A 285,497-nucleotide genomic window follows, 5' to 3' on the forward strand; every position below is an offset into this window, starting at 1 on the left:
TTTCTTTCCTGGTGGCTATTGTTTCATGATGTTGGTGATGACACTGTTGATTCCTGCCTGCCAAGACTTGCACCGTTTCTGACTTTTTCCTTTTGACACCAATTATTCACATCCTGCCCTAAATTTATAGCATTGAAGCAGGCCCTGGGGTTGGCATCTGAATGCCAGGACATCTGAGTTATTTAGGCAGTGAGGGCAGTGGACTTTACTCTTCACCAGCCTTCTCTGGGCAAGGCCCCATCCCCCTACCCCCACCCCCTCCAAAGGGCCCAGGATCAGCCAGCAAGCTGGAGGCATCGCAGGCCCCCTCCCCGCCAGCCCCTGCTCAGCACTGCCTCCCAGCAGATCAACAGACCTGGGATAAGCCCCCGGGCAGGGTCTAGCTTTTCCAGCCAGCCCCCAGTCATCGCTCGAATCACACACAGGCTCCAGTTCCAGGGAGGGCCTGGCACCACATTAGGTCCTCCAGGTATCAGACAGGAGAGAGAAGGCTGGGGGCAAACAGAGAAAGAGCTTAATATTCTGTCCCTGAAGAGCCTGCCGTCAGAGGCAGGAGGAAATTCTTCCGCTATCATTCTTGTCTTCCTTTCTCCCCTAATTGGGAGGAGATGTAAGTTCAATTCTGTTGGGGTTTGCAGAGCCCAGATGCAATCAAGGAGAATGCAGACGCCGGTGCTTGGCTGGCCCTGCTCCCTGTGAATCCCACAGTGACCGACTGGCATGCTCTCTCTAAGGGCTGGGGCTCCAGCCCATCACCCCATTATCCTGCGGTGTTGTGCGGGGCAGGGGTTGACAGAAGCTAATGGGGACCTGCACGTGTGGGCAACGTCTTTCCTCTGGACCAAGTCTCACTGTTAAATGCATTCACCCTGCAAAAGAGAGGACAGTTGAGCTCATCAGTATGATTGTTTATAATAATCACCATAACAATGGCAACACGCTCTCCTGTGTAGGAGAAAATGACATTGCTGACCTTCAGCAGGAGCGGAGCTCAGCGATGTTCTGCTGGACTTGTGATGAGGACTTCTAAGGAGCCCTCTTGATACAGGGAGCTCTGGCTCACTGGCCAGCTCACCGCTGAGAACAGGAATTAAGGCCCAGAGCCTCCCGTGTCCTGGCACGTGAAGAGAGGACTCCCATACTTTCATCCCTTTTTCCTCCTCAGAAGAGAACAAAACTAGAGAAAAGGGATGTCAGAGAAACCCAGGTTCAAATTCGGACTACCTGGACGATCTTGGGACAGTTCCTTGGCTTTCTAATCATCAGTTTCTGCCTCTAGAAAGTGGGGTGGTAACACCTACAAAGACCAGACTTGTGAGGACATGGAGTCAGGTAGGCACACTGTCAACTGCAGTAATGGAAGCAAGGTGGGCACCCAATACATGTTAGCATGTACCACTTTATGACGACAGTTATGAGCAACTGAAGGGCAGGTATCGCTTTGTCTAAATGGAGAAGCCTGGAATAAGTAGGTGCTCCCCTATAGGTTCTGATCTCAGAGGAATAAACTGTACTGGCTCTGTCCTCGCCATCTTACTCGCACTCCGGAAGGCCCTGCCTGTGTCTGCCCACAAGACACTGCATCCTCAGAAAGCCAGGCAGCCCAGCTCCGGCTGGAGTTCGGAGAATGACTGCCCTCTGAATCAGGCTGGGAGGTTAACATGGAGTTTGTGGCTGGTGAGGGCGGCTAAGCAGAGAAGGACCTCAAAAGAGCATCTTCATACTGTCTCTCAGGCAGTGAGGGTCCACCGCTTTCTGATTCCTGTACACTCAGGAGTGTCCTCCAAGGCATCTCAGCTCCTCCAGTCCTCCCCCGCCTGTCTGGAAGAAGCAGGTGGACGGGGACGGGCCCACAGGGAGGGCTGACTGCAGCTGGGAAGTGCCCTGTGCTTCCACACAGGAAGGGAACCAGGCAGAATCTCAGTCTGCAGCACTGTCCCGTGGATGTGTGGGAGAAAAGGAGGGACGCCAACGGGATGAGGAGACGATGTAACCACCCCAAAAGCAGACGGGTATCTCTAAGGCGCCCAACTCCTTCTCTCAAACACCAAAGAAGAGGTTGGACTGTAGATTCAGCAGCTGAGAAGGCGTGGCTCTCAAAATGACCTTTGGAACTTTAAGACAGCATCCCCGTTAGACAAATGTGTTGTGCTCTCCAACTCACAGCGAGCATCGTGTCTGATTCTTGTGAAGCAGAGCATGCGGGCCAAGGATATCATTTCCACTGTATAGATGAGGAAATAGAGGCATGGAGAGGCTTAGCCAGGGATTACACGGCCAAACTGGTAGTATGTCTCCTTTTGGGGGGGATCTCTTGGGAAAGAAACTAGCAAAGAGGACCCTTTCTCAGGCCTTCAGTGTCCCGCACAGACCAGCAGCGAAAGTCACACGCCAGAGCTGAGCCCTTCACCCCATCCTCACCTCCCACATCTGAAGCCCAGCGGTCCCCGCTCCCCTGTCGCCCCCTGCAACCTTCTCACCCAGGACACACAGGAGTCTTTAGATGGATCCAGAGACCCATTCACATAGGTTTAGGGCTGCAGTTGGCTGAGCCTCCTAGGGAATATTCTCCTCCCAGAGCAGCATTCTTGATGGATGGAGAGAGGGAGGGAGCGTAGGGAGAGAAGCTGAGGATACAGGCACACCAGCTCCACTTGGGGGAGGTTGAGTGAGAAAGGAATGAAATCCCGCCTTGTTTGATTTGGAGCCTTAACAGGCTGGCTACTGTTTAAAGTACACAGAAACGTGAGCTTTGTGAAGGGCCGAAAGGGGAGGAGAGAGGCGGCTGACATCTTTATGAATGGCGCTGAGAATCCTGGAGCAGGTGCCCGATGGCCGCATCCTGGATCGCTGTCCCCAGCGCCCAGCCAGTGGCCCGCCACTCTCCATTCACGGGGCCTGGCCCACACATTCCAGTCTGGCCCATCAGACCGGACCCTTTGCCCCAGTCCATGTAAGGAGGCGGGGGGAGGTGGGCGGCTGCTTCTGCACTGCACCCGCCTCAGCATCCACTGGCCAAGGTGAGGTGGGGGGTGGGAGACGGAAGGGCTCACCCGCCAGGGAATGTGTCCCCGCCGTGAAATGGGGAGGTTCAGGACGGGTGGGGCAAACGAAAGGGGACAGGCCTCTTAGAGCCGAGGGAGATGGAGCTGGCGGTGGCATCCGCGGTCTCAGCTTTGGGAGTTAGAGGCAAGCCTGCTAAGAGACCATGCTCCACCCAACGGTCACCGCTGGCACTGGCTTCCTGCCCACAGCTCCAAGCCTGCAGCCCCCCAGCCCAGGCCCCGTGCCACTCAAGGCCCCCTAAATGTATGCACGGGCACACTCGCAGGCAGCGTTCCCATGCTCAACACCGACTGCTTGCCACCCTCCCAACCTCCGAAAGACAGCAGACTGGATGCTGAAAGCCTGCCAAAGTACGGCTGCCTTCCAGCACCAGAAACACCCCCCGTGATCCGAGGGGCTGCCGCACTGGCATCTATTTGTGGGGCTGGAGCTGCTACTGTGACAGAGAGGACTGCCCCTGGGGGTGGGCTGGTTGCCCATTTGGGCCTATTCTGCCCTAAAGTCTCAGGCTTGCTTGCAAAGGCCTTCGGAGGCCTGCTCAGCCAGACCTGCCTCTGCAGGAGCAACCCTTCTTTCTCCCAGGGAAAGTTCGGCTCCATTCTGGAGTGTGCCTTTGTCCTGTGCTCTCCCACTCCTCTGACCCTCCTCCCCAGCCCAAGCCACCCATCTGTGGACCAGCAAAGAAGAGCCTGGGGCCTGGGACGGCGATGCAGCAGGCACCGGTGATTCTGCAGGACTGAGGATCCAGGAGCACCGTGGCCTGTAGAGGTAGGTGGCTGGTGGGAGGGAAACCCTGTTGAGCTACAGTCTTCCAAAGATGAGGATTGGGCTTACGGCAAACATCTGCCCACCCATCCCTCTGTTCATCTGATAGACATTTACTAAACACCCACCACTTGCCCAGAGCTGTGCTGGGCTGTGACCATCGCTCCTGATGAGCGTGAGGAGGAACGGCAAGGGGCTGGCAGAGGCTTGATGAGTCCCCAGGGGCCATGAGTTTCATATCAGCTGAACAGGATGAGAAAGAGGACATCAAAGCCCACACAGATACCAGGAAACTCAGGTCCCAGAAACATGTAGACGGGTCTGAGGGCACGGAACCTGTGAGCATGATTATCAACATAATTTCCCTTAAAAAAATACGTGTGGAGGAAATAATTATGTACTATGTACCATTCCATTTAAGAAATCTAATAAAGTCACTCTTAATAAGCAATGTTTGTGGAATGAATGAATTAATGGATACCCAGTGATCAAAAAGATATGATTATTGGAGCATCTTTGAAGATCAAACGCTCATATATATTGCCATTGCCTCAGAGGGTGTTATATCTAAATATACAGCATGAATCCAAGTTGTTCTTTTTTTATTCCCAAGATTTATTGTTGTAATAATGTGCTTAACTCATAGGATCTATATTTGTTTTAGCCTATCAGGACTAAAAATCTGAACAAATCTTTCCATTTTAAGACACTATTAAAATCCTCTAACATTTCTATATATTTCCATTTTAGCTCTCACAACTCTCTGAAGATGGAAAGTAAGAATTCCCATTTTACAGATGGACAAATCAAGGCCCAGAGAAGTTAAGGGAACTTTAACAGGTGCCTCCCAGTAGACCGAGTAGTGTCCTTGCCACTGTTGTGCGGGCCACAGGCACCCCCATCACGTCACAGGACTCAGGCCTCAGGCTGTGCTCTGCAGCAATGTGCAAACTGGGTGGCATCTGCAACAGGTTTTCCGCCTGGCTTCTCTCTCTCCCTCCCTTTCTTCACTGTTCATCTGAAAGGGAGAGGGGAGACTGGGGTGAAGGAGGCCGTGAGTGGAGAAGCTTGCTTCATCTTACCTCCCTTCCTCTTCCTTCTAGGGTTGATTTCTGGGCCACAGGAGGTAGGATTAGAAAGTTATTTAAATTGCTACCAAAATCAAAATCGTCCCAAGACAATTAAATTGAGGCATAAGGAGATCAAACCAGTCCATCCTACAGGAAATCAACCCTGAATACACATTGGACGGACTGATGCTGAAACTGAAGCTCCAATACTTTGGTCACCTGATGCAAAGAGCCAATTCATTAGGAAAGACCCTGATGCTGGGAAATATTGAAGGCAGGAGAAGGGGACAACAGAGGATGAGATGGTCGGATGGCATCACCAACTCAGTGGACATGAGTTTGAGCAAGATCTGGGAGATGATGAAGGACCAGGAAGCCTGGCGTGCTGCGGTCCATGGGGGTGAAAAGAGTCGGACACGACTGAGCGACTGAACAACAGCAAGAAAAATAAAAAAGAGAGAGAGAGAGAGAGATGGAACCTCCTCCAGAGTCACGCGCACTTCATTAGAGAACCAGAAGGTCCTAATTTTCAGCTTCAAGCTTTATCAGTTAGGTATTTCCAAGCCTACCACTGCCTATCCTGGGTTGAGCTGACCAGACCCATGCTCCATGTATCAAACAAATAAAGATATTTTCCAAAATCTTCTAGCATCTTCTTCAAATCATATTCCTTAATAAATTGTGGTTTATATTCAGTCTAACCAAAGTTAAGACAGTAGGCAAGGCTGTCTGGATGGAGAGACAAGATCAACTTATAAAAAGAAATAAATAATAATATAGAGTAACATGATAATTGCCTGGAGGACTACCAACAGTAAGTACTAAAGAAGTTCAAAGAAAAGAGCAGGTATGGATCAGGAAAGACAGCTTAAACAAATTCTTTGTAGCTGCACAGGACATTGCAAAGAATAACCACTGAAAGTCACAAGAAGACAAATTTCAGCTAATTAACAGTGAGAAAAGAACTTTTGAGAAATGAGCTAATTTCTGTGGATGAAGTAAATATTACATTTCCCCCAGAATACTTAATTCAAGGGGTGATTGCACAACAAAACAGGTGAGTCTACATTTATTTCTCTCTCTCTCTTTTTTTTTTTTTTTTTTGTTCTTTAAGGCCCCTGCTGCGCTAAGAATTACTTGTGATTTCTTTTAGGGTTTCTTGTGATTTTTTTTTTCTTTCCCCTTCTCTTTTCTTTATACCACTGAGGCCTGTGGCCACGAGAGGGCAGTAGACGGAGCTTATCGGAATACTCGGACGTATTGAGTAAACTCGCGTGTGCTCTGATCGCCAACAGGGCCTAGGCAGATCCTGCGAAGTCGCTGGGGTCCAGCTCGCAGGCCTGTTTCGCAAAGCTGCGTGCAGAGGCTGCGGGGGAACCGAGATTCTACAGGACGTGGAAGCGAGCAAGTTAAGGCACCGAGGCACTGCCATCCGGAATCCAGGCGCCTCTCACCTTAGTGTATTAAAACAAGTTATTGTACCGCTACCTCTCTGATTCCCCTGCCAGGGAGGCTTCCTGGGTCTGGACATAGAAAGCTCCCAGCTGGTCTCAGCCTCCCTCACTTGCCAGATGCCCAGGGTCTCTAACCAGAGTCCAAAACTTGCAATTTAGAGCAAGGCTCGTCTTCACATAATAAAAATGGTAATTAAAAAAACCAAAAAACAAAAAACTTCAAACCTCATTTGACAGCTTGTTGGCTTTCTGAGATTCACGAGCAGACGGAATCTGCTTGCACAAATTCCGAGAGCCCCCTTCTTAACCTCATCAGCCAAAGGTCGGTCCCCGCCCCCACGCACCCCTCAAATTAAAGACGAAGAGGGGCTGTGCAGTATGCGCGCGGTGACAGGTGATGCTGGCGGGGGGGGGGGGTTGTGCCCACGTCCCCACTGACCTCACCCACCCACTCCGCTTCAGTCTTGAGCTCCCCACGTCCTGCGGGGCTCGGCGAGGCCCCCACCCGAATTCCCAGGCCCCAGCACGATTGGCGTGCCCACCCCCCGCACCCCCCTCCCCCAAAGCAATCCCGCTTTGGCCACTTAAGGTGACTGGCGGGTCCGGGCTGGAGTTGGGCGCCGAGCAGACAGCGGGGCGGCCTCCCCCGGCCCAAGCTGGTTGTCCTTTGTTGACAGCTGGCGGAGGAGGAGGTCCGGGGGTGGGGGTGGAGAGGCGGGTGGCGGGGGGGTGGGGAAGGGGCAGGGGGCTGGCTGCAGAGGGCGGTGCCAGCGGCGGGCGCGGCCCCCGTCCGGGCGGGCGCGGCCGGCAGGGAGGGGGTTAAGGCGCGCGGCCTCTATGATAATGAGCCGCCTGGTAATATAGGGGGGCCGGCGCTCAGGGCCCTGCCGCCGCCGCCGCCGCCGCGGGAGCCGAGCCGCCGGGCGCAGCGCCGTCCGCGCCAGACTGGAGCGGGAGCGCGGCCGAACGCAGTTGCTGGGAATTTTTCCGCCGAGAGGGCAGGCGATCCAGACACAGGGACCCCGCGATCCAGACAGGGACCCCGCGCGAGCTCGGGAGCCGTGGGGAGCGCGGGGGCTGCCGGAGCGAGCGGAGCCAACCTCGAAATAGATCCGGAGAGCCAGGTTCCCGGAGGAAATGGGACTGTGAACGAACCCGGGGAGCGAGAAGGGAAGGAAGCGCCGCGATTGCTGATGTCAGAGGAGCCCGGAAAGTCGCGCTGGAAAAAATCTGAAGACAGCCGGGGCTCTGCTGCTTCCCAAAGAGAGACCACCGCCAGCCACCACCACCGCCGCCGCCCCCCCTACGCCCCCTCGGCGCCTCCCGGTTCTCCCCGCGAGCCGGCCACCGCGCCCGGCGGGGCTGCCACCGGGCGGCGGAGGACGGAGGGGCTCGCGGGCCGGAGACCGAGGGGCCACTTCAGGAATACAGATAAGTGGCTGGTGGCTTGACGTGGATTTTAATGAATTTGGACTCCATGTGGATGCGGTCGCCCGCGTGATCGCGAGCCGTGGGCAGCCGGAGGAGCAGGCAGCGCGCCGGCCTCGGTAGCCGGCGGCCGAAGCGGTCGGACCGGGGACGGAAGGACAGACCGACATCTCCGAGCTGGGTAAGCGGCGCCCGAGGCAGGGCGCTCGGAGTCCGCGGCGCCTGCCCGCCGCCCGATCCTTCCGAAGCGCGCCCGCCCCGCGGCGGCTTCCCCGGCGCCCCGCCTCCGCGGGGTCCCAGCCCCGAGCGCCCGGGCTCGGCTGCAGCCGGCGAGTCCCCGCGCCGGGCTGGCCACTTTCGCGGGCCGGAGCGCGGCGCCCGCGCGCGCGCGCGTGTGTGCGGGCTTCACTCGGTGCGGCCGCCTCCCTCTCCGCTTCCCTGCCGGCGCCCCGCTTCCCCGACCGGCTGCTGGCGGGCGGCGCTCCTCCGCGCGCCTCCACGGCGCACCTGCCGGCGAGCTGCGGCTCCGGGCAGCGCGAGGGTGGTGGGTCTGTCCCGAGAGCTGCAGCCCCAAGAGGGCCTACCCGGACACCGCACCCGCAGGAAAGCCGGGTGCACGGTGGCCGCCGCTCGACTGGGGGCGGGGGGGAGGGCGGCGTTCAGTCTGGAGCCCAGAGACCCCGGAGGCCACTGGCGGTTCTTCGGAGCAGGGGACTCAGGAATCCTAGGCGCAGCTTGCCGAGGCTCAGGGAAGGAGTCCAAGGCACGGAATGGGACAAGTGCTCTGGGCGCCCTGGCGGTGAAGCGCCCATCACCTCCACCCCGCCCCCCCCCGCCAGGTCTGAGCTGCAGGAGAGGGTCGGGGGCTGAAGGATGAGCTTATTTCGGGTCTGAGAGGCCCCTTATAAGCCACTTTAGGATATTTCTCTCCTTAGGCATCTTCCTGCCCCACCCCACAAGTGATGTAGGGATCTTAGAAAATTCTAGCCCTATTTCTCCATCCCACAGGTAATCTCTATACATAGGGTTAATCATCGTCTGGATGGTCAGACAGAGAGAGCCATCCCGAAACTACCATCCCAGGCCCCTGACGAATGTCCACCTGTTTGGCATGATTCTTGCTCTAGTAAAGAGCTGCCTACTCAGACTCATCTGAGCTACCTACTCAGAGGGATGGAGTTGGAGGGAGTCAGCTGTTTCTAGAAAGGAGAGCCCTATGAAGTGGGTAGAGGAAATATCATTAGTCTCCTGTAAGAATCTAAGATCCTAAGGCAAGCGTGGCATATCCTAGCAGTGGGTAGACACGGGACACAAGACAGGACCAGCTCGAGGTGGTGGATTGGGGACCCAGCAGCTTGGAGGAACCTACAGAGATCTGGGAACCCACTCAATCCCCTTCCTTCTCTCCCTGAGCACAGTGGACAAGGTTATGAGCGGCAGATGAGGATGAGTATCTGGGCCGGGCAGGGCTGGACCTTCTGGGAGCTGGGAGTCAGGTTCAGCTCAGCGTCCACCCCCACCGCACACAATAGTAGGCTCCTGTCTCGCTGGGCTTCTTTCCTTCTTTCCTTGAAGCTTCACTCTTCCCTCTGGGCAGGCTTTGGGCTCTGGGGCCTTCCCCAGAGCGACAGAGCCCCGGGAAGAGATAGCTCTGGCTGGAAGAATTCAGCTCTTCCCAGTTGAAATGCACAACTTTCATGCAGTCACCCCAGAATGCTCCAGGAGTTGCTGGCAGCTCTCTCTCCCGTGACCTCCTGGCAAGAAGAGAATTCATTAACTTTTCCGTCATCCCCATCTAGTACCTTTTGAAGTAATTACCTAGGCCTGTGGGGAGGGTGTCCAGAGGAAACGTGGGTAAACTAAGAGCCATCTGCCAAGATGCCCTGGTGAGGTTGTGCTTTTCCCCTTCTTCCACCTGGCATCTCTGCTTCCACCCACCCTTCCTCATCCCAGAGCCTCGCCAGCTGCCAGCGTCACCTGAAAGAGTGGTTCCGCTCAGCCCTCCAGCCAGCCCTCTCCGGGCACCGCTGATAACGGCAGGGCAGGGTGGGCTGCCCTCTCTGCTCCCTCGCTGTCCTCAGCAAATCGTATTAGGATGGGGCAGCTTGGCTTGCAGAGCAGCTAAATGGAAATGACATGTAGAACACTGTGCAATGGAGACGCGGCTGAGGAGCGTCAAGGTGGGAAGTGATGGAGAGTGGGAAGGGCCCCTCTGCCCAGGCCCGCGAGTCTGGCAAGGGGATTCCACCTGGCCCTTCCCTTTGACCGGATGTGAGGACCACAGTCACTCATAGCCTGGTGCCAGACAGGGGGACTGGTTGGCCTTGCAGCCCTAGGCTAAATGAGTAAATGGTGGTGTCCCATCACCCCCAAAGAAACGATGCAATTACAAGGCTGGTGGCCCTGCTTTCAGATCTGCCCTGAACACCCACCCCTGTCCCCAGAGCGCCAGGGAACATCTGCCCCCTCCAGCCTCTAGACCATCAGAGCTGCAGGCATGTCAGATGCAAAAGTTCTCCAGCTGTTGTCGTGGAGTCTGAGCTTAACATGAGGTTCCAGAGACACCCCTTGAAGAACAGCTACTTCTCTACCAGGCTCCTTGCCCACTTCCAGATCCTTCTGGCGATTCTGTTCATCTTTATTTCATGGGCACATTACAAGGAAACACATGAGCAGGATGGGAGGCCAGTGACACAGTTAAATAGACACGGCGGCAGCTGGCAGCAGCCTCAACTCGCCAGTTCAGGTGCCATGAAATATTTATGGCGCTGGAGTTGTCACTGTTCGGGGGGTTTCTAGTCTCTGTCCTGCCTCCTCTGCTACGGCTGCCTCTCCAAGCTCTGGGGTTTGGGGCAGGGGGAGGCGATTTCTGTCTCCAGGAGCGATATCCTTCCCCCACCCCACCCCCCGCCCCAGCTGTCTCCCTGCATTGCCACACAGCTGTCTCCACACACGCAGACAGGGGTGGGGGGGGGGCAGTATCATCTGTGTCCATCACAGCCGAGGGGAAGAGAGACGCCCCAAGCCAAGCCCGCAGCCCGTGCCCCCCCCCCACCCCGCCCTGTTCTGATCATAAAGAGACCGGAGCATCGTGTTACTGGAGTCTGTGAACTACAAATAAGTCAGGCTGGTCAACAGGGAAACTGGCAGGAGCAGGCTTTGAGGTGCTATAGTTTTAGAGCTCGTGGACACTGCCACCCCCAAGCGCTGCCGCCCTCGCCCAGGGCTAGTCTGCTATCAATTCATTCTAAGAGCATCTTTCTCCCCTTCGCAGATGCTCAGTTCCAACAATAATGAACGGAACCGATTCCCTTCTGGGAAACAGTTTTTCTTTTTTTCCACTTAGTTACAAAGATTTCATGCCTGATTAGAGTAAATGAGGGGTGGTGGGGGGGTGTTCCCTTCTTGTCTGGTTGTTTCTAAAGGTGAGCCCTGTGGAGACAGAGAAAGGCTGTTCTTCCTGGGGATGGGGGGAGGGGGTCAAACAGCCGGTCCCAAGGGCCAGGAGGGATGAAGGTAAACGCTGGACACCCCCTTTCTCCCTGGGCGTAGCCCTCAGCCTCTCCAGGCCTCCGTTTCCTGGCCTTTGGGGCATAGGGAACTTCTCCTCTTCTATCTGGGATTCCAGGGCAGAAATAGAGGCCAGAAAGTTCTTTGTTGGGGAGCCCGGTCCCTACTGGGAAAGTGTAAGGGCAGAGGAAGAGGGGAGGCGGGGAGAGGAGGGAAAGGGCCCAGCAGCACAGGGGCTCCTGCTCCCGCCATGGGTTCAGCGTCGGCCCCTGCCCTGGCCTGGTCCTGTCTCCTGCAGGGTGGGGGTGTTCCCTGTGCCCCCCACTCCTCACCGCAGGCCATCCGCCCTGTCTCCCCTCGGCCCCCGGCTCAGCCCCGGGCCCCCACTGACCCTTTTCTCTATCCCCCTCCTCTGGCACCAGCATCCTCCTCCCAACCCCTGCTGGCCGGCCCCTCCCTGGGGCTCTGCCAGCTGTTGGCCTGGCAGCAGGCTGCCCCACGGGGATGCTGGCAGGATGGTGGGGAGAGTGGATGGAGGGGGCACATTGGGTTCACGCAGGCCTCCAAGGCCAGAGCTCCGAGCTCAGGCTACAGACTGCTTCACACCTGCACATCAGCCCCGTGGGGGTGCCAGGTTTGCTAGGGAGCGGGCATGAGGCTGGGTTCCCTCCCCTCGGGGAACGCCTGAGTTGGGTGAGGAGTGCCTGCCTTGGCCCTCAGAGACAGACCACTTGCTCCAAGGCTTGGTCAAAGCATTTCCCTCTCCCCAGACCTGGAGCCCTGAACTAGGCGGGGAGGGAACCCAGCAGACTGACCAGAGATGCAGACCAAGATAGAGGCGTGCCAGGCGCACATGGGGAGACCCAAGTCAAGCTGCAGGCAGGCTGAGGGAGGCGGGTGACAGTGGACAGAGAGCCTGACAGTGAAAGAGGGGCGGGAAGGGCTGAGAGCAAACTCAGGGACAGCCGGTGGGAAGGACAGGGCAGAAAGACCCTCGGGTCCGCCCAGGCCCTCAGGGGGCTGAACTGGGAAACCGAAGCTGCAGGTTCTTTCCACTAGAGGGGGCGCTTGAAAACCAATCTGGGCCGTAAACAGTGGCTTTTGTAGAGGGTTTTTGTGTGTGTGTTTTCTGATTTGTTTTTGTTGTTTGTTTTGTTTTAGGAGAAGGGGAAAATATAGTTAAGATATATTAGAAACTCCCAGCTGTCACTGCTCTGAGACCACAACTGGTGGGGTCCCGTTGCCGGTGGGAAGTCTGGGCCCCGTCTGGGCCCCGTCTGGTGGCAGGGGAGCAGGACAGGGCGCCTGCGGCATTAAGAGGGGGGCCAGGGTGGGGAAGCCGCTCCGGGAGGGGCCTGCCGGGTTGGCCGGATGCCTCTGGGGGTCGGGGGGTGGGCAGGCGTCCTCAAGCAGTCCTGGCCGCCAGCTGGCCCCGCCACGGAGAGGCTCTAGCCTCTCTTTATCAGCGATGTAAGTTTTTGGCCCAACCCCAAGGTGCCTTCACAGGCCTTCCTCTTCTCCCAGCCCCCCTAAACGTGCATTTTCCAAACAGTCTCAGGTGGTGGCAAGACTGCTCCCGAGGAGACTTTTTAAAAGAGACCTTTCAGGAGCTGAACGCATGTCAGCGTTGTATCAGTGATTTTATCTTTGTCTTCATACTCTCTGTGGGAGCCTTTCTCTGAATTATAATTCCCCCTTTCATTTCAGCAGAGGACAATATGGAGAGAACAGGGTCCAGAGGCTTTTCTCATCTGAACAGACAGTAACCATCTGATGGGGGTGGGGAAGATATTAAAAGTTTGGGGATGGCAGCCAGCCGGAAAGGAGCATCTCTTAGGATCTGATGGTGTCCTCTGATATTTAATCTTGGCGCCCCCTTTGGCTCACGTTTACCTGGGGTCAAAGAGGGAGGGGAGGGAGGAGAGAGCAAGGGAAAAAGAAAAACAAGATAAATGTATCATGTTATGAAAGTCTAATCCTGCTTTCCCTTGGCTAAAATTACTTTCGGTATGAGAGATAAAAGGCAGTGGAGTCACCCTTGAAGAGTTCAGCTTGTCTTCGAGAAGGAAGTGGGGGAGAGCTCCCAGGGCCAGTGGATTATCCCCCCTGCTCTGCCGGTCCCTCCGCCCCAACAAAAGCATGTGTTCTTTCTGCAGCTTTGAGAGAGGGGCGGAGGCCCTGACTAAGGCACCTTCACTTCTTCTCCTGCTGTCTGGGGAGTTAAACTTTTTCTATCTTTGCATTTACAACCCTGCCTTCCCACCTTGGTTTCTAGTTTGCATGTGGAGGGATGGGGAGGGATAGGAGAAAGAGGAGTGGAATAGCTCAACAAACTCCAAGTGCAATCTCCACGTGAGAATCATTGCCCTTGTGCTGAACCAAGACAGAAAGACAATGAAACCTGGAATCGGAACCCACTTAGGTTTAATCAAGTAGAAATTGATCATTTAGGCAGTGCCAGGAATGTGTAACACCCAGGACCAAGACAAAACTATAACTGACCCTACCTTCAAGACACTACCGCATCCTGGGGGGAGGGAAAATGAACCTCCCCTCCCAGAATTTCAACAGGAAAGTAAAGGCAGAATGGAATTAACAGTATGCTAGGGGATCAGAGGGAGTGGAGGTGCAGAAGTTTCCCATTTGCTCTTACCAGTGGAAGGTGCAGGTTTTCCGGGAGGGAGACTGCGATGCCGGAAAACCTCACAGTTCCCTCCCACCCTCTCCCCTTCCTCAGCCTGTCAGAGCTACCCCAGCCTTTTTTTTCCCCTCTCCACAGATTTTAAACTGACACCACTAGAGTTGTTTTCTATTAGTCAACATCCTAGAGCGAGATCTCCATGTAGCACCCTCCCAAGGGCTTTGCACTGTGTATTCTATGTAAATTGCATCCCTTTCCGGTCTCCTGGAGCTGGCAGCTTGGACTCCACTGTGCTTCATCAGGAAACGTTGTTACTCATCTGTATTCACGTTGAAGTGTCCAGAATCCTGCTGTTAGCGCACGCACTTTTGTCTGAAGGAACCCATTAAAGGGAACCCAGAGAAAATATATTCGGATTTCCCCCCCTCACCTTGGCTGAGCAGGAAAGCCCCCTCCAAGAGCCATCTCTGCCTTCTGACTGCCTCCTGGAGGACTCTCCTTTAAAGGTTCTGTCCACAGAGAATGCCGGGAAGATTAAGGGAGGGAGGTTACAAGCAGGCGGATCTCACTTCAACTTGAAAACTTTCTCTAATCCCATAATGGAGGGCAGTGTTATGCTTGTACCTTGATGTGTCCAGATCAGATTTGGGGTGCAGGGAGGCTCGGGCCTGGGATGGACAGAACCAGGGGGCGTGCTTGGACTTCAAGAGGCCTTTGAAACCTTTAAAAGTCTATGCTTTTGAGAAATACGTGTATGTGTGTGCATGTTTGTGTATGTATTTCTGAAGAGAAGGAATTTGTAAGCACGCCCCCCCACCCCCGCCCGGTGTAAAGAACCACTGAATTCGAGGCTCCAGGAGCTTCTTTGGCCTCAGTTTCCTCTTGGTGCTCTGGTGGTAGATAGTATAGAGGCTTCGGGTGAGGAACTGTAACCCCAGTGCCTGCTCCGCGTCCCCAAGTGACAGATGACTGACTCAGAGGAAAGACGAGAGGTCCAAGGCCTAAGGCTGGAGCGCCCAGGTGTGGTCATCGCTGTACAACTACGGACAAGTCATGGCACCTCTCTGGGCAGGAGGCAGGTTCCTGCCTTGAAGAGGCCAAGGGTGGAAGGTTCAGGAGCGGAGGAAGGGCTGGATGAGAGAGCCCTGACTGCCCCATGGAGGCAGGAGGGCCAGCGGGCAGGCAGAAGCAACACGAGGGGACATTGCCGCTTTGAAGCGGTTTCCTGCTCCGTGAAAGCGAAAGCCCTCAGCTGGGCTGGGTAAATATTACGTTGGCCTCTGACCTCCCACCTCCCCTGACCGCCCCCCACTACCCCCCCACCACTGCAGCTTCCCTTTCTTTTTTCCTGAGCTACAAAGATACCTGAGGGAGAAGAGGCTGTTTTCTGAACTCGGGGTTCTCAGTGGAAGCCCTTGGCCAAAGCCAGGCGGGAGGGCCAGGCTCCACCGCTGCGCCCAGCCCTGGGAGCCCAGGTCAGCCAGCCCTGCAGGGTCTGAGCCCCTGCTCCACGCTGGAGGCTGGTGATTTTTCCAGGAAAGACGCAGTCAGGGTTTCACTAGCCCCTGAAAGGACTGGTCCCCTACTCTCACCTCAGCCACCCAGACCTTCTTGGCAAGTCCCTTGACTCTCTGTGAAATTAAAACCCACAACCACTAGGGTTTCAGCCAGGCAAACACCCCCTGAGGTTTATCCGGAAATTAACAGAATTCAAGTCTAACGCCCCAGTCCGAGTGACCCCCAGCGTGTGAAGCCCTGAAGGTTCTGGGCCCAAGAACCTAGCTGTGAGAGGCTTCGAGAAAACCATGGGAACAATTTGTGAAACTGGGAAGTCACACCTGGCACCCGTCTTCAAGGTGCTGAGAGCAGCTAAGGGGGGTCGGAACAGATGGTCAGGAAGAGGCTAGTGTCAGGTTAGGGTCCTGATGCGTGAGAACAAAGGGCCTGCCTTCACACTTGTGGCTCTTCCATCTTCCTGAAAGCTTTCTCACCTGTTGACTAATGCTCACCCTCCATTTGCTCCCCGGTCAAAGAGGGAGATACGAGGGAGCCCCAAGACACTCTGGGAGTATGGCCTCCTGCCCCTCACGCAGCACCTCCGTTTCTTCATCTGTATAGTGGGGATGAATTCTTTCCCTGACTCTCTGAGCACCCTCACTTGCCTTTGTTTCTGGAGCTGGGCATGGGAAGATAATGTTAAGGGATTTGGGAAAACAACAATTGTCGCAACGTGCAAAATAATTCTAAAAGTTAGAGCAGAAATACAGCCAAGCTAGAGAGAGATTGTTTTCCCCTCCCCTCTCTCTCTCTCTAAAATTTGTTTGGAATTTTCTGATAAAAATAAGATTTTATTTAAAGAAAATCTGTGTGCTAAAGATTTTTATATAGAGAAATAGATGAAGAGCTTAAGGCTCAGTGGAGACTGGAAACTGAGGACAAAACCCACGGTGATCCTGGCACCCAGGTCATACGTGTGGCTCTGGGTTAGCACTAAGCTGTAGGGATGGAGTTTGAATTCCGAATTTGCTACCCTTGGGGCTTTGATGTCTTCACATCTAAGAGTAGAGATTTAGGATACTGTCACAGAACTGACACATTGGCATTTTCCTGGGAGTCAGCCTCCAATGAAGGGCAAAGGGCAGAGTTCCCAGGCTCCTCACTGCCTGCCTGCAATCAGCTTACATTTGTCTGCAGAGAGAGCTCCTAGAAGCGTGGATATGAATGGGATGGACACAGCATGTAAAGCACTTGCAGACACTGGAGCCAGGGCCCAAGCTAGACCCTGGGGCCCAGGAACTAGATCCCTGGGCAGAGCTGATCCCTGGGCAGAACATAGCAGGATGTCGGGGGAGAAGCTGTCTTCTACTAGCCCAAGAAGCTCCCTCCACCCAGCCCTCCCTGCTTCAGCGCAGAGCCTGGCCCCTCGTTGGAAACAGCACGGGAGGGTGGATGCAAGCAGAGGGAGCCTCGTGCCTTCCGCAGCACTGCCCAAGAGCCAGAGGTGGAAAACAAGGGTGACAAGGTGCCTTGGGTTTCTTTTCCAGAATGTTATGAAGAAAACCACTTGCACTGCAAGAGAATAGGTGTTATACGTAGAACACTTGAGAAACGTCTAGTGTTTGATAGCAACTTTTCCCCTGGTCCACACAATAGATGCAGAAGCTGAGTCCAGCCTGGGGGAGCGGGTTGTCACCCAGCCCGGCCAGCCGAGCTGTGGAGAAAGTGAGGAGGTCCGTCTGCCCCAGCCAGGCCCAGCACACATCTCCACCTGCCTGTGTGGGAACTTCTCTTTCCAGCCTCCCATGCCTCGACCCTGTGCCCCACCACATCTCTCTTTCTTGGGTTTGAGCAGGTGTCCCCGAGGCCGGACCTCTCCCCTGCCCTGCCAGTCCGCCAGCCCTCGGGCACCCCCACGCTTCTCTGTGGCACAGGGCAGTGTGTGGAGAAACTGCTCCCCCCTGTTAAAGACTCCAGCAAGCTTTCCCCCATCCACAGCAGGCCTTGCTATTTGCAGAGTCAATGGCCCTGGCAAAGCCCAGCTCTCCCCTCCCTCCCCAGAGGCAGTGTGGGCACTGTTTTCGTGGCAGTCTCTATAGACTCGGCATTCACAGCTTGGAGAGGCTGAGACAATGACCCGAGCAGCTGTCTGCAGACGGAGCTGGCTGGGAGACTGCCGGAACGGGAGGCGGGAGCCGGGGCTGGCCGGGTTTGCCCAGCTCGCACCTGCGAGCTTTCTCAGGCGGCCGTGGTGGGCCCAAAGGCCACAGGAGGCGGGGCTGGGATCCGGTGGACCTGGCCCAGGCCACCTGACTGACTCCTGCCACGAGCCCCCAGCCTCCCGGGCCAAGGCTTCCACCAGCCCTGTAGTCACTCTGGGCCTAGAGGGACAAGCAAGGCCCTGTCTTCTGAGGAAGCAGTGGCCTCTGGCCTGAGGACAGGAAGCGGAGAACACCTGTCCAGGTAGGGACAGACAGGCCACCTCCCCAGGAGCCTGCCCAGGCAGGAGAAAGGTTTTGGGTTTTTGCGTTTTTTTTTTTTTTTTTTTTTGCATTACTTGCAAGGAGGCTGAAGTTGGCACAACGTAATTAACTTTGTACAAATGTTTATCAAATACCTGCTATGTGGCGGGTATCATGTGAGGGAGGCAAGGCACTGTCCTGGCTCTTGAGGAGCTCCCGCTGTGGCAAGGGAAAAAGGGGAACACGAGCAAATAATAGTTGTACAAATTAAGCGTTGTGGGAACACAGGAGAGAGAAATCAGCCAGTCATGTGATCCAGGGAGGGAAGGAACTCTGCATCCACGTGGGGGATTCAAGCAGAGGTTGGAAGGAGATGACCAGGTCTCCTGTGGAGCAGCAAGGTGGAAGAGGTGATGGCCGAAGTCCTCACCCACACCCCAGCGCTCTCACCATGGGTCTTTCTGTTTGCTGCTCGGGGAATTCAATGCAGGAAAAGGCTCGTTTGAGAAGTGAGGTTGGGTATCAGGTCCGTGAGAATGACTTGCAGCTGCTGGCCTAAATTCCACAGTAAACAGAGTCGGTTCTCACACCTTCGCCCCTACCCCACGACTCCGCTCAGAGCAGGGTGCCAGGAAGGCTGGAGGACTGGGGTAAGCCCTGGCCTCTCCTGGAGCCGGAATTGTCCTAATCGTGTCCGAGTGAGCCCTCTGTCTACAAGCAGGGGCAGAGCCATGTGCGTGGTCAGCTCTCTGCCTGCACAGCTCTAACTTCTAATCACTGTCATAAACAGGACGGAAGCAGCTGCTCACTCCAGTCTATTATCAGCTTGGTTGGAGACAGAGAAATTTAAATGACAGTAAGATGCTTAGCAAAGAAACAAAAGTCGGTGTTAAAAATAAAGAAAACGAGACAGCTTGTTTCATCGAAATAGAAGGGTTATTAAACAGCCCTGAATTAATCAGTGATCTGCCAGGGCTGGGACTCAGAGCATGCGGAGCCGGGGTCGAGAGCTGGGAAAGACAGGGCAGTCAGAGGCAGGTAGGGGCTGCCTGTGATCTTGGGCCAGCTGCTGGGGCCGCGGAAGCAAGGGTCTTAGCAGGGGAGATGGCAAGTATAGGTTTTCTCCCCCACAGATAAGAGCAGGTCGGGTGGGGAGGGGACTTTGGCATCCCAGCCTCTTTGCCTGCAAAGCCCTATTTCTGGATTCTTTTCACCTGCCATACCTGCGCTAGCCCTTGAACCATCTCCAGTCCTCGGCCCCTCCCCGGGACTGGACAGGAGCCAAGTGGTATTGGGTGGAGGGCTGCTAGCCAGGCCTCTTCCTCTCTCACAGGTTGCCCCTACGAACGCAGGTCTGACTTGCGCTCCTTACACTGCACGCCCATTCCGGAAGACTGGTGACAGCGTGTGCTGAGTGTGGCCAGAGCCCGCCTGGTGCAGGGAAACTGACCTCCAGAGTCGGGGGTCTGTGCTTGCTGGTATCACTTGGTGGCACCTCTCACTCCAGGCAGCAGAGCAGCAGAGAGAGGGATGTAACTCCAGGATCACGTCCAGGGCCCACTTCCAGATGAGTGCTTTCTCCAAAATATTTCACCTCAAGTCTGCCTATGCCTGTGAAGTGGTTATGCTGATGCGCCTCTCTCCACGGGCCTGCATGAGCGGTGCGTTAACAGGATGTTGTTGTTCACTCAGTCGTGTCCAGCTTTTTGCAACCCCATGATTCCCTGTCCTTCACTATCTCCTGGAGCTTGTTCAAACTCATGTCCATTGAGCCGGTGGTGCCATCTAACCACCTGCCCTCTGTCACCCCCTTCTTCTCCCACCTTCAATCTTTCCCCGAATCAGGGTCTTTTCCAATGAGTCGTCTCTTCACATTAGCCAAAGTGCTGGAGCTGCAGCTTCAGCATCAGTCCTTCCAGTGAAAATTCAGGGTTGATTTCCTTTAGGATTGACTGGTTTGATCTCCTTGCAGTCCAAGGGACTCTCAAGAGCCTTCTCCAGTACCAGAATTCGAATTCTTTGGCACTCAGTGTAGGTGAAATTATTAGTTAGCTATAAGATCGCTACACAAATGCTAGTTTATACTACAGTGGGGTCCCTTGGAGACTCAGGACAAGTGGAAAGGAAGGTTTGCCAGAGGGTGTGGAGTGGGTCTGGGGAAAATAGACTTGCGGGCACCTGGGCGGGGCCTCGGGCGGGGAGGCGGGGCCTCGGGCGGGGAGGCGGGGCCTAGCATGTCCTGAGCACATGTGGCTCCTGAAGGCTGCCTGCTAGATCTTGAATTAATCACTCCAGGAGCGTTTTCTTTGCTCTTTGACCTCAACATTCTTTCTGCCCCCGCCTCCCTCCCTCTCGCTTCCCTCCTGGCTGTTTACCCTTTTCCAGGCTCCTCTCTCACACCCCATTCATCATCGGGGGCCAGATCCTCCCTGGAAAAGCCCTCTCATCTCCGGCCCAGGTGGCCCCTTGCTGCCCCGGCCTGTGTTTCCCTCTCTCCCCTCCGGCACAATCTTCTCCCCGGCCGTGGCCAGCTTGCCCTATAACTGTGCCCTTCACTTTTGCTCACCGCTGTAGGGCCTCGAAAGCCTCTTCTCCCCTCCCCGCTCACCCAGGTGCTCAGGGTCCTCCAGGCCGAGTGCGTCTGGCACAGGCAAGCCCCGTAAGTGAGCACATCTCTGCCCAGAGTGTCCCTGGCCCCGCCGTGTCCACGTGTCTCCTTTATCCAGCGCCGCCGCGGTTCCCCTCCTCCGTGTGAGCCTGAGTGCGCCTGTTACTTAAGAGAAGCTGCTTGACAGCTCGGGATCTTTTCTGCCAAGAGCTCAGAGCCTCAGACAAAGAGAGTAAAATAATAGAAGCTGAAGGTGGGGAGGGACAGGGTTGGGACAGAGCCTGCTTAAGAAGCTTCCTCATAAAAAGGAGTTACAGCTTTTTATTCAAAGGCAGCTGTTGGTTCAGAAAAGCCCGGGAAAGAAGGAGAAGCAGAGAAGATACTGGAGGGGAGTTCCATCCATTGTGCTGACCATATCCCAAGCATGGGAAGAGCCCCCCCAAAATGTGGAGCTCAGCCTGGTCCAGCAGCTCTCAGCATCTCCTTCCTCCTGTAGACCAGCTGTCCTCTCTTCCCCTTTCCTGCCAGGGGCACCTTGGTGAATCACCCAGAGCCCAAAAGAGGCCCTTAAATCTCTCTCAGGGCCCTAAGGGGGGGGGGGCGTGAGGCCCAGGGCAGCGTGGGGCCCAAGGGCTGGAGTAATGGCTACTAGGTACCAGCAGCACCCAGGTGCTCCCCAGAGGCCTGGGTCCCCAAGCTCCACGCACAAGAACCACCCCATCACCTGCGTGAGGCCAAGGCTTCCTTTTCGTCGCCACCACCCAGGGCAGCCATTGTTGCCAAGGAGATGATGCCCTTGCAAGTGTTTCTCCAAAAACAGAAACAAGAGTAATTGGTGTTTATTCAAAACCGTAGCATTTGCAAAACACCTCGTCTATTTTCTCATTGATTCTCACCACAACCCTGTGAGGTATCCTTTTACAGTTAAGGAAACTCAGACTCCAAAAGGTTAAATAATATGTTCAAGGTCACTGAACTAGTAAGTGGTAGAGCAAGACTTGCACCCAGGTCTACTTCCAAAGGGCTTCCCGGGTGGCTCAGTGGTAAAGAATCTGCTTGCTAATGCAGGAGCTGCAGGAGCCGAAGGTTCCATCCCTGGTTTGGGAAGATCCCCTGGAGGAAGGCATGGCAACCCACTCTAGTATTCTTGCCTGGAGAATCCCATGGACAGAGGAGCCTGGTGGGCTACGATTCATGGGGTCACAAAGAGTCAGACAGGACTGAAGTGACTCAGCACACACTCACATCCTACCATAGCCTTCCCTCTGCATCTGCTGCCATGTGTCACGGAGAGCTTGACTTCCTCATAGGAGAGTCCTCCTCCGAAACCTTCCGGCGGGGGGAGTCTCACCGCACCCCCTCTGCTGCTGATCACGCTACGCTGTCTGCTGGCCACTCATGAGTGTGTGTTTCTGAATGTGATCGACGGTAGTGTATGTATGACTTATGGCTTTGGCACTCTCTTGCCAAGGCTTTTCCTGCACCAGTCCTGTCTGTAGGGGGTGTTCTTCAAAGGAGAGCTGGCATCTTCCCACTCTGCTCCATCCTTTTCCCCACCTTATCCACCTGGCTAATGACATTTGCTCATTACCCAGTGGGCCCAAGATGAACAGCAGCCAGGATCCTTCCCAAATGGTTCACCCTCTTCTTCACTGCTGCCCAGTGACCAATTATGACAAATAATTGAGGCAAGTGTGTTATTCCACGATGGCTTAGAGCAGCCTAGCGGGTGAGGGAAGCACATATGCAATCCCCTCCCCTCTACCCTGCTCTCCTCAAGTCAGACTGAGTGCTGCTGCTGGTGCTGCTGCTGCTAAGTCGCTTCAGTCGTGTCCGACTCTTCACGACCCTATGGACTGCAGCCCACCAGGCTCCTCCGTCCATGGGATTTTCCAGGCAAGAGTACTGGAGTGGGGTGCCATCACCTTCTCCGAGACTGCGTGCAGTCCTGAGTCAAAGGCCTAATGCTAACCCTGTACAGATGTCAAAGACCTCTGCTTCGGTGGGAAGGTAGGACATGGTCACATGAAAAAGAGGGCCGACACTGAAGTGCAATGTCTGCTAGAAACAGCAATTTCTAATGGACTTTGGAGAAGAGACGGGTGCGCGTCTAGAGGCTTCCTGAAATGCTGAAGGATGGACAGGGTTTGGATAGGCCAAGAAGAAAGTGGAGATGGACATTCCAGAGATAAAACTGTGCGAGGTGTTTTGGGGACTCGGCAAACGAACAAGTTCGTTAGGAATGAGTCACTCTGGAAGAGGTAGGAAGGAGAGCCAGAGAAAGACGGAAGAGCCAGCTTGGGAGGACTTGAACTTGGGCACTTAGCAGTCCCAAGTCTGTCTGGGCAACAGCAGGGAGCCGAGGAGGGTGTTTCCATGGGTGGATATCATACTTTGGCCTTATGCCTGGCAAAGTCAGTCAACAGTAGTCTTCTGACGCACGAGGAATGAAGCAGGACAAGGCACACCTTGCAGGAAATCTTCGGCTCAATCTTGATGCCGGTGGGAAGCCTGGATGGTGACTATCTTACACGTACATTTTCAAGGAGGCAGTGCAGGGTTGCTGGTGAAGAGGACCACTCTTTTGAACTTTGGGAACCCCAGCTTCTGGAAACAGCATTAAGAAAAAAATGCACCTTGATCTGGCACTAATGGCCACTTTCCCTGACGCCAGGACAAGGAATCAGCGATGGGGAGTTCCCCTGGTCCCTGGAGCTCTTTCAGTGGCTGCCATGGGACAGAAAGCAGGAGGGTCTGCAAGAGAAACAGCAAGCGCTCTCACCCAGGGTCTCCTGGGGGCTGTTAAAATTCTTCAAGAGGAGAAAGGCAGGACCGCTTCCCAGAGAGTAAGTGGCGTGTAGGGCCAGTCCCCTGCCTGAGCTGAGATGAATGTCCAGGGCTTTGTGTTTTCACTTTCTTCGCTCTTTTGCCTCCTCCAACAACCGCCCCCCCCCCGCCCCCCCTGCTGAGATCTGGAGGTGTGTCACTCTTGTTTGAAAATATGGCAGGTAATGGAGCATAATATGCCATTAGTGGAATGGCTGTAATTTCTTAAGATCTAACCCCTTAGTCGGGCCCTGTGCCCTGCTCTCCAGTCCCATTTCTGTCTGAGAGGTCCTGGCTCTCCCTTGTACAGTGAGCATGAGTGAGAAGGTAGGAGACACCCTGCCAGGCCTCTCGGAAAGATCTTTTGGAATTTCTCTGAAAGGTGACTGCCAGCCCGCAAACCTTTCGTCACAAAGCACCTCCAGACTCCACCTTGTAACAGATAACTCGGTCTTGGCCATTCCACTTTCAGCCCTGCTCCCTTACCCAGATAAAATGGGAACCTCAAGGCTTGACCTTTAAAGTCCTTGCCAAGTCTTGTTTAACATCCTCGCAAGTCTCCCCAGACCAGGGACAAGAGAATTTGGTTGAAAAATAACTTGTAAATATCTCAGTGACGTGGAAGAGTGGGGAAAGCATGGGTGTCAGTAAGTTCTGCTTCCTAGCAGAATGATGCTAGTTTCTCAACCCTCCTGAGAAGATAGGACCCTCCCACCATTTTTTCCATCTGTGAAATGGGAAGAATAATACCTATCTTGCAGAATAATCATAAAATTACCCATTGCGTTTGCCAAGAATCTAGCAGTGTGCCACACAGCAGAAGGTTAATAAATAATAATAATGATAGCTGTTCCTCTTTATTATTTTTGCCATCATGGAAATTTTTATCGTCCTACTATTCATGGCCCTTCAGTTTTGAGGTCTTCAAACATGAATTTGGATTTGACTTAGCAAAGCTGGATTCCCACTTTTATTCCTTTGCCAGATTTGGGAAGGGGCCTGAAAATGCCTCTTCCTGTCCTTTGATTTCAAAAGGCCTACCCACAGAGCAACCCCACCACTGGGGTGGTTTGGATACAGTCCAGCTGGAGTCCGGGGACCAGTGGGGGTAACCTTTCTAGGGGCCCCATAGTGCAGAGGGCAGGCATACTCCTAGGGCACAGCTTGGAGGCTCAGTGCCCCGCTAAGTCACCGAAATTCTTTCTGCCCCGGGGGGTGAGGTGGTCACGGCCAGGCGGGGCTGTGCCATCCCCCAGAGGGGGTTGAAGAGGGCAGAGCCCATGGAAGGGGGACAGGGAGGGGTGGCCGGCTGGCAGCTGCTTGAAATTGATGGCTCTTGTAGTTTGGTTTATACCGTGGGCCCCTCTCCGCGCTGCCCGGGGGGCGACCTTTAGATAATAAAGGGAATTCTGGGAGAGTTCTGACAGGCCCGTGACATATGGGGCAGGTCTGCAGGGTCAGGCGGTGTATCTCCCTGCTCCCGCCCCCGGGGTAATGAATCTTGTTTGACTTGGCCGAGCCAGCCCAGCCAGCACCCCAGAAAGGAGCCCAGCCCCTCCCTGCTGCAGCCCTTCAAATCAACGCCTGTCTTTGGAACCCCTTCATAATGCAGGGAGACAATTCCAAACTTTGATAGCCTGTGAGCGGAGAGGAGAAATACGGCGTGTTTTGCTAAGGCGCTGGGAGAGCTGGTGCGGTTTCCAGGGCTCGAGGAGAGCCCACTGGGAGACCTGGGAGAAATTAAAAACAACAGCAACGGACAACCCTCCCCGGGGTGAAGAGGAAGGGCTCCCTGGAGGACAGGCCGGAGGAGGGTCTGCGGTGGGAATGGAGCGATGTGGCTCCTGGGGGGCCACAGAGTATCCCCGAGTGTCCTTGGGGTGGGCAGGCGACACGTGGACTCTTCTGGGCCGGAGCAGAAGAGGGCGGGGGAGGCGAGATGGACCAGAACTCTCTGCAGGAGCAGCGAGAGAGGTGAGAGGTTCTACTCCCGCCGGGGCCAAAGCGGGCTCAGGGGCCCTGTGTTTGCCTGGGTGAGAAAGGAAGCTCGTCTCACCGCCCCCGGTTCTCACAGAGACCCGAAGGGGCCTTCATCTCCAGGAGTGTTGGCCCCGTGGTGGTTCCCCCCACCCCCCTCGCCACAAACACCCTTTTCTTTCAAGGAGCAGGTCCCAAGCCCAGCCAGTGGAGTGCATCGCTCCTCCTGGCTACAGGAGTTAGTGAGGACTGCTGTGGCTGAGCACCACCCTGGGGTGGCTTAGACACTGGGGGGTTAGTGGCCTCCTGGAGGCCTGGAGTCAGGGTGTGGGCAGGGCTGTGAGGGAAGGCGCTGTCCTGGACTCTCTCCTTGGCTTGCAGGTGGCCGTTGTCTCCCTGTGTCTCTTTGCACGTCTTCCCTATCTGTTTCTGTGCCCAAATTCCCCCTTTTTGTAAGGACACTGGTGCATTGAGACATAAGAGATGTGGGTTCGATCCCTGGGTGGGGAAGATCCCCTGGAGGAGGGCATGGCAACCCACTCCAGCATTCTTGCCTGGAGAATCCCATGGACAGAGGGGTCTGGTGGGCTACAGTCCATGCAGTTGCCAAGAGTTGGACATGACTGAACTGACTTATAATGCACATGCACCACCCTAATTATCTAATTTTAATTCAGTTACCTCTATAAAGACCCTGACAACAAACGCAGTCCTGCTCTGAGGTCGTGGGGATTAAGGCTTTGCCATATGAATTTCGGGGTGTGTGTCAGCAGGGGCACACCTGAGACGCCTGCCTTTCGTGCCAGGGCCCAGCCTTGAACCTCCCCTGCCCCCTACCTTGCCCATGGTGCCATCTAGGGGGCGGAGAACATGCCCCTGCCATGCACTCACGGGGGATGCGAGGCACCTGCCTGGCCCCCTCACCGTCTGAAATCTGGGTGCTTCCCTAACTGCTGATCAGTGTTAGGGACGCCCCCACATTCCCTTCACTTACTCCTTGGTTATTTGAAACTGGATCAGATTTATCCACCTGTGGAAAAGAACGGCGTGAAGGATAAGCAGGGTATCTCCCTTCTCACAGTGAGAGGAGCAACTTTCAGATGCTACCGAAAGTTGCCTTGACACACTGAGGGGTGGGGGCTGGGGAACACGATGTCGTCTATTTCACTTTCTCAGAAAAGAGGCCCAGAGGCCACCTAGGCAGAGGCCCGTTTTCCTCCTCCTCTCGTCTCCCCTCGCCTCCTCTCTCTTGCTCTGGGGCAAGGTGTAGCCACTTAGCTTCACAGAACAGCCGAGTCTGGGGGGGAAAATGACATTCGATTAATGAAGCAGATGCGGCTGGTACAGCAGTGACGTCTAAATTGTTCCTCTGGTCCTGTTATTTTCTGTCGGAAATTCTGCCTCTCCCCACCCCCCTCCCTCCCCTTTCCCCTTTAAATCGCGTGCATGAAATACGCTCGCTAATAACAATCTCGGGTGTCTGTGCCTGAGTGACAGCTGAAATAAGAAAAAGACTAATCGTACCTCCTGCAGCCCCGTCACATGGTCACATGGGGATTAAATGAGTCTCTCCCCCACCCTCTCCCTGCCCCCCCCCCTCCCCCCACTTTCTCTCCTGGTCTCTTCTCAATGAGAATCATGGGCATTTGAATAATAATATTATAGACGCCATCAGGGTGACAGTGGGGGAAAAAAATCAGCTCAAACCGATGATTACTCCTTCCATCTAATAATTATTTAAATACCAGATAACTCCTTTCACTCTAATTGAGGCCTTTCAGCTGTCGGCATCCCCCGGGGCCTCTGCGTGCGCCCTGGCGCTCACCTTGTGCTACCCACCGTGCCTGGACTACCGCGGAGGTCGCTGTTCGACAGAGTGACGCTCGGAGTCCTGGCATGTACAGCCGTGCAGATGACATACGTGTGGGTCCTTCAGGAGCAGTCCACTCACGAGAGGCGAGGCAGGGCCCCCGAATTTTGCTCTGAGAATGTTTTACTCTTGTAGATTTTGATTCCTAGAAATCCTACCCCAAAGGCTGCCTTCTTGGGTCATTGGAACCAGTCCCCTGCCTCTGGGTAAGCGTATTCCTCAACAGCTGTCAGGAAAACTCACTGTCAGAAAATTCCATAATTTCCTTGGCAGGATTCCCTGAGATCCTCTCTGGATAGGATGCCTGCTGGATAGCTCATTCCCGTCCCTTCTGCTCTGTTTCTGACTCTTTGAGAAAAAGAAAGACTCGGCCTGAGCTGGGACACACGTGTCCTGTCTGTGAGGTTATCTGCAAGCCCGAGGAAGATGGTACAGGATGCTGTGGGAGCTCCCCAGTCTCAGTTCAGTTCAGTTCAGTCACTCAGTCGTGTCTGACTCTTTGCAACCCCGTGAACCGTAGCACGCCAGGCCTCCCTGTCCATCACCAACTCCCAGAGTCCACCCAAAGCCATGTCCATCGAGTCGGTGATGCCATCCAACCATCTCATCCTCTGTCGTCCCCTTCTCCTCCTGCCCTCAATCTTTCCCAGCATCAGGGTTTTTTCAAATGAGTCAGTTCTTCGCATCAGGTGGCCAAAGTATTGGAGTTACAGCTTCAACATCAGTCCTTCCAGTGAACACCCAGAACTGATTTCCTTTAGGATGGACTGGTTGGATCTCCTTGCAGTCCAAGGGACTCTCAAGAGTCTTCTCCAACACCATAGTTCAAAAGCATCAATTCTTCAGGGTTCAGCTTTCTTTATAGTCCAACTCTCACATCCATACATGACCACTGGGAAAACCAGTCACAGTAGAGGAACCCTTCTCATGTGTGATGACCGCCTGGGCCTGACTGGGCCTGGAGGAGCTCACTCCCCTAACACAGAGGGGAGCCTTGTGTCCCTTTTCTCCCCTGCCCCTTAATCCGCACCCATCGAGTCTGCCCTGCATTATCACCTCCCTGTCCAGGCCCAGTGCCAGGCCCACCTCCGCCATCACTGGGCCTCCACCATCAAAAGGCATCTTCTGCGCCCCCAAAACAGGGCAGCCTCGAGGCTAAATGTAACCTGCCCCTGGGACCGCTTCGCCCACAGCAGAGGAAGCAGCGGGGCTTTGGCCACAAGATCTGGGTTCTGCTGGCACCTGCCTCCAAGTCACGCTGACGCACCTTTGACGATTTGTTTCCTCTCCATGTGTTTTGGCTTCTTCCTTTGAAAAAAGAGAAGTGGGTTGGAGTCATCTCAGAGTTGCCTTCAGCGCTGGCCTGGAATCCCTGCTTTAAAGGCGCCACTCATTAGGAGGGGCAGCCGAGGAGAGGACAGGCTTCTCCCTGCCCTGGGAGAGGAAAGGGCTTTAGGTGAAGCCCAGGAACAGCTGCTGACTCCTCTGACTTCACAGGCCTCGTTTTCTGTTCGTTTTCAGTTCAGTCGATCAGTCGTGTCCCAACTCTGTGACCCCGTGGACTGCAGCACACTAGGCTTCCTTGTCCGTTTTGTTTTATTGACGTATAGTTGATTTTATTATAGCTGATATTGTGTTAGTTTCAGGTGTACCGCAAAGTGATTCAGTTATATATATATATATTTTTCAGATTCTTTTCTGTTATAGGTTATTATAAGATATTGAATATTGCACCCTGTATATTACAGTAAATCCTATTTTATATACTGTAGGATCTGTTAATCCTATACCCCTAAATATCCCTGCCCCCTTCTTTTTCCCTTTAGTAGCCATAAATTTGCTATCTATGTCTGAGTCTGCATCTGTTTCGTATATGGATTCATTTGTATTATTTTTTAGATTCCACATATGTGATATCATTATAATATTTGTCTTTCTCTGTCTTACTTCACTTGGTATGATATTCTCTAGGTCCACCCACGTTGCTGCGAATGGCAATCTTTCAGTTTTTTATGACTGAGTAATACTCTGTTGTATATGTGCACCGTATCTTTATCCATTCCTCTGTGCATGGACACTGTAGTTGCTTCCAAATCTTGCCTGTTGTAAATAGCGCCCAGCCCCCCTCCTCATACTTACTGTCTGGATTCTGGCTTCTCAGGATCCTGGCTGTGTGAGCCACCTAGTTGGTGCAGTTATAATAATAGACACCTTTACTGTTATTGTGATGAGAAATATCATAGCCTGGATGATGTTGGTGATGATGGTGCCAGGAGGAGCTACAGATGGGCCCACGGGTGGGAGCTCTGGCATCAAAAACTTTCACTCAGTTTAGCAAAATTGTATTCCAATGCTAACTCCTCTTCCTGCCTCCTCTTCTTTCCTTTTGCAATAAGGGAGGCCAATAAAGCACAGAGGTTTGTGCTCCCAGATATCCTGAAAAAGGCAACAGAACGGGTTGTGGGGAGGAGGGAATCCTTCGCTGAGCTGAGCTGGAAATGCTTGTCGTCTCGCCCCTGCTTTGCCCCTGGTGTCTGCAGCATCTGATCGGGAAGGTATTAGGTGCCTCCTCTAGCTGACACCAACACCTGCTTCCTGAGGCCTCACTGGGGAGATGGTTTCACCAGGCCCTCGAAATGAAATATTTAGTGACTCTTGCTTCCCAAAGAGGCGAGTGTGGCCTCCCCTTGGCATCAGTGCTGCGAGCGCTCTGCGGGTCGAGCTGGCATCCCAGGGTGGCGTGTCCTCATTTGAGACTTGGGACGGGGGAGAGGGAAGCTGGTAGGAGAACGGCCACTCGGCAGGTGTGGCTCTTGAGAACGCACGTGGCACAGCGACTTCACAAACTAGACAGAGAGAGGAAGAGGGACAGGAAGGAGGCATCGTGGAGAAAATCCCCGCGGGTGACACTTGGGGTGAGGAGGAAATCCTAGCTCTACAAAATCATATGCATATGTTCACTGGCTCCTACCAAATACAAGGATGGACATTTTATTCTAAGACAGACCGTGGGATGGACAGAGATGAAAGGCTGGGAATATTGAGAGATAGATTACTACTGATAAGGCTAAGGTGTCTTGAACGTTTATAATGGGCCAAGCGTTGTTCTAAGTTGTTTATGTGAATTAAATGACTTCACCATCATAACCCTGTGAGGTAGATGCTAGTGCCAACCTCATTACATCTAGTGAGACAGCATCAGAGAACAGCTGTGTACCTTGACCAAGTTTACACAGCTATCACCTCTGTTTGAATCCAAGCACCTAAATCCAGAGCTTATGAGTCTCTCCATCACACTACATGGCATCTCATCAGAGGCATAGAGGTGGGTACCCTTCTCCCTTACCCTGAACTCAGACAGGACCAACCAGACCAGACCTTGCCAACCAGACCCTTCTTTGGAAGAGCTACCTGGTAATGTCAGCCTTGGCATTGAAAGACTGGGGCTCTCGACTCACTCTTGAAGCCAGTTTGTCCTTGTGAATTCCAAGGTGAGATGCAAGCGTCCCTCCACCCCTGCACTGCCAGGGACCCTGTCTCCTCTTGACCCTGAGGCCCCAGTGCCTGTGGCTCCTACGTGGACCACCCTTGAGTCCCGTGAAAGGAATCTGTGTGGCTGGTCCCCGGGAGCAGTCTGTCCCAGAGTAGACGCTGATTGAGAAGGAAGGGGAAAACAGTACAATTACTGGTCTGTTGAGACCTCTAGATTTAACCAGCCCTGCCAGGCAGGACAGAAGGACCTCAGCTGTTATTGCAATTATTGACTCTAGAAGCTGAAAGAAGCAAGTCTCAAGATACCATTTTGTCTGAAGGAAGAAATCTTACCAACTGGTTATGACATCCTTTGTTTTAATAGCATTCTTTAAGATCAAATAACATCCTTTATTGGTTAAGAAGTAGGCTCGGGGTGACGCTGGAGCAGCCTAAAGCCACACAACTCATGTTGACAGAGGCAGGATTTGGACACAGGTCTCTCTGAGTTCCCCACTCTGCCCCCTTCCCTAGGACTCCTTGCCTTCTGGACACCAGGCCAGTTTTCCCACTCACACTTCAACTCTTGGGATCCTGTACCTCCACCAGGCTCCCTGCAGGCTGCAGAGAGCCGTGCTGGGACTTGTGCAGTAGTGTGCCAGAGACGATCACCTTCAATCTGTTCCCTTTTCTCTGATGCACGCCTTCACCACTCCAGGGAGGGCTGGAGCTCAATGGGCTGCCCGCAGTGTTCATTCCCATGGAAAGGAAGAATATGAGTGAAAAGAGAAGTCAGGAGGTCTGGCAGGATTCCTAAAGCGCAGCCTCTTGGGGAGGCTTCAATGATAATAATAACTGGTATGAGTTAAGCATTCACTGAGTGCCAGCTCCCATGCTAAGAGGCTTCCCCGCATTATCTCATTTACTCTGATGACAACCCGAGGGGTCGGTACCGTCATTATCCCATCCTACCAGAAAGGAGGATGAGACTGGACTTGCCCAAGGTCCCACATTTCTTCCTGAATTCTGCCTGACAACAGAAGCCACTCACACTTCAAACCATGTCTCTGGAGGATGCCTGGCAGGTTAGTGAGACAGTTCATCTTAACCTCACTTGGTGTCCTCTGACGTCACCTCTGCTCCTGGGACCGTCTCCCCCCTCCATGGGCTAAGCATGTCTGTGCATGTACGTTGCGGGGCAGGCAGGGGTTCTCTGCCTGCACGCTCAATGCCAGAGTGTCTCAGAAATCCCTGCCCAGAAGGCCAAACCCCAAGTGCATCATGACAGCAACTATAATCCTCTGGCGGGAGGTGGAGGGGGGCACACTGCCCTCCACCTGTAGGCAAATGAGCTCTCCTGCCCAGAGAAGGGGCGCGCCCAGCCAGAGAAGGGGTACGCACAGCCCAGCTTCCTACAGCTCCCTACCCAGATGGAGAATGTGAGGATTCTGTTATTTCCTTTCTGCAGCTTCTCTTGAGGAATTCACGTCCGGCTACCGGCCCCAGGACACAGCTAAAAATAACCTCCGATTTTCAAACCGAAAGCTCTGTCCGTCGGGGAGGCTTTGCCGGTGAGCGCGTGGGGCCGGAAGGGCTGTGTCAGAGCCCCTGAGGTCAGCCCGGGCCTCATGCCGCTGCGCCTTCCTCTTTCCAAGGAAGCCCGGGGCCTGATGAGTCACTCCAGAACAGCACCCCGGTGGAGCCTCCTTGGAGGCGAGCGGTCAGGTGGGGCCCGCCTCTGGCACCATGGGGGCTGTCAGGCGTGGGAGGCACAGTTGCAGAGGACAGGGGGAGTTTCAAAAGACACGGAGCAGAGAGCACGTGGATCCTACAGGGGGCATCTATTCGATCCCAGATTCCAGCCCCATGTAGCCAGGTGGGGGATAAATAAAGGGATCCAGGACCCTGATGCTGGGAAAGATTGAAGGTGGGAGAAGGGGACAACAGAGGATGAGATGGTTGGATGGCATCACCAACTCAATGGACATGAGTTTGAGTAAACTCAGGGAGTTGATGATGGACAGGGAGGCCTGGTGTGCTGCAGTTCATGGGGTCACAAAGAGTCGGACACGACTGAGCGGCTGACCTGAACTGAATTGGACTCTCCTAGGCCACCTTGGTACAGAGAAGGCAATGGCACCCTACTCCAGTACTCTTGCCTGGAAAATCCCATGGACGAGGAGCCTGGTGGACTGCAGTCCATGGGGTCGCTAGGAGTTGGGCACGACTGAGCGACTTCACTTTCACTTTTCACTTTCATGCATTGGAGAAGGAAATGGCAACCCACTCCAGTGTTCTTGCTGGAGAATCCCAGGGACGGGGGAGCCTGGTGGGCTGCTCGCACAGAGTTGGACACGACTGAAGCGACTTAGCAGCAGCAGCAGGCCACCTTGGAGCACGTGCTCCATCCTGGCGTGAGCCTTTCCACTCCTGCTGCCTCATTACCCGGACTTCTGTCTCGACTTGTCCAAGAAGGTTGCTGGCCAGTCTGTCCAGCCGGGAGAAAAGATTTCTCCGCTAGAGCCACCACTGTCCCCACCTCCCCCATAAAAGTCAGGAGCAGGCAGAGCGATGGGAAGGCTCCACCGTCTGTCCCCTGCCCACCACTCTCTGAAGGTCTGCAGGAGCCCCCTCCTTGCCCCTCTGGGCAAGCTTTCCTGGAATAGTAGGAAAAGCTGCAGAACCTGGGGCTCGGGAGGGCAGGGAGGGAGCAGGGACATCAGGGCAGGGGATTGACCGGCGGGGGCGGGCAGCCTGAGGTTGACCGTGAGGAGCCTTAAACCATCACGGGGCCCCAGCAGTGGCTGCCGCGCGACTGACCTTCAACTCACTTCCCTTGGCTCCTCCCCATGCCTCCCAAACCCAGAACTCTCGCCCAGGTGGCTGAGACTGGACTCAGCCAGCCAGTCCCCACAAGTAAGGTGGCCGGCTCCACACTGGACTCGACCTGCAAAGGAAGCCACAGGGTCCCTGCTTACCGGGGAGGCAGTGGCTGACATCCTCCCGACCCAAAGAGGAAGGGTGGGTGGTTGTCTGCCCTTTACCCGGGGACTCTTCAGGCTCCTGAATAGCACCCATGTGGGCCCCGGGCCTAGCTCACTCTCAGAACAAGTGTTCCCTGCTAACACTGCAGGATTCCCTCTAGAGGACCAGGCTGAAGGGCAGTGAGAGGCAATGTTAGATGACCAGCTCCCCTCCTTCCTTCCCTGTGGGGGACGGAGCATGAAAGAGGAAACCAGCAGTGCGAGGGGGTGGACGGCTGAAATAAGAAGGAATTTTATTTGGGACACCAGATTCGGAAGGGAGAGCCTGGGAGAGGGCCTCCCTAACCACTGGTGTTTCACAGGCTGGAGCGTTTTCCACGGACTGGGAGTGAGCAGGAGGAACCTGGCAACTGGGTGGGAAGACTGGCCTTAGTCCCCACACTGGGATCCACTGGCTGCGGGGACTCGGTCTGTTAACCTCTCTGAGCGGTAAAAACGATCTCTGAAGAGGACAGAAATAGAGATGCTTTGTAAAGTTTAAAAAAAAAAAAAAGCATTTTACAGTGTCAAAGCTGGAGACCAAAATAGATAATAGGATTCCCTGAACATCCCGAAGAGGGAGAATGTATGTTAAAAATAGAAAAACCCAAATACAGAAGGAAGAGGCTCACAGAGCTAGCAGGCGCTGGGACCCGGGTCAAGCAAGCCGGTTCTCCAGGGATTTGTTTTCTGTCTGACCGCTCTGCCTCTTGTGTTTTGCAGAACCATGTGAGGGCCAGGCCGGGGAGGTGGAGTTCGGGAGAGATCGGAGGCCCTGTGTCCTGGCCCTCGGCCGGCTCAGGATGGAACAGAGGAGGCCCGGGCCGCGGGCGGCAGACGGGGACGGCTGGCCTGTGGTCCTGCTCTCGGCCGTCTGCGTGCTGCTGGCGCCCCAGGCGGCCAGCGCGCCCCAGTTCAGCACCTTCCACTCGGAAAACCGCGACTGGACCTTCAACCACCTGACGGTGCACCGCGGGACCGGGGCGGTGTACGTGGGCGCCATCAACCGCGTGTACAAGCTGACGGGCAACCTGACCATCCAGGTGGCTCACAAGACGGGCCCGGAGGAGGACAACAAGTCCTGCTACCCGCCGCTGATCGTGCAGCCCTGCGGCGAGGTGCTCACGCTGACCAACAACGTCAACAAGCTGCTCATCATCGACTACTCGGAGAACCGGCTGCTGGCCTGCGGCAGCCTGTACCAGGGCGTGTGCAAGCTGCTGCGGCTCGACGACCTCTTCATCCTGGTGGAGCCGTCCCACAAGAAGGAGCACTACCTGTCCAGCGTCAACAAGACGGGCACGATGTACGGGGTGATCGTGCGCTCCGAGGGCGAGGACGGCAAGCTCTTCATCGGCACGGCCGTGGACGGCAAGCAGGACTACTTCCCCACGCTGTCCAGCCGCAAGCTGCCGCGCGACCCCGAGTCCTCCGCCATGCTCGACTACGAGCTGCACAGCGACTTCGTCTCCTCGCTCATCAAGATCCCCTCCGACACCCTGGCCCTGGTGGCCCACTTCGACATCTTCTACATCTACGGCTTCGCCAGCGGGGGCTTCGTCTACTTCCTGACGGTCCAGCCCGAGACCCCCGAGGGCGTGGCCATCAACTCGGCCGGGGACCTCTTCTACACCTCGCGCATCGTGCGGCTCTGCAAGGACGACCCCAAGTTCCACTCCTACGTGTCCCTGCCCTTCGGCTGCACGCGGGCCGGGGTGGAATACCGCCTCCTGCAGGCCGCCTACCTCGCCAAGCCCGGGGACGCGCTGGCGCGGGCCTTCAACATCAGCAGCCAGGACGACGTGCTCTTCGCCATCTTCTCCAAAGGGCAGAAGCAGTACCACCAGCCGCCGGATGACTCCGCCCTCTGCGCCTTCCCCATCCGCGCAGTCAACCTGCAGATCAAGGAGCGCCTGCAGTCCTGCTACCAGGGCGAGGGCAACCTGGAGCTCAACTGGCTGCTGGGGAAGGACGTGCAGTGCACCAAGGCGGTAAGGAGGACGCCCCCGGCACACACCCCGCTCAGGACACGCCTGCCCCCAGATCCCCTGCAGGAGGACATGGCAGCCCGCTCCAGTATTCTCGCCGGCAAAACCCCATGGACAGAGGAGCCTGGCAGGGCTACCGTCCGTGGGGTTGCAAAGAGTCAGACATGACTTCGCTACTGGACAACCCAGACCGTCGCAGCCTGCAATGAGGGAGGTGGCAGGCTCATGCGCTTGAGCTACGTCTGTTGATCCTGCGGAATCATTCCGCATATATCCCATCCAGTGACCTAAGCGCTGCCGGCTTCAGCCGTGAGCCCTACCCCATCACGACCTGCCCTCGTGGAGCTTTTGTGTGTGTGTCCACGACTTCTGCTCAGTCGTGTCCGACTCTTTGCGAACCATGGACTGCAGCCCGCCAGGCTCCTCTGTCCATGGGGATTCTGGAAGCAAGAATACTGAAGTGGGTTGCCATGCCCTCCTCCAGGGGATCTTCCCAACCCAGGGATCGAACCTGGGTCTCCCGAGCTGCAGGCAGATTCTTTAACGTCTGAGCCACCAGGGAAAGCCCCTTACTCACTTCGTTAGTGAGGCAAGACATAGACATACATAAAACGGGTAGGCTCTCCAGTGATGACAGTTGCTGTAGAGAGAAAATAAAGCAGGGAATGGGGAGAGGCAGGACCCAAGAGGATTGTCTCATTGAGAAAGCAGCATCTGAGCAAAGAGTGAGGAAGAGCCAGCTGTGTGGGTATCTGGGGAGAGCGTTCGAGAGAGTGGGCGGGAACAGCAGTGCAGAGAATGCCGGGCATGCCCCGAGCGCGTGACGAAGAGCGAGGCGGCCACTGCAGCTGGACCTCGGCATGCGGCAGAAATTGTGGCTGGAGAGGAGGCCGGTCAGAGGTAACAGGGACCACGTCTTGCCCACGCAGGGCCCTGCCGGCCACAGTGAGGGGTAAAGGAGGCAGGCAGGTATGGAGGCTGGAGGAGCCGGAGGAGGGCAAAGGGGGTCAAGCGTGACTGATGGGTTGAAAGCTAGGGAAGAAGAGCCAGGCGTCCCCGCAGAGGGAAAGGAGGGGAGGAAGGAGAGTTCAGAGTCCAGACCTGAGGGTGGAAGAGACGAGGAAGTCGGTGGCGAGCCCTGTCCTGTGAGAGGATCAGAAGGGCCGCCATCTCGGTGGGCACCACGATCCATCAGTCTGTCCATCCACCCGTCATGTCATCCATCTATCCACCCCTCCATTCTTCCTTTATCCCTCCCTCCATCCATCCATTCAGCAAGAGGGTATCAAAGATCTCTCGAGTGCCCAGCACCGTACTAGGCACTGGGAATGCAGACGTAAAAAAGACATGATCGTTACTCTCCAACGTATCATAATCCAATGGGCAAGAGAGTGAGAGATAAAAATAGCAAGCAGCGTCATGTAATGCTGAAGAGTTTGGCATTCAGAGTTTAGATTCCATCTGTGCTACTTCCCGGCTTCAGAAGTAGCTTAGTGTGTCTACATGATCATCTGTGAGGTGGGACTCATAATGCCTACTTCACGGGATGATCAGATGTGGCGTGTTAGGTTGGCCATGATTAGTTAACTGTTATGCAGTGTGACAAATTCTAAGATGGATTTCTGTGCAAAGTCCTGTGGACACGAGATCTGCAGCCTGGGGATCAGTGTGACACCAAGTGACCTGTATGGCTGCCTTTTGAAACCCCTAAAGAGGAAGTGTCTGCTACTGGGACCAAAAGCCACTTCTTAAAGCAAGAAAAAAAAAAATCTCACGTAGACGATGCTTCTGTTCCTGCTGTCAGTTTCTTGGTCCAGTAGAACAGTAGTTAAGGCCATAGGCCTGGAATTCCAACAGATTTGTGTTTAAAAGTCAGTCCTACCACTCGTGTGACTTTGGGCAAGTTACGTACCTGATCTGAGTTGTATTTTTATTTTAACAATAGAAATAGCAAGTCTGTTTTTATGAGGATTAAATAGAAAAAGTATGTATTAGCACAATACTTGGCACATAGCATCTAATAAATGACAGCTATATATTAGTTAAAGAACCATTCATTTCTTGTTATTTTACCTTTATACAATGAGGAGGTTGAGCTAGATAGTTTCCAAAGTTCTTTACAGCCCTGAAATTCTATAACCTATGGCCCCAGTGAATTGAGAAAGTAGCATTGAGATATATACATTGCCATGTGTAAAATAGACAGCTAGTGAGAAGGTGCTGTATAACCCAGGGAGCTCAGCCCAGTGCCCTGCGATGACTTGGATGTGGGGAGAGATGCTCCTGAGGGCGGGTATATATGTATACTTGTGGCTGATTCACATTGTTGTACAGCAGATATCAACCCAGTATTGAAAGCAATTATCCTCCAATTAAAATTAAATTTAAAAGATAATAAAACAAAAATACAGATTGACAACCGAAAAAAAAAAAAAAAAAAAGAAGACGAAGAAATGGCCTTCAGTCAGCACAGCAGGCTGCCCACCACAGTTTTGTTAAATGAATAAATAAAATTCCCTCAAGCACTTAATAAAAAAGAGAGAAGAGGAAAGGAAATGAAAGGGTTAATGCCTTGCAGAGTCTGTCCCGGTTCCCACTGCCCAGAGGGGGCCTTGTCAGGAGGAAACTGCTGATTCCTGCCTGCTTCTGAGCCAGAGGAAGGAGGAAGAGCCCACACCCTCGCGGGACTCCCCTGTCTGCAGAGACAAGCCCGGGCTAGTAAGCAAAGGGCCACAAAGGTGGGGGACAGCAGGTGGGCTAGGGCTCGGAGGGAAGAGCCCCGCACTAACCACGCCCACCCTGAGCATCAGACTCTGCTGGGGCTGCCTGGATAGCAGGGGTGGGGTGGGGGGCAACAGGAAGGGCCCCTTACCGTCCTTATAGTCCCAGACCTGGGCACCCAGAGGCATTCCAGTGGCCTCAAAGGGGGTTAAGAGAGAAGCAGAGGTCCCAGGGCTTAATTTTAACATGCTCTCTGGACTCACAGGAAACTCTCAGATAAAAAATTTTGAGCTCTGTTCCCAGAAAAGAAATAAGGAAGGGGACCCTCACTCACTGAATAGCAGCTCTGCCCTAAAGGCTGTGCTGGCCAACTTAAGGGTTATCTCACTTATCCTTAATATGACCCTATAAAGCAAGGATGTATGACAGATGGAAGAATAAAGATCCCCAAAACTCAATTGCTAACATCAATACAACAGAATGGCACGGCAGGGGCTTGGATGTGGTTTGGCCCATAGGACTTCTGAATCCAAGCGCTTTGCCTTTAGCCATGATGTTCCTAAGGAAAGCCATGCTTCAGGCTCTCCCTTTCTGGACAGAAGTAAACGGCAGCAGGTGTCTGAGAATATCTGACAACTTAGAGAAGAGAGAAAGAAATGCTGGCCAATCCTGGCAGCTTAGGCTCAGAACAAGCCATTTCCCTCCCAATCTGGGGATTCTAGACGCAGGAGGGATATAGAGAAATTCAAAATCACCGACAAGTGGTCTGCTTCTGTCATCATTTCTCAGAAGCTGGCTTGGGTTATGCCTGAGCCCAGGCTCGGCAGCCTTACTGGTCCCTGGAGAGACTGGGAAAGAAAGCAAGGCCGTGAAATCAAGAACTTTCAGAGCCGAAAGGCAGCTTGACAGTTGCCTGCTCCAGTCCTTTTCCTTTAGAGTTGAGAACGTTTAGACTCAGACAGGGTGTGTGGCAGATCCAAATCACACGTCTGGCGAGGGGTAGAGGCAGGGCTACAATCTAGATTTTCTAATGCTTTACCGGGACGCTTGTGCCTGCAGCATAGGGATGAGAAAGAGAAGTAGAAAATGTAAAAAGTGGTAGCTGAGTCCTCTGACCTGCCTTTCTAGGGAGCTTGAAATTTCCATCATTGGCTCCAGGGATGTGCTGTTGAGTCTTTAAAAGGATGGTTATATGCAGGCAGTGGATGTGGTAGGGAAGAGATGGGGCTGGGGGATCTTGATCAGAAGCATCTGCCAATGTCCTTGGTGTAAATACTCCCACTGTGAATGATTTCAAGCCACTAGTGTGATGCCGCTAAATGCAGAGATAGATGTGTGGGCATCCCTCCTGAGCTGGCTGGAGCAGGTCATTGCTTCACTCCCTTCCTGAGAAACGTATCCCTTCTATTGTGCAGAGCTACATAAAATCCAGAGTTCAAGGTAATCCTTAACCTAAGACTCAAGTTTCCTTTCCTAAAGAATGAACACACACAACCACACACAAGCGTACTGCCATGATTCGCTTGTTGGAGCAGCAGATCACTACGAAACACCAAGGAATCAGAAGGATGCAAGCACTGTTCCCTTTGGATCTGAACAGGGAATGGAAGGGAAGTTCCTGTTTTACCAAAAAGAAAAAAAAAAAAAAAAACGCTGATACACCAGTTCTTCCTAGGAAATGAGGCTGTCAGGGGCCAGTAAGTCAGCCTGCTCTTCCCTGGTGTGGCTGAGAGGAGGAGCGTGATGGGAACACGTCTCTCCACCATGCCTTCCATGCTTCCTGTGACCATCATTTCCTTCCTCCCCGGGATGCCTTTCCAGACCCAGAAGGAACAGCTGCAACAGGGCTCAGTGTTCTTTCAGGCCCAGAGTTGGCAACTTTTGCCCAAAGGGTCCCCGTTGTGTAATCAGCCAGGCCATTTCAGAGGACCCGTCATGGCCAGCCCCAGGCCAAACAGCGCAGAGAATGCACACTCCTTAGCAGGCCCCGGCCTCAGGATGCATGCAGTCTGTTTTCTTCTTCTCTTTTTTAAGCTGAGTGAGATCTTGGAAATAATTTAAAAGCTCCTAAAGAGGATGTTACTAGTTAAGGCTCACAGAGCCACACAGAGGTAGGGCAGAGGGTAGAAATCTTTCTCTCCAGCTATTTTTTCACTTGCTCAAGGCCATCTCCTTTCGCAGCACCCCAGTCTCTCCTGATAGATACACTCTTTATACAAGCACACCCTGCAAAAGGCTGCTAGCGGGAAGGTCTTCATCCTCAGAATCGACCCAGATTCCATCGAAGACCTCTAAAGACGAAGGTGAAACTCTCTGCGTGCTTGTGCTTAGCTGCTCAGTCGTGTCCGACTCTTGCGACCCCATGGACTGTAGCCCACCAGGCTTCTCTGTCCATGGGATTCTCCAGGCAAGAATCCTGGAGTGAGTTGCATGTCTTGCTCCAGGGGATCTGCCAGAGTCAGGCAGAACCCACATCTCCTGCATTGCATGCAGGTGGATTCTTTACCCGCTGAACCATAAGGGAAGCCTGAAACTCACTGTACAACGTGACCAATCTTTGCAGGCATCATTTCCTTTCCTCCCCAGTGACTCTCTCATGCAGATGGGCAGGTAGTATGACACGTGAAAAAACTGAGATTCATGTAGATGAAGTGACTTTTCCAAAGTATAAGGCACTGTTCAATATCACGATAACTGTTTTCAGTCTATCCCCAGTATGGGATGTGGAATGGCTGAAAATTCCTCATGCCCAGAGGCAGGACTTTGCAGTCCAGGAAACAAATAAGGAGCCCCCTCCAGGCTGTAAGAATCTTGTGAGGTTGCCGCCTCTAGACTGAATCCTCACTGTCTAAACAGAAAGAGCCCCACCAATGGCCACAGGGAATTTCAATGACAAGGACATGAGTTCCAGCGATCAGTTTTGCAAATTGCCACTGGTGATCTTTGGGTGGCAGCGGGTGCAGGAGGAAGAAAGCTGCTGGGTCCTCTCTCTGGATTCACTGGAGCCAGTGTGGGTTCACGGGGTGGGTGTGTGGGTCTGCGCTGACAGCATATGTTAGTCCCCATGCCTGCACTTCTCCGAGGCCCAGTGTCCCAGGCTGGTGGCCGCAGAGGCTGGGCTGGTGTGGGGTGACTCCGCCCTACCCCCGCTGACACTCACCCCCGGTCCCTCCCCTTCTCTCCAGCCGGTGCCCATCGATGACAACTTCTGTGGACTGGACATCAACCAGCCACTTGGAGGCTCGGTCCCAGTGGAGGGCCTGACCCTGTATGCCACCAGCCGGGACCGCATGACCTCAGTGGCCTCCTACGTTTACAACGGCTACAGCGTGGTGTTCGTGGGGACAAAAAGCGGCAAGCTGAAAAAGGTAAGGGTCTGAGCCTGGATGTCGTGATGCTGTAACTAGAGGCAACTCAGTTTTCTTGGGGTGATGGCAGTTGACGGCACTGGGGGGTAATTCGTGGTTTATCTTCCAGCTACTTCCTCTAGCTATTGGTCAATGAATGCCTTGGGAATATACACATATTTCAATATTGTTGAAACACCAAGGAATTAGGAAGGTGTGTCTGGCTAAAGGAGAAAAAACAAATGTTATCAAGTAGAACTGATTTTTTGATTATCTATATTATGAATGGCTCACATCACAAATCCCTCCCCACAGCTTCTAGAGTTGAGCAAAAGTCTTTGTTGAGTCCCAAGCAGCTGGTTGAAGCAGATGATGGATCCTGGTTCTCAGTAAATGGGGTGCAGCTCTGGGATGGTATACGTGCCTGGCTTAGAGGCCATTCCCCTGTCTTTCCTTTTCCTGCAATCGCAGAGCCTTCCCTGCCCCTCCGTCCCCACCCCCAGGACCCAGGAGGAAGTAGACATCTTATCCCTTGTGTGTGTGTGTGTGCGCACGCGTGTACCTGTCCTGGGCACTTCTGCCTGCAGGAGGGCATGGGCCCTCTGGGGCTGGCAGCGCGGGAAGCTTCCTGCGTGGCAGGCTGAGGCTGGCAGCTTGTACCTGCTTGTCTAGCGCCCCGGGCGTGGAGACTACGAAGCACAGTCTGGTTCATTACGTGGGATTACAGCCGCCGCATTCTTTCCGGTCCCTGCTAATCCCTTTTTCCCACGCTCACCCGCCCCCCTCCTGCCCCCTTTCCCGTCCCCCCACCTGTGGATCAAGGCACCAGCCAGACCTCTCTGCATTTCACCTTGATGTTGGCTTCAACCCTGTAGCTCTTCCCTCCTAATCCATTTAGAGCCTCTGGAGAGGTGTTGTTTGGGAAGGAGGGTGGCAGGGAAGGAGCCTAAGGAGGAAGTTCCGTGTTCTGCTTGTTCTGAGTTGCTGCCAAAGGAGGTGAGAAAAACTGGTCTGGGTTGATGTGGAGGTGCTGAACCCAACAGACCCCTTCTTCTCATGGTACTAGAGCCCCTTAAGCCTTTCCTCACTCAAGGGAGAGCTTCCTGCCTCTTCCAGCCCTGCGCCCTCTGCTCGGCCTGGGACTGTGGGCCCTGGCTTGGTTTCAGGCCCAGGAGACTGAGGGTACGTGTGGTCCCTGTGTTTGCTTTTCCAAAAGTGGAGAGAGAAGGGGTTGGCCTTCTGAGATTCCACTAGGATTTAAAAGTGGTATATTCTGGGAAAGAATCTGAAAAGGAATGTATATATTTAAAACTGAATCAGTTTGGTGTGGCTCAGATGGTAAAGAATCTGCCTGCAGTGGGGGAGACCCGGGTTCGATCCCTGAGTTGGATCAATCCCCTGGAGAAAGAAATGGCAACCCATTCCAGTATTCTTGCTTGGAGAATTCCATGGACAGAGAGCCTGGCAGGGGGACAGTTCATGGGATTGCAAAGAGTCGGACACAACTGAGCAACGAACACACACACACATACCTGAACTTAACACAACATTATAAATCAACTATACTTTGACTTTTAAAAAGTAGCGTAGGATCAGAAAGACCCGCTGGAGGAGGAAAGGACACCGGACTCTAGTGCTTGCCTGGAGAATCCATGGACAGAGGAGCCAGGTGAGCTGCAGTCCATGGAGCCGCAAAGAGTCAGACGCGACTGAACGACTGAGCACAGCGTATATTCTATCCGCAGGGTTCAACTTGGACACTCTGAGGCTGGCTACCTTTTACAGGGTTATCTATACAGTCGAGTAGATTTTGCCCAGGGACTTTGGGCCAAAGGGTCTATGGGAGTTGAAATCTAGCCCGAACTTTCTTGCTCAAGCCAAGCGCCCGTGGGTATAAACATACCCCCAGAGGGGTCCACTTACTGTTTCATCTGCCCGTAGAGCCCACCTCCATCTCAGCTGCACAAGGACTTTCTAAGGCCAGCAGTAACCAGAACCAGGCTGGTGCTCAGCATCTTTCCCTGTCCTTCCGGAACCTTCAGTCTCTCTTCTGGATCATTCCTGTGACCCTGTCTCTACTCTCTTAAAAGTTCTGTTAAAGGCGGAAGGCATGTTTCATCCATATTTATTTCCTTCTTCCTGCCTCATCCTTCCATCAAATGTTCCCTCCTGGGATGGGCCCCAAAACTATCTTGAAAATAGAACCCTTTCCTGAGAAGTCTTAGAGACCATCTAGCCCAACACTGGTGTTATTTGACAGGAAAATTGAGGTCCAGAGAGGAAAAATGACTCATCCAAGCTTAGAGATGAGGACAAGTTGCCTCTTGCCCTGACACCCAAGTTGGCACCCTTTTTACATAAAGAGGCAGCCACGGAGCCTGAGGGTGGAGGCTGAGAACAGTCTTCGGGTTTAGGCTTGCTACAAGGTTCAGCCAGGGGCTAGCACCTTCTCTCTGCTGGACTCTGGATCCGAGTTAGGGAATTATCGTTTTCTGAATGGACGGATGAGGGCTGAGTGAAGGCAGAACCCCCCAGTGAGGCCCAAAGGGCCCTGCGCGCACCTTCCCATTGCCTCTGCGCGTCTTGTGCCCACAGACGGGGGCTGCTGGGGCACCTTTCCAAGCCAGGCTCCCCAGGTGGCTCTCCTCGCCCTGTAGGAACCCCAGCAGACAGGTCACTAAGGAGGCAAGTTGCAGGGTTCAAGGACGAGGCTGGGGGTGTGGCCACCCACAGCTTGTTCCAACCTGCAGGCCGGCTCCTTCTCCTCTCTCTCGGCTTCGCTGTTCTCTGCCTGTTTCCATGAGCTCATAATGCCCCTCTTTCTCCTGGGGCGACTCACCCTTCCTTTCCACCCACACGCCTTGGAAGCACCTGATACCAATGCCAGGCTCCCATCAGCCTCCCGTTTACCCAGAGAAATGGCCCATGAGGAATCTGTGGAATGTCCCCAGGAAACCCTACCATGGTCCAGGCCCCAAAGCTCTTTCAACACAGGAAGGAAAATAAAGAAAAAAAAAAAAAAATAGCCAAGAGTTTGGAGACGGGAGGGAAGCTGGGTGCGTCAGAGCCACTCATTTCTTCCCTGCCTGGCCAGGCGTCTGTCAGACCGCGTGGACTGCGTCCATGGCAGCCCATGGGAACAGGATGTCCCGAGTGGGGACGGCTAGAGGAAGCAGAGACTCGCTAGAAGTGGCAGGACCGCGAAGGGCTGCTCTGTGCTGTGTCACGTTCGTGCTCACACCCAGCCCTCGGCTGGACACGCGGAAAGCAGTGCAGACAGGCCACTGCCTGCAGAGCCGCGAACACGCGGAGGGAACAAACAGAAGAAGGGCGAGACCTCAGAACCCAGAGGGGTCATACGTGCAGAGCCTAAGGACCAGGGCAGTAGAGGCCGTAAGAGGACAGGCCAGAATCCCCCACAGAGATGGAACAGTTCCAGAGATATCAGCTGCAACCTGGTGATTAACCTGGAGGGCTTCCCGGAAGAGGAAGCTTACCAGGATTTACTCCAAGACTGAATGAAACAAAATGATGAGTTGAGGGTGGGAGAAAGGGCCCCTGTAGACCTCGGCTGCCACATTGAGAAGATGCAAAGCATGTGTCAGGAAGGTCTAGAGTGCCTGGCGGGGCTTGGAGGTGCAAGCCAAGAAGCAGCGTGGCTTGAGGCTTCAGGCGCTAAGAGGATCAAGTGAAAAGGACCTTGGGATTTTCACTGACCTTGTGAGCCAACTGTCTGATCCGGCAGAGTTAATTAGTCTTCACCACACGAACAAAAGAGCGAATTCTAAGTCCTGAGAAGTGGTGGCTCCACTTTACACTGGAGATAACATTGTAAGAGGGCTAAGTCAACTAAAAAGTATGAGCTCAGCAAGGGCTGGAAGGATATGGGAGTCTTGCTCTCTGGAGAATATGTTTAAAAGGCTGCTAGCCCAAGGGAAGAAGAGTAAAGGAGGGGACCTAACAGCTTTCTTCACACAGTATGATTTACTGAGCACTTATTAAGTGTTGTTCATAGAGCTTTTATCTCCTAACTCATCTAATCTTTACATCACTGAATGGGGTAAGTGCTGTGATGCCCTCCATTTGACTGATGAGGAAACGGAGGCCCAGAAAGGTAAAGAAATGTGTCCAACGCTGCACGGCAAAGTAAATGGCAGAGCCGGGATTCGAACCTGGATCACCTGGTTTCCCAAGCTTCGGGCTTCTCCGCTAAGCTGTGCCAGATGAATTAGACTGATTCGTGCGGCCCCAAAGGGCACCAGAGGGCCACCAGGTGGGGCTTCCGGTAAAATAGCTCTCCACTTAGTGTAAGGAAGAAGCTGCTTGTAGCCAAACTGTCCCATCATAGAAAGGGTTGACTCAGGAGGAAATGACCTCCCAGTCTCAGTGGAAACACTGGGGCAGAGCCTGGGTGGCCCCCGATCAGGGAGGCTGTGGAGGGGCCCTGCCCCATGCACGTGACTTTCCATTCATGCCACACCGCTCCAGCTCTGCCTCCTTTGGTAGGAGTGGGTGTTCAGGGGGGGCCAGAGGAGGCGTCCAGAGCCAGGAGGCTGAGGCCCCCGGGGTGTGTGGGCTCTGAAGTCCCCGCTGGGTCTGTGCTGACCCTCGGGGTGTGGCAGAAAGGCCCCTCAGGGTCAGCAGGGAGGCACTTGGCCCAGAGAGAGGGTGAGACGGGGCGCAGATGATGGCGAGGGCGGGTTGGCCCGGGATGCGGGGCAGGGGAGAGACAGCAGGACCCCCCAGACCTAGGCACGGCTGACTTCCGACACCCCTCCTGGCCGCAGGCAGGCCGTGGGGTCCCCCGGCGCAGACACGGAAGATTGTGGCCACAGGGACCTCGAGCTCTTTGCCTACCACGTCCCGGGTTGGCGCATGCAGTCCCAGAGGCAGGCCACGGGCTGTAGGAGGGAAGGGGCTGAGCTGAGAAGGCAAGAGACTCCAGGAGCAGGAAGCGGGACTCACAGGGCTTGGGGCAAAGACCTCTTGGTTCCTCTCTTTCATTCGCACCTGCTGGAACCACTGCCTCAAGGCCTGGCTTCCCCTTTCTCTGCCTCCTCCGGCCCCCCAACCCCAGGGCCTCCCAAGAGCAGGGGGCCTGCTTCTCCTTCTTGTCCCTGCACCGCGACACCCCTCCTGCTCGAGGCCCGTCCTCACCTAGCCCGTAAGGCCCTCCTCATGTACCCCACCGCTTTGCTCCGACAAGCATGGGAGCGGCTGCTAACGCGTCCCCGCCTCTTGAGAGTCACCATCCTAGAGATCAGGGACCCTCTTTTCCATAGATGTCGCCCATCCCTGCGGTCAGATCCCTTGTCTCTCACCCCTCAGGTGCTCATGAAATTTGTCTGAGATGTACCTTCTCCAGGCCAGACATGCATTTGCATGGAGTGGTATAGAGACAGACACCAAGAGTGACTCCTGTTCACGTGGCTGGTTTGCAGAGGGAGGAAGTTGGGATGCGGTGTGCAGGTCTGGGCGAAGGGGCAGGCGGGTGAGGAGTCTAAGAAATAAGAGAACTGCCAGGACAGGAAGAGAGTTTGTTTGCTGGTGAACAGCGCTTGGAAGAGGGTGGAGCTGAGCTCTCAGAAATGTGGATAGAGCTGGGAGAAGGGAGCTGGGTTGCTGCTGTCACCTGCATATCCCCAGGAGAGCACGGCCAGCCATCTGCCTCGCCTGCATCACGGGCAGGCTTGCCTCCAGCAGGGAGGCAGGTACAAAGGCCCAGGTGACGTCCCTCCCCAGCACCATCCCCCATGCCAATCCTCTGTTTATTGGACGAACTCCCGGACATTCTGGCAAATCCACAGAGACTCAGCCTTTTCAAGGTCTGGGCAGAGCTGTGGCCTCTTTTAGCTCCACCTTCTTTCCTGATGGCTAAGGCAGCCACCAGAATGCCTGTGAAATTCTTGAGGAAAATTCTTTCTGCCTTCCCCCATGGGACCTAGCAGCGCAAGGCCTCCAGTCTGCAGCCCACAGGAAACCCGTCTGACGTCCCTTCCCAGTCCTATTCTTCTCTTTGTAAGCTCACAGACGATTTACTGAGCCAAGTCAGGAAAACTGCAAGCTTCTTGCAGGAGTAGCTTAAGAGCTGGAAAGGCTCCATCTGGAGCACAGAAGGATTAAGTCTCCCGGGCCCTGGGGCTGATGGCTCAGTTACTTGATAACACTGATTATTTGTAAGATATCTTTCCACAGTTCTTTGCATCCTCCACAAATACTCCAACTAAGGGTGGTGACTGCTCCCTGCATCTCCGCTCCATGTTCCAAACATAGAAAACAGAGCCCCCGGGATGTTCACTATCTTGCCCAAGGTTACACAGCCCTGCCGTTAGCAACACGGAAACCTTGGCATTTAGGCTTCCTCCCACACAGACGTTCCTAACCTATGACTTGGCTCCCTTGTGGGGCGGGGTTGTCTTGTGGACGGAAAGCCAAGTTGGATGCAAAGCTGAGAAACATGCCCCTCTCTGTGAGCCAACGCCACCGAACAATAGCCACTCACTCCTCATTCCTGGGAGTGGAAATGATTCACTGGTCTCTCGGTGTGAACCCTGGATCAAGTAAACAGTCAGGGTCGCGGCTCTTGTTGCAGGAGACTCAGCGGCTGTCCCGGGACCTGGGACCACTGAGCCGATGCTCTGGCTCCCCGAGACATTTCAGCAGCAGCTCCAGAGGCTGGGGGCAGCGGGAAGCAGACACACTCTCCTCCTGCCCTAGGGCCTGCGCGGAGGAGGTTGGGGTGGTGGTTGGAGCTCACCATCACATCCCTAGTAATGAGTTTGGCTCCCTGCCCAGGCTCCTGCCGCCAAACTCACTGTTTGTTTTGTTGTTTTATCGGCCTCTTGGGTCCCGAGAACCGGTCTTCTGAAAGCTGGGAAAGGCAGCATTTGGTTGGCACAAGGAAGGGGGCATATTTACAGAATCCCTCTAAACCCTTGCCCCCGGCCAAAACATCTCCCCTACTTGACCATGACAAGCGGGGAGAGGGGTGTGGGTTTCTATCTGGAGCCCCAGCTGAGCTCCAGGGAAGAGGCCCTGATCTCCCAGAGCCATTCTGAACGGAGAGGAGAGATTCGTTTACCTTTGCACCTCTTGCGTGCCTCCTTGTGTGCTTGGTCTCGGGCAGGCCCTGCGTGAGGCTCCAGGCTGCGTGCTCAGCTGGCTGCTTACCGCACCCCGAGAGGAACCCTTTGGAGTCCAGGCTGTGTCTCAGAGCAGGTGAAGCCAAGGGTCCTGATTCAAGCTCTCGGAACCCAAGTGGCCCAAACAGGTTCTGGAGAATTTTTCAGAGGCCACAGTGCTAATGTCCGCGGAGCGTCTTTAGGAAAATACAAACCGCATCGACGTACATCCTTCTGGACCATTGAGCCCTGGCTGCTTGGGGATGCAGAGCATGGCAAATAGCTCAAAGTTGGACAAGACCTCCGAAGACCCCCTGGTCCTGCCCTCCTGCCCTCAGGTAGGAGCCTGTTTGCATAACAAAGAGCATCTGAGCCTCCAGAGTGCAGTCCTGACTCCAGCTGTTAACTGTTTGACCTCTGAGCTTTAGTTTCCTCATGTGTAAAATGAAGACAGTTATAATACCTGCCTCGTGAGACTGTAATGAGAATTAAATGAAATCATTTGCTTTTGAACAAAAATGTACTGAATGCCTACTATGCACCATTTGCTGGGTATACAGTAGTGAAAAGTCAACACTGCCTGCCCTAGAGAAGATTATACCTTAATAGGGGAAGACCGATGAGAAAATAATGAGAAAGCACAATATACAGTATATTTAGAAGATAACAAGTGATAATGAAAAAATAGAGCATGATAAAATAATTTATGAAAAGCGGGGTGCTGAGTTTATATGCATTTCAGTACCATTACTATCGTTACTTAACTTGTGAGCCTCACATTTTTTTTTTTTCCTGTGGAGTGGGTAGTAGTAATAAACACTTTGCGTGGTTGCTGGAAGGACACAGTGAAATCTTGTATGAAAAGTGCTTGCTCTGGTGCTTGGCAACAAAAGTGCTTCCATTATTATTACCAGCATCTTTGAGGCTGCTCCCCGAAGCCCACTTCTCCTCTGACTCCCTGGGGGAGTGGAGCTGTCAGATCAGCCTCCTTTTTAGTGACATGTTTGCAAGGTCAGATGGAGGAAGCGAATCCTGCTCCCTGCCCCCAGCCCTAATCATGGGAAAGAAAATTCTTAGAAGACTAGGCCAGCCGGGCCAAACTAATCTAACCCTGCTGGACACTGCCACCCAGCTGCCTTAGTCACCAGGGAGAGCTTTCCGAGTCCTGTATCAACGGTATGTACTGACCCCTCCTCAAGGCGGGGCTGGGGGAAGTGCTGGTTCCGCTCTTACAGCTTGGTAGTATTAACTAAAATGGAACCATCCGCTGTGCTTTGCATGCTCCCAAGCCCACCTTAATATCCTAGGGTTGCGCAGCTCTGCCTTAGATGAACTGTGTGATCTTGAGCAGACCTCAGTTTCCTCAACGGACCCACTGAAGCGACTTTGCAAGATCACTATGCACGTCGGACGCGGGGGCTGTAAAGCGCTTACTGTCGGGCCTGGTGCCTAGTAGATGCTCAGTAAGCGGCAGCCGTTGCTGCTATTACCACTGTGTCTGCAAGCGTGACCCTCCCTAGTGTTACTGCTACGACTTTTGTGCCATTACCGTGATTTACTTCCAACGACCCAGATTCTCTTGGTTTCTATTAGCTCATGAATCGTTATTTTAGGATGAGTAGGGTGCTTCCCAGGTGGGGGAGTGATAAAGAATCCACAGGAGACTCGGGTTTGATCCCTGTGTCGGGAAGATCCCCTGGAGAAGGAAATGGCAACCCACTCCACTATTCCTGCCTGGAAAATCCCATGGACAGAGGAGCCTGGCAGGCTACAGTCCATGCGGTTGCAAAGAGTCAGACACAATTAAACGAGCACACACACACACACACACACACTCTCTCTCTCTCTCACACACACACACACACACACACACACACACACAGGTGCTAAGCCCTGCAGTAAGTGGCTTTTTAGTTAAGCCTCGCCGTACCCTTATAAGGTAAGGATTAATAGTATGCCCATTTTCCATATGAGCAGAGGGAGGCTCAGCAGAGTTAGGCAGCTAACCAGAGCCCCATTGCTACTAAGTGGAAAGCTGGGATTGGAATCTGAACCTGTCTGTCTCCAGACCTGGGCTTAGTGAACCACGAGCGCTGAGCCCTGGGCCGCCCTCCTCTAAGGCTCGGCTGGCTCCTCGGTGACCCCCCACCTGCCCAAGGGAGCTGCAAGGAGCTGCAAGAGGAGAGTCGGGGGGACCGAGTTTGCCCTCTTCCCAGCCAAGGTGCCGGGGAGGCCTGGGCCACGGCAGCTGTCCCCCCAGCACACACTGCCTGGTGCCACCCCCCACAGGCCTCCTCCTCCCCTCCCCACCCACCGCAGCCCAGACTGCAGAGGATGGGGTGGCCGCCTTTGTGCCACACAGTCCCCAGCTGACCCCCCTTTCCCCAGGCATCATTGTTTGCTTTCATGAGCTTTCTGAAGGGGACACAAAGCAGTGTTACTGACGAGGCCAAGAGCAGCTGTGTCAAGCGTGGGGCATCACGCTGCTGTCAAGCCCATCATCCCTTGGAGCCCCCCAGCTCTCCTTCAAAGACGCTGTCTGGGGTCTTTTGTGTGCCCGTCATACCGTTCGGAGCTGGCCGGGCAAAGGTTTCAGCGGTGGGGAGGAAGACTCTGAGCAATGGAGTCATTTTGATCTGGAGAAATTGGAAGAGACATTTAGCGCAATAGTTAACAGCAAGCCACTGCTGGGGGGTGGTGGGTGGGTGGGTCGCAATGCTTGTTCTCTGTTTACGGAGCTTATGCAATTCCATCAATATTGATGCCTGATGCCTTTGATTCTGACACTAATCATTGCTATGAATTAAATTTGCAGCCATATAATTAGGATTGCTATTAATAGGGCCCTGAGCTAAGCTCTACGATGCGGCATGTCTTTTTCTTGATAGAAATGGCATCCTTGGAACTCTGCTAATGGGGCGCACCTGGGATTTGCCAAGAATGACGCGAAAATTATACATTCTATATTTGTATTGGGCCTTTACTAAAATGCCAGCGAGCAAAGGTGAGGCTGGCGGGAAGATTCTCCCCTGCCCTGTGGCTGTGGGCAGCAATTAGGTATCTCTCTCGCACTTCCAAGTCTTTGGGAAAGGATATTCCAGAGCCAACTTGCTTGCTCATGGTCCAGCTGCAGAAAGTCAGGAAGGTCTTCCCTAAGTTTAACCTAGTTCTAGTTAGTTTAGGCTAAGGGACTGGGCTAAGGTACTCTGGTAATTTTGTTTTCAGACTTTGAGGGGGATATGAACCAACCAAGGGAAGAAGAGTGTCTTGGTATGCCCCAGGTTTGGCTGGAAGGGGCTGAGCCAAACCCCTATTGAGAGTCCCAGTTGGCCACATTTCTAGAGCGATTAGTAAGCATGACCCCCCCCCACACACACACACACACTCATAACTGATTCCAAGGGCTCCCATCCAGAGAGCACCAGTGAACCTCACACCTAAAAGAGCCCACTGCTAGCCTGCTGGGAAAGGACGAGCTGTCCAGCGTGATGAGATGCCTTCCCGGGTAAACCTCCAGCAGGTCCATTGACTGAGGAGCCCCGTCTTTTATTATCATGAGGTCCCCAGGTCAGCACTCGAGACCCGATGCCCCCATTCAGCCTCTGAGTAATCATGTGTCATGGTGCACGAAAGGGTCCTCTAATCCTTTTCCAATGACACGTGTGGTGACAGGCCCTGGCCCCTGGGAATAGCAATGTGCACCAGTCGGCATAAGGGATGCATTAGTCCCTGCCCGTTTGACCTTCAGCCTGAAAATAATTTTTCCTTCCTATCATCATTTATTGATTTTTTTTTCTTTCATGTTTTTAAGTCCTTGTGAGAAGACAATGGTTTGAGTTCAAGTCCTAACCTTCCCATTTATTAAATTTGTGATCTTAGCTAAGTTATGTAACCTCTTGGAAACTTGGAGTTGCAAGTTCGCATCTTTAAAGCAGGGATAGTAACATCTACTTCGTAAGGATAATAATGATTTTAAAGAAGTGTCTGAACTGCTTATCACGGGGCTTCTGTATCTAATGAGAGTCCCCACTTCACTTCCCCTTTCTCACGTACATACTTGGATGTACAGGACGGCAAGAGGTAGCTCTTGGTACCCATGGCATTCGGAAGAATGCCACTCTGTTTCCCACCTATTCGCAGGGACAGCACATGGAAAATTGATTCTTCCAAACGAATGGTGAGCTGCAGCATCAATTCCAAATGCCTTTGATCTTTTGCTCACTACACACGAGAAGGCTGAACAGGGGTTCCTCATCCCACCATAGACACCCAAGTCTCTGCTGTTTCTCTTTATTCTCAAGTAACCCAGAGTCCTAGGTGGACTGAACACATCCTTGGGTGTTCAGGGGCCCTGAGTTCCAGCACGGCTCCCCGGTGCTTAGTGCCTTGAGGCAGAGAGAAAGGGGTGAGAGCGCCTTAGCGTCACCTGGAATGGAGGCTCTTTTTGGTACAGGAGTCTTATTCAGTTCTGGGTTCAGCCCACACCTCCAGGGTACATTTACCCATTCTGTGTGCAGGCATATGGCCAGGTAAATGTGTAGGCAGACAGCAGGGGCCAGTGGCCAACATTAGCCAGAGGATGATTGATAGAAAGGCCTGGAAAACAGTGTGCTTGGTTCAGTCCTCAAGTACCCGAATTTGTCACAAATTAGCAAACAACTATTTTACTCTTTGTGCCTGAAGTTGAGAGGGGTAGAGATTCGTGTTGGGGTATTATTGAGGGAGTCACTGTTCTTTTGGTTCCCACCAAGCAGAGAGCATACATCAGTCCCTTTAATTCTTTAAATTAGCTTGTTGTTGGGCAAGCACCTAGTTACTCACATATGCATTCAAGCACAACCGGCACAGTTAACGCTTATCCCATTGTGGCCTCTTGTCACTTGCAAGATCTTGAATGGTGCAAGCAAAGCCCCCACGGGCTCACCCAGTGAGGTGATGCTCCCACAAGTGCTGCTGAACCTCCAGTCTTCCCAAGAGTCGACCTGCTCTGGAATCCATAAAACACAGAGTAGCTTCAGTCCCAGACAGATTGTTGGTCTCCCCAGAGGAATGGCCACAGTCAGAGAAACAGAGGAAAACATATGCCCAACCTCCCCCCACCATCAAATCAAAGAAATAAAAAATCTGTCTCCTTGGTGCCTCCCCAATATTTATGTCTGAGCTCAGCAGACACCCCTGGGCTGCAGCCAGTCTGTGTATTAGCATTAGTCCATTACGCTTTTTATGACGCATGTTACCTACCCTCCACCCCTACCCCCCCACCACCATTGCAATATTTTATGACTGTCCTTTTCATTTCTGGAAAGAGCTTCACAGAATGGCAGATGCCTGCATTTCCCCACTCTTTGGGGAGCTATTTGTAGGCAGCCTGTCCCAGGCCATAAACAATGGGAGATAAACCACAGCCACGGGCAGTAAATGTATCCAAGGCCAAGGAGACACAAAGAGTAGGGGCTAGGGGGATCTTGGTGGTGTCTCTACACGCCCAGCAGCCAGTGGGTCTGGGGTAGCTGCCGCCCACAGAAGGAGAAGCAAGGGGCTGATGCAGAAGTGGATGCCACAGTCCCAGATTTCTGCAAAAGCCAGAGGGAAATCCTACCACGCTCCCTCATTCCCATGGAAGCCCCTTGTCCCTGAACTGTGATCAGAACCGGTAAACTTTCCAATAAGAAGAGGATGGTTCCCTTTGGCCTCATTTTCCGCTGCCAGCTCATGTTGCTGCACAGATTACTCCGTGCCACTCCTGTGCCATTGATGCTGCTGGATCTGGGAGCCACTGCCTGCAAGTGTCTCTGCCTTCCGCCACCCCGCGTCCCTGGGACACCCACCCCAGCCACTCCCTTCTCCCTTCTCCCCTCTCCAGTCCTCTTACCCTCCCTTACGCCCAAGCCCTAGTCTTCCCAATCAATCACTGCCAACTTCTGCCTCATTAAAACTTCAGCCAGGACTCTGGTGGTCCTGGAGGTGATATTTATTTATTTCGCCTTGAAGCGGCACCCACACACAAGCTGCTTGTGACGCCACAGGGGCCAACACCTGGAGCCAGCTTTGCTCCATAAAAGGCACCCCTGGGAGAAGAAAACCAAATTCTGAATGAATAATTGGTCTGGTGGAGCTTTCAGATTCTTTCTGCACGCACAAACAGCCACTGCAAGCAAAGAACGGAGCAGAGATAGAAGGAGGTGATTGGTGGGGAAGGTCTGCCAGCAAAGCCCTGAATAATGAGTGCGTGGAAGAGTGTTCTTCACCCTCAACCCCGTCGTCACGGCGGGACATGGACAGAGGGTGGAGGTGATGCTCTTTTTCTCCTCCTCCTCTGGTTCCAGACCCCACATCAAATGGATACAAGCAGATGAAAGTGGTGTGCATTTAAAATGTCTGTACACATCAGGCTGCTGGAGATAGTAGCTATTATACCGCGTGTATGTTTTTTTGCAGTAAGCTGCTAAATTATTTATTGGGCACTGGGCTTTAATCTCATAAACCTGCCTGCGGGCCCCAGGCACCAGCAGGCTGAGTGCCACATAAAACGCAGACATCGGCCCGGCTGTGCGAAACACTCTGGTGACTCTGGGTAGTGAGTCCTCGTTTTCACTCGATCCTTCCCCCCAGATCGGCTCATTAACAGCAGGCAGACCCAATGAAGAGCCTTCTCATTTTCCCCTGGCTCTGAACTCGGAAGCTGATTTGCATCTTATGTGGTAGACCAGAGCCCCCACCTGAGCACAGAGAGCCAGGGGCATGGTGGTAAGGAGCTGCCCCAGAGGCTGAGGGATGGGAGCCCTTAGAGAGGGCCGATGAGCCCAGGACCCCTGGATGTTGCTGGGATCATCCAGAGCTAAATCCCTAAGCTGTGAGTGCTTCCGGTTATCCCAACTTACCGAGAGATGACCCTGAACGAACCCTTGCCCCTTGGGCATCAATTTGTCCCCTTTAAGTCAAAGTGGTCTGTGCTTTCCTCCCTGGTTCCAGTCCAGAAGGTAGCTCTCTCGGTGTAAATCTCCTGGTCATTTATTCTCTGAATGCCAAGATACTAGGAACCCCCTTGAACTCAATGGTTTGAGGTACAAAGAACTTTCATATATACAGCACCCATTTTGAGCTCAGCTAGTAATCCTAACAACCCCACAGGCTGTGATCTTACAGATGAGGAAGCTGGCCCAGCGGAGTCAAGCGGTTTGCCTGGTATCACCCAGTAATAGCACTGTGATCAGACCCTGGCTGCCGATCCTTTGTGCATTCTAGATAGGGAAGCTCACGGGCGTTAAGCTAGTGTGGAAAACTGAGGCAGCAACCATCTCTGACACCCAAACTGCCCAGGGCTGGCTGTGTGGGAGCCACGTTAACAGCCATGCCCGTGTCCCAAGAATGTGAGTACAAGAAGGCTGTGCTTTCCAGATCCTGGGCCTCCCTTCTTGAGCAGATGAAGCAGTGCCAGGACTTGTCTGGGCTTCATCATTCACCATGCTGCAGCCGCCAGCATCTTATGCCTCTCCCTCGGAAAGTCAGAGGGGCAGGGACGCCTGCTAGGAGGATGTGGCAGGAGCTGAATGCACCGGATTTTTCACCAATGTTCCAGGATTCGGGAGGGTTCACGATCTGCCCCCACAAATGTTCTGCAAACGTCTGTATGTCCATAATGTGTGTGTAGAGGGCCCATTACTCTCATCAGATTCTCAGGGCGGTCTATGACCCTGCGATGTTGACTCTAATTTGTTAATATATGCATCTTTAATTGGAGGGCGAGTGCTTCCCAATGGTGCGTTATTTCCTGCTGTACAGCAGTGTGAGTCGGCAGTAGGGGTACATATAGCCCCTCCTCCTGCAGCCTGCCTCCCAACCCCCAATCCCACCGCTCTAGGTCATCGCAGAGCACCGAGCTGAGCTCCCTGTGTTATTCAGCAGCTTCCCACGAGCTGTTTCATACGTCAGTGTCATTCTCTCAGTTTTTCCCTCGTGGTTTTTAGGCAGTGTGCCTTTGAGCTCTAGGACGATGACTCCAGTCCCCCAATTCCATCCTCCTTCAAGCAAAGCATCTTGCTCTCATCTACTGAATATGTGTCAGGGTTACCAGTATGATTCCTTTGCTGTTTAAAAAGTAAGTTCAAATGACAGGTGATGAAATCTCGGCCCTACCTGACCATCGAGTGGTGTGCGCCTCTTGTAACAGGCATGCCCATACCGTACTCACCACCTGCCATGCACACACGCACATATTAGACACGTGTGTACACATGAACACACGTACAAGTGCGTGTTCTCACACACACACACAACAACAACAACAACAGCGCCCATTCCCAACCTGGTGTGAGTGGCAACAGAACAAGGTGAGACAGAAGGAGCCCAGACCAAGGCCAGGAGGCGAGTGCGAGCCGAGGCATGGGGGCTAGATCAGGCCTGTGGGAAGGCCACGCGGGCAGGAGGCGGAGCGCCGGTCCCTGTCCTGGTTGTAAAGCCACATCGGACAGCACAGGCTAGGACCAGAGGACAAATGGGCGGGTCCACGTGAGTGTCCGGAGGACTAGCCCAGGCCAGAGGCAGTCGTCCTGATCATTGAGCCCGTGCTTCCAAGCCCAGCCTGAGGCCAGGGACAGGGGTGCGCATGGGGAGGGCGTGAGTTACTCCTAGAACCTTGATGCGTCTCCGTGGCCTTCTCACCTTGGGACTTTGTGTGCCGTCCTCTCATACTAGAAACACTTCCTTCCCCTTGCCCACCTAACACCTTCTCATTGTCAAGATGCCTTGACATCACCTCCTCCAGGAAGCCCCCCGCCCCCGCTTTGTGTGCTCCATGGAGCCCCATCATGCAGCTATGAGAATAGAGAACACAGTGGTTAAGAGATGTCCTGGTTCCACTCCTGACTCTGCCCCTTGGTACCTGGGTGGCATTGTAGGAATCACGCCACCTCTCTATGCCTGCTGCTTCATCTGCCAACTAGAAATAATGAAAGTTTCTATCTCACAGGCTTGTTGCGTTACATGAGCTGCGTGTAAGTGAGCCAGTGCAGGTAGAGCACGTAGATCCGCGTCCAGAACAGGACCAGGGCTCCGTGGGTGTGGCCCACGGCCATTAAACGTCTGGTCATCTTCCTGTTTCTTGTCCCTGCCCTTCAGTACACTCAGCAGTTTTGGGATTGTGGTTGCATTTGCGTCTGTAGGATCAAAAATATGGCAGTCATTCAGCACATGTCTAAAAGAAAAGGAAGGAGTCAGGGAAAGTGAGCGGTGGGGGGAAGAACTCCGAGAACAGAAGTCATCTCTCTGCCCCTGTCGTAAGGCATCTTCTCAGTGGGAGTCAGAAAGGGCTTGAGGGGGTGTCCTCCTCCATGTAAGGGAGCACTGAGGAGTTCCTAGCAATGTCTCTGCCTGGCCAAGAGCAAGAGATGGGATTCTTTGAGGAGCGCACGTGAGTCAAGCCATCACACCTCATACACAGGAATTGAAGCCGTCAACTGCTGCAGGCAGATTCCTTTGGGACTGCCCTTTCCCAGAAGGGAAAATTCCTTCAGCCTCATTTCACTCACAGCCTCACTCACCTGTCACTTCTCGTCTGCAGATCCCACTAGGCACCAGTATGTTAGTTGCTCCGTCATGTCCAACTCTTTGCGACCTCATGGACCATAAGCCCACACCAGGTTCCCCTGTCCAGGGAATTCTCCAGGCAGGAATATTGCAGTGGGTAACCATTTCCTTCTCCAAGGGATCTTCCTGATCTAGGGATCAAATCTGGGTCTCCTGCATTACAGGCATATTCTTTACCCTCTGAGCCACCAGAGAAGCCCCCTGGGTACCAGGTCTGCACCAAAAAACAGCTGGCAGCAGAGATACCAAGATGCTCTGCCCAGCCCGCTCTGTGATTCCACCAATCTTCTGGAGTCCAGAGCTTAGTAGACGGTATACCTCCTGCCACCAAGGGTTTGAAGGTACAGAACTATATCCATGGTTACTTCACATGCTCATTCATACACTTGCTCATTCAAAAAAATGTGACTATTACTATCAATGCCTACTATGTGCTTCCAAATATATTACTTGTTGCTGATATCATCATTAACTACATTAAGCCAGTATCCCTCAACTGAGGCAGTTCTGTGGACATTTGGCAAGGTGTGGAGACATTTGGTTGTTATGTCTGGAGCAGGAGGGGCTACTGGCATCTACTGGGTGGAGGCCAGGGATACTGCTGAACATCCCAGGATGCACAGAACAGCTCCCACAACAAAGAATGACCCGGCCCCACATGCTGCAGTGCCTCAGCTGAGAAACTGAACGAAGCAACGTACATTTATGGGCTGTCAGCTCTGTGCCAGCCAACTGTACTAAGCACTGGGCTTCATTTAATCCTCCCAACTGCTCCGCAGCATGGGGGCCAGGACTATGTATCTTTCCAGATGAGAAAACCAAGTCACAGGGAGGTGGAATTATTTCCCCATTCATTCATGCCGCGTGTGTTTATTGGACAACTCAGTCAGGTGGTGGATTTGGAGAGGAAAACCAGGTCTGCGGGCCCCACAGTCTGTGTTCGTCCATTAAAGCAGGCTAGCTCTCTGCTCCAGAGCAGGCGAAAGAAAATAGAAAATGTAAGTACGGAAGAAGCGCAAGTTTGGGGAGGAACGCGGAGCTGATAAATGCCACTGGGTATGATGACAAAGATACTGCTTCTCCTTCCCTGCCCCCTGCTGCCCTTCTCCCCCGCATGGACACGCACGCTCCCAGACACTCACATAAGCAATGGAACCACATCCTTGAGGCCCCAGTTTGCCTTCAGGTTTATTTTGGTGTGGGTGGTTTTTTTCGCTTGAGATTGCACCCCCACTCCCCTCCCTTCAAAACGTGTCTCATCTTATAAACACAGCCAACCCTTCGGCTGGGAGAAGGGCGGAAATATTTCTCCTCCCGTTCCTGAAGTGTCTTGATAAAGATCTGCTCTCTGCCAGCCTCCAGCTTCTCCTTGTGCTGATTTAGTGTGTGCTGGAGGAGGTGTGGTATTTTATCTGTGGCTCCTGCCTGGTGGGCTGTCTGGACGGGCCCTGCATGTGTCGTGGGAAGAATGTGGACTTTGGAATCGGACTATCTTGGTGCAAATCTTGGCCCACCTACTTGGTAGATGGTATTGGGAAAATTAGCCTTATTGAGCTCTGATTTCGTCATCTGTGAAATGAGAATGATGAGATATACCTTGAAGGGTGCTTTCCATAATTAAATGAGGTCAGGCATGTTCAGCTTTTAGCGTGGTGCTTGGTGAAGAGTGAGTCCTTAGGAAATGCAAGCCAGTATCCCCGTCTCCCACTTCAGCCCCAGGTCGGCTCTTCCCAGGGGCTCACGGAGAGGGAGGTGTAGTCTGTGTATCGTCCTAGTGGGTTTCCCTACCTGCTCTGGGTCTTTTTGGGGGCCCGTGTGCATGGGTCAGCCTAGGCCCCCAAATCGACCACAAGACCGCCATCCTGCCCTGCCTCTGCGGTTAGCTGGGTGACTTAGACCAAAGCCGCCAACCCCCTGGCACAACACGTGAGTCACCCACCTTTCCCGTTTAGCCCTCAACCCAGCAGAGGTCCGAAGAATGCCACAGAAGAGTGAGCAGTGCCACAGCTGACCCTTTTTAAAGTTGTATCCTGACAGCATTTCAGATGCTGGGGCCAGGAGCCATCTTCAATATGCCTTGGACTACTGACTGTCCCCACCACTGACCTTTTGCCCTTCTCCTCCAGCTTCTCACAACAGCACCTCTCCTAGAATGAATGGAAACAGAAGGAAAACCCATTCATTGAGCACCTGCCGAGCACTTAGGCCTTTTGCCCCCTGGACACAGCCTACCCTCCTCTCCTGGGTGCACTACACCCAGCCCACCCAAAGCAGGAGGCATGAGCTCTGCTCTAAGGACCCTCAGAAGAGGAGCTGCCTTTCCTCTCTGCTGTCTTATCTTGGGTGACCTCCTGAACCGCAGGGTCAGGAAGGTCCAGCATTAGTCATTACAGCACGCAGTGTTCTTTCTCACTCCCTGTCTCGTTCAGTTCCGGTAGCGGCTTGAGAGGTGCATCCCCTTATCTCCGTTAGGAAGGTGGGGTAAACAGCTCCCAGTAGATGATTCAGTCCGTGAGCCCTGGAGCCTTGACAGAAGTTCTTTCCTGGTTCAAAGCTCGCAGTCCCCACGATGCCTCAGCTCCCTCGCTGGATTCTTTCTTATATCCTACTTAAGCAGCCATTTAAAACATGTTCTTGGAACCCTATAGGTGATGGGCCTTTGGGAAATTTAAAGGACAACGCCACAAGGGTCCTCTCCTCTTGGGTACCCACAGTCTATTTGAAGGCGTGGGATATGTTTGCTTACTTTTCGCTTCCTCTGAAGACAGGATGCTGTGGGCCCTCTCACTGAGGTTCTGGCAGTGCAGCTGGGGCAGGGGTGGGTACGGAACAGGGGAATAGGAGCCCAGACATCAAGGAGCCTGGGCTCCAGCCATTGCTCTGTAGCCATTGACCTTGGGAAGTTGTCCTGTTCTCTTATATCTAAAGTGGAGACATTGATAATTCTGGTTCTTAGTTCTAAGGACTAAGGGGGAGATTGAGTGAAATAATATGTGTGAAAGCTTTTGGCAGATGTTAGGCTCAGTACTCTCATTCTTTCCCCCGCCCCACCCTGCCACATCTTATTAGGTGCCTCAGACACTCTGAGACATTTCTATTGCTAGGTCACCATTGCAGTCTGACCATATGTCTCATGACCCAGGCAATTACATTTCCTTGCTTTAACTTCTGCCTCAAGCCTTGCCCTCCTCCCCCTCAATTGAACATCTTTACATGTTCATTCTAAAGGAGATCAGTCCTGAATATTCATTGGAAGGACTGATGTTGAAGCTGAAACTCCAATACTTTGGCCACCTGATGCGAAGAGCTGACTCATTTGAAAAGATCCTGATGCTGGGAAAGATTGAGGGCAAGAGGAAAAGGGGACGATGGAGGATAAGATGGTTGGATGGCATCACTGACTCAATGGACATAGGTTTCGGTGGACTCTGGGAGTTGGTGATGGACAGGGAGGCCTCGCGTGCTACGGTTCATGGGGTTGCAAAGAGTCGGACATGACTGAGCGACTGAATGAAACTGAAACATGTGTGATGGTAGGTTAATAACACCCCTCCCCATTAAAGTGATAGAATGAGCAAGGCCCTGGAAAGAGAAGCAGACATGTGCAGGTTAGACTCCAGGAATACATGACCCGGTGATGCCCTGCAGGTGGAGAGCGAAACGCCAGAAATTCCCACCAGGTCTTGGTCACCGTCCCAGCAGGAAGGGGATCAGCAGTTCAGGAAGGGCCAGGGGCCCTGAGGACATCTGTCTTCCCACAACTCTAGGTGTTTGACCAGGGAAGTTTTCAGAGTTGCCTTCATGAGATGGGTTGCAGGGAACTAAGCTTGAGCACAGAGCAGAAAAGCATTTCAGATCTCAAGCGCTCACAAGGAATGCAGTCCTTGTGAAGGCTGCTGCCCCCATCCTTCTAAAGCCAGCCCTGCCTGGTGTCTCTGGCTCCCTGCAGAGCTGAGATTAGCTGGCTAACCCAAACATCTCCCTCTGGCTGGTCTGTGACACGCGCCTGCCAGGACAGGAGCCATTACCTTTTCCAGATGCGGGATAATTGCAGGACTCGTCACCCTTGGAGGCTTCTGGGATCGCTCTCCCAGGGACTCCAGGTCCTTTCAGTTGATCCTCAGGGGAGTCAGTAACCATAAAGGAGCAAGTGGGGGATGCAGAGGAGAGGAGCTAAAGTATTTGCCCAGAGACATAGTGAGCTGCTCGTAATTCCAGCTCAGAATTCTAAAGTCCGCAAAATGCTGAAATATGTCTCTTGTCCCTGCCCCTTACTTCCTACAGGAAGACTTCTGTACAAAATAGCATTGCAGTTCCCAGAGCAGCACTCCATGGCTCAGCTCCCTCTCCGCAGATGTGGGGCCACCTCCTCATCCCCCCCTCATCCCATTTTCTCCATCACTGCCTCCTGCCTCCGAGCCTACCTTCCTGGAAGACGCTCTTGACACTGTCGTTAAACAGCTGCCAGCAGCACCTGCTGGCGTTCTCTGGTGCACCGATAACAACCCAACTTTAGAAAGAAAGGATACCGAACAAGAAAGGCTGTGAGAGTTATAGTCCTAAGTTCGGAACTTTTTTTTTTTTTTTTTTTTTTGCCAAATTACATTTTCTGCATTTCTCTGTTGATTCTCCTATTCTTGGGTATTTTCTACTTTCCACCTATGAATCCACTCCTCCAACCCCTACTTGGAAAATCAAGAAAAGGAAACCTGTTTCGGGATGAAATGTGGTGTCAACATGTGGCTAGGCTCTCAATACCTCACGTGAATGTCCCCGGGGCTGCCTCCAGTCTCCAAAGCCTTTAGCGGTGGAGGGGAAAGACAGAGGTGCCAGCTGTTCCCTCCTCCCCGCTCCGCCTGTTTCTAGCAGTGCTGATGCAGGGTGATGGAGAGACGGTTCTTAGAGTCTGTGCCTCATGATAACGTCCTTGAAAGTCATTACCTGGATGGCTTTTCCCACTCTGGCTCTGCTTCCGCCCTGGAGTTCCTCCTGTTTGTCCCAGGAGCCATCAGAGGGAGACCCACCACATCTCTGCTTACTGCCCGGGTGGTTGTTAAGCCTGTCCACCGGGCGGTTCACCATCCTGCACACAAAGGTCTAGCCATTTGAAAGCCACCTACACTCCGTTCTTCACGACAGTGTCCCTGAGTGCCGAGGGATCCTGCTGCCCGGCTCATTTCTTCCTGCTGCCAGCTGGAGCTCACATACAAAGCCTATGATTTATTTTAAAATGATAGGTCAAAAGTAGTGGATTCTTTTTTGTTTGTTTGTTTGTTTTCAGACAGAGGCCAATGAGGAAGAAAGTGGCAGCTTCAGGAAACTGAATTGTGTCTTGTGGTTGCCAGGGGTATGCGGACTGTGAGGGCTGGAGGGGCTGAGTTACTGGAAGCAGGGTTCAAGGGAGTCTTGCAAAGGTCAACCCAAAGCTGTATTTGTGGGAACGATCAAACTTGATGACTCTGCTGGTTTTCTATTGTGTCATGGAAAGGGCTCCTGGGGAATTCTTGGCAAGTCTTTAGAAAAAGAAGAAAAAAAATATATATATATATAGCTAAAGATGGGTGTATTTATAGAGAGCTATATGGATCTATTTATGCCAGTCATGCCAATTATCTCTGCAGGGAGGAGGAGGTGCCTCTGGAAAGAGGAAAGCAGAGGGATCTCCCTGCAGCTCTCCCAGGCTCTAGGAGAAGGAAACACAAGTGTCATGGGAGATACTGGGGTCCTTGGGCTTAATCCCCAGGGGCCCACTCCTAGACCAAGAGAGGCTCCCCGATGGAGGCCAAGCCTCTGAGCCCAGAGTTCTCTGAACTATTCTGTCAAGTCTCTGCCGTCTAGAGGACACCTTGGAAGGAGATCTTTCTGGGCTCTGCAACCTAATCTTCAGAGCGGAGTGTGAGAGGCAAGGGGACCATATGGGAAAGCGCAGGGGTGCCGGCGGAGGGGTGACGACTGAGAGCTGATGACCCAGAGAAGGGGAGGAATGCTCCGCATTCATTTGCTTCCCACCTGTGAGAACAAAGCTTAATTGGACTTTTGGGTTTGGAGGGGCCCAGACCCTGATTTTAGAGGCGTTGGGAAGTTTGCCTACTTGGCTGGGACCATCTGCTGGGCCCCTGGGAGTCTGGAGGAGCAACCGAGACTTACTGAGAAGCTTGGCTCAAGATTCTTTCCAGAATCTCCCTGGAATGACATGACGTGTGTGTGGTACACATGTATGTGTGAGTGTGTATGCGTGTCCCTGTGCATGTACATGCGTTTATATATGTGCGTGAGGTGTGTCTGTGTGTCTCTGTGTACGTGCATGTGTGATCGGTGTGTGGTTTGTGTGCATGTGTGTGTGAGCATGCGTGTCTGTCGGCGTGTGCTCCTCCCAGCTTCTCTCCACCAAGGGCCCTCCCGGGGTGGGTGAGGCAGCCAGGTCTGTGAGTGCTTTGGGTGGGAGGGTAAGCTGGGCGAGCCCAGTATCTGACTCTGCACCTCTTATCCCGTTTCCATCATGTCAACAGCTTTCAGAATTGACTGAAGCATAACCACTTGCCTCACCCTTAGCCTGTGCCCCCCCTCCCCATCCCTGCCTATGTCCGCCCATTAGAGGCCAGGGGTGTGATGAGTAAGTTGGGCTAATGACGCTACACCCACCTCGTGTAGGATTGCCCTTGGTATATACCTCCCTTGACATGCTTCTGAAGCCGCGGGTGGGGATGGGAGGCAGGACCTTATTGCCAAACCCGTTTGGCTGGAGCTATCACCTGTATTCCTCCTCCACGGCAGACACCCCGTGCCGCTCCTCCCCCTGCAAACTGAATAGCTTAGTACCAGCAGAGAGATGTAGGGTCTAAGGAAGAGGTCCAGAGTGGCAGCAAAGAGCAGGGCAGTTGTGGCATTCTTAGGCCTCCCTTTCCTCCTACCCACCTCACCCCACCCCAGACCCATCCTTAAGGCCAGTCATTCCTCATTCCTGAGGCGGAGGCCAGCATGTGAGCATCTGAAGAAATCAGGAATTAAAGTCAGGCTCGTGTCAGAACCTTTCTAGATTACCACTGTCCCAAAGATCTTTCTGTGATAAGGGGAATGTTTATGTCTCTTCCAGCCAGTACCATAGCCCCTACCCACAAGTGCCTACTGAGAGACTGACACACACTAGCGCTCCTGAGAAACTGAATCTCCTGATTTTCCCGAATTTTAAGTAACTGTGATGTAAGTAGCTCCACGTGGCAAGTGGCTAGTCTACTGGATGGTGCCGTTTGGGAATATGCAGTAGAAAGAACCCCAAAGTCTAGGACACCTTTCAAGCCTAAAAGAGAATCCTCCGTCTCTCAGTCCAAATTTAAAAGTTGGGGGCAGGGGCTGGGGAGCTTTGTCAGATGCCTAGGCAGAGTTTGTTTTCCATCAGCCCCCAGAGTGAGCCGCATTTTCAGCCTACAGCACACGATCTGCTGCTTCCTATGATCTGTTCCCCAGGCGAAAGACACTGAGGGCGGGAACAGGAGGGGCCCAGCCCTCCCCACCCCCTGCCCTGGGAACCACCCGGGCCCTCGCCTGCACCTGGCCCAGTTCCCGTCCTCGTCCTCGTGTGGGACCCTCAGAAGCGGTGGGGCTGGGGGCGCCATGCAGAGCGGGGCTGCAGCTGCAGACCTCTGCTCGCCCTCCATCTCTGCCCCTTCATTTCTTTCCAGTCAGCAGAGTCAAAGAGGCCCTGCAGCCCTCTTTCCCGGTCTCCTCTGCTCCCCATCCCCTGCTGCGGGAGCTTAAGAGGGAAAGAAGGGAGACAGGGAGGTCGAGCGAGGGTGAAATGAAATGTTAGCGACATTCAAGGCAGTGGCTTCCTGGGCCCCTCACTGCCCTCCCTCTGGATCCGGGATGAACCTGTCTGGTCTCTGAGCCGTCAGCGACTTCTTCCCTGTCTTGAGCCGTCAGACCCTCGGTCCTACACGCTCTCCCCCGCTCCCAGAAACACAAGAACACATGTGGCCAGTCCATCTGTGACCTTTATTCTCCGGACCTCACTCCCGGAAGGGGAGGAAGCCCCAGAAGAGCTTGCGCTCCCTACCCCAGATTGGATGAATTCCACCTTCCTCTCGGCCCTCAACCCTCCCAGTTCCTCCGGGGACACAACAGGAAGAGGGGAAAAGCCCTCTTTCTGGGCCAGAGGTTGGCAGTCCCGGCTGGATCCCGCAGGAGGAGAAAGCCCGGCAGGAGGGACATCTTCCTCCTTCGGATCCCAGAAAGGCATCTTCTGCCAGCTCCTGCAGCCAGCGAACTGACCACCCTGAGAAGCTGTGTTCATTCATCGCCCAGCAGCGGATGGAGCCTCCTTGAACAGAGGCTGGCTGTCCCTCTCAGGGTAGGTGGCCACCCAGGAGTCCAGAACACAGACCCTGCACAAGTCATCTCACCTGAGGGGCAGCTCTGCAAGCCCCTTTGCTTTGCCCCACCTGCAGAGACAGCTGAAAAGCCCCCCGTTTTGCTGCCAGCGGCAGAATGATGACAGATACCCCTTGGTTTCCTTCTCTGCAAAATAAGGAAATGGCGTGGGAAGGCTCTCCTTAAGCTGACCTTCCATGAATGTCATTCCAAAAAAAACCAAAAAACAAAACTCCACTTCTGTGGACCAAGCAAGGGGCTTTTAATCGCTGTGGAAGGGCCCCAACATTCTCTTGCGGTTCTCTTGGTGGCTCTGATTTCTCAAGGAAGACAGAGGAGCCAGCTCTTGGTTTGAGTTGGAGTCACTCACTGCCTCGCCAGTTCTGCGCTTTGGAACTGGGCTGAGCTAGATTGAACAGGCTGTGGCGAGGGACAGAGGACAGATATTAGTGAATTCGCGGTTGTTTGTGCAGCAGTGAGAGCAGGGAGGAGCCGGAGTGAGGTAATAGAACTTCCTAAATCGGTACACTCTCCGGGGAATGGAGCATTTCAGCATTTCCTTTCCGAGCTGAGTTTCCAAATAAGAAAGTTGGAGGGGCACATTTGCATCTTGAAAGTTGTTTTTCAGGACATGGATTTAAAAATACACATTCTCCTCGTACCTACTGGCACACCACCACCTCCTCCTATGCCCAGACCCTCTCTCTTCCCGCCAGGTCCGTGGGGGCTGGCCTACAGATTGGGGGAGGAGGTGATTCTGGGAGAAGAGGGGGGTCTGGCAGAAACCAGGGGTGAAATTCCCCTCCCAGCCGCTCACTGACTTCTGACCTCTGCACCTTTCTTGCTAGCGATCCCTAAATTACTGAGCTGTCTAAGCCTCCCTCGGGGCTGGGGGTGGGGGGTGGGGGGGGCGGGGAGGGAGGCAATCGGGGCTGCTGGGAGGTAGAGCAGGGAAAGTATGAGGGGAAGGTCAGGGGTCGTTTCACAGTATGTTTTGGCAAAGGAGGCCCGTGGAGCAACCAGCGGGATCGGACTTTCATCCTTCCAGAACTTCCCTCCCAAGGCAAACAAAGGCTGTCACTGGAGCGGTGATTTGGAGCATGTGCTCTGGGGAACCGGGGCTCAGCCTTCAGGGCCAGCGACCTGGGGGAAGGATTAGATAATGGTCTCCCCTGCACCCCCCCTGCCCCCAGGCTCCTCAGCCTAGGGAGGTGACGGAAGTGCCTGGGAAGGCCACAGCGGGGACCACAGAGGCTCAGCCAAGCGGGCGGCTGGTGTCCTCAGGGTCCAGCCAGGACGCAGCTTCCGCAGTGCTCTGATAGCTTCCAGCATCGCCATGCGGCTCCAGAGAACCACCCTGCGCATCTGTCTTCTGTGCGAGCAAAATCAGGTCTGAAAGGAAAGAAGAGGTGGTGGTGAGCTCAGGCCCGGTTAGTTAGCTCGTGTTCCTCGTTCAGTCGTGCCCAGCTCTTTGCGATCCCATGGCTCCTCTGTCCACGGGATTCTCCAGGCAAGAATCCTGGAGTGGGTGGCTGTTCCCTTCTCCAGGGGGTCTTCCCAGCCCAGGGATCTCAGCTGAGCCTCTCACGTTGCAGGCAGATTCTTTACCATCTGAGCCACCAGGGAAGCCCGGAGGTCAGTGCTGGGACGGCTTGGAAGGCTGGGAGTTTGGGAGTCCAGAAGAACCAGCCCCTGCCAGCCCCCCTCAAGCCCGGGGAGTGAGGAGACACCAAACACTTGACCTACCATGAGCATAGCCAGTAGGACTCTTCCCCCAGCTTAGATGTCTTCTCCCCCAGCTCCCCTTGGCTGCTTCAGCATGCAGGTCGGTGGCAGCAAATCCTCCTGAAGGGCAGGCACTCCGCAGCACGAGCTTGTCTTAACTGGAACCAAGTCTCTAAAGATAGGGCCATGGCATCACATGATCTCTATCTTCGTTGCTTTGTCCGCCACTTGCTCGCTGCCTGACTTTGGGCAAGGCCCTTGGCCACTGTGGCTCGGGGGTCCTCCTCTGTGAAATGGGGATATCGCTCGTGCCCCCTGGCGTGCACATGGCTGCCCCGTGAAAGCAGATGCAGAGAGCACAGGGCTGGGTCGGTGTCGGCTCTTCCGGTTCTGCCTTGCCTCCCAGCTCTGTCTCAGGAACGTGCACGCAGTGACCATCAGCCCCCAGGTAGCCATGCCCACCACATGCCAAGGAGTGGGCTGAGCGATGACCCCTTATCCTGCGCATCCTGCTTGTAGCCTTCCGGGCCAGGAGGTGGCCACTCAGACCTTCTGGACCTAGCCCCTCTCCCCCTTCCCTGAAGCAGAGGCGTTTCCTCCACTGACAGTCTGAAGACAGGCCATTTTTCTTCTCTTCCCATATAATGGCCTTTACTCCCCTACCCACCACCCCCGCTTTCCAAGCCTTAATGACTTTAACATACACATAGTTCTGAAAAAAAAAAAAAAAAACAAGCCCCCTGTGAGCTGCCCAGACCCCTTGTAGTGGAGGAGAAATAACCCAAGCACATGTCCACAAGTCACCGCCGGCGATGACAGGGGTCCGCGCGCCGATTTCCTCCTGTGTTTGAAGCTGGAGCGGGGGTGTGGGGCGGCAGGGAGGTGACGGAGGGCCTGGGCATTCGGTGGTTCCCTTTGATCCTCCTAGAAACGCTGTAGCATTTAGGGAAATATTTCACCCTGAGAAATCTAAAGTGTAAGAAAGACAGGCTGGGCGGGCGTCGGGGACGATGATGGAGGGAGATTGCTACCAGATGACCTTTTCTCTCCTTGAGAGTCTGAATCTCTGCTGTCTTGCTTCTCTGGGCTGGGGAGGGAGGAGACAGTCTCTAAGGGGAGACATTAGCTCAGAGTATTTACGGGTCTGCTGAGGCCTGCTACCCCGACCAACAGGCCTGGCTTCTTCCTCCAGCTTCTCTGTGGTTTGCTTGACAGAGAGAGAGAGATGGAGGCCCACAGAGCCCAGGCCCCTCATCTTCCCAGTGCAGACAGCATCCAGGGTGACCCTGTCCCCCTGCCACCCTCAGGGCTGTGCCCCGGCCTCCAGAGCTGTCACCTTGTCTGTGAATGAACATCCAGGGGACGGTCTGCTAGGAGGTGGAAGACAGGCACCGCCTGCCTCTTGTTTGTATCCCCAGCCCTGCATCTACCCACACAGGGCCCGGAGCAGGAGCTGACCTGCAGGAGGGAGGATCCAGCAGAAGGGAGAGATGGCACAGGGCTGGGGCCCCGCTGCACCCCCAGGTGTGGAAATGAAGCTGGCTGGAATCCAGGTTTTCCTCTAAATCAGAAGCAAAGGCACCCACACGGCAACCTTACCCCTTGACCAAAGACAGGAACATGCCTGTCTGACCTCACGTTATTGGTGCAATTGTTATCATTATTGGTAACATCACCATCATCATCCTGTAATTGCCCAGTTTCAATGGCAGGGAGGCCCAGGCCTCCTCTGGGCTTTTGTGTTCCAAGAAAATGAGTTGTGGCAGCCTCCCCACCCCTCTACTTGTCCTTACCAACCACAGGGCCTCTTCCCTGCCTGGTCACCTGAGACTCCTGGCCCTGGTCCAGCGCTTGTATCCTTGTGTGGGGACACTGCATGGCGGGGTTAGGTTCCCTGGGCAAGCAGGGAGGCCTCTTTGCTGAGAGATGGCATATGTCTCCCTCCTTCCAGAAAAGAACAAGATTCAATCCAGGCCCCAAGCCAGTGGTTCTCAGGTTTGATTGTGCCTCAGGGTCACCTGGAGAGCTGGCTGGACTGCAGATTGCTGGGCCCTGTCCGGGAGTTTCAGATTTCATGGAGCGGGGCATGTGGCCCATGAACGTGTCTTTCCCAGATGCTGATTTTTGCCAAGTCCCCAGATGATGCTGATGCTCTTGTAGGGACTGCACTTTGCAAACCATGGCCCTAAATCATCCTCAGTTGAGTATGAAAGGGTTGAGTCGCTTGCACGCTTCTCTTCCCATCCTCTTGGAGATGGTGTTTACACTGTGCCTCATTCCATGGCCTCAAAAGCCGGTTCCCAGACAGGGGGCTGAGGGCCCAGGTGCTGCTCGCCCTCACACCTCAGGACCCCTTGGAGAGAAGGCAGAGGCAGGCAACACACCCTCCCCACCCCCTGAAGACTGATGCCTTCAGTTGGCATTTCGGCAAGCCTTCCTCCGGGGGAGGCTGAGGCCAGCCTGACTCACTGTACAAACCTTTGTTGGGAACGCTGGGCCTCGGCCAAGCCCTCCTCCCTGCTTCTTGCCCACCTGTTCCTCTAGCTGAGCTTCGGGCTCCGCAGAGGATGACAGGCTCTCTGTGCCCACTGTCCCCACCCCCTGGGGTGCCCACTGTCTGCACATGTTCTCAAAGCGAGGCTCCCACAAGTCTGTGCCGTAGCCTCCCTCGCATACCCGCCCACTGTGGAGCTCAGGGATCCTCCAGAAGCTGCGTCCTGGGAACAGGGCCGTTTCTCTTTCTCTGCTCTTACATCACGCCTCTGGAGGAAAAGGAGGGAGGCGGGCCGGAGCTGACCCTCGGTGGCCTGCTCCTGTCTGGCAGAGACCGGGCTAGCTGTGTTCCTCATGGTCTCCCATGAGCAGGAGTGTTTGCCCCCTTGATACTTGTTCTGGTCCTCTGGGGAAGGCCGCAAGCTTGTTTTTTTTTTTTTTTTTTAATTTTAATTGGAAGATAGTTACAATATTGTGATGGGGTTTTTTTGCCATACATCAACATGAATCAGCCACAGCCCCCAAACTTGTTTTGAAACAACAGGTTTGAAATCTCAGGGCACACACTATACCTGGATTATAAGAAGTGGGCAGAGTCTAGCCCAGTGGTTCTGAAACTCAAATCAGCATCAAAATCCCCTGAAAGCTTGTTAAAACATACACGGCCATGTCCCCCACCCCTGAGAGGTGCTCTGATTCAGAAGCTCCGGTCACCCCTGCGAGGTGCTCTGATTCAGAAGCTCCGGTCCTGTGTGGGGCCTAAGACTTCTGTTTCTAACAAGTTCCAGGTGGGGCTGATGCCACTGACATGGGGACCACACTTGAAGTACCACAGGTCCAGTTCTGCAGTCCGTTGACGAGGCTTTTGCTGACTGTAATTCCGTGTTTCTCTTCATCAGAACCTTATTCCACCCCCTACATTAGATTATAGCCTGAGTTCTTCTGAGGTCACTGAGGAGAAATGTGACCAGCTTGCTGATTCCAAGCTGTTTCTTCATTCATTCAAAAGATAATAATCATTATAGCAAATGCTTACACAGTGCTTACTAAGTGCCACTGTCCTAGAGTGTTGCATGTATCATCTCTTTTCATCCCCATAATGGTCCTGTGAGGTATCTGGAATCGTTATCTCCATTAGACTAGTGAGTAACTGAGGCACAAGAAAGTTCAGGTTATGAGCTGAGTTAAGGCTCACCAGAGCCAGAGCGAACCAGGCAGTGTGGTTCTAGGATGTGTACTCCTAACCAGTCCTCAGCTCCTGAGTATCTGTTGAAAGGTAGGCACCGTACTGGATTCTGAAGGGTTAGGTAGGGAGAACACAAAGACGCATGCCACATTTTGCCTTGTGTTAACAGTCGGAAGGAATGTCATAGGACAGCACCAAGACAGAAACTCATGCCAAGTGCCGAGCACGTAAAGCAGAGGGGATGGAGGCTTGGCCTGGGAAAGGCGGCAAAGGGGAGTGGGCGCTGAGCTCAGCTTATGAAGCAGGAAGGGGTTTTCGAGCTGGAGAAAAGGCTAAGAGGTCAGTCCCTGGGGGCAGCCAGACAGTCCGTGCAAAGGCGCTGTGTGCAGTCCAGAGGCTGAGAGTGGCTCCGTGTTCGAGGTGCTTGAGGAGGAAGGGGAAGGAGAGAAAGAGCTGCCGCAGAAGCAGGTCGGGCCGGGCGGTGCGCCGTCTTGAATGACATGCTCAGGGGTTTGGATTCTGGAATGAAGGGGGAGCCATTTGAGGTCTTTGGGCAAGTCAGGGGCATAACCAGAGGTATTACTGTGAAAGGTTCAGCCTTGGGTCCACCGTGGGCTCACCTCGCCCTGCACCCTCTGTCACATTCCTGAGCAAAATCACTTTCCCTGGCACTTTCTACGGTCTGAAAAACATCCTTTGTCTATTTTGCAGTTCAGGACTTTTTCTAGTTCTCTTTCCCATTCTTCTTGAGGCTTTTCCAACTGGTATCAACCTAATTCTGACCTTGTCACTCATGGTCATTGGATCTTATTCTCCATGACCCCAAGTCATGCTGTTGTATAGCCTCAAAGTCTGTGCTTAGGTAGATCAAGGCTCCGGCTTGGGCAGGGAAGGGTATCCTTGGATACACACGTAACTTCAAGGATAAGAGGGGTCATGGCCCCGCATCCTGCTCGCTCCCATGGAAATGGATGGTCCCCAGAGTTAATTGTAAGCCATTTGGAAGGTTTTGTGAGATCTGTCTAAACTGGCTCTTATCATCTGATTGGAAATGCTGTTGGAACGAATATCAGAGGCAGTGTCCCTTGACCTTCATTTTCTCAGCTGTGAAATGGCAATAATTCCTTACCCACTTATTCAACAGAGTCTTATGGTCTGAAATCAAACCTGGATTTGGAAGCATTCTGTGAACTGTAAAGCACCAGAGAAAGACGAGATAAAGGAGGATGCATAAGGCCGGTAGCTTCAGATAGGCGCGGAAGTGAGCCGTCCATCAGCTTGCTTCAAACGAAACCCCAAGATGCCACGCAGTGGGAGGCAAGCCCATGTCCAGCTTTTTAACCATCCCAATGAGTCCCTCGGTTCAGTTCAGTTCAGTCGCTCAGTCGCGTCCGACTCTTTGCGACCCCATGAACCACAGCGCGCCAGGCCTCCCTGTCCATCATCAACTTCCGGAGTCCACCCAAACCCATGTCCATCAAGTCGGTGATGCCATCCAACCATCTCATCCTCTGTTGTCCCCTTCTCCTCCTGCCCTCAGTCTTTCCCAAGATCCAGCGACCATGAGTGACAAGGTTGGAATTAGGTTGATGCCAGTTGGGATGAGTCCCTGGGTGCCTGGTAACTATCTCGTCGGGCCCTCTGTCTCAGGCTGCCAGTTTCCTTAGGCTCTCTCTTGGAAAGACTGCCTTTCTTATATTGTTTCTGCAGCCTGACCTCTGCTCCCCAGAGCTTCCAGTTGTAGCTCCCATCCCCCGCTGGGACTCTGGATAACCCTTCCAGCTTTCCAGCCCATTTCCCAGGAGAGCAGTGACTACTGGGTGGGAGCCAGCTGGTCCCAGAGCTCCGAGCAGAGAACAGGCTCAAGCAGGCGGATGGAGTCCTCACCAGGCTGCCAAGAACTTTAAGGGACACAGGCAAAGTTAGGCCTTGTCCACCCTGACAGGCTCTTTAAGAGATAACCTTACCTTTTGCTCACCCTTTGGGCCAGGTGGCCTCTCTCCTTTCCTACTCGGATGCTGGAGCCTTTGTATCTCCCATTCGGAGAACTCCAGGTCGGCAGCCCTACCAGCCCTGGGGGTGTCCAGTGGTGAAGGCAGGGAGCATTTCCCCTGAGAAGGAATGGCCCCACTCCCCAGCCATTGGCCGTATTCCATAGTTGAGTCCACGCTCACCATCGGACACTGCTCTGGGACGAGTGGACCTGCTGGAACATCCACATTTGTTCTCAGCCTAGCGCATCCTGCCCTCCCCGCCACGCTCTTGCCTTAGCCTTCTTTCCCGTCATCCCTCAGTCTAGTTTCCAAGTGGTCCAGGGTCTCCAGGTGTTCGCTTCCTTCCAAAGATTTCTGCAGCATAAGCCAGCCTGCTCACTGCCGGAGGCCCGGCGGAGGTGCTGTTGGCTTCTGTTTTCTGAAGCATCTGGGAGCGGCACCCACAGAGTTGCCAGCACACAAAGGTCCAGCCACAGCTGCTTCCAGAGAGCATCAGTCTGCCAGGCCAGGCCAGGCCAGGCCAGAGAATTCCAGCGTTGGGGAGGTGTCAGATCAAGGGCACCAAATCCCACCTCCTTGGTGTCCCTGGGATGTTGAGGGAGACGGGGAAGCACCAGCTCATTCCTTGAGCACGTCTCTCCTGGGCCCACCACTGCAGTCCCGGCAGCGTTGTCCCTCTGCAGCAGTGACCCAGAGGATGAGACACAGGAGGGGAGGACTCGGGGCTGGTGCAGAGTCAGGAGTGTCCTGTGGGATTCAAGTCCTGGTGGAGACTTAATGCAGAGGGAGCCCCCAGAGCCTCCAGCAGGCTGCCTGTCAGGGGCATGGTCCTGGCACAGTAGCTGGCTTAGTGGGCCAGGTGGGCTGCCGCCCTCGGCCGCGTCCTCTACCCTGCCCAGCCACGCAGCGCCCACCCCAGCCCATTTCCTCCATCTGGCCCCGCATCTGGCCGACGACCAGCAGGAGAGTTAGGCAGCGCCTCTGCCCTCCCTGGGCATCTCTCGCCTCCTCCCACCCCCAACCCGTGGAGTCTCCTTATGACCCTGCCTTCTGTGTTCCTGCCTGCCTCCTCCAGGTGCCCTGAAAGAACAGAGCAGGAAAGCGGGCTCTCCAGGGAGTCAGCCCTTCGCTCCCTCGCCCTCAGCCTCTCACACAACCCGAGGTCTTACCAGGAGCCCCCACTCCCCTCCTTCCTACATCCAGAAGCCCCTCTCACAGGAGCTGAGGCCAGTCCGTGGGCCCCTCCATCACCAGGCAGACCCTGGACTCATTTGTGGAGACTGGCCTCTGACCCCAGTACCGTCCTCAGAGAGGATTTGGCAGAAGCCAGAGACCTGGGTTCGATCCCTGGGTTGGGAAGATCCCCTGGAGAAGGGAAAGGCTACCTGCTCCAGTGTTCTGGCCTGGAGAGTCCATGGACTGTGTCGTTTATGGGGCTGCAAAGAGTCGGACACGCCTGAGCGGCTTTCACTGCAGTGTTCCTCTCTCCAAGGATCTCCTCCTGGGCTCCTGTTCTGCCCCTGGTGTGGTTTGTGCCTGCGTGTGTGTGTGTCTGTACACAGTGTGTGTGTCCATACACGTGTGTGTGTCTGTACCTTCTGTATGTGTGTCCATACACAGCGTGTGTGTGTCTGTACACACCTCACAGCCTGGCATCCCAGCACGTCCCCACGCAGCATCCCAGGCGGCGCCGCGGACGTGGAAGTGGAGATTGCGGAGCAGATGTTGCTGAGAGTTCTTCCTGGCCCAGTGCTGCCCATCCCTCCGCAGGCCAGGCCTGTAATGAGAGGATTAGTTTCCGTTCCCCTCAATCTCAGCCCCACTATGGCTGGCAAATGCTGGTTCAGCTGTAGCATTTTCATTGGCAAATCCCCGACTCACCCTGGAGACGGGTTCACCAAACACACTCAGGCCCAGAACTGGATCTGCCTGGAACCAGAGCCCGGGCCTCGGGTCTCAGCCAGATGCGACAGCTGGGGATCGTAGCTTGGGCCTTTTGTCCCCCTGCAGATGGATGGGGGCGCACGGAGGCTGGGTGGGGCCGCACGTGAATCCCGACGGCCTGAGCTAGCTGCGTGACCTTGAGGATGTAGCTGAAGTTCTCCGAGGTTAGCTTTTCTCCTTCCTTAATGAGCATTGTAACACAGGACTCACAGGACTTGTTGTGAGGATTAAGGACGATAATGTGTTCCCGTGTAGTCAGTGCTCAGTAAATGCTAGCGGAGTCGGAATCTAAATGGTACACACGGTGCAGGGAAAGCGAGCCACAAACTTTTTAGAGCCCTTGGAAGGGCTCACGCATCCGAGAGCCTTAGAGCAGCAGGAGGGAGCGTGGCCGTCAGAGTGAGCCCCTCGCGTGCTGAGTGCTCCATGTGTATTAGCCACAGTCCCGCACCAGCCCATCTTGCGAATGAGGAAATTCAGCTCGCCAGAGGGAAGTACCTTGCCCCATGTCATGCAGCCCCGTCGTGGTTCAGCCTGGAGTCCAGCCGAGCAAGAAGGGCTCCGGGCTTCCCTTTCAACCACAGCCCTCTACCACCCTCGGCTGTGCCAGGCAGCTCCAGCCCAGAGAGGGCAGGGACTGGCTCCAGGCCCCCCAGCTGGGAACCTTCTCCCTCCTAGGCCTGGACTCTCTGTCCACGGCCTGATTGGCCACATTATTGTATGTATTTTTTAAGAATCATTGTATGTGTTTATCGTTGGCCATGCTGGATCTTCGTTGCCGCGTGGGCTCTTCTCTAGTTGTGCTGAGTGGGGGCTACTCTGCTTCCCAGCGGAGGGCTTCTCATCGCCGAAGCCGTGTCCTCTCTCGTTGCAGAGCGCAGGCTCTGGGGCATGCACACTCAATAGCTGTGACTCAGGGCTTAGCTCTGTAGAGGTATGTGGGGTCTTCCCAGACCAGGCATCAGAACCAGGCCCCTTCACCGCTGAGCCTCCAGGGAAGCCCTGGCCACATTTGTGTAGAAGGTGCTGGAGGAACCCATCTTCTCCAGCCAGACAGCCCCGTGTGACTCAGTTAGCCCCATCTCCTCTGCTACTGGAGGAAACATCCCCTGAAGACAGAGAGCTGCTTTGTGCAGGTCCTGAGGGTACTCCAGGCAAGGCAGGAGTTCAGCCTTCCCTTCTGCACAAACACTCAGTACTCCCTGGGGACACTATGCGCTCAGCACCCTCGGCCCTCCGGGATCTTCTAGAAACACAAGGCGGCTTCCTTGGGATGGTTGCCACCCAAGAGCTCGGTACCCTTGCTCCCCAGCGGTGAGATAAGTGTCAGAGCATGTGCTCTGTTCAGCCTGCCTAGGCTGAGCTCAGACCCTTGTGAGCTCGCGTCAGCTGCAGATGTAGGCAGTGTCGTGGGCATCCAGCTGGCAGTGGCATCAGAAATGGGAAAGAGGGGCAGCCCTAAGTTGCAAGCACTTAGCTAGGGTAAAGATCCCACCTGCCAATGCAGGAGACCTGAGAGATCATAAAATATAGCCCTTGCTCTCAAGAATCCCAGGATCTAACAAAGAGGACAAGACAGGGGGGGAAGAAACAGGGAACAAAGCCAGTGAATAAATTCTGATACCAGTGATTGTCATGCCAGGAGTTTAACAATCAGTTCAGGGATCAGGGATCAAGGACCATATTTTATTTAAGCTTCATACTGCAGGATATTTAACACTCAGAAGGGGCGTAAAGAACTTGGTTGGTACATCACCAGTCATGGTTGATTGTTCATTAAAAGCAATGCAAATTGTTCAATCCCTGGGTTGGGAAGATCCCCTGGAAAAGGAAATGGCAACCCACTCCAGTATTCGTGCCTAGGAAATCCCATGGGCAGAGGAACCTGGCAGACTACAGTTCATGGGGTCACAAAAGAACTGGACACGGCTTGGAGACTAAGAAACAGCAGTATGTAAACATGTAGCCAATTCACTTTGCTGTACGGAAGAAACTAAGCCGACACGTGAAGACTGCAGACTCTGATAACACTCTTAAAGATCAGAACAGTGTCTGGCCATAGTAAACGTTCAATAAAAGTAAGCTATGACTATGATTACCAGCAAGTAAGTCTGATTGACAGCACCCCATTCCCAGCATCCTTAATTCTTAATAGCCCTTTCAGGTCGAGTGGCGGCAATGCCACCTCCATCACCGCTCCTTTTCAATATGGACAACTGACCTCTTTCCAAGCTTGTCAAGTGTGAAGCAAATTTACCTACTTACCTTTAATATGTGTCCCCTTATTCCGTCTGGCAGTCAGATTGAGCCCCATCCTGAGAAAGGGCCACCCATTGCTGCATCCCTGGGGAGCGTCACCTGCTGCAGGAAGGCTTGCCTCCTCAGCCCTGACTGGCCCCTGAACTGCTGGCACGACTGTCACTGGCGTCAGACATTTGCTCACTGGCTTTGTTCCTTGTTTATTTCCCTGTCTTATCCTCTTCGTTAGATCCTGGGGTTCTTGAGAAGCAAGGACCATATTTTATTTAAGCTTAATACTGTGGGATATTTAACACTCAGAAGGGGCTTAAAGAACTTGGTTGGTAGATCACCCATCATGGTTGATTGTTTATTAAAAGCAATGCAGATTGTAGACAGTTTTGGTCAATATCTAGGCCTGTCCCAAAGGCCAAAGTAACTTTGGGGTCATGGAATCCTATCATGAAGCCTGTTCAACTTTGGCCACGCGAGAATCATTCTATCTTCAGGTCTTGGCGCAGCTAGCCCGGCGAGGAGCACCCCCACAGACAGCTGTTGCCCACCAGCCAGCCCCTTACCCTCACCTGGCAGGCATCCAGCCCTGCAGGGCACCCCCCACCCGTCCCCTCTCTGTGGGCGGCTGTGGCTCTCCTCCTGGCTGAGGTTCAGATCCCACCCGCCCCCGCTCCGCTTCCCCTCCAGGCTGTCAATCACCACTCTCTGGAGATGGTCCCCAAGGCCCACCCTCCTTCTCCCCAGCCTCCAGTCACAAATGACTGCTCCAAGGCAGGCTGGTCTTTGTTTAACGTTCCTTTCATTTGACTTTGGGCTAAAGAGGAAGATAAATGACACTCTGTCTCTTTAAGGTAAAAAAAAAGGCATTTTTTTTTTAAAAGACTTTTTTTTTTTTTTTTTTTTGCCTTTTAGGAGGAAAAAAAAAATTCCTCTAAGTTATTAGGGGAAAGAAAATCATTTGACTTAAGCAGCCTCTGGCAGTCTGGTGATGCTGAGACAATATACCTGTCAGCATCTATCAGGTTTGGAAAACAAAGCCATCTGCATATGGGGAAAGGAAGAGGGCTGGGAGTGAGAAGAGGTGGTGAATAGCTAATAAGGGAGGCGCGGGGCACCCCACCCCGGAGGAGCGCTTGCACATCCTGGGTGCCGTGACTGGCCGTGACCAGGAAAGTCCAGATACTTGGGGAGGGCGTAATAAGTCTGAAATTTCCAATTTTTCTTTTTTTTTTAATAGTGAAGATTTTAAAGTTCATCCAGCCTAGACTTTCCATTTTGAGGGGTTAAAAAAAAACTCGAGTGTGTGAAAGGGAGGTGATTTACTCAAAGCCAGTGCCAGAACCAAGGCTGGAATCCAGTTTCCACCCAGTTTCCACGCCGCTGTGGGTCTTGGTCCCTCCTCTGCTGATCTGAGTCCGCGTTGCCACCTGTTGAACACGCTCTTTCTGTCCTTCCCCTCCCATCCCCCAGATTCTGCCCCTGGGAACCCCAATGCTATCTCCAAGTCCAAGCTTGACTCCTTGGTGCCCCCAACCCCTTGGTGCCCAAGCCCCTTGCCCCCTTGCCTGCAAGGCAGGGTTCACTCTAGAGCAAGTGTTCCAGGAGAGGGGCTCTGGCTTATTTCCGAACAGGGCCAGGTGCACCCAAAGTACCCTTCTGGGTGAAGCACCGATCTGCCCTGGGGCTGGGGCTGTGCAATACCCAGTCTCCTGTAGGTGACGGAGAACTTTGCCTGATGAGTTTTATCAGTGCACAAGGCTGGCACTTCAACATTTTCTGCTGATCCTATATGAACAATCTGAACTCTCCCTTGTCTTGCCGTCACCCCATTAATCTGCGCTTGTTTATCAGGTTTTCAGTATATGTCAGGTCTGAATCTGGAGCGTGTGACCTGTCACTCCCATCTGCCCGCGACTCCCAGAGGTCAGCCTCTTCTTTCCTCCGACTCTCCCTACAGCACGTAGGGGAGCGCAGTGCAGGGAGGGGCCGGCCTCGACCCAGCCCAGCTGCTCCGCGTCTAATAACTTGGCCCAAGCAAGGACAATCAGGACCCTCTCCAGGGAGCTCACTCTGAAGCGTGCAAGGTGGGCTGATGATCAGCACAGACTAATAGGAAACCGCTGAAGGGGCTGGGTATCTTTCGGAATGAATATGGGGGTGGAGTCTAGAGTCCCCGATCCTAGAGGGGCCTAGCCCTCTGCTTTCCAGATGTCCCGCCTCTTGTGGCCCCATGTCCTGGTTAAGAACTATGGTGGGGGGTGGGCACTAGCCTCTCAGGAGCAGCACTTGTTATTCTTTAAAACCACATATACTTTATATCTTCTGTATTCATTTTCCCTTTTTCGTAAACTAGAAAAGCTCCCCTGATGAAAGCACCAGCAAGAGCACTTGAATCAGGCACCTGTTTTTTGTTTTGTTTCGTTTTGTTCCAAATTAGCTGTTTTGCCTTGGACAAGGCACTCAGCCTCTCTGAGCCTATTTATTCTTTCACAAAACCGTGACAACACGATCCTCCACATGGGTTTGTTATGAGGAGGAAATAAGAGAAAGGGTGTCATTCACTTATTTATTCAGTGTTTCCTGAGTACCTGCTGTGTATAAGTTACTGTTCTAGGGGTTGGGGACACGTTAGTGCAGAAAAGAGCAAAGAGCCTGTTGGGTTCTGGCGGCCTGCTCTGAAATCAGCATCCTGAGTGGACGGCGCCTTTCCATCCCCGTGGTCCGCTCCTCTTCTCTGGGTAGACGCCGCCACACCCCATCCAGACGCAGCTATGTGTGCAGACGGAAAGGGAGAGAGAGACAAGCACTGGCGTTTCTTATAAATCGTGCCCTTTAATCCTCCCAGTGTGCAGGTGTCACTGTGCAGACTTTCCATTAAAAAAGAAAAAAAGAAACAAGGCCCCAAAGGGTTAGGTCACTTGCTCAAGAATAGCAGCACAAAATATAAAGCCAGGCCTTCCAGCTCGAAAGCCCCGCCCTTGCGGTTCCACACAAATGCATCCGTATGGCAAGTTCACCCTGTCACTTGAATCAGTCCTAATTACACTGGTCCCCGAAGCCAGGGAGTCATTCTGTGATGGGTTGAGGGGGGCGAGCAGGGCCCAGGAGGGCACACAGGTGCTGGTGCTTGTATCTGCCGAGTCTGTGTCTGTGCACGGGGTGTCAGCGACGGGGGTCTCGGCGGGGAATTGGCGTTTGGGCTGCTGAATAACCGCAATTTGTATTAAGCGAAAACTAGTCACTATGTACCACGTGCGGGCTGCTGTGGCTCACTCACATTGGAGAAGCGGGAAGCTGATGGCGCTCTGGCCTGCGGTCTAGCGAGCAGTTTCCATCGGAGGTCCTGGGAAGCCCTTCTGGGGGCAGGATGAGGGGGTCGGGTGGTTGGACAGCGAGAAGACAGGAGGATGGGGGTGTATGCCCCTCAGCTCCAGAAGGGGACTTGTGTCTCTTGCTCTCCTACCTCCGTGGGCTCCTCATCAGTAGGGCCATTCCGATTCTCATTAACTCCAGTAAACGCATCCCAGGGCTGGGCAGGGGACACACGTGTTGATATTTAATTATATAGTGTGCACTGAGCCTATTACGGCTCCTCCAGGGAATGGCAGTTGCAGACAACGAGGTGCAATGGAGTAGGTTCAAAACGACTTAGTTAATGAATGCATTAGCCGCTCACTTTGGTGTGTGTGTGTATGGGCGGTGTGTGGGGGTGTGGCGGTGGGGTGAGAGGAGAGAGGACACCAGCTCTTTTCCTGGTGCCTTCTCCTCTGAACCTTTTCTTCAAGGAGCTCTAGGAAATTCTCGACCGTCGGGACGGCCTCCATCAGGAGCTCTGGTCAAAGAGCTAGAGAGCAAAGAGGGTTAAAACTTGGCAGTCACTGAAGTCAGTGAAGCTTGGAAATGACGCGTGGATTTCCTTTGTCTAGCTGATGCCAGTCCCCAGCGACCTAGAGACTCAGGGAAATCATCGAGCTGACATTCCATCGTAGCCCCGAGCTCTGCTCTCTATTTTGGGAACTCCCTCCCCCATCCTGTAGCCCCAGGTGCAGACTCACTCAGGTGCTGAGCTGCACAGAATCCCAGCACGCCCGGCAATTGAGTGGTTTCGAGGGGTGAGGAGGAGGAGGACCGCAGGGAGTGAGCCAGGTGAGGTGTTAGGAACTGAAGCCAGAAGTGATGAATCCCTTCACTCAGTAACCGTCAGGGGAGAGAGCCTTTGTCCCAAGTTCCTGCCCATGTGTGTCCCTCACCCTCCTCCAAATCTGTGCCCCTTCCTGCCTTTGGTGAAGTGTGAGGTCAGTGCACGAAGTCGTTTTGTGGTCTTTGCAGATTTCCTTACTCTCCCACTTTGCGTGTTTGTTGATTCCCTTTCCTTGCCCCCTACCCTATGGACTCAATCTCTCATCCTTTCGAACTTCCAGAATGGTTTCTGAAGATTGCACCTGAATTTGCCATTAAGTTTCAAAGTTATGCGTATGGTTCCCTCCCAGTGCGAGCTGCTGGGTGCAGAGCCCAGATCGCACTCAGCTGTCTGTGCCTAGAACCGAGCTTTGCGTAGCAGGCCTTCGAGCAGTATTGGACGTGGTGCAGTCTCTCCCCATCACGCCTTCAGGACGTCCCAGTGGGTCTGTGAGCCCGTCTTCCTCTGTCTTTGGAGTTTCTGCTCCCACCTCAGTGGACACAGCCTGGTGGCCAGTTGCCCACATTATCAGCCTAGTGTCAGCTCTTAGGGCAGCTAGCCAAGCTGGAGACCTCACTGAGAGAAGGGGCGACTGGGGTGGCACTCGGGTGACCAGCTGCCCGCCTTTCTACAGAAGTTCCCGATCAGTTGAGATTTCTTTTCTCTCCCTTCCAAAATGTTGCTGTTTGGGATTGATTTCCTTCCGCACCACATGTTACATGTGAGAAAAGGTAACCTGGTGGAGACAGGGCATCTTTTCAGAGTTTCGTGTCCTTGGGCCACTGGAGGTGGGCCCTGCCTTCTCGTGGGAGGTGACCCGCAGTTTATCTGTACAACACAAATAGCCCTCAGCCTGTCGCAGGAAGTGAGCCCTCCAGAGGATGTTTCTGAGCAGGAGAGGGAGTATAGGCAGCCCTGAATCAGTTTACCAGTGGAAACTGTGGGCGATTTGTCATCCTTGGTCAAAAAGTGAGACCCAGGTGCCCTCGTCCACGTCGAGGACAAAGTCCCACCTGGATGCTTGGGGCTCCTCTCAGAGCTGGGGCTCTGAAGTCCTGAGATGGAAGAGGGGGGCCCCAGTCACACACACTTGCCTCTGGGTCCCTGCAAGAGTGAGACAAATCCTCCAAGACCAGCCTAAGGCTGGACTGGCCTTAAACCTAGTAGAGGCACCTGGGCCTCTGGGCCTTTTAAGTCCAGTGACATTAAATGAGGGTTTGTCCTAAGCTGATGGGGAGAGCCTGGTGGGTGGGTATGTCCCTGCGAGGATGATTATGGAGCAGAACTGTTGAGAGAATAGAGGATGCGGGATCCAGAAAACCCTCGTCCGAGTGCATGCTCTGCCACTTCCTAGATACGTGACCTTGGGCAAGTCTCATAAACCCGCAGAGCTTTGTTTCCCGTATATAAAATTGGGATAATAATTCTCACCCCGCAGGCACGTCGTGAGGCTGCAGTGAGGTATAGTATGAGGAAAGACTTCAGAAGCAATAAAAGCGTTCTGTAAAGGTAGGGTGTTATTATGCTCTCCCATCCAGGCCACAGTTCCTTCTCCAGGGTAAGAGAACGAGCATTATAAAATGAATCAGAGCCTCGGCACCCATCAGCCGACGCAGGGAGGGCCAGGTGCCTGCAGTAGACCCACCAACACGGGACTGTCCAGACCTCGTAAACGAGGCAAAAAGGGAACCCCTCCATCTCCGAGCTCTTTTGCAAATTCGAGTTGGAGGCAAAAGAGTGGCTGAAGTCCAGCACATCTGGTTCCACTCCTGACTTCCTGTCGCGGAGACCTCTCCTGCCTAGAACTCCCATAGCCAGCCCCCACCTAAGTCGCTCTGCTAACAGAGTATTTTTAACCTGCCACCTCCTTCCGCTTTGCCGATCTGCAGACAAGGGTCCCGGGAGATAACAGAATCCATTAGTGCCGCTAGCATCAGGCAGTGCCTACTAAGTATGTCCTCGGAGCGCCCTCGCCAGACACCCCTGCTGGATGATGGACACTGAGGGCAGGCTGGCTCCAGGCCCCAGGCAAAGGAGGCTCCCGCGGGGCCCCAGAAGGGTCTGAATCCCCCCTTCTTGGGCATTTTCAGGGATGGTCCCTTTCCTTGTATGTAGAAGAGCCACATTATTCCACAGCATAAGGATCAGTGCTTCCCTGGTGGCTCAGCAGGTAAAGAATCTGCCCACAATGCAGGAAACACAGAAGACGTGGGTTCGATCCCTGGGTCGGGAACATCCCCTGGAGGAGGAAACGGCAACCCACTCCAGTATTCTTGCCTGGAAAATCCCATGGACAGAGGAGCCTGGTGGGCTACCTCCCGAAACGTCTCACAAGAGTCCGGCATGACTAAGCGACTGAGCGTGTATTAGATAAACAGTGAAGATCAGATGCCCTTGGCTTCCCTTTCCTCTCAAAATCCCACTGGAATTTGGGTAGCAAGCATTGCTTAGAAGAGTCTGGAACTGGCTCTCAAGGGAAGACACCAGCAAGGGGTAACTGGTGGTGAACCCATGGGAGGAGGGACTAGGGAGGAAGAACCACGCACTCCTTACATTTGGAGTGGGCAGGGGAACGAGGCCCCGACTCCAGAAGGTGGAGAAGGATTCAGGGAACATGAGGGGGTCTCTCAGCCCCTCCCAGGGACCCTCCTCAGGTCCAGGTTGGCAGTGGTGGCCCAGAGGAGCTTGGGGAAAGCTCGGACAGCGGGCAGGGGTGGATTGGCTGGGAGGGGCTGGCTGCGGAAGGGAAGATCTCCTCAGCGGGAGCCCACTTGTGGGCTGAAGGGGTCCCCCAGCCAAGTCCTCTGTAACGGCTCGCGCACACACCAGCCCCTCCTGCTGAGGCCAATTTCCATGCTAAGCTGTTCATTATGGCCACCCGGCCAGCGCTACGGAGGTGTCAGAACCCATCAGTGCTGGGAGAGTGGACAGGGGGACACGGGAACGCACCCCCCGCCCTGTGCTCGGCAGGAGGCTCAGACCCGGGGGAAGTGGTGATGAGAATGCGTGATGCTGACGTCCAAGGGTGGGAGAAGGGTGTGCAGCCCAGAGGCAGAGCTCAGTTCTCTGAGCTAGTCTTTACTGAGCATCGCCGTACCCCACGCTATGTTCCACCTAGGGCTGAACACAGCTCAGTTCAGATAGGGAAAAGGACACAGCAGCAAGTAACCACAAGGCTTGCTGTTTGGTACAGGGGTGCCCCTGTTAAAGGGAGTATGTGGTCCCATAGGCAAGTGAGGACCTGTGCCTAGGGATGCAAAGCTCCTGGGGGTGGGAGGTGAGAAGAGGCTCCCCCAGGGAAGTGAGCTGTAAGCTGAGTTGGGGAGGCCTCATCAGCCTCCCTGCTTCAGTCCTGGGGTCTGCAGTTTGGAGCCCCCGCCGTCCCCAGTCCCCAGCCTCCCACGAGCAGCCGGCCCTCTGTCTTCCCCAGGTGCCCCTCCTGCGCTCCTCTTTGCCTCCCCGCCCCAGCCCAGCTGAGGCTTTGCTCGCCTGCTCCTGAACCCCTGCTGGCTCTGCGTCCCTTCCCTTAAGTTCAGTCAGTTCAGTTCAGTTGCTTGGTCGTGTCCGACTCTGCGACCCCATGGACTGCAGCATGCCAGGCCGCCCTGTCCATCACCAGCTCCCGGAGCTTGCTCAGATTCATATCCATTGAGCGGGTGATGCTATCTAACCATCTTATCCTCTGTTGCCCCCTTCTCCTTTTACCCTCAGTCTTTCCCAGCATCAGGGTTATTTCCGATGAGTCAGCTCTTGGCATCAGGTGGTCAGAGTATTAGAGCTTCAGCCTCAGTTCAGTTCAGTTCAGTCATTCAGTCGTGTCCAACTCTTTGTGACCTCATGGACTGCAGCACTCCAGGCCTCCCTGTCCATCACCAACTCCCAGAGTTTGCTCAAACTCATGTCCGTTGAGTAGGTGATACCATCCAACCATCTCATCCTCTGTCGTCCCTTCTCCTCCCGCCTTCAGTCTTTCCCAGCATCAGGGGCCATAGTCTCTAACCCTTTTCACAAGGCCCCGCAGCTTTTAGGAGGTAGCTCAGACCCCTGAGCAAGGTCCCGGCGTCTGGCCACCAGAAACCCCTCACCTCCACCCACACGCCTTCCCCACGTCTGCCACATGCACACCCCTTGTTCTAGGTTCTCCAGGCCGCTTGCTCTTTTCTCAGTGCTGTTCTCAGTCCACCATCCTGGTTCCGCCTCCTCAGTGAAGCCCTCCCTGGTTTTCCCATTCAGTCCGTTAAGATCTTGCTACTGGTGACAGCACCCAGCAAAGCCAGTTGCCTGCTTGAGTTATTTCATGTTCCTCTGTCCAAGGCAGCGTGCGCAGTGACCAGTATCACAGAGTTTGGGGTGGATTCAAGACTTGGTCTGTTTGCCAGTGTGTCTTTGGCCAAGCACTTAAGCCCCCTTTTCGCATCAGCAATATGCGTGAACAGTGATACCTGCCTCAGTGGGGCTGTTGTGGGCAAGTAATCATTGTCATGGGTAAAACACGCAGAGAGGGGCCTGTTTGCTATTATTTTTATTTCCTCTGTGCTGTCTGCTCTTCTTGCCTGATTGTGAATTCCTGGAGGTCAGGAAGCGCACAGGATTCATCTTTGTATTCTTCCAAAGAGATTCTGCTTCTCCTGTGGTCTAGAAAGAAACACAAAAGGCTCAGGCTAGAAAGGACCGGAGAGGTCATTTGGAATTAATGCTGGTTTTCCCGATTGGTGAACTGAGGTCCAGATGAGCTGAAGGACCTGCTCGAATCACACAGCCAAAGGAACCTCATGGTCAGGGTGTGAGATCCAGGTCTTGTCAGCCTTTTCCAAGCCAACACAAATGCTATTTCTGTGTGCTCTTCTGAGAACAGAGGGTCGGCGTCGTCTCAGCCTTCTCCCGGTGTAGCAGTGACCACGCTCTAGACGGCCGCTCAACTCCGGGCCCCGCCTGCTAATGGATGTGCGCTGTCCTAAGCCCTTTGGCCTTTCCTACTGAGGCGGGGTTCCTACCTTCCCGTCGGGGGGCTGCATGTGCTTTACGTAGGGAGTGGTGATCCAGATCGGGACTTGACCCTGACAGAGACTCCAGGGGTGGGGGGTGGGGAATGCAAGGGAAGGGAGCCGAGTCCAGAAGACACGGTCCGGCCCAATCCCGGCACCTCCCCACCAGGCACCCAGGCCACGTTCAGACTCCTCCCTTCACCGTGGACTTGATACAATCTGGAAAACGCATTACACATTACAGAGAGTAGTTGACGCGTAATTAATAAAGTACGGATTTTGGCTGGAAGCCTCAACTTAAAATAGCACGGCGGCTGAGAGCGAGGGCAGGGGAGGGAGGCGCAGAAGATGGCATGTGATGAGAAGCGAGACTGTTATCTCTGCCGGAACGGGGTCGCGTCCCTGAAATTAAGGAGGGGGCAGAAAGAGAACAGTTGTGTTTGTGTCATTAATAAGGGTGAGGTCAGAGCTCAGGGAGGTGAAACATCTTGCCCCGGGCTGGCTGTGTGTCCCGGGACAGGGCAGGGACCCGAGCCTGGACTGGCGCCTTTGACACTAGTCCACACTCGGGCAGTGAACGAACACCTTTCGTGTCTCCCTGAACCCCTCTCGTGAGGTTGAACCTTCCAGGGCTGTTTTTAATTTGAGAGATGTATTAATGGCATTTTGAGACAGCCTGTTCCCTCAACAATTCTCCAGAGAGGCTGGAGGGAGGTTTGTGTCTTCTTTGAGGAAGAAAAAGAGAAGAAAATGTTGGGGGGAGCCTTTTCTTCTGCCAGCATGTTCAGAGAGACCCGTGCTGTGGTTAACCAGCCTTCTGGTGTGAGGGGAGAGGTGAAGAAGGGGCTTGAGGAAGCGGAGGGAGAGGGGAGAACAGGCTTCTGTGGTTAATTCAAATGCCTGGCCTCCGGGGCTTTCTCTACGGAAGCTGGAGGCCTGCTGCTTTCTGCCAGCCAACCCCAGCTGGCTTTCAGAAGCAAAATGCAAATTTCTGCCCAGCTAATCAACCCTGACAAGGTAGCGTCACCTCCAGCCTGCCCGTCATTAACAAACGACCCAAGGCAGACCTGAGCAATCAGGAGTACCAGCCCCGGGTGGAGGAGGCCATGCTGGAAGGTTCCAGAATCTTTAAAACGAGCTCACCAGAGAGCAGAACCTTGACACCAAAAGAGACACTGAGTCAGACAGGAAGTCCCTGCGTGACCCCCTCATTCCACTTTGACAATATTGCCTTCCTCTCTCTGTGGGACAGAAATGAAATGGATCATGTTTAAACAGTAATGAGTGGGTGAGGGTGTGTGGAAGTCTATTGTGTTATGAGACCCAGTGGGCCCTCTAGGAGAGTAATTAATCTATTAATTGTGTGACATAAGGAAAACAGTCCTGGCTTCTGCATTTGTTTCTATATCCCCAAAGCCGTAAGCACTATCCCTGGCGCATCAGCCAGTCAGTTCAGTCCCTCAGTCGTGTCCGACTCTCTGCCACCCCTTGGACTGCAGCATGCCAGGCCTCCCTGTCCATCACCAACTCCAGGAGTTTACTCAAACTCATGTCCATTGTGTCGGTGATGCCATCCAACCATCTCATCCGCTGTCGTCCCCTTCTTCTCCCACCTCTAATCTTTTCCAGCATCAGGGGCTTTTCCAATGAGTCAGTTCTTCCCATCAGGTGGCCAAAGGATTGGAGCTTCAGCTTCAGCATCAGTCCTTCCAATGAGTATTCAGGACTGATTTCCTTTAGGGTGGACTGGTTGGATCAGTGGCACGTGGCTCTTCAGAAGTGTTTGTGGTCAAATCTTTGCTCCAGGTCTCCCAGAGCCTCAGTATGTTAGTCTGTGGCATGGAGATGGAGGGAGCTCCCTTTCCCTCCAGGCTGTTGAGTGGATTCAGTGAGAAGCCACTGTGGGTCTGGGAGCCAGGCAGCAGCCCAGTGATGTCTGACTGCCTTGTTCTGCCTGCTTCTGGCTTCTTCCTTCTTCCCTCCCATGCCTGGGTCACAGTGAGCAAGAGGGTCTGAGAGTCAGAGAGACGCGAGGCATTTCTGCCCTCTATCCCCCAATTCCCTGTGCAGGCACCTCATGCTCAAATATCTGGAACTTGAACCTAGGACTGTATCTGACTACTTCTTTCCCTGGAGGAAGTAGGTCAGTGATCCAGAGCTGGGGGGCCCAGCCAGCAGCCAAATTCCCAGCTCTAACCATTCCTGCTTTACTGGGTGGGGGGTTGTCACCAGGAAGGAGGGAAGGGGCAGAGAAGGAGAGTGCCGTCTCTGGTGCCCAGGGGATGAGGGGGAGGCTGGTGGGAGCAGCAGGTTGGGTTTCACTGGCATTCCAGAGCGGGCTTCTGCCCTGCGGCTGAATCAGAGCCAAGGAGCTGCGGAGACCAGAGGAGCCTCAGAGCCGGGCTGTGGGCAAACCTGATAGCCCATCTGGAATCCATCCCCGGCCTGCCCCCCTCCTCCCCCACGCCCTGAGCCCATTGGAGGAGCCACCGCTGTGGGAACGCAGAGCCCGGCGCCTTAACCAGCAGGCTGGGCAAATCCCCCAGGTGCCAACCCACTGGCCTGCACACCCTCTCCCAGCTCTAAAGGCACAGATCCCCTCCGCACCAGCCCCCAGCATGGGTTCCTGCCCCTTCCTCTCAGAACCAGAGTGAGCCAACCTCACGGCTCCCCGTAGCTCCAAAGGAGGAGGTGCCTCAGAGTTCAAGCCATCCTGTGGTCACTCCAGGGACCAGAGAGTGTCCCCCCAATCCACGTCAGGAAGACATCTGGATGGGCATCCAGGTCAGCCAGTCAATTCAGTCGCTCAGTCGTGTCTGACTCTTTGCGACCCCATGGACTGCAGCACACCAGGCCTCCCTGTCCATCACTGTCTCCCAGAGCTTGCTCAAACTCATCTCCCTCGAGTTGGTGATGCCATCCAACCATCTCATCTTCTGTCGTCCCCTTCTCCTCCTGCCTTCAATCTTTCCCAGGATCAGGGTCTTTTCTAATGAGTCAGTTCTTCGCATCAGGTAGCCAAAGGATTGCAGCTTCAGCTGCAGTCTTTCCAATGAATATTCAGGGCTGATTTCCTTTAGGGCGACCAGGTAGCCCTGGGCTTTCAGAATCCTCCCAGCCCTTGGCTGTCCGAGTCCTGAATCTCCTTGGATGTCTGGTGCCCTAAAACTCTCATCACTCCAGTGTTCTAAATGCCCAAACTCTCCCAACGAAGGGATCGCAGAGCTGGAAGAGCCCGAGTTATGCCCAGGGCAGGGACGACCAGCTGTCTGCAGCCTCGCACTTGCTTCTCAGCTCTGCCTGAAGGTGGTTTGCTTTGAACCTTGGAGTCGTTTGCTGTCTGAGGGACTCAGTTTCCTCTTCTCTAATAGGATACCCTCCTTGCAGGAATGATCATGAGGATCACAGAGGAAAATGTGGATTACAGGGGAAAACAAATGTTGCTAGGTCCTGTCCAACTCTTTGCCACCTCATGGACTGCAACACACCAGGCTTCACTGTCCTTCACCATCTCCCAGAGTTGGCTCAAACTTGTATCCATTCAGTCAGTGATTCCACGCTACCATCTCATCCTCTATCATGCCCTTCTCCTTCTGCCCTCAACCTTTCCCAGAATCAGGGTCTTTTCTAATGAGTCAGCTCTTCACATCAGGTGGAGACCACCTCCGACCATCCTCTCTACACAGTGGCTGTGGCAGTGATAAGTGCCTGCCTCAGCTGGAGACCCTGACCCCCAGGACCCCTTGTCCCCTCCCTCTCTGGGGTGTCCTCCCAAAGCCTCTTGGAGAGGGATTTATTTCTCCATGTCCCCGGCACCTCCCTACCCCGGGGACCTGATCAAGGGGGTCATGGTGCCATGTTATCACCCACTGTAGTTGATTAACCTTTGATCACCACCCAAAACCGAGATAGCGTATTAAAAAGCAGAGACATCCCTTTGTCGACAGAGGTCTGTCTAGTCAAAGCTATGGCTTTTCCAGTGGTCATGTACAGAAACGTGAGTTGGACCATAAAGAAGGCTGAGTGCCAGAGAATTGATGCTTTCGAACTGTGGTGTTGGAGAAGACTCTTGAGAGTCCTTTGGACTGCAAGGAGATCCAACCTGTCCATCCTAAAGGAAATCAACCCTGAATATTCATTGGAAGGACTGATGCTGAAGCTAAAGCTCCAATGCTTTGGCCACCTAATATGAAGAGCCGACTCGTTAGAAAAGACCCTGATGCTGGGAAAGGTTGAGGGCAGGAGGAGAAGGGGACGACAGAGGATGAGATGGTTGGATGGAATCACTGACTGAATGGACACGAGTTTGAGCAAACTCTGGGAGATGGTGAAGGACAGTGAAGCCTGGCGTGCTGCAGTCCATGGGGTTGCAAAGAGTTGAACAGGACCGAGCAACTCAACAACAGCCACCCAGACAGCATGTGGGGTTGGACACCTGTGGGCCTCTCCCCCTGTCTCTCCATGAGCAGGAAGGAGTACCCCTCACCCCCGGAATACCCTTAGCTTAGTGGGCTGGAAACAGAGCCCACCAGAGGGATCCTGAAATCTGAGTAAAGTTCTCCTTTGTTGGAGAGCCTGACGGGGTCAGAGGCAGCTCAGACCACCTGGAGGGAACAGGCCCTTTGCCCACCACAAATCTCTTTTCACAACAAACTTTGAGAACAGCCTGTTTTCCCAGTGCAGCTTCCTCCATAGTGTTTGCCTAATCCGTCTGTCCAAAATCCCTCTCCAAACACGAGGTTTCCTGCCCAGCACTGGCAATCAGAGAGCTAATTATCTGGGATTAGAGATGGAAGGGGGGGGGAGGCTCCCATTTAATTACAGGAAAAAATTAGCCCAACTGATGTGGGCAAAGCCACTGGGATTCGAATGGAAGTCCAGGTTTGAAGGCAGGGCAGGTTGGAAGGCGCGAGCACCCTGTGCTCCAGCCTGGGGTCCTCTGCCCTTTGGTGGCTGTGAGATGAGGAGGAGGGCTCCAAGAGTGTCTCTCTTGGGGATCTGGGAGAGGTGTGTGTGTGTGTGTGCGTGTTGGAGAGAGACAGGGAGAGAGGCAGAGAGACAGCACAGAGAAAGACAAAGAGGGATAACAGACACGCAGAGAGACTGGAAGTGACAGGAGAAACACAAGGAAGGGAGGGAGAAGGGGACGGGCGGGCAGGAGGTGGGAGGGGCTTGCTGGAGACAGGAGACATCCCCGAGGCTGTCGTCCTCGTGGGCTGGCCTTTGGGTCCCTTTCAAGGCGGGAGGGGGGACAGAAAGGCCTCCCCCGCCTTCCTTCTTCTCCTCTCCCCGCTCTCCTTCCTCTAGCACCCGGCACACAGACCCATTTAGCCACCCACAGCGCAGGTGATGAGCAGGTTCATCCCAGCAGGGGGACGAGGCTGGGATGAAGAGCGTGGCTCCTTTGGGATCCTAGTGATCTGGAGTCCCTTCTGTGGCCTGAAGATAGGGCTTCCTGCCAGTCCTTGCCTCCTCTCCCAGGAGAAGAAGCTCCTGGCTCAGAGAGACATTCATTCGTGAAGTTATTCATTCTTCCACTTTACAAATAGCTAGGGAGCCTGAGTTTGAGTAAGCTCCAGGAGTTGGTGATAGACGGGGAAGCCTGGCGTGCTGCAGTCCGTGGGGTCGCAAAGAGTTGGACGAGACTGAGTGACTGAACTGAACTAATCTGAGGGAGCAGTATCAGGGGCCAAACCCATCATTGAGCTATGGATTTTCATTAGCCCAGCAGAATGGAAATGGACTGTGGCTCTAAGTTATGAGCGGTAATCTCCTCACTTCTTCCCTCTCACATACGCTAAAACCATCCTGGAAATAGCCCAGAAACACCTCCTGGCCAGCTCCTGTCCACAGAGGATCTGAGCGCATTGTGCAAAGACCTGACAAAACACCAAGGCGTCAAACAACAAAATGCAAGCCTGTGCAGTACAGTGTTTCAGTCCTTGAAAATGCTTATTTATATGCATTTATATGTAGTAGCCCACGTCTTTCCAAATAAAGAATTAGGTGACATAAAAGATTGGCAAACATTTATAACACCTGGACTAGAAAGCCCAAGTCGTGAGAGGAGCAAAAATAAATATGCTATGAATAAAGCCAAAATAGACACCAGCACCCAGCCTCTCATTTGCCCTGAGTATCCTGGCAGCCACATCAAAAAGGGAAATGGGATGAACTAGAAATTTTTAATCTCCAATAGAAAGAGATTTTTATTTTTTAAGAGAGACAATTTCCAGACATTGCATTCTGTAATTCACCATGTCAGCCCTTATACAGAAACCAGGGGAAAAGTTTGACATCAAAATCAGAAGCCTCTTGTATGTGGCAGTTTCTTACTTTACTTTCCACTGAAGTGTCAAGCCTGTGATATCCTTGTAGAAGTCATCATTCAGTGAATTGCTCTCGTGGAGTAACCAACAAAAAAAGGCAAGTGGATAAGGTCTTTGAGGAAAGTGAAACTTGCTGGTTAAGCTTTAGAGGCCCAAGTTTGTGGCTTTCTGGAGCTCTAACTTAATTCAAGGACAGAATGCAATTTTTTAATCACCCTCTTTCTGCTTGGCACTCTGTTGAAAGTTGAATAAAATGAACTCAATAGCTTCAGCTTCTGGGAATTTATCATTTTTGTGGGCACTTCTATGGGGCTCAGACAGCAGAATAAGAGCCTTAAAATGATCGACAGTAAGATGCTAACCTCCTTTATAAGACAAGGGTGAACGCGTTTTGGGGAGGCGTTGTTGCTAAGTCACTACGTCTGACTCTTTGAGGCCCCATGAACTGCTGCACCCCAGGCTCCGCTGTCCTTCACTGTCTCCTGGAGTTTGCTCAAATTCATGTCTATAGAGTCGATGTTGCCATCCAACCATCTCATCATCTGCCGTCCCCTTCTCCTTCTGTCTTCAATCCTTCCCAACATCACTGGGGAGGCACGCAGCTTAGTAAAAGACTATTTAATCAAACCGACCCAGGTTCCTGTCTCTCTCTATCACTTACTGGCTATGTGATCTAAAGCTAACCTGACCTCTCTGAGGCCCCGTGTCTTCATCAGTAAAGTGGGCTTGGGGGATTAAAGTAGGTACTTGGTATAAGGCAGCTATTGCCTCATGCAGCACATAGTATGCACTCAATTAGTGGCAGCTGCACTGCATTCCAGGGTTACTGATGAAGGCGACCTTCCTAGCATGAGGAGGAGGCCTGAACAAGGTGAGGAGGCTCACCAGGGTGGCAGGGACCCGTGGCCCCCCTCTAAGAAGTCCCCTCAAAGCCATCACTCCCTAAGGACTGGGATGGTCCAGAGCAGCTCTGCAGCTATGCAGCCTAAGATGTGTCTCTCAGCTTTGGGAAATCCATGACCCTTCTGTCTCTCCCCTTTGCTTTCCCCTTTGGAGATGCCCAGGACTTGGCCTTTCAGCAAAGGAAGGCCCGTCTCTCCTTGTAGGGAAGGCCCATCCTTCCCTGCCCAGCCCCATGGTCTCTCTCCAGACCTCTGCCCTCAGGGGCCCCTCCTCTGCAAGTTGTGGTGAGGTTCAGGTGTCAGGTGGGGTGAGGGGCATCCCTTGCTGATTCGCCCGGAGGCAGCCCTTGTCTAGACTGTATGCTAGCCAGCCCCAGGCAGCCTCCAGGTGACGGAGGAGAGAAGGGCAGACGCCCAGAGCTGGGCGGGATGAGAGAGGCAGATCCGTCCCATCCCGATCATCACGGGGTCAGCCTGGGCTGGGCTCACACCAAGCTGGTCTTTGGGACACACCCCCTTGGCCCACCCTCTCCTGCTCTGCTTTTTTTTTTCCCCGCGGTTTCTCTGGTACTTTCCAGCTCACTGCCAAATTGTCAAAAGCCATGAGAGGCAAAGTGCTGTTCAGTTAATGATTCCGGTCCCTGGAGAGGTGGAGCGCTCTTTTAAGAGGAAAAAAAATAGGATTTGGGGGGGGGGGGTGGGAGGGGCACGGAGGGGGGTCGCCTTAGTGCTTTACACAAAAGCCGAGCTGCAGCTCCTTCTAGCTCTTTCTTTTAAGGAGCAGATTAGAAGTGGGGAGGCTTGCCCCGATCGGCCTTCTCTCTGTGGGGAAAAGCCGGGGGCCTCCCCCTCACTTTTCTCACAGAACAGAGAGAGTCTGCAGTGGGATGCAGCGTCCTTTGGGGGCCCAGCAGCCTCTGCCCTCAGCATCCCCAGCACAGGTCCTGAGGAGACCCTGGCAAAACCACCCCTCCACTCTCAGAGGTCGCTTTCAAAAGCAGGCAGCAACCTCCCGCCCCACAAAGGGCGCCCGCTGCGCCTGCCCTCACTGCCCACCCCTGCGTCCTTCCCCGGCTGTTCCCCTGGGAAAGGGCTGAGAGTTGGGGAGCGGGGAGCCTCGGGCCCCTGAAGAAGTCCCTCCCGGCCCAGTTTTCCTCCTCAGTCTGGTCCCACCCAAGTCTGTGGATCAAGGGTAAATCAGTCAGAAAGCCTTCACCTCTGTGCAGCCCTTTCCAGAGTCCTGGTTGTTTCCAGATTCCTTATCTAATTTGTCCTCACCATAGCCTTGTCATGCTGGCAGTATTTTTTTTTTTTTTTTTTTTTACCATTTTTGCAGAGGAAGAAAGTGAAAATTAACTCCCTTGACTGAGGGTCCCCTGTGTAGCCTCCACCCCCAGCCAGTTAAGACGTCAGCCCTGACTGGACAGTCTACACCTGTCAGGAGGGAAGCCTGACGTGTCAGAGAGGAAACGGCAAACCCCTCTGAAAAGGCTGCCCTCTTCACAGAGACGAGACCCGGGCCCTGTTTAATTCCCGTCATCTCCAAGTGTGTGGAGAAGGCAGTGGCAACCCACTCCAGTACAGGAAAATCCTATGGGTGGAGAAGCTGGGGTCGCAAAGAGTTGGACACGCCTGAGCGACTTCATTTTCTTTTCAAGTGTGACCTGCCTTGGGGGGGAGTTTTATGTTTTGTTTCACAGTATCCCTAGGACAGCCCCTTGCCTTCCTGACCGCTGTCCTCTGCTCACATCCTCATGGGAAGAATCCCATCGGCTGCAGAGAGACAGCCACCCCCTGGGTGCCGTGGCGTGTGGCTGCCCAGAGTCTAGGGGTTCATAGCCTTCTAGGCAGTGGGACCCTCTCAGGAGTTGGGAGGATGGGAAGCCGAAAGAGATGGGCAGTCGCCGCACCTGGCTGACCCTGGAGCCCACGGGACGTTCTGTTCAGAGAAAAGGCGGTACGAGGTTTACAGTGCACAAGGCTGAGCCCGCTCCCCGCCTTCACCAGCCCCCTCCGTGAGCCCCTGGCACCTGCGGCAGGCAATGTGGTACCCAGGCCCCAGCAGGGGCTGCGTGCTGGCACTGCGCCTGGCAGCTGTGGGGTGTCAGCTCAGGAGGGGGCGGGCATTGAGGAGAAGCAGGTGTCCAGCCTGAGAGAAACTGGTGACCGGGAAGGGTCTCTGAGCAGCGAGGCCTAGGTAGGCGGCTAGAGTCCATGGCGGATCGAGCAAACGACACGGTCCTTGCTCATCACCCCACCCCACCCCCAGCCCACCTTGATTAGAATGATCTGGCCCCCGAAGAACAGCAATGAATTAATTAGGGGTCTGTTGTCATGAAGCAGCTCATTATTAAAGTCCCTCTCCTGGGAGGGGAGATGGGGAAAGGCGTGACGATGACAGCTATTCAAACAGAATCTTTTAAAAAGAGCTAGGCCCTTCCTCAGCTGCCTGCTCTGCCCTTGGGCTCCGCCAGGAAGTCAGACACAGCAGAGCCCACAGGGCAGCCCTGAGCTGCACCGGCCACCCTGGATTTCAGGTGGTGGAGGCTTTCTGTCCTCACTGCCCCTCCCTTCTCGGACCCTGTTCCTCGGACCTCAACTCTGACCCCGTCTTCGTGAACTTAACCCGCCCTCTCCATCTGTCGCTGAGCCAGCAGAGCTCCAGCTTAGTGCTTCTTTTCAGAGCAGCACCTTGCATGTCTATAGTTGTTGCTGTTCCGTCTCTCAGTCGTGTCTGACTCTCTGCGCCCCCAGGGACTGCAGCACGCCAGGATTCCCTGTCCTTCACCATCTCCTGGAGCTTGCTCAAACTCATGTCCATTGAGCTGGTGATGCCATCCAACCATCTCATCCTCTGCCATCCCCTTCCCCTCCTGCCTTCAATCTTTCCCAGCATCAGGGTCTTTTCCAGTGAGTCAGCTCTTCGCATCAGGTGGCCCAAGAATTGGAGCTTCAGCTTCAGTCCTTCCAATGAATATTCAGGACTGATTTCCTATAGGATGGACTGGTTGGATCTCCTTGCAGTCCAAGGGACTCTCAGGGGTCTTCTCCAACACCTCCTGCTAAGAGCTCTTACCAATCCCATGGGAGCCAAAAAAAAGATCATTTTAACAGGTGCTAATGTGAGCAGTGTGTTTGTGTGCCAGGTTCCAGAAGATTTGGTTGGGGGGGTGGGGTAGATACATGGACACGATTGCCTCGCTCTCTGCCCCTTCTTTTCTATAGATGGGAAAACCGAGGCCCAAGAGAGTTGAGTTCTGGCTTGCTGCCTGCCAGCTCTGTGACCTTGAGGAAGTTACTCACACCCCTGTGCCTCAGTTTCTCACCTGTGACATGGGATATAAGACCTTTGTGAGGATGACGTGAGATGTGTGTAAGGCCCTTGGCACGATATCTCACAATGTGTTGCTGTTCAGTCGCTCAGTCTCAAGTGACTCAACTAAAGTCACTAAAGTTTAGTGACTCTAAAAGAGTCCTGTCCAACTCCTTTTGACCCCATGGACTGTAGCCCACGAGGCTCCTCTGTCCATGGGATTTCCCGGGCAAAAATACTGGAGTGGGTTGCCATTTTCTTCTCCAGGGGATCTTCCCAACCCAGGGATTGAACTTGCATCTCCTGCATTGGCAGGCAGATTCTTTGCCACTGAGCCACCTGGGAAGCCCAGTCTAACAATAAGGGGGATTAAATCAACGTAGGCTGTGACTTGCGTTCCACTCCTGCCTGGTTTCTGCAGCAAGAAATCTGTCCCTCCATCAGTGTGTGTTCCTGCGGTCCTACTCAGTGCACAGCAGTCCACAGTACCCAAGGCATACGGAGCTGCACAGAACACAGTGTCTGCTTCCCAGGGACTGACAACAGTCTCAGGAAAGATAACTGCACATGTTCACAAGTACCTGTGCCTAGGTACTTGCGGGGTACCTAACCCCCACGCTAGGTACTGTGGGGTTCAAAGGAGGGACAGGTGTAGACTTCACGGAGGAGGTGGCGTTTGGGTTGGGCCTTGAAGGATGATTAAGATCTAGAAAGTAAAATAAATTCTTAAGCAGAGGTATAAAAACCAAGAACCTGGAGACCTAATGGGAAAAAAAATTGCTGGGAATGCCTGAAGGTGGGAGAAGAAGTGGACGACAGAGGATGAGATGGTTGGATGGCATCACCGACTCGATGGACATGAGTTTGAGTAAATTCCAGGAGTTGGTGATGGACAGGGAGACCTGGCGTGCTGCAGTCCATGGAATCGAAAAGAGTTGTATACAACTAAGCGACTGAACTCAATTGGAAAATGGTGAGAAGGTCATGTGAGTTAGACCTCTGAATGACACCGTGGACTGTAAGCCCACCAGGCTCCTCTATCCATGGAATTTTCTAGGCAAGAGTACTGGAGTGGGTTGCCATTTCCTTCTCCATTCAATTGGGAAAATTACAGGTAATTTGTGTGTGTGTGTGTGTGTGCGCGCGCGTGCGCGCATGGATGCATGCAGTGATTTCCTTTATTTCATCTTCCAAAAGTAGTGTGTGTTCATCATTTAAAAAAAAAATAGGAGACCAAGATAAGCTAGAGAAAGAAAATTACAAACACCTGAAATTTAAGGATTTTGCATACAGAAAAGGCAGGATCAAATAAGTGTTTTAAGAAGATTAATCTGGCAGTGTTTGGTGGAACAGATTAGAGCAGGGATATGCTGGAGGCAGGGAGACTTCTCAGGTTATTGCAGGAACACAGATAAGAGGCAATAAAGACTCAGACCTAGCCCGTTAGCGATGGGAAGAGAAGTACAGCGACATGGATATGTTTCTCTCAGTTACTGCACATTTTCTGCACCGTGGTAGACACATGCCACATGCGTTTTTAAAAAATGACTTTTCCTTTTAAAGTCTCAGGGAGTCTCCTGCACTCAGGCACAAGCCCAGTGTCAGAAAGCCATGCTCACAGCCTAGACCTCGCTTCCGATCTTTCCAGCCTGAAATGCCATCCTCCGTGTTAATGAAAGCAAGAGATTACTGTTCCAGATTATAAAATGTGGGGCAATTTTAGGCCATTGAAAAGAATGAGTTAATTAAAGAGTGTAATAACCCTCTTCAGCACCGGCCCTGTTTTGCTCCTTTTCCAGCTGCAGGTGGCCTTCTTTGTCACCCTGGAGGAGACAGCTATATGATCTATTTTGTTCGCCGGGACTTATCTCCAGGGACACCCAGCACTTTCTAGATGTAATTTTTAGTCCCAGGGCAGGCATTGTCCTCCTGTTTGACTTAGGGAAAGCCGAGGCCCCGGGGGATGGCTGAGTGAAAGAGGCTGAGTTGCAGGCTTTGCAGTCAGGCAGCCTCTGCTTAGAGGTCTGCTAGGCTCCCTCCTAGCAGCCTGATCCTGCGCTCGATACTTTGTTTCTAATGCTGGGAAGGCCCACTGCAGTGTTTCACTGTTTGTGTCTCCAGCTTTTTTGCACACTGGTTGTCACGCTCAATAGATGTTCCATATATATGTTGAACTAATTGATAAGGGCGATAAGCCATTCAAAAGCCCTATGTATATCCAGCCCCAGGACATGTTAGTTTCCTTTGCTCCACCCCCACTCCTCTCTGCCAGCGCCCCCTGGAAATTTTCCAAGGTAGTAGTTAACCCTGGGGGGCATATGAACTTATGCTTCGTCTTCTCTGCATGCTGTTTCAGAGCTTGGAGAAGCCTGCATTGCCCCCACATGGACCTAAAGGTTGGTTCTAAATCATTCCCAGTTCAAAAAGCCTAAGCGGTTAGATTGTATACCCACACGGCCAGGGCCTCCCCAGGCCAGTCACTTGGGTGTGATGGCTCGAATGGAGATCCTGAGGCTCCAACATTGCTAGAGCTTTGGGTAAACAGAGATTCTGAATTTAGCCGAGACGCTCATTATTCTTTATGAATTCCTCTTGCTACCCCTCCATGCTCCCCGCCCCCCAACTCTGTGCGCTCCCAGTGAATTATTGCTTTGCCGTTGCGTGATTTGATTTCATCTGAGGCTGCTTAATGCTTCTTCCGTCCCTCGTTCCTCGCTGTGTTTATCTTATTGTTTCCCAGAACAATCAAGTGCTTCCTCTGCCCCTGGCAGCTTCAGCGTGTTCCCGGAGCCTCCTGACCTGCCCAAGCCTTGAGCTGGAGCATCCTTGAAAGGCAGGGCTGGTCTCAGGTCAGAGCTCCGGAACTGCCTCGCGTCACTCACCTCCCTTGGTTTCTCTTGTCCCTTCCCCAGCCCCTGCCAGCCCTCCCTGGTAGAACGAGACCCAAAATGCTGGATTCTGGTGCTTCTGGGCCTCGGTGTCAGTCTCCTGTGAGAACTACAGGGCCAGGCCCTGAGACAGGAGCTGGTGCCCTTGTGAAGTGCAGTCGGTCCTTACCTCCGGGAAGGCATGAAGACAGACTGCTCCTCGCCACTCTGTGGGCCGTTGGATGGCGATGCCTTGGCCAGCCACCCCTGGCTGATAAGGAGCAGAGAAGTCATGACTTAGAAGAGAACCCCAGCTAACGTCCCCAACCCAGGTCAGAGTCTCTGCTCGGTACGTAGTCACCACATCCCCTGTCCTCAGAAGCCAGAGTTCTCAGCCCGTCCAAAGATGCAGAAGTCCAGAGGCAAGTGGTTCCTCCTGGGACCCTCTCCCTGCTCTCCAGGAGAAAACCCTCCCTGAGCTGGCCTTCTGAAATCCAGGAGCCTCTAGCCCCGAGGCCTGTGTGCTAGCCCGTCCACCCCCTGGTTACTGTCTAGGGCAGATTCCTAACATGCACAGAAACAGAAATAACTGAACCTGGAAATGTCAGTCTCCAGTGTCAAAGCCCCAGGATCGACCGACAACTCACTGGGGACCAGTGCAGGAAGCATCCACGTGTATGTGTATGGAGGATACGTGTGTGTGTGTGTGTGGAGGATGCATGCATGTGTGTGTGTGTGTGTGTGTGTGTGCGCACAAGGGTGAGGGTCACTGGAGTTCTCAAAGTTTAGTGCACCTCAGTGACCTCCTTCCGTCTCGTGGACAGGAAGGATCCTTAGTTTCCCTCTTCCTCGTCTCTCCTGGCTCCATGCAACCCACAGGCCACGTTTTCCAGGCTCCTATGTCCTCTGCCGTTATCCGAGCGTTTAGGGACAGGCTCCCAGCTGTCCTCCAGGGAGCCTCAGCCCACTGGACTGTGTGTGACTGCCGTTTGCACAGATCGGGGGCTGAGAGAGGGGCGCTGAGCCCCTTCCAGCACCCCGGAGGTCGCTGCTGCGGTGTGTCCGTGGCCGTCTGTGGATTCACGTGTAGTGAGTGCCGGAGAGAGGGAGGAAGAATCTCAGAGACTGAATCTACCAGAGACTTCAATCTATCAATAATTCGGGTCATGAAACTCTACAAAAATAAACTTCAGCACGAATCCTCGCCCTCGAAGCACTGAAAGCATGGCTGCAGACACACACGCTCATTAACTCACTGCCAAGTTCAGTCCAAGCAGCAGCAGGCTTCTCTACCTTCTTCAACAGACCCAGTGTGCACACACACACATACACACTCGTGCATGTAGACACACACTCTGCACTACACAAGCCCAGAGTCCTGAGGCAGAAATAAAATCAAAGAATACAGGCCTCCTCCAAGGGGAATTTTACGACACATGGTGGTAAGACCTGCGGAAATTGTTGAGCCCTCAGTGACTACATATCAAAAGCCTCACCCTCTCCAAATTTACTCAGGTCTGACAAACCGAGTTTCCAAGAAATCTGGGCTTGGATGTAATAATCGCACTTCTATATTTACGTCACACTTTATAAAGTTTCCAGAGACTTTGCATTCCCTTCCCCTCCTGCTTCTCAGTTTCGGTATCAGCTCCTCCATGAAGCCCTCCCCTCCTTGCCAGCCTCCCTGGATTTCCCCCCGCAAACCTCTATCACACGGGGCAGCCCAGGTGTGTGAGGTCTGATGGGATTGTCCACTTGCCTGTTCCTGGGCCTTCCTAAGGGAACCCTTTCTCAAAGCGTCCCCAGCTCTCAACACAAGCCTAGCTTCCAGGAGGCCATGTCCTGAATGAATATTGGACAGTCCTGAAATTCATGGCTAATAAGTCAGTTCATTCTCACAACATCCTGCTTGAGCTCTGAGGACAGAAGTTACCACCCTTATTTGGCAGCCGCGGAACCTATTACACAAACAAGTGAAGCGACTTGCCTGAAGTCACACAGCCAATTAATGAGAAAGCTGGGATTAGATCCCAGCCCTACAGACACAAGCCAGCGCCTCCCTCTGCAGGGTGCTGCCTCTCAAACCAATCTGCTTCCTACTGAGATGCCCAAGAAGATCCCTGGTTCTATGGCTCCTCAGCAGCTATTACAAAAAATACTATGACTGCTAATACCCTTACTACTACTAATAAAGTGATATGAGAGTGTCAGATCCCAAGCAAAAGCCCCATAATTTAGAACTAACTAGAGAAGAAGTTGATGCATAAGAAAAAGCGTTTGGAGGGGCCTGCAGGTAAGCTAGTTAATTGGATATGCTGATTTGAATTGGATATTCAAGTAAAGAGGCTGTCATTAATTTCTGTGCAGACCTAGCTGTGATTTAAAGGCAAGTGACTGCTAATAGGATTACTATTTCATTCTCCTTTCGAAGAGGCCCCTCCCACCTGGAAGACCAGACAGTAAATCTCCCCTGGATTTCAGCTCACCTCCTCCTGCCCCAGAGCCAGCCCTCATCAGCTGACTTTTAGCCTCCCAGCACGGTCCTCCCAAATGAGGCTCTGAGCTTACTGCCACCTCTAGGAGACAGGTGATTGCCCCACTGTGGCCTTGGGGGCTGAAAGAGGAAGTGCAGCTAAGGACAGGGCTTGGACGCTCATCTACCCATCTCCTCCGTTCTCAGCTGCAGTGAACGGCTGTGTGCACCCATTAATATTTCTTAGGAGAGTCACAGAGTGACTCTGAGAAATTGGACTCTGTGTGGGTAACCCAGTTCTGCCACTCTTTAGCTGTGTGGTCTTGAGAAAGTGATGTCCTTCTCTGTGCCTCCAATTTCCTGTCTGTACAATGGGAACAGTAATAATATGCCCTTCGGGGTGGCTCGTAAGGATTAAATGAGTTCATTTTTGTTAAGCACTTTCGACAGCAGTCAGCACATTGTAAAGCTACAGAAGTGGTTGTGTGTGTTGTGTGTTTAATCGTTAATTCGTGCCCAACTCTTTGCGACCCCATGCACAGTAGCCCGCCAGGCTCCTCTGTCCATGGCATTTTCCAGGCAAGAGTACTGCGGGGGGTTGCCATTTCCTGACCCAGGGATCGAACCGGCATCTCCTGCATTGCAGGTGGATTCTTTACTGCTGAGCCACCAAATAAGCTCCAACAGAAATGGGAGCTATTATTAAATCCTTTAGGCCAACAGGGCCCTTTGAAAAAATCCACCAGGTCCGTCCTACCTTGAGGCAGGTCCACATTTAACCATGAACCAAAGAAGTCATCCTGAGTTCAAAGCCCTCCTGAGAAGGAGGGCGGGGCCTCCTGCGGTCTCCCACTAAGCAGCAGGAGTTCTGACTAGACCGAGCCTCAGCCTCCTTGTGCAATGGTTTAGGCATGTAATTTTTCTTTTGCTGGCCTCTGTAGAGACTGTCGCCCTCCATTGTAGGACACTGTCCATCTTGTCCCACCTTCTGAGCAGTGTCCAAGCAAAATGACAAGTGCTAAATCTGCGCGTCCGCTGAGGTCCCGCCCTCCCAGGAGAGGAGGAGCCCAACCAGAAAGACAGGTTGAAGTGACCGGCTTTCCCTGTCTGGCCTGTGTCACCTCCCTGCCCTGCACCGACTCCACGCTCCTCCTCTGCCTGGTTGGATTACCTGGCGGGGGCCTGTGCAGCTCAGTCTAACGCCCTTCTCTTGGATTGGATTCCTGGCCTATTTCAGCGTCCTGTGTCCTTGTGGTCATTGGATCCTGGCCCTGGGGCACAAGCTTCAAAGCCGAAGAGAACTCAGTTTGCGGGACACTGCAGGACAGACGCAAGTTGTTGCATCTTAAAATCCACTTTTGTCTGGGTTTCCGCCGCAGCCTTCACCGTCCCCATCCTGTGTCTGAGAGGACGGAGGGCAACATCCAAACTGAAAACTTCCAAGGCAGAGAAAGACGGGGACCCCTGGGTTTGAATTACAGCAGGGCCACCCTTGTCCCTTCTCCGTCCAGGGGTGTTGACTTCATCAGCCGTGATTTCCTCTGGACCACCCTGGATGGAGCTGGTGGGAGCCCCAGGGCCAGCCCGGACCGCCTGCGTCCACGAGTGGAAGGGCTTGGGTGAGACAGGCTCCAAAGCCCCATAGCTCCAGCAGTTTCCCTAAGTCTGTGATTCTCCTGTGACAAGCACGGAGCAGATGGCCTATTCAGAGAGGGAAACTGAGGCTCGGGGAGGTGAGGTAACTGGCCTGAAAGTGAACAGGGGGCAGAAATCAAGCCCAGACAAGAGCAAGAGCACGGTCAGAGCAGAAACCCCGGAACCTGGTGTCGCGCTTTGGCGTCCTGCGCGCAGGGAGAGAGGAATCAGGGAAGGGAACGGCCTCTGCTGCCCAGCTGGCCGGTCCCGCCCGCACCTCATCCCTGGGACCCCAGCCCCCTGTCCCCTTTCTCCATCTTCTCTGTCTTCTCATTGCAATCTCGGAGGGCTGCACAGCTCGAGGCGGACAGAACGGACTTCTCGGGCAGGACTGCTCCCCTCTCCAGGGATTTAGAGGGAATGACATAGGCTAGCTCAGTTCAGGTTCAGTATCAAGAACATTTTCTGTTCTGGTTTAGTTTCAGCTCTGATGTTTTCAGAGTTCTGTAGGTTTGATTCCAGCCTCAACTGGTTTATTGAAAGGTTCGGATTGTAGACAGGAAAAAAAAAAGTTTAGGCTTCTTATTCAGAAAAAAAATGTTAAGGACTGGGATTAGTCCTAACTGGGACATTCCAGAGTATGTGATGATAAGTTATCTTTGGTAAGATTCCACTCCAACATGGCCATGGGTACCATCTAGTCCTGGGGCCCGGAGAGGGAGGGCCAGACGTGGTGTTCCTCCTTCTGAGTGTGTGTGCCCAGCCTTTTGGGGAGGAGGCTGATTTATCTGGCAGAGGGTTAACCAGCCTGCCCAGGTGGGGGTATCCTGAGCTGGCCAGCCCTGAAGTAAGGTGATGGTTCTGCAGCTGTTGGGGCTGAGCCAGTGCCTGGAGGAGAATTAAAACATCCTTGGAGAGGAGCAGCTGTCACAGGGAGGGTGGTAAGCGGCACTGGGACATTTCCTTTTCAGAGGAGAAAGCAGAGCTTAAACTCTCCCATTTTATGGATATGGAATAGTGAGGTTAAGCCAATCAGAAGTCATGACTATCACATCTCCCCGTACATCCTGCAGTAGCCTGAGAACTTTTGTTTTAACAGTCTTTTTAAAATATATTAATGTATTTATTTGACTCCATTTGGTCTTAGTTGTGGCATGCAGGGTCTTCATTGTATCACAGGGATCTTTTGTTGCGACTCAAGGACTCTCTCCAGTTGGGGCTTGTGGTCTTGGGAGCACAGGCTTCGTTGCTCCATGGTTGTTCCCTGACCAGGAATTGAACCCGTGGCCCCTGTGTTGCAAGGCAGATTCTAACCACTGGGCCACCAGGGAAGTCCCACTGGAGAACTTTTGTGATTAAAAGCTACTACGTTTCTAGGAGAATCTCTTAGAAATTTTGAATTTCTCCATCTAAGAGAGTATGCTGTTCTGAAAGCTAAGGGGAGCTATTTGAATTGTGGGGCGTTTTCCCAGACTGAGACCCTTGTTCTTCCCTCTGCTTGAGTCCATCATGAGATTCTCTCCAGGGTGGAGGGCAGTAGCCTCGGCCCCACCGCATCATTGCCAACCCCGAGTCTTCCTCCACCCAACAAGAATGAACTAAATAGCCCCCTCACCACTTCCTGGAAGGAGGGGCTTTAATGACAGTTGCCAAGGCAACAGCTTGGAACAGTAGGAAGCCACTAGTTAGGAAGAAAAAGGTCAAAAGAGGAGTTTAGGGGAAAAGAGTCCACCCTACAGGGGAGTTTCTGGGGTAAGAGTGGCTGAGAGCGAGTTTCTTTGGTTCCACTGAGGTCACCTTCTCATCTTCAAAGCCAGAGCTCTCACCAAAGTCACCCATGAAGCAGGCAAGGAGAACACGGCACCTTGACTCTCGCCCGGCTCCACTGTCCCCACCCCTGGGATTCAGGCACAGGGCCTCATGCAGGAATCTGCTGGTTCTGCCACTAGGAACTCCAGAACCACTGTACCCCACCCCACAGTGGGATCATGGTCTCCTTCTTACCCACGCCAGTCCAGCCCAAGTTAACAATCGCAGACCATACCGCGGCTGAGGCCCCTCAAGTACGCAAACTCTTAGGAGGCTAGGAACATGTGAATAGGAGCGCTAACCCAACTTTCCCAAGTCTGCGGTAAATAAATGCTCCTGACCTTCCCTACTTGGCCAGTAAAAACTGCAAATGCACCTACACGCTTGCATGCTTGCTGTGGCATCGGGCTCCACGCTTAGCCCTTGTGATGAGTAAGTCCTTGCTCTCAGTGGGGTGGGAGAAATGGGCAGAGGGAAGGAGATGGTTAGAAGTCCAAGAGAGAAATCAAAGTGAATAGGAGGGAGGGACTTCATCTTAAAATCATCCAGAGAAAACTGTCTTTTGACCTCAACTTTGATTTAGCACTAAAGAGCCCACGATGCTTTATCAGCTGGATCATAGTTCATGTCCTTTCAATAAGCATTTCTCAAGCAGTCCCTTTTATCCATCACCAGCTCTGTTCCCTGTTTCGTTCTAGTCCTCAGAGAAACAGAAAGCATTCCTGCCCTCAAAATGTCGGTGGACTTATGCACATGTGAGGCAATCGGAGAACAATTTACGTAGGTAGTCAATACGCATTAGCTAATACATATACAATGAACAAGTCAATTGATTATAATCTCAGGACAAAATGTCTGGTGGGGGGAAAAAGAAGCCCTCAGGGTGAGGAGCAATTAGTGTGGTAGAGATATTGGAGAAGGCTTTATGGGGGAAGTGGGCTTGAACTAGGGGGTTTAGATGGACAGAGAACAAAGAAATGGCCCGGGGTGGCAGTATTGGCCAGCAGTCAGCTTCTGTGTTGGAAACAGGAAGCCTGGCAAGAGGAGTGTGTTCAAACCATGGGCTCCCCATCATCTTGTCTCTGTCTGAACTGATGGTCCTCAGGGGCCTTTCTCCGCTGGCTTTCCAAATTCTATGTAGAACTTGAGTGTTACTCGCTCAGTCATGTGACCCCATGGACTATAGCCCTCCAAGGCTCCTCCGACCTTGGGATTTTCCAGGCAAGAATACTGGAGTGGGTTGCCATTTTCTTCCCCAGGGGATCTTCCCAACCCAGGGATCGAGCCCCAGTCTTCGGCATTGCAGGCAGAGTCATTACCGCCTGAGCTACCAGGACGCTTCATATATTGCTTAGACTACAGGAATGTTTCTCCAACCCCTAGCCCGGTAGTATCCACATCGGCTGGGAATTTATTAGAAACGAAATTTCTCAGGCCTCATTCCCACTGAATCAGAAACTCTGGGATAGTCCCAGGGCTGAATTTCTCCACTCCCTCCAGGCAGTTCTCCAGGCATGCTGGTTTGATAACCGTGGGAGACATTGGTGCTTTTAAACCCCGACTGCTCATTAGCGTCCCCCGGGGAGCTTTGAAACCCAAAGAAGATGCCAGGTCCCCCAGCACAGAGTTCCTGATGAATGGATCCAGCCACGTGTTTTAAAAACTCCCGGATTATTCTCATGTACGTCGAGCCTGAGAAGCACCAGACTCGATGACCTCTAGGTTCTTCCTGATTTTTTATCCTGGGATGGACTCTGAGACTGACTCCCAATTTCTGTCCTCGGGGATTCCTGGCTCCCCAAAGTCACCTGGGGGATTTGCACACATCATTCAGGGGATATTGTTGTGGTGGGGTGGCGGGAGCAGAAAGCTCTTTCTGAGATCCTAAAATCTTGACTCTCTCGATGACCAGTTTTTGGATGGTTTCTGTGCTGGTCCCACCATCCTCCCCTACCTGCTCAAGGCAGAACCGTCGTGTGTAGATGTTGATTCTCCTGCCTCAAATCGCAAGCGTGTACAAGCACACACTCACACACCCCCGTCACACAGTGTGGAGAACATGTGCATACGCACACAAGAATAACCATACAAGGATATCCAGATCACACCCAAAGACATATTTGCACACACAAATACACCCACCATTAGAAGGTTCAGACCAGCACACTCAGACTGCTTGGAAAAGGATTCTTCTTGGTGGAAACTGGGCTGTTTGAACTAGGAAGCACCTCTGTCTTCCCTGTCACCCAGCCTGCTTCAGGGTAGCCCTTGGGGACCAGACGTGAGAATTATCTTCTATAAACTACCTGCTCTAGGCTCAGGCAGGGAATTCACAAGGGACTGCCGAGGACAGATGCTGAGGATGCCCTTGTTTCTTTCGCAGATTCGAGCCGATGGTCCCCCCCACGGTGGGGTCCAATATGAGATGGTCTCCGTGCTCAAAGATGGGAGCCCCATCCTCCGGGACATGGCCTTCTCCATCGACCAGCGCTACCTGTACATCATGTCCGAGAGGCAGGTACGTGCTGGCACCCACCCCTGCACCCACCCCTGCTCGCCCGAGCCTGGGAGATGCAGATAACCCATGACCTTTGTGCAGAAGCTTTTCCGCGGAACAAGAGAGACCCCTGGGCCTGCTGCTCAGAGGCCCGGGGAAGCTTATGCAGGGAGTCAGGGAGAAGCCACTGGGGCCAGTCACTTCCCGGAGCTTCTCTGCAGGCCACAGACCCTGTCTGAGCACATGATGAACAGCCCCGCAAGAACGGGCCGACTGCACGGAGCAGCTTCGTGTGATTAGAAGGTAGATTTACTGCCCTGGGCCCACAGAGTCTGCTGCTCAAGGGAGCCAAAGAGGTGTAAATAATCCAGGCCTCCAGGCTGGACTCAGTCCTGGGAGAGATAGACCCATGATAGGGCCCCAAAAGGAGATTAAAAAAATCTTGGCCTGAGTCTTAGAGGGATGCAGGGTAGAAGTTGGCCAGCTCTGAGGAGCTGCAGCTCTGCCTGCAGAGATGGGCAGCCCTGAGAAATGGACCGCCCTCCTTTGCTGGGTAACCCCCGAGTGGGTTCCCCACCCGCCTGGGTGAAACGCTACTCCCTCGGGGTTTTATTCGATCTGAATATGTAGGAGCAAAGAGAAAGCAAATGCAAGGAGAGCCGTAGTGAAGGGCGAGAGAAGCGGGGGACAGGGATTCACCGAAGCAATGGAGACGCAGCAAGCCAAGCTTTGACCTTAGCAAAAGCTGGCTCCTCTTCCACTCATTGCCGGTGGGTCAGCAGTTGGTCAGCGGTGGCGGCGGTCTTGGCATTGACCTGCACATGGTAAGACCAAGGCAATAAGAAGCAGAAGGGACCGTGACTCTGTCTTGGTGCGGAGGACACTGACTTGGGCTACATAAGGATGCTGTGCTGGATGACCAGCGAGCTCTCGCAAGCTGCCTCCCTGCTCGGGCGTCATTCTCAAAACACTCTGCAAAGATCCCAGGCGTCAGTCATCGGCCTCACCTGGCCCGGCGTTCTCTCTCTCTTTCCTTCATGTTTGTGTTTGTGAATTCTGAATCGGGGACAAGGGAAGAGGGAAGGAGGCGGAGGTAAACGGGTACCCAATGGCATAAGGGCAGTAGGGCTGCAACTCTAACTTGAAAAGTCCTTCTTAGAAGAGATGACACAAATCTTAGGCTAATCATCGGCAAATTATACCACTTCCTCTTGAAGCCACCTTTTTTTTTTATCTTCCTTTATGTAACCCCCATGATCAAGGCATAAACAGGTCCAGATGGGAACTTATAACCCTAAAAAAAAAAAATGGCTGGTCATGTATTTATTGGGAACAACATTCTGGAAAAACATCAGAATGAATGGAACTTGGTCACTATCCTTAAGTTGCTTGGAATCTAACAAGGGAATCTTTAGCATCAGATTGGAGGCTGTAAATGCTCTGCCTTTCCTTCCTGTTTTTGTTTATAAGACAAAGAGTTGTTTCTTTAAAATGGTAGATGAGCACCATACAAATTCAAATAACACATACAGAAAAGGAAATAACAAGTTCCCAAACCAAACACCCCCAAATGTAACACCGTGTCATCATTTGATGAACAGCATTCTGGATGCTTCTGCAGAATCATCTACATATTTAGAAGGATGGGTGAGATGGTCCCCTAGGCAGGTGCATAAAAGGATGGTCAGAGGGATCAAAGAGACCTGTGGTCCCCCACCTTTTTTCACACCAGAAACCAATTTCATGGAAGACTATTTTTCCATAGATGGAGGTGGGGGTTGGGGGGTGAGGGGTTGGTTTCGGGATGATTCAAGCACATTGCATTTATCATGCACTTTATTTCTATTGTGATTATACCAGCTCCACCTCATATCATCAGGCATTACACCTCAGAGGTTGGGAACTCCTGAAATAGAGCCAGATAGACATAATATTAATATTTTCAGAAGATGTTAAGTATGGCTGAGGAGCAAGCTGATCAGTTCAGTTCAGTCGCTCAGTCATGTCCGACTCTTTGCGACCCCATGAATCGCAGCATGCCAGGCCTCCCTGTCCATCACCATCTCCCGGAGTTCAGTCAGACTCACGTCCATTGAGTCAGTGATGCCGTCCAGCCATCTCATCCTCTGTCATCCCCTTCTCCTTCTGCCCCCAATCCGTCCCAGCATCAGAGTCTTTTCCAATGAGTCAGCTCTTCGCATGAGGTGGCCAAAATACTGGAGTTTCAGCTTTAGCATCATTCCTTCCAAAGAAATCCCAGAGGCTGATCTCCTTCAGAATGGACTGGTTGGATCTCCATGCAGTCCAAGGGACTCTCAAGAGTCTTCTCCAACACCACAGTTCAAAAGCATCAATTCTTTGGCGCTCAGCCTTCTTCACAGTCCAACTCTCACATCCATACATGACCACAGGAAAAACCATAGCCTTGACTAGACGGACCTTAGTTGGCAAAGTAATATCTCTGCTTTTGAATATGCTATCTAGGTTGGTCATAACTTTTCTTCCAAGGAGTAAGCGTCTTTTAATTTCATGGCTGCAATCACCATCTTCAGTGATTTGGGAGCCCCCCAAAATAAAGTCTGACACTGTTTCCACTGTTTCCCCATCTATTTCCCATGAAGTGATGGGACCAGATGCCATGATCTTCGTTTTCTGAATGTTGAGCTTTAAGCCAACTTTTTTGCTCTCCTCTTTCAGTTTCATCAAGAGGCTTTTTAGCTCCTCTTCACTTTCTGCCATAACAGTGGTGTCATCCACATATCTGAGGTTATTGATATTTCTCCCGGGAATCTTAATTCCAGCTTGTATTTCTTCCAGCCCAGCGTTTCTCATGATGTACTCTGCATATAAGTTAAATAAGCAGGGTGACAAGATACAGCCTTGATGCACTCCTTTTCCTATTTGGGACCAGTCTGTGGTTCCATGTCCAGTTCTAACTGTTGCTTCCTGACCTGCATATAGGTTTCTCAAGAGGCAGGTCAGGTGGTCTGGTATTCCCATCCATTTCAGAATTTTCCACAGTTTATTGTGATCTACACAGTCAAAGGCTTTAGCATAGTCAATAAAGCAGAAATAGATGTTTTTCTGGAACTCTTTTGCTTTTTCCATGATCCAGTGGATGTCTCTGGATAAAAATTCTTTCTTGGGTTCTCGGAGCCCCATGAAGTGGAAAAGCAGAAAGAGCCAACAGAAGTGACCAGTGAGACTTCGGTGGGACTGAGACGATGCTGAGACACGTCTCTGGGCTAAATGCTCGCTTGCTTCAGTCCCATCAGACTCTTTGCAGCCCTATGGACTGTGTAGCCTGCCAGGCTCCTCTGTCCACAGGATTCATATCTTTCGCTCAAATGAGATGCTTTTTGAAATTGAATTCAAAACGTGACCAAAGGAAAGGGCTGGAGGTCGATAAGTGGCCTACAGGGAATATAATGACCTCTCCAAACCATATCTGATGTTGCCTCTGAGAGTATCAGCTCTGACTAAACCAGCGTCTGCAGCTCATTTCTGAATAACCCTCCTTCAGTCTCATCTTCTGGGTCTGCTGCCCAGGTCCTATCGGTTTGCTCCAAAGCAGAGCTGCTCAGTAGTAACTGTCACACCGAGCCGATGTAGCAAGAGTCTGGGTTTCATGCCCTGTGGCTATCTTGAATCAGGTGAGCTGTGAGTTGGGAAGGTCCCTGTGCCAGGCGGAGCCCGGATCAGTGGGCAGCGTCAGGGCGAGGGGGTGGGCGGGGAATTGGCGGTAGAGCTCGGAGTCCTGTCGCTTGGAGAGCCACAGGCCACGTGCCAGTCGCTACCCCGGGGATCACACCAGGGCTGGGCTCGGGGAGGGAGGCCAAGAGCCACTCAGGAGGACCATCTGAGGTGAGCGGCGACGAGTGCAGAGTTCTCACAGACAGCCTGGACCTCTCTAAGGGAGCAGTTGAATGTGTGGGGAGAGAACAGTCAATGATAATGAAATCGGATGATGTGCGTTCTGGTTCAGAGTTTGCTCTGATACTGGATGTATGACCCCCTTAACAGCCTCTATTTCCTCCCTTCTGAAATGGAGGAAGTGAGGTGAAATTGCTCAGTCGTGTCCGACTCTTTGTGACCCCATGGACTGTAGCCGCCCCCCCCGACCCCCGCCCCGCCAGGCTCCTCCGTCCATGGGAATTTTCCAGGCAAGAATGCTGGAGTGGGTTGCCATTTCCTTCTCCAGGGGGTCTGTACTGGATCGAACTCCGGTCTTCTGCATTGCAGGCAAACGCTATACGTCTGAGCCACCAGTGAATCCTGGTGGAAATGGAGGATTTGTGTCTAATAATAGGATCCTGTCTGAGGTCTGACACTCTCAACAGGGTGGCCTCAGACAAGTCCCACCACCTCGTCTCACGGGGGTCGATGTGATATGGGCTGAGACAGCAAGCGGGGAGTTCCTGCCGCATCACCTCACACACCACAAACGCTCATTCCTGACGGCCCCTCCCAGCTCTCAGCCCTTAGGATCCTTTACGCAGGAGGGCGGCGACCGTGGGTGCTGATTAGGAGGAAGCTAAGTGGCGATCGGCACTGCCAGCAGGCCTCAGGCCAGGCCAGGAGACCTGAGTTCTCATCCTGGCCCCCCTTTAACCAGCCGGGTGACCTAGACCCTGGACTTCTCAGGGACTCAGTGTCCTCAGCTTGAAAGATGGAGAGAATAAATATGACTATAGAGTCTCTTTCAGCTATTAAAGAGTTTGTCTAAGGTCTGGGGATCAGGACTCTTTTCCATCTCCAGAAGACAGCCTCAGAAGCACAGGTAACAATCTTGAGGTTAGACCAAAAGAACCTTCTGAAGGAGGCTTTTTATGAGGCTGTGTGTGCTCCTATGAACTTCTTCCCCCAAGGATGAACCTGCAGTGGGGATAGAACGGTGGCTATGGGCTTCCCTGGTGCCTCAGTTGATAAAGAGTCGGCCTGTAATGCAGGAGACCCAGATTTGATCCCTGGGTTGGGAAGATCCCCTGAAGAAGGAAATGGCAACCCACTCCAGTATTCTTGTCTGGGAAATCTCATGGCCGGAGGAGCCTGGAGGGCTACAGTCCATGGGGTTGCAAAAGTCAGACAAAACTGGAGTGACTAAAATCACCACCGTGGGTAAGCAGATTCCTGTTTTGAGGCAATGATCTAAGGCTTTAGAGTTCCCTGAAAGACCTAAGACTTTATAAGACATGATGGGAATGGGGGTGTCCATCACCCCACTTTACAGTAAACCTCTGGGCAGCCTCCTCTCATCTCTGCCTTCCCCGGGTCCCTAGCTTTTGTCTCCGTTTCCCTCCCCTTCCCCCAAATCACGGTGCCTATTGTATCCTTGACGCCGACTCCCCACAGAGTCAGAACAATCCAATATAGGCTCCTGTGTTCAGGCAAGCTTCCTCTCTCTCTCCCTCTCTTAGTTAATTAAATGTAATTAAGAAATAGGACTAGTAAGAAGTGTTGGGCCATTAGTGCCACTGCTTAACGACCTTTGACAAGTTGGTGTTAATGTTCTGCTAATAGATCCAAGGCCCGCCGGTCCCAGGGGAGTGTTTGGGACCCAATTCCCCCAATCCTACTAATTGCCCAGGTGCTCCACTGATAGGCTGCCCGGCCCTTCCTTAGAAAGTCCGCCCCGGCTTCCTCGACAGCGAATCGACCGGCAGATGTTGTGGGAGGGGATGCGAGCTGCTACCACATCCTCGGTGTCTAATGGAAGTCAGACTGCGGGTCCAGGGAAAATCAGGCAGTGAGCCAAGTGAAAACCTAAGTCACGAGATGAAAAGAAACTTGATAGCCTGAGTTTCCACCCAACTCGTCAGGCTGGCCACTCTCCGAAAGGGAAGCTCCCCCTGTACGCGGGGTGGATGGGAAAGAAGTATGGGGATGGAAGCAATTATTCTATTTTATACTTTAATTAGTTTGAATTAGCAGAGGGAATAGAGGCATAAAATGATCCAGCGAAGGGTGAAATGGAAAAAGGGAGTCACAGTGGAGAATGGCTCCGCGAAGGCTGGAAAAGGCCTTGGGAACAGCAGAGAGGCTGGCGATGGGTGTGTGTGTGTGTTTAGGGTGGGTGAGGGCATGGGATACTGCTGTCTATTTCAAGACCTGGAGAGGCAAGATAGCATAGTGATTAATAGCAGGAGCATGGCCGTCAGACCATCTTGCACGTCGTCTGTTGCCACTAACTAGACGTATGGCTTTAAGAAAGTTGTTTCACTTTTCGACACCTCACTTTCTCCATCTGTATAATGGGCCTAATAGTGGTGACTGCTGCGAGGATTGAGAGACAGTATACAGGCTACCTAGCATTGTGTCTAACACACAGTCAGTGCTTTCAATAAGTGGCAATGATCATCACCATTATCACAAGACCCGATGCTGGGAAAGACTGAAGGCAGGAGGAGAAGGGGATGACAGAGGATGAGATGGTTGGATGGCATCACCGACTCAGTGGACATGAGTTTGAGCAAGCTCCAGGAGCTGGTGATGGACAAGGAGGCCTGGCGTGCTGCAGTCCGTGGGGTCACAAAGAGTCAGATACGACTGAGCGACTGAACAACAACATTGTCATTAGTGGGATTATTAGAATTTCTGAGACCCCAGGGAGGGCCAGAAGCATCTCCACTGTAAATTATGGCTAAGACAGATCCCAGTCTCAGGCAAACACCTCCAACCTGACATTCTTGCTGCTCAATCCCAAGGGACGCCTCAGAAACCTCTGTCTTGGTTGAACAACAGTGTCCAGCTGAGTCGCTCACAATCTGCTATTTATTTTTAAAATACAGGAATGTGCCCAGAGACTAAACAGTCCCACTCCCCTTGATACAGACGGAGGCAGCTCTGGGCTCGTGTGTGAGGCCCAGGAGGCTAGTATTCCAGGCATCTGTGGAGAGAAGGGAGGGGGACCCTGTGCCCCGGTCACCTCCCAAAACTCAGGCTCCTGTCTGGCCACGTGTGTGGACAGTGGGCTGGAAAGGGGCTGCCCTGGGGGCGTACCATGTCTGACCTCAGGCTCCTGTCTGGCCACGTGTGTGGACAGTGGGCTGGAAAGGGGCTGCCCTGGGGGCGTACCATGTCTGACCTCTGCAACAAAGTGAACTGTATCTCCAGCTCCCTGCTGTAGATGTAGCCGCCATGCTCACAGACTTAAGTCAGGCGTTCAGGCAGGTGCCCCAAAGGCTGCTTGTCTCCTCTCTGCAGCATCCAGACTGGAGCCTCTGCTGGGAAGACGTGAATGGGCTGGGGGGGCTGGATGGCTAGGGCTAGCATGGCCTGGAGCCACGTCCTTCCACACGCATGGCAGCTGGAACCAGCTGGGCCGTCAGCCACGGCGGCTTCCGCGAGGCCGCCCCCTGCACCTTGGGCTTCCTCCCAGCATGGCGGCCTGAAGGTGCTCAGACTTCCTGAGCACGGCCGCTCAAGGCTCCAAGAGTGAATATTCCCTCAGATCAGGTGTGTCAGGCGGGTGTATTCTGCCCTGTTCTGTCTCGTCTCAACAAAAATTCGAAGCACCAGACGTTAGAGCCTTTGGCACGTCACAGCTCTCAAACAGACTGTTATAGCTCTCAGGTCTCGGACAGACTGTGTTATAGCTCTTAGACAGATCCATGTTACGGCTCCGTGTTACAGCTCAATTTTATTTAGAAAATAGCAGGAAAACGCATCCTCGAGGCGTGAGGGCATGCCAACCCAAAGACGCGAGGAGGAGAGAGGGGGAGCACACCAGCGCACGGGAGAGAGAGACCCCCGCCCTTTGGCTCCTCTTTTTATATGTTTTTTCTCCTCCCCCTGGGCCTGCCCTACATAAATCGGGCGAGCCAGGAGTGCTCTTTGTCCCACCTGAGGTCCTCACTCGGGTCCTCGGACCTTTCTTTGTTCCATTTTCGCGGGCTTTTCCCTTGTCTTTTAGCCACCGCCATTCTGGACTCCTGTTTCCTATTCTAACTACCTAACAGGTGGGAATGTTACTGCCTTCTTTATGCCTTAACCTTAGAAGTCATGCAGTCTCCTCTTCCGCCCGCCTCCTCACCTCTCTACTGCCCGTCTCCCCGTGACTCTGGCGGGTGTAGCCCATGACCCCGCTTTGAGACCCAAGGCACGGGGAAGATAAATACACGGTTTCCTGTCTCGCAGGGTCAGGGACCCACAGAGCATCTGAGCTGGTAAGGACTTCAAAGCTCACCCATCCTGACCCCAGTATGAGGCCCATGGGGCGTGGAGCAGGCCAGCTTCCATTTCAGCCTGTGCTACAGCCAACACCTAAGATCAGAGTCCCCAGAACTGGTTTGCTTTCCCTAAATTCACAGAGAAGTGCCAGTAGCTGTAAAGCTTGCTGTTGATGGACTGAAGGTTGCCTTGAGCCCTAAAGGAGACCCACATCAAAGGCGGCTCTTGAAACTGCTTCTGGGAAGCCTTTGAAGGAATCCATCAGGAACAGGATCACGCTACCTGGAAACTGCCCAGGCGATGGCGTGCGATATTCAAGGGCTGTCCCGGTCTCTCTTCCTGTGCGGTGTTGCAGCAGCCCACTTAGAAGACCCTTCTCCTGGGCGACCTACCTTCACATGCAGGGCAGGGCAATGGGACTTCATGTGGATGAATGGATGGTGACTTTCTAACCACCTCTACCTTAAGTCATTTCAGAGAGCTGGGGCAAGGAGAACTCTGGCCTGGAGTTACTAGAAATCAAAATTCTTTGGAAAGATTATGAAGCCGCCCTTCTCTGGAGGTCTCAAGCGCAGGAGACACCCCTGCCCCTCAACTTCCTGCACTGGTTTAAGACCCCGTGCGTGGTAGGGGAGAGGGCTGGGAGGGCAGACCCAATGCCTCTAGCATGCCAGCCCAGCCAGCTTCACCTGAGAATCAATTTTGGTTTCCTTGGTTTGGAGGAGGGCCTGTCAACTATAGACCAGGACCAAGGGGCAAAAATAAGAAGCATTTTCAAAGGGCCTTATTGTGATGTAAGGGTACTAAGTCTGTCACCTGTGGCCAAGGCCACTGAACGGCCAAGCCCCTGGGCCTCTAACGACTTGGGGAAGGAGCAGAAAAAAGCGTGCAGAGCCATCCTTCCAGATGGCCCCTGCTCATTTATTTTGACATCTCAGACTATTATTTTGATTGTGCACATTTGTTTAGTCCTGGTGATAAGGCTTCCCAGGGCGCTGGCAGAGCGTGCCAAGGTGTATTTTTACAAGGCGGTCGGAGCCCCAGTAACAGGAGGCCTCCCTTCTGTCCGGACTGAGAGGCCTGGGCTGCAGCCGGGGAAGGAGGGAATCTGAGGAGGCAGGGGCTGGAGCAGAGCCTGGGGGACTTTGGGGGAGAATTACAGAGTTTGCGGATTAGGAAAGTGAGGATAAGCAAATTTCTGCCGTACTTGTGTTTTCAAATGTGTCACTTTCAATCCAGGCCTTTGATGCACACGTGTTTCTCGTTAAGGACCTCAGTGTGGCCCAGAAGCCAAGCACACATCTCAGCGTCTTTCCCAAAGGAGGGGCGAAGCCTGCCTCCCGGAGGACGGGGCGCAGGGACCAGTGACCACCCCAGGCCCGAGTTTGATTTTTTTTTCCCCTCTTCCTCTCCCCTCATTTCAAATGTCAGGGAACAAAGAGGCTGACACAGAGCTGATTCCCTGGCTATTAATATTCTTATTGGAGCATTTTTAATAAATATTTTCACATGAAGGAAGCGAATCACAAACCCACCCTATTAATCAGGCGCTTGGCTTGTACTTAAGAAAGAAAACTCCAGCCTCTTATTTTAAAATCCTTTGGTTTGGAAAGAAGTGATTGAACACAATGCCCAGGCTGCAAGAACCGGTGCCAAAAAAGCTCATTTCACTAAATGGGCAGGGAGGCTGGAGACTCTTCCTCTAATCCTTGGCAGGGGACGTGATGTCTCTCATCAGGTAGGACTGCCGGACGCCGACTCTCTGATGACCCAGAATGACGTTCCTAGGATGGAGAGGTAGGGAATCACCATACCTCAATCCCAAAAGGAACTCCTCCCCTTATACTTAAGATGAGGAAAACGGTGCCAGAGAAGGGAATCACTTCCTACATCATTCCCCGAATTACCAGAAAAGCCAGAATTAATCCTAAGTCACCTGGTCCAGCCCGGCATTCTTTTCCCAACTTGGCAACAGCTTCACTCAGCACAGGCCAGACCGAAAATCGGTTATGTTTAAAAAAAAAAAAAAAAAAAAAAGACTTTCAATTAAAAAAACATTAAAGCTACCCAAGCCCGAGGGAGTCCCGGAAGATGTTCCCAAGGGTCAAATTAAAATAAGGAAAGATTTGCATCTCATTTGCATACACAGACTCATTCATTCAACAGACCATTAAGTGTCTACCATGTATAATGCATTGAGCTGTCCACTGGCAAGTTATCTGCATATGCAGATGTAGACGGGGCAATCTTTCTAAGTCATATTCCAGCAAAAGGTCTTATAAATAGGTACCTTCTTGATTTCTGAAGATAGGTGCCTTCTTGATTTCTTTCTGCTCTTTCCAATGCAACAACAGCACCACCGTTCAGCATGCTTTTGTATAGGAATAAATAAAATATAATCCCTGACCTCAAGGACTCTACATTCTGGTGGGGAAGAATGATGTATAGATAAATTACGATATAAAGTGAGCAGTACTATCGCAGAAATATACAGCATGCCCCGTGACTGAAGTAACTCATACCGACCATGGGGAGCCCTTCCTCGTCCCTCCATGCTTGGGCTCACTCAGAGGACAGACCCTCTCCCTGATACAGCAGTCCAGAGCTGGGGGAGCTTCAGGGACTGTCTGGTGAAGGGCAGTCCTTCCCTTTATAAGTGAGAACAGGGGACCTTTGAGACCTTGAAACCAAAGTATCCACCAAGCCAGAGTGCAAAGAAGTAGATAGCGCCTGATGATGGGCAGTTTCCTGGCCACTATGAAGAGCATGGGGTCTAGAGACTGCCAGCCTGCCCACCTTCCTGGGTTCAAATACTGGCTTCCTGCTGTGTGGCCTTAGGCCAGTTGCTTAACCTCTCTGTGCTTTGCTTGCCTCATCTAAAAATGGGGATAATTATGACATTGAGGATTAAATGAAGTGAATGAATACATTAAAAAGATTAAATGAAGTGAATTCATACATTAAAAAGCACTCTGAAAAGTACCTGACACGTATCACCTGCTTAATAAACGTTAGTAACAGTAATTATGCTTTTACGGTTGTGGCCCCACGCATAATCGCCAGGTGAAGCTCTGCAAATCAAGCTCCCCTCACAGCCACACCTCGAAAAGAAACTTGGCCACCCCGCCTTGCCTCTCAGCTCTACCTAATTTAAGACGTGTTGAAATCTAACTAACATATAGGTCGTGTTTTTCTTCTGATAGTTTGCAAACATGACCTTGGCTAATACAACAATCTCCTGGGATAAATAGTATTGTCTTTGCTATTTTGTTAATAGATAAGAAAACTGCAGTTCAGTCTGGCTAAGTAATTTGCCCAGGGCCCCCGAGCTGGCCCGCGGGCAGAGCTAGGACGGCCCCCCCCACACCCCCACCCGGGAACAGATGCGGAGTGAAGCTGAGCCTTGTCCCCTGTCCTCCTGGGATGGCGCCCCCTGGTGGCCGCACGGCTGCAGCGGGCCCGCCCCGCCTGCTCCCCGTCCACCTGCCGCTCTCAGGGCTCCAGACGAGGCCAGACTCACGACTCCTCCCTGGACACCCGCCAAGGACCCTGGGGCAGGGCGCTGTTTTGTTTTGTAAAAAAGTAACCAATAGAGGCCTGCTGCCCCGTGTGTCCAGTCACAGGAAATGTCTCTGGTGGTCAGAGAGGAAAGAGAGAGGGCACCCGCCCCAGGAAGCTGCTGTTTGTCCGGCAGGCCAGGTCCTCCACCAGCATCATCTCAGCCGCTGACAGCAACCTTGAAAGACAGGTATTCTCAGCTCTGTGTGACACGGGGGGAAGTCAGGGGTGGCAGGGTCCAGTGACCAGAGCAAGGCCAGGCCCCCCCCTCCAGGACTCCTAGAAGGCAGAGCCGGGGCAGAGGCGCTTGCCAGGCTAGCTCCTGCCCCGCCTGCCATCCCCCCACCACCTAGGAGCCCGGTTCAAGGCGCCCAGGGGGTGAGGCCAGCCCTGCCCTGCGCTCTCAATCACGCGGCCTGTCTGGCAGACTCACACCTTTGCGAGGAGGGCAGGTGCAGACGCGTGAGAGACGTTGCACAAAGCTGATTGAGCATTTTAGGTGCATTTCCAAGTGTGAACCAGGCAACAGGTATCGATCAGCTGCCTTGCTAGCCCTACCCAGGGGTTCTTGGGCTCTCAAGAGCCTTCTGTGTTGCCATCTTGAGTCTGTCTCATCCGGCCAAATGTGGGGGCCCCATCACGACGCCCCAGAACCCTGCAACCTACGTTTCAGCTCCCTACTAGAGCACCCTCTCACACTCCCCATGTGGAGTTTCTGTAACCGACTGTGTTTCATTTAGACCGTAACATTTAGTGCCGCTTTGGATTTCCAATTAGGCTTCAGTCAGATGTGGAGAGCCTGATTTCGTTTTGGTGTTTTGATCAACACAAAAGAGAGCCACATCAAGGGGAGCCCCCGTGCAGTTATTTCCAGCCGCTGGCAGCTGGAACAGTTGCTATGATGTGAAGATGCAGCTTTGGAGATGCCAAGAGATTGTCCGGGTGTGAGGGAAGGGGCGTGGGTGAGGGGGGTCAGTGAGCCCCTGGGAAGAAGCACAAGTTAGCGTTCTGAGAGCCCAGCCCATACTCCATAGGGTCTGTCAGGGAACGCGAGGAGGTGGTCCCTCAGTAGGCAGCCTGAGCTCCTGCCCGCCTGGACCAGGGTCCCGCTGCCCTTGTGAGATGGCCTTTTATCCAGAGGTTCCTAGAGTACTAGCTTTCCCTAACACGGGAAGCTGATCACTAGTGGATTTCTCCAGAGCAAAGTTTCTGAGCTCCCCAGCCAGAAATGACCCCCTAAGCTAGTTTCTAGAAATACCAGAGAGAGGGTTGCTTCACGACCCGTGAGTTCTGCCCAGCTCACTCACACGTGCTGCCTGTCAGACAGGTTTTCTCTCTGGGGCTGGCCTAGGGGACAACATTTAGAACCCAACTTTGAGCTGCCAGGGAGTCAGAGGGGCAGCAGAGGGGTGAGTAGGGCAGAGTGTCGGGGGAGTGGGAAGTTAGGATCCTGCCTCCAGGGACTCATCACAGACTGTCACGAGTGTCTCTGAGTTAAGGCCAACTGGAGCCTCAGTTTCCCCATCAATAAAATGTATCGGAATGCTCTCCGCGGCCATGACCTGTGGGTGTTTTCTGCAGCCGTAAATATATTTCAGACGGTGGCTGTGGGCACAGCCCTCGGAGGCTGACCCGGATCGGCGTCTGTGATCCGTGTGTGTATGCGCGTGAGACGGGTACGTGGAGACAAGGGAGGTGAAAATAGCATCACTTTGTGTTCTGGGCTGTGGAGAGGTCTCTACACTAACATGAGTTTTTCCTGCAACAGGCCAGGAAGCTCTGCTGTGCTCCCTGCTGGGGGAAGTGGTCATGGCCCCTCTCCTGCAGGCGGGCTTGCTGTTTTCAGAGCCCTACTTCGCTGTGGTTTTCCAGCTGGCCCTTTGATCTCGCCTGCCCTGCTCAGGGACCCAGCGTCTCAGCCACAGTCTTCCTTCATAGTTTGCACGCCACACAGTTCAATTCCCCGAGCCTTCACCGCTCTGCCCAGAGTTCCCTTCCTCTCTCCTGCTTCTGGTTATCCCCACTCCCAACCAGACCACCTACAGATTGGGGTTTGAAATTTGCACCAGCTGGAGGAAGAACTGGCCGTGTCATCAGCCGTCAGTGGCTTCCAAGCAGTCTGGGTTCAGTCTGTCCATCAAGTCATGTTTAATGATGGGAAGAGGGAGATGGACAGAGAGGAGAGCCAGGCAGAAGGAAGATCAGAAAAGGGGGAAATGGACAGAGCTGAGAACAGTGTCTTAGCCATTCACCCACCAAGTAACTCATCAACAACCTCTGAGGACTTCTTGTGCGCACAGAGCTCACCCTCACAAAATCACAGATCCAGGATGCATGCACGCATCCAAATTTACAATACAGTGTGCAGAGCACTGGGAGTATGTGAGAGGGTGCTACCCAACAGAGCCGGTGAGTCAAGGAAGGCTTCCTGGAGGGGGTGATATTCTCGGTATATTACCGAGAAAGGATGGGGGTTCACTGAGTGGAAGCAAAAGACAAAGAATCTGAAAAATCACTTTATTGTGTTTACTAACATGCATGAGTGCTAAGCCACTTGAGTCCAGCTCTTTGCGACCTTATAAACTTGTAGCCCGTACTGGGGTTCTCCAGGCAAGAATACTGGAGTGGGTTGCCATGCCCTCCTCCAGGGAATCTTCACAACCCAGGGATCGAACCTGCCTCTTCCACACCGCAGGCAGATTCTTTACCACTGAGCTGCCGTGGGGGAAGCCTGTGATTCTTAACACAACATCGTAAATCATCTCTGCTTCAATTTTTTTGAAAAAAAAAAAAAAAAAAGGCAAAGGAACGCTTCTCAAGCGAGGGAAAACATGGAGGCATGAAAGAATTCAGCATGTTCAGGGACCATTCCCCTAAATTTGATGTTGGAGCTGAAGGCAAGGGTTTCAGGGCATCAGTCCACATGAAATATCCACAGCTCACAAGCAGGCAGCCTTCCGGTGGGCGCTCCCCACCTCCTCTTGTCAAGAGGAGAGGAGCCTCAGCCTAGAGAGAAGGCACCGCTGGTTCCCCAGCCCGGCTGCTGGAACACAGTGCCCAGGAGGAAACAAGCCCATGCCCAGCTCTCTGTGATCCTCCTCCACCAGCGGGGCCCCTGGCCAGGCCTTGGAGCTGAGCAGCAAGTCAAAAGATGTGCGGTGAGAAGGAAGAGGCCCTCCACGGGCAGAACCCACTGCTGAAGCCCCCCCTGTGGCCAGGCCAGCGCCCCGTCCCTCAGGACAGTCACCCCTCCCGCTATGTGGCAGGGAAACCTCTGCCCTATGCAGGTTCGTGGGAAAAGAAAGGAGAGTGCGCCGGTTCGGTTCATTCAGTTGGTTATCCCAACAGCATTCCTTGCTGGCAGGGACCTTGCCTGTCCAGGCGGCTTCTGTCTCCCAAAGACATATTACAGTGTTCAGCCCTTACTGCTGCTGCTGCTAAGTCGCTTCAGTCATGGCTGACTCTGTGCGACCACATAGACGGCAGCCCACCAGGCTCCCCTGTCCCTGGGATTCTCCAGGCAAGAACACTGGAGTGGGTTGCCATTCCCTTCTCCAATCCATGAAAGCGAAAGGTGAAAGTGAAGTCGCTTAGTCGTGTCCCAACTCCTAGCGACTCCATGGACTGCAGCCCACCAGGCTCCTCTGTCCCTGGGATTTTCCAGGCAAGAGTACTGGCCCTTACTAGGTGCTCAATACACACTTCCTGAAGTCTTGGAAGAGAGGAAAAGACAAGAAAAGGGAGGGTTCAGAGGCACTGTCGGATAATCTTTAGATTAGAGCTCATCTCTGGAGGCAGGTGGGCCTGTATTCTTGGCTCTGGCACTCTTCAGTCAAGCCTGGCTTATCCTCCCTAAAGCCTCAGTTTTACCTTCTGAAAAATGGGGAGAAGAGTAAGACCTGCCTTATAAGGGTGCTAAGAAGATTCAGTGACTAATCCCTGCAGGATGCCTGGGACAGAGGAAGAGCCAGACCCTGGAAGCAGCTCTAGCTAACCCCTGTCCTTCCCTCTGCTTCATTCATGAGCTTCCTGCTCCTCTACCCCTGAGCTCGCCCACCGCCAACCCCACTCCAACTAACATGTTGCTCATTTTTCATCCTTCAGTCATCTGCCAGTTGCATCTATTTCTAGCCTCTGTCTTATGAGACAAGAAGAAGGAAGGGAAGAGATAACTGCAGAGGCTCATTTGCCAGTTGTCAGCTCCTGCCGTCAGCAGAGCTCTCTGTCTGCTTCTCCCTGGGTGCCTGGGGAGAATCACTGTGACCTTTTATTTACTAGTCGATCTAGTCGGCTCTTGGCTCCGTATCACCTCTCTGCTCCCCGCCGCCCACCACGCGGCTCCAGCCCACCTTCAGCCCCTCCATCAACCCAGCGCTGGCCTCCTGCCTCCCATGCCCCGTCACACTTAGGATGGGCGAGCTGCCCCGGGCCCTGTGAGCCACCCCGTTTTCATGATTGGAGCCCTAAACACCTGTGAGCAGGCACAGAGAGGAAGGGGAACCAGAATTATTGATGGCTCCTGCTCACTGCTCCCACCAGGGAGGATTTCTGCTGCCGATTTTCTTCTGCGGGGCTGCTTCTCCATCTCGGTTTCACTGTGGAGCTACACTCAGATGTCAGCCAGTAAGCGACCTGCACCAGAGCTCTCAGTAAGGCGGGGGCACTGCCTGGAAGAGCCTGAGCCTCTCCCAGTTCCTCACCCCAGAGTGTGTCCTTTGACTTTTGCAGTTTTCTCTCCATCTCCCTTCAACTTCTGCCACCCTGTGTGTGAGCTCCTGGCCTGGGTGGCTGCAGTGGTCCACAGCCCTGTCAGCTTTTCTTTCTCCTTCATCCCTAAAGCCAGCTACACATTCACCTACAGCCCCTCTGAGCCAGCTGGGCTGAGATGGGCAGGCCTGGGGGTTCGTCATCGGGAATGGTGACAAGGGTAGAGGTGATGAGGAGATAAAGATGGCTAAGAAGTGGGTGCTGACAGGGGTCCCAGAAGGCCAGAAATGAGCCCGGCAGACCCAAACTCTCTGTGTCTCGCAGGAGTCAATTGTATAAACACCATGCCTGTGTGTGTACGTGTACGCACGTGCACCCATATTCTATCATATGCAAATTCGCTTCTGGAAAAAGTGGTCCAAGGTAGAGTACGGCTTTTGACTCCATCACCTTCAGGCCATCTGCCTTGGACTTCCCAAAGCCTTCAATGCCCATCCCAGAACTGGCCAGCCTTCCAGCTCCCTTGAACGGGGGTGGGGTGAGAGGCATTTTAAAAGCCTCTCGGGCAAGTCATCTCCGTGCTTTCCAAGCTCTCTTCTTGGCCCTCGCTGTCAGCATCAATTTTCTGCAGGGAGTGATTTAACCTTCATTTATTCATTAATTCTTTTTTCCCCTTAACTTCATTAGGTAAGATTTATAAAGGTGCTGAATTGGAAAGGTCACCTGTCCCTGGGCCCAGGACACGGTGTGCCTGCCTCCCTTCTCCTGAGTTTCCTTCCAGGAGTGCTCTGGTGGTAGGGAGGGGAGGGGAGCAGAGGAGAGAGAAAGCAGAGCCTGTGACACCCAGAAAGGCCAGGCAGGCCGAGGGATGCTGGAACCTGCGAGCACACGCCATGCTACCTTCTTGGGGTTGGAAGACTGAACTGTGTGGGGGCAAGGCAGACTCCATGTTAAGCACATCTGGAATCCTGGCCCCACCCCTCACTATATTGACCTCATCCAACAATCCCGTCTTATCAAGCCTTCCGTTTCCTCTTAGATAAATTGTCTATAAGGGTAGACTCTACTTTATCAGATGTTGCAGGGTGAAATAAGGTGCTGTAGGCAGAGCGCTGAACACAGTGCCTGGCACACAGCAAACAGGAGCTTTTGAGAAAGCTCTTGAACATTCTAGATGGGCCCTGGCCGTGTTGGGCAGTTCATCAACTAGTATCCACCGAAGACTGGTAGGCAGGGAGTCTGATTTCTCCAAGAAAGGGAAGGGCCCATATTTTATGACTGATCCCATCTCCAGAACCACAGGGAAAGCCTCAGCTCAGGCAGAAGCCAGAAGGAACCACGCCACGGCTCCATGTCAAGACTGTTTGCCAAGGCCCAGCAGATTTCTGCAGGAAGTCAGGCTAAGCTGGCATCCTGCTCTCTGACCACACGCACTGTCTCAGGCCCACCCAGCAGTTACCCAGAGCCATGGGCCTTCCTTCAGCCTCGAGCCCTCTCTTCTCGAGGAGTTGTCTCTCTCATGAACAGCCTCCCTAGAAGGAGAGGACACAGAATACAGATGAAAGATCCAGGCAGGTATTTTGAACTTGTAGAAAGAAGAGGGCATCTGCCTGCTGCCGCCTTCTTGAGTCCTTGACCTTCATGCCCCCATCAGAACTCAAGACGGGGTCCCAACTGACCCCAAGCAGAAAGAATTTAGCTCTGAGTTTGTCTAACTTTATGGTAAAAGCTACATACCTGGAGGGAATATCTATTTGGTGCCTCCCTCATTAGGATCTAAGCTACTCAGGGGGCCTGATACAGGTCCGAGTTACCCCACATCCTCCCAGTGCCTATAATACAGCCAGAACTCAATCAGCGTTTGAGAAAATAGCTTTAATAGGAAAGCATGGAAGGAAGTGGGCAGGCAAACCTATGCTGTGTGCCAAGCTGAGAATATTGGGTTTGAATGTGATCACAGAGGATTACAATAATTAATTTTATTTTATCTAATACTCTTGCAGTTGGGGCCTCCAGAATCCAACATGCAAATGTATGCTGTTAGTGCAAATTGGAGCATGCCCAGATTAATAGAGAGTAGTCCCCCGACTTTCTCTGGAGTCCTATCTCCCTCACCTGGGGTCACCTATTTGTTTGCCAAGGATGGGCTGAGGAGTACATTCAGGACAAGAAGGAGCTCCAGGGCTGAGTAAATGTGACCAGTGCCTCCCCGCTGCTGCATGGAGTAAAGAGAGGTGTTGGGCACGGGACAGCAGCCCGCCAAGCCTGGGGTTTCCAAGCAGCAGCCGCAGGAGATCTAGACTGCGGATCTGGCCCCAGCGGGGGCCCCGCCGCCACGCAAACCATGTCACATGTATGATATTAGCCGGTGCTGTCCTCACGCTCCCAGATTTAATGAGATTCTTTGAGCATGGTTAATAAACAACGCTTGACCTTTTTAGAGTAGCAACACTGTATCGCTTTATTTCCTGAGATAGGGCCTTACACGCAGACTCTTTGGTGTAGTTATTGCTGTTTTCTGATGGATGTAGTTCTAAACACGAGTTTAATTCTGTGACACACAGGTATCCCCCGAGGTCCCCAGGGATACGGGTCACTGAAAAGCCCAGATAGGAAGTCACCAGCTGTTGTACCTGAGCTTCACAGTCACTCCTCATTTCTGAGTTCTTCCCAGCTTCCGCCTGTGGCCGCAACCACGACCCCCGTGTCTGGCAACTGAGGCCACTGTAGTCTGTGCCTCTGTCTTAGCCTGGCTGTGGACAATTTCCTCTCCCTGGAGCTCAAGCTAAATCAGTTTCTAGGAAAGCAAAAAGGCGTCACATAACCCTCTTCTGGTGGGTTTTCCTGAAGCATAGATATTAGTGCATGGTATATCAGGTTCTATTTTGCATTAAGCTAAATTAAAAAAAAATTGAGCCAACTGTTCAGTTCAGTTCAGTTCAGTCCCTCAGTTGTGTCCGACTTTTTGCGACCCCGTGAATCGCAGCATGCCAGGCTTCCCTGTCCATCACCAACTCTGGGAGTTCATTCAAACTCATGTCTATCGAGTCGGTGATGCCATCCAGCCATCTCATCCTCTGTCGTCCCCTTCTCCTCCTGCCCACAATCCCTCTCAGCATCAGGGTCTTTTTCAGTGAGTCAACTCTTCACATGAGGTGGCTAAAGTATTGGAGTTTCAGCTTTAGCATCAGTCCTTCCAATGAACACCCAGGACTGATCTCCTTTAGGATGGACTGGTTGGATCTCCTTGCAGTCCAAGGGACCCTCAAGAGTTTTCTCCAACACCACAGTTCAAAAATATCAATTCTTTGGTGCTCAACGTTCTTCACAGTCCAGCTCTTACATCCATAGATGACCATTGGAAAAACCATAGCCTTGACTAGACAGACCTTTGCTGGCAAAGTATTGTCTCTGCTTTTGAATATGCTGTCTAGCTCGGTCATAACTTTCCTTCCAAGGAGTAAGCGTCTTTTAATTTCATGGCTGCAATCACCATCTGCAGTGATTTTGGAGCCCAAAAATATAAAGTCTGACATTGTTTCCACTGTTTCCCCATCTATTTCCCATGAAGTGATGGGACCAGATGCCGTGATCTTTGTTTTCTGAATGTTGAGCTTTAAGCCAACTTTTTCACTCTCCTCTTTCACTTTCATCAAGAGGCTTTTTAGCTCCTCTTCACTTCCTGCCATAAGAGTGGTGTCATCTGCATATCTGAGGTTATTGATATTTCTCCCGGCAAACTTGATTCCAGCTTGTGCTTCTTCCAGCCCAGCATTTCTCATGATGTACTCTGCATATAAGTTAAATAAGCAGGGTGACAATATACAGCCTTGACGTCCTCCTTTTCCTATTTGGAACCAGTCTGTTGCCTTAGACTAACATCTAGTGGCCATGACATAATCGTGGGCATCAGGACAGAGACTGAAGCTTCACCGACAATCTAGTCTTTAAATATTTTCACTCTGGAGCCAGGTGGACAGAACAGATAGCCTGTATCTCTCAGAACCTGCCCCTCAGGGACACATCTCGCATCCTTTATAGAACAAAGGTGATTGACATTTCCCGCGTCCAATGAATAGCTTTGTCATTTCAGTCCAGTGTATAAGCCCCTCCTCCTTCAGGGGGTGCCTTTGGCCCAGAGATGTCTCCGCTTCCCTGCATCCTAAGGCTACAGTCTGAATGTCTAAAATTAACTTGAAACATAAACAATGACAGATAAGCATTAGAGGAGAGTCATTCTTTTACACTGTAAAAATAGAGCTGGGAATTGTCACTTTTAAGAGGTAAGAGAGAGACATATGGGCAGAATACCAAGAGACGCTCATTTGCCTCTTAACATTAAATCTAAATCATAAAACCGCAGACAGGAGACTCCTACATTTGGATCCTCTTTTGCTTTCCTTTCTTTGTATAAAGGGTATAGTGTGTGCAGAAAAAAAAAAAAATACACACTCAAAAGAATGAATCCTTTCTCCTCTGTTATTCCTCAGTGGTAAAAAATAGACTCCAACTGCCTAACCTCTAAGTCTGTAACTACTAACTAATCTTGATCCAGTGAGATTTCTTCGGGCGACAATTGGACAGTGTCCGTCATGACACTGGCTTCTGTGTGTGTGTGTGAAGCTCTTCTCTTCCACCTGCTTGGCCTTGAAGAAAGAAATTTAGGAAGTTACTAATACATTCTACAACAGGAACAAACCTTGAAAACATACTAAGTAAAAAAAAAAAAAAAAGGCAGCTACAGAAAACCTCCTGTTGCTTGCTTCATTTATGTAAAATGTCCAGAATAGCAAATTCATAGAGACAGAGAGGTGACCGGTGCTTCTCTGGGGCTGGAGAGGTGCGGGGACAGGCAGGCAAAATGGAGAGTAACTGCTAATGGGCACAGGGTTTCTTTTGAAAGGTGAGGAAAATGCCCTAAAATTGATCGTGGTCATGGACGCAAAACTCTGAATATCCTGAAAACCACTGAGTTGTACCCTTTACGTGTGTGAGTATTCTAGTATGTGAATTATACCTCAATAAAGCTGTGACTTACAGAGGACTCATGGGAAGGGTGGGCCATAATTGGCGGCTACCCCACAACCGGTCCTCGGGCACCCTCACCCGAGAAGGCGTGGCTGCCCGCCGTGGGTGATGCCGGCGGGCGGCCTCCGGGCGGTCTGGCTATCCTCTCTCTCTTCCTTCCCTTTTCCGCCCTGCCCATCTCCCGCCTTGGTCTCCACTCTACCTGTCCCTTCTGCTTCCCCTCTTTCCTTCTCTCCCTATTGCTCCCGCCAGCCAGCAGGCTTTCCTTGACCCCAGGAAGCTGAAAGGGGAGGGGACAAGAGAACCATGAACATTCATCGTTCCCTATATTGATAAATTATTATCGCGGCCTAGGACTTCATCTAATCTGTACAACATCCCCATTAAGGGGATAATTATCCACACTTTATAGATGAAGGAACTGAGACTCAAGCGGGCAGCGTAACCCAAGCTCCTCAAGGGGCAAAACGAGAATTCAAAAGCCAGGTCTCTCTGGCCTCAGCGTCAGTTCTCCAGAGCATGAGAGGACCCTGGATATGAGTCTGGACTGGGTTATGTATTGATGAATTTTAATAGCAGTCATTTGATGGGTTTCAAAACTGCAGTATCCACGGTCTCATCTGTTGGTCCAGTATTTATGGCCACTTATGGGTGATATCTGTGTGGCCCTCCATTCGTTTCATTCATTACGGTTTTCATTAAGAGCCTAGTCCTTTTTAGAAGTCTGTTTGTCACTTTTAACTGCTCTGTTTCATCTCGGAGCGCCCTGATCCTTCTTCACGACAAGCCGGAGGGAGGCAAGTCCAGACGGCCCTTTTCTTCTCGCAGTTGTGTGCAGGCAGAGAGGGGTGGGGGGGGTGGCGGTGGGGTGACAAGCGTGATGGGGATGTCTGTGTGTCATGAGTGTGTCTGATGTGAATGTGTGTGTGTGTGTGTGCGTGTGGTGGTAGGATGTGTGAAGTGTGCGTGCTGTCCGTGTGCTGGTGTGGACTGTGAGTGAAGGGTATGAATGTGTGTTTGTGTTCGTGAGTGTTTGTGTGAAGAGTATGTGTGTGTAGAGTGAGGGGGTGTGTGTGTGTCTCGGGAGGCTATCATTCACTGTATCCTTTTTATTTTCAGAAGCGCCCAGATCCTTGAATTAAGGCCTAGCCGTTTATTTCCAAAGCACAGGGGATGCTCCCCCCTCTCCCGTGACAGCCTCCCAGGCTCCCTCCCCTAAGACATGCTTGGAGTTGGAGGGGGGTCTTGAGACCAGCCTTACACTCATCAGGGACCTTGAATTCACGCTTAGAGGTCCCAGGGATGGAGATCACCCTTCCTCCCTGCATTGCTGGTTCATAGACAGATTCTTGCTTTGGACTAATCTTCCTTGAGGGAGGCCTGGAGCTGTTTTACTTGTTTAATTCATATGTAAAATGGCTACTCCTGAGGAATCAGAAAGAAAAGACATTCAAAGGGGATGTGCTTTATCCTGTCCTTTGCTGTCCCCAGAGTACACCCGAAAGCTCATTCTGTCTGTTGGAGTCTGCCCAGGACACTTCACCCATCCCCTCCGCAAATCCCCCTCCTCCATGGAGCCTTCTCTGCTCCTCAAGCCACTCTTGACTTCCACCTTCTCTGGACTGCTCCCCACCCCCTGCCCCCCACCCAAGAGGATTTAGAAGAGACACAGTGTTTGGAATCCAAAACTATTCTGTCTGTGGGTCATCTGGGTAAAACTCTGGTCAAGCCACACTACGCATTTCCCCTTCCTGTTTCACTAGAGACGCCCTGTTTGGGCTTCCCAGGTGGCACTAATGGTAAAGAACCCACTTGCCAATGCAGGAGACGTAAGAGATTCAGGTTCAGTCCCCGGGTTCGGAAGATCCCCTGGAGGAAGGCATGGCAGCCCAATCCAGTGTTCTTACCTGGAGACTCCCATGGACAGAGGAACCTGCTGGGCTATAGTCCTTGGGGTCACAAAGGGTCGGACACGACTGAAGCACTTAGCACACATGCACACCCTATTTGGGCATCAGGGCCAGTGGATGTGATGGTTCAGGCTGTGTGCTGCAAGCTGAGGGCCAGTTCAGTTCAGTTGCTCAGTTGGGTCCAACTCTTTGTGACCCCATGGACTGCAACACGCCAGGCTTCCCTGTCCATCAGCAACTCACGAAGCTTGCTCATACTCATGTCCATCAAGTCGGTGATGCCATCCAACCATCTCATCCTCTGTCGTCCCCTTCTCCTCCTGCCTTCAATCTTCCTCGGCCTCAGGGTCTTTTCCAATGAGTCAGTTCTTCACATCTGCTGGCCGAAGTATTGGAGTTTCAGCTTCAGGGTTCATTTCCTTTAGGATGGAGTGGTTGGATTTCCCTGCAGTCCAAGGGACTCTCAAGAGTCTTCTCCAACACCATAGTTCAAAAGCGTCAGTTCTTCAGCTGAGGGCCAACGGGAGCCAAAACCAAGTCCTTACTCATCTTACCAAACCATGCACCTAGAGGGGCCACCTTTTCCAAATTGCACAAAAGGGCTGTATTGGCTAGAGGTGACCAGGAAAGGGAGCCTCAGAGGGCTCAAACCTGTTGTCTCAAGGCCTCTAGTTGCAGCCAGAGGCATGCTTGATGGGGACACAGAAAGGCTGCCTCCCTTGCATTCAGCAGATGAAGCCAGGCCCCCGCAGCCCTCCTGCAGAAGGCCTGGACCCCTCCCATCACACTTGGATCACCGCTTAACTCCACATAGCTCTTGTCTGACTCCAGCTTAATTTTCACTTCTTGGTATCTGCCTTTTAAGTGTCCTAAGTCTTTTTTTCACATCTTTGTTGTGTCCTTCCAGATAGTTAGCAAGCTCTAGGAGGGTGGACAGCATGCCCACCCTTTGTTTTCCGCCACCCCTGTGACATCTATCCAAAGATTCAGCCCCACTGGGGACCAAGTCAGTGAGATGCCAGCTGAAGGGGTAGCAAAACCAAAGCTCTGCGAAGCCTTGATGGATCCCTCTCCTGAAACGCCAGCTCAGCTGAGTGTCTCAGGGGACAGAACCCATCCACTCAGCCTCCCTCCTTCTCTGGTTCCTAAAGGTTAGAAGGTTCTGGAGAAACTCAGCCTGTCTCCTGATCTCTCTCCAGGGTGACACAAAATGCTGGACACGAAAATGAAGAAGTGGCCCCAGTCCTCCACCAGATTAACTTTTGATTATCACTTAGCAAACCATCAGTTGAGGCTTTCCAGGTGGCACAGTGGTAAAGAAACTGCCTGCCAAAGCAGGACATGTAAGACGATCCCTGGGTCAGGAAGAGCCGCTGAAGTAGCAAATGGCAACCTGCTCCAGCATTCTTGCCTGGAAACTTCCATGGACAGAGGAGTCTGGTGGGCTACAGTCCATGGGGTCGCAAAGAGCTGGACACGACTGAGCACACACCCATGCGTTACGAACCACTGATTAGACCTCTGATGTGCGGTTGCTTGGCAGGGACTAAAGCTGTACCCCTCCAGGTGCACGTCTGGTTTGAATGAGGGACAGGCCATCTCGGAGACACAGCATCCCAGGAAATGGCCTTTACCTGGCTCTGGGACATGGCTGGGTGGTGCCTCTGCAGGACAGTGTATGAGGTGTGTCCAGCCTGCACCAGCGGGAGAAGTAGCTGTCTGCCTTTCTTCCTCGGGACCTCCAACCCTGGGCCCCTGGCTGACCCCCTCCACTTCTGTCTCCATCTTTCAGCATTGGTACCCCCTCAGCACGCTCTCACACTCCGAAACAAAGCACTCAGGCAGTCACGAAATAGCTGTATCGATGCTCCACCCTGCATGCCCCAAGATGATAATGCATCGCCCGTCGTGCGTATCCAGACGGAGCCAGATTACGCTCAGGTGCTTAAAAGTCCAGGTCTAATTAGAGTTCCAGGGAATCAAGCCATTGTATTATTAATGATTCTCCGCCAATGTTCTGATTAAAACAGTAATTTTAATAAGCACAGCTCGATGCTAAGTGTTCACTGAGCACCTAATTACATCAGTTATAACTCCAAAATTATTTAAAATCCCCCTTTTTTTTCCTACCAGACCCGGCATGCACCAAGTAAAATAGAGACTCAGACAACTCGGTGATTATTTGGTCTAATTAATTTCTTAAGCACCTGTTTTTTTAATAAAGAATCTTTTGTCTGTCTTCCATCTCCTCACCTCCCCCTCCACTCCTTTCTATGCTCAGAGGCTCTGTGTCATTGGTTACATTTGAGGCCACCATCGCAGGAGGCCACGAACAGAAAGAAGTGAGGAAGGGAACAATGTGGACCGTCCCCTGCACCAGCCTCCAGGCGAGGCGAGGTTGCAGAGTCTGCACTGATGGCTCCTGCCTGGCTGGGCTGAGAGGGCTTGTAGCCAGAAGCCAGTTCCTCGCCACATCCTGGTCTCCTAACTTAGACCAGCTTGGGATGTCTTATTTAATGATCGCACTTGCATCTCCAGGAGGACGAAGGCAACTGGGTTGACAGGCTTCCTTCCCATTGTGGCTGTTCACAAATCCCTTTGACCTTTGAGTTTGAACAAGAGACCTCACACCTGTTCACTAACCGCAAGAACACCAGAATTTCAGAAAGAATGGTCTGCTGAGTCATCCGAGAGTTGACCTGCAACATTTCCTTTAAAAAAAAAATCGTGTCATCAATAAGTTATCAGTCTATCCCCAGAAATAACACCAATAAACTCCCCTGTGTTTGTGCGGTAAACTCAATCTTGAACAAGGTGCTGCTCTGGCTCTCATTTCATGTGACCCTCATGACAACAAGCGAGTTGGGAACAGCAATTGTTAGCATTCTCACACTCAACCGGTATGCCAGAGAACCAAATCACAGCTTTATTGTGTTCATCCTTTCACCTCTGCATGGGGCAGGCTGCTTAGCTCATCATCTCACTCTTGGATAATAAAAAGTCCTTCATGTCTCAAACACAGTCTCCAGCCAGGAGTATAATGCCTGGTTCCAGACTAGAAGTAAAACTCTGGACTTCCCTGATGCCCACATCTTTCTCCCCCAGCGCCCTGAGTCTGCTGCATGCTCCCCACTAGCAGAGGTGGGGAGACATAGTTCTTCTCTTTCTGTCACTTATCTTCCCCCACTTAAGCTGTCATTACTGAGTCCTTGCACATCCTTAGCCTGTCACTGTCACCAGGGAGCTCAGTGGCCTCCCAAAGTCCTGCCTTCCCTGTGTCTCCCGAGAGCTTGCTACCCTACTCTCTGGATTTCCTGCTTCCCAGCTCTTCCTGTCCACTCTGACCCCTGCAGTCCTGAGGATGCATCTCAAGCTTCCTAAGAGGTCATAATGAATGCGCCTCCCTGGTGGCTCAAATGGGAAAGAATCTGCCTGCAATGTGGAAGACTAGGGTTCGACCCCTGGGATGGGAAGATCCTCTGGAGAAGGGCATGGCAACCCACTCCTGTATTCTTGCCTGGAGAATCCCCATGGACAGAGGAGCCTGGTGGGCTTCATTCCATGGGATCACAGAGTCGGACACAACGGAGGAACTAACCCGCGATGAAGGGTGGCTGGCTTACAGCATCCCAGGGCCTTCTTCCAAATATCTCACAAAATCCTTTTGTCATTCTTCTTCAACCACTTTGCATTAATCTGGGTCAGGGGATGCAGAGTAAAGGGTAGAAGATTCATGTACTTGGATCTTAAGAACCTACTCTGAAATCTTGCTTGAAGCCAGCCATCCTACTTCAGTAGACAGCAGTCATATCTCAGCACCTTGGTGGATGCTTTCGTTCTGGCATCCACCGATATTTACAGGTGTGGAAACTGAAGCTCAGAGAGGTTAAGTGGCTCACCCAGCACAGCTGAGCATATGGTGCGGCTGAGCCAAGTGCTTCTGACAGTAATAGGCATGTCCTTTCCATGACACCATGCACCTCTGCTGGGTTATAAACATTAACTCTATTAAAAAAAAAAAAAAAGCCTTCGCGTCACCTAATGGATCCCAGCAGAATGCCAGGAGCCTCAGCCACACCTACAGCGTCTTTGCATAGTTCTTAGTACATTTACTTAAGGAGCTTAAAATAAAACCTGGATCACCCGGTAAGTGTGATTAGCTTCTCAGCAGGTATTTATAGACCTATTTTATGTAAGAAACTAGAGTTGGAACATACAGGGATATCTCATATGAAGAAATAGAAAGTAGAGCCCTGTGAATAGAGACCTCAAAAGAGTTTAAAAAATATGTTCAGAGTCCTGCCAGTTGGGCAGAGGATCGGATTCTAGACTCAGAGAGAGGGGTCACAGAGGTCAATGGAAGAGGGTTCGTGGAGCAGGGATTTGCGTGCTCAGGAGGGAAAGACATTCTGATTAGTAGGAACGTGTGCGCAAAGCAAGTTAAGGAGGCAAAACCGTGCAGAGCAGGAGAGGAGGCCTGCCTGCAAGGCGTGGGATTCACGCTGACAGAAGAGTCTGGAATGGGGATGTGAGCTCGGGTGGGGAGCAGAGGTTAAAATGCTCAAACACTGGGCTGGGATATTTGGATTATAAACTTCCTCCAAGAAGCATTTTTTTCTTGTTTTTGAATTTTTTATTTTTTTGGCAGGGGGAAGGTATTGATTTTTGTTTGCATTTTAGCTGAGGCCAGGGTTACAGAACACTGCCTCTGAGAAGCTTTCCCTGATTTTCCCTCCTCTTTGCTCTTGCAGTTTTGCCATATCCCAGTCATAGTGCGATTCCGTGATGACTGGCGTCCCATGTGTCTTCCTGACAACACTATGAATGCTTCAGGATCAGGACCCGAAGTCTATTCATCTTTGAACTCCATGCCTACACAGAATATATAGCCGGCCCTTTATGTATTAATAATAGCTAACAGCTGTATCCCAAGCACTGGGCTAAGTGTTTTCAGACCCATGTCACCCTTTATGCCTGAGAGGCAGTTTAGTGGGGAGGTTCTGCCAACCTGCCAAGATTTGAATCCCAGCTCTACGACTTGCTGACTACAACCTACTTAATGCGGTGTTAGTAGCTGAGTCGTGTCCGACTCTGCGACCCCATGGACTTTAGCCCACCAGGCTCCTCTGTCCATGGGATTCTCCAGGCAAGAATATTGGAGTGGGTTGCCATTTCCTCCTTCAAGGGATCTTCTCAACCCAGGGATCGAACCGAGTCTCCCACATTGCAGGCAGATGCTTTACCCTCTGAGCCACCAGGGAAGCCCACTGTGACTGTGACTATCAAAAGATTTTGCTAAGCCTCTCTGTGCCTTAGTTTCTTCCCCATCTGCAGAGAGAAATCCTACACAGGTATGTGCTATAGCTATCACCATTTTGTGAAGTCGCTCAGTCATATCCAACTCTTTGTGACCCTGTGGACTGTAGCCTACCAGGCTCCTCCGTCCATGGGATTCTCCAGGCAAAAGTACTGGAGTGAGCTGCCATTTCCTTCTCCAGGGGATCTTCCCAACCCAGGGACTGAACCCGGGTGTCCCGCATTGCAGGCAGACAGACGCTTTCCCCTCTGAGCTACCACGGAAGCCACAGATGAGGCTCGGAGCTGAGTAACGTGCCACGGTTCACTGGCTGAGAAGCAAAGGCGCAGGGGTCTGGACCAGGTGGCGTGACTGTGGGGCCCGTGCCCTCAAGCACTACGCCTTTTTGAGGAGGAGAGCCGAGGGTGTGCAGAGCACACTAAGTGTGGGAAGCGAAGGGAGACGGTGGCCATGCGCCCCACCTGCCGTGAGGATGGGCCCCGCAGCGCGAGGCCGCGGGAGCGCCCGGCAGGGAGGGAGCTGCCGAGCTCCGCCCCTTCCTCTTGCGCCTCCGCCTGGGCGCCACGCCTTGGCCCCTGCGTGGCCCGGCACGCCCGTCCCTCGGCTTCTCCCTGCACGTTCGCGTGGCCGTCTCCTGCTCCTGCTTCTCCCTTCTCACACAGCATCTTCCGCCACTCTCGCCTCTGAAGATATCACCAAGTTTGCCAGGCCTCCCGCCCCGGATAATGCCTTACTGGCCTCTTCAGCCCGGAGGGCTCACTCCCGGTTGAACCTCTCATCTTTCCCCTTCTGGCTTCTCCACCAGCGGGGGGATGCTCTTTATCCACTTGGCCCGTCTCTACAGCTTCCCAAAGCAGCAGCGAGGCACGGCATTCAGCCTCACACCGCCTTGTTCAGGTTAAGTGAAGGAGTATGTGTGAGTCGCTCAGTCGCGTCAACTCTTGGCGACCCCATAGACTGTAGCCCGCCAAGCTCCTCCCTCCATGGAATCCTCCAGGCAAGAATACTGGAGTGGATTGCTATGCCGTCCTCCAGGGAAGTGAATTGAGTGCATGAATGAATAAGCGAGCTCTGTACTGAAAGCAGGGCCTCCCAGGCGGCTCAGTAGTAAAGAACTCACTTGCCAATGCAGGAGACATAAGAGATGCCGGTTTGATCCCTGGGTTGGGAAGATCCCCTTAGGGAGGGCATGATAACGCACTCCAGCGTTCTTGCCTGGAGAATCCCGTGGACAGAGAGGCCTGGTGGGCTACAGTCCATGGGGTCTCAGAGTTGGACACGACTGAAGCGACTTAGCACCCACGCAGGCATACTGAAAGCAAGTTAAAAATCTTAAGTGAGGAGACTTTTGTAACATACAATCGTATCCTCCACCTCTGTCTCTTACACACATGTGCACACACACTTATCCAACACCTACTAACTTGTCCTAGAAAGCTGTGAATCACAAGAAACTTCTCTGTCCTTTCTAGGGGAGCTAGTCACTCAGCATACGAAGAAAAATCAGGGTGTTTTCACATCAAATGTGTCAGGGAGGACGAGATGTCGTCGTGTCAGATAGTCAGAAAGGCGCGTTGAGAGATGACGGAAAAGACGCGCTCCCTGGGTCTACTGCAGACCAGAGTTCTGTTGCGCAGTGGCTTCCGGTCCGCTTGGAGTTGTGTGGCAGCTGAGGCAGGGAGGGGGCCCGTCTCCGACCCAGCCCCTGTGGGCAGGCCTGAGACATCTCCGTGTATGTGCGCAGCTGCTGTTGGGGGTGGGCTGACAAGGGGCCTGGGAGGTTTGGCTTACCCAGAGCTGAGTCCAGCTTTTACTGTCTGGGAGGATTGCATTCCCTACATCAAGATGACCTGGGAACTTCAACCCGGGGGCCCTTCACTATCCCGGAAGTGTATTCCAGGGAAGGTATCGAGGTCCCAAGACCCCACCAGCTTGTCTCAGTAACTGCGTGCCAGCACCCGAGGCGGAAGTGCCATCGGGCACCAGGAATCAGAAACTGGAGCTTGGTCGGGAGGCAATGCCAGCAACTCCACTAAACGGGGCTTGGTGTGAACCCCTTGGGGAGTAGGGGTGTCCTGAAGGCCCACTTGCCGTCTTAGAGGAGTCCCTGAGTTCCCTTCTCAGAAAACACTGAAGGAGCCCACCTCCTCCTACCCAGGCAACAGCAAAGGTGTTCTTACCCCAGGTGTCTGAGCAGCCTCTTCACCGCCCTGATGATTCCCTCCCCAAACCTCACCTTTTTTTTTTTTTGTAATTATTTTAATTGGAGGCTAATTACTTTATAATATTGTAGTGGGTTTTGCCATACATTGTCATGAATCAGCCATGAGTGTACATGTGTTCCCCAGATCTCACCTTTTAGAGCTTATGGACGGCAGACCCGTCAAAGAGAACTCAGGATTAACAGGAGGGCCACGCCCTCCTGTCTTGCTCTCAAGGTGACCAGAAGGCAGGCGAGCCCGAAGTTGAAGGAGTGGGGCCCAGAAACCAGGTTGCACTGGGCAGATGTCCCACTCTCAGATGATTCAGGCTCCACGTGGCAAGGCTGCCCCTGGGCCCTCGGCATCCAGGGGCCTGTAGAAAAGCCTGGACACACAGGAGTGTGAATGAATGAATGGGAACGGGCTGGTGACGGGGATCCTTGCTTCATCACTCCATCCCCTTGCCATCATCACTCTCCCCCTCTGGGGTTGATGACGAGTTGATGTTGGCCCTGTGGGGAGCTTTGTGGGCCCTCTCTAATCCCGGCCATCTGGTCTCCAGGTGAGAGATCTGTTTTAGCTATTCCTTAGGCCCTATTTCCCAAATCCTCTCATCCCCTATTTCCTACCCCACCTGCTTTCCCTCACTGAATAAATCCACGGTTGTCATGGAGACAACATAGTATCAGCATCTCTGCTGCTTTGTAGATCCTTCCGGAAAACAGAACTAGAAAGGGCCCTCCTTGTACCTTCTTAGTGTGTCTGGCACAGGAGTCCTGTCTGAGAAAGTGTGGTGTGGTGTTCGGATGTTTCTGCTTCGCCCGTTCACTTTCCTCCCTCTGTCCTTCCTTCGCCCAAGTTCCACCTTCTTAGGAGACTAAGCCCGGTTTGACTTTTTCAGGCGAGGGTCCTGAAGCTAGGCCCCTAGCCTCAGAGTCCTGTGTTCTTCAGCCTCCAGCAGGGACTGTGTCATGAATAAGGAGAAGAGTCTGAGGGACTGTGCAGATGTAATTCTCCCCAGATGATGGATCAGCAGTCTCAGCACAGAGAGGCGGGGTGGCTCGCTCTAGACCACCCCACGCGGAGTGCAGAGCCTGCAGCTTCCCTTGCAAACACTCCACCTTCAGTGGGTCTGCACCGAGAGACAGCACAGTAACTACTGCTATTAAGCACCAACTGTGTGCAAGGCTCTCCATGTACAAATGTCACTCAAACCTCCAAACAACCTTGCAAAGTTAATATCATTATTGTCAGCATTGTTACAGAGGAGGAAACTGAGGCGCGAGGAGGTCAATGAGGACCCTTTATTCACTGATCATCATAGCAGCTGGATTTGAAACTGAGGACTGTCTTCTTCAAAGCCCCACTTAACCAGGACAAAGTACATATGGCCTCTACCGAAAGGATTCAGGAGGGGCCGTCCTTACCCAGGTGTTCATCGATAGCATGAATTTGCTTTCCCCATCATCCTTTCCCCTTTGACTCCTGCATGACCTTCTGCTGGGTTTTATGAATGAGAAGGAGAAAAAATATATATCATTGAAAAGTTCAACCAACTTTGGCTCCCATTCTCAGAGTGATAGATAGCTTTAATTACTCCAAACTACTCAGCCACTCCACTCTTCTCCCCCCAGTCATTAAAAATAGATTTTTCTCTTTGAACTTCACTCGGCCCTCGGGGGTCCAGATAGTCAGGAGTTCTTAGGAGACAGCCCCAGGGTCAGCTTCTGGTCAGAAGGTTGCATGTTGCTTTGGTGGCAATCACAGGGTCCAGAAACTCCAGCTGGCTTCCTGGGAGGTTCACGCCTCCTTCTTGATGCTATTAGTCACGTGACTTTGGCAGCTCAGAGGATGGGCAGGGGGCTGGATTGGTGTTTACTTTATGAGGATTTAAGGGGCTCTCACACATCACTATTGATTTTTAAAGAACTGGACCTAACCCTGGGAACAAACAATAAATAATGACTTCTTCACATTAATTACTGGGAAGTTGATTCGTTGGAAAGGCTGGAGCTGAAAATAGGAGCTCAGAAGGGCTCTGCTCCCTGATGAGCAGGCAGGATGAAGTGAGATGGGTTTGGTGGGCTCCGTTTTAAAAATAAGGGAGGGAGGCTTGAAGAGGTTAAGCCGCTTTGCCGAGGTCTCACTGCAAATGACTAGCAAGGCCAGGATAGGAAGCCCCTGCTACTTCGGCCTCCAGGCGGGACTGGCTGAGGGCTCGTGGCTCAGGGTAGGGGGTGTGGGCCCTCATTTCCACTGCTCTGGTCCTGGCTGGTTTTTAAGATATCCTGCAGGGCATCGTCAGCCCCACCAGCCTTTCCCCCTCCTCAGCCTCTCACATCAGCCCCTGTATCGTCTGGCTCCAGATCCACCCGCTGACTCTCCATCAGCAAACAGAGAAAGCCACGCGCACGGCCAGCAACAGTCAAGAGGGGAAGTGTCAGTACAGGGCCGGCCCCCGTGTCCAGAAGGAAGAAAGGTGATCCTGACTGACAGCCCTCGGGGCAGCCTCAGGCGAGGGGCCTTCCCTGCCTGATGCCGCCGCACCCCCCTCACCACCCCCACCTGGCAGTCGGGCACACCCGGACTCCAGTGCCGTTTCCGCCACCTGCAAGGCGTGCAGCTAGGGCAGGTGATTGAACCCAAGACTCAGGCAAACCCACTCCAGTGTTCTTCCCTGGAGAACCCCAGGGACGGGGGAGCCTGGTGGGCTGCTGTTCATGGGGTCGCAGAGTCGGACACGGCCGAGCGACTTCACTTTCACTTTTCACTTTCATGCATTGGAGAAGGAAATGGCAACCCACTCCAGTGTTCTTGCCTGGAGAATCCCAGGGACGGGGGAGCCTGGTGGGCTGCGTCCATGGGGTCACACAGAATCGGACAAGGCTGACCTGACGCAGCAGCAGCAGCAGCAGCTTTGTAACAAGCAAGGTGGGTCTCTTCCCTCCCCTGCGAGGCTGGTGTGAGCCTCAGGTGAGGGGACAGAGGACGCAGTGCAGCAGGTGCAGGTGAACGGCCGCCTCATCCCCTTCTTTGGACAAAGCTCATCCAACTGCCTGCTCAGAGGAAGGTGGCGCGGGCCCAGGGCGCCCTCAGCAGAGGCCTCGGTCCCCCTCACATCCAAAGAGGGGGTCTCACGGCTGCCCCCAGCCACACCTGGCAGAGGAGAACGAGGTTAAAATGCTGCTTCAGGCATCCAGTTGACAATCAGCTCTGCCTGTAAAGCGTAGGAGAGTGCACAAGGGTATTATTCCATGAAGTCTTGCGGAGCCAAAGGGCTATTTATTGTACGAGGTGTGTTTGGAGCCTGGGAAGGCTGGCCTGTCGCTGGAGGGTCCGCTTTGGCTTGGGTGCCTGAGAGACTCTGGCCAGGGCTGGGGGCTGCATGAGGCCTCCCTGAACGTCTGTGCCCATGTTTCTCTTCCTGTGAGAACCCTGAACTCTGGCCCCATCGGGTGTACAGGGAAGGCAGAGCCCTAAGCTGTCAGGCCGGCTGTACTTGTTCCCCACGGAGCTGACAAGATTTGGCTAAGCCTGTGAGGAGAGACTCCTCCCTGCCCATCCGTGCCAGCTGGTAACAACTGCCAGGCGCAGGCCAGCTCCTAAGAGCAGTGGAGTCAGAAAGATGAACGCCCAGCCTGCCCTCTGGTTGCTTCCCACCTTTTGAATCCCGCTCTGACCTCGGCCTCCGGACTGACGCCTGAGCCTCCTGTCCCTCTTTTTCTCCAAAAGATCCCTCATGGCATGTCACCACTACGGCCACGGAGGACCCCCTCCCCTCCAGCTGACCTTCTCCACTCCCTGGGACGGGCCCCAGGGTTTCAGCCAACCCTTTGTGTGTATTAGTCACTCAGACATATCCAATTCTTTGCAACCCCATGGACTGTAAGCTGCCAGGCTCCGTCCGTGGAATTCTCCGGGGAAGCATACTGGAGTGGATTGCCATTTCCTTCTCCAGGGGATCTTCCCGACCCAGGGAACGAACCTGGGTCTCCCACCATGGTGAAGGCAGATTCTTCACCATCTGAGCCACCTTGGGCGCCTCTATTTCCTGGTGGAGCAAATGGATCTCCCACTACCTAACAATCCGCAGCCTCTCTGCCTGCAGGAGCTGAGCACAGCGAACGAGATAAGCATGCAGAGCGTGCTCACACCCTCTCCCGGCCTGGCTGTGATGCCGCCACGGAGCCCAGCCCGCACACAAGCCCTGGCAGGGCCTCCCTTCAGCCTGCCCTCGGCCTGTGACCATAGATGAGCATCAGGTTGCTTCTTGAAAAAACATATCTGGTTTGGGAAAAAGAGCAGAAAGGAGGTCTGAGACCCTAGAGGCTCCAAGGGAAGAGAGGGTGGGCTGGTGGGGAGGGCCCATCAGGAGAAGGGACGAGAGACGGGAGGGCAGCTCCGGGAGCCGGCTGTGCCTCAGCTGCTGTGCGCTTTGCCAGGGGGCCCCGGGGACCCCGAGGCTGTGGCTCAGGCCAACTGCATGCTTCCACACAGGCTGTGTGTGTGCCCTCCTAGTCCCGTCACCTGGCTCTCAGCCACTGAGAAGGCCGCTGTTTCTCTGCTTGCGGCAGGAGGCAGGAGACATGTGTGGGGACAGGTGGGGACGTCTGGCCGGGGACGGGGGGGCGGGGCGCAGGTTCCGGGGAAGCAGGGGGTGAAACACTCAGTCCCCAGGGCCCCTGCGGCCTGGGGAGCGGCTTTCCCTTATTCCTCCCTCTCTCCGTCTCTCTCTTGCCCAATTGCCAAGGGCTCCTGCCCGCCCTGGAGCAGACTGCCCACGTGGAAGGCCCCCGAGGACAGCCTCTGCACTTTGTCCTCTGAGTCACAGCTGTCCCTTGCTTGATGTCCCCCATGTCCCTCTGTCGTGCGTCTGTTCTACCATGTTAAGATGATCCAGTTTCCTTGGTTTTGTCCTCAACCAAACCATGGGCTCCAGAGAGCAGAGAGTGCGGCCTGATGCCCAATGGAGAGCTTGCATGCTAAGCCGAGCCCGACTCTTTGCGGTCCTGTGGACTCTAGCTCGCAAGTCTCTGTCCCTGGGGATTCTCCAGGCAAGGTTACTGGAGTGGGTTGCCATGCCCTCCTCCAGGGGATCTTGCCGACCCAGGGACTGAGCCCTGGTCTCTCATGTCTCCTCTTTGGCAGGCAGGTTCTTTGCCACCTGGGAGCCCAATGCAGGGCTTTGTGTGTGTGTGTGTGGTGCTTAGTCGTGTCCAGCTCTTTACGACCCCACCCACCAGGCTCCTCTATCCTTTGGATTCTCCAGGCAAAATTACTGGAGTGGGTTGCCATGGCCTTCTTCAGGGATCTTCCCAACCCAGGGATCGACCTCAGGTTTCCCACATTGCAGGCAGATTCTTTACCTTCTGAGCCACCAAGGAAGCCCACCGTATAAATGCTTTGTAAATACTGAAGGGTCACAGGGGACCCAGGCCCAGCCCACGGTCAGAATCTCTACGTTGGTCTCCTTCCAACTCAGGTGTCTCTCCCATAGACACCCCCGGATTCTCAGAACCCGGTAGCTCCTTCTAGGTGTCCATACAGGGTGGCAGAGACGCAGGCTTGATTCTCTTTCCCCTCGATTCTGCTGTCCCTCGCTCCACTGTTGGGGAGCTCTTCTCTGAAGAGGGACGGCGTGGCACCTGATGGAGTAACTGTCCAGGCTGATGGTAACCACCAGGGTCACAGAGGTCTCCAGGGCCTTCCCGGATGGTCCTAGCCCTGCAGGTGTGCCATGTTCTGCGAGACCTTCAGGAAGGAGGCGGCTTCTAGCCCTTCCCTTGGTGACTTGTCCCCAAAGCCGACGATCATCTGCTGTCACACCCCTTGTTGAGCCAGACCCCTCACCCCGTGCACCAACAGGGGGGCGGGTGGGGAGCAGGGGCCACTCCAAACTCTGCGCCCTGCCGAGCCCCACCTGTGTCATATGAGCCCCTGGGACTCAGGCCAAGGGGAGGCCCTGGAGACTGGGGCCCCGGAGCTGGAGAAGCCAAGAACACAGTATGAGTCACCTTTAATGAAGAGGGTTTCTTAAGTAAATGACTTAATAGGGCAGTTACATTCATTAGAGGCATAATTACGAGGCCTAAGATCAAGTGGAGATGAATGCCGAGTGAGCAGTGGGTGGACTCCAGTGTGGCGTGACCCCGTGGTCCAGGGGAGAAGGCGGTGGAGGCGGCAGGGGAGGGTTGTCCTCACCGCCGCACCCGTGTGCCCACCCAGCCACCCGGATCCCTGCACTCAGGGTGGGGGGCAGGGGAGCCTCCGGCATAATGAAAGCACAATCATAATAAACAAACACTAATTAAGGTGTCGTCATCGAGTGTCCCATTAGACCCTGAGTCAACCTGACAAAGCCCCGCCTGACGCAGTGGACGCTTTCCAGGACTAGCTCCCTTTCATTCTAGAGCTTCCCCGAGATAGCGCGCACCCCCAGCCCATCCTCCCCCAGGCCCCAGAGCAAGTGCCCACCTGTCGCCTGCCTGGTGCCAGCTGAGTGGCCCCTGACCCCAGGAGTTTGAATTCGGTTCCTTCAGGTCCGCCATAGACTCAGAGATACTGGAATCAATTCCTCCTGGGCCGTGGACCGGTCCCCAGACCAGCCTCCAGCTCTCCTCCCCGAGAAGCAGTCTAGTTCCTTCTTCAGCTCCGAGGCAGAGTTCGATTCTATTTCTTCGTGGCCCCAGGCAGAGCCTGACATTTAGAAAGATTTCCCAGGATGTGAGGTCACGTTTACCAGCGGTTCTCATAAAAAAAACTAGCTGGAGAGCTTGTTGGAACCATTTCTCAGGCCCTGCCTCATGCCAGAATTTCTGACTCAGTTGGACTCTGGATTCTGATGTCTCTTAAGCTCACGGGTCATGCCAAGGGTGTTGGTTTGAGGATCCAGGATGCCTCTTCACAGAGGACACTCTTTTGGCCAAGAAGTGATGGACTGGAGAGCTTACACTGTGTGTTCCGCTGTGTGGGCTTCTCTGTCCTTCCCAAGCCAACCCAGACCTGCTCCCCAGACTTCTATACACTCATCACTCTTGACCCTCAAGCTCGGCTTTCCTGTTTGCTCACGCGGTTCCTTCCAGCCGGGACGCTCTTCATCTGGATCTTCACCTTGAAGACCCAGACCCAGGCCACACCCCTCACAAAGCCTCCTTGGGATGCCCGTCTAGAGCCATGCTCCCCCGACAAGAACAAAACGCCAGGCACCCAGCGGCATGTGTCCTTCTAAGTTTTCTAGCAACCATATTTTAAAAAGTAAGAAGAGGCAGCTGAAATCAATCGTTAGGTTTTATTTAACCCCAGATTTACTAAATTTTCTCAGCACTTGTCAATAAGAGTTAGTAACGTGCTGTTTTCCATCCTGGTTTCCCACGCTGGGTCATCTATGTCCGGTTGTCTTTAGAGCGTGTCTCAGTTCGAACTAGCCCCTTCCAGATGCTGGCAGCCACACTGGCCCACGTGCTGGATGGCATAGACGTAGAAGTAGTCTTTTCTTTGCTCCGAATTCCCTCAGCCCTCTTTTGATACCTAAGAACACACATCACTTTTCTTGTTTTTATTGCTCGGCTGCTTGCAACTTGAAGGTGATGGCTGTGTTTTAATGCTGCTGTTGATTTTATTGCCTTAAAGTGCCCAGCACTGGCCTTTCTGTATGATGTGATCAATGCCTACAAGTTGATGAATGAATATGGAAACACCTGATTATAGGAAAGACAGAGCAGCCATGGAAACACCTGACTTTGAGCGCCGCCTTCCAGTCCCCTGTGACGTTTCTCTCCTCTGGTTTGTATATGGCTGTTAGATCTCCGAGAAGAGAATAAATTCAAGTTTTAGGACCCCCACTCCCATAAAAGTTTCCTGTTTCACTTTGCTCTTCAACTCTGTGTATTAAAAAAAAAAAAAAATTCCCACCAGGAGGGCCCAGGAAACAGGAAAATAGTTGTGCAGTTGGTTTCGTGTTTGGAGAAGAACAGGCTTCTCACTATCTCCGCGGCACTTGGCGTGAAAGTGGGCTTTGTTGCTGGAGACACTGCTCCCATTCAGGGCCCCGTTCCCCAGCTGCTGAGAGCAGGGCTGTGTTTTGACAGACGGGCCGAATGCAATGCAGACAGTTGTTTTAATTTCCAGCCAGATGCAGACATCACTCACACGGAGCCTGAAACCCAGGAAAGGGAGCCGGGCACTGGACTGCGGCTCTCGGGCCTCTGAGGGCAGGTTGGGAGGGGGAGGGCACTAGCGGAAGCCCCCCTGGGCGACTGGGGTCACAGATACCCTGAAGGGCTGAGGGCCCCCAGGCGCGGGGAAGGGCCGCGGGGAGAGCATCTGGCAGTCACATGCCAGAAAGGTGCTTCTAGCAGGGATCGTAGGCCATGAGTCAGGGGTCAGCAGGGGCTCCTTAAGGCAGGGTGCTGTCCGGGGCCAGTGGTATGCCTGGAGATTACCTTTGAACCGTCCACGTCATTCAGCAGTTGCAGGGAGAAGTTAGGAGCATCCTGAAAGTCAGAGCTGGAAGGACTCAGGTGGGTTCCTCTGGGTCAGAAGTATACCTTCCGAAGCCTCCCAGACACGTGTCCCCTTGACTCAGCTCATGCCTCCCACGGACGGGAGTCCCTGCTGGAACCCTGGTCTGCTGCATTATTGGACAGCCTTGACGTTCTTCTGTTGGGCTTTCCTGGATCTCTTTACCCCTGGGTCTCATCTCCGTCACAGCGCTGCCCTTCAAACCACGGCAAACCACTTCTGTGCTCCCCCTTGAGATTCACCTTCTCTGAGCTAAAGAAACATCCAGGTCTCTCAAGCTGCACCTCAGATGCCAGCGCTGGGTCCCGCCCCATCGTGACCACCCTTCTGGGAAGTCTGTGTGGTGGGGCTGCATGTCTGCAGGGGCAGGCTGCCCAGCCCTGAACTGGGAACTCCCCAGGGTGGGGCACCTCTGTCCCGACACCACGTCCATTAACGTGGCCTATGACCCAGTTAGTCCCCAGAGCCATGCCATCACCCTGTCAGGTCCGATTGGACCTCCGAGTTGAGAGTCCACTCAAACCCACACACCTGTCATGCATGAGCTATTTCAAACCAGCTGTCCTCCAACCTCCACTTAGAATATCTGCTTTTTTAAACTAAATTTCCAGATTTTACACTTATGCTTTCTGCATCTCATTTATTTTATTATTAAAGGCAACTCAGGAATGCTTAAAGCCGATCATGTCACTCAGAGGGAAAAGCTTTGTAATTCAGAATGTTAAGTGTTAAGATGTGGGGCAAATGAGTCAGTGGGGGGAGGGCACCCAATAGAGAGAAGGAAGGTTTCTGGGGTTGGTACCCAAAACCTTTCACAGTCTGACCCCTGGTTACGTACACCAGCCTCATCTCTCAGCTCGTCGCATCCAGTGTGCATGCCACACTTGAGTTAAGCTGAACTGAGCCATGATTCTCAGGTGAGGCAGTGGTAAAGAATCTGCCGGCCAGTGCCGAAGACCAAGAGATGAAGGTTTAATCCCTGGGTCGGAAGATCCCGTGAAGAAGGAAATGGAAACCCACTCCAGTATTCTTGCCTGGAAAATTCCATGGACAGCGGAACCTGATGGGCACAGTCTACAGGGTCTTGAAAGAGTCGGACAGGACTGAGTTCGCATGTACCAACAGCCATGATTACTTTTGCCCGTGGTAATCTCTCAGCTAGGAAGGCCCTTCCAGGCATCTGTAGCAGGCCCGCTCTTACCCTGACTCACCCATACTCAGCTGCTGGTCCGTTTTCCAGACAGATTGTGCTGAGTGGCCCCTCCTTTAAGCTGCCAAGGCCCCCGGGGCATATAACCATCGCTTGCGATGGATGTTCGCCACCATGTCGAGTAGGGCTCGGTTTGTAATTACCAAGTCCCGCGGGCTGCATGCTCTGCGGGGTGCAAATCTGTGTCCGGTTCGCTGCAGTTTCTCTAGCACACAGCACTGGAGCCTTGACACAGTGACATCTGATAAATGGTTGCTGGGTGAGCCGTGTTAGACTCCATCCCGAGCCTCTTGGGAGGATGCTGTGAAGGCGTCTCCATCAGACCCTTCATCCCCCTGCCAGAGGTGGAACACTGGGCTGCTGGACCACAGGTTGTGTTTCCGCTTGACTTCACACGTCCAGTAGGTGGGGAACCTCTCTGCCCTGACAAATGAGATCCCATTCCCAGCCTAGCAAATGTTTTTGCAGCCCAGCTGCCTGCGGGCTCAGCCATCGACAGATACCTAGGACAGACCGAATGCAAGACTTCAATCTTCTGACCCTTTGTCTGGCCTTAATGTTAACACCCGCTGGGCAGGTAAGGGTAAGTAATGAGCACACAGGCCTGGTTTCTGTCCCAGCATGGCCTCACCCAGAAGCCAGGAAGGGAAGGCTGCCTGCTCTAGTAGGGGGGCAGGTCACGGGCTTGAGCTACACACTCCCCTTTCCCCAGCAAGACGGCATCAGACAGGCAGCTCATCTCTGTTCCCATTTAGCCAGACTTTTCAAAGGACGGGAGATTTACTAGGGAAAACTGAATACAGACATCAGAGAATAGGCTAATTGGATCCAGGTGGTGCGTCTGGTTGGCGGTAAAAAGACGGTGCCACTCGGTGAATACTATTTGATAGGGAAAGTTTCTCCTTCTCTCTCTTTTTATTTATCAGTGCTTTCTTTGCAGGCAGGATGTCTCAGCCCGAGCCCAGCTGAAAGCTCTTCAGAGGCTAGTTGGTGGCACTCAATGGCCTTTCAGCAGAGTTAACCGTTTCCAGCGTCTTCCTGGAGCAGGCCCAGCCCTCCTGAGGACTTTAGTGCAGGCAGAGAGCAGCTGGAGGGCTTGCTTCCACCCCTGGGGAAGGCCAGAAGCCTGGGGGCTGTTAGCTGTGCCTGCCCCGTGCAGGGGAAACAGATGAGAACACTGAAGGACCGATTCAGCCCTGTTGTCTCCTCTCTAGGGGTGGTGGCAGTGCCAGCGTGCACACGCACGTGTGTGTGTGTGAGTCGCTCAGTCGTGTCCAACTCTTTGCGACCCCATGAACTGTAGCCCGCCAAGCTGCTCTGTCCATGGAAGTCTCCAGGCAAGAATACTGGAGTGTAGCCTATCCCTGCTCCAGAGGATCTTCCCGACCCAGGGATGGAACTCTAGCCTCCTGCATCGCAGGCAGATTCTTTCCCATTTGAGCTACTGGTTAGGTATAATTGAGTCTGAACACACTGTCTGGAGGCATCACTCCCTGATCTAACCTGCTGTCTTTTCCCTCTCGGCCAGATCACCAGGGTCCCCGTGGAATCCTGTGAGCAGTACACGACTTGCGGGGAGTGCCTGAGCTCGGGGGACCCTCACTGTGGCTGGTGTGCCCTGCACAACATGTAAGTTTGGCACAGTCTGGAAAAAAAAAAAAAAACCTGGAATGCAGAAGACCAGGTACTTTCCTGGAAATGTTGATGAGGGATGTGACCTCAGTTTGCAGGGAGAGAGGAATTTCCCTCTGCTGAGCAGTAATTCTAATCGTGGTTGGAGTGCTGAAAGCAAAGAAGAGGGGCCGTGAGTGCCTTCTTTGCAAGGGCGGTGCCTCTGTGGTCTCACCTCCAAAACCCGACCCCTACTCCCTCCATCTCTGGCCAGCTGCTCTGAAGTCTGTACCTTTGCTACAGGGAAGGCTAGTGGTGTTGGAAGAGCTTGCAAGGGAAGTTAAAGCGTCTCTAGATTGTAGCCTGAACAAGGCACCTCCTTCCTGGAGTTTGGACTCCAGTGAGCGGCCGTGTGACCCGGCATGGTCCACTGACAACCCTGGGCCTCCTTTTCCCCGTCGCTAAAAAGGGATAATGCCTACCTCGCAGGTGAACCGTGAGGATTAAATGCTACATAAATGCTTTGGCAGTAAGGAATCTCAGGATAAGCTACACAAGTCAAAGTGATGATCATGGACTTGGAACCCTTGGGAGGACCCTTCTGGCCTCATCAGTCCCTGATTCCAAGAAGCCTACCTCTCACTCCAGCTGGCCTCGCATCTCTATTCAGATGCACCCCCCTGCCACTGAATACCAGCCCAATAGAAATGCAAAATCACACTTAAGCTTCATAACTCCAAGAGCCCCAAAGGGAGAGCAGAGGGAAGAAACTCCAAAGGCAGAGGGGGGAGGCGGCTGGCTAGGAATTCTGCTCCCAAGGGGCCTCGGAAACTCCAGGGCTCCGTGCCAGCCAGCAGAGCACCCCCACGAGAAGTGCCGGTTTAGGGTGGGGGCGGAGGCGGAGGGCCAGAGTTCAGGGTCCTGCACAATCACTCTTGGCTACCAGCCTCCACAGCAGGTGTTAGAAGGGCTATGCAGGGAGGGAGCGAAGCAGGCTCCTCACAGTTGCAAAATCCGGACTGGATTGGCGCCCACACATCCTGGGATCCCTGCTTAGATTCGGAGGTAAGGGGCTCCTCAGAAAAGTTTTTGCCAGAAATGCCCTCACCAGAACCCGGACAGAGCAGCACCACGTGGGTCAGACAAGCGGCAGAGATACTGATGCCGCCGCTGCTGGGCCCCAGGAATGCCGGAAAGGGAAAAGTGAAGTCACTCAGTGTCCAACTCTTTGCGACCCCATGGACCATAGCCCACCAGGCTCCTTGGTCCATGGGATTTTCCAGGCAAGAGTACTGGAGTGGGGTGCCATTTCCTTCTCCAGGGGATCTTCCCAACCCAGGAATTGAACCTGGGTCTCCAGCATTGAGAGGTGGCTACAATTGGGGTTCCCATCAGTGATGCTGGCCCTACAGCCAGCAGGCTCTCTTTCTTCACGAGGGTTTCTCCCTCCACAGAACCCGACAGCCACCCCCAGCTCCTCGCAGTGGCCTGGGTCACCTGGCCCCCTCACTGGGCGGTGGACAGGTCCAGCCATACCACCACCCTGCTCCTCCCTGCCAATCTGGCCATGATGTCCGAGTCTCCCAGACCACCCGTCCTCCTCCTGGGCCAGGTCAGCCGGGCTGACTTAGAATGACCTCAGGAAGGGTCTCAGGTTTCCTCTGCGCTCTGAGCCCCTCCCCTCTCATCACCTCCCAGGGATGCACCGCTCCTTCCAGCAGCTCAGCTTTCCTCTTGCACCACGTGCGCATCAAGCCTTTCCCCAGTTTCACACGGACTTTCCCCTTCTCCTGGCCGGTCTCATTTTCAGCCCCTTGGGCACTGCCCACCCACCCGCTGTCCCCTTGCCTGGGTGACGGGGCCGAGTGGAGGGACCACTTCCAGCGGCCAGGACCACGCACTGGATTTGAGCAGAGGCAGAGGGCTGAGGGAGGTAGCTCAAGAGCCTCTGGATCCAAGGGTGGGGGGCGGAGAGGATCTGAAACCCTCCTGTCTCTTCTGTAGGCCTTGCTCTTGCAAGTGTGTTATTGTCTCAGAGGCTATTTATCTCTGTTGGGGCTGTTGCCATAAATAGTATGATAAAAAAAGAGCCATTTCAGTGAGTCAATGAGATAAAGGCTCCAGTCAAGAGCTCACTTTAGAGCTATCTTAAGGATTCACTTAAACCTCCATAATTCTTTCCTTTGACAGCATTCATATTCAGATCCATTATGTGCCTGGCAAGGAAGGGTCGGGGGGAGGGACTTTGTGGGGAGTTCGGTGGGAATCTCCGCTGGGTGGTGGACTCTTGTCGCGTCCCCAGAGGGGCGCTTTGGTCGGAGAAGCGCCAGCCCTGGAGCGTGCGTGCAGGGGCCACAGTGCCCACCTGCTGCTGTGGCCCGCGGCGCCAAGGACCAGAGATGAAGATGGGGGACGAAGCCGCCACGCGCGCTTCCTGACAGAGGCAACCCTGCCCGTGCCTCCCCGTCTGTGTTTCACAAACATTTATTGAAAATAAACCATATGACAGGTGGAATATCTCAATGAATAAAACATGGCCCCTGTCTTCAAAGAGCCGGAAATCCAGCCACAAGGTCACACACACGCCATCCCACACAGCTAAGACCCTATCCAGGGTTTCACATGCCCCTGGTGGGGAATAATAATAATAATATCCATAGCCATCATCATTAATATTTTTCTTAGTAGGGCCAAGAACAGGCCATTTTCTAAACACTAATTCTTTTAATAGTTATACCAGCCCTGTGAGATACAGTATTATCACTGGGCCCAGCATTTTACAGCTGGGGGAGCTGACACTTGGGGACTTCCAGGAACTTGCCCAATGGGGCCACAGCTAGCAGGCTGGAGGTCTGGATTAGAACCCAAGCACCCTGCTCCAGAGTTCACATTCTTTGCCTTTTGCCTGATACGTTTTCTGTTCCCCAATCTTCCCTCCCTCACTCATAGAGCTTCCCATAAAGATGCTGTCTATAAGAGCTACTCTTTACGTCTAAACTGCAGCTCTCATTTTGGGAGGAGGGGCGTTGATCCCACTTCTCTTAGTCTGTCCTCTTTTTAAATAGTCTTCTAATTTGTTTTTTATTATTTTTGGCTGTGCCAGGTCTCCGTTGCCGAGCGGGCTTTCCTCTCATTGCAGAGCTCGGGCGTCTCGTTGCAGTGGCTTCTTTCATTGCCGCGCTCGGGCTCCGGGGTGTGTGGGCTTCAGTAGTCGCAGCTCCGGGGTTCTAGAGCACAGGCCGGGGGTTGTGGTGCCCAGGCTTAGTTGCTCCACAGCATGTGGGATCTTCCCGAATCAGGGGTTGAACCTGTGTCTCCTGTATTGGCAAGCAGATTTGTTGCAGGGAGGGGGACCCCCTCCAGGGCCCGAAACTGGGCTTTTGTCTAACACTCAGAAATGAATTGTCCAAGGAGATACACGTGTTGATAAAGCAAGATACTTTATTGGAAAGGCCGCTGGGCAGAGAGCAGGAAGGTGAGGGAACCCAGAGAACTGCTCCGCCACGTGGCTCGCAGTCTTGGATTTTATGGTGATGGGATTAGTTTCCAGGTTGTCTTTAGCCCACCATTCTGACTCAGAGTCCTTCCTGGTGGTGCAGGCCTTGTTCAGCCAAGATGGATGCCAGCGAGGAGGATTCTGGGAGGGGGTTGGACATGTGGTGTCTCCTTTTGACCTTTCCCGAACTCTTCCAGTGGGTGGTGGCTTCTCAGTTCCGTGTTCCTCACCAGGACCTCCAGTCATAAAACAGCTCGTGCCAGTGGTGACTGTGGTGCCTGGCCGGGGTGCTTCCCCTAACAGACTCTTTCCCACTGAGCCACCAGGAAAGCTCCCTTAGCCTGTCTTTGACCGCAGTAGAGACCATCTGGGAGTCACCAAGCCCTCTGGGAGAAGTGAAGCTCACCCTGAGAAGACGGACACGGGCCTCAGAGCCGCAGAGCCCCCTCACTCACCCCTGTGCGTCTGTGGCAGGTGCTCCCGCAGGGACCGGTGCCAGCGGGCCTGGGAGCCTAACCGATTTGCCGCCAGCATCAGCCAGTGCGTGAGGCTCGAGGTGCACCCCAGCAGCATCTCCGTGTCTGAGCACAGCCGGCTGGTGAGTGAGCCCGTGCAGGGCCTGGGGGTGGGGCACAGCGCGTGCACAGGCGTGGGTGTGTTCCTTTAACTCCAGCGCAGTGTAAGCGGATCAGACTCCACGCGCTCCAGGACATTTTAGAGGAAAACTATGGTAACGCCTGTCGTTACCCAGGACCCAGTCATTCGCCCCGCTCCTTGCAGATCCGTCGCCCATTGATCTGGTTTGTAAATCTACATTTTGCATTTAGCAACAAGCCTCGGCAGCATCATGCAATCCCATCCCATTCTGAGGTGTATGGTAGAGATTGCAAGGGACCACCTGGTACAGTCGCTCATATGTGTATGTGAGAGAGAGGCAGACAGACAGCCGGACAGACAGACACAGAGAGACTGAGGCTTAATTCACAGGGTGTGCCGAAAGAGAATATTAAAGAGGTACAGCAGTCCTTCACCACCTGTCGAGGTGCAAGCCCAAATACTCCGCGTCCTCGGGCCTGCGCGGTTATTTCCTTCTGGAGGTTTTATGGGCATTCACGAATGCTAATTAGTTAATGAACCTCCCAAGACTTGCGTTCATTCATCCCCACCGGGAGGTTTTGGCTCCCATAGAGCTGAGGGAACAAACAACAGCGTTTGTACCTAAGTCTCTCGGCCCCATGGAAACGAAACTGGGGCAGAGGTCCGGCGGCAGACAAATGTATGGAAAGGCTAGGTGATGGCCACTGGGGCTGAGAAAGCCCTCCAGGCATCATGGGAAGACAAAGCGAGACCTCCCTCCCTCAGGACTCGCTTCTTGGAGGACACGGGGTGTTGTCACCGCGAACCCCCTTGGGCACTCCCCACTGGGAGTCACGTTTCTCTCCTCTGGTTTCCAATACCACTTAGATATCATATTGTTGTCATTTAGTACAAACCCACTTCCGAGGGCACGGAATTCAGAGCAGTGTTTTGCTATTAAACGGTTTCTCGATCATTCTTCTGACTGTCTGATATTTTTACCATTCAGAGGAGGATATTCAAACTTAAAAAGTCTGCAGACCTCTGGCCTGCCTCCCTGGAAGCCTAGGGAACCGCAGACATCATCCAGGGCATTGGTGTCCACTTCCTGCCTTTCTCTGATCCTCTAAGCGCCTTGTGAGGCAACTGCCCTGCTCTCGGGGAGCACTCAGGGGGCAAAGAGCCAGAGGCCGACCGAGAATAGAAGCCCACCACCTTGGTAGCCAGCCCCTGCCTGACAGCCAGGGTGGGGAGCCAGCGAAATGGTAAACTCCTTATAAACCCCCAGGCTGGTGACACATGTTCTGCTGTGAACCTAAGGCTTGTCTGTGATGAGTTCGACTCATAACTGGCTTTTCTCAAGTTTGCATGGTTTCATGTCAAAACGAGCTCGGGCTGAGATGGGTTTTGGGAACTCCCCCACCTCTAGCCTCCCCTCCTCTCCCGCCAGTGTTTTATGATTCTGGACAAGACTGAAAAGTAGTGTCAATAATAAAGACCATTGACCCTGCAACACCTCTTGCAGTGCTACGGTAATGGCTCCGGGTCAAAGCTAGAAGGGCTCCTGGACCGACATCCTCTTCCTAGATGAGGTCCGGGGAGAGGAGTGAGCAAGTAGACAGAGGCAGGGCCAGGCCTGGAGCTCAGGTCCCCTGAGCCCTGCAGGGCTTTCCCACAGCATTGTCTCTCTGCTCCGCCCACAGCTCAGCCTGGTTGTGAGTGATGCCCCCGATCTGTCTGTGGGCATCTCCTGTGCCTTTGGAAACCTGACGGAGGTAGAGGGACAAGTATCTGGGAGCCAGGTCATCTGCATCTCACCGGGACCCAAGGATGTGCCTGTCATCCCTCTGGATCAGGGTAAGACGCCTCTGCAGTGAGCGTCAGATGCTCGGGGCTGCTTGATCAGGCTGGCCCAGAGTAGGGAACCCAGGACACAGGGTGGCAAGTGTCAGCACAGACCGACTGACAGCTGCCAGACTAGGTCTTCTTACGCCAGACTCTAATTTGACTTATAAATCCATTTAAGTTTGAAAGCAAGCTGTCATGCCCCGAGGAAATTTCAGGAAGAGGGAAGTCCCTGTCTCCTATTTGGGTTAAGCCTGCACAGTGTGCGTAAGAGTTTTTCCAGACTTCCCTTCCCTTCGAGGAACGTCGGTGGCTTCAGCCAGTGGTTTTTAGTAGGTTCTCTCCATAGAACTGGGGGCTTTTAGAGGTTTTGACCTGATATATATATATTTTTTAATTTTATTTTTATATTGGTGACCCTGATATTTCTGACAGTCTTTCAGTAACCAAACATATTCAGCCTAGGCAGGGGACCCTACAAGATCTGATCCGTCACCTCCTCCCTAAGAGTGAGGCCTGGGGTGTCTGGGTCTCAGTGATGGGCTGGTCATCAGAAGGACAAAAGGGACTCTTGGAAGAGGACTCAGGAAGGCTCCATCTGCCATCACTGCCCCATGGGAGCCCCGGAGTGGCTGAATGATTTACCCCCCAGCCTCTCCACTGGGCTCCCAGCTTGTAACTTTCTCCTCCTCCCCCCCCCCCCTTATTTTTTTCAGACTGGTTTGGGCTAGAGCTGCAGCTGAGATCCAAGGAGACAGGGAAGATATTCGTCAGCACTGAGTTCAAGTTCTACAACTGCAGCGCCCACCAACTGTAAGCACGCCCCTAGCGGCGCTAGCAGTCATTAGGGTCAGAGCGGGAAGAGCACCCAGGCCAGCGCCCTTGCTTAGAGATGAGGTCAGAGGAGGCTGGTGAGCAAGTGGGTCCCGGCAGGGCCAGGCCAGAAGCCGACTTGCCCCGGGTCTGGATATGTGTGTGGGGGGGTTCCCTTAGGAACAAGAACGGTCTTACGTTCACCACCCAGTCTCCTGATCAGATGTGGCACTTTGTCTAGAACAGTGAAAAGTGTCCCATAAATATTCCAGTTATATTCAGTTTATTCAGTTATACCAAACTGAATGGCATTCGCTGTCCACAGCCTCTGATCTCATTCAGTCTCCCTTGCAACACACCCTACCCTCAACTCTCAAGCTAAAACGGGTTTGAAGTAGAAACAGAAGTCACAACCCAGGAGCTCGAAGGAAAGTCCTCCCTTTTATGCCAGCGGGTGGTGGCTTTGAATGTGGAGATCGACAGCCAGCGGAATGTAGCCACATCATCTATGGGCACGTGAAGAGGGCCTCAGAGGTGACAGCCTCAGAGGAAGGGGCAAGGCTGGGGAAATGGCCTCACCCAGCGCCTGAATAAAGGACCTGGGCTGGGACACAGCGAGGAGGCTTTCAGCTCTACCGAGCTCCACACTGAGCCTTCAACTTTTCAAGGAGGAAGCGAAAACCAGACCCAACCATCGGTCCCCAGGGGGCTTAGGTGCTGCCCATCTGACTTCACTAGCCACGTCCAGCAGCTGAGTGCCATGGCTGTGAGTTCTTATAGCTGTGCAGAAAGCCAGGCGCACTTCATAAGTAAAAATCAGGGCCAGGAGTGGAGAGAGACCCATACTTAGTTTCTGCCGGTCTTCTCTTGAAGTGAAACTGAGACTCTTTCCACATCATCTGGAAACTCATGTGCTGTGTGATTTAGAAAAAGAGAAACCGGGATCTCTATAATAGGGCCATGTAAGGGCCATGTGACCTTGGTCATAGGCAAGAGCAGAGGTCAACCAAGAGCTCCAGGCCAGAGGGAGAAGCACCTGGGAACGTTCTGTGGACCCATCCTTCCTGTTGTCCGGGACAGCATCTGCCTGAGGACTCCAGTGGCATCAGGTTTGAGGGTCCAGGCTGTGGCCACAATGGGCCCAGCAATCCATGTGGGGAAAGGCTCTGTTAGCAGCTAAGCCCTAAAGGAATCTTTAAGCCATAAAAACAGACAAACGAGCTTCATTCATTTCCCCTTTTCTGATCTGGATTTTCATGATGAGAATCATCTGCTGGAGTTCTCGGGTCTCCAGAGTAGCTAAGGAAGGAGACGTCACTTGGACCCATTTGGGACAAATAAATAGATGAGACAGAAAGACAGAACAAGTGATAAAAAGTGGCTTGGGAGGAGCCAAGACAAGGCGGTATGTGGCAGAAGCTGAACCAGATAAAATCGCCCCCTAAGCCCTGCGTCCAATCCCAGCTAACCCTGTTTTGGGAACCGCGAGCATCTTGGAGTGGGAACTCCCCAACCTCCCTCTCACGCTCCAGCACAGTGGTGATGGAACGCATTGCTTGTGAGAATGTCCTCATCTCCACAACACCCCAGTGTGATGTCACCGCTCTCAACCGTGGATTACCGTGGCAGTGGAGATGCTGTCACGGGCAGCAAGTTTTAGCAGAAAGAAAAGCAAGTATCTTTGACCTTTTATTGCCACTCACTGTCTTATCTTATTCGTCCAGTTACAAATCACAGGATCGTGTTCAAGCCTCTCTTTTTACTATGGTAAACTAAGGCCCAGAGGGGATAGGTGCTCCATTGGAGGTCACCAAATAAGCAAGTGGACAAGCCTGTTCTCAAAAAACCCTGATCTCATCATCCTTGATCCATTTTTGTGATTTACTTGCTGAATCGTAAGATGTGAGGAAGACCCAATCCATCTGGCCTAAGTTCAGGAACAAAATAACTATGGGCGTATCTAGAAGGGGATGGAAATATCCGGCATGGGGAAGAAGCGTCGATGGGATATCGCGCCTGGTCCGCCGTGGTTTATAAGCCAATGGGCCCTGGATCAAGCCCCATCCGCCCAAATGCCGTTAGAGCCCCAGCAGGTGGCGCCAGTTTGCAGACCTGGCCATGTGCCTGCCAGGTGGGTCCTGGACTAGGGGACCTGGCAAGGACCGAGTAGGTCAACTCCACCGGCCAAACCTATTTCCCTGACGGTGGTCTGACCGCACACAGGGAGCCTAGATGATACACAGAATGCAGGGAAAACCAGAGGGAAAGAGGCGCTCTACCTGGCGAGAAGGGCAGGAGCCACACGCAGCCTGTCGCTCCCATGTCTGGCTACTTGGAGAGGGCGACAGAGTTATCAGCAGATACCATTCACTCCACGCAAACTCCAAAACACAGGTGATATGAACCACCTGTGAACACTCAGATATGCTTTAAGAGCTTGAAGTAACAGGCACGTTAAGCCCCTAAAAATAATACATTTAGCATTGTGTTTTTTTAAAACCACGTCCTATACGTTATCTCGTTTGACACAAAACAACCCCGTGGAGTGGACAGAAAAGTTTTAGTACAGACGGATGAAGAAATTCCGATTCAGCAGGTGAAGTGACTTACTCAGGGCAGCCCTAATGGCAGGGCCAGAGGCAAAACGGGAACCAGGTCGGCCCAGTTCCTATCGCTGCTCTCCTTGGGCCGTTCCCTCTTATAAGCGGCGCTGGGCTGGCAAATGTTTAGCTATCAGAAATCAGGGAGAAAAGCTTATTAGGTGGCATTTTCCAATTTCTGTGGCATAAATACTCCCTCTGTGGCCCGTTTCAAGCTGCTATCACGTCGATGACCCGCTTGCAACATTCCTGAAAATATGAATAATTGGCTGTCATGAGCGGAAACAGAGCAACTCCAGCACTCCACTGCTTTCGGAGACATTCCCACTCTGGACACGTTTCCCCCTCAATTTTCTGGTCCCCTGGTCCCCTGAGCATCTTAGCGGAAGAAGCCACAATTTTCAGGGCTGGGGATGCCCCCCGGCCCACCCCCCTGAGAGTGAGACTCGGGTGACAGACTTCCATCACGGCACGTGGGCTCCCAGGCCCCCTTCCCTTCCCTGTGTGCTCTCCTCTTTGCCTCTTACTGTCTGCGTCTTTGCAGGTGCCTGTCCTGTGTCAACAGCGCCTTCCGCTGCCATTGGTGCAAATACCGAAACCTCTGTACTCATGACCCCACCACCTGCTCCTTCCAGGAGGGTCGGATCAACATTTCAGAGGTAAGCAGGGCTCAGCCTGGCACGGCAATATCCCCGGTGAATCCGCGCAGACCTCCCTTTTCAGATGGCCAGTCCGACAGCTTGGCCATCTCCTTGCCCTGGTCCAGGTTGGCTTCTTCCAGAGAGGTTAGAAAGCCCTGGTATTATAAAGCCAAAAAAAAAAAAAAGGCAGCAAATACTCCTGAGAAGGAGACGTGTGCTGTATTTGCTAGATTCCAGGAACTGTATTCATTCAAAAGTACGAGGGGAGCTGAGAGCTGAGACTGAAAGCCCAGAGGAAACATATCCAACCACACAGGCTCCACGGTCTAGAAGAGTGTAGAGAATGGCATTTGTTCTCTGAGCTTTAAGCCCTCTGCTTGGCTGCAGACATAGTCTAGTTTAATAGCACATTCACTCTCGACCACTCTTCCGTGCCAGCCTCTCTTCCTAGGCTGAAATTCAATGATTCTTTGACTCTTTTGTAGGACTGAGTAGGTGGCCTTATAGAAGAGAGAGGCAGTCTGCTGGTGAAAAGAACCCAGGCTTGCTAAAAGTCACATTTTATGAGCACAGTTGATATGCCATCCCTAAGGCCGGTTCCACCTTTGTTATCAACACGGAGATAATAAGTTGCTTATCTTTCCAATAAATAATCCCACCCAGTGATGTTTCCTTGAGGTTCACTTTCTTACAAGCTCACAGCAGGCCTTAGGACAACGAAGCCTGCTAGGTCAATGTCCTTTTCTCATATCTAATGTTTTCCATGCCCCAGGGTGACCAGTAGTTGGGTTTGAACAACTGTAGAGACCTTACTTCTTCCCACAAACACACGTGTGGGTGAATATACATCCCCATCTCGTTCTACCTTTTAGGAAATCCATAAATGTAAACAAGTGACGTGTAGCATGTACAAATATTGCTGTGACCTTCGTCTGTCTCCCTCTTACATTAGACTGAAGAAGTGAAGTCGCTCAGTCGCGTCTGACTCTTTGCGACCCCGTGGACTGTAGCCTCCCAGGCTCCTCTGTCCGTGGGGTTTTCCAGGCAAGAATACTGGAGTGGGTTGCCATTTGACTACAACCTCCTTAAAGGCAGGAGTTATATCTTATCATTAAATCCTCAGGACCTTTTTCAGTGAAAGTCTGCAGCGTGCATGCATGAAAGCATAGAGGAATCGATGACCACTGTAACCAAACGTCATTGATAGGAAGTGTTCCTTGGAGCTCCTTGTCTAAGATTTCAAGAAAGTTTCTTCTCTCTCCTAATCAGGGTAGAAGTAACAATTACTTCCAAGAAAGAGCACCTTGATCGACATGATCATGTTGTACACTTAATTTTTTTAATTAGATGATCATTGCTTTTGTGTTGGTTTCTGCTGTAGAAGGGAGAAGGAAATGGCAACCCACTCCAGTGTTGTTGCCTGGAGAATCCCAGGGATGGCGGAGCCTGGTGGGCTGCCGTCTATGGGGTCGCACAGAGTTGGACACGACTGAAGCGACTTAGCAGCAGCAGCAGCAGCAGCAGCTGCTGTAGAAGAATATGAATCAGCCATTCAGTTCAGTTCAGTTGCACAGTCGTTTCCAACTCTTTGAGACCCCATGGACTGCACACACCAGGCCTCCCTGTCCATCACCAACTCCTGGAGTTGACTCAAACTCATGAGCCATTGAGCCGGTGATGCTGTCCAGCCATCTCATCCTCTGTCATCCCCTTCTCCTCCTGCCTTCAATCCCAGCATCAGGGTCTTTTCAAATAAGTCAATTCTTTGCATCAGGTGGCCAAAGTACTGGAGTTTCAGCTTCAGCACTAGTCCTAATGAATAGTAAGGACTGATTTCCTTTAAGATGGACTGGTTGGATCTCTTTGCTGTCCAAGGAACTCTCAAGAGTCTTCTCCAACACCATAGTTCAAAAGCATCAGTTCTTTGGCACTCAGCTTTCTTTATAGCCCAACTCTCACATCCCTACATGACTACTGGAAAAACGATAGCTTTGACTAGATGGACCTTTCTTGGCAAAGTAATGTCTTTGTTTTTAAACATGTTGTGTAGGTTGGTCATAACTTTTCTTCCAAGGAGCAAGCATCTTTTAATTTCATGGCTGCAGTCACCATCTGCAGTGATTTGGGAGCCCAAAAAAAGCAAAGTCTGTCACTGTTTCCACTGTTTTGCCATCTATCTGCCATGAAGTGATGGGACCAGATGCCATGATCTTAGTTTTCTGAATGTTGAGATTTAAGCCAACTTTTTCACTCTCTTCTTTCACGTTCGTTAAGAGGCTCTTTAGTTCTTCTTCACTTTCTGCCATAATAGTGGTGTCATCTGCATATCTGAGATTGATTTCTCCCAGCAGTCTTGATTCCAGCTTGTGCTTCCTCCAGCCCAGCATTTCCATGATGTACTCTGCATATAAGTTAAATAAGCAGGGTGACAATATACAGCCTTGACGTCCTCCTTTTCCTATTTGGAACCAGTCTGTTGTTCCATGTCCAGTTCTAACTGTTGCTTCTGACCTGTTAAGTATCCTTATATCGCCTCCCCTTGAGGCTCCTTCCCACTCCACCCCCACCCAGCCCTCTAGGTATCACAGAGCACCAGGCTGAGCTCCTTGTGTTATACAGCAACTTCCCACCAGCTGTCCGTTTTACACATGGCAGCGCAGATATTTTGGCGCTGCTCTCTCAGTTCGTCCCAGCCTCTCCTCCTCTTGATGTGTCCACAAGCCCCCGCTCTGTGTCTGCGCCTCTATCCCCGCCCTGCGGATAGGCTCATCAGGGTTAAATGCCTCACGATTTTATTCGTCAGTTGTTGTTTAGTCGCTAAGTCAGGCTGGACTGTTTTGCAGCCCCAGGTACTGTAACTCACCAGGCTCCTCTGTCCGTGGGATTTCCCAGGAAAGAACACTGGAGTGGGTTGCCATTTCCTTCCCCAAGAAATCGTCCTGACCGAGGAATCAAACTCGTGTCTTCTATATTGGCAGGCAGGTTCTTCACCACTGAGCTACCTGGGAAGCCCAGTTATCCCTCAATAAATCTAATTTTTTAAACTTTTAATTTAAGAAGAAAGTAAGCGTTGAAAGGTTTCACACACACACACACACACACACACACACACACACACACACACACACACACACACACACACACACACACACACACACACACACGGCCTGGCCTTGAATTCTTCTTAGCTTCTGAAACAATATGTGTTATATTCAGGCTAGAAAAAAAAATGAAATCTGCCTGTCTTGAAAGAAAGACACACAGATGGTGCCCACAGGCGGTATTTAAGGCAGACCCAACCGCAGGTGCCTCCGCAGGATGGAGCCAGTTATCTCGGGCCCCGAGAACCTTTCAGGGAGGCCTTTCCTCCAGCCAGTCGGGATGCTTTGAAGTGGCTGCCCAGAGAGCGCCACGCTGGTCTTAGTGGGCCTCGGAAATTAATCCCAGCCCCGGGATCCTGCAGGAGGCTGAGACCGCTTTTCAGGCCTGTCTTCTCACCCATAGTAAAGGACCCACGAGCCGAGGGTGCGGTGGGAGAGAGGGGGTACCCAGCCTTGGGCGTCCACAGGACAACGGCCAGGGGAGGCCAGATGCCAGGGGCAGGGTGACGCTGAGGCCAAGGCTGGGCAATGAAGGGCCTCAGACACTGACCTTCATACCACTTCTAATCTCCTAACTTAAGTTAGTAAGTGTTAGTCGCTCAGTCGCTCCCGACTCTGCGACCCCGTAGACTGCAGCCCGCCAGGCTCCTCTGTCCATGGGATTCTCCAGGCAAGGATACTGGAGTGGGTTGCCATTTCCTCCTCCAGGGGATCTTCCCAACCCAAGGATCGAACCCAGGTCTCCAGCACTGCAGGCAGATTCTTTACAGACTCAGCTACAAGGGAAGCCCTTAACCTGCTAACTTAGTTGATGAAATAAGTCAAGGAGGACAACAGAATGCTGAGAGAGGGGGAGAGGGAGAGAGGCGGGGAGAGGGGATGACGGGGACGTCCGGATGAGAAGCCACTCCATTTTCTCCTGGCGGCGGGGCTCCTTCAGGCCCAGAGAAACACAGAGCCGAGCCTGATGGGACCTGCAAGCCACAGGAGCTCGGGCAGGGGGTGGAAGACCCAGCGAGACAGTAACTCTGCCCTGTGTGGGGCCAGGGGCCTGAGGCCCAGAGGGCTAGCTGGAATCATGCCGCCTCCCTCACGTGCTCTAGAAGTCCCTGGAACACAGCTCCCTCTCGGCCACGGGTAACTCAAGAATTCCAGAGAGCCGGGCCTGGGAGAGGCGGTTGCCATGCGAAGTTAGGATTAAATTAATACCGAAAGAGCCCTGGGGGGAAAGCCAGAGGCTTCCCGGCTTCGTTTTCATTTCCTCTGCTTAATGTCTGCTCCTGGAGGTGAGAGAAATGCCTTAGTCTCATCGCCTCCTCCTCCTCACCCTGCTGACAGGCCCCAGGCCCCACCCTGGGGATGGGCCCTCTCGGAGGGGCGGCCCCGGGCCCCCCAGGCTCCTGACTTAGCTCAGGATGGGAAGCGGGAGGCAGGACCCTAGGAGATGGCAGGGCTGCAGCCCCTCACACATCACTTCCCAGCTGACAGCCCGCAGACCCTGCTGCTTGCTGTCCGAAGCTTGCTTTCGGGGGAAGCCCCGACCCAGAAAATGGGGGGAACCACAAAGGGGCATGTGTTCAGCTTGAGCGAGGTTCCTTTATTCAGTCAGGAGTCTTTCCTGGCATCCTCAGGTTCTTCTGGGAACTGGAGATCCCTTAGCTGTCCCTTTGGGGTTCCTAGAATATCTTTTATGCTTCCAGTAAGCCCCCTCCCCCCTGCCCCACTGCAATTTGAACCAAAATTTTACATCTATCTACTTCTTAGAAACAATATATAACTGATTAGCTCCATTGATTTGTATAGCAAAGCTAAGACATAACGCATTTGCATTTCTCTCGCATGTGACAGGAGGGTGGGGGAGGGGAACCAGCCGCACCAGCATCACTCAGGAACTTGTTAGAAATTCAAATTCTTGGGCCCCATCCCAGAGTAAGCCGAAGATTGAGAACCACTGACATATGGCATCTCAATTGATTCTCACAACAGACCTGCAGTTTCACATAATTCATATTTGACAGATGTAGTAACCAAGATGCTAAAAATTTAGTTGTTTTTTTTTTTTTTTTTTAGCCTAAGGCTACAGAGAACTCAGGCATCCAAAAAGGCGGAGTACAGGATGCTTTCTCCAGAAAATCAGGCCCAGTTTGCGTGTCTGTTTCCATGGTCTCAGCTACACTTGCAGTCCTGATCTTAACCAGGCTCTGTGCTGTTGGTCATGAGGGTCCGGGTTGGGGAGAGCGTATGTGTGGTCCTCAGGCGCTCAGTCACGTCCAGCTCTTTGAGACCCCATGGACTGTAGCCCGCCAGGCTCCTCTGCCCATGGGATTCTCCAGGCAAGGATGCGGGAGTGGGTTGCCACGCCCTCCTCCAGGAGGTCTTCCTGGCCCAGGGATCCAAGCCGCATCTTTTCCATTTCCTGCGTTGGCAGGCGGGTTCTTTACCCCTAGTGCCATCTGGGAAGCCCCCCAGTGTGGAGGGACCCACACAAATCCATTCGCACAGATGGAGAAACTGCCCATGGAGGACAGGTCAGTAGTACCACGTCCAGACGCAAAGGTGGCCAGTATATGAGGTACGTCTGCCCACTTCTTTCCAAAGGGCTGATGGACCGATGCTCCCAGGCCTAGTCCTGAAAACCAAGAACCGCTGTGCTAAGTGAAAGTGTTAGTCGCTCAGTCCGACTAACAACCCCGGAGACTGTCCGACTCTTTGCAACCCCATGGACTGTAGCCCTCCAGGCTTCTCCATCCCTGGGACTTTCCAGGCAAGAATACTGGAGTGGACTGCCATCTCTTTCTCCAGGGGATCTTCCTGACTCAAGGATCAAACCTGGGTCTCCCGCATTGAGGGCAGACTCTTTTCTGTCTGAGCCACCAGGGAGGTCCCAGAGTGAATGAAATTCAAAATAAACATATTAGCAGTTAGCATTTGTTGAGAGTTTATTACATATGCAACATTATACGTGTATATTTTTAACCTCAGTTGTAACTGTTCTGTGAAGTAAATTCTGTCCTAGATGAATGAACTGATGAGTTTAGACAGTTTTCCTATGATCCTCACATAAATGCAGAAATCATGATTCAGTGTTCCCAAGCTGGCACTGAATAAGTTCAAGTCCTCTGATCCTGCATTCACATGAGAAATATGCAGTGATGATATTAACATGGTTAATCCAGTTTATTACCACTGACGACAGACCTTCATGTCCCTCTTGCCTGCAACCTAGAGTTGTCCAGTATAACTGGTCCCATTTTATAGATGCCTGTATGGTAAATCTGTTCAGTCATGTTTGACTCTTTGCAACCGTAGGAACTGTAGCCCACCAGGCTCCTCTGTCCATGGGATTCTCCAGGCAAGCATACTGGAGTGGGTTGCCATGCCATCCTTCAGGGGATCTTCCCGACCCAGGGATCGAAATCCCATCTCTTAAGTCTCCAACATTGGCAGGCGGGCTGTTTACCACTAGCGCCACCTTGGGAGCCCATTTTGTAGATGAGGAAGTTGAATTTCAATTGAGCCATCTCTTGAGTGCTTTTAAGTTCATGAGCCAGACCTTTCCCCCACTCAGAGCCCAGCCAGTCTCGAATGGGGTCCCAGAAATCTGGGCCCCCCCGGGCCAGGTTAAGCAGTGACACAGTGTTTGCAAGCGGGTGTGCGCCGGAGTATATATGGCTTTCAGCTTGAAAAGCTCATCTCCCACCATGGCTAAACCAGGCCTAGTGAGATGTAGATACATAAATATCTCCTTTACACCCTGTCCCGGGGGAAAGATAGAACCACATAAATCCGATTAGCTTACCCGGATGCGGGCTGCTCTCTCTCTTTGAAGTCCAATGGGTGAAGATAATGTCATTTGCACGTGGGAGCCGTCGTTTCCGAGGGCTGAAGGAAGGGTCCCCCGTGCTGAGAGCTGGTGAAGTACAGAACAGGGTGGACCATGTGGCCTGGAGGCTCGTCCATCAGGCTGCAGGGCCAGCGTCCTGCCCTCCCCCCTCACGTCTCCTCCTCCTCAGCCCACCCCTCCCCCAGGATGTCCCCAAACAGGGCGTCTGCTCATCTTGATAGAAACTCAGCTTGCTGCTAAGGAGCGGGATCCTGCTGCCCATTGACCTAGAGGCAGAGGGAGGAGCAGAATGAACTACAGAGGTCACTCAGGAGACCGGGGGTCTGCAGGAGCAATGTCTTTCAGCAGCGTTCACAGCAGTCCTCACGCTCTGCATGAAGGGCGCAGCATGTGTCTGTATGCGGGTGTGTGTGTATGCTCCCAGGAGCAAATAGGTTGGAAATGGCCTTTTATATTTGATGAAACCTATCACCTTCCACGGGCTTCCCTGGTGGCTCAGCTAGTAAAGAATCCACCTGCAATGCAGGAGACCCCGATTCAATTCCTGGGTCAGAAAGACTCCCCTGGAGAAGAGAGAGGCTACCCACTGTAGCTTGCACTTCCCTGGTAGCTCAGCTGGTAAAGAATCCACCTGTAATGCAGGAGACCCCGATTCAATTCCTGGGTCAGAGAGACTCCCCTGGAGAAGAGAGAGGCTACCCACTGCAGCTTGGGCTTCGCTGGTGGCTCAAATGGTAAAGAATCCACCCGCCATGCGGGAGACCCATTCCTGGGTCAGGAAGATTCCCTGGAGGACAGCGTGGCAACTCACTCCTGTATTCTTGCCTGGAGAATCCCCGTGGGCAGAGGAGCCTGGCGGGCTACAGTCCATGGGGTCCCAAAGAGCCAGACCTGACCAAGCGACTAAGGCAGCGCAGCGCAGCATCACCTGTCACAAACCCCAGAGGAACTGGCGTTCCGACAGCTTGGCGCTGTTCCGGGCTGCCAGCTCTCCTGCACCTTCCACCCGCACCACCGCCTTTCCCACCCAAGACCCACTGCCGCCTCCAGACGGCCAGCAGAACCAGCTCATAACCCAAGCAGTCTGTGTATCCCCTGTTTCCTAGGAGAAGAGAGGACACCTGGGCACTAGCCACTTCTTTCCTTTGCCCTGGAGAATGCAAGGAAGGATGCGATTCTGTCTGGCCCGAGAGAAATAGAAAAAAAAAAAAAAAAAAAAAAACAAGCAAATCCTGAGATTCTTTTCTCCAGGGGCAATCTCAGAACCCTTTTTAGGCATTTGGAAGCCCCTAACCATCACCCTTCAGCTCAGTCCCAGAGAGTCTGAAACAGCAGACCACAGGAATTATTTTTAAATAAAATTTTAGAATCTCTTTTAAAAATGCATAAAAGTACTCGTAAAGTCTACTTATGATTCTTAAACTCTCAGGCTGAATCAGACAACCCAGCCCAAAAGATGAGGGTGTGTGTGGGTATGTAGGTGTGTATTTTTGCATGTACACATGCATACATGTATTTTTTTCATGGTTGATAGGATTCTACAATCTTGTTCACTAACCTAAGACATCATACTCCCCAAAGTACGTCTTAAAGACTCTGCTTGTGAAATTTGAATTTGTTCTCTGAGCTCATTAGAGGTGAAAAACAACGGGTCATCCTTTACAATATATCAACTAGTTCTGATTCTGAAAATCTGTTCTCTCCCTCTCTCTCTTACAGGTACACACACACACACACACACACACACACACACACACACACACACACCCCTTTCTGTACTGTAGCCTTATTTCCAGTCTAAATTAAAATTCTGATTTATTAGACTCAATGAGGATTTTTAGCCACTAACAGGAAATAGTATCTCCTTTTCTATGGGATGCTTGGGTTTTCCTAAAGTGGTGTTCACTTTTTTTTTTTTTCTTGGCTATAAATATATGAAAGACTCTGTCAAGAGTGCCCTCGGGGAATGAAAGTAAAAGTGCAGCAAAGAGCAAGTTTATGAGTTGGCAGCTTGAGTGACTGGCTTCTAAACAGGGCCCCATCTGTTCTGGGGCTGCCTCCTGATTCTGTCTCCTGTGGAAACCGAGCTTGCCCATGCCCTCACAGGCAGTCACCGAGGGATGGCTCCATGACCCCAGAGGTTCTGCCAGACCCTCCTAGACGGGTTTCTGTGGCACACTTCTCCTGGATCCAGCTTTCCGTAAATCCTCAGGATTCCTCCATAGATACGGACATACCAATTTAGCAAGCCTGTGACTCCAGAAACAGTGACCATTTCAAATCAATCCCAGTTTTGGGAATCAAACTCCCGCCCAAGTCTCTAGATGTCCGGAAGACAGGGATTTACCCTCATCTCTGAAGAATCTGGGAAGTTGGAGCCGAAAGGAAAGTTTGAGATAGTTTTGTGTCTGTTGCTTTACTTCCTTGATTTCCACTTACCTTCCCACAAGCCATGAGCAGTTGTCCACTACATGTCAGGAATGGGGATAAAGCCTGGGGATACGGAGGTGAGTAAGATGCAGCCTAATCCTCAAGGCTCACAGGCCAGTGAGGAGGACAAGTCAACAGGAAGCTGCAACTGTGAGGGCTCAGTGCTGCTGGCAGAGGGCCCAGGGGAGGGGTGGGGAGCATCTGTGGCCTGCCAGCTAGGGCTAGGGCCAGGGCCAGGGGCTGCTTTACAAAGAAGGAGCTGCAGAGCTGAGTTTGAAGGCTCCGGTGCTCTTGCCTGGAAAATCCCATGGACGGAGGAGCCTGGTGGGCTGCAGTCCATGGGGTCACTATGAGTCGGACACAACTGAGCGACTTCACTTTGACTTTTCACTTTCACGCATTGGAGAAGGAAATGGCAACCCACTCCGGTGTTCTTGCCTGGAGAATCCCAGGGACGGGGCAGCCTGGTGGGCTGCCGTCTGTGGGGTCGCACAGAGGCGGACACGCCTGAAGCGACTCAGCAGCAGCAGCAGCAGCTAAAGAGGGCTGAGTCAGGGGCCAGGAGGGAGATTAGGGGTGGACGGGGAGTGTTTCCGGTAGAGAGAAAAGCATCTTCAAAGAACCAGAGGTTGATGAGTGAGGACGATGACTCTTCAGGTCTAACCTTAAATTCTTCTGTGGTATGGCTGGACCTCGATGTACAGGAATCTCAGAGTAATAGGGACGCGGGGGCCAGATGGTGAAGGACTTCCTTCTGAGGCCCACTGCTGAAGCCCACATTGAGCCAGAAGCCCCCGTCCCCTGCCCCCTACCCTCACCCCGCTGCCACAGGCCATCCATTGTTCAACATTGCTGCCATACCAACGGCTTCTTTCCTGGGATGCCTTGGGCCTTGGAGAAGGACCATTTATTGTTCTAGACTGTCCTACACCTTGATGCTTTTGAAATGTGGTGTTGGAGAAGATTCTTGAGAGTCCCTTGGACTGCAAGGAGGTCCAACCAGTCCATCTTAAAGGAAATCAGTCCTGAATATTCGCTGGAAGGACTGATGCTGAAGCTGAAACTCCAATACTTTGGTCACCTGATGCAAAGAACTGACTCATTGGAAAAGACCCTGATGCTGGGAAAGATTGAAGGCAGGAGGAGAAGGGAATGACAGAGGCGGAGATGGTTGGATGGCATCACCGACTCAATGGACGTGGGTTTGAGTAAACTCCGGGAGTTGGTGGTGGTCAGGGAGGCCTGGCGTGCTGCAGTCCATGGGGTTGCAAAGAGTCGGACACGACTGAGCAACTGAACCGAACTGTCCTACACCTTGAGGAAGTTCACCATCCTCCCCCGCCCACCCCTACACTAAATGCCAGTAGCACCTTCTGCAGGAGAGCAACAGAACAACCTACAGCGTCCCTAAAGAACCACCACCACCACCGTGGACCACAAGAGGACAAGAAAATGGGCGCCTCCTTCAAGACTTGCCCCAGCTGATCCTTGGAGACAGGACACGGCTGCACGTGAAGGAGGCTGCGTGTCCTCACTGCCCCAGGCCACTGGGCTATGTCCTCCCAGAGAAGGAGAAAGTGGGCAGGGGGCTGGAGCTGTGGGGAGGTGGCCATCTGACCTCTGGCGGAGAAACAGCCTCTGGAAGAAGAGCTGGGGGACATCACTCTCCTCCTCGCATCCTGCCTCTCTCATGGTCCTTCCCGCAGCGCGGGCCCACCAGGACTTTCTTTCTTTCCTGTTTTGTTTTCCAAAGCAACATGGTCTTCATGCCGGGCCTGGTAATGAACTGAGATAAAAAGCCAGAGCAAGCATTTAGAGCACTGATAGTTGAGGCAGGGGGGTGGGTACAGTGGGGGCTTGATCCACCTCCTGGAAAGACTGCTCAGTCGGAGCTGGGAGCTGAGGCTGCTGATAACAGATGGCTTCGGGCACGGACGGTGCAAGTGGGTGGGGAGCTGGAGCCCAGTGGGGAGAGGCAACCGGCAGTGGGGGCATCCAGGCTGGGGACAGGCACATGTGGAGCCTCGTTTAGCCTGTGTCTCAGGAGATAAAAATTCCGCAACCTGCCACAGCGAGGCTTGAAAATTTAATTCCTCGATGGTAACATGCACATCAGATTCAGGATGACTCGTGGGCTGGGGATGACAGTCTCAAAGCCCCGGAGCTAAGAGATAGATCTCACGTTCCCTGCCGACTCCACAATGAGGAGCGTCCTCGGGGGCAGCCCGCCTGGATGCAGGGGGGTCTGGCGCGGCATCGAAGGCCTGTCCCTCCGCCCAGGCCTGGGGAATAGGGAGGTGTGAGCCAGGACAGACCAGACAGAGGCCTTCTGCTTGCTCCCCAGGACTGCCCCCAGCTGGTCCCCACCGAGGAGATCCTGATACCTGTCGGGGAAGTAAAGCCAATCACCCTCAAGGCCCGAAACCTGCCCCAGCCTCAGTCTGGCCAGCGGGGCTATGAATGCGTCCTCAACATCCAGGGGGCTGTCCACCGGGTCCCCGCCCTGCGCTTCAACAGCTCCAGCGTCCAGTGCCAGAACAGTTCGGTAAGAGGACCGGGGCCCAGGCTGGCCAGAGCCGGCCTTTCTCTCACACGTGAGCCAGGGCCTCAGCCTGGCCTCCCCCCAGCTTCTAGAACCTTCCGTGTCCACAAGCAGCCCATGTCTGCAGAGACAGAGGAGCGTATACAGACACCCAGGGTTCCTCAGCAGAGCAGGGCAGGTGTTGGAGGGAGTGGAGGGCTGCAAGGACCCCCGTGGCTTAAGTTGAGAGCTTTGCGCCCTCTCTGAGTTGAAAGAGTACCTCTTAGCCTTTGGTGAAACTTTTTCAGCACCAGTCAGTGTGACCCCAGAGCCTGCCCCAGTTCGGGGAGTGGATGCAGGGAGGGTACCACATGGGAGGAAAGATGTGGAAGGGACCGGGGGAGGTAGGAAGGCCGTGGGGAAGAGGGGAGGAGGAGGAGGACACAGTGAACCTCAAGAGCAGCGAGAGTTAAACCGATCCCGAATGCCAGACAGAGAGCCCCACGAGGTGTTTCATTATCCTGCTAGCCCAGCGAAGATCTTTTCATCTGCCAGCTCCCTGTCTCCACCCGTGGGGGGTCAGCTGGGAGATGGGGGGGGCTGGTGACAAAGGTGCTGAGGGAAGGTAATTCGCCTGCGAGTGATAAAGAGAAGTCTTGGGCCTCTTATCAGGGAGCTGTCAGGTTCCCAGGTCATGGGCGCTTGATAGAATTTGTAATTGGTGGAAGACCGCCCAGCACCCGGGGAAGGTGGGAGATGAGAAAGCTGTGGAGCACGACAAAGGGAGGAAGGTGGCGGGAAGCCGGGGCCGGGGAGGGGGGCAGGCGGACGGTGACGGGCCCTGGGAGCCGTGTGGCCAGCCTGGGCAGCCCCCACGGCAGGGAGTCCCAGGGGCGGTCTCCGCTGAGGCTCAGGAGCTGGACCACCAGAGGGGCGGGTTCTGATGTGTCTGAGGGCTGAGGGTCCCAGGCAGGATCAACACCGGAGGAAGTCCACTCCCGACTGCGGCTTGGTAGCGTTCAGCGGTTGGGTTGCTCAGAGGTGTGCCCGCAAAGCTCTGGGCACTGTCCCTAGTGGACTGTTGACGGAAGTAAAGCTCACACGTGGAAAGAAAGGGCCCCTGTAGGGCCCGGCCGATCGACCACTGAGGCATTGCTGTTTGTTATGCACGTGCTGTGTCAGGGCCTTGCGGAGTGTCCAGAGCAGTGTGTGGACTTCCTAAAGAGACTTCCATGGGGAAAAACGCAGTGCAGATCCCAGGAAGTGCCGGGTTCAAGACCAAACACCAGGGGACAAGGGGCACGGGGTGGGCTGGGAGGGAGGGCAGAGAAGACCCCTGGGGGGAAGGTGCGTCTGAGCCAGGCTAGAAGAGGCAAGGTGCTGGAGGCTGGAGGCTGTCAGGAGAGGGGAGGCTTTCCTTGTGAGGTGTGAACTGAAGGTGCAGCAAGGGGCTTAAGAGAGTTTGCTCACAGACAGGGGCTCCAGAGGTTTCTGGAGGAAAGCAGTGGAAGTGAAGTTTGGAGAACTAAGCCTGGATTGGATTATAGGAGGTTTTGAATGCCAGCAAAAGGATCTGAGCGGGGTCCTGTTGGCACCAGTGACTGGCAGTCGGAGGGAGGCACTGTAGCGATGATGTGAGCGGCGCCTGGGGCTCTCGTCTCTCCATCTGCTCCTCTCTCATCCCAGAGGGAACCCGGGCCCCTGGTTTGTTTCCTGGCCCCCTGGGATGCCAGCAGCATCCTGACCCCCAGGATAGAATTCCTCGTGAACGTGTGTCCCGCCCCTCTCCCCGCAGTACCAGTATGACGGCATGGACATCAGCAACCTGGCGGTGGATTTTGCCGTGGTGTGGAATGGCAATTTCATCATCGACAATCCTCAGGACCTGAAAGGTAGGCGGCTACTTCTGGGTCGAGTTTTGATCTTTTCCCGACCCCAGGAAAGACCGGGGCTGGAGGGATCAGAGCCGGCGGCCGCGGTGCCATGAGTGATACACTCCCCCTGTCCGCGGAACTCTTCAGAGGCACCTAAAGCAACATTTGGCGCATCAAAGGAGTGCTGTTGGGAACCCTGTTTTATTGCAACTAGAGCATCCGCTGGGTGGCTGCCGGCTCATCGCCTGTTCCTCTGCCTTCCGGAGACTTTGAAGTGTCTGTGGAACCTGACCAGGAGAACAGCGGGCAGGAACGTCCTGCTGGTTTCCCTAGAAACGGAGATATTATTCCCAATGGGGTCCTGGTTCCCCTGTCTTTGGCCTTAGTTGCTGTACGAAGAAGGCTTGTCAGTCTGCTCCCCCGGTCCTGAGGTGGGTGGGAGGGCCCAGCTTGCTGACTCCAGGGCGTGGCTGTTGTGGGAAACCTCGAGAAGGAGCTGGGCTGATGCGAGAGGGGGCGTTCCATGAGGTGGCCTCATTCTGGCCCTGCAGACCCACGTGGAGGTCCTCCTGGATGCCAGGACGGCTGCCCTCCGTACAGCATTCCTTCCAGCTCTCCAGAGTGACTGAAGTGACTCCAGTTTGATGAGCACCCTGGCTAGGCACTCACTGAGTGATTTATTTAGGTTTTTTTTTTTTTCCCTAATCATTGTAACCCTGAGGAGGATGCCCTAGCATTATCTTCATTTGATAAATAAGGGAATTGAGACCCAAAGAAGCTAAGAGAGGGACCAAGACTGCTGGCTTTGGCAACCCGGACGCTAAAATCGGAACGAGGCAGAGAGCAGCCTGACCCTTGTACAAAGTGATGCAAGCTCACGAAGTGTTCCGTGTTTTTAAGACAAAGACTGTGTAGGATAACTTATATGTGGAATCTGAGTGGGGAGGAGAAAAGTCCCAACTCATCAGAAACAGAACAGAAAAGTGGTCAGGGGGTTGGAGAAATAGGGGGAAGTTGGTAAAAGGGTACAAACTTCCAGCCCTAAGATGAAGAAGAATCTAATTCTAGCGTGGTGACTATGGTTGATATCACTGTGTTATGGAGCTGGAGTTTGCTAAGAGAGCAGAACTTAAATGTTCTTAACATTTGTGTGTTCTTAACATCTATTAATTAACTAGATGGGAGGAATCTTTTCGCTCTGTAGTATATCAAATTATCACTTTAACTATTATACAATTTTTTTGTCAGTTACACCTCAATGAAGTTGGAAAAAAGAAAGAAATGGACCAAGAGTCAAATAATAAGAGCCAGGATTTGAACCCAGACAGTCACATTTTGGAGCTCACGTGCTTAACCAAGTCACTGTCCTTCCTCCCATGGCTCAGGCCACTGTGAGATGTGAAACTTCCTCCCCCAGAACCCTGTCCCCTGACCCAGGCCATGAGCCACATGTCACGTTTCAGTTAGCTAGGGTTTTCACAAGCCTGTCCTTCAGGCTGAGGTCACCCCAGGGGCACAGAGAGAGGGACCAAGGCCCCAGGAGGACCTGCAAGTGCTTCGGCATCTCCTCCAGACGCTGCCATCCCTGTGCTGGATGCTGCCATCAAAATCAGAGCTCAGGCTGGGGGATTCTTCTATTTCTCCTCATGAAGTGAAGTCACTCAGTCGTGTCCGACTCTTTGCGACCCCATGGACTGTAGCCTGCCACGCTCCTCCGTCCATGGGATTTTCCAGGCAAGAGTACTGGAGTGGGTTGCCTTTCAAATTTTCTCAGTGCTAGGAGATAGACATTTCGCCTGCTGAGAATCTGGGCTTAATTCCCGGAGGTTGCCTTTGCACCTGGAGTTCTAGAGAAAAAAAAGTGGCCACATCCAAGCTGTTGCATCAGAATCCTCCCTTTTGGCGCCCAACAACTTTTAAGCAGCTCCTTGAATGCATGGGTGTCTTCACACTCACTTCCCACCCAGAGCCTCTCTGTCCCTGGAAGCTAATGCATTCTGTTGAGTGGAGAAAGTCATGGTGCAAAGGACTAGGATTCCATAATCCCACAAACTGGGGTTCGAATCCTGCCTCTTTCACTGATAGCTAGATGAACTCACACTAATTACTGCTCCTCTGTATGTCCCAAGTTCTCTACCTGGGCAGTGAGGGGCCATCGTGAGGATCAAATGAGGAATTAGATGTGGACCATTCATGCATGTTAATAAATGCAGTGTGGACCTGTTCATTTTAAGATTCCCATTTCCTGCTCTATACCATAAGAAACCATAGGATCAGGATGTTTCAATGTAGTCTCTGTAGCTGAGATTGAGGAATGCTTGGCAGAGCAGAGGAAAAGGATGAAAATAAAAGGGAAGAATAAACCCATGAAAGAGTGAAAAACGCCCCTCCCATGGGACCTGTCCCTGGCCTCCAGACGCACACTGCCCAGGGGCCTGCGAGCTCATGTGTGCTTGACCAGAACTGAGAAAGGGCTTTCCCAGTATCCCACTTCTAGAGAATTCCTCCTGGGACTCCGAATTCAAAACACCAGCTTACAACAACCGAGCCTCGGGCTCACAAAACAGTTCTGCCACTGGCCTGTCTAGGGCTTCTACGTCAGGAAGAGACAAAACCGAAAGCATATGCAGACTCCAGAAGTAGCCAGTTTGTCCTCTTTCGGGACGTTCTCTCCATCCACAAGACTGCGTCGACCCTCCTTCCTTATGAGCTAGCTCTGTCCCCACGCCACTGGGCACGTGGCCTTTCTTGAAAGCCCAGCTGGCATCTCTCTCAGGCCCACCAGGTGCCCTGTGTGCGCCTCTCCTCTCTGGACCTGCGTTCTAGAAGCGCAGCAAATGTTTTCCAGCTTGGGGCACTGACCTTTAAACTCTGAGAGTCCCTACCTCTCTTTGAGCTTCATTTTTGCCTGAAATGGGGAAATCAGTCTTTACCTCTTTCAACGAGTCCATATGTGCCAGAAATAGAGGCAGCAGTGTAAGCATGTGGCTTGAGTTGAAAGAAAAGGTAATAAGCAGGTATAGAACATAGGCTATGTTGCAGACACTGTGTTCATCACTGAATATACCACATCTCATTCAAACCTCACGAAAAATAATGATTATTGTGTGGATCACAACAAACTGTGGAAAATTCTTAAAGAGAAGAGAATTCCAGACTACCTCACCTGCCTCCTGAGAAATCTGTATCCAGGTCAAAAAGCAACAGTTAGAACTGGACATGGAACAACAGACTGGTTCCAAATAGGAAAAGGAGGACGTCAAGGCTGTATATTGTCACCCTGCTTATTTAACTTATATGCAGAGTACATCATGAGAAACGCTGGGCTGGATGAAGCACAAGCTGGAATCAAGATTCCCAGGAGAAATATCCATGACCTCAGATATTCAGATGACACCACACTTAAGGCAGAGAGAAAAGAAGAACTAAAGAGCCTCTGGATGAAATTGAAAGAGGAGAGGGAAAAAGTTGGCTTAAAACTCAACATTCAGAAAACAAAGATCGTGGCATCTGGTCCCATCACTTCTTGGCAAATAGATGGGGAAACAGTGGAAACAGTGACAGACTTTATTTTGGGGGGCTCCAAAATCACTGCAGATGGTGACCGCAGCCTTGAAATTAAAAGATGCTTACCCCTTGGAAGAAAAGTTATGACCAACCTAGACAGCATATTAAAAAGCAGAGACATTACTTTGCCAACAAAGGTCTGTGTAGTCAAGGCTATGGTTTTTCCAGTGGTCATGTATGGATGTGAGAGTTGGACTATAAAGAAAGCTGAGCGCCGAAGAATTGATGCTTTTGAACTGTGGTGTTAGTCAGTTAGTCTTCTTCTTTGGAGAAGACTCTTGGGAGTTCCTTGGACTGCAAGGAGATCCAACCAGTCCATCCTAAAGGAAATCAGTCCTGAATATTCATTGGAAGGACTGATGCTTAAGCTGAAACTCCAATACTTTGGCCACCTGATGCAAGGAACTGATTTATTTGAAAAGACCCTGATGCTGGGAAAGATTGAAGGCAGGAGGAGAAGGGGATGACAGAGGCTGAGGTGGTTGGATGGCATCATCGACTCAACAGACATGAGTTTGAGTAAACTCCAGGAGTTGGTGATGGATAGGGAGGCCTAGTATGCTGTAGTCCATGGGGTCTCAAAGAGTCAGGCACAACTGAGCGACTGAACAGAAGTGACTAACTGATCCCCGTGTTACAGACTAGATACTCAAAGAATTTAAATTCTTTGTTACATCACTAGGAAGTGCTGAAGCTCCAAGGAAAGCCCTGATCCAATTTAATCTAGAGCCAGAATTCTTAAATAATAATATTTTATGTCGTGCCCTTTAAACGACTGCTAAGAGCCTCAATTTATTATTAATTCCCCGTCAATTATTCTTTGCAAGGATAATGACAGTCGGTGTTATCCATGGACGGGGCGGTTTCTATCACGCTCGCAAGCAGAGGGTAAGCAGTGAGGAGTCCTCTGCAGCTCCCTGTGTGACCGCCCCATCCCTCTCTCTGCAGTCCACCTCTACAAGTGTGCAGCCCAGCGGGAGAGCTGCGGCCTCTGCCTCAAGGCCGACCGGAAGTTTGAGTGTGGCTGGTGCAGCGGCGAGCGCAGATGCACCCTCCGGCAGCACTGCGGCAGCTCCTCCAGCCCCTGGCTCGACTGGTCCAGCCACAACGTCAAGTGCTCCAACCCCCAGATCACCGAGGTAAGCCCCCCACGTTCCCAGAGTGGGACGGGATGGCCGGGAGCTGACTGCCCCAGGGCGCTGGGAACTGAGCCTTTATGGAAGAACACTTGATGTAGAGCAAGGTTAATGCGAGGGCAGGTAAGGCCTCTCATGGTGTCCCGATGGCCCGAGTCCAGGCATAAGCGACGAGCGTGTGGGAGTGTGTCCTCATGCACGTGCACAGCCATGCGTGTGCCTCGGTGTGCATGTGTGTACCAAGGAGGCAGAGCCAGCCCAGCCTGCCTGCCAGGCCAGCTTTGCCAGGTGGGGACGAGAAATTGGCTGGATGGTGGGTGAACATTTCAGAAAAAACGGGCTCCGCTTTTCTCAGCAGAAATGTGATGTCAGGGGCTGCAATTAGCTCAGAGTTGCAAAGTTGAAAAGGGAAGGAGAAAGTGAAGGCAGGCACTGCATGAGCCACCGTACCATTCCCCGGGCTTCCTTTCTGTCCCAATTCGTTTGTGCATTTTAATGGAAAGAAATAGGTAACTAACTATCCTGAGGAGGGAAACCATGATGTTTCCTGAATGGTCAGTTGCAAAGGAAGGTGAAGAGATGACGTGAATGAATACGCAGCTGCTTGGGGTTTGAATGGCCGGGGAGAGGAATAGTTGCGTTTAACTTTGGTTGCCTTGGGAGCCCATTGCTCTTCACTGCTTCCTACTCACCGACTGTCGCTTGCACTTTGAAACTAATTACGCATTCCTTATGATGACTAGGAGTATCAGCCGGGGCAGGTGCCGCTCTGTAAGTCTAATAAAGCAGGAGCAGGAGTTCTCTGCTGGTCCAGTGGGTTACATTCGGGCTTTCGCTGCCATGGACCGGGTTCTAGTTCCCCCACCAGGGAACTAAGGTCCCACAAGCCATGCAGTTTGGCAAAAAATTTTTTAAAAAGAAAAGAAGAAAGAAAGCAGGAGTGGCTGCTCCTCTTCTGCTGCTTCCCTGAGCAGCTGCATTTTCCCTTTTCCTGCCTCATTTTCCCATTACTGGCCAAAGCAAGCCAAGTCTGGCTCTCAGCCAAGTCTGGCTCTCGCCTGTGTCACCGAGTATTGGGAAACTAATGGAACATCCCTGCGACCATTTTGCAGCTTCAGATCAGTTAAAAAAAAAAAAAAAGAAGAAGAAAGAAGAAGCCTCAAGATTAAATGAGTATTGTTAACCTACCATGAGATATTCAAAGAGGGAGTAAATGTTTGTTTGGTGTGCTTGGCACTGTCTCATTTAGCCCTCATAAACTCCATGAGAAGCCAAAATTCTCACCTCCATTTTACAGAGGAAGAAAACGAGGCTCTGAGTGATGGAATTGTCCAAGTTCACAATGGCAGAGCTTACATTTCAGCTCAGATATATTTAATTGTAAGAACATTTTGAAAGTGTCTATGATTTGCCCAAGTAATATTAAACAAGAAGTGGGCTTCAACTGAGGGTCTAGGTCTAGGCATTGAAGAGTGTGGTTAGCAAGATGAACAGAGATGCGCAGAACAAAGCATGGATTAACCAAAAGTTGATAGAAACTGGAGAAAGAGAACTCCTCAAAAGGTTGCTGAGAGCTAAATTAATTGAATGGGGCTGGAGGGGTCAGCAGAAGGCACACTGTAAAGATCATGACTTTAAATGATATGATTTGCTTTTTGCTTTTGCACTAGAGGTAATTAAAGAAAAAAGACTATAGCATGTTACTGTGGGTGACTTGGTGGCTGAAAGCCACCAAAAGGCAGAGCCGTGGTACCTGACAGTGAAAAGAACATTCCTTGCTCAGCGTGCCAGCCTTTAAGAGAGAAGGAGATTATGTTGTTTGGGGGTTTTATTTCTGGAAGTAAAACCTGCCGTAAATTAGGAATCGATCTCCCAAAATAAAATCCTTTTTTGTATGATGGTAAAGTAAAAAAGAAGTGGGCTTCCCCATCTCTCACATCCAGCCTTCCTAGTGGGTACAGACCAGATGCCGTGCATACACAGGTCTGTGAATCCCAGGGACAGCGAGGTGCTGGAGGAGCGTGTGTCCCTCCATCCGAGTTCTCATCCATCCCTGTAGGAAGGTGCTGTGAGAGTGTGGATACTGCCCTTCAAAGACCAGGCTTCTATGATCCCGTCCTTCTCTTGGCCATGCCCGCTGGCAGTGCCTACTGACTCTCTCCTGTGCCCTCATCTCATCGGCAAAGTGCTCGCCGGGACTGCTGGTGGCACCCCGGCCTCTGCCCCCAGACGGCTAGCTCCCTGAGCCGCTCAGGGCTCCGTGCCTTCTCCCTGATTCTAGTGATTTCCAGCAGCGGCTGCCCTGAGAACTTGCTCCGTTCTGTAATTCTTGCTGTGGCTGTGATTCGTCTCTCTGCTTCTGCACCTGCGGTCCAGGGGCACTTGGATCAGACAGTAGGGACCAGTTTCCATCAGCCTCTCTCACCCTTGCCAACCCTGACTGCTGCCCCAGCCCCTCCCAAAGGCGGGCTTCTCAGGAGAAACCTCTGCCCCCAGGCCCCTGCTCACTGACCGGGGAACTGACAGGCTGCTCCGTTCCCTGGGACACCCAGGCTATGCGATGCTAATTAACCCCCTGAGGTAATTAGGTGGTAATTGATTTTCCCAGTGAATGCAGCAGCAGGAAGTGGAGGCCCTGAGCAGTGGGGTCTCTCCCATTGGTGTTTTTCAAGTAGAGGCTGTGGACAAAGAAAGAACATCAGGGGAGAGAGACAAGCCCACACGGCTTCTCCAGCCACTCCAGGGATGGCAGGCACTCCGGACAGGACACGTGGGTGGGAGAAGCCGGAGCAGGAACATTCTACCCGCGTTCAGCCTGCACCCCCTACCCCCAACCAAGCCTCCTCTCCTTACAAAAGCCATTTTTTACTTTTTAAACTTGGCATGTTTGAGATAATTTCAGACTGATAAAAAGGTGCAAAAATAGTACAAAGAACTTTCATATACCCTTCACCCAGATTCTCCAAAATTAGCATCTTATATAACCACAGTACAATGATCAGAATCAGGAAATTAACTGATGGAATAACGCTGTCCAATATACATGTCTTCTTCACATTTCCCAGTAGTCCCGCTGATGTCCTTTTTCTGATCCAAACTCCAATCCAGACCACGTGTGGCATTCGTCATCAAGACTCCTCAGTGCCTGAATCCCCAGTCTTCATCTTTCATGACCATTATTTTGTAGAATGTCTTTCAATCAGGATTTGTCCGATGGTTTTCTCACAATTAAATTCAAGTGACATATATGTGTTTAGCAAGGAACAGTGAAACAACTAGTTTGCACGCATTAGCCGACCTGATTTAGCCCCAGTGGCCAAATCTGGGGCAATGTGAGCAAGAAAATAAATAATCATCCTAATGTACTCGATGCGAGAAAATAATATAAGAATGTGTGGTCCTTGTTGATATAAGTAAACAATGTGGGAGAGAGGAAGCTCCTCTTTATACTAGAATTCCAAGTCCTAAAAATAGAAGGATTTAGGGAAACAGAAATATCACCACTTAGCAAAGTTCACAGTAATCTTTGTTTCAGGCAGGAATGTCCAAGGAAGGCTAAAATTAGCAAATGAAAGAATGATGAGAAATGGGATACTAACAGAGCCTCGAGCTCTCTCCCCACATGACCTGGGGTCATTACAACAAGAATGGTATAGAGCACTTTCCTATACACTTTACTGTGAAGAAGCCTGGTGGACAGTGGTTAAGGGCTTAAGGTATCTTAACCAAGTGATCAGTTAGCATCACCAGTAATCAGGAGAATTAACCTCTGTAGCATGAGCTGAGAAGAGCACCACCTCATTTCGGCGGCATCTGTTCCCAAGAACGTGTGATTTGTTAAAAGTGACTTTTAAGAAGGGTCAACTCATTTCCTTTACCTCGGCTTTCTTGGCTAATTCCATGACGTTGGCCTAGCTCTTTTTTTCTTTTTTTAACAATCAGAATTCTATGAGCTCTGTGCTCTTTTTTACATACCTCCCTCTTATCTCTGACCCTCTCTTATCTTCAAAAATGTATAGCCCCTCAGGATGTGCCCACGTGTAAACAGGTGCCATTGACCACAAAGATCCTTCCTGAGGGAGGAGAAAAGGTTCTCTGATGGCCCACGGTGGTTCCTGGGAGCAGCAGAATGTCCGCTGCTGGAAACCAGCGGGGACTGGAATGGGGCTGTCTTGCTTACGGGGGCAGGGCAACCAGTGAGCTGACCTCAAAGGAATTCTACTTTAGGAAAAGGAGTGAGCTGAAGCTTAGTTGGATGAACAGCTGTGTTCTTCCTTAACCCCTCCTAACCCAGCTGTCTCCATGGCAACCAAGCCCTCCCCTAGAGACCCATCTCCTGTGGCAGCTCCATGTAGGACACGTCTTCCAGCCGATTGAATTTCCCAGTTTGCCTCGACTTCAGGTTAGGACCCCCTCAGGACTCACCGTCTGCTCCCTTTCAGCCAGCCCTTGGTGTGATAATGACGCTGTCCCCGGCGGGAGGCATCCCAGGCTGTCCCCACTCCAGCTGTCATCCTGGGCGTCTGCACACGTGTCACCTGTTCAGGCCCCAGAACAGGAGATGACGCGCGGAGGTTTGGAAAGCACGCTTCTGTTCTTCCCCAGCGTGTGCCTCAGGGACCTGCCAGGGCATCACCATGGAGGATGTTAGGAGCCGTCCCCTACAGAGAAAGCAAAGCCCAGAGAAACTGAGTGGGCAGTGCTCAGCAGAAACGGCCAGTGGAAGAGGTTCTTGGGAGAGAACTTCGGGAAGGGCCAGGAGGCATCGGAGCACCCGTGAGAGAGGCCTCCACTCCAAGCGAGCGCATTGGTCTGCCAGGGCTGCAGGGATCAGCCTCCGCTGGGGACCTTAAGAAAAAAACAGAAATTTGCTTCCTCAGTTCTGGAGGCCAGAAGGCTGACATCCGGCTTTCCGTGGGCTGGTTCATGCTGTGAGGGCTGCGAGGAGAATATATTCGAGCCTTTCTCTTGGTTTCTGGTGGTTTGGGGCGGTATTTGGCATCCCTTGGCCTGTGGAGGCAGCTTCCTGACCTCAGCCTTCATATCACCAAGGTGTTCTCCCTGTGTGCATATCTGTCTCCAGTTTTTTAAAATAAGCATCCCAGTCGTATTTGATTAGGGCCCACACTGATGACCTCATTTTTAATGTGATTATCTCTGTAAAGACCCTATCTCTAAGGTGATGGGAGGTAGGGATTCAACATGTGAATTTGTGGGGGATAAAATTCAACACAAATGCCCACAACAGAATATTCTAAGCAAAAAGAGGAGATGCCGTGGTTCTAAGGAATTTATTCAGGCATGATAAGGTTAGAAGTTATCACGTGGATAAATTAGTCCTGAGTCCGGTGGCCAGGTGATGCAGCCAGCCTATCCCTGAACATTGGCCACCTGGAAGAGGCTGGAACCTGCTTGCCCTGCAGGCTGCTCTACTTCTCCCAAAGCGCTTCAGACAGAGGTTTGTAATTTGTAACCCTTTGCAGCTGTCTGCTATTAGGAAAGAGGACTGCAGCAGCTCCACACCTAACAAGAACACCAGTCAGGCCAAGGACCTGAACAGATGAGTCACACTCATAGTTCCAGGAGTCTTACTAATAATAGCTTTTCTTTAACAAGACACTACTATGTGCCAGAACCCCTAGATTCCGCATACCTGCTCCTTCTTCTGACAGTCCTGCAAGATGACTGTCATTATCTCCATTTAAGAGCCAGGGAAACAGTGCTTAGGGGAGTAAATAATTTGCCCAAAGTCACACATCTGGTTAGTGGCAAAACAAATTCACTAGCGCTTCTTGACTCCAGAATGCACTTGCCCCACCTTTTGATGTCCCTTCTCTTGGCCAGAGGGATAAAGAAGTATTCCCTGGCTGTGCACTTTCCCACTTCACCCCACCTCCAAAACATCTGAGCCCAGGATCCGAGTCCCGTTGGTCAGTGTCAGGAAATACAGACAAACTGGGGACATTGCCTACTCTTTTAAGTCTTAAAATAACCCTCCCCTGTCTTCCTAAAGATAATTAAGGCCACACTTATTTCAGTCAGTCGGGGAGAAAAATGGTAGAACACATGGGGGTACTTTTAAGTGTAAGGCGATCACTTCCTGTATATCCAGGGGACGTGTTACTTTAATTGCATGTGGTCCTTAAAGCTATCGGACTGTTCGATTGGTTTCTGGTCGCATCTATGAATGGGATGATGGTCACAGTGAAAGTTGCTCTCACAAGCATCTCAGTTGATGGGAAAGTGCAAAGGCTGGGGCCCAGGCAGTTCATGTCTGCAGGTGAGAATGGAGATTGAGGTGAAATAAAGGCGAAGCGGGCTTGGGATGCAAGGGACAAATCCCCGGTGCTGGGGTCCTCAGCGAGTGATCAGGAGCCTACACCATTTGGGTACCAGGAGTCACTCCTGTGTACCTCTGAAGTCCCCTGCCACGCTGTCCTGTAAGGTCACACTGATGCCAGATCCTAGGATAACTGGTTTTGCAGTGGTCTCTCCATTAACCACTTTGTAGCTTTTCCATATAAAGCTGTCAACTTCAGTAACTCCCCACCTCACTAGCCCCCCGTTTGGGAATGTCCATTCTGTTTAACATTATCTTAGGTGCATGTAACCGGGAAAGAAAACCAGTTGTAGAGAACTGCCAACACTTCCCTCCGAAACCAGGCATAAATAATTCTTGATGCGCTAGAAGTTTGAGATGATCCATTGATCTTGATTCCTCCCGCTCCGCTCTCTGTTTGCCCTAATATTTTAAAGCAGATCTTTTTCCTAGATTCTCTCAGTTGTAAATGCTTGTGTGAAACTGTGTGGCAAGCTGGATACTTGGAACTATTTATCTATAAGGCTACAGCGAGTTTCCGTGGGAAAAGACAAGAGCCACCTGCCCAGGGCGAGAGTGACTCGCTGCAAAGTTCCCAACAAATAAATAAATAAGTCAGCCAGCTTTCCTGAGAAACAAGTCGGCCCTCTGATCTCCCGTTCATTTATTTGCAGGCCTCATTAATATAACATCACTGCAACAAACAGCTAACGGGGGATGGTGTCAGGATGAATAATGGAGTTACTCTGCTGAGATAACAATTAGGTTTTGAATGTACTATCAGCTAAGAGCCGGCAAGGATTCTTGCCGCGTAGAGAGCTGCTATGGATGCCTACAGAGCTCTTAGGCTGGGCTCTGCCGTGAAGAGTGTGCTCACGCTTGCTCGAGCACACACATGCCCACGTCCGCATCCACACAGACACCAAAGGTGGAAAAGGACGTGATAGTCTGCTATCTTGGGTTCAGCATCCAGGTGCCTTGGGGAGCCAGGCTGGGGTCAAAATTTGCGGGCACAAAGTTGGCATCACTGACCTTTAAAGTCAGGAAGACTCTAAGCAACAGGAAAGGAGTAAGTGGGTTAGTCAGGAGAGGACTGACTGTCTCCGTACCCACAAGTGTCCTCCCTGGCCTGTCCTGATAAGGGGGCAGAGCCCTCCTGATCCCAACCTCAGACACAGGAGCTTTGGATGCAAAGTGTAACCATCCGCTGGGGGCACTCTGCCCTGAGTGACTCCCCTGGACCCGTGCCTTTGGCTGTGCTGGGAGGCTCTGAATTCCCCTTTCCCATCTCCTCTTAAGAACACAGTCTAGGGTGCTTACAGCCTGCTGCAGACACAGCAAGAGGCTCAAAGGTCCGTCAGAGAGGCAGCCACCAGCGTGCTAGGCAGTCTCCATGCCTGGCTTTCCCCTGCTACAACTTGTCTCTCTCCCCTAGCCCTGAGCCCCACCAAGAACAATGCCCAGAGGATCCACTTGCATGGGACGCTTGTAAACATGAAGCCACTTTAGGAGAAATATCAATAACCTCAGATATGCAGATGACACCAATCTTATGGCAGAAAGCAAAGAGGAATTAAAGAGCCTCTTGATAAAAGTGAAAGAGGAGAGTGAAAAAAACTGGCTTAAAATTCAGCATTCAAAAAATGAAGATCATGGCATCCAGTCCCATCACTTCATGGCAAATACATGGGGAAACAATGGAAACAGTAACAGACTTTATTTTCTTGGGCTCCAAAATCACTGCAGATGGTGACTGCAGCCATGAAATTAAAAGACACTTCCTCCTTGGAATAAAAGCTATGAAAAACCTAGACACTATATTAAAAAGCGGAAATATTACTTTGCTGACAAAGGTCCATCTAGTCAAAGCTATGGATGTGAGAGTTGGACCATAAAGAAAGCTGATCGCCAAAGAATTGGTGCTTTTGAACTGTAGTATTGGAGGAAACTCTTGAGAGTCCCTTGGATGGCAGGAAGGTCCAACCAGTCAATCCTAAAGGAAATCAGTCCTGAATATTCATTGGAAGGATTGATGCTGAAGCTAATACTTTGGCCACTTGATGCAAAGAACTGACTCATTTGAAAAGACCCTGATGCTGGGAAAGATTGAAGGCGGGAGGAGAAGGGGACAACAGAGGATGAGATGGTTGGATGGTATCACCGACACAATGAACTTGAGTTTGAGAAAGCTGCAGGAGTTGGTGATGGACAGGGAGACCTGGCATGCTGCGGTCCATGGGGTCGCAAAGAGTCAGACAGAACTAAGTGACTGAATTGAACTGAACCAACACTTTGAGGTATAGGATACCCATAATTTCTGAGTATTTCTAAGGTTCTGTGGAGTTCATTGTTTTGCTTCTTGGTCAAGGCTGTATATTGTCACCCTGCTTATTTAACTTCTATGCAGAGTACATCATGTGTAATGCTGGGCTAGATGAAGCACAAACTAGAATTAAGATTGCCGGGAGAAATATCAATAACCTCAGATATGCAGATGACACCACCCTTATGGCCAGAAGTGAAGAGGAACTAAAGAACCTCTGGATGAAAGTGAAAGAGGAGAGTGAAAAAGTTGGCTTAAAATTCAACAACATTCAGAAAACTAAGATCATGGCATCGGGTCCCATCACTTCATAGCAAGTAGATGGGGAAACAATGGAAACAGTGAGAGACTTTATTTTGGGGGGCTCCATTTTCACTGCAGATGGTGACTGCAGCCATGAAATTAAAAGACGCTTACTCCTTGGGAGAAAAGCTATGACCAACCTAGACATCATATTAAAAAGCAGAGACATTACTTTCCCAACAAAGGTCTGTCTAGTCAAGGCTATGGTTTTTCCAGTAGTCATGTATGGATATGAGAGTTGGACTATAAAAAAAGCTGAGTGCCAAAGAATTGATGCTTTTGAACTGTGATGTTAGAGAAGACTCTTGAAAATCCCTTGGACTGCAAAGAGAGGCAACCAGTCCATCCTAAAGGAAATCAGTCCTGAATATTCACTGGAAGGATTGATGCTGAAGCTGAAACTCCACTACTTTGGCCACCTGATGCCAAGAACTGACTCACTGGAAAAGATCCTAGGAAAAGATGCTAGGAAAGATTGAAGGCAGAAGAAAGAGGGGACAACAGAGGATGAGATGGTTGGATGGTATCACTAACTTAATGGACATGAGTTTGAGCAAGCTCTGGGAGTTGGTGATGGTCAAGGAAGCCTGGTGTGCTGAAGTCCATAGGGTTGCAAAGAGTCTGACACAACTAAGCGACTGAACTGAACTGAACTCTTTTGGAACTCAACTGGCCTGGCTTCTGCTAAGATTTCTTAATCATAAAATAGTAATGAGAAAAAAGATAGCTAGCACTCACTGAATGCTCACCTGGGACGTAGCACTGCTAACTTATCACCATCTGTATATTATCTCATTTAGACCTTATGACAATTTCTATGAGGTGGAAGCAATTATCATGAGCCCCACTTTACAGATGAGGAAACCAAGGTACTATGAAGAGTGATACCTTTCTTAATGTCACACTGCTAGTGAGCTTTAGAACTAGGAGTTCATCCTAGCTACTTGACTCTGGAATTCCCATGTTTGACCCTGTAGCATCCTTCATCTCTTTCCTGGGTTCACTTAGACAAATAAAACTGTCAGTCCACGGGCTGGGGGAGGGAATGGAGTGGGCACCACGCTCGTCATCGAGCCTGCTACAGAGATGGGAAGCAAGCCAGTGGTCCCCACCCAGAGCATCATTTGGGGAGACTTGAATGCACAGGGAGCGATGGCACCGGGGTAAGGCCAAGGGGGATGTGGGCATTCACAGGGTCGGGGCCAGAGAGCGGGGAGGATGGAAGCTGAGAAGTTCGGAGAAATGGTGGCTAGCCAACTCTAGAGCTCCTTGGAGGGCAGCAAGTGTGGCCTTAGCCATGGCAGGCCTGCACAGAGGGGCTCACGAGGCTGGGGCATGAGTTCTCATAGCTGATGACCTTGGGGCTGTGCCCCAGCAGGACGCTGGAGACTCAGGCAGCATGGTGGGGAGGCTGGAGGCACCGGTTAGGTGGACCTGGCTGGGCTCTGCTGTTCACTCTGTCACCTTGAGCCGGTTCCTTCACCTACCCAGAACACTATTCTACATGTGTAAAATGAAAAGAATGGTAGCACCTCCTTCACAGTTTGTTGTGAGCTCTAAGTGAGATGTAATATATAAGAAAATGAAACTGTTAGTCTCAGTCATGTCTGACTCTGCGACCCCATGGACTATAGCCTGCCAGGCTCTTCTGTCCATGGGGATTCTCCAGGCCAGAATACTGGAGTGGGTAGCCACTCCCTTCTCCAAGGGATCTTCCCAACCCAGGAGTCAAACCCAGATCTCCCACATTGCAGGCGGATTGTTTACCATCTGAGCCACCAGGGAAAACCCAATATATAAGACCCTTAAATTCATAAGTAGGCACCATTATCAGAATCTTTAGTAACCTGGAGCTGATGCCCACTTCTATCAGGCAGGAGATATAAACAGAGAAGACAGGGTCTCTAGGATGGGAGCCAGTCTTCGTGAGGCTCCCACCACTGAGGGGTTCTCCTGTGACCCCTTAACCATCTACCCGTACATCTGCCCCAACTCCAGCCTCCAAGGCTCTGCCCAAGTCCAGGAGTGGCCCAGCCAGTGCTCCCGAGGCTGCCCAGGCCCTGGGCCTCCAGCACCTCCCTCTGCTCCCGGTGTAGCCCCGTGGAGCTCCCCAGCTGTAATTAATCGGCTGCATCTGCTCTCGCCCTTGGGCGGCTTTGTGGCACAGTTCCCTCCGAACTGTTCAATTAGCGGCTGCAAGAATCAGGGCAAGCGCAGCATCACGGCGGCTGTTTTCCAGGTCACGGAACCCACGGTGGAAAACAAAGATGACGCAGGCTGGCAGGAATACAGATCTGGCTGGGGTGCTCAGGCGTGCCGCGGGCTAGGCTGGGCTGCTGGCAGGGGAGGAGGTGGGGAAGTGTTCAGGCGTGCCGCGGGCTAGGCTGGGCTGCTGGCAGGTGAGGTCTGAGGAGGTGGGGAAGTGGGTCCCCAAGTTGGGGATTCCTGGAGACTTTCAGAGGACCCGCAGGAGACAGGAGTCTCCTGGTTTGTCCCCTCCCATCATTCATGCCAGCCTCATCCCACATCCTGCTGACCTGCTCATCTGGGCTTACAGTGGGCAGATGAGGGGCATGGCCCAGGCTGGGGCCAGACACTGTGATCCTGGCGTGATCTGTGATTGCTTCTGGGACAGGGCTCAGGGGATGCTGGACTGAGCCCTCTCTCTGCCTTAATGTGTTTCTCATATTCTCCTTCTGAATCCTGCAAATAGACAAACAATTCTACAACTAGTTGAAAAGCCAGTACTCTTAAGGCAAGGTAATAACACAACTTAAGTCTCAGCAGGATGCAAATAAAAGGTTCTTCAGTTCTTGCCTGGTGGCTTAGATGGTAAAGAATCTGCCTGCAATGCAGGAGACCCAGGTTCTATCCCTGGGTCGGGAAGATCCTCTGGAGAAGGGAATGGATATCCACTCCAGGATTCTCGCCTGGAGAATTCCACGGACAGAGGAGCTTGGCAGGCTACAGTCCATGGGGTCACACAGAGAGTTGGACATGACTGAGTGAGTAACACTTAAAGGGTTCTTTGGCGTTTCCCTGGTGGCTCAGATGGTAAAGAATCCACCTGCAAACCAGGAGACCTGGGTTTTATCCCTGGGTCAGGAAGACCCCCTGGAGGAGGGCATGGCAACCCACTCCAGTATTGTTGCCTGGATAATCCCATGGACAGAGGACCCTGGCAGACCACAGTTCACGGGGGCGCAAAGAGTAAGGTACGAGTAATCAACAGAGCACACGTGCATCAGAGGTCCTTTAGGGAAGAGAGACACGTAGGGCGAGAGGTGACTGAAATGGGGAAAGGGATTCCGGGGAGTAAAGCAAGCATATGGGAAAGAGAAGGGCTTACCTCGCCCTGCGGTTTGCCCGGGGCCTGCCTGGCCAGTGGCGTATAAGCCCGCGCTAGGGGAAGTCGATGTTGGCACAGGCCTCCCTTGCAGTGAATCAGCAGGCCTTTGCTCAAGCCGCAAGCCTGCTTGGCATTTCTTTCTTACACTCTCAGAGGATGCATGGATATCCGAGGGTCCAAAGAAAAGCATCTGAAATTATCAAAGGACCTGGAAAACAAGAGCTTCCAACACAAGGCTGACGGAGTTGCAGAAGCACAGACCAAGGCTGACTTAATTGCTGTCTTCAGTATCTGAAAGAGGTTTGATGAGGAGGCAGCTGTTCAGTCCTCCATTCGAGGAGAAATCACAGCGGAAACTGGCTTGAGCTAAAGTCAGCGAGATTGCAGGAAGAACTTGATGCTTCCTATGTGAAAAGACTGCCCCACTTCCAAGCAACACCTGGGCACCTATCTCCATCCTTGCAGCGGTCATTCGAGAACCCAGAATTTGTCCCAGAATTTGCCTGAGCCCAGTGTTTCCCAGGAAGAAAGAGCTGGGGACAGGTCTTGACAGCTGCTCTGTCCCAGGCAGCGTGCTATGTCAGGTCACTAAGAAAAACGGAGGAAATCCCTGTCCCGAGATAGTTATTGTCTTACGGGGAAAAGACAGACTCCAGGGTGACCCTTGCTGTTGGGGGCGTTCACCCATGGCAGTGGGGGTGTAGGCAAAGGGGCTCCTAAACCTGCTGAGATGGTTAGAGAAAGACTTTCTGAGGAGGTGTCATTAGCAGAGCCTTGCGTGATGGGTAAGCATGTGTTAGCATCACGCTTGAGGGGCAGAGGGAACCATGGGTCAAAGGCACACAGGCTTCAGACCCTGTAGCCACGGGCGCCCCCCCTCCCCCAGGGAGCACACATAGTACGTAAGAGAGTGGAACCAGAGCTCTGGGAGGGGACAAGGGGGAGCACACAGCGAGGGCCGGCACAGAACGTGGGGGGCCCCTTGGTCGCCCCCGCACCCCCACTCAGCAGCTGCTCTGTCTCTCCCCGCTGCTCCCCTACTTCTGGCTCTCCCTTCTGGGGTCCACAGAGGAGAGTGGACAGCAATCCCTGGTCCATGGTGTGTGCTGAAAAGCATGGAGCTGAAATGAGCCCATGTATAAAGATCTTCCCAGGTGATTTCACAAGATTTCAGCTCCCTCCCCCCTCTCTCCACACCCCCACCACCCACACGCTCACACACATCCATCCCAAACTGTCAAACCGTTTGTTTGCGTGGGTGTCTCATTGAGAATTACTTTCCTGAAATAATCCATTGAGTTCATAATACAGTGCCCCATCTACCTCAGAATGGCCAATAGCCAGGGGCAAAGAAGTGACAAGAAGCGAAGAATGAAGGCCATTTTAGATTGGGCCAGTGCCTTCCCAAATTTATTCTGGGTGAAAGGGCGATGTCTGGCTCCTCTGCCGGAGCCGTGAACCCGTGGACACCAAGGCCCCGCCCCGGGCGGCACGACCACACCCCGACCAAGCTCCGGCTTTCTCCAGTCAGCCCGCAAGCGTCTCTCTCTCTCCGCCCTGGGTCAGCCCACCAAGCACCGTCTAAGTTATGCGTTCCCTGGACCGGACCGTGTGTCCTCTTTCCAGGTAAATAGAAAGATGCCTGCCACCTCTAGGCCCTCTCCACCACCACCCCGCCATGTTTTTGTGACCTAGGAAGACACAGGTACAGGGGGAACGCTAGCAAGGATACTGCCGACTCTCCTGACCTGTTCTCGCAACCATCATCAAATGAGGGACTTTCCAAGGGTTCTTATTTCACCTTCACCGCATCCCTGCGAGGCAAGCGCTGGTATCTGTTTTCTGATGAGAACACTGAGAGTGAAGCTTACCTAGCTTGTAAGTATCAAGCTGGAATTCAGAGTCTGTCCCCCTCCCAAGCTCGCTCTCTTCCCGCCGCAGACACCGCATCAGGCCCCGTTCTGCGCCCCTGCGCGGCCGGCAGCCCAGGGCCCCTCCGAAACCAGAAGACAAGACGCATGGATCTGGCCGCTCCCCTGGCTGTCTCTTGGTCTCCCTCTGACCGTGGGGGGACTCTCTTCACCTCACCTCTGCGGGAGGTTAGCGCTTTCTCCTCTCTGGCCCCACACCTCCTCCCAGTTCTGGAAGGCCTTCCCCGGAGCTCTACAAGCAATAGTCTGGGACTCCTCCAAGCTTGCCTCCCTGTAGACCTACACGGAGAGGCCAGACGTGGCTCCCAAGGGGACCAAGCTTCCTGGGTGCCATGCTGGGTGCCCTGCCGGGTGCCCTGCCATCTAACCCTGCTGTACTAAAGAGAGAGTCTTGGAGGCAGTCTCCAGGGTGGGGCACTGCTGGGCCTGGGGCAGTGTCCTGAAGACTCCTGTTCACGCCCTCTCTGGAGAATAAGTTCTTTTCCTCCAAGCCTCCCCTCCAAAGCCTCCCCTCCATACTTGGTCCTGGGGAGAAATGAGAGCAGGATGGCCGGGATGTTACATCATGCAGATAGGGCTTTGGCAGACCCTGACCCTCGTCCTCAGAGTCACCTGGAAGCCCTCAGGTGGCAGGTGGTGAGTTTCATGGGACTCCTGTCTCTGTTCCACTGAGCCCAGACCTCTACCCTGTCTCGCTCTAATTTTCAGGCCAGGGGGGAGAGCAAATGACAGGGTCAAAGGCACAGAGAGCTTTAGAGTGCCTTGTGTGTACAGGAACCCCTGGGCTCTGGGGAGCACTGGGAGGACAGAGTGAGAGGGCTGATGTGGCTGAAGTTACTAAGATCAGAAAGTGAAGGACCAGCCCGGGAGTCAGAGACTTTGCCTGGACAGGGGCCAGAGCCATTGAAGGTTTTAAGAGCAAGCGACCAGTCCCCAGATCAGGTATGTGTCCATGACGGCCACCTGGCCATGCGAGGAAGTCAGATCACACGGAGGAAGACTGAGGATAGTGTGATTGAGGACACAGGTCCGCTTATCACCTCCTCTGACACCGGCGCGGGGCACGAATTCAGAAGACACCTGGGCGCCAGCACTGATGATCCCTGTGTTTATCACACATGGTAGGAGAAGGACGGGGAACAGAGATGCTTGCAAGATCCCTAGCTGGGTGCACGGTGATCCCATTAACCCTGAAAGAGGATCTGGGAGGACAATCAGGCTGGGGGTGGAAGGAGGGAAAATTAAGAGTTCATTTTTAGACGTGGTGAAATTTGAGGTGCCTGAGGGACATGCATGTGGAAGTCGAGGTGTCCAGTAGCAATTGGATATATGGATATGGAGCTCAGGAGAGAGGTCTGAGCCAACAATATCGATTTGGAAAGCATCCGTGATGGTGGCCTTGGGAATCCTCTTGCAAATCATGTTCTCACCACCTCATCTGTGGTTTGGAAATCCAGATTTTTGTTCATCAGTTTTGTCTTAAGCAAGAAAAGGGAAGCTATACCCCATGTAAGCCCCAGGGCACAGTGGCTGCTGAGTGTTCTGACCCTCAAACTCCTTCACCACCTCCCCGGGTGCTGGAGGCCCAGGATATAGTGTGTACTGTGTGGGGAAGACCCACAGGGACCCAGCACTCCCAAGCCACTTGCCCCTAACCCGTGAGGATGGTCCCAGTCTGGATTCCAGCAGCTCTTAGCTGGGTTAGAAGGTTCAGACTTGGGTCTCCACACCCCTAACTATCCATCTCTTTGATGTGTCTTCATGCCAAGATGATAATGCTTGCTAATAATGTTGTCTCCCATCTCTAAACAGCATAAGCTGGCTTATGCTTCTGAGCAGCTCTGTGCTCACAAATGTCCATTTGTGACAGTCCCCAAGTGACCAGGCCTCTGCCCCAGACCCTTGAAGGTCACTGCAGTGAATTCCCAATAGAAAGACACTGCCCCATGGACCTGCCAACACCACAGAATAGCTACAATACCATCCCCACGTGCTACCTGCAAGACTGAAATATTTTTAGGCTTTCCAGAAAGATTTCATTTCACAGTGTTTCTGAAAGGTTGTAATTAACCACCGTGAGCAAGAGAATGTATTTTTAAAAATAAAAGTGAAGGAAAGAGAGCAAGCCAATCATCACAGTTCTGTCAGGGTTTTCAGTAGGTTCCTGGCATCCAGGTGGCTGAAGGAGGGGAGGGTGGAAGCTATCGGGGGAGAGCGCTGGCTCAGAGATACCTCCTTCCTCCTGACACTCTCCTGCAGGGCCATGGAGGCCACCCTTTCCTATTTCTCCATACAAGTGTCCATCTCCCAGAGCCCAGAAGGCCCAGGGACCTGAGGAAGTGGCACCAGGGGAGGGTGGAACAACCGAGATCTCATGTTGGTTATTTTTAGAATCCCCAGAGCCAGGAAAGGCATGGGGCTACAGGTTCCTCCTGCCAGCTCCTTTCTTTCCAAATCGCCCTGACTCCCCCTGACCTCCAACCCCACACCCAGTGCCCAGGCCTCTGGGCACCCCCTTCCCTCCCTCAGGAATTTATCTCATGAATCTGATTGATTTGTGTTCATCAGTTCAGTTGCTCAGTTGCTCAGTCGTGTCTCCACCGCGACCATCATCTCCTCCCTATCCGCTCTCGCCTGGGCGCTCACGGCCACACTGGAGGCCTCATGCGTGGTGCCGACATCGCTGGCAGAGAGCAGTGCCCCCTTGAGAAAGACAGGCGGGAGGAAGAGTCTCCATAGCCTTCGATAGGGTTTTCACCTGTGCTCACTGCTCATCGGTGCCCAGAGACCCCACCTGGAGGTTTCTAGTGGACGCTTGGCCGTGTCCCACCCTCCTTGCCTCTCTCCCTCCCTTACTGTCTTGTCTCTCTAATGTGCAGTAAAAAGAGCCCTGGACATTTTTTTGTTTTTCTATTTGGTCCACGTATACAGGTGGTGTGATCTTAGAATAAGATACCCTGGCTCTCCTTCAAGTTCCGAAATTCTGTGCTTCTGCCTGAGGTTGGGTTTGTGTCTAATTTCCTCCTACGTTGGATAACTATGGACCTCAAAGTAGGAACTTATTCCCTGGAATCTGTTGGATCCCAAAGAGCTGTGTTTTTCCTAGAGCCTGATTCATTCTCAGATAGAAATTTACACGTTAGGAGAGCCTGATTCTACAAGTTCCTTTTCCTGTTGCATCAAAATAAAATCAAACAGTCAGCATTTGGTGACTGAATTAAGAAATGAGTAAATAAATGATCCTGGCTACTGGGAGACTTCCCTGGTGGCTCAGATGGTAAAAGCATCTGCTTACAATGTGGGAGACCTGGGTTCGATCCCTGGGTTGAGAAGATCAGCTGGAGAAGGAGATGGCAACCCACTCCAGTATTCTTGCCTGGAAGATCCCATGGACAGAGGAGCCTGGCAGGCAATAGTCCACGGGGTCGCAAAGAGTCAGACATGACTGAGCGACTTCATTTCACTTCACTGGGAAAAAAGCCAGCAAAATTTGGAAAATCAGGAAGCTATTTCTCTTTGACACTAGCATGATTGAGTTACAGGATTTTTCTCTCATGTGTGTGTTGAGTAATATCAAATAAACTCTCCGTCTGTGGTCATCCCCTGCAGCAGCCCTTAATCAGGGACTTCTCAGAGCTCCCACAGCCTTTCCTTCAAATCTGCCTTATCACTGTGTACCCTGCATCAACCTTACTTATGGCCTTCTTATCTCCTCCTCCTTGACCACTAAGTTCCTTGAGGGCAAATTCCCTGTTCACCGTTGTAAACTCAGCTGAGGCTAGCACACAGGGTTGGCCGGCATAACATGTCACAGTTTAGTTCAGTTCAGTTCAGTCGCTCAGTCGTGTCCGACTCTGCAACCCCATGGACTGCAGCACACCAGGCCTCCCTGTCCATCACCAACTCCCAGAGCCTGCTCAAACTCACGTCCATCGTGTCGGTGATGCCATCCAACCATCTCATCCTCTGTTGTCACAATTACAGAGCCCTTGGGAGTTGACAGGATGGTCCTGGAAACCCTCCATGTGGGAGCTTCCAGGGTGAGGTTGGTTAGAGAGGATTATCCGCCTTCCCAACGAAAGAGACCTGAGGTTCAGGGAGATTCTGAGACTTGCTTTCAGTCAGGCAACTAGTGAATTCAAGCACTGCCTTGAGCCCAGTACTTGCTCCTAATCTCTTTCTCCTAAGTGGATGAATGAATGACGGCGTCATCGGATGGAGGTCCTAAAGAACCAATGAAATAGGTACAACTTCATTGTCGGGATGATGACGTTGGGATCCTAGACAAGTTGAAAAGAGGTGGAAACACAGTCCCCCCCCAGACTCCAGGTGTTCCAAAGCCTCCCTGCGGGGAGGGAAACGGGTGCCCCGGCCCCTCCTGCCATGACCGACCAGTTACTCCTCCCGCCTCCCTCCCGCAGATCCTGACGGTGTCCGGACCTCCTGAAGGGGGGACTCGAGTGACCATCCACGGCGTGAACCTGGGCCTGGACTTCTCGGAGATCGCCCACCACGTGCAGGTGGCCGGGGTGCCCTGCACGCCCCTGCCGGGGGATTACATCGTCGCTGAGCAGTGAGTCCAGTCCGCTTGGGCCCACCCCGCCAAAGCTTGGGGAGGACTCGCCCCTCTCTCTCTCCTCTGGGACTGCTCCAGGATCCACCCCCCGCCTCCCTCTTCCCAGGGACCCCACTCCCTGAAGCCTTCCCGGGACCCTCTCCTAGCCCACCTCCGCTCCTCGAGCATCCTATCCAGTGTGATTTCCAGTTCCTTGGCTCCTCTGGCATCAGGGTTGCCGGGGCCAGGCCGCCCGCGGTTGGTCTCCGCCTGCCCGCTGGCTGGCTGAGCCGCCTTCCCAGCCCGTCCGTTCTCCTCCTCGGCCTCCCCCGCCCCTTCTCCTCCGGCCGCCCTGTTGGAAGGCATCCCACTCGGTGGGCTGCGGGCAACAATTTGTTTGGCTCGTGGGGCTCTGACAGCAGCTTAATCCGAACAGGGCCTCCGCCGGAGCAAATTCATTTATTTCACTAAGGGAAATGTCAGCTGGAAATTAGAAAATAGTCATGTAGCGGCGGACGGGCGAGCGGGGCTCCCGGAGTGACATAGGTTCCAATTTGGGGTGCTCATTTGGCAGTGGCGGCCGCTGTGGAGTCAGTGGACAGGAGGTGGGCAAGAGGCTGGGGGGCTGCTGGGGGTGGGAGGGCAGCGGGAGTGATGTTTCCTCTGCTAGGGAGAAAGGGGGGGCCGCCAGGGTCTTCTGCGTGATTTCTCAGGCGGAGTTGGGCCATGTCACCCTGGGTCCAGCGGGCACTCAGCTCTGCAGGGGGCACTGGGAGCCTGGCCGTGAGCAGGGCTGGAAGCCGGGTTCTCCCCTTAAACGCCACCCCTTGCAGCCTCCCTCAAGCCAGCCCTGAGTAACAACCAGAAAAGTGGTGCTGGCAACCATGAAAAGATGACAGGATGTCTTTCATTGGCACTTACGCTTTCTCATCCATCCTCTCACTTCTAATTGGTAAGGACTCTGAGAGGTAGACGTTGTTACCACTATTTTAAGAGCAAAAGACTCGGAAGTGAAGTGACATCCCCCCACCCCCTCACCCCCCGTTCATTCAGGGCATAAGTGGCGGTAGAGAATTGGAACTCAGGTCTCCTAAGTTTTGGTTCAGACCTCTTGCTGTTCCCTAACAGCCAGGGGAGACTCCCAGTTAAGAGTGGCCTAGAAATCCCATGGTCCGCCAGCGTGTGGTTTTCTGGGTCAGAGGCTGTGATTCCAGGATGGCCAGGACAGGGTCAGAGTCGGGGGATGAGTTCTCCGACTCTGGGGATTCCCGGCAGGGGAAGCAGGAGCTGCTTGCCTGATCCTTTGGACCTTCAGATCTTGCAGACCGGACCCTTCGCTGTCAGCCTTGGCCCTTCAAGGAGTGAATCCTGGAGGAGAGACTGGCCAGGTCTACAGGAAAGAGATGAAGAAGAGGCGAATGGGGAAATATTTAAGTAGTGATTCTGAGCCAGGAGGGGAGGGGAAAGCTAGCGGACAGGACCCAGAAGCCTGCGGACTGTGGTCAGACGGTCTCTATAGAGCCCAGCGCCCCGGCAGACCCAGCTAGACGCTCAGTCACACTGAGCCCGAATCCGCCTTGGCCTCACAGACATGCCCTAGGCCTCGGGACACAGGCCAAGTCCCCAGCTTGGTGACATGCCGCAGGACTGCAAAGGAAAGGGTTTGTGGGAGATGAAAGGGTAAGGCTTTGACCTGAGAGGTGCTGAGTCTTGGGCAGCTGAGCATGGAAATAGCCTGGGATCTGGGATTCAAAAAGTCTTCTAAGTCCTGCCTTATCTACCCCGGGCAGCCCCGAGACCTTAGTAAACTGCTCCGTCTCTCCAACCTTCACTGGCCTCATGGAAACCACGATTCTTACCGCGTGGGTTTTGGGGGAGAATTCAGTAAGATGAAAACGAGGAGCCCGTAACGTGCCTTGGGAACATCAGGAAAGCTTGTTCCATCTTTGAAATCAAATGCATCACACCCACCCAGGTCCCCAGGGAAGAAAGTTCCCCCCAAAAAACTGAAAATGAGGATACAAAAGGAGCCTGGGAAGGTGAATGGTTGCCAGGGGTCCCTGCCAAGGCCAGTAGGCACCCTAGAAAACCACCCCCATCGTCTCCTTGGGTGCAGGGCAGACAGGAGGCGACAGGCGCATTCTGCACCTCGGCTGCATGCAGCCCTGGCTTCCAGCCGTGCCAGGCTCATTACTGCTCTCGAGGTTTCAGAGTTTGTTAACATCATTAAAGCCTCCATCCCGGGCAGTGAGCAGCAGGCACAATCATTACAGATGTCTGCGAGAGATGAATTTGGCTAAATGGGCCCAGTGCAGAGTCCCGGGCACGGGCAGGATTAGCAGGCACAGTAATGACTCACCATATGCTTGTGCCACGCCATCTATCACTCAGCAATTAGGTTAATGTTGGTTAAAGGGTCCCGCTTAGTCCTGCAATCAGCGCCCCACAGGTCTGGGGAGGCCCGGATGACTCCATCACAGGACGTTTCCTGGGTGATGAGAGGCAGGTTGAGGCTGCTGCTCAGCCCTTCCTGAGACGGGCTCTGTATGAGACAGACTTAGCTGAGGTCCTCAGACCCGCCCCCGGTCTCTCTCATCTGCTGTACCTACGAGCTCAGCCATGCCTTGATGGATGTTAGATTGCATGTGCTCCCCACCCCAAGGATGTGTGCTCATGGGGAGAAAAGCGCCACCCATGCCAGTCTGTGGGAGGTGGTGCAGGGTGGGGCGAGGGCACTGGGCTGGGTGCCAGGAGCTCAGCTATTGATGAGCTCTGTGACTTTGGGCAAGTCCCTTTGCTCCATGATCCTCAAATGTCTCATCTGGAAAGTGGGTCTGTAGAAACAGATCTCTGCAATCACTTTTACGGTCCCTAGGATATCAGAAACGATAACCTCTGTGCTTCACAGGATCTACAGCCCCCATCATTAGAAAGCATTATCGGTGGCACTAATGCCAGGAGGAGTCAAGCCTTCAAATGTGGAAGCTACTGTTAAAGGGTTATTTAGTCTAATTCCTCATTTTACAAGGAGAAACTTTAAACATCCCCAGCTCCTGTCTTGGGTAATACACAGGAAGACTAAAGCTATCAGGGATGCTGGGAGGAGGCAGGGAGACGGGGAGGTAGGAGGTCCCCAAAAGTCTAACCACAGGAACTTTGCTGACCTGTAAGGCCTGAAGGAGGAAGTGGTACCCACACCACTGCCTGTGGTTCTCTCCTGCCAGGGAGGGAGTGGGTGCAGCTGGTTAAGTCTCAAAGCCTTAGGAACCCAGCCAGGTCTTCCCTACCTCGCCATCCTCCACCTCCGCCAGCAACCTCAGCTGCACCCCAGGACAGCCACCTCGTCCACTCTGTCCCTTCCACAAAACACACAGAGAGCATTCCGCTGATGTTAGGGCAGCAGAGTGGAGGAGCATCAAAGGCATGAGCTTTGGAGCCAGGCTGAACCTGGATTTGAATCACAGCTCTGCCGCTTCCCAGCTCCGTGGCCATAGGTGAGTCACTTAGCACCTCGGAGCCTTGGTTTCCTTGTCTGTAAAAATAGAGACAGTAAGACCCACCCTTAGGATGTCTGAGGATGACATGAGATCCCGTCCGGTACAGTGCCTGCCATTTGCAGCTCAGTAGACTGGAGCTCTTGTTATTATTGAGAGACTCCACTTTGGCTTGACCCTCATCCTCAGTATAACCCTCTGCACTCCCTACAGCTGCCCTCGAGCTCAGGGATCAAATGCCAGTAACAGTGACAGATCCACTCAGTCAAGGGGACCTCTCCATCCTTCACTGCAAGCACTGGGTCCCAGGAATGAAAAGGAAGAAGAGTGACAGGTCCTCAGAGTTCCCTACAACGTGGTCTGCGTCCTTAGCGCTCTCGCCCAGTTCTTAGACTTACCAGATAGACCCTTCTGCAGCCCACTGCTGCCCCTGTCCACTCAAGAGAGGGATGGATGAAGTAGAAGCCCGCTCCACCGGCAGGGAGAGGACTCGGCTGCAGGCCCCTCCCTGCAGACCGGTCCCTGGGCCCCCCATCACTCCCTTCCAGGAGGGACACTCAGAGCCAGGTGCAGGCGCTCAGCCTTGGGCCGTGGGGCAGTGCCCTCTCCCCTCCGTTCGCCTTCTCACAGGTGCTTGACATGCAAAGCTCACCTTTTGGGCCATGAACCCTGAGCAAGAATATGTTCTGGGAAAGACAGTGTGCCAAGAGGCCCCAGCCCTGTGGTTCACCCCCTACAAGGACAGCAGAACAGGCCATCCTAGGCCTTCTCCTCTCTTAGACAGGTCCCAGGAGGAATAAAGATGCCCATGACCTTCACGTGTTCTCACGTTTCCTCTTTCCCTGACTTTGAGCCCACCCTGATTTCCTCCTGCTTTTTCTTCTCGAGGGTGGTTCCAGCACAGTGACCAATGTTGGGTGAGTGAGGGACAAGAAAGCGCTGATGAGAAAAGGAAAGAGACTCATCTGCTCCCTCCTCCTCTTGGCCCTCCCCTCCCTGCCACTTCCAGCACAGAGCAGAGATAATCCGCTGATGCTGCTGGAGAGTGCAGGTCAGCAGGATTGGATGGCAGGGACCCCAGACAGGAGCAGGCGCTGGGGCCCAGGAAACCCGGTAGGAGGGTTGTTACTCCAAGCAGGAAGCAGCGTGGAGATAACCCCATGCAGTACCTTAAATGAAGCTTCTCAAATGCTCCGCTAATGAGGTTTAAGGAGACAATTATGTGTAAAATACTAATTGATCACCACTATCATCTTTACTGTGGGTTCATAATTTATTTATTCTTGGCGAAAAGGAGGGGAGAACAGCCTTCAACATGCACCCACTACTGTCTTGTCGAACTTAATATGCTAAACGCAATAAGACAGTTATTGCATGTTAAGTAAATATTCACCAGGAGTGAAAGTACTTATTTGGGATTAACTGTTATGAAGGAGATGGAGCTCGGTGGCATGCCGTGTGCGCGAGCACGCCGTGTATTTGTTTAATGCAAGTTTTATTACATCGAAATGAAATCTCTGTTTAGTTACCTTCCTTCCTAGAGAAGCTGTTGAGATAAGCATCGCTCGGTTAAACACGGATCTTCCCCACCGTGCCTGGATAATGCTGAGGATTACTGGAGAGGGGTCTGTTTTTCTGGCTCCCCACTAAGCCAGCCTACCAAGGGCACCAGACTGCTCAGAACTCCTAAATGGCATTGGGAGGAGGGTTTCTCTTTACCAAGCCTGGTGGGGCCCTTTCCCACCCACCCCATGCCTTAGGATTCCAGGCAAGAGGTCCCCCCCCAAATCTGATTTCTTCCCTTCCTCCCATATGCTCCAGCTGCTGCCCACTGCTAGAGGTGGCTGTGGCTGAGGCAACCGGTCTGTAAATGTGCTTGTGACTTATCTCAGGCACCAGGGAAGCCCCCGCCCCACGAGGGGGCATCGATTTTGCACAGCAGCAGAGGGAGTGCCCCGCCCCCTCTTCCCTCCAGCTCTCCTATTGACGTGAGACGTGGCTTCCAACCCCGGGGCTGGTTGGCCGCCTCGCCCACCAGCTTCCTGCGCTCAGCCCTTGATTAAGTGGGAGTCCAGTGTCAGCGGCCGTGCTGATGAACTCATCCACCTGCCACCCCGTCCCCTGCTGCCGCTGGACGCTGCTGCCCTCGCTCAGCCGGGAGCTCTGGTTCGGGGAGCTCACTGTCTGGCCAGCTTATCTGTCCCCTCACTGCAGACCACAGGGAGGGAAACAAACCACACACGAGGCAGCTTGCCCAATCAGCCCTCAGTCCTTCTCGGGAGTGTTCAAGTGTTGGCCTGTCACTGCCTCTGCCTTGCCCCTCGGTCTCTCTACAGGGCATTAGGTTTATCCCACGGATTTTGGGACAGGGCTCAGTGCTAAGCCCTGCACTAGGCACCGGGGACTGCAGGCTTGTTCATAGAAATAGGCAGCACCGAGTTTTGAAGGGACACAGGTCTTTAGAGATGCGCTCATCCACCTTCTCACTGTGTCCATGAGAGATTGAAGCCCAGAGAGGGAAAGTCCTTGACCCAAGGTCACACAGCCACACGGGTGAGCAAGCTGTCTTGGTCCAGCCCTGGTGTAAGACTGTTGAGTTACTCACTGTGACTGTGGTGGGGTGAGCAAGCAGGGGCAGGAATGCCAGCTGTCCCCAGGTCTCTGACGGGAAGGCTCGCTCTCTCGTCAGGATCGTCTGTGAGATGGGCCACGCCCTCGTGGGAACCACCTCTGGGCCTGTGCGCCTGTGCATTGGCGAGTGTCAGCCGGAGTTCATGACCAAGTCCCATCAACAGTACACCTTTGTGGTGAGTACTGGGTCTCGTGCTGGGCTGTGCTGCTGCTGAGTTGCTTCAGTCGTGTCCGACTTTTTGCGACCCTCTGGGCTGTAGCCTGCCAGCCTCCTCTGCCCATGGGATTCTCCAGGCAAGAATACTTGAGTGGGTTGCCAGGCCCTGCTCCAGGGGATCTTCCTAACCCCAGGGATCAAACCCACATCTCGTCTGTCTCCTGCATTGGCAGGTAGGTGGGTTCTTTGCCACTAGCCCCACCTGGGCAGTTCTGCTCCCGACTTCTCCCAGCAAAGTCCCACCCTCCCCTTCCCAAGCCAGTGCCTCTGGGCTTCTTGCAGGCTGAGTAGGGGGCCAGAAGAAGGAAAGCCTATCTTTCCCAGGTGAGTCGAGTTCATGACCAACAATGCTTCTTTGGACACTTGGGAGTCCCGGGGAGCCGCAGGTCAGGGTTCTGAATAAGCAACATCAGACCTTTCTTAGAAAGTGGATCCTCAACGCAGGGTGGGCAGGCATTGCCCTTTGTCCTGCCAATGTGATATCTTTGTCTAATTCCAGCCTAATGAGGACAGATAGCCTGAGGGACCTAATTAAAAGGGTCTATATTTATCCACATGCTTTTTTTTCTGCCAGGGATATTGTAAGAGGAAGTTTAGAGGAGCCATTTGAAATCCTGCAGGGACACGGGTCTGTGTGTGCGGCCATGGAGAGGAGCGTAAGAGTGAGCTGCTCCGTGTATTGGCGTGTTGCATGTACATACACACATGCACAGCCCTGGAAACGCTTCTTCACACCCAGGCAGCAGGTGGAATCACAAAGACTTTCTTTACTCCTTGAGAACAACCCTCTTCTGGGGCCCAGACGCCCCTTTTCTGACACCTAACCAACATGGCTTTATCAAGTTCTTTGTTAAAAAGTGTTAACACCCTGCAGAGGGGGTCAAACCAGCCTTGCTCAGAGTATTGAAAAGTTACTAGATCACAAAATTCTCTTCTGTCTAAAGCATTTTACTGCTTATTTTAGGTTTTCCAGTCTCTGCCTTGTTAGCTCAGCAACTCCACCTTTTCCTTATACCTGTCTTCTCTTGGGTTGGAGGGTACCACGGGCTTCCCAGGTGGTGCTAGTGGTAAAGAACTGGCCTGCCAATGCCGAAGGCAGAAGAGACGTGGGTTCAATGCCTGGGTCAGGAAGATCCCCTGAAGAAGGAAATGGCAACCCCCTCCAGTATTCTTGCCTGGCAAATCCCATGGACAGAGAAGCCTGGTGGGCTACAGTCCATAGCGTCGTAAAGAGTCAAGACGCAGCTGAAGCGACTTCGCACTCACACATGCATACACACACGCAGCCCACCTCCCGCATCTGAGAGGGTCTTGTTTGAGAAGCAAACTCAGAAAGACTAGGTGGAGAGAGAGTGGCACAGTGACGAGCAGGGAGGGCTCCAGAGACCACGTCGCCCTCCTCCTCTCTTGACAGAGTAGCAAGCAAGACTGCTTGTCAGCCCAGACCGATGCAGAAACTTGCTCCAGGAGTGAGCAGAACTTGCTTGCATCACGTCGCTAGTGAGTGGCTGATGCAGACTAGAGTTCACATTGCGTGGTTGCTCAGTTAAATGCACTTTCCACTCCGCTCTGCTGCCCACTAGGCAGAAACAATTTCTTTCTGATGCATTCTAGGCCAATGACATTTCTTTTAGGCTTCAGGGTGATTGTTACAATTTAATGGGCTTAGTAGAACATCCCAACCAACGATAGGCCATCCTCCTGGTGAAGGTCGGGAAGCCAACATTACTGATGAGTGCCTGCACCAGGCACCCTGCCGTGCCCCTCTCGGGCTGAGGGATGGCTCAGAGGATGTGAGCTTGGACCATTAACGGAGACTCTTGGTGGTCCAGTCCAGACAGGGATGCTTTATTCAGCACTATCGATTTTGTGCCAAAAAAATCAGTACTGCTGCAGATAGAGAAGCATTCTGAATTGTTCTCAATTTGTAAACTAATTGATAGATTAGTCAGTGTCATCTCTGCCTTCCCATCAGGGTTATGAGCAGAAGACTCCCCGGGGAGTTAATTACTTGCCAAGCGTGGCCCTTCTGCCTTCCCTGGATATGCCCGGAGCCGCCTCTTAGAAAGGGTCTCAGCTCCAGGGTGGGCAGAGAGTGTCTGGAGTTCCCCCTTCTGTCTGTTTAAGCCTAGCCTGCGCTTCTCCTTGTGGGCAAAGCCTGAGCCGTGATCATGTCTCTGCTTCCTCCCAAAGAACCCTTCTGTGCTGTCGCTCAACCCCACCCGCGGGCCTGAGTCTGGAGGCACCATGGTGACCATCACGGGCCACTATCTCGGGTCTGGAAGCAGCGTGGCCGTTTACCTGGGCAACCAGACCTGCGAGTTCTACGGGTGAGAGGGGCTTGGAGGAGCTCTCGGAGACCATGTGTGTGCGGGCTGTGCACACATACAGGCACATGTGTGTGCAGGTTCACATATATGCCCGCCCCACCATCTCCATGGTACGCGTCACATCCTAGCCCCAAACCCTGCTCCAGTCACTGCGAGAAATGCCTGCCAGTAGTCAGTTTGAATCGCATCATAAGGGCTAAATAGTCCTACAAACACTTGGAAGTGAGGCCCATGCGACCTGCTTCTGAGCAGGGCTCCCAGGAGCGCTCAGCCCGCCGTCAGGATCGAGCATGCATTAGGTCCCCGCCGTAGTGACTCCAGAAGCGTGGCCTTTTTCCCCACGTGACTCACAGATGCCTCCTCGGGGCACCTCTCGTGTGTAAAAATTGAAGCCTGGGGATGTAGAGAATCCAGAGAGAATTCTGAAAGGGATCCCTAGATGGGAACCCAGCTTGCTCAATAGACCTCCTGCCTGGACCGTACACGGCCTGGGGCCAAGACGGTGTGTTTTCTGTGTTCGCTTTCCTGCATAGTACATTCTCCATGTGTCAAGTGACCAACCAGACTCCAAGCACTGGCTAAATAGTCATGTTTTAGAAAAATCCAGAAAGACAGGCATTCTCCCAAACCCCAAGGAGCCTTGCCCCTGCCCCATCTTCTCTGAGCCCCTTCTCCAATTGGCTGCCTCCCCAACCCAACCAGAGTTGGAGCTCAAGTAGAAAGAGACACTGATACACACTGCTAAGGGACGTTCCCTAGCCTGGAGTAGAACAGGACAGAAGAACCCATCCTTCAACTGGGGGAAAGCGCCTTCTCGGGCCAGAGGCCGCCCCCTTGCCCCGGCTCCTAACCCTCCTGCGGTCTGCCTGCAGGCGGTCCATGAACGAGATCGTGTGCGTCTCGCCCCCGTCGTCCAATGGGCTGGGGCCCGTCCCCGTCTCCGTGAGCGTCGACCGGGCCCGAGTGGACAGCAACCTGCAGTTCGAGTACATAGACGACCCTCGGGTGCAGCGCGTCGAGCCCGAGTGGAGCATTGCCAGGTGAGGCGGAGGAGGCGCCCAGCCGCTGCGCCCGAGCCCCTTCCGCCCCGGGGCGGCTCCGCCCGCGTCCTCGCGGAGCGTGGGAGCAGCTGCAGAGGGCTGTCTCTCTCACCCAGCCTCTGCTTCTTCCCAGTGGCCACACACCCCTGACCATCACGGGCTTCAACCTGGATGTCATTCAGGAGCCGAGGATCCGCGTCAAGTTTAACGGCAAAGAATCTGTCAACGTGAGTACCGGCGCGTCCACCCAGCCCTCAGGAAACGCGGCTGTGGGTGTGTTTGGCAAGGTGATGGGGTCTGTTAGCACTGGGGCCTTCGTTTGCCAGAGCAGAGTCCGCAGTCATGGCCCCAAACACCGGGGCCTCGCAGTGGTTTTTATAATTACAGTATAACTGTTACTCGTCAGAAGGTCGTGTGACTCCTTATCCCAGAAGGGCTTCTAAGCCTCGGACATGGTGCCAAAGGGCTCCTGTTTTCTGCCATGTTCCCTTCGAGGTCTGATAAAAGGAGTGTGAGAGGGTGAAGAAATTCTGGCTGCAGATTCACATGTTTTCAAATTAGAAATAGGACGCTGCCATCTGTTAGCTGTACACCCATGATAAAGTTGTTTAACCTCTCTGATCCTCCCTTCCCCGGCTAGAGATGCTGATGATAAGACTCTCCTCATGACTCTGTAAGATGCAATGAGGCTGGCACTTGATAAACACTAGTCACTGCATGCAGATAAGTCCATCCTGGTTGCTAAGACGATCAAGCTGAACATTTCACTTCGCTGTCCTGGGCAGGGCCACGTAATTTAATTTTTTTCCCCTACTGTGGATTTTTGTGATGTTAAAAAAAGTACTCTATCGTAAACGCAGAATGTCTGCTATGTTGTTATAAATTTTTTAGTTTGTTCCACCGGCTCCATCTTTCTCTTTTCAGTCAATATGCTCTAAAACATTTCTGCATTCATAATTATAGTCCAGGAGATGCCATTATCGCCATCATTTTTCACATGAGTTACTATTATTAGTGCTTTGATCTCCTGGAGATTGACGAGGCTGAGATGGAGACGGAGAAGGTGGTGTTGCATCAACGCTCTTTTTCCTGACGCGTTCCCAGCATGCTTGAAGCTTCCCTGGAAAACACAGAAATACACGAAATGACAGACTTGCCGGAAGGCTAGATCTGGAAAGTTCTCAGAGATCATCTGGTCCGAACTGCTCCTCGTGTAGCTTAGAAGATAGGGCCGGAAGGGAGTAATGACTTGCCCCCAGACATGGAGGAGGCAGGTGATAGAGCCAAGCCCAGTCCCACGCATCTGACTCTTGGTAACTAGACTATGTGAGATGCTGGTAGGCTTGACGTTCCATCGTGCCAGAGGCGTGGGATGCCAGTCTGTCAACTCCAGCGCACATCGTGGTAACAGCTCCGTGGCCTAGACGAGCACATGACTCTGTGTCCCAGTGAAGAGCTTGATACCTGAGCAGGAGAGACTGTGTCCCCTTCCACTTTCAGGCTGAGGCCACAGCCCACCTCCTCCTGTCTGCTGTCTCTAGGAACTGGCCAGCCTGGGGAGAGGGCACAGTCCCTCCAGGGTCAGCAAGACCCCAGAGGTCAAAGCATCAGAATGCAGAAAGTAAAAGACACGATTGTCTAGCAGAGAGGGAATTTTGTAGGATGAGTACGTGACTGAGAAGGGCAACCTCCAAGGCTGCATGGTTAGTCCCCAGGAAGCTGTTTGAAGGGAAGACAGAGCTGGGAAGGGCCCCTCAACAGCTGACATCCTTCTGAGAATGCTTGGGTCTTACTGCCCTCCCCAGGATGCGCTGGCAGGAATCTCCCCAGCAGTTCCTCCCGCCCATCCCCCAGGACCTCAGTGCTTCAAGGAGTTAAGAAGCAGCCTCTCCCTCTCGAGAGATGGGGGGCCCTGAGCACCAGCAGTGACCTGCCTGGTGTCTGCGGGCTGCAGCCTAGAGGAAGGGCCTGGGGGTGCATGTCGCCAGCAAGCCGGTCCCGGGAGGGAAAGCCAGCCCGCTCTGCCCAGTGCCTTCCTGATCAGGGGTGCTGGGAGAGAACTGTGTGTCCCCTTGGCCCTGCCTGGAGCCCACCTCACCCTCAGGCCCTGGCGCTAACCGCCCCCCTCCGCCCCCGCCTCTGGGTTTGGAAGCAGCCCCAGGGGGACGGGCCAGAGTGCAGGCCGCCAACCCCGAAGGAATGTTTGGCAGGCAAAGTGCCGATGCAGCACCGGGCAGGGAGCAAACAGAGGCTGTTTGTCTGGGGGTGGTTTGCTCATTCTCAGAGGAGCCTCGTCCAGGGGCACCGGAGCGAGCGGAGAGGAGACGGGGCAGGCAGGGCGGCAGCGCTCAGGCTGGGGGTCTGTCCCACGGACCCCGGGGTGGGACCCCCAGCTCAGCTCCTCCACCTGTTTGACAGCACTTCTGTTTCCCTCCTGCCAGGCTGTCCCCAGCTGGCATGTGAAAGGGACTCTGGGTTCATAGGGGGCTGCTGAGGGGACCTGAGGAAGGCGGGGTGGGTACTGCTCTCTGACGGCACGGAGCCCTCCTGAACTGTTTGCTTTAAACTCTTCAACTCCCCCTGGAAAGGGAGGGTTAAGGCTTGGAGCGCTGACCTCATCTCCATGCAAGTGTCCGCTTTTTCTGCCCTCTCACACACACCGTCTTGTTTTCCAAATGTGAAGCCCGGGTTTGTGTATGTTGGCTGGACACACAACATGTGTGGAGCTGCCAGGACAGCGTGTACTTGAGCACGGTTCCCACACATGCCCCTGGCGGTTGCTGGGACACGGAGCCTCCCGCAGCCCAGCAGCTGCAGAGAGCAGGACGGGAGGAGTGGGGAGGGGTCCAGACCGCGCTCGGGCCCCGGGGCGGGGTCTCCAGTCAGGCTGCTGCCTGGGCAGCCCCTAGACCAGCCGGCAGAGGAGGGCCAGCTCAGCAAGCTGTTAGCTGGAGACCAGGGCCCACCCAGGAGGAAAGGACATTGTGAACCCAGGGGCGATACCACGGTCACACCTCCGTGGACGGTGAAGGGACCCTCGGAGAAGAGTGAGACCTTGACTAGAACATTGAAGGAGGTGAAGGAGCTTTTTCATCCATCACTATGGTCAGTAAACATTAACTGAACACCTACTGTGTGCTCATCTCATACAGCTTCCCACATCCCATCACACACACACACACACACACACACACACATTTATACAAACATATGCAGGACACACATACACATAGACACAGATACACACATACACACATATACACACACATATACACACGCGGACACACATGGACACACACATGACTCACACGACACACACATGCATAGACACAGATACGCACATATACATACATATACACATATGCACATGGACACACATACATAAACACACAAGTTTATACACACACAATTTATACACACATATAAATACATATATACACACATGGACACAATACATAGACACACATTTATACACACATGGACACATACATAGACACACATACACATGCACACACATTTATACATACATACACATACATATACACACATACACACATGGACACACACATAGACACATATATACCCACACATTTATACACACATACACACAATCGGACACACACACATACATAGACACACACGTACACACACACACAGGACACGGCTTCTGTTCTGCTCTTTGCTTCATTTGTTCATGCTCCGTCATTCCCAGGCATTTGCTACGGTTTTTCTCTGCCTGGAACTTGATCCTTTACCATCCCCGCTGTCTGGGAAAGTCCTGCACATTCTCCAGGTTAAATTTCATTCATTTTTTCCAAAGGAAAGCTCCCATGAGTCACCCTTACCCTACCTCAGGCCACGCGCGCACGCGCGCGCGCACACACACACACACACAGAGGCACCCCTAGAGTGCCGGGGACGCCCCCATCCGGGCGTTTCTCACTCCATCCGTGCCTTTAGCAGTGCCGCGGCCCCTCGTGGGCCGCAGGCCCTCTGCTGCGGCCACACTGTGATGCTGGTTGGATCCTTGCCTCCGCCCTGGACTGGGGCCGTTTCACTGATGGCCCAGCTCCTGGGCACAGTGCCTGGCACAATGTAGGTGCTCAGTCAGTGTGGGCGAATGAAGAAATGAAGTTAAAATGCACCCCTCCTCCTACACACACACACACAAAACCAACAACAGAAAAATACAATTTCACAGCTCTTTTCCTGAAGCAAGTAGCTCACTAGAGACCAGCCAAACAAAGCAGAAGCTGGGACTAGGGCGTGTGACCCCGCGGTATTGCCAGCTGGGTGTTGGAACGCTGCGCTCTGGGCCCCGTAGGTGTGCAAAGTTGTGAACACCACCACCCTGACCTGCCTGGCACCCTCGCTGACCACGGACTATCGGCCTGGCCTGGACACCGTGGAGCGGCCAGACGAGTTTGGATTTGTCTTCAACAACGTCCAGTCCTTGCTGATTTACAACGACACCAAGTTCATCTACTACCCCAACCCGACCTTTGAACTGCTCAGCCCTACTGGAGTCTTGGATCAGAAGCCAGGATCCCCCATCATTCTGAAGGTAGGAGCGCGGCATGGCCAGACCACCCCTCTCCCGTCCTGGCCTCGCCTCCCTTCAGTGCCCACAGGCTTCCATCGCTGCCAACGCCCCGTGAAGGGAGCTCAGGAATAGCTACAGACCCACGCAGTGACGTATCTTGAGCTTGGGATTCTCGAGGAACCCTGGGGAGTATTTTGTGTTCTTGCGGACATTGGGCCCAAAAAGCCTTGCAGTGCGTTGGAAGCAGCCACATCCTTCATTGACCTCATCCGTGGCCACCATAACTGCCCTCAAGTGTGAGGCGGTCACGGTCTCCGGTGCCATCCCTCCAAGGGTGTGTTCCTCCACCGCTTTCAGCTCTCGCCCCTGCGGCCTCCCCTGCAACGTTTCGCTTTTTTGCTGTTTGCCCTCTCCTTCCTCTCTCGTTACCGCTCTCTCCTTCCCTTTCATTCTCTCCTCCCTCCCTTTGTTTTCCCTTTTCCTCTCTGAATTGTGGCCGATGGACGTCCTCTCCGATGGAATGCCTCTTTGGTTTTTGCATTGGAGCCCTTACCCTCTCTCTTTAATCTCTTCTTAAATAGGCAATTAACTTCTGTGTGCACATGTCAATTATTCCTAATAAGATTGCTATTATCTGCAGGGCAAAAATCTTTGCCCTCCTGCCTCTGGAGGTGCCAAACTCAACTACACAGTGCTGATTGGAGAGACCCCGTGTGCCGTTACCGTGTCCGAGACACAGCTCCTCTGCGAGCCTCCCAACCTCACGGGGGAGCACAAGGTCATGGTGAGCGAACCACCTTCTATTCTTTCTTCCCTCCTCACCTTGCATGTATAATCTATTGTAGCCAAAGGGTTTTCCAGCTCCTCCACATCCCCTCATCTCAAGGTTCTATATTGGAATGGTTAGGAGCAGAGGACGCAAGAAAAGAAAGGCAGGCGATCCGCAGGAAGTTGTTTGGTCGTCAGACTACACTGTGTGGTTGTGGTTGCTCCTGTCCTTTCTGAAACGAGAAGGACTGGACAGCTCGACAGCGTTTGTGTGCCTGTGTCGCACGCAGGTCCACGTGGGCGGGATGGTGTTCTCGCCCGGCTCCGTGAGTGTCATCTCAGACAGCTTGCTGACCCTGCCCGCCATCGTGAGCATCGCGGCGGGAGGCAGCCTCCTGCTCATCATTGTCATCATTGTGCTCATCGCCTACAAGCGCAAGTCTCGAGAGAACGACCTCACTCTCAAGCGGCTCCAAATGCAGATGGACAACCTGGAGTCTCGTGTGGCCCTGGAGTGTAAGGAAGGTAAGTGGGGTCGTTCCTTTGCTTCCAGAACCGCTTTCCTCACCAGCCTTATTACCCCTCTTCTCTGAGACAGCTCTCATCTTTACTCCCATCTCGTCCACCCCAAGCCGTCAAGCTCCATTTTGACCTCTGTTTTCCTTTGAACTTCCTCTGCTCTCGGGGCCAGAGAAGTCCTATTGACATGCGTGCAGTGAGGCCCCAGGTCTGATCGCATTATTCTGTCCCTCTGTGCCCTGACTCATCCCACAGTCTGGCCACCTTCCTCTCTCCTGGGACAGCGGGTGGCCCTCTGTGTCCCCACGGGCAGAGCCTCCTGGGCCCTGTGGCCTCAGACTCTAGATCCCCACGTGGGAATGGCCCCTTTCGCCTGGCCCCCCTCGGAGCAGCAGAAAAGGCAGGAGAGCGCATCCCCCCTCCTGCCCCGTCTCCTCCCCCAGCACGTTGTCACCCCGTGCTGCCGGCTGAGCCTCTGAAGGCCACATGCAGGGCATCTCAGACTGTGATGGTGGAGACTGTGCTTCCTCCATCTCCCAAGCCACCGCCGCTGCCAGGTGACTGGAGTACCTGGTGTCCCCTCGGGCTGAGGGCCCCGCAGACTCTCTGGGTAAACATCTCAATCAGGAATCAAAACACTTCTCTTTTTCTGCAAACTTCAAGATCAGAACAAGCCCCCTGCGAGGAGCTGGGCTGGGAAAGTGGGCCATGGTTCCTCCCTCTGCCAGGGGTAGGGCAAAGAGAGGAGGGGCAGGCTTGCCATCAAGGGGAAGCCCCTGCTGGCCAAGGGCCTGGCAGGCAGGGCACCCTAAGGCTGGTTTGGTGGCGTTCTCAGTTGTGTGTGTGTGTGTGTGTGTGTGTGTGTGTGTGTGTGAAAATATATATAACATACAGTTTACCATTTAACTGTCTAATCTCTATACCCTAGTGCTCTCCCCTCCAGTTCAGAGGCATTGTGTGCATGTGTGTGTGCAAGCAAGTGTGCATGCTCAGTCACTTCAGTTGTGTCCAACTCTTTGCAACCCCATGGAATGCAGCCCACCAGGCTCCTCTGTTCATGGGATTCTCTAGGCAAAATTACTGGAGTGGGCTGCCATGCCCTCCTCCAGGGGATCTTCCCAACCCAGGGATCGAACCCCAGGATCTCTTCTGTCTCCTGCTTTGGCAGGTGGGTTCTTTACCACTAGTACCACCTGGGAAACTCCTCAGGGGTATTAAGTACATTCAGCATGTTGCGCAACCATACCCACCATGCATCTCCAGACCGCCCTCATTTTCCCAGCTGAAACTCTGTACTCAGAAACAGGCGTTCCCCGTGCTCACCTCCCTTTGGCCCTTCTGCCTTCTGTCTCCAGGACTCCGACTGCTCTAGGAGCCTCACAGAAATGGCATCAGGCAGCATCTGTCCTTTTGGCAGGCTTATCTCCCTTAGCATCATGTCTCCAAGGTTCATCCACGTTGCAGCACGTGGCAGAATTTCACTCCTTTTTCAGGTTGGATAATTGTCCATCAGGTGTAGAAACCACGTTTTGTTTATCAGGTTATCTGTCAGTGGGCATTTGGGTTGCTTCCGCCTCTTGGTATCGTGAATAATACTGCTGTGAACGTGAGTGTACAAGTATCTATCCAAGTCCCTGCGTCCAGTCCTTGTGGGCATATATGTCAGAGAGGAATTGATGGGTCATAGGATAACAATTCTGTGTTTAATTTTTTGAGGAATCATCAAATTGGTTTCCAGAGCAGCGGTGCCAGTTTACTTTCCCTCCAACAAGATACGAAGGTTTGCGTTTTCCCACGCCCTTGCCAACACTTGTTATTTTCCATTAGTTACATTAGCCATACTAACGGGTGGAGCTTCCCTGGTGACAATAGTCTTAAAGAACCCGCCAGCCAGTGCAGGAGACGTAGACATGCAGGTTTGATCCCTGGGTTGGGACGATCCCTTGGAGAAGGGCACAGCAACCCACTCCAGTCTTCATGCCTGGGAAATCCTATGAACAGCAGGGTCTGGCGGCTACAATCCATAGGGTCACAGTCAGACACGACCAAAGTGACTTTGCACACACACGTACTAATGGGTATGAAGCAGTATCTCCTGGTGGTTTTGATTTTCATTTTCCCCCAAGGTCTTTGCATTCTGATTTTTTTCTTTTGCTGGGAAAAGGGGAGTAAAGCTGCCTATTCTGGTCTTTATTTGATCTGCTCAACCAGTCTCTCACCTCTCTCTAGCATCTGTATCACCTGTATGACCCAAGCCTCATGTGCTTCCTCTGTGTTAACAGCACGTGTAATACATAGAAAATTCAAAATTATAGATAAGCATAGAGGAAGAAATGGGCTTCCCTGGTGGCTCAGCAGGAAAGAATCCACCTGCAATGCGGGAGTTGCAGGTTCAATCCCTGGGTTGAGAAGATTCCTCTGGAGAAGAGGATGGCAGTCCACTCCAGTATTCTTGCCTGGGAAAACCGATGGACAGAGGAGCCTGGTGGGCTACAGTCTGTGGGGTAGCAAGAGAGTCAGACACGACTTTGCAAGTAAAGACATACACACATGGAGGAGGAAACAGTATAGAAATCACCCGTATTCCCACCACCTAAAAAGGCAGTCTAGAGCTAGCTCACTCCCTCTGGAGGTGCACACCCCCCACACACGCACCGTCTCTGCATCCCAGCCCGTCCTTCCTCCTTCACAAACGTCTCTGCCTCTCCCCTCCCCTGTCTGGGTTCCCCTCCTGAGTCTCCCTGTCTCCCCTGTACCTTCCCAGCTTTTGCCGAGCTCCAGACAGACATCAACGAGCTGACCAGTGACCTGGATCGCTCAGGAATCCCCTACCTGGACTATAGGACCTATGCTATGCGAGTCCTATTCCCGGGCATCGAGGACCATCCCGTCCTGCGTGAGCTGGAGGTAACACTTGCCTCCCTCACCCAGCTGCCCACTGGGGACCCAGGGCCTGGGTTTCCTAGGAGATGCCCCGCAGCTGAGGAGGGTCATGAGTGAGGAGGAGAAACCGCCTGTAGCAGCAACAGCACCACGGGGACATTTCCGAACAGGAATCTCATGGCCATGGGGGCACCCGGGTTCTTCGGGATGATTCCAGGGGAAGGCTGACTGTCATTCTTCAATTAATGACTGAATTAATTAAGATTTGGCCTCATTTCCAAATGGATTTGAGGTGGCTTAAGGAAAGACCCATGATTCTGTGAGGTTTGCCCGTTCATTTATCAGTTTGTTTTACTAAAGAGAGTACATCAGGACAGAGGAGGTGGAGGGGAGGGGAGTAAACCCAGCTAGTCTGATGGGGTGGCTCTCCTTGTGTTGGATCCTTGGTGCAATCAGATGTATAGCATCCTCTCTGGAGCCCAGCCCTCTCCACCCACTGGGAGGTCAGACCGCAGAGAGCAGGCATTCCTGCCTCTCCGGGGTGGGGTGGCTATCAGTGTCAGGGAGAGGGTCCTAGAGCTGGTGTCATCATCAGCTGAGACCCCCACCCCCGGGGAGAACCGGAAGCCCGTCCTCTGGTGCCATGCTGCCAACCCCTCCCCCAGGTGCAGGGCAACGGGCAGCAGCACGTGGAGAAGGCCCTGAAGCTCTTCGCGCAGCTCATCAACAACAAGGTGTTCCTGCTGACCTTCATCCGCACCCTGGAGCTGCAGCGCAGCTTCTCCATGCGGGACCGCGGCAACGTGGCCTCGCTCATCATGACGGGCCTGCAGGGCCGCCTGGAGTACGCCACCGACGTCCTCAAGCAGCTGCTGTCCGACCTCATCGATAAGAACCTGGAGAACAAGAACCACCCCAAGCTGCTGCTCCGGAGGTCAGACCTGCACCCCGGGGCTGGGGAGGCAGCTGGCATCTGGACGGGGACGTGGTGGGGGGCAGCACCCCTCCCCAGGAAAGCCTGTGTCCCTGCAGCCCCCCAGCGCAGAATCTCATGTCCCCTTCCCCAGACGGCTGGGCCATGTCCACAGGGGCTGGGCATCCAGTGCATCTCAGCCTGGATCCCAGTGCGGCCAGCGGCTCACCATGAGGCCTGGGGCCGGTGGTGCAGCGTCTCTGCTGTTTAGCCCACTCATGAGCAAAATAACACTCATCTCCAGGTCTCTCTCCCTCCCCCTGTATCTCAGGTTTCACTGTCCAATGCCATAGCACATGTGGCTGTTAATTAAAATGAGATAAATGTGAGATTCAGTCCTTCCATTGCACTAGCCATATCCCGAGGGCTTAGTCCCCACAAGTGGCTGCCACGTTGGAAATGCAGGCAGAGGCTGTTCCCATCCCTGAAGGAGTTCTCCCTTCAGCACCCACCTAAGGATTTGGTGCAGCCTGTGCCTTCAATGCCCAGCTTCTGGGATCTGAATCACCAGCACTTACCACCAACCCCTCCCCAGTTGCCATTTTCCCGGCAGGGAAGAGGGTCAGAGACCTTGACATCCATCCCCCGACCCCACCGTCTCTGGAGGCCCCAGAGATCCAGCACAAAGAACCACCTCCATGTCACCACCTCCTCCGTAGCCTTCTCCTAGCAAGGTCTCAGGCTTCCAGACCCTACGTGGGGTGAGGAGGGAGGAAGAATGGCTTTGTGTTATGAGTACAGAGCCCCCATTCTGCCAATCTGAGCATTAGAAACTCTCATTAAGAACTGTTGTATTTAAATTAGAGCTAATCTCAGGCATAATGCAGGGAGAGGGTGCTGGGAGGAGCCCACGGAGAAAGCTACAATTTCTCCTGCCTTTGTTACTGTCTCTCAGGCCCGGGGTTGCTGAGCCGCCCTGGCAAATGCCTGGGATTTACTGCGACTGGAGGGTATAATTTGCACCACGTGCAGGGAGTTAAAGTACTCCTCCAGCGTCCTCATCCCTGAGGGATCTGTCAGGGCCGCGTTGTTCCTTCCCAGGTCCCCAGAGCTGCGGCCTGGGGTGGGCGTGGGGGTTGGGGGTGGCAAGGCTTGCAGAAGCAGATCCCCTGTTAGCTAAACGCTCATGCACATGGCTCTCTATGTGAGGGGCCGGATCCAGACCCCACGTGTCAGCAGTGATGACAGCTTCCGGTTCTAGGCACTCTTCTTAGCACTTTTTTTAATTTTAACTTTTTTTTTTTTTTTTTACTTTATTTTACTTTACAATACTGTATTGGTTTTGCATACATTGACATGAATCCACCACGTCTACATCGACTCATTTGGCCTTGACAACAGCCCTGTGGGGTACACGATGACGACGGTGGTGGTGGTTACCGTTATTAATTGCGGTTGTTGTTATTGTGATTAATTCCCCATTTAGAAATGGGGAAACTGAATCCAGAGAAAGGGAAGCGACTTACTCGAGATCACACAGCCAGTCAACAGCAGAGTTGAGATCTGAACTCAGTCTGATTCTGAGTGTTTGGAGGGGCAGGCACCAGGGGCCTTCTAGATATGCATATAAAGTATTCAGACCAGGCAGGAAGCCTCAGAGGGACAGAGAAACTGCATTTATCCCCCTGAGGCCAGAAGAGGGCTGGAGGAGGGTGTCCTTGGCACCTGCGTCTGTAGACCCAGAGTGCCACTCCATTTTCCCAGGAAATTGAGGCGCAAAAGGCAAAAGCCTCTGGCCCAAGGTCTCATGTCTTGCTACTGGGGCGAAGTCGGGACAGGACGCAGCGTCCTGGCTCCCAGCCCTGGGTTCTCTTGGGCCATAGTCCACCCAAAGAGCCAGGCACCCTCTTGGGAGCCCTCCACGAAGGACCTCCGTGAAGGCTCATCCCTTCTGCCTCCCCAGGACAGAGTCTGTGGCGGAGAAGATGCTGACCAATTGGTTTGCCTTCCTCCTGCACAAGTTCCTGAAGGTGAGAATGCGAGTGGGGCGGGGACTGGGAGGTGAGAGCGGGATGGGGGAGCTGCCCCTCTGAGCCTGGCCGCCAGGACTGCATGGATGCACCCCCAACCTTCCCTTTGGAGCAGGAGCTTACCTGGCCAGGTGCCCCAAAACCACGCGGGCCTAGGAGCAGGGTCAGGAGAGGGAGGGAGGGGGGAGGCAGGCTGGGGCCCCGCTGCCCACGCCCACCTGTGCCCACTACCCACAGCCGCCTGTGCCCACCACCCATGGCCGCCTGTGCCCACAGGAGAGCAGGGTCAGGAGAGGGAGGGGGAGGCAAGCTGGGGCCCCGCCGCCCATGCCCGCCCGTGCCCGCAGGAGTGTGCTGGGGAGCCGCTGTTTATGCTGTACTGCGCCATCAAGCAGCAGATGGAGAAGGGCCCCATCGACGCCATCACTGGCGAGGCGCGCTACTCGCTGAGCGAGGACAAGCTCATCCGGCAGCAGATCGACTACAAGACGCTGGTGAGAAGGCAGAGCCTGGCGGGAGCCCGGCGGGAGCCCGGCGGGAGCCTGGCGGGAGAGCGCGGACCTCCTGCTTCTGAGCCCCGCCCCGGCCTCTGGCTGCCAAGCCAGCCTGAGGGCTCTGTAGCGAGGCCGGGAGACCCGCCTGGGGGCCAGTCCAGGGTCCCAAGGGTGGGCACGCCAGCCTGGGCTCCTCTTCCCCATCTCATTGGGTGGACCCAAAGAGCTCCGATTGCCTCAGTTTGCCCTAGATTGCCCAGCATCGGGCCTGGGGAGGTTGGCATGATGGGGAAGAAGTCTGCTGATTTCTAATGTAGAGACTTCAGGGAGGTGGGAGGTCAGCCCACCTGCAGCCACTCCTAAACCTGGGGGGCTACAGGGTGGGGTCCTGGCTCTTTGAGAAGTGGAGGAGTGGGCAGAAGGACCCAGGTTGCCATCGGCAGATGGCTGGGAGGTGGGAGAAACTGACACAGACAGACAGACGCTCATTTCTCTGTGAAGAGGAGGAGCCTGGGTGAGAGACGGTTCCAGGGCCGCACTCCCCACCCCCAAATGACATCTTCGACTCACATCTCCCCTCCCCCACCCTCGATCACCACCTGCAGATTCTGAACTGCGTCAACCCTGACAACGAGAACAGCCCGGAGATCCCAGTGAAGGTGTTAAACTGTGACACCATCACACAGGTCAAGGAGAAGATCCTCGACGCAGTCTACAAGAACGTGCCCTACTCCCAGCGGCCCAGGGCTGTGGACATGGACTTGGGTAGGAGCCCTGGCCTTGGGGGCACCGGGGCAGCTCTTGAGGGCACTGGGGCTGGGGGGGGCGGGCTGGGAAGATGGGACGCCCTGCCCAGCAGATGGCCCCCCCGGGGGCCTGACTGGGTCCCCCTCCCAGGTCGGGGGCCGGATGACATCCTTCTCCCAGGGCACTGCCTGCTCAGACGTGGCCGCCTCCCAGGAGGCTCCTCCCAGCCTTGCACCCGCAGAGCCCTGGACGTCTTAAGTGCTGTCATTGTCCCCACTTCCGGGAGCCAGGGTTGCCAGGCCCCTAGAGAATGCCCCACGGGGCGGTCCCGGCCCCCGCCCCTCACACTGCTGCCCGCCCCCTCCTCCCAGAGTGGCGACAAGGCCGGATCGCCAGGGTCGTGCTACAGGACGAGGACATCACGACCAAGATCGAGGGCGACTGGAAGAGGCTGAACACGCTCATGCACTATCAGGTGAGGGGGCTTTGCGCCAGGGACCCAGGCCCTCCCGAAACGCCCCTCCCTCTAAGGTTTGCTCTAAGGCCCTCTAGCCCTAGAAGAGTTTTGCTGTCCCCCCTATCTACCGGGGAATCCCTGGTGGCTCAGCTGGTAAAGAATCCGCCTGCAGTGTGGGGGACCCTGGTTCAATTCCTGGGTTGGGAAGGTCCCCTGGAGAAGGGATGGGCTATCCACTCCAGAATTCTTGGGCTTCCCTGGTGGCTCAGCTGGTAAAGAATCCGCCTGCAGTGTGGGGGACCCTGGTTCAATTCCTGGGTTGGGAAGGTCCCCTGGAGAAGGGATGGGCTATCCACTCCAGTATTCTTGGGCTTCCCTGGTGGCTCAGCTGGTAAAGAATCCACCCGCTCTGCAGGAGATCTGGGTTCAGTCCCTGGGTCGGGAAGATCTCCTGGAGAAAGGAACAGTTACCCACGCCAGTATTCTTGCCTGGAGAATCCCACAGACTGCAGGAGCCGCTATAGCCCATAGGGTCACAAAAAGTCGGACACGCCTGAGCAACTAAGCACAGCACAGCGCATCTCCCCTGTCTGACTCCTCCCGGAGTCCAGAGCGGCGATTCTCAGCCCCGCCTGCTGAGTGTCCAGACTCATCCTGAGACAGTGACTTAAGCTCTGGGGTCCGGTGGGACCTTCCCATCCTATACAGAGTGTAGCTCTTCTCGTGCAGAAAAATCGCATCTTTCAGGGACAGGTTCAGAGGCGCTGCCACTTTCTCTGACTTCTGACTAATGCGGCTTACCTTCCACTTCGCGCCCGCAACGAAGCAGGGAATTGAGTCTTAGTTTCTGCCGCTTACCCACTGGTGTCCTTGCGAAGCTGCTTAAGCGCTCGCTCTTCTCATCTGTAAAATGGAGTTAATGGTGATCCCTGCCCCGTGAAGTGGTGAAGAGTAGCCTGAACATAGTAGGTAGAGCGTTCAGCGCACCAGCAGACACACTAAAAGAACAGTCAAAAAAGAAAAATCCCAGCAAAAGAACAAAAGATCCGAGAGGTAGCAGCTCTCACTCTGCTTGCTTCGCAGGATAACTGCTCACAGCTGGGGTCTCTGTAAGATTAAGCACAGGTAGGCTGGTAGGGATTCTTAAAAAAATACTAAAATAGGAGCTGGAAAGGAGAGTCAGTGAGGGAAATTAAACCAACCAGAGGAAGCGCCTCGGGCTGCAGGACCCTGTGGGACTGCTTGATTAATAGCATCACCCTCTGTCCCTGCCTCACGCAGGGAGGGTGTGCAGGGCTGGCACGCTGGGCTCTCACACACTGAGATGCCAACGGCCAGGAGGCTGGGGGTCCTAAAGGCCAGCAGGACCTGGCTGGGAGCCTCTCAGCGCACACAGAAAGCTAAATCCCCAAAACGTTCCCTTCCAGGCCCCATCCTCCTAGCTGACTTGCACTTGCCAGGCTGACACCTGGCCTGGAGTCCCACCCTAAATGGAGACCGTGAGGTATAGTGAGAAGAGAAGAGGGTTTGTGAGCGCTATTTAAACCCCTGCTTCCCCACTTGCCGGTGATGTGACTTTAATCTCCCTGAACCCTGAGCTCTTCATGAATGAATGGAGACACGGTCCTGAATTGCGAATGTGGTTGGGAATGTTAGAAACCACAGGCGAGGTTTACCAGGATGTGTGTACCTCTCCATAGTAGCTATAATCACGCTGTTGATCCCGCCCCACCCCGCTTCACTGCGGAAAGCATCCTGTAGCACAGTTGTAATGAACCAATGAGAACCGAAGAAGACAGTGCAAAAGAAAAGAGCGTTGCGCCCCCAATTTGTGTTTCTCAAAGGCAGCGATGCGCTGCTCCTCTGTCTTTGCTGCCCTAATGCTTAGTAACGGGCTGTCTGTCCTGTGACTCCCAGTCAGAAGAACGGAATATTCTCCATTACAGTGTTCATCACGCACAGCACTTTCAACTCCCCAATGTCTTTATCATTCATGTATTCATTCATTCCTCAAATATTTACTGAGATTTACTCTGTGCGAGGCACTTCCCACATGCCAGCCCTGCGTGACAGGGGACAACAGGGATTATTCTTCCCTTTGAGAGGTGGTGGTGATGGTGGTGATGGTGATGATGGTGGTGATGACGGTGATGATGATGATGGTGGTGAAGATAATGGTGGTGGTGATGATGGTGTTGATGGTGAAGATGATGGTGGTAATGGTGAAGATGACGGTGGTGGTGATGATGGTGGTGATAGTGGTGATGGTGGTGATGATGTGATGGTGGTGATGGTGATGATGTGATGATGATGGTGGTAATGGTGAAGATCACGGTGGTGATGGTGGTGGTCGTGGTGGTGATGGTGAAGATGACGGTGATGGTGATGATGGTGATGATGTGAAGATAACAGTGGTGGTGAAGATGATGGTGATGGTGATGGTGATAATGGTAGTGATGGTGGTGATGGTGGTGATGATGGTGGTGATGGTGAAGATGATGGTGGTGATGGTGAAGATGACAGTGGTGATGGTGGTGGTCGTGGTGGTGATGGTGAAGATGACGGTGATGGTGATGGTAGTGGTGATGGTGATGATGGTGGTGATGGTGAAGATGATGGTGGTGATGGTGGTGATGGTGGTGATGTGATGGTGACAGCGGTGGTGATGATGGTGAGGACGATGGTGGTGATGTGATGATGATGGTGATGGTGATGATGGTGGTCGTGGTGGTGATGGTGAAGATGACGGTGATGGTGGTGATGGTGGTGATGGTGGTGATGGTGGTGATGGTGGAGATGACAGTGGTGATGGTGGTGGTCATGGTGGTGAAGATGACGGTGATGGTGATGGTGATGATGTGAAGATGACGGTGGTGGTGAAGATGACGGTGATGGTGATGATGGTGATGATGGTGGTGATGGTGGTGGTGAGGTGATGGTGACAGCGGTGATGATGGTGAGGACGATGGTGGTGATGTGATGGTGAAGGTGAAGGTGATGGTGATGATAACCATAATAGCAACAGTAACCCCAGCATTTACTGACTCTCACTGGGCACCAGGCACTGCGCTCCACCTTTGCTCACTCTAACACTGTTAATCTTCACAACAAACCTAGACACAATTATTATCCCCTTTGACAAAGGAGACAGTTGAGGCACAGAGGGCTTAAGTGACTTTCCCGAAGCCGTGTCACTAGTAAGTGCAGAGGCAAGGTCAGACCCCACCAGGCTTCTTGACCACGGCTTTGCATCATGTGTTGTTCGAGAGAAAAACTGGAGACTAAGGACAAGAGCGATTTAGTGATGAGACCGGGAACTGAGTTGAACTGTGGTCATTCCAGTCACCTTGTGAATCTCTCTTTAGGTGACAACAAGCCATAAATGATAACGCAATCCATTCTCCCCAGGAGAATAAACCCTTGCCCCTGCCAGGCGTTCAAGTATCATTTCTAGGATGCTAGTTGCAGAGTTCCTGAAAGATTGAGGTGGCAAGTTTCCCCTTCATGTCAGACCTGGTGCAAGCTGCCCACGGTCCGCGGAGCTGCCCCCCCTGGGAAGTAACTATGCCTTGGCATCTTCCAGGTGCTGTGAAGAGCCCTGGACCCTGCAGCTTTATGCCATCAAGTCAAAGCCTTGCCCTCTTGTTACCCTCCCAGGAGTCAAAGGTCCTTGGAGCCCCTACAGGAGAAAAATCTGCATAACCTTAATTAACAAAGAGATTTTTAAAAACTTCCTGGGCTCCCGCAGATTTATAGGGAGGGTGAAATTAAACACCACCGCTAAAACTGGCTATCAGGGAATCTCGTTAGCACTAATGTTCATTTATAGTTTGACTTCCCAACATTTAATTCTTTTTTGGTGGGAGAGAGGGAGTGACAATTTAAGACCCAGAAAGATGGTTTTACGACTGGTGCACCTATAAATCAAACTTATAAAGTTCATAAAAATTGTTAAAATAAAAAATGGTTTAATAGGAATGTTTTATGGCCCATAACATTATTATAGCTGTTTTATTCCCTCTGCGTTAGGGGTTTAATTGGATCGCCACAATTCTGGGGATTCTCCATTTTTATTGGATGGAGGGTAATCTTAAATCAAAATGGCCCCAAATGTCTTCAATATGGCGCCTCATTTATCAGCCATCGCCCTGCAGGCTGGGTGCTGAGCCTCGGCACCCTCACAGAGGACATGCAAGACACCTTCTTTCTTGAGTCCCCAGGAGCGGCTGCCCTCTGGGGAAGCTCCTCAAGGTGGCTGAACCATTATAGGACTCAGGCCAGAAAAAAATCAGAGCCAAAGGGAAAAATGGGCTCAGGCCAGGGTGTCTTGAAATAAAATCCCGAATTAGAATGCGATGAGAAGAACACGTGCTCTGGAGCCCGACAGCCTGGTGGCCAATTTCAGCTCTATCGTATGTGAAGCGTGTGACCTTGAAGGACGAAGCTCAGCCGCTCAGGGCTTTGGTTCCTCCTCTGTAAAATGGGGACAGTCGTACGTAACTCACGGAACTGAAGGCAGGCTGGGCTACCCCAGCTCCTTCTAACAGAAACACAAACCACATGGATACCTTGACATTTTTTTACTAGTCACATTTAAAAAGTAAAGATGAACGGATGAACGTGATGTTAACAACGTTGTCTCTAACACCACTGATCTAAGATAATTGTCATTTAAACACATAATCAACATAAACATTACTAATGAGACAGTTTGTATACCTTTATTCAGCCTCAGTCATTGAAGTTCAGTGTGTCTTGTACATTTCCAGCATACCTGAGCGCAAACACTTCCTGGGCATCTCCCTTTGGTCTAGTCAGACTGTAAAAGCCCAGCAGCTACAGGTGGCAAGTAGCTACCATACTGATAGCAGCAATGATTATTCCTAGCATTCCTCACCTCCGCACCCTCTACCCCTACCTATTCCGTCAGCTTCTAGAAGTATCGACAGTCCCATTTCCCTAGGTGCCAACATCCACCCGAAGTGTCTCTCTCGTATCCTCCCCAGGTGTCAGACAGATCGGTGGTGGCCCTGGTCCCCAAGCAGACCTCCTCCTACAACATCCCCGCCTCCGCCAGCATCTCCCGGACGTCCATCAGCAGATACGGTGAGGACCGCAGAGGCAGCCTGGGCGGCCAGGGGCGTCTTCTGTGACTCCAGGGGCTGCTCCCCACCCCTGCAGACAGTGGGAGGCCTGTCCCGCTGCTGCAGCTGGCCTGCAATCAGAGGAGTCCGGAATGGCCCGTCTCCTCAGGGCTGTGGCACCAGATGGCACCGTGACTCTTTCCTTCGATAGCCCAGGTCTGATGGAGGCATCTGAAGGGCCCAGAACCGAGGAGGCCCTTGGATGGGACGTTTGCAGAAACCAGTCCCAGTGCTTACTGTCCTGGCTGAATCATTAACAACGTCCCCCTTTAGCTCCCGGTGATATGGACCAAATAACTTCCCTGGTGGCGCAGATGGTAAAGAACCTGCCCACAATGCAGGAGACCCAGGCTCGATTCCCTGGGTTGGGAAGGTCCCCTGGAGAAGGAAATGGCAAGCCGCTCCAGCATTCTTGCCTGGAGAATCCCATGGACAGAGGAGCCTGGGGAGGCTACAGTCTATGGGTCGCAGTCCGACACAACTGAAGTGACTAACGCTTTCGCTTCGCTTCCCCTTTGGCTCTCAGTAGTATCCCGATGTGGGCATTGGGATGGCCATCCCAGGCCTTCCAGCCCCGAGTGCTGGGCCCCCAGTGCCCTCTGGGGATGAGGTTGAGGAGTTTCCGTTCCTCTAGTTCTGGGTAGTGCTAGGCTTCGAGCCGTCCAGCCAAAGGACCCTGCAGACCTGAAGGCAGCAGTTGCAGGCAGGGCTCAGGCAGCTCTGTATTCTGGGCCCTAAGTAGCAAGGAGCCTTAACTCCCGAGAGGGAGCTTTTCCATTCACAGACCCTTAGTGTCCACACTTCGATCAGAGCCCCGTGAGAATATCTGGCTGACATCCCACCTATTGATTGGTCTTTGCTGAAAGTGTCAGGGATGGAGGTACTCCTGTATTCCCCAGGGCCACTCCAGCTCACAGAATTTCCAGAGCCTCGTTTTGGTAACAGGATTTCAGGCTGTCCTCACACCAGCCAAGCATCACTAAAATAACTCACCAAACGTGAAACCCCAAGGGCTCCCTTCCAATCAAGACCAGCTTGTTCTTAGTGAGGGCAGCAGTGGGGCAGGGATTCTAGAAGGGTTCTACCCGCAAGGGTGAGGAAACGAGTCGCTCACGGGCCTCCGCCGCTCCCTTCCCCGCAGACTCCTCCTTCAGGTACACAGGCAGCCCCGACAGCCTGCGGTCGCGGGCACCCATGATCACCCCGGACCTGGAGAGCGGGGTCAAGGTGTGGCACCTGGTGAAGAACCACGACCACGGGGACCAGAAGGAGGGGGACCGGGGCAGCAAGATGGTGTCGGAGATCTACCTGACCCGGCTGCTGGCCACCAAGGTAACAGCCCCTGCTCTGCCCTGGCCCAGGGAGGGCGCCCCAGAGGCGTGTCCTGCCCCAGCCCCTACCCGGCCCATGGCGTAGGAAGGATCCCATGGGCTCTGCCCCCCAAGGGGACCCACCTGGACAAGGAGGGCCTCGTCCTGGGGCACACTTCCCTAGAGATCAGGCCACTGCTGTTTTCTACCCTGCGGCAAAAATCAGAGTGGTCTGCCCGGCTCACTCAAAAGCTCCCCCGTTACTCCGCAGAGGACCAGTGCTCTTGCTTCTGGGTCCCCATACCCCTCAAGAAGATACTGGGGTTTTTATTGGTAAATATGAGATGGACGGACACGCCGTCTTCTTCTGTCAGTGCTTTCTCTACCCCTTTCTGCCCACACTGGGAGGAAAAGCATGAAGCCCTGGTCTGTCTGGTAATCTAAGGGAAAGCTTCCCCTTCCCCATTCCATCACGTGTGTGCGTGCTAAGTCACTTCAGTCAAGTCCAGCTCTTTGCAACTTCATGGGCTGTAGCCCTCCAGGCTCCTCTGTCTGTGGGATCTCCAGGCAAGAATACTGGAGTGGGCTGCTGTTTCCTCCTTCAGGGAGTCTTCCTGACCCAGGGATCAAACCCATGTCTCTTGAGTCTCTTGCATTGGCAGGTGAGTTCTTTACCACTAGCCACCTGGGAAGCCATCTCATCTACCCCCACAAATGCTGGCAGAAGCTGAGATCTAAAGCAGCCTGCCAGCCTCCCCAGCAGAGAACAGTATACCTATAAGCATAGCAACCTTATATAGCTTGTATTTGACAGGACTCTCCTCCACTGAACCAACAAAAATGCTGCTGAAATTCTAATACAGTGGCTTCTCAGACTTGTTCCCTGAAGTGTCACAGAAATATACCATTAGAGAATGTGTCTCAAATTTTGCTTCAAATAATATGTTGATGAGAGATCAGACTTCCCAAGTGGCTCAGTGGTAAAGAATCCATCTGCCAGATCAGGAGATAACAGGAGATATGGATTCTATCCCTGGGTCAGGAAGCTCCCCAGGAGGAGGGCATGGCAACCCACTCCAGTATTTTTGCCTGGGAAATCCCACAGACAGAAGAGCCTGGTAGGTTACAGTCCATGGGGTTGCAAAGAGTTGGACACAACTTAGCAGCTGCATGCTCACAAAGAGACACCAAAAGGTTGGACATTTACTGACCTTCAGAGATGTTTCTTGAACCTGCAAACTGTGGCCCCAGGCCCAGCCTTAGCCCTGCCCCCCGATACCCTCCAAGGCCCCATGATCAGGGCTGTGCCTGAGCGTTCTTGGATCTGTACCCTCCGCCCCGCCCTAACTCCAGACCCCACTTATCTCAGGCTGCTAACACAGTGAGCCCCTTCACACCTTCCTGCCAGACCCTCTGCGGTCCTCCCCTGCTCCTGCTGGGAGGGTCCCCGTCCTCTGGCTGGTTCTTTAGATGGCCTCTCATACCCTCTCATACCAGCCTGCACCGCTCATTCCCTGTGGGAAGCCTGAGCTCAGAGCACTTGCTGTCTTTGATCAAACTCCCCCTGCCCACACCCACCTGGCAGGGACACAAGCATAAGTGTGCATGTGGCTCCTGGTTGGAGGCGGTTCTTCCTGGAAACCTGCAGCCCATCAGTCCTTCCCACCTCCCCGACACCCCAGAAGGACCCTCGTTCCCCCACCTCCGCCGTCCTGTCTGCACAGCCTGGTGTCGCAGACAGATTTCCGAGGCAGGGTCACTCCAAGCAAGGAACCATCCGGCCTGTGCGTCTGCTGCCGGCCCCCCTCCCCCACCTCACCCTCTCCCACCGCCCCTCCCCCAGGGCACCCTGCAAAAGTTCGTGGATGACTTGTTTGAGACCTTGTTCAGCACTGTGCACCGGGGCAGCGCGCTCCCCCTGGCCATCAAGTACATGTTCGATTTCCTGGATGAGCAGGCAGACAGACACAGCATCCACGACACAGATGTGCGGCACACTTGGAAGAGCAACTGGTAAACCCCTCAGGCAGCCCAGGGCGGGCTGCAGCCCGGCGAGGCCAGGACCAGGGCGTGGGGGCGTGGGGTACGGCCCAGTAGGGACCAGGGGGTGGGGGCGTGGGGTAGGGCCCAGCAGGGACAGGGAGATGGGGGGGTGGAACCTGTTCTCTGCTGTGGCTGGGTAATCCAAGGCTCCTAGGACAAACATACGCTCCACAGACCTGATGTGTGCCCCAGGCGCAAGGCAGGGCCCTCCTGGCACAGGGCCCAGCACCAGGACACACACACACTGGAGCTCCTGCCCTTTCAGGCCGAGACCCTTCCCCAGGCCACGCCTCCTCCTCTCTGACTTGTGATTCTCGGGAAAGGGAGCCGGGGGGAACCCACACACAGAGCCACATCCCAGACGACCGAGCAGCGGGCCAGGCAGCGTGGGGCCTCCCGAGCACAGCAGATCTTGGGCACGTCCTGGCACGAGGAGAGCCCTGCATTAAACTCAGACCCCTGGGGAGGCTGGCCAGTGCTGGGGGAGAGCTTGCACCTGCCGTGGCCTTGAGCTCACCAATGAGCGAAGGCTGTTGCACACGTGACCCCTTAAGGCCCGGCTCTGTGGCTCTCAGGAAGCCGCAGGCAGGAGGTCCCACGGGCCTGACTCCATCCCCGGAGGGGCCCTCCTTGGGCAGACCCAGCAGAGGGAGAGACGGCTCCCCAAGGCCCTTCACATAAGACGTCTCTCTGCTGGGTTTTGAACCTGGATCTCAGACCACTCTGAAGACAGGCCCTCATGTCCCGCCAGGCCTGGCCAAGAGCCAGAGCACAGACCTTCCCTCAGGAGGGAGCAGAGAGAGGGCAGAGAGGAGGGCCAGGCCTAGAGTTGGGCAGGCCGCCCACACAGCTGTCTGGACTCAGCCCTTACCTCGGAAAACAGAGCCGGCACAGATGGGCCCCGGCTGTTATTTAGGAATCCAAAGTCCTAGCAACCAGCCAAACACTGGGGGAAAACCCGGCCTCGGACCCCACCTATTCCTCCCTTTCCGGGGTGTTGTGGCTGCCAAGCCCTCCAGAGGCCACAGCTTTTGATCACAGCAGAGCGAAGCGAAGAGGTCTGGTGGTCTCGGGGCGTGGAGCCCCCCAGGGCAGGCCCCTGAGACCGGCCTTCCATCCGCATTCCCAGGGCCCGTGCTGTGGCTCTGCCATGGCTTTGGAGCTCCCCTCCACCGCCACCCCCAGGCCAGCCCGGAAATCAAGAAAGTTCTGGATTGTCCTCCTCCCCGTGCCTGCTGTATCTGGGCAAGTCATAGAAATGCCCTCCCCTGGAGTTGTGGCAGGGATTAGCCAGACCTCAGATACCTAATGTCCAAGGAGAGAACACTGGAAGTTTTCAGAGCTGCTGGGGAAGGGAGAGTGGACCAGAGGAGCCACCTCTTCGCCCAGGCCGCCCCCTCCAGGTTAAATGAAGGATCCCTCCAGGTTAAATGAAGGATCCCTCGTTTCACTGCAAAGATAGGCGGAAGTCCTAATGGAAGGCCTTGGATCTGGGCAAAGCTGATCTTTCCCAACACTTGGCATGGACCGTGGAGACATTTGGGAAGGTCTGGGGTCCAGGAGATTCAAGAGACAAGGAAGGAGAGAGGGGAGGTCAACCCAGAGGACAAATGGGGACAGAGCTCACTGCAGAGAGGAGCCCAAAGAGTTAAGGGCCAGCGGGCGGCTGGAGAGGAGGCCAAGTTGGAAAAGGCCACAGAAACAGCAGCTGTTCTGGTTTTGAAGGGGAATAAATGGGCTTATCCTCCTCACGGCCAAAGGAGCAGAGAAAACGCATTCTCCTCCGATTATAAATTCCCCGAGTCGCAGAAAGAATTCTCCTAACGACTGATCAGTTGCTCTTAGGGTGGGAAAAACGCAGAGCCCCAGCGAGTCATTCCCAGCGTGCCAACAATGGCCTCCTCTTCTGCCTCTGCCCCTGCCCGGAGCTGAGAACGCCCTGGGGAGCGCCCTGAAAGAGCTGTTCCCAGGGGAGCCCATTCCTCCGCCCAGTGTGGTGGGGCCAGCCCTGGGAAGCGGCCAGCCAGCCCGGCTGGGCGGGGAACCCAGGTGGGGCCTTTGTGCCCACTCCGAGGCTGGGGCTGCCGCCCCGTCCTTCCAGACAATGGCCGCGGTCACCAGGAAGGGGCCTCTGGGAGCCTGGGGGCTTTGTCTGGGGCTCTGAGAAAGCGGTGCAGGCCCTCTAGACTTAGGCTCCCCCAGGGGCACAGGAGTCTTTGGAAAAGACCTCCAGGAGGAAGTAAAGCCACCCATGCCCACCTCGGAGCAGCTGAAGCACGAGGTCAGCGCCTCCCGTTAGGGCACAATGGGGCTCCTTCTCTTCCAGCGTCAGTCAAAGCTCAGGCTAAATTCGCAGCCCTGGCTGGACCAGTTGTCTGATTCCGTTCCCTTGCCCTTCGGAGAGAATTTTGCATTTGTGGGGTTGGAAGGAATATTAGTGGATGGCACGGGGCCGGGCCCGGATGCAGCCCTCAGAGACCCCTCTGCCCTCTCCTCCAGCCTCCCTCTGCGCTTCTGGGTGAACGTGATCAAGAACCCCCAGTTTGTATTTGACATCCACAAGGGCAGCATCACGGACGCCTGCCTCTCCGTGGTGGCCCAGACCTTCATGGACTCTTGCTCAACTTCAGAGCACCGGCTGGGCAAGGACTCCCCTTCCAACAAGCTGCTCTATGCCAAGGACATCCCCAGCTACAAGAGCTGGGTGGAGAGGTCAGTAGTATCCTGAGGACCGGTCCAGCCCCCAGTGCCTGCTCCATTCCCTCCTCTGGGCTTCACTGACCAAGGACTCAAAGCCCTGCTTGTGGTCCCTTCCAGACCTCGTGCTCACCTTTTTCTCCTTTGCCCAGAGTTCCTGCTGGGGGAGGGAAAGGGAGCTTTGCACCCCCTGAGTCAGATTTAGCATTCTGATCACCCTTTACTGAGCATATGCTAAGCACCCAGCACTTTGATGAAGATGTTGTGTGTATCATCTCACTAAAATACCAACAGAGCAGTGAAGTAGGTCCTATTATCATCCCCTTTTTACTGAGGAGGCCACTGATGCCAAGTGACTTACCAAGGACACACAGCTAGCAGGGCGCTGACCTGGAATGTGAATACTGAGAGTCTGGTCACAGCACTGCAGACTCTGGCCTGAGGGAGAGCAAGTGTCCAGGCCCCAAACTCAGCTTGAGAGCAGAGGCCAGAGCAAGCTTCACGAGAAGAGGAATAGGGAAGCAGGAGGGGACACCCATCCTCTCTGGGGTCCTGGGGTCAGGGGACGGACAGGCGAGTCTTTGCTGAGCCCCTCACCAAGGAGCCTGTCCTCTCTATGGCAGATACTATGCAGACATTGCCAAACTCCCCGCCATCAGTGACCAGGACATGAACGCCTACCTCGCCGAGCAGTCCCGCCTGCATGCCGTGGAGTTCAACATGCTGAGTGCCCTCAACGAGATCTACTCATATGTCAGCAAGTACAGCGAAGAGGTGAGGCAGAAACCCGCCCTGAGAGGGCTAGGCAGGTTAACCAGAAAGCCAGGCTCCATCCTTAAACAACAGCAATGGGTGGTAATTCCGAAAACATTCACGGAGTCAAAAAGTCAGCCGCTCTTCCTTTGGAAGGCAACCTGTCCTTTCCTGATTCATCCTGTGCTTTCTTACGCCTTATTTTGTCTTGTCTTCATTGCTAATGCAATACGTAACACTTTTACTGAATATTGTCATTGTTGCCCAGTTCAAAGTAGATGATGATTTTCATCCCTTCTGAAACAGCGAATCAGACTATTCTTTGCAGTTGGGCAGAAGCTGTCAGCTGAAATATTTCAGACAGACAGGTGGACATGGCTAGACCCTGAAGAGGACAACTTCAGGACAGCAAGTCTTATATCAGCATCATACCTGAACGCAGTAATAGCAGTGGTCGTCATGGTCATAGCTAAGGCTTACACAGCACTTCCTGTATGCCTAATGTTTTAAAAGCTTTCGATAAATACATGCATGCACACACATACGTATATCATACCCCTGTTCAGGTGATCATCCGCGTTATTTAGAGTTGTGCTCGTTGGGCAGGATGGAAAGGCAGACGGAAGGATGAAGGATGTGGGGAAAGCCATCTCGCATGCTGAGTGCTGAGCCTGCCCACCTTTGTTTTCATCCCTCAGCTCATCGGCGCGCTGGAGCAGGACGAGCAGGCGCGGCGCCAGCGGCTGGCGTACAAGGTGGAACAGCTCATCAACGCCATGTCCATTGAGAGCTGAGAGATGGAGCCTCCCATTCCTGGGAAGAGGGACCCACGAAAGCTGTCACACTGGGCGTCTCAGAAGGAAGGACAAGTGAAGGGGGTCAGGCCCCAGAGCTTGCTGTCTCCTGAGACCCTAATCCTGGGGAGAGGGGAGGGCCTCTCTCCCCACGCCAGCCAAGTTTCGTCCCAGCTGGTCCCTGCAGGGAGAGACCAGCGGCGTCACAGCCACCCACAACGAGAGGGACGCAGGGGCCCGGAGAAGGTGGTTCTTCAAGCTGAGAGGCGCAGCTGGGCACGGTTCTGCCTCTGTGACTGCTGCTTTGCATGAAAACTCATTTGATGTATATTGGGGAAATAATGAGAACTTTATTTAATTTTTTTTTAAGAAAAAGGAAAACCAGAAATAAAACAAAAAGCCTCCCTGTTCATCCCGTCCAACTTTCGTTTAATTCTGCTTTCTGTCCCCCTTCCTTCTTTTGCCCCTGTCCCTCCTTCCTCGCACAACTCCTGGTTCCCAACAACTGGAAAAAAAGCCTACAAAGAGATGCTGAGAGAAATTGATTGTTTCCTTGCCTTTGAAACCTTCTTTGTCTAAGAAGTGAGGAGGAGAAGAATGAGCACAAGTTGGCACCAAACGCTCCGAAGGAAGAGTGGCCGATGAAACCAGAAGAGGTGGGGAAGGTGGAACTTTGCACCAACAGCCGAGCCCCCAGGCTCCACCTGCTGACAGCAAGCTGAGCTTTATGTCCGCACGTCCGTGCGTCCTCTTCTCCAGCGGACATGTGTGTCTCAAGAGCACCGATGCTTTTTGCTGCTGTTTGATTGTTTTCTTTAAACCCAAACCTCAGCAAGTGAGGAGCTGATTTTGCTACTTTTCCTTCGGGTTTCCCTACAGTGACTACCAGACATGAGAGCTGGGCCTGTCTCAGAGGGGACGCCCGGTCTCCCGAAGGACGCTGGGCAGCTCTGCCTTATATCCATCCCCGTTGTAAACCAGGCTCCCCGGGAGCAGGGCCCTGGAGGAGCGCGGGCCAGGCCTCTGGGAAGTTCCGTTCGGGAGCCGACAGGGGCACATGGGTGTTCAGACTCTGCTCCAGTCCGCCCGTGGTTTCTTACAATTAAAAAGAAAACAAAAATCAAACACTGTTTACAGCAAGCAATACTTGAAGAGCATAGGTTCAAGAAGCTGCAGTATTTATTGTTGTGCTTTCTTTGTTTTATTCTCTCGTGCCTAGAGAGGGGAGACAACCCTTCGCTCGTACGCGGACGCTCCTGATGGTCTGAGCACTAGAGAGGCCGCAGTAGAGAGGACTGTAGCATCCCCAGGCTGCGTCTTCTGCCTCTCTCTCTCTCTCTCTCTGCCTCTCGCGTCCTCCTGAGTTCAAAGGACTAATGGGTGGCTTCTCACTGGGCTTCTGTCTTTCCTGCTGACACCTAAATCCATGGATGCCCAGCCGTCCTGAGTGTAGTTTCCAGATAAAGAGACCAAAGCTCCACGCCCTGATCCGGAGGCCCTGTGGAAGGCAGTGGGGGCATCTCGGGGAAGGACCCCCACAACACTGGTGCAGAGCCCTGGTGATTGGACAGCCACCAGCTTCCAGGCCTCCTACCCTGGTGAGGATCCAAGCAGCCAGCTCCAAGTTCTCTGCAGGCAGCCACAGAGAGGGTGGAAAGGATGAGAGAAAGGCGAGGGATGGGAAGAGAGGCCGCTGGAGAGGTCCCATCTGCCTTGCTCTGCAAGGGGCCGCAGTGCTGGGAAGTGGGACCGGGGAGAGACCAGACCAGGGTCACTTCCTCTGCAATTAACTCGGCCCCGGCTCCTCTGGGCCAGGATTTACCTTCAAACCCTTCCAGTTTCCAGAGACTCTGCTGACCACACTGCATTGCCAGGAAGCAGCCGGGGGAGGGGGAGCTCAGAGGGCTGGCTTCGATGGCTGGCATGTGGCTTTGGATCGCTGTGCTCCCCGCACGGCAGACATCACCGGGTCACCTCAGGTCCGGTTTCTTGCCTGAATGCGGCTGACAAATGGGACAAGAAAAGCATTCAGCAAAATACTCAGGAAACGCGCTGTTTTCATTTTAATTCACAACCAGCCATGCCAAGACCACTTCCTTCTGATAATCCACTTCTGCTAAAAGTTTCTCTGGGCCCTGCGAATAGCCTGAAAGAAATCCTAATGACTGGCCTTCTGCACTAAGCCAAAGTGTTTGCCCTTCGTAGCACCCAAAGCTTATCAGCTCAGAGCCCACGCTATATGGGGATGAAAGGCGAGGAGATACCGGCAAGGGGAGTGTGAGCGGGGGACTCTGTGCTGCCCACAGATGCGCATGGCTCCTCCCCTCAGCTTGCTTCTGAGCTCCAAATGAAGGTGGTCTGGTCACACCGCTGCTTAGATCGGCACCTCGGGCTTTGCTCCACCAAGATGTAAAAGCTAGACATCTCAGCTGCGTCATGACCAACCCTGACCTCCATGCGTCTACCCGCTGTTTCCCAGAGGCTACTTTTGGTGACCACTCACCACCCCTGGGGCTGAGTCCCTGATGGTCTGGTAGGGGGAGTGGGAGAATGGTAGGGGATGGTCGCTCAGAGAGCGGACACGAGAGGCTCCACCACCTTTCTCAGGATTTCTTGGGATGACTGGGCAAGGGGGGCTGGCAAAGTGGCAGGGGGCATCCCTAAAGAAGGAAGGAAGATCAAGGAAAACTACACGGGACTCATCAGGCCATGAGGGTAAAGGTTGGAGAGCCTTGCTTGGCTTTGGGTAACCAAGAGTCCGTGGCCTGCAGGATGGGAGGAGAGGGCCTCCCTCCTCACCGCCATCCAACGTGGAGATGCCCCAACCTCATGTAAGGAATGCGTGCTCATTTCACAGCCTCTGCCCCCACACAATGCCATCCATCTCGGAGGGAAGCCAAGAGAGACTGCTGTCTCTGAAAGTTTGATCCAGCTCCATCTTGTTTCACCGAAGTGTGCAAGAGACAGTTCACCAGAAAAGGGCAAGCACCCTAGAAAATGCCTTTGGCAAGACAGAGGGTGTCCATGCCCGAGGTGGGCGAGCTGGCCTGAGCCCCTCTAGCTGGCCTGCTGCCACCTCCCAACCTCCGCAGGGGCTCCGGGGCTTCTGGGCCTGCCCCCAACTCCCGTCACCCCGCTCCAGCCCAGCTCAGAACTGTCTCTGATCCACTTCTGGCGGAGCGCTCCCCATCCTTGGAAAGTCCAGTCATTGAAAGCGAGGAGGCCCTGGGAGCCTCACTCGTGGGATGGAGCTGTTTCCTGCATTCACTCATTCAGGGAGCGTTCCCGAGCTAACACTGTTCCCCAGGCCCTGCTCCAGGTGCTGAGGAATGAACGAGACTGAGAAGGACCTCCTTCTAGCGCACAGACATTCTTCCACTTGCTGGTTCCTATCACCACCTTAGCCCTCCTCCCAGACCTGCAGAGGGCACGCGTTTTGGAGGAAAGGGGAGCGGAAAGGCGGAAGAAAGCCGACTGACCCAGCTGCCTTACCTGCTTCCGGGGACAGTCCTCCAGCCGCAAGGGCCTTTCTTGTCCCCACCGCTGTCGTCTCTTCTGGTGGCCCTCCACCTGCCTCTTGAGCTCCTGACCTTCCTCCATTTCCACCAGATGAGGACAAGAAATAATAGTCAAGGCCCCTGGCCCTGGTGAGCACGAAGCAGAAGCGATGGATGGGGTGGGCTGGACTGCGATGGTCTGGGCAGCACAAATAAGGAATGTTTCTATAAGCCTCTGGCTGATCAGCCTCCAGGTGCATCCCAGTTGCCACACCTGCCACCATTCAGTTCAGTTCAGTCGCTCAGTCATGTCCGACTCTCGCAACCCCATGGACCGCAGCACGCCAGGCCTCCCTGTCCATCACCAATTCCCGGAGTTTGCTCAAACGCATGTCCATCGAGTCGGTGATGCCATCCAGCCATCTCATCTTCTGCCATCCCCTTCTCCTCCCGCCTTCATCTATTAACCCGCGGCAAATACTGAGCCGGCAGCTGCCCCAGAGTGGGGCCCGCTGCTCCTTGCCACGCTGTGTCCTGACTCAGGCTCCTGGGGCCTGGCCATGGACAGGAAAGAACTGAGGCTCAGGGGTGGGAGCTCTGTGGGTGAGAGGACGCAGGGGAGTTTGACAGACCCAGGGCGGTGGAAGCGGACCCCGGGGGTTCAGGGCCTTCTGGTGCCTCGTCTCAGGAAGAAGCTTTGAGAAGGTGGCAGCATCCTCTTCGTCACCCCGCCTCTCTACCCTACCTCTTCCCTTTCTGCCAGTTTCCCCAAGAGTGAAGGTGGGGCTCTGGGGCTCACGACGTCATGGATGAGAGATGAAGTTTCACCCCTGGTATTAGGGAGGTCCTGGGAGACAGGGCCTCAGCCCCGTCAGCAAACTGGGAAGGCTTGTGGACATGCTGACTACGTTCCCTTCTGTCCTTTGAGCTGCGGCCTCAGGGTAGAGGGGAGGCCCGCCCGGGTTTCGGTCACAGCCCTGACTCTGTCTTCCTGTGCTGTCCGTGTCGGCACCACGGCAGGAGAATGTGCTGGAACGTGGCTCCCCCTGCAAAGCAGATATTGCCAGGTGTATCAGGGAGGGGGGACAAGCTCTTTAGACCACGAGACTAGGGACCTGAGCCCGCCTGCCTCTCCCCTCAACTGCTCCTTCCCAAACCCACTCTTCTTGACACACTGGAATCTGTATTATATATATATATTTTTAAGAAAATAGAATAATAGCTGTCTGGTTTTGTTGTTTTTACAGGTGTTGTGGAATTAAAGCTGTAAGAAAATTACGTATTTAAAATGTTCCAATAAAATGAGTTTTTTTGTTACTCTAATATATTATTGTGTACCTATTGTAAATATGAAACACTCCTATTTTGCAAGCCAAGGACACAATTTGTACTGTTGTTATATATAAATAAAGTTTACTGGATAAAAATCCTTATATTGTCAAAGAAACGTGGTTGTTCAGTAGCATATACGCAGAATAACGTTTCATGGATATATTTAAGAAGAGGGTACTCATGGGAAGGTGAGCTAGGTTGTTTTGAGGGACTCCTAGAATTCTCTCTGGAGCTGGAGCTTATGAATGTCCAGTTATCAATGTCAACACACACACACACACACACACACACACATTCTGGAGCTGAAGCTTATGAATATCCAGTTAACAGTGTCAACACACACACACACACACACACACACACACACATTCTGGAGCTGAAGCTTATGAATATCCAGTTAACAGTGTCAACACACACACACACACACACACACACTCTGGAGCTGGAGCTTATGAATGTCCAGTTATCAGTGTCAACACACACACACACACACACACTCTGGAGCTGAAGCTTATGAATATCCAGTTAACAGTGTCAACACACACACACACACATACACACACACTCTGGAGCTGGAGCTTATGAATGTCCAGTTAACAGTGTCAACACACACACACACACACTCTGGAGCTGGAGCTTATGAATGTCCAGTTATCAGTGTCAACACACACACACACACACACACACACACACACACACACTCTGGAGCTGAAGCTTATGAATATCCAGTTAACAGTGTCAACACACACACACACACACTCTGGAGCTGGAGCTTATGAATGTCCAGTTATCAGTGTCAACACACACACACACACACACACACACACACACACACTCTGGAGCTGAAGCTTATGAATATCCAGTTAACAGTGTCAACACACACACACACACACTCTGGAGCTGGAGCTTATGAATGTCCAGTTATCAGTGTCAACACACACACACACACACACACACACACACACTCTGGACCTGAAGCTTATGAATATCCAGTTAACAGTGTCAACACACACACACACACACTCTGGAGCTGGAGCTTATGAATGTCCAGTTATCAGTGTCAACACACACACACACACACACACACACACACACACTCTGGAGCTGAAGCTTATGAATATCCAGTTAACAGTGTCAACACACACACACACACACTCTGGAGCTGGAGCTTATGAATGTCCAGTTATCAGTGTCAACACACACACACACACACACACACACACACACTCTGGAGCTGAAGCTTATGAATATCCAGTTAACAGTGTCAACACACACACACACACACTCTGGAGCTGGAGCTTATGAATGTCCAGTTATCAGTGTCAACACACACACACACACACACACACACACACACACACTCTGGAGCTGAAGCTTATGAATATCCAGTTAACAGTGTCAACACACACACACACACACTCTGGAGCTGGAGCTTATGAATGTCCAGTTATCAGTGTCAACACACACACACACACACACACACACACACACTCTGGAGCTGAAGCTTATGAATATCCAGTTAACAGTGTCAACACACACACACACACATACACACACACTCTGGAGCTGGAGCTTATGAATGTCCAGTTATCAGTGTCAACACACACACACACACACACACACACACACTCTGGACCTGAAGCTTATGAATATCCAGTTAACAGTGTCAACACACACACACACACACACACACACACACACACACACTCTGGAGCTGAAGCTTATGAATATCCAGTTAACAGTGTCAACACACACACACACTCACACACACACACACATACACACACACTCTGGAGCTGGAGCTTATGAATGTCCAGTTATCAGTGTCAACACACATACACACTCACACTCTGGGTTGCACCCATAGGTGAACACTGCCCTCTAGCCCCAAAACCCAGAACATTGCTTTTCTCCAACAAGAAGCTGACTGTGCAGATCTGAGACTGAGGTACTTTCCTGGGGGTGAAAGAGGTCTCCAAAGGAGGAAATCCACCCGCAGTGCTTCCTGAAAATTGCATTCATTTCTTTCTATTAAACGCTTTAAGCACCTACCGTAGCCCGGCATTGTGGTGAGTGCTGGGGGACGAAACACTAAATGAGAAAGACAGCCTTTGCCCTCATCAGCCTGAGAGTCATAAGGATCCTGAAAAAGAAGTGTCTCAACAGGGCCATGGAGGAGTTTTACGGGCTGTTTTTTTTTTTAATTCTCCGTAGCAGGATTAAGTGTGAATCAAGGGAAAGAAGAGAGAGACAGTGTGTGCTTTTAGATCCAGCCCAGGGGAGAGGCCTGGGGTTAAAGCAGTTCAGACTGACGTGGAGTCCAGAGGCAAAGAGGCCTCCAGGTAGGGAGCTGAGGTTTGGCCTGAGGGTGCCATGTCCCATCCACCTCTCTCTCCCCGTTTTGCTTTCTCATGTTCCAGAGTGTGGGGGTGATTCTTCCACTCTCAGCTGCTAAAAGGAGCAGATGAGGATAACTCGCCAATTTGACATCTAAACTGAGCATGCCAGGAAACCACCGCTCTCCCCCACCACGAGATCAGAACTGTGTCTGGGCCCACAGCCTCGGCCCCAGCACCAAGAGGGGAGGGTCCTTAAGGATAAGACACAGCCCTCACCTTCAGAGCATCTCCAATCTGATGGTGGAGACAGCCCCCGCCTTCAGGGTGACGCCAGCCAGACAGGGGAGGCACATACCCTGATCTCGGGGATAGCCCAGTTTTATATGGACAGACCACGCATGTACGAATGGGGCCCAGGAAATTTTGATTTCAAAAACTTTTTGAAATGATTTCAAAATGATTTTGGAAAACAAAATCATATCAACAAGTGCATGTTGATAAATCTGGACATGCTAGAGTTGTGAGATTATTGTAGATTCGAGAGACAATTCCTATGAAGAGATTTCAGTGCCTATTCTGCAGCCTCTGATTTTAGGGTGTTGTGTACACACACACACAGACACACACACACACACACACTCGCTTCTGGCGAGAATGGAGGGATGCCAGTGTTGGTCCTAAGGGTGAGAAAATGCAAGCACAGCACCCTGGAGGGACAGGAGATCACGTCGCCCGGGTGTGTGTGGGGTTAGTGCATCGTTTTCAATTGCAAGCAGGGTTTTGTTGTGAGTGCACCAGGCTGTTTGGCTAACATTAAACCATCCTCCGCTTCTCTTCTAAATGCAGACCTTGAGCGCTGGAGGCACTCTGTTCCACTGCACTGACAAAACTATAATCCTTCCTCAGCAGAAGCACTGGCGTGGCCCCAGCCAGCTCCTGGAGGCTCGGCGGCGTGAGGCAGTTAGACGAGACTGTCCTCTGCCACTGCTGCCTGGGGACTCTGGGGTCAGCTGGGCTGGGACGCAGGCCCATATGGGCTGGATGGAAGAGGCCATTTCTCTGCATGGAGTCTTGTACCCCAAACTTTCTCCAATCTTCTTTCCAACCCCCCAATGTGTCTCCCCTCAGCAACTTGAACTTGAGGCACCACTGTTATTAAATATCTGCTGCAGAAACTACTACCCTCAGGGAAGGAGGAAATCGTGGAGAAGGGAATCCACCAGGCATCTGTCTGTCCCGCTCACGGTCGTCATCCCAGGACAGAGCACAGGACGCACCGGATGGACCTGAAGCAGGTGCCCAATCAGAAGCTTCTGGATGAATGAACAACGACATGACAGGGAGCTGTGAACCACCTCCTTATTGCAGACACTGAAACATTCTCTTTTTCAGGGTCTCGTGTGATAGGCAGATTCCATTTTTATAGTCTGAGGAGCAGAGAGGTTAAAGGATTTGTTTAAGGTCACACAGCTACTCTGCTCTTTCCACTGCACAGCACTGCCTTCCATTCGCTCTAGAACCATTTAATACTTGAAAGTCTTCCCAGACCTTGATCCTTGGCCTCGTAACAGGCAAGTGCTATGAGCGCAGTCTTCAGCATCCATTACTAGCCGCAGTCGCTCAATACGATCACTGTCGATCCATCGCTTGTACTGAGAACGACGCTAAACCTGGCTCTGCTAGACAGAGGGGAACAAAACCAAGTCTTACAGTTGCAACCTTTCTCAGATTTACAATCTAATATCAACGCTCATCATTATTCTAAGAGAGAAAGACTCACCCTTTTTCTTAGTGGGAATTGGAGCTCATTTTTACTACAAGCACAAAATAGTGTAGTCAACTGCAGCCCCAGGATTCTCAGAGAGCTGGGTCTTTCGGTTTGAGGGGAAACCTTCACGATTTTAGGGAAGCGGGCGCTGCTGGTGGTCTGCGCTTGATCAGGGCAACGCCGTATGTTGTCAAGCCTCCTTCTCAGTAAGTGTTGGCTGCCAGGAGCTGGGAGCTAAGTCCGTGATCCACTGGCAGCACATGGGTAGGGTTTTTTGCATCCCATTATAATACTTACCTAGTCCTGGCTTTGCCTTATGCCTCGAATTCTCTTACTCCTCACTCTCCCCATCTTTTCTAACAGCAAGTTTTCAAGAATCCTTGGCTAAGAGCACAGGCCTTGGATTCAGACTGCCTTGGGTTAAATTCCATTCCCAAAATGCATGGCCCGGAACAAGTCACATAACTTTCCTGTATATCAGTTTTCAAATCTATAAAATGGGGATTATCTGTATTATTAAATAAGGGTTTTGCAAAGGTTAAATACGATAACACATATAATGAACTCCATAAATATTGTAATAGGCAAATGAGAGAGAAAGAAAGAGGCTTAACCATCCACCCTCCTTTTACAGGCAGTCCAGCAGGACCGAGGAGGCTCTGCGAGTCTCTCTCTGGCTGTGGGAAGAAGCAGAATTAACGCTCATAGATTTCAGCGATAACAGTCGGTGCCTGAGAGTAAAGCCCTTAGGAACCTAGGCATGGATGCGGACCAAGGAAAGCAGGAGATGAACTAAGGCTTTACCCAGAGGCAGGACTGCTTAGGGGCCAGCCAGCAAACAAGCTCCAGGTAAACGCAGAGGGGAAGAGCGGAATGGATCAAACCAACTCTGCGCATGCTAAATCCACAGCTGGAGGCCGCGTGCCCACAAAGTCAGGAGATGGCTTCCAGAAAGCCTCAGTGGGACCAGGGTCCAGAAGTGCCGGGGACCTCATAGGAAAGACACTCCACCTAGAGGGCCGGGGGGTGGAACAACTCTGAGGCCCAAGGCAGGGGTAACAGAGAAGGGCAGGTAGGCTGGAAGCAGAGGGCATTTACCCCAGGGAACGAAATTCCAGAGGAAACGGAGGAGGAGAGAGAACGTAGCGCTCAGCAGACCTGGGAGGAGGGTCCCTCCTGTTTCCCCTCTGGATACCTGAGCACCTCCATCCTCAGCTGCTTTCAGGTGAGTGTGTTATTCAAGGTTTTCCAGAGAACCAGAACTAGACCAGTAGGAAGTGTGTGTGTCTAACTGAGTGTGTATGTGTGTGGATAGGGAGGTAGACAGAGAGAAATTTGAAGGAATCAGCTCACACGGTTGTAGAAGCTGCCAAGCCTGAAATCTGCAGGGCAAGCTGGCAGGCTAGCAACTTCTGCAAGAGCTGATGCACGGTCTCAGGTCCAAGGGCAGAGGAAGAATTCCTTCTTCTTTGAGAAAACAGTGTTGCTCTTAAGACTTTCAACTGTTAGACGAGCCCCCCCACCCCCCACCCCATATCGTGGAAGACAGCCTGCTTTATCAAAGGCTGCGATTATAAGTGTTATTGTTGCTGCTGTTGTTCCGTCACCAGATGTGTCTGACTCTTTGCAGCCCCGTGGACTGCAGCATGCCAGGCCTCCCTGTCCCTCACCATCTCCCAGCGTTTACCCAAGGTCATGTTCATTGCATTGGTGATGCCATCCAGCTGCATATTAACCACAACGAAAACAACTTTGCTGCAGTGCCTAGAATGGTGTTTGCCCAAACTGGGCACCACAGCCTAACTAAATTGACACAAAAAAATTCACCATCACAGTGAGGGAAAAACAGATCACCTACCATCAAACACTGAAGCTAAACTCAGTGCAAATGATCTGTAAATCCATCCACTTTGGTGAGTTTCTGTTGTCATTGTTTTTGTTTTTTTACTGTAAAATACACATAACGTAAAATTTACCATCTTAACCATTTTTAAGTGTGCCATTTAGTGCTGTTCAATACATTCACATTGTTACGCAACCATCCACATAACACTTTTCATCTTGTCAAACTGAACCTCTATACCCATTCAACAATAACTTCCCATTTTCCCCTCTCCAACTCATCCCCTGACAGACACCAAGAAACCCCTAGGGCCATAAGCTTGCACTAAGTCCCTGCCCTCTGTACATACCACCCGTTACTACTGCCCATTGGATTGTTTAATGAGACCCTCGTATCAGCCCCACTTAAGAAAAAAATGATAGCTTCAGATTCAAGGAACTATGGAAACAGCAAGGGCCAAGTATGGAGCCAACGTAAGAATTAAGAAATCAGAGAGGGTAAATTCGGAGTAGCAGAGAGCAACAGTGCAAGGAGCCTGAGCAATTCCAAACGTGAGCGTGAAGAAGGCAGCTGCCGGAGGAGGGAGAATTCTGGGTTCCTTTAAGGGTCCGCCGAGGGGCAAACAGCCACTCCCCCAGGCCCAGCCACAGCTCTTTTGTCTAAGTTCCCCATGTCCGGACGTGATCCTCAGAGCCTGGGGGGCATAGTTTCTGAAGCATTCCCAAAGAACATAGCAAAGGTCACCCGAGTCTTGAGGTCCTCGTTTTCCTACCTACAGAGAACCAGCCTAGACTTCAGATGTTAGGGAGGCTGGAGGCCAGTCCCTGTCACCTGCCCAGCCTGGACGCTCCCTATTCCTACCCTCCCATTGCCATTTCCGTCCTCCTTCTGTGCTCCTTTGCAGTGAATGAAAGCTGTCTTTTATCAGAGACACACAAAAAACAGTCAGGGGGACATTGGGCAAAGCACATAACAAGGAGAGCCTCAGTCTAAAACACTAGCTTTGAGAAACCTTCCTCTGGTGGTCTCTGATCTTGGTCTTTAGAAAATTCTGAACTTGGAAACGTGTGATGTGATCCTCCCTTTCCTCTGTGCTCCGTCCCACTCCCCCGAGGTTGCCCGCCTCTCTTTTCAAGGCCCCTTCCCCTAGACCTTGTAGGGAAGAAAGGACAGGGACTCTACATACCTCAGATGGCCCTCCGTCCCTCCCCCTCGCCCTCGAGCTGGTCTCATCACTTTCTGAGTCTCCTCCCTCTCTGCGTCGGTGACATCGCTGGCTTTTCACCATTCTGTAACGTTCAATGGACAAAACCTGCTCCCAGGGCCTCGCTCCAGTCTGCACCACACAGTCAGATGGTTTTGCTGCAGGAGGCACCATTGGAACCTGGACTCCCTGGCTGTGGCTTCTCTGAGCAGCCCAGATTCCCTGGGGGGCACAAAGCCCCACCCAGCCCCTGTCATCCCAGCCCCCGTGCCTATGTCTTTGTTCACGTTGAGCCTTCTGGGAACTGAGACAGAAATGCAGCAAGATGGTGAGATGCGTATGACAAGCCAAACAGGGCACAGACTCTGCCAACGCAGAATAGCAGCACTGTGGTGCTCTGGCTTGTTCCAAGGGCAACGTGGAAGACAGCTCACACAGATGGGGAAGATAGGAGACAGGGGCCCGGGATCCAGGGGAGAAGCAAGGTGGTCACCAGGCTCACGTGGAGACCTCGCAGCCCTTGCCGCCGTCTCTCGACAGAGCCTGGTGAAACCACCCCACGGGCATCCGGAAGGAAAGGCAGGAATACAGGGGGCGCGTGTCAGCAGCTCAGATGGAGAAACACTCCACTCTGAGGGTTCAAAGCTGGGCTGGCGTGAATAATAATGAAGGGGCTGGCCGCACCTTTCTTCAAGGGCGCGCCAGACCCTCCGTCTCTGACGTGATTCCCACAGCCATGAGGCTGGCGGAGGTGCCATCTGCAAAGTCACGGCTGACTTCCTGACCTTGGGCTGGTCATTTGACCTCTAGGGCTCAGTTTTTCCTCCTCGGTAAAACAAGAGGGTTAGATGAAGTAAACTCTAATATCCCTCCATCTCCGGAGTGTTACGGATTCTATTACTATCAGAACAAAAAGAGAAAAGTCTGAGAACCAGAGGAAGAAAGTATCTTATAAAAACACAGACAGTAAATAAAACAGAAAGCCAAGCTCAGAACCCGGGTGGCTAGATTGCCAGCCCAGGGCTCTGCCTGAGCCAGAGGAAGAGCTTCAGCATAACCATTTGCACTGTTAGATTTTCTATGCCTCTCGCTCCCAAAAGTAAAATGCCCCCACCAAGCAAGTGCATTTTTTATCTTCCCACGACCAGTTTCTCTGTTATCAGTCTGTCCATGCATGGCCCTTCCCAGATAGCTTTCGAAATGCATTTTCTTTAATTATGGATTATTGACAGGATGGAATGCTATAGACCATGAGAAACTAAATGTGGGAACTATGTCAATATGTGGGTATGTGAATAAGGACTGACTTCTCATGGAAAGGAGGACAGCACCATAGGGACAAGTACCCACTGATTAAACGGGTGGGAAAGGGACCAGGTGCTCATTGTTTATTGACCAAGATTAGAGGCAAATTTAGATTCTCTTCTTTTTAAATTCTTTTTATTGACATATAGCTGATTTACAACGTTGTGTTAGCTTCTGGTGTACAGCAACATGACTCAGTGGTGTGTATTTTTTCATTTTCTTTTCTGTTAGGATTTATTGTAGGATATTGACCTTGTTTATTTTATTTATGGCAGTTTGTATCAGTTAATCCCAAACTCGTCCTTTATCCCTCCCTTCCACCCTCTCCCCTTTGGTAACCAGAAGTTTGTTTTTTAAGTCTGTGAGTCTCTTTCTGTTTTGCAGGTAAATTCATTTGTATCATATTTTAGATTCTACATGTAACTAATATCATATGATACCTGTCTTTCTCTGACTTACTCATTTTTATAATCTCTAGGTCTAGCCATCGGAGAAGGCAATGGCACCCCACTCCAGTACTCTTTTTTTTTTTTTTTAATGTTTTATTTTATTTTTTTAAATTTTAAAATCTTTAATTCTTACATGCATTCCCAAACATGAACCCCCCTCCCACCTCCCTCCCCATAACATCTCTCTGGGTCATCCCCATGCACCAGCTCCAAGCATGCTGTATCCTGCATCAGACATAGACTGGCGTCCAGTACTCTTGCCTGGAAAATCCCATGGGCAGAGGAGCCTGGTAGGCTGCAGTCCATGGGGTCGCTAAGAGTTGGACACGACTGAGCGACTTGACTTTCACTTTTCACTTTCATGCATTGGAGAAGGAAATAGCAACCCACTCCAGTGTTCTTGCCTGGAGAATCCCAGGGACGGGGGAGCCTGGTGGACTGCCGTCTATGGGGTGGTACAGAGTCGGACATGACTGAAGTGACTTAGCAGCAGTATCCTGTATATATATATATATATATATGCTACACCTTATTTGCCCACTCATCTATTGATGGGCACTTAGGTTGCTTCCATGGTTGGCTATTGCAAATAGTACTGCTGTGAACACCAGGGTGCATGTATCTTTGAATCACAAATTTCTCCAGATATATGCCCAGATTAAATAAACAAGTGCTTATTATTTTAAAATTCTGGCTGTCTTAGTCATCTCAGCCACTGCTTTGGACAGAATGTGACCAGGTACACAGAATCCTTTTTCAAGTGATGGGCTTCCCCGTCCTCCTTCTCCCTGCAGGCCCCAGGCCCTAGGTCCAACCCTCACCAGGCACAAGGGCTCCCCCAACACACACCCAAGCTCAGGAGTCAGCAGCTAGATGACCCACTTGCCTGGCTGGCTGGGAAGTCAGGGCAGCAGCAGGCTGGTGGACGTGGGGAACAGGACCTGCAGGCAGAGCTCCCACCATGGCTAAGAAGAGCAAGGACCCTCAGGCGACCCCACTAACCTGGGTGGAGAGGAGGCCTCTGAGCCCTGGCTCAGGAGACCAGCTTCGAACCCCTGGAGCTCACACCACCAGATGCTACCACCATAAGCACTGAGCCAGAGAACCCTCAAAGCTCAAGGAGGTGAAAATGTTTTCTCCAGATGACAAATTCCCAGCTCAGAGGAGCCTGGGGGAGGGGCTGCTGTTCCTATTTGGCCTGAGCCACCCAAGGACAGAAGTGATAATCCTGGGCCTTGGGATCGGAGACAACCGGAGTGAAAAACAGGTTCTGCTGCTTAGTAGCTGGGTGATATTAGTTGCTTCTTATTCCCTCTGGGGCTTCGGATAGTACTAATGGTAAAGAACCCACCTGCCAGCGCAGGCAGATGTAAGAGACGCGGGTTCGATCCCTGGGTCGGGAAGATCCCCTGGAGGAGGGCATGGCAACCCGCTCCAGTATTCTTGCCTGGAGAATCCCCTGGACAGAGGAGCCTGGCGGGCTGCAGTCCATGGGGTCGCACAGAGCCGGACACAACTGAAGCCACTTAGCATGCACACTTTCTATCTGAGCAGGACTTCTAATCTGTAAATTGTGGTATTGGCTCAGGGGGCTCTGGGGGAATTTAGGCAAATGATGTCATTAGCCCAGGCGTGGCACATGCTTACCAGTCACTTGAGAAGCAGGGAGTTTTCTTGTCTACGTTAGTATCTCACACCACCTCCCGGAAATATTCTAGCCCCTCTTCTCCCGCATTCTTCCCCAGTCTGGAGTCTGGAGCTGCCCCATTCGGCTGTTGTGAGATGGTGAGAGCAGGCAGGGGCCTAGGTCGGCCCTCCGTCTCCAGCCACCTCGGTGCTTTCTTAACCAGAAACTGAAGCCTGGCATCCGGCTGCTCCATCCGAGTCCTCTGAGTCACTGAAAAGCTCTGACCAGAGGTTCTGGCCAAAGGGTTGACTCTGTTCAGGAAATGAATCCCAGCTTGGGGGAAACAGGCAGCGACTCCAAAGAGCCATCTGGAAGGGATGGTGTTTCCAACCAGTGCTGGGAAAGACAAGGCGATGACCAGAGCAGTGCGCTGCGGCGTTAGCACAAGAATAGAGAGAAGAGTGGGACTAGACAGCCTTGAAGCAGACCGTAATATATATTTAAGGACTTGATAAATGATGAAAGAAACGTCATTAATTATCGGAGAAGGTGTGAATTATGCAAAAACTGGAATCAAGGAAAACTGGTTATTTGAAAATGAATCAATTTTGATCCTCATCTCACAGCCTACACTAAAATTTCACTTAACTCAAAGGGTTAAACCTGTCAAAACAAAGGAAGCGGAGGGGGAGGGAAATCAGAACGTGTCATTTTCCCACATGGTAAGACTGAACAGTACAAAGATGCAAATGGCTCATGAATTAAGATATATGTTGAATCCAATCCCTTTCAAAGTCCCAAATGGGATCGGGTTTTTTTTTTCTGGAACTAAACAGCATGATTCTAAAATTCATCTGGAAAATGAGCAGGAATAGCCAATTTTTTTTGTAAAACAGGGTAATTGTGGGAGATTTGTTCCACCAGATAACCAAATGCTCCATTTCACATACAGATATGTCATATTTAAAAATACGCAACTGTATAAAATACAATAATTAAAACAATGTGATTATAATAGAAGAACTAACTGAACAGGATAAGACAGCTCAGAATATCCTACTGTATACTAAAAAATTGTGTGTGTGATAAAGGTGGCATTCAAGTCAATGGGGAAAGACAATATTATTTAATACATGATGCTGGGATAAATGTTAACTATTTAGAGGGAAAATCTATTTGAATCCTTATCACACACGAGAAGACAAACTAAATTCCAGATGAATTAAAGAGTTAAATGTAAAACAAGAAACCATAAAATACTTGTAATAAAATACAGATTACTATTTCTATCTCAGTGTGGAGATGGAATTTCTAAGTATAAAAGCAATTGGAAAAATCACAAAGAAAAAATAGATCTATTTGGCTGCATATAATTTCAAACCATGTCTATAAAAAAACATAGAAAGGAAAAATAAACAGCAAAATCAACCTGAGAAAAATGTCTGCAACAAAAACATCAAAAAAATTAATGTTCTTAAAATATAAAATAGCATTTATACGTAACGGAAACCGCTAAACACAAAAGAAAAATGCGCAAAGAACAAGAATAGGCTATCTGGAGAAGAAATACAACTATTAATAACTGTTTAAATATACAAAGGGCTGTTAAACCTCACTAGCAATCAACACATGAGAAGAAAACACAGTCGTGAAATGCATTTTTTGCCCTATCAAGTTAGCAAATTCTTGTAAAAGTCAACGTGGAGTATTGATGAAGGTATGATGCAGTGATGGCTTCTCACACACTGCTAGCATGACAGACACGTGTACAATCTTTCTAGAATACAACATGGTAATAAGCCTCCAGAGCCTTTAAAATATTCATTCTCTTTGTTGCCATAATTCCACTTTGATTATGAACAACTGAAAATATGGACAAACATAAACGTTCATCTCTTTTATTTATAATGATAGGTAGAAATAAATATGCCCCAAGTTTCTGAATCTCCACCAAGTTTTGGAAAGTTCAGTATATTATAGTTCAGCCGCAAGATGGAATATTATCCTATCACTTAAAATTATGCCCTCATAGAATCTTTCATGATTTGGAAGACTGTCCGCAGCGCGTTATAGAATGATCCGAATAAGACAGTGGAAGTGTGGGGGAAGTTCATCTCTTACTTGTTCTGTTTCCCGTGTGTGCTGAGTCACTCAGTCGTGTCTGACTCTTTGTGGCCCCAAGAACAGTAGCCCACCAGGCTCCTCTGTCCATGGGATTCTCCGGGCAAGAAAACTGGGAATGGTTTGAAATGACATGGGTTGCCATTTCCTTCTCCAATGTTTCCCATCCCAGCCACCAACTTCTGCAAATATACTGACTATAATTTTAAAAGTACTGTTCTCCTGTGCTTCTCTTCCACAATCACTCTTGTGGGCAGACAGAGAACTCTCTCACCCCCTTGTCTCAGCAGACCCTCTTCTTTCCAGCCCTAACTCAACTGCCCTCCACTGGCGACCCTTTCACGCCCCTGCTTGCCCAGTTAAGGAGTAGAGGGGCCCTCACACAGTATGCATTGTCGTGGCCCCCGCGCACAGGACCCAGCACCCAGGGAGAAGGAGCAGTGACTCCCCAGGCTTTGGCGTTGGCACAGTCCACCTGGGCTCATGTATGATGCTGGCTAACGACCGTGGGAAGCTCTCCACGTGAGCCAAGAATGCCCCAAGAGTGCAGGTCCCATTCTGGCCACGACTGTCTCTCCAGAGCAGATTCGACAAACACTGAATGAGTGAAGAAGGAATGAGCATTTCTTCTGTGAAATGGATGAAGTACGCCCACCTGGCAGAGTGTGGTGAGACCCAAACGCAGCTGTGTGAGCACACGGGCCCCTCGCAGACGCTGGATGAGCGCTGGTGCCCAGGCCACAGCCGGCTGACCCCCGAAGGGGGCCTTGGTCTCCCTGCTCCCCTATGGTTAGACAGCTTTGCGGAAGGTATGCATGGCTTAGCCTTGTCTCTCTGAGTTTTCCCAGATGATCTGAAACACGTGGCTTTCCTCTTCTTGTTTTCCTTTTGGTTTCCCCTGAATCGATTCTGCCACTGGTGAAGGGCAGTAAATTAATAACTAGCTTTCCCCCCACGACACCGAGCCCAGCAACTAATTGGCTCGATATCTCCCTGTCGCTGCGTCACTTTGGGATTTTCTGGGTGAGATATAAATAAGCTGATTCTATTAATAAGCCATTTGGCCAAGGGAAGAAAATACTCTTCCGAGATCCCCAGGGGCCTGGGGAAGCCGCCCGGTGGCCCGTGGAGCGAAAGACTTGATTACAGGAATGAGGCACGCGGCCTCCGTGCCCACCTCCCTGCAAAGCTGCACTCCCAGCAGAGTCCTCTCGGGTCCTGGGGGGCAGGGGAGGGAAAGCTTTGTTAAGTTTAAAAATTATAATTTAGATAAATCTGCACATTCATTGGTCTGAGCGAGTCTCTGGAAAATAACAGTTAGCAGGGTAGAACCTGCCGCATTTCAGGGCTTTATTGTCTCCTTATAATTAAGTCCGGCGCAGAAATCCAATTACAAATGTTCTCAATCGCCCTCCAGCTAAGTGCTAACAGAAGAGAGGAGGAAGGCTCTTGGACTTAAATAACTCTGGATAAAAATTAATATCGTGGCCGTGTTGGCTAATTAAAAGTACCGCCTCTATTAGTGGGCCTTTATATTAATAAATGAGACTATTATTATCATATCCGACAACCAGGGCCCTTATCAAGTCTGCTCTGTCAGCTTTGCTCTTGAAAGCACAAGTTCATTGCCCCAGGTCCAGGCTTCTATGGGAGCAGACGGAACAACTGCCTTCTAGCCTGGAGTTTACAGAGATGGACACCCTGGCCTCCGCCGCCTTGCCTGCTCCTCACACTGTCTGGAAGGTGAGATGGTTCCTGCTTCACAGGTGGCAGAAGCTAAGGCTTCACTTTAAGTTCAGTTCAGTTCAGTTACTCAGTTATGTCCGACTCTTTGTGACCCCATGGACTACAGCACGCCAGCCCTCCCTGTCTATCACCAATTCCCGGAGCTTGCTCAAACTCATGTCCATCGAGTTGGTGATGCCATCCAACCACCTCATCCTCTGTCGTCCCCTTCTTCTCCAGCCCTCAATCTTTCCCAGCATCAGGGTCTTTTCCAAGAAGTCAGTTCTTCGCATCAGGTGGCCAAAGTATTGGAGCTTCAGCTTCAGCCTCAGTCCTTCCAATGAATATTCAGGACTGATCTCCTTTAGGATGGACTGGTTGGATCTCCTTGCAGTCCAAGGGACTCTCAACAGTCTTCTCCAACACCACAATTCAAAAGCATCAGTTCTTCAGTGCTCAGCTTACTTTATAGTCCAACTCTCACATTCATAAACTACTGGAAAAACCATAGCTTTGACTAGATGGACCTTTGTTGGCCAAGTAATGTCTCTGCTTTTTAATCTGCTGTCTAGGCTGGTCATAGCTTCTCTCCCAATGTGCAAGTGTCTTTTAATTTCATGGCTGTAGTCACCATCTGCAGGGATTTTGGAGCCCATGTTCAGTAACTTCTCCTAATAAGAGGCAAAGGACCCTGAGTCTAGGACTCATTAGACTATGATATATTATATATTACATATATATATAATATAATATATATGGACTTTATGTATTTATATATTTTATGTATTATGTATAATTTCCCAGGTAAGAATACTGGAGTAGGTTGCCATTTCCTTCTCCAGGGGATCTTCTTGACCCAGGGATCGAACTCAAGTCTCCCAAATTGCAGGCAGATTCTTTACCATGTTATAATTGTATTATATATTATATTATAATATTATCACATTATACTAGCTAAAGTTTCTTTGCTGGGTGAGGGGGCAGGGGGAGGTTTTTATTACCTATTGGTTCCCAGAAATTGGAAAACTCCCCTTCAGTGTATTTGGCACATTCCTTTGTTTCCTGGTGAATTATTTCAAGTCTCCTCCTGTGGGCCAGGCAGTGTCTGAGGCACCAGACACATGGTCACCCCCACTCTCAATGGGCAAGCAGGTATTAACAATGGCAGAATAAGCACCAGGCACTTCAGAGCCCACTGAGAAATATTAATTGCCAACCCAGGCCTGGGGATAGGGAAGACTCGCCAGGGGAGGTGGCAGCTAAGCTGAGTTTGGAAGGAAAAAGAAAAGAAACCCAGGTGCAGTGGGGAGCCAACAGGATGGGAGGAGATTCCCAAGCAAGGAAACCTAGTATGTAAAGCCTTAAGCGAGTAGTGGGACAATCTTCACTGTGCCTAAAACATCAAATTCAAGGTGCATTTCAGAAAAAATGATAAGGCTGCAGAAGGAAGTCAAGCCTGGTCACATCAGGTAAGGTCTTTCCATGACACTCACAGTTTGGACAGCTTACCCAAGGGTGATAAAAAGTCTTTGAATGGTTTTAAAGTTCTGGTCTCTCTGGCAGGAATGTGGGGATGAGCTGGCTCCTGGAAGCAAAGGGCCGGTTAGAAGCAACGCAGAAGAGACACAAGGGGACAGTGGAGGTGGAGGGAGGGGCCCCACTCAAGAAACATACGAGACACTGTCTTTTCTCCAGAGCTCCAGGTGTGCTTCTAGTGAGCAGCCGCGTTCAAAAACAACTGCACTATATGACGATCTTTTATTTTTATCTAGTCTGACTCACTGGAAAAGACCCTGATGCTGGGAAAGGTTGAAGGCAGGAGGAGAAAGGGGAGACAGAGGACGAGATGGCTGGACTTGAAGGACATGAGTTTGAGCAAGCCCTGGGAGATGGTGATGGACAGGGAGGCCTGGCGTGCCGCAGTCCATGGGGTCGCAAAGAGTCGGACTCGACCGGGCGACTGAACAATACAATTAGCTTCACGGTGTCTACTTCCTAGTCAGTGCTCCCGTCTCATTTAGTTTACATTTTTCAGTTTCTCCACCTCTTCTTTCTTTTTTTTTATTGATGTTCTTTCTCAAGCCTTTAGCAAGCGTAGTAGAAAAGCTTCTGTATAATATATATAAATAATACATATGATATATATGTATTTTATAAAACTTTTGAATTTTTGCCTAACTAAAAAATTTATAATGTTTTGATTCTGCTTGTTTGGCTTAGTATGAATAGAATACTAGATTTCTAATTTAAAAATATAGATATGCAACAAGCAACAGAGGTTTACAGTACAGTGCAGGAAGCTATAGTCAGTATCTTAGAATAATCTATAATGGAAAATAATTTCAAAAATAATATGCGTATATGTATAACTGAATCACCTTGCCGTGCACTGGAAACACTGTAAATGAACTATACGTCAATAAAATGTATACTTTAAGAAAGAACCAAAAAACATACGAAACATAAAATCCACCCAACTCAGAGACTGGCCGCAAGCACATGTGAGGGAGACACAGGAGTCGTATCCGAACGCAGCTTTCTAGCTGGAACAGAACGAAGGGATCCTAGAAGATGGGAGAGAATGGATGAGGGGCAGCTTTGGGGGAAAGATAAGAAGTTCGATCTGGGGTATGAAAAGCTTTCCAATCTTGCGGGGCATTCAAAGGCGTTGTCTGGTGAGCTGCAGGTCCAGGGGTCTGGACCTCAAGGGAGACAATGCTTCGGGACTGAGCTGGTCACACATCAGCGATTCCAGGGTGACCACAGATGATGCCACTGCAGGAAGCAGGTGGGTGGACCTCCACAGTCTTGTTCATCTTCGCAGCAGATACCTAAAACAGTTAGCATGCGTCTCCTATAGGCAAGGCACCCTTCCCATGTCATCGAGCATTTCTCCTATTAGGATATGTCTTGGTGACAAGAGATGAGGCATGTCATGTCCAGTTTCCCCCAGACCCACACAGAAATGTTAGATTTTTATTTGAGTCGTCAGAATCTATGGGCAACCCAGTGACCATGAATAGAATTCTAATTCTGTGCCCCAGCTTCGGCTGGCCTCAGGTTTACTCTGAAGCCAGAACTATCATGAGACCAGAGTGACTGAGAAAAAGTGTCCAAATACTCCCTCCATCTCAGAGAATATTTATCCTAAGTCACCAGAGGCCCATAATGAAACCCAGACTCAATCATTTTAATGTCCAAACTCCAAAAATAATGATAATAATGAATGAAATACTGACTGGGCTTGAAGAATGAAAGCTTTTAAGTGAGGCAGGAGTAGGGGGAAGAGGGAGGAAAGAAAAATATCTGAAAACAACATCTTGTTTTTACAAAGTAATGGGCCAACCACTTGCCATCCATCAGCTAACAAATGCAGGAAAGTCCAGATTGATAGGAACGTGAAGAGAACGGGGAAGGGCCACGGAGGCAAGGGATTTTCTCAAGATAAGGAGGTTGTTTCAGCTTTCACTGAAAATCTTTCCAGAGTGTCTGGTTAGGCTTTCCTGCTCTGGTGAGTCAGTTGACGCTCTGATCCTGCTTTGGGGTGGGTCTGGGGCAGGTGGGAGGGCAGGTCTGGCCAGCACAGGGTTCAGGAGGTAAGCGGTGTCTCACACAAGATTTTAAAGTGTTCAATCAGAAAGAAGACCCCTCACATTGTATCTGGAGAGGTCCCAAGGTCAAAGCCACATGGTAAGGCCAAGACCTGACCATCAACCCGAGCAACTGGAGGGGGAGCTAAAGATGGAGTCAAAACAAGAGGTTAGGGGCTGGGAGATAGAACTGGGAAGCTGGAGAACAGAAAGCAGGGGCCGTGGTGAACAGAGGGCTCTAAAGGGGCCCTAGAGATCGAGAATCAGTCTCGGGGTCTCTGCTGTTGTATAACAAATGATCCCAAAACTTAGTGGCCAAAAACAGACTTCTACCATATTTTATTCATTTGAACTGTACAAAAAAGATCTTCATGACTGGGATAATCATGATTGTGTGATCACTCACCTAGAGCCAGACATCCTGGAATGTGAAGTCAAGTGGGCCTTAGAAAGCATCACTATGAACAAAGCTAGTGGAGGTGATGGAATTCCAGTTGAGCTATTTCAATCCTAAAGATGATGCTGTGAAAGTGCTGCACTCCACATGCCAGCAAATTTGGAAAAGTCAGCAGTGGCCACAGGACTGGAAAAGGTCAGTTTTCATTCCAATCCCAAAGAAAGGCAATGCCAAAGAATGCTCAAACTACCACACAATTGCACTCATTTCACATGCTAGTAAAGTAATGCTCAAAATTCTCCAAGCCAGGCTTCAGCAATACATGAACCGTGAACTTCCAGATGTTCAAGCTGGTTTTAGAAAAGGCAGAGGAACCAGAGATCAAATTGCCAACATCCGCTGGATCATGGAAAAAGCAAGAGAGTTCCAGAAAAACATCTATTTCTGCTTTATTGACTATGCCAAAGTCTTTGACTGTGTGGATCACAATAAACTGTGGAAAATTCTGAAAGAGATGGGAATACCAGACCACCTGACCTGCCTCTTGAGAAATCTGTATGCAGGTCAGGAAGCAACAGTTAGAATTGGACATGGAACAACAGACTGGTTCCAAATAGGAAAAGGAGTATGTCAAGCCTGTATATTGTCACCCTGCTTATTTAACTTCTATGCAGAGTACATCATGAGAAACACTGGGCTGAAAGAAGCACAAGCTGGAATCAAGATTGCTAGGAGAAATATCAATAACCTCAGATGTGCAGATGACACCACCCTTATGGCAGAAAGTGAAGAGGAACTAAAAAGCCTCTTGATGAAAGTGAAAGAGGAGAGTGAAAAAGTTGGCTTAAAGCTCAACATTCGGAAAACTAAGATCATGGCATCCGGTCCCATCACTTCATGGGAAATAGATGGGGAAACAGTGGAAACAGTGTTAGACTTTATTTTGGGGGGCTCCCAAATCACTGCAGATGGTGATTGCAGCCATGAAATTAAAAGACACTTACTCCTTGGAAGAAAAGTTATGACCAACCTAGATAGCATATTCAAAAGCAGAGACATTATTTTGCCGACTAAGGTCCGTCTAGTCAAGGCTATGGTTTTTCCAGTAGTCATGTATGGATGTGAGAGTTGGACTGTGAAGAAGGCTGAACGCCGAAGAATTGATGCTTTTGAACTGTGGTGTTGGAGAAGACTCTTGAGAGTCCCTTGACTGCAAGGAAATCCAACCAGTCCATTCCGAAGGAGATCAGCCCTGGGATTTCTTTGGAAGGAATGATGCTAAAGCTGAAGCTCCAGTACTTTGGCCACCTCATGCGAAGAGTTGACTCATTGGAAAAGACTCTGATGCTGGGAGGGATTGAGGACAGGAAGAGAAGGGGACGACAGAGGATGAGATGGCTGGATGGCATCACAGACTCGATGGACGTGAGTCTGAGTGAACTCCGGGAGTTGGTGATGGATAGGGAGGCCTGGCATGCTGCGACTCATGGGGTCGCAAAGAGTTGGACACGACTGAGCGACTGAACTGAACTTAACTGAAGTGAGCCCAGCCCACACTAAAGGAGAAGGGATTACACAGGTGAGTGACTCCCAAGAGGCAGGGATCACTAGAAGCCATCTTAAAAGCTTACCTACCACACTGAGGTTCTTTTTTGTCTCCAAAGGTGGGACCGCATGTATGGGCAAGCCAGGTTCATTTTAAGGGCTGGAAACCAGTATGTGGGATAAACAACTTCTTTGACAGATGAGAATCTTGCATAATCTCTGGCTCATTCTTTATCTTCCTGGGTTGTTATTTTCCACGGCAGCACAGGATGAAATGGAAGGCTTAGGCAGCTCGGGTAACTATGTACTGATTTTCAGGTATTTTCTACAAGCTGACTTTTTGACCAAATCACCGATGACATCCTGACGTTTGTACCTGTCCTCCCGTTGATCCCTCTCTCTCAAAAATTCCTCTACAATTATTGTCTGTGTTACAAATTAGTCTCAAATAAAAGGCACCGAGCTCTAAGCATCGACACTTTCTCACAATGCTACTTTGACCGATAAATCTTCTGGGAGCAGTGCTCCAATATCCAGCCAGTCACATCAGGAAAATGTGATTTGTCTCTTGTCAAGGTGCTTGAAAGGTCTCTGCTTTTTTAAAGGGGGTGGCAAGCATCAGGATGGGCGTCTCGGGTGGTGCTTGGTGGTAAAGAACCCACCTGCCAATGCAGAAGATGTAGGAGACGCCGGTTCGATCCCTGGGTTGGGAAGACCCCTTGGAGAAGGGCATGGCAACCCATCCAGTATTCTTGCCCAGGAATCCCATGGACAGAGAAGCCTGGTGGGCTGTGGTCCATAGGGTCGCACAGAGTGGGACACAGCTGAAGTGACTTAGCACACACAAACAGCAGGAGGTGAGTGTGAACACAGGGTAATGTGTGGTCAGAGGGACACAATTAAATCGTAGCTGGGGCCTGTTCCACCTGCCTGGATGCGGCCTGGCTCCGTCCTTTCAGATGCCCGGAGAGATGCGTGAGCAGGCGGAGTCCAGGAAGGCCCAGGAAGGGAGCACACAGTGGGACCCTGGCGGCACATCCTTATACAGGGACTGGGCGTTCGTGGAGGACTCCTTGAGAAAGCACGCTACAAATGCATCTTTCTGTGCGCGTCAGAACAGCCAGGGACCAGGCCAGGTCTGTGGAGGGGAAACAGGAAAACTGAGCAAAGAGAGAAAGATGGTAGTAGGGTGTGGAGAAAGGAGGTGCCTGGAGAAGAGAGAGAAGCTAGCGGGAAGGGCCCACGGTGGAGATGGCAGCAGGCTTGTGCCCCAGCTCGCACGCCAGCAGCCATACCTCCCTCTTCCTAAACTCTTTTCACCAACTCTAGCGAGCTCTCACAGAGCCCAGAGGACACAGGATGAACAAAACAGGCACCGATGCTGTTCAGCCAGAGTTCCTGGTAGAGGGAGACGGAAGTGGAGCAGGGCGGAGGCTCGTGGGGGAGACGGCGGGTCACGAGAATGAGCTGTCTCGGCCATGGACGCTGCGGGCCCTTTCCCGTCCCTCCCCCAACCCCAGGGCAGCAGAGTGTGCGATCCCACCCCCGCCCCGGCTTGGGCTCAGCCTGAGGGAAATGAGGCTCCCCACCTTCCCCAAACCTCAGCCCAAGAGCCCGGTGTTCAGTTATCTCACATACCTCTCTCTCGGCCTCTCACCGCTTTGACCATCTCTCGGGATCTGGGTTGTTGTTGGTTTTCTTGTTGTTTGTTTGTTTTTGTTTTTGTCTTTTCCCTGCCTCTTCAAGGGCTTCCCGTGTGGCTCAGCTGGTAAAGAATCTGCCTGCAATGCGGGAGACCTGGGTTCGATTCCTGGATTGGGAAGATCCCCTGGAGAAGAGATAGGCTGCCCACTCCAGGATTCTGGCCTGGAGAATTCCGTGGACTGTAGAGTCTGAGGGGTGGCAAGGAGTCGGACACGACTGAGCGACTTCACTCACTGCCTCTTCAAGCTCTGGCCGTTCAGACCTGTTAGGAGCAGGAAGGGCCAGAGGGAAAGCCAACGGCTGCCGTCGGCCAGGGGTTCGGGGAAGAGCACGTCCTCCAGCCCCGCTGACGGGAAGAGGAAGGAAGTGTGTCCAACAGACCCCTCGGGGCAGAGGTAAAGGGCAGCGGCCCGGCCTCCCTCGCACCCTGCTCGTCTCTGAATGGCCCTGTGTCCCTGTGGTATCACTCTGGGCACGCGGCAAGGAAGACAACTCAGCCAAGGAAGCAAGCGGCCGCTGGCGCGACGTTAGCTCCCCGGTCCGCGTCTGGTCCCGGCCCACTCTGAGAGCCCTCGGTGCCACTGGTCACTGGATTCTTCTCCAGCCTCCAGGCCTCAGAATCAGCTTCACCCCATCTGACTTGCTAGTCGGAGTCCTGAAGTGGCTTGTTGAGAAAACCTTCAGCTCCTTTCCCCCGCATTCCTCACCTCCTTTTATGAGTTCCTTCCTAAATGTCTGCCCTAAATCTTTCTTGCCGTGATTTCCTTCTACAATCGGGAGCAGAGACCTGGAGTCAGAAAATGCCACAAATTCTGGACACCCTTGCTGCACACAGAGGTCAAGTGCCTGAAGCGGCTTAACTGTTCACGCGGGTACGCTGGGAACTGGGCATCTCAATTAGGGCTTGAGAAGGATGGACGGAAAGCCAGGGTGGGGAAGCCTCCTTCAGAGGCCGTGGAGCAGCCCCCCTGAAGGCTGGGGGTGTGCACCCACAGTGCCCACCCCTGGCACAGCTCGTAGCTCCAGCGACGGGACTTGGAATGCACTCCCGGGGGAAACCGACCAGCCCCACGCGCAAAGATGCTCCCAGCCGGGTCCCCGTTGTTGGTTCCGCAGAGCCCTTCTGGGGAGCCCGGTGCCCTCTCATGCCCCTGACTCGTGCCTACCCTTCTCCCACCCAGAGCGCCGCGTGCACGCCGAGCCATCTTTTCAATTTTCTGGTTGGCTTGGCAAATGGCAGCTGCCCTGTCTCCCGGGCCTCCGCACAACTTCCCCACGCTCCCCTCTGCTGTCCCTGCCTGGTGAGCACCAGATCATCCCAGCCTGGCCATTAAATGGGCCTCCATGCCAGTCAGACACTCCATGTGCCCCTCCCTCACCTCTGCCCTCCTAATCCCAAGGGGGCTCCCTTCCTCCCTGACCCCCACCCCCAGATGCAGCAATGGGGCAGCTCCAAACACCAAAGGAGGAGAGAGAAGGAGTCGGGAGGGGAGGCTGGGAACTAAAAGCCCCCCAGCCCCCAACCTACATCTGCTGCTACACTCACACCCCTCCCCCAGCTGACAGCAGCCCCCTCGTTAGCTCCAAAGGCTCTGGTGCCAGCCCGGCCCCTTGGAGCAGTGACAGCCACGTGCTTTGTGTGCCCAATTCTGCAGCTGGGCTAATTACTGTGGTTCCAGAGCTTGGGGTCCAGCCCCAAACCAAACAAATTAGGACAAAAACCATAGCCTTCTTCATTCCTCTCCTTCCCAGCCAGCAATTGCTAAAGGACCCCTATAATTGATAACAGTGCAATAAAAACCCACCACCTGTCCTTAATCCTAAGGACTCGGGAGTCCAGCCAACAGCACAGCGCATCCCTCTATGGCCACGGCAACACGGGGTTTAACGATACAGCATCTCCAAGCGCCAGCGTCGCTTCTCCCAGGCTGGACCGTGTCCTGGCACATGGCTCTGGGGGCCTGTCACATCCCCGGACATGGTTCAGGACATGGACAGCTGGGTGGACAGGCTAGATCATGGAGGACTTGGGGCCAGGACTTCCCACCGGGGTGGACCGGCCCTGTGAAAACTGCTGCTGCTGCTGTTAGCATTGGTGTGGACCCAAGGATTTGTGGCTGGAACAGCAGTAGTGGTTGGCCTAGGCCCTCAGGACACTCAAGTGGACAACTCAGAGGCTGAGAATCACCTCCCAGGAGGCCAAATTCAGGAAACTGGGGAAACAGGAGAGGAGCAGTCACATCTGGCAGTTAGCAGGAGGGCCCTGGCTCCAGCATCCAGGTTCAGGAGCAGAAAGTAAAACAAGGGGCGGCGATGTGCGAGAGCTGGGTGTTAGGGAAGGAGATCACAGCACAGTTAAGGCCAGGCTCCACCAGCCGGGAGGAAACAGGACCCTGATCAGATGCTTACCAGGGCCCCACTTAGTGCTGAAACAGAAGTGGCAAAAGAGGCCGGGTCAGAGACAAGGACCAGCTCGTGGACATCGGTGAGGTGGACCTATGCCCCACATCCGGTTTGAGCCTGAATTGACAGGTCCTTTGGTGAAGCTCTGGCCTGAGAGTATCAGGCACCCAAACCCCAACACCAGACCACACTGGACGGAGCAGCCATCCAGGTGCACGTGCCCGTGGGAAGCCAGGGCCGGCCAGTCTGGAGTGAAGGGGCGGAGAACACCTGGAACCTGGTCTGTGGTGAGCACCTTCCCAGCAAGGTGCCCAGAAGAGCTCCCAGAAGTCCCAAGACCAGCAGCATCAGCCTCCCTGGGAACCTGCTAGAAATCTACATTCTCCAGCCTCACCATAGGCCATTGTATCACAGACTCAGATGGTGGGGCTGGACCACCTATATTTTTATAAGCTCTCCCGGTGACTCTGATTCTAAAGGTTGAAAATCTCTAGGTACAGTTCTCAGGGGAGTGCATGCGTGCTGCAAAGTTGCTTCAGTCGTGTCTGACTCTTTGCAACCCCATGGACTGTATAGCCCACCAGGCTCCTCTGTCCATGGGATTCTCCAGGTAGGAAAACCGGAGTGGGTTGCCATGCCCTCCTCCAGGGGATCTTCCCGACCCAGGGATTGAACCTGTGCCTCTTACATCTCCTGCACCAGCAGGCAGGCTCTTTACTACTACCTGGGAAGCCCTCTCAAGGGAGACTTTCATTTATTCACAGTTGTTTTCAAATTCAGTCCTACGCTGAAATTGTCTAGCAGGCTTGTTAAAACACAGATCCCCGGAATCCCTGACTCGAGGGGTTGAGGTGGGCATTTCTGACTAGTTCTGAGGTAATGCTGATTCTGCTGGTCCAGGGATCACACTTTGAGAACTACTGATTTAAATATCTGGGGACAGGATGTAATCCTCTGATTGGAGGTGAGCTTTTCCCAGACTGCATTTCTGGGGTGAAGCCAGGGCCCAGGAGGAGGCATCAGTTCTAATTAGGCAACGTGACGGGATGGATGCTGGTGTTACCCCATCCAAATGGAAGGTCAAAGCCCAATGGATTTGGAAACAGGGCCTATGAGCAACGAGCAAGTGATAAAGAGTAAATGAGGTCGGAGGCAGGACTTCAATCCAAGAGACTTGGTGCCTTTATAAGTAAAGGGAAAGGACACCAGAGCCCTTTCTCTCTCTCTTCCTCGTGAGGACACGTCTAGAAGGTTGTCTAGAAGCCAGGAGAGAGGTCTCACCAGAAACCATGTCGACCAGCGCCTTGATCTAGAAACAAAGCTCTCTTATTTCAGCCACTCAAGATCCACTGGAGAAGGGAAAGGCTCCACACCCCAGGTTCTGGCCTGGAGAATTCCATGGACTGTAGAGTCCATGGGATTTCAAAGAGTCGGACACGGCTGACCAACTTTCACTTTCACTTACTTGCAGCCTGTGGTGCTTTATTATGGCAGCCTAACCCTGAATATTCATTGGAAGGACTGATGCTGAAGCTGAAGCTCCAATACTCTGGCCACCTGATGCGAAGAGCCGACTCATTTGAAAAGACTCTGATGCTGGGAAAGATTGAAGGCGGGAGGAGAAGGGGACGACAGAGGATGAGATGGTTGGATGGCATCACCGACTCGATGGACATGAATTTGAGCAAACTCCCAGAGGCAGTGAAGGACAGGGAAGCCTGGCGTGCTGCAGTCCGTGGGGTCGCAAAGAGTTGGACACGACTGAGCGACTGTACAAGAACAACAGGCAGACTGAGACGGACGCAGGGACCAAACAACCTGAGTGTGTCTGGAGATTCAATCAGAGAGCGAAAGAACAGTGCCCACGTTTCGCCTCAGCTGGCAGCACCAATGAACGCCACCAAAGGCTTTCTGCTGGTTCGGACCCCTCGTCACCTTCTGAGTGACCCTCCTCTTTTCCCTCCCCGTGCAAACAGCCCTTCTGAAACTGCCTTTAAAATCTCTTCCTGGTTCCCCTCTCCTCCTCCGTCCGTCCACCAAAGGCCTCTCCAGCCAGCCCCAGGGCAGGCCTTCATCTCTGGTTCAAGGTCACACCCCGGGTCTCCGATCAGCCCCCTGCCTCTCTGCCCCAATCTCCTTTCACCTCTGCCCCTGGCTCTGGCCTGGATGAATCATCTCAAGGGGTGGTTGAGAGAAGCAGGCTTAGCCGGGCAGAGGAGGACCCGGCTAGCCAGCGAGTCCCTGCGGAGGTAGCAGCCCCGGGTCAGGGAGGCTCCCGGAAGATTTATTGGCCACTAAACCCAGCTGGAGGGGGTGGAATAAGTAGGCAGAGTGTAATCAAAGTGATACTTTATGTTGTTCCATCTCAGGAAAATAACTGTTCCACTGGAACATCATTACACTATCATTTTTCTGCTCTTGCACCACTTACTGGGAAATAGAAACTCACTTTCTTCTTCATAATAAGCAGCAATTTCAATAACTCAAAAGGCTTTTTCTGAGATGGAGCCGTTCTCCATCTTTCAGCAACGGAAAGACAGTCCCCTGCCCCGGACTCCCAGGCTGGAGCAAGGGTCTCGGGAGCTCCTGGGGATGGCTGTCCCCACCTTCCAGTGCCCTCCCTGCCCGCCACTTGGGGGACCATCAATCCCAGTTTTCCAGGATTAAAAGATTTTCCAAGATGCTGGACTTTCAGCACCAACGTCAGGTCAGAAAAATAAAATAGGGAAGGAAGATTGACAGTGAGGGGTAGAGTGATGTACTTTTAAGTAGGTTGTTAGGGGTAGGCTTCATTAAGAAGGTGGCATCTGAGCAAAAGTTTAAAGGAGGTGAGGCAGGTTATGAAGACATTTGAGGGAAGGGCATTCCAGACAGAAGGATCAGTCAGTGCAAAGTTCAGAGGCAGAGCTTGGCGTATTCCAGGAATCCCTTGGAGGCCCTTGGGGCTGGAGCAGTGTGAACAAGGGGAAAAGGGAAGGAGAGAGAAAGGGCAACCGTGATCAGAGAGGCCAGATTTTGTAGGATTCTACAGACCTTGATGAGACCTTTTGGCTTGTACCTGGAGGAGACGAACAAAAGGACATGGCCCAGTCAATGTTCTCCTGGACTGGCTCTGACCACCGCGGAAGACCGTGGAAGATCAGTTAGGAAAACTGGCGCAGTAACACAAAGAAGTGATGACCGTGCCTTAGACCAAGATGGTAATTAGCGGACCTGGTGAAAAGCAGCTGGATCCTGGGTATATTTTGAAGGTGAAGCAGATAGATTTTCCTGATGGAGATTGGGTATGAGGTGTTAGAGCAAAGAAGAACAGCGTGACTTCCAATATTTAAATGCACAGGGCCCATCACTAGCTCGTAGAATAAATAATGCATGTATTTCAAAGTCTCACTCTACCCCCAGAAAAACATGCACTTGAGATATTGATGGATTTAAGTTAGAAACTAAACTGCACTCCCACATGGAATCATTTAGACTCTGGAGTATGGTCTTTAATGCAGAATAGATTTGCGTTCATCGCTAGGGCTGGGGCTGAATAACAGGACCACCTACCCAAGGTCAGCTCTCTAGCCTGGCGGCTGACTCAGTGCCGTCCAGCAGTTAAGAGACTGGATCTGCATTTAAACTGTCTGAGGTTCCATTTTTTTCATCTAGTGATTGTTGTGAGAATTGACTAAGATTATGCTCATAAAATACGTAACCCAGGGCCTAGACCCTGGGGAATGCTTCATTACCGGTAGAGATGTGCGTGCTAAGTCACTTCAGTTATCTCTTGGCGACCCTGTGGACTTGCAGCCCACCAGCTCCGTCTCTCCATGGGATTCTCCAGGCAAGAATACTCGAGTGGGTTGCCATGCCCTCCTCCAGGGGACCTTCCTGACCCAGGGATCAAACCCTCATCCCTTGCGTCTCCTGCACTGCCAGGCAGGCTCTTTACCTCTAACGCCACCTGGGAAGCCCCAAGAGAAGTTGATCGCTCTTTAAACAGAGTTGAAATTCTGACAGTGACCAGCAGAGGGCACCACCAGCAGAGATAGTGCCGCTGCACCGCCAGGGCTGGGGCTGCTGCTAAGTCGCTTCAGGCGTGTCCGACTCTGTGCGACCCCATAGACGGCAGCCCACCAGGCTCCCCTTTCCCTGGGATTCTCCAGGCAAGAACACTGGAGTGGGTTGCCATTTCCTTCTCCAATGCATGAAAATGAAAAGTGAAAGTGAAGTCGCTCAGTCGTGTCCGACTCTTAGCGACCCCATGGACTGCAGCCCACCAGGCACTGCTAGGGAGACTGGCATATATGCCTTGGATCCACTAATCTGGAGAAGAAGGAAAAAAAAACATAAATAAATAAAATAAACCTGCTTCACATAAATAATAAGCTGACATTATGTTTTTCCTCTCTCCTCTTTCTCCTCACCCCTTTTTGCCGAATTTTACATTTTCCCCGATACTCCTCCTCGTTACAGAGACCCCCTGCTGTGTGAAATGGATCTTCTATTTTGGGGTTGCCTTTGATCAGAACAGCCCCAAAGCTCTGGCATTACAGGAGAATGATGTACCAGCCTGCACCACCAGTCGGTTCTCAACTCCTCCCCAGAGCCCCAGCAGAAGACCAGACGACTCTCCCGGTACCCTGGGAGTAGGGAGGACCAAGACAAGGATAGATCAGGTTTGCCCAATTTTGCTCTGGCCCCTGGAAATTCTGCTCCTTATCTTGTCTCCCATTGCTTCACCACACTGCCAAAATTACCTCGATAATATATTTTTTCAAATTTAAGAATTCATTTTCACTTCAAGAAAGAACACTGCAGCCAGATAAGAAACTCCATCTGTCATCAAGAAAAAAGGGCCGTGGATTTGGGTGTCACAAATCCTGTAATGTCTTAAATTAAGGTGCCACTTCTGCAGGCTTTCTTCGTGTTTGTGAAATGATTATTCTACAGAGGTGCATTTAATATGGTTAAAATAATGATTATGCATGTTTAATACATCAATTTAAGTTATTATCTCCCATGCTGTAAAATGCAGGATAATTTCATAAATAATTATAAAGCATTTACAAATGGCGACTTGATGCAAAGCATTCTTGCTAATCCTTTATCTTTCACAAACACAGAAATAACAATTAGATTCCTGGAATGGGAAAGGGAGGTTATGTTCTAGAAAGTGTCACTCCCTTACTGAATGCAAATAAGGAGGCAAGGGAAAAAAATAAAAGCCCTGGGCAGAACCAGTGTACTTTCCCCCCTCCTGACAGCTGGAAGATGTCTGTCCAGGGTATCATTAGTCTAGGTACCCAGCTTTCTCTCTGCAGGCATTGGGGAGTGGGGGGTGTGGCCTCAGGGAAGGGAGGAGTCTTTGAATCCCTTAGAGAAAGAATAATTCTGCCTCCTTCTAATTTTTCAAGAAATAGAGAAGTTGCCGTATTGAGATCTGACCACAGGGTTAGAATAAGAAGCAACATTCCCCACCCAATCACACACACACACGTAGGCAGGACATCCTTTGACTGTTGGAAGTTTGATCCAGATCTTCAATTATGCCGAAGGATGAACTGAGTCACTAGGGACCATATACGACAAAAAGCTTCAGCCTCCGCCCTTCAGCCTGTCCATCAATGACACAGACTTAGAGAGACAGGAGATCCCCTCAAAGGGCTTCTACTCTTGATAGGGAGCCTGAATGTTCACTTTGAAACTAGTCAGTGATACAGACAGCATAGAGCTGAGGTTAAATCAGCCACGGTCAAATTTAGTTGACATAAATAAAGTAAATCCAGGGAGGGTTTTTGGAAGAAATGAGATGGAGCCAGGTCACAGATCAGTAGAATCAAGTAAATCAAAGACAGGCCAAAGATGCTGAAAGGGACAATGCACGGTGCATTTAAGGCACCTGCCACACCCACGGGAAGGACCAGCTGTGACTCAAGCCAGGATGCCAAGAGTTCGGAGATATCTTGGGATAATGCCCTTTGCACCCCGCCAAGTCAGCCTGTCTCTCAATGGCTGGACAGTGGCAGAGACAAGGACGGGAAGGAAGTCCTAAGCATGCCTCCAGCTGATCCAATCCCCAGCTCTCAGAAACAGATGGCTCCCAGTTTGGGCACTGGCTTTTAAAGGGATGTGGAGGGAGAAAGAGAAGGGGCAAGACCTCGAGGGCCCCGATGCTGGGACGTCAGTTCCTATGATGGTGCATCCGGCTGCTTACACACCAGCAGAGCTCAAGTGAGTCCCGGCTGAAGACTGACTCCCCAGGTCTGGGGAGGAGGAGGGGTAGAGGAGGGTCTTAACAGCAGACCACCAACCAGTGGGTCAGCGCCGTGCCAGGCTGCAACCCCACGGAGGAGGCTGCTGACAGTTGCTGAGTGGGCTCCAATCACAGCTCAGATGTAAGACCCTCAAAGAAGCTGGAGGGCATCTCCTCCACTTTGCCGGTCTCAGAGCCCCCAGCAGGGAGGGTCAGGGGATAAGACAGACTGAATTCTTACAGCTGAGTGCTTGACCCCTTTCCCGCAAAAGATGGCCAAGAATTCATCTCCAGAAGCCCAAGCGAAGAGCACCTCTCTCCCCCAACACCTGCACCCACACACTTCTGTCACCACCATGACCTGTCTGCAGAGGCCCCGGCCAGGTCCTGAACCCTCACCTAGCCCCGGTTCTGGCCACATGTGGCTGGGCAACTGACCACAGGCAGAAGAATCATCTCTCTGGCTCTCAGACACCAGTCCCCAGTCCGAGGGGCCCTTGGATCTTTCATCCTGCCTCTATCTCCCTTCTGTGTCCTCTGTGCTGTAGTTTTGGTAAAATCAACTAACCCAGTGATGAACTCACGGAAAGAGGATATCTGCTTAGCTTCAAAGCATCGCCCCCTCAACGATTAGCTGGTGGTTTTAACACATCTCCACAAATTTTTTTCCACTCTCCCCCAGAAAGTGGAGCTTAATTCCATCCCCTTGTTTGTGGTCTGGACTGGATGAGTCCCTTCTAACAAACAGAGTATGGGAAGGGAAAAATAGAGACTTTTTAGTAGGGAGCATTGATGAGGAATTACCCAGGGGATGAACTTCCTTGGTGGCTCAGACAATAAAGAATCTGCCTGCAATGCAGAAGACTGGTGTTTGAACCCTGGTTGGGGAAGATCCCTTGGATAAGGGAATGGCAACCCACTCCAGCATCTTGCCCAGAGAATTCCATGGACAGAGGGGCCTGGTGAGCTACAGTCCATAGGGTCACAAAGAGTCAAGCACAACTGCGCAACCAACACTGAGGCTTTTTCTAGTAAGATACACGACGGCAGGACCACTAGATTGTTCTGGAAAAGCAGGCTGAGGCTGCACGTTCAGAGAGTGCCTAGAAGGGCTCGCATCCATGGTTTGTCATGCTGAGGCCATGGGCCTTGTGATATCACTGGATGAGATGGGCACTCTGCCAGAGTGGTATTCTTCCTAAAAGCCCATGCGTGCTTGTGCTAAGTCACTTCAGTCGTGTCCGACTCTTTGTGACCCCATGGACTGTAGCCCGCCAGGCTCCTCTGTCCATAGAGTTTTCCAGGCAAGAATGCTGGAGTGAGTTGCCATTTCCTTCTCCAGAAGCTCATGCTGCTGCTGCTGCTAAGTTGCTTCAGTCGTGTCCGACTCTGTGTGACCCCATAGACGGCAGCCCACCGGGCTCCCCCGTCGCTGGGATTCTCCAGGCAAGAACATTGGAGTGGGTTGCCATTTCCTTCTCCAATGCATGAAAGTGAAAAGTGAAAGTGAAGTCGCTCAGTCGTGTCCGAGTCTTAGTGACCCCATGGACTGCAGCCTACTTGGCTCCTCCATCCATGGGATTTTCCAGGCAAGAATACTGGAGTGGGGTGCCATTGCCTTCTCCATAACCTCACTCAAATCATAAGAACATATCAGACAAACCTAAATTGGGGGACAATCTACAAAACACCTAACTAGTGCTTATCAGAAGCGCCATGGTCATGAAAAGTAAGGGGAAGTTTGAGAAACGGCCACAGATTGGAGTGAAGGATGACTCTAGCGCAGCATCCAGATGGGCTCCTGGAGCAGCAAATGGCATTAGCAGGAACACTGGAGAAATTAGCATGAAGTCTACTGTTCACCTGTTAGTCTTGTTTCAATGCTCATGTCTTGATTTTGAGAAATGGATGATGACTATGTACGATGTCAGCAGCAGCAGGAGCTGGGTAGAGGGTACACAGAACTCTGGACTCTCTTTGTACCTCTTCTATAAATCAGAAACTATTTCAAATTCAAAAGCCTTGGCTCTTCTAAGAAAAGAACTTATGGTCTTGCTTTCTTTCCCTCCCTCCCCAAACCTCTCCACCCTAACATGCCCACTTGTGTTGCTCTTGTCACAAAGTTAATACCTTGGGGTTATTTCCCTCTCCTGAACACACCAAGCAACCTCTTAGCTCATGAGTTTGCCTGACCCCTGCCTTCCTGATGGTCCCACCACACCAGCCTTAAGGGCTAGTCCCAAGCTCACCCTCCCTGTGGCTCACCCACTGCCAAAGTCCCTTGTTTGGCTCTCCAGGCACTTGTCCACATCACTCTTCTCCATCCTTATAAGCAGAGATGGCTTTGTGGGAGTAACACTCAGCTTGGAAATATCCACCACACTCCGCCCTCCTGCTTTCCCCAACTTTCTCCCTCCAACTCCTTTAGGCTGAGACACCCCCTGCCCCCCACCCCCACCTCCAGCCTCTGGAGAACAGGATAACAGTGCCTCCTTGTGACAGGGATGAGGAACTGCGCACCTCCCCATCCTTGCTGCTGCTGCTGCTGCTGCTGCTGAGTCGCTTCAGTCATGTCCGACTCTGTGCAACCCCATAGACGGCAGCCCACCAGGCTCCTTTGTCTCTGGGATTCTCCAGGCAAGAACACTGGAGTGGGTTGCCATTTCCTTCTCCAATGCATGAAAGTGAAAAGTGAAAGTGAAGTCTCTCAGTCGTGTCTGACTCTTAGCGACCCCTGGACTACAGCCCACCAGGCTCCTCCGTCCCTGGGATTCTCCAGGCGAGAACACTGGAGTGGGGTACATTTCCTTCTCCCATCCTTACAGCTCTTCAGATCCTGGGCCCTGATGGAGCCATGCTCCAGCCTGCCTTCTTTCTCTTTCATCTCCTCTCAAGACTCAATGAACTTCAGCACAAGGGACCCAGTTTCCCATGCAGGCACACGCCCTTTTCCGGTTCTATGCTGGGCTTTTTCCCTTTCTTTCTCTTGAACCCAGGTCTCCCGCATTGCAGGCAGATTCTTTACCAGCTGAGTCCCAAGGGAAGCCCTAACTCTTGCCAAAGCCACCCCGCCCCCCGCCACCCGAAGATTTCTTCACTCTCTCTTTTTGTTATATTTGTGAACAAACCACTGACCTTCACTGAGACCAATAAAAGCTGGCCTCATTATATAGCAATCAGGGAAGGGGAGGGACTACCCTGAGTTCTGTACAGAAATTAGACAAAATAAAAACTCAGTCTCATGGACTTCTAAAACCCTTGGAAATACTCTGAAATTCCATTTAGGCTTTTCCATGTCTCTCTCTACATTCTCATCCTCTTCTAATCATTTTTCCTCAGACACCAATATTCAAAATAAAAAATGTTTACCTATTTTACTCAATACTATCATATGTCTCTTTTAATTACTAGCTTTACAAGAGTATTGTTTTCTACTATTTTTCATGGCAAATGCACAGTACTTAATCTATACTCTGGGTTAAATAGGTTTTTGGCAGCCCGCCTGGGAGCCTTGCCAGCACTGATATCCTTGTCGTTGTGGGAAAAAGCTTCAGACAACTAGCTCAAATGAATTTTTGGAACTCAACCCATTTATAAGTCAGGAACTGCCTGGGCTGCCGTGAATGGTTGTTTGATTGGCTTGGGGGATATAGGTCTTTCTTGTTTCCCAAATGAACTCATTCAATATGCAACAAATACAAATTAAGGCCTATTACAGGCAAGCCGTCCGCCAGACCCAGGGGAGGCTACAGGGCCAAGTTTAGTATCCGCCCTCACGGGAGGCAGACGGGAGAGCAGGCAAGTCCAAGGCCAGGCTGTGATGGGGCTTTGTATTAGCTGAAGTCGACCAGAGAAACAGAGCCAATAGGAGGTTGTATACACATAGGCCTCCCCAGTGACTCAGTGGGTAAAGAAGCTGCTTGCAATGCAGCAGACAGGGGTTCGATCCCTGAGTCGGGAAGATCCCCTGGAGAAGGAAACAGCAGCCCACTCCAGTATTCTTGCCTGAAAAACCCCATGGACAGAGGAGCCTGGCAGGCTACAGTCCAAAGGGTCACAAGGAGTCAGGCATGACTTAGCGACTAAGCGCATGTATATATATATATGAAAAGAGAGATTTATTTCAAGGAATTGTGGGGGCTGGCAAGTTTGAAATCTGTAAAGAAAGCTGGCAGGCCTGAAATTCAGGTAAAAGTTGCTACAGTCTTGAGTCTGAAGTTTGTAGGGCAGCTAGAAGGCAAGAAACTGCAGGGGGACTTCCGTGTTTTAGTCTTGAGGTCAATTTGATCTTATTCAGAAAACAGGCCTTCAGTGGACTGGATGAGCACGCGCACACGCACACACACACACACACACACACACACACACACACTAAGGTGGGCAATCCACTTCACTCAAAGTCTACTGATTGTTCATGTTGAGAACATCTGAAATATATCTTTGTAGCAACATCTAGACAGGCGTTTGAGCAAATAGGTGGCCTCCGTAACTTCACTGAGCTGACACAGAGAATCAACCATCACATGGGAAAAGCTCAGTGAGCCTAGACTCCATAGGTGGCGTTCTTCCCCTGGCCTACGGGAGTAAGGTGCAAGCTGAGACCTGAAATAGGGCTTCGTCAGCTGAACGTTTGGCAGACGTGGCAGCGCTCCCCTCCACATCCCCTGGGTGGTCTATTCCATGACGGGCTCAGAGTGTTACACTGTACTTTGCACACCCCTGGGCTTCCCTTGAGGCTCGGAAGGTAAAGAATCTGCCTGCAATGCGGGAGACCTGGGTTCGATCCCTGGGTTGGGAAGATCCCCCGGAGAAGGGAAAGACTACCCACTCCAGTATTCTGGCCTGGAGAATTCCATGCACTGTATAGTCCATGAGGTCTCAAAGACTCGGACACGACCGAGCAACTTTCACACATAGCTTGCACACCCCCCCGGGGTTTCCCTGTGGCTCGGAAGGTAAAGATCCTGCCCAGGGGATCCATCCCTGGGTGGGAAAGATTCCCTGGAGGAGGAAATGGCAACCCATTCCAGCATTCTTGCCTGAAAACCCCCAGGGACAGAGGAGCCTGGCAGCTACAGTCCAGTACAGAGCCTGGCAAAAAGTCAGAGAGGACGGAGGGACTGACACACGGTTGTGCCCCCACCCTCCGACCCTCCCCGCCAGACACACTGCCTCAGACCCTAGGAGGCGCAGCAAGCCTTCTGTCTGCTCTGGTTGCCGAGGGCAAGTTCAGCCTTGGTCCAGGTGGGTGTTCACCTAAGGCCAAGAGCCCAGACCCGACGGTTCAGGAGTGAGTGTCCCCTGTTCCCCAACCCCCGGAGGACCGGGCTCCTGCAGAAACACTGGCTCCCAGCATCCGCTCGGCCGTGTTCACATCCCAGAAGGTGCACCTGTCCACTTGCCGCCCGAGGATGCCACCGAGCCAGGCCCCGAGCCCGGCTCTGCGGGTCGCCCCCCGCCCGCCCCCCTCGCGGCCCCGGGCCCCCCTCCCGCTTCTGGAGGCGGCGGAGCATCTGGCGCCCGTCTCCTGAGCAGTCCGTCAGCCTTCACGCCGCTGTCACCACCAGACGTGGGGGAACGAAAACAAAAGACGTGACAAATTTGTCCTTTTCTCTTTCATAATTAACCAAAATATCTCAGCGTGTCGCGAAGCACGGCTCCTAATTAACAGACAGGCGAGAGGCGATTAAGGGAAAAAAAAAAAGCCCCGCATCCCCTCTCCGCCCCCTCCCCCCCCGCAGCCCCTCCCCCTCCCCGTAATTATGTTTGCAGGAGAGAATGATATTCTGGTCAGACGCGACAGACAGAGAGAACCCAGTCCCCAGCGAGGCAATTAATATTTCACACCTGCCAACGCGCAGTGGCCGGGGGAGCCGGGGGGCGCTGGGGAGGCGAGCGCCTTGTCACCAGGCCAGGGTGTGCAAAAGCCAAGTGGCGACAGTCCTTCTGCTGGGCTTCGGGGATGGGCAGGGCGGGCTGGCGCCGAAAACAACTCTTTCTGGCGTGAATGGGGGTTGGGGGGGAGGTGGCTGGAGGATCATTGGACAGAACAAAGAATCTGCCAGAACAAAGTCATTGTATCTGGACAGAACAGTCGTCGCATCCACTCTTCAGCAGCTGTCCGGCTCTGGCCCCACCTCCGGATCACACACCCGCCTCCCCACCGAGAGGGTGGCATGGAAGGAGGGCCAGGCAGCTCCACACGCGGGCATGCACCTGTGCCCCCCAGGCCCACAGGTGCATACATGGCCTGCATGGACATTGTTTCCCATGCCAACCCTGCCCACCAAGCAGGCATCCTCACACCCTCCCTGGTGCTCCCCAGGGAGCCCAGGCAGGGACACACACACTCATATTCATGCTTTTATGTAACCCGGCCACACACAACCATTCCCAAGGCAAACAATCAGCAAAAAGTCAGTGACTATTTATTATGTTCAGGTTCCTGCCCCCCTGAGATTCTAGGCTTAGTGATGGAGATAAAACTACTGTGACTTTAAAAACACACACACACACACACAAGAAAAGAAGTCGCTACAGAGCTCTGTCTGGTAAGTGATACCTGCCAGGCAGGGGTGTCTTCCTCGCCTGTTCTGGGCACTCGCTAGTCATCAAGTTCTCTCACAATCGCTTCACATCCCTTACACCACTCACTGCCTATAAAAATCATGGCAGACACAGAAGATCCCTGCGTCTCACATGCAAGAAATCTGAGACTCCCAGAGGTTAGGCATCTTACCCATGTTAGAAAGTTAACAAAGCTGCGATCTAAGCTCTTCTGTCTGATGCTGAATTCAGGTGACCCATTCACAATCGCCTAAAGGTTAAAGTCACCCAAGTGTCACAGTTGAATGTGTTCACAGATGAATGGATAAAGGTCACGGAGAACATCTATGCAATGGAATACTATGCAGCCTTGAAAAGGAAGACACTTTTGAAGCACAACACGGATAAGCCTCGAGGACATTAGGTGGAGTGAAATAAGCCATTCCCAAAAACACACTGTGTGATTCCTATATGAGTGACCTAGAGAAGTCAAATTCATAGACACAAAGCAAACTGAGGGTCGTCAGGGGCTGGGAGAAGCAGGGGAATCCATGGTTACTGAGTGTGGAGTTTCAGCGGGAGAAGATATAAAGCTTCTGGAGATGGATAGTGGTGATGGCTGTACAGTGATGAGAAAGGATTAATGCCGCTCAACTGTAAACTCAGAGATGGCTATGATGGTAAAGTCTATGTTATGTTTTTTTTACCACAATTTAAAACAAACAAATAGCAGGGGTTAAGGTGTGAAGGTCGGCAAAACACCAAACAAAATGCACATGGGGAGCTGGTGCCTCCCTGGAGGAGGGCGCCTGTAGAGGCCATTTCATTCCAGAGGAAACTGTCGTAACAGAGATGATTCTAGAAGGGATACCTGAGTGACAGATTGGATCAGATGTCATTTAGGGCTCTGGATTCCAGAGCAAAGACTCTAAGGTTTCCAAGGACAACAAAGCCTTTGTGGAGAAGGAAGTAGGAAGTGAGTCCAGCTGAAGTATAGGGGCCTAAGGAGAAAAGAGGCCCCTGGACCAGCTAGGGCACTCGGACATGGGGCCTGAGGCCACGCTGCGGGGGTTGGACATCCACAGACATCGGGGAGACTTGGGAGGCCTGAGCAGAGAGTGGTGGGGCTGGAAAGGGTTGTTCAGAGGTGAAGATGGTCAGAGATACAGTCAGAACTAGAAAATGAGAGGAAGCAGAGCCTCACCCAGGAAGAGGCCACTGTCCTTGGGAAGAGATTGAGCGGGAGAACAGACAGGTAGATGAAAGATGACGTCAGGCTTTCCTGGTGGAAGAGAGGCGGCGTCGGGGGCACTGATGTCCTCGAGGATGAGGGCACAGTCTGCCTGCGTGGGGAGGAGGGCGGCTGATGGCAGGGGCGCTGCAGTTCAGTCCACGTCCCCCTCGAGAAAGGCGATCCCCCTGCCTCGGGCTGCCGGGGCCTTACCGATTCCCCCTCCAATGTGAATCTCGATCCCACTTGCTTCTCCCCCACTGCTTTGCCGCCACCCCGGCGCAACCATGGCCCACTGCTTTCCTGTGGCTTCACTAAGTCATAGAAACAATTTGGTCCGCAAGATGCCGATCAGGAAACTAGCTTCCGTGTGGTGGAATTACTTGCTAAAGAACTACAAGACTGACATTGATGGATCCTATTGAGGAACCTGAGCCTCCTAACCCAAAGCAGGAGCAATTCCCAGGCGCGGGGACTTCAGCGACTGTTTCCCATCCTTCCCTTCCCCCAAGGACTTTGCAATCAATTTAAACTCATCAAAAACGAAATGTTGATAAAAAGGGTTGTGCATATCTGACCCAAGTGTGAAATGAGTTTATAGCAAGGCCAGTGGGATAATAGAGAGTATACAAATCTTAGGGACCCAGACACAGGGCTGGCATCTCTCCTTCTCTTGGTGAGATCGTGAGATCACGGGCACGTTCCTTTTAAAAGCCTCCCTCTCTCTGTTAGTAAATGGCTACTATCTCTTCATGTATTCACTCTTACATCTGTTTGTTCAAAAGTAAATCTTGAACAGATAGTCCGAGTCAGGTTTTGTGCTTGATACTGGAGACACAGTGTTGAACGGGGTGCACAGTGTCTGCCCTCAAGGAGCTACGTTCTGCTGGGATGGGGTTTGGGATGGAGACCAGGAAGAAGCTGCGCTGCCACATGGCCAGGAGAGGACAGAGCCTTGGATTGGGCGGTGGTGTGGAGGTCGAGAGAGGAGAATGGACTCCAGTTATGTGCTAGAGGTGAAATTCACAGGACGTGCTGATAATGAGATGTTAGAACCAGAAGAGAGAGAGGGGAGAAGAGAGTAACTCCTGTGAGAAGAGTTAGAAACATCAAGACCCTCGGCACTGTGCCTGGCACACACTGGGGCTCTAGGGCTCTTATCACTGAGGGAATGAGAATGGAATCCCAGGGACATTTCCGCAGAAGGAGGTGAATCTCAAGCCCAGTTTAAAGCAGAGGAGGGAAGCGGATTGACATGGGGGTGGAAGAGGAGGGCGTCGGGGGTTTCCGGTGGGAGGCAGAAAGGCATGGACCACAAACATAGGTTTAGAAGTGGCAACTGTGAGTCATCAACTTAAGAATCAGTTAGGATTGCACATATGAGGATTTTGCTTAATATACAAGTAAGACATATGTAGGATTTTAATTGAAAATAGAACTAAACCCCGATCCTCAAATTCCTGACTCCTCTTCAGATCTGTGAGCCTAGATTGAGAGGTTATTTTTTCCCCCTCCATTTGGACACTCTCTCCTTCTATGCAAGGAGGAAAAACTTTGAGTTGAAAAGGCTCCGAGAGGTTGTGGGGCAAAGGAGCTGGGTGGGTAAGGACCAGCACCAGAGCCCAGAGCCATCTCAGACCTCTAACCAGCTGTCTCCCTGGAGTGTGTTCTAAAAGGAGAGCCCGCCCGTGGCCTGCTGGGTCTCCTTCCTGTGTTAGCAGCTGCTGCCTACGCAACCTCTCCTTCACTTTTAGCCCCCACTTCTGAAGGTTGCATTGTGGAAGCAGGAAAAGTGACTTAAGCTTCAGATTGGAGTGGCCTCGCCCCAGGCGTATACATCCCCCACCCTTGGCTGCGGCAATCTGTGCGGGTGGCCCAGGCCCTGCCCGTGAAGGGCGTGTGGAAGGGGCTGAAGCTGCTCCTGCCACAGGTGGGGCCATGCCTTCCCCATTCTGAGTACCGCCTATGCCCCAGTGCCCAGCTCAGCACTTCTCAAAGTGTGGTCCACGGAGTACTGGGATTCCCGAGACACTTTCAGGGGTCAGAAGAGTCAAAATATTTTTTTAATGATATTAAGACATTCTTTATCTCTTTCGCTGTGTTGACATTAGCACGCTGGTGCAAAGGCAACTGTGGGTAAAACAGCTGACACCCACATGAACCACAGTAACAACGCCAAACTGAACTAACAGTCATTTTATGTTTTCCTCATCTCGTATTCACAGCTTCATGAATGCTCTTCAGCAGTAGAAATTGTTAATTTTATTAAATCTCAACCCTAAGTCACATCTTTTAAGGTTCCGCGTGAGTAAATGAGAAGTACACGCAGAGCATTTTTTCAGACACTGAAACCTAGTCTTTGTCCCAAATGAAAAAGCACTTGAGCGACGGGGCTGTTAACTGAATGAGTTACTCCTTTCACGAAACACCATTTTTATTTGAAAGAACAGTTGACAAGCTATGGTAATTAAGACTCATGTTTTTGGTTAGAATTTTCTTGAAAATGAGCAAAGTGAACCTGTCACTTTAAGGAAAACACTTGACAGATACGTGGCCAATGGTAAAACTGGACTTTCATGTGGAAAGTTTGGAAAATTTCATGAACTGATAGCTTCCCAACACTTAAAATCTTTCCAGATGAGGTCAGTGACAATAGTAACAAATTTTTTTTTAATCTTGTATAATGTGGTGTGTCAACATTTGCAAATCTACAGGACTCAGTGAAATAATGTTTTCCAAATGTCCAGGCATGCCTGGATAAAAGATCTATTGGTGGCAGAGGAATCACCCATGTATTTTCATGGAATACATGCAATAGGGTATGAAATATTTACTGATATGGCTTCAAACTCTCAATTGCAAATAACCTTTAAGAAACTGTCATGTTTGGAGTTTTAGTTTAGGATCGAAGATGAATTGCCACCATTATCTAAAGAAACTATGAAAAATTCCTACCTTTTCTATCTACATATTTGGATGAGGCCAGATTTTCTCCACATATTTCAACCAAAATAGCAAATCCCAAAAGATTGATGCAGAAGCAGATGGGATCCAGTCAGACATGAAAAATATTTTTTTAATGGAAAACAATGCCACTTTTCTCACAATATTTTTGTTTTGAAAAATATTTTTCATAAACATATGTTATTTATATTAACATGGAATGGTGGTGGTGGTGGTTTCATTGCTAAGTTATGTCCAACTCTTTGCGACCCCATAGACTGTAGCCTGCCAGGTTCCTCTGTCCATGGGATTTCTCAGGCAGAAAAACTGGAGTGGGCTGCCATTTCCTTCTCCAGGGTAACACAGAAGAACTCTGCTATCATTATCTTTATTTTTTGCTGTTATTTTTAAATAAATTGAAAATAAGAATTTTAAAATTTCTGTTTTAGTGTCTAATATGGGAACTATTATATTAGAAATACAACTCACATAAACAAATGATCTATGGCATTCTCAATAATTGTTAAAAGAGTATGAAGACTCCTGAGACCACAAACTTTGAGAATCCCTCTCTGGCTCACTGTGCCCATCACCATATCAGCTTTCTCCGGGCCTGGGGCCCAGGTGTTCCTCCTGCTTCCATGACCTAGGTCTAGCTCCTGAACTATAATGTCAACCACAGATCCATAATGCTTCTCTAGAACTTTCAAGGGTTCCCTTTCAGGGTGGTCTATGAGGGCTCCATGCTGCTACGGGAGCCCTGTGCTCAGCACCTTCCCATGCTCTCGCTCGCTCTCTCATACACACATAACAATTGCTCCTATGGACAGTAAAGACCCAAGACTTTCTTGTAGCAGCTTTCTGATCCTGGAAAAGTCAACCTCTCAGGCTTTGTTTTCCTTAACAATAATACACAGATGTTAATAGTTAAAACCATCCTAGTGGGGTTTGTACAAGCCTCTTATCTTCATCCATCAGAGGGAAGAAAGAAGAAGCAAGAACTTCAATCCAATGGCCTCCAGAACAAAAAACACCATCACAGAAAACTAACCAGAATGATCATGTGGATCACAATCTTGTATAACTCAGTGGGACTACGAGTCATGCTGGGCAGGTCCATCCAAGATGGACCGGTCATGTTTGAGAGTTCGGACAAAATGCGGTCCACTGGAGAAGGGAATGGCAAACCACTTCAGTATTCTTGCCTCAAGAACCCCATGAACAGTATGGAAGTGCAAACAGATATGACATGATAGATGAGTTCGCCAGGTCAGCAGGTGTCCAGTATGGTACTGGCGAAGAGCAGAGAAATAGCTCCAGAAAGAATAAAGAGGCTGAGCCAAAGAGGAAACGATGTTCAGCTGTGGATGTGTCTGATGGTGAAAGAAACGTCTGATGCTGTAAAGAACAATATTGCATAGGAACCTGGAATGTTAGGTCCATGAATCAAGGCAAATTGGAAGTGGTCAAACAGGAGATGGCAAGAGTGAACACTGACAACTTAGGAATCTGTGAACTAAAATGGACTGGAATGGGTGAAATCAGATGACCATTATATCTACCACTGTGGTCTAGAATCCCTTAGAAGGAATGGAAAAGCCCTCATAGTCAACAAAAGAGTCCAAAATGCAGTACTTAGGTGCAGTCTCAAAAACAACAGGATAATCTTGGTTCATGTCAAAGGCAAACCATTCAGCATCACAGTAATCCAAGACTATCCCCAACCATTAATGCTGAAGAAACTGAAGTTGAACAGTTCCACGAATACCTACAATACTTTCTAGAACTAACACCAAAAACAGATGTCCTTTCATCATAGGGTATTGGAATGCAAAAGTAGGCAGTCAAGAGATACTTGGAATAAGAGGCAAGTTTGGCCTTTGAGTACAAACTGAAGTGAGGCAAAGGCTAACAGAATTTTGCCAAGAAAACTCACTGGTCATAGCAAACACCCTCTTCCAACAACACAAGAGACAGTTCTACACATGGGCATCACCAGATGGTCAATACCAAAATCAGATTGATTATATTCTTTGTAGCCAAAGATGGAGAAGCTCTACACAGTCAGTAAAAACAAGACCAGGAGCTGACTATGGCTCAGATCATGAACTCCTTATTGCCAAATTCAGACTTAAATTGGAGAAAGTAGGGAAAACAACTTAGACCATTCAGGTAGGACCTAAATCAAATCCCTTACAATTATACAGTGGAAGTGACAAATAGATTCAAGGGATTAGATCTGATAGACAGAGTGCCTGAAGAACTCTGGACTCAGGTTTGTGACATTGTATAAGAGGCAATGATCAAGACCTTCCCCAAGAAAAAGAAATGCAAAAAGGCAAAATGGTTGTCTGAGGAGGCCTTACAAATAACTGAGAAAAGAAGAAAAGCTAAAGGCAAAGGAGAAAAGAAAAGATATACCCAACTGAATGCAGAGTTACAGAGAATACCAAGGAGAGATAAGAAAGCCCTCCTCAGTGATCAATGCAAAGAAACAGAGGAAAACAATAGAATGGAAAAGACTAGAGATCTCTTCAAGAAAATTAGAGATACCAAGGGAACATTTCATGCAAAGATGGGCACAATGAGGGACAAAAATGGTAAGGACCTAACTGTTAGGTAAGGACCTAACAGAAGCAGAAGAGGTTAAGAAAAGTAGCAAGACTACACAGAGGAACTGTACAAAAACTATCTTAATGACCTGATAACCACGATGGTGTTGTCACTCACCTAGAGCCAGACATCCTGGAGTGTGAAGTCAAGTGGGCCCTAGGAAGCATCACTACAAACAAAGCTAATAGAGATGATAGAACTCCAGCTGAGCTATTTCAAATCCTAAAAGATGATGCTGTGAAAATGCTCCACTCAATATGCCAGCAAATTTGGAAAACTCAGAGTGGCCCCAGGATTAGAAAAAGTCAGTTTTCATTCCAATCCCAAAGAAGGCCAATGCCAAAGAATCCTCAAACTACCGCACAATTGCACTCATTATACATGCTCGCAAGAAAAATCTCAAAATCCTTCAAGCCAGGCTTCAACAATACATGAACCGAGAACTTCCAGATGTACAAGCTGTGTTTAGAAAAGGCAGAGGAACTAGAGATCAAATTGCTAACATCCATTGGATCATAGAAAAAGCAAGGGGATTCCAGAAAAACATTTACTTCTGCTTCATTGACTATGATAAAGTCTTTGACTTTGTGTGGATCACAACAAACTGTGGAAAATTCTGAAAGAGATGGGCATACCAGACCACCTGACCTGCCTCCTAAGAAACCTGTATGCAGGTCAAGAAGCAGCAGTTAGAACTGGACATGGAACAATGGACTGGTCCCTAATTGGGAAAGGACTGAGTCAAGGCTATACATTGTCACCCTGCTTATTTTACTTCTGTGCAGAGCACATCATGAGAAACGCTGAGCTGAAGGATGCACAAGCTGGACTCAAGACTGCTGGGAGAAATATCAGTAACCTCAGCTATGCAGATAATACCTCCCTAATGGCAGGAGTGAAGAGGAACTAGAGTCTCTTGATGAAGGTGAAAGAGGTGAGTGAAAAAAACTGGCTTAAAAACACTGAAAAAACGAAGATCATGGCATCCAGTCCCATCACTTCATGGCAAATAGTAGGGGAAACAATGGAAACAGTGACAGACTTTATTTTCTTTGCTCCAAAATCACTGCAGATGGTGACTGCAGCCATGAAATTAAAAGACTCTTGCTTCTTGAAAGAAAAGCTATGACAAACCTAGACAAAGGCCCATCTAGTCAAAGCTCTGCTTTTTCCAGCGGTCATGTACAGATGTGAGAGTTGGACGATAAAGAAGGCTAAGCACTGAAGAACTGCTGCTTTCAAACTATGGTGCTGCAGAAGACTCTTGAGAGTCCCTCGGACAGCAAGGAGATCAAACCTGTCAATCCTAAAGGACATCAACCCTGAATATTCATGAAAGAACTGATGCTTAAGCTGAAGCTTCAGTGCTTTGGCCAGCTGATGTGGAGAGCTGATTCATTGGAAAAAACCCTGATGCTGGGAACGATTGAAGGCGGGAGGAGAATGAGGTGACAGAGGATGAGATGGTTGGGTGGCTTCATTGACTCAGTGGACATCTGTTTGAGCAAACTCTGGAAGATAGTGAAGAACAGGGAAGTCTGACATGCTGTAGTCCATGGGGTCACAAAGGGTTGAACACAACTTAATGACTGAACAACCAAGTGGGGTTGTTGTGAGAATTAAGCAAGACAAACTAGATATTCCCCATCTGGAGACCTACCCTCACCTTCCCCACCTGCTCTGTGTCCTTGGAGGCTTCCAGTTGGGTTTGGCCAATGGGAGGCACTGGTGGAGGACTCGAAGGGCAGGAGGAGAAGGTGGTCAGAGGGCCTGCACCTCCTGACACGTACACACAGGGATCGCGGGCAGCAGAGGAGGCAACTGCTGCTGGAGGGCCCTTCACACTCGGCACATCGTCCTCCCTTTGGCCTTCAGGCCTCAGAACGGTCTTTGCTGGCCCCGAGGTAACTGCCCACCCTCCTGCTGGTTTCACCTGGCTCTAACTCTTCCTTTAAACTCTCCTTCCGTCGCATTGTCTGTGTGTGCCATTTAGTTTCTGCAGGACCTTGATCGATGCAGGATATGAAACACTGGACACTTAGATGTGTTTGCACCAAAGAAAAGTTCTTTTCCTTCTGACCCAAAGTCCTCTATGACCACTGGGCATCTCCAGCTCATGGCGCACCCTCCTAGCAGGGCAAGAAGGGACACAGATTTAATTCCACTCAATGCAGTTTATTCTCAGCACCGTTTATGTCTAAGGCACTGCACAAGGGATTCACAAAGAAGCTCAAGAAAAGGAACAAACAGCCTGCGCTTTTCCGTCTTTGTGCCTTTCCTCCTGGTGTTCCTTGCACCCCGAGCATTCTTCTCTTTCCATCAGCTAGAACCCTCAGATGTCACCTTCTTAAGAAAACCTCCCATATCCCCCAGTGATAAAGAACTTTCTTTCTTGCCCAAACACCTCTTTTCAAGCACTTATCTCCTTTT

General features: G+C 52.4%; 1 protein-coding gene across 2 annotated transcripts; it reads left to right on the top strand.

Annotated features, from left to right (window-relative positions):
• PLXNA2 (plexin A2) lies at window positions 7,247–239,574 on the top strand. 2 transcript variants are annotated; one of them, XM_018060786.1, is made up of 32 exons: window positions 7,247–7,964; window positions 34,392–35,659; window positions 41,563–41,745; window positions 109,269–109,403; window positions 151,531–151,631; window positions 155,584–155,707; window positions 157,389–157,542; window positions 158,247–158,343; window positions 161,488–161,602; window positions 173,304–173,504; window positions 175,276–175,372; window positions 179,870–180,060; window positions 198,704–198,855; window positions 205,021–205,138; window positions 207,373–207,509; window positions 208,382–208,549; window positions 208,683–208,776; window positions 212,874–213,113; window positions 213,733–213,876; window positions 214,151–214,385; window positions 217,144–217,286; window positions 217,928–218,196; window positions 220,139–220,205; window positions 220,553–220,699; window positions 221,305–221,464; window positions 221,818–221,921; window positions 226,910–227,009; window positions 228,189–228,379; window positions 230,201–230,370; window positions 232,900–233,112; window positions 233,721–233,871; window positions 234,549–239,574. In XM_018060786.1, the coding sequence occupies exons 2-32, from the start codon at window positions 34,472–34,474 to the stop codon at window positions 234,642–234,644; spliced, it is 5,685 nt and encodes a 1,894-aa protein (XP_017916275.1). In that variant the 5' UTR covers window positions 7,247–7,964; window positions 34,392–34,471; the 3' UTR covers window positions 234,645–239,574. The 2 variants fall into 2 exon arrangements, with proteins under 2 accessions (XP_017916275.1, XP_017916276.1); XM_018060787.1 differs by lacking the exons at window positions 109,269–109,403; window positions 151,531–151,631; window positions 155,584–155,707; ... (24 more) ...; window positions 233,721–233,871; window positions 234,549–239,574 and adding an exon at window positions 48,317–49,554 and having other exon boundaries at window positions 7,858–7,964.

This window comes from Capra hircus, chromosome 16, assembly GCF_001704415.2.
Source record: "Capra hircus breed San Clemente chromosome 16, ASM170441v1, whole genome shotgun sequence".
In the NCBI taxonomy this organism is placed as follows: Eukaryota; Metazoa; Chordata; class Mammalia; order Artiodactyla; family Bovidae; genus Capra; species Capra hircus.

Bases quoted from the DNA above. Each gene is read 5' to 3' on its own strand.
- PLXNA2 (XM_018060786.1), top strand. From the start codon at position 34,472: ATGGAACAGAGGAGGCCCGGGCCGCGGGCGGCAGACGGGGACGGCTGG. The intron at 180,061-198,703 runs GTAAGCCCCCCA...TCCCTCCCGCAG, and splicing joins CCAACCCCCAGATCACCGAG to ATCCTGACGGTGTCCGGACC. The intron at 213,877-214,150 runs GTGAGCGAACCA...TGTCGCACGCAG, and splicing joins CGGGGGAGCACAAGGTCATG to GTCCACGTGGGCGGGATGGT.